We start from the raw sequence: 288358 nt of genomic DNA, 5'->3' as shown, positions 1-288358 counted from the left end.
CATGGAAGGCACCAACCATAGGGACCTCACCCAACAGTTTTATTTTTCTGGACCTTGTCCCACTAGCATGGGGGATTCCCCAACATCTTGTCATCAAGGACAATACTTTGGTCTAAATGTCACCGCCACAATAGCCAGCATCAATAAATGAAATGGATTCCAAATGTAGACATGTGCACCAATCAGGATGAGGGTGAAAGCCTTCAGTTCCAACTATCTGACTTCACTCATCACAGAAAAGATGTACAAACATTTCAAGGCCAAGAGAAAATGCAGGTCCTCACCAGATGGTCCTGCCAAAAGATAAAGAAATTCAAGGTGTAAGAGAGAGAAACACAAGCCGGAAACAAGTTTGATCTCTCCACAGACTTCAGACTTTGGCCCCAAAAGCTGAGTGCCATGCACAGCTAGCCTCAACTCAAATAAATGATACTCATTTAAGCCTCCCCAGCAGTTCTTGTTGGATGAAGAAATCTGTTGTAAACTGGTGCCTAACAGGCTCACCTATTAACACCTTCTAAAAATTCACATAAGCCAACATATGTGAGAAGCTGTATCATTTTTATGGGCTTTGCCTTAGAAGAGTGAACCAATATTTACTGAGCATGTATTGTGTGTCACTCTCTTTCAAATACATAATCTTGTTTATCCATGAAAGCAAACCAAAGAAAAACTCACTATTTATCCAGTTTTACAATTAAGAAACCTGAGGATCTGGCAGTCATAAATGAACCCACTCATGATCACCCAACCAAGGTGTGATGGTTGGGTTCATGTGTCAGCTTGGCCAGTGATGGTGCTCAGTTGTCTGGTCAAGAAAGCACTGGCCTAACTGTTACTGCAAGGACATTTCATGACTGGTTAATAAACCAGAAGGCTGGTTTATTAAATCATCAGTCAATTGAGTACATCTGTGGCTGCTTAGGTTTATGATCAACTAAGGGAGTGTCTCCCACAATGAGAGAATACAATCAGCTGGATTTAATCCAATTAATTGAAGACTTTTAAGGGAGAAGAGAGAACTCACTTTTTTCTTCAGCAGGTCAGCCTCTCCTGGGGAATTCATGGAGGACCTTCATCAGAGTTGCCAGCTTGCAGCCTGCCCTATGGAATTTGAACTCATGCATCTCCACTGCTGCGTGAGACACTTTTATAAAATCTCATATTCACAGATATCTCCTGTTGGTTCTGTTTCCCTAGAGAACCCTGACTAATACACAAGGTTTGAATCCAAGTCCCCAGATGCTAGATCCAGTGTTCCTTCTCTTCATCCTGGTTCTCCCAAAATTAAAGTTACCATAGAGTACTCAAGCACTGAAACATTGTAGGTGAAATGTTCAGCTGCGATCTTTAAAGAGCTACAGGCAAAAGCAAAATCCAGACCATAAATCAGATAGTTGAAATGAAAGATAAGATTAAAATGCAGAGAGACCAGAGGCAGTTTGAACCTGAATTCTACCACAACAGTGCTAAAGATTGTTGTGACCCCTATCTGGGCCATGCACACAGTTGTGCAGGTTGTGCACTGCCTACTAATATATGTAAATGTCAGTGTACATCCTCAACAACTGTACATAGCAGTTCTACTCCCCTTGGATATCACTTGCAATTTTGACTACAAAATATTAAAGTTTAATTCTGTTAGGAAAGGCAAACTTACCATACTCCACACCCAGCAAGTTTGTATTACTACTCAAGGCCCACTGGGGAGAGACAAAAAAATTATAGCTTTTAACAATAATTTTCAGCCTGGAAATTATCTGTGCTTTTGCTATTCTGAGAGGTATTGGAAAAGCTAAAGCATAAGAGATGTGGGAAATGATCATCACTAATGACTTTGTTCAGATGAAAGCCAAAGCCAGAACATCGATTTGCAGATAAACTACTTCTCCTCGTCCCAGATCTAGAGCTATGTACCAAAAAACAAACAAACAACAAACAAAAAAACAACAAAAAACAATGCTCAATGCTATGAATGTATCCCTACCCCTGGACACCCAGAAGAGGTCAGAGAATTAGATCATATTGTCATGTACTCACATTCATCTCCTGAAACTCAGAGTTGAGGCACTGGACCAAAGTAATGGCAATTTCACTTTCCAAGGTTGTAGGGGATGATACCGCCCATGGAAATGGGAACAGCTGTATCAGTCAGGGCTCCGTGGAGAAGCAGAGGGCACACTTGAAATGCAACACTACAAGAAAGGTTTACTTACAAAACTGTGGACACAGGGGAACCATAAAGGATAGTGCAGTAATCTGGGGCTTAGTGGTACCCAAATTACCCACTAGGCTTGAAGAGAGGAGGAGAAGGAGAAGTTACCAGACCGAGAGGGAGAGAATATGTGGCAACCACACCTTGAGAAGACCTGTGACCTTCAGAGCATGGGCAGCCAAACCAGGCAATTTAGCAGGCAGGGAACCAGGGAACAAATACTTGACCTCATGCTTCTCCGTCCCTCTGATCTCCTGCTCGGACTCCTCATTTCCAACCCAACCAGCCAGAAGACATAGAAACACTGTATTTGGTCCATACAGGTAAGCTTCTCAGGGCAGAGGGCCAGGTGAAAAAAAAAAGTTGAAAGCAGGTGGAGGAATGGGGACCAAAAAGCAAAAGGAAGCGATTTGGTTCAACACCTACATTAACATCAGAATAAAATCTGTCCCTCAAGAGCTTCTCCACTCACCTCTGTTTCTCACATTTACGTATATGGCCCATTGACAAATCTTTAGGTTTTACTTAAGTTTATTCCATTTATTTTTCTTCCTATTTTGAGACCAAATTTCTAGGGCCATCTTCACAAATGGAGTCCACACTAAATCCAAATATTGATCAACACATGGCCCCTGGAAAGATGCTATTTGAAAAGGGATATTACTTTTCAAATACACACACAAAAAGGTGGTATTTACTTTCATTTGGGGAAATAGAGATATTTTGTGTGTATTGGAATTTTTTTTTTTATTTTGCTTCATCATCCAAAATTTTCCTTTCCTTTAAAGGACATTTTTTAAACTTTTTATTCTGAAATACTTTCAAACTATATAGGACAGTTACAAAAATAATATAATCCCTGGACAGAGAATTCCAAATATCCCCCCAAATACCCAGATCCACAAATTTTAACATTTTGCCACATTTGCCATATCATCCTAGCTATCTATCCATCAGTCTCTCAATCTATCTATCTGTCTGTCTGTTCCAGTTTGCTAATGCTGCAGGGATGCAAAACAACAGAGATGGATTGGCTTTTAAAAAGGGGGGTTATTTAGTTACAAAGTTACAGTTTTAAGGCCATAAAGTGTCCAAGGTAACACATCAGCAATCGGGTACCTTCACTGGAGGATGGCCAATGGTGTCTGGAAAACCTCTGTTAGCTGGGAAGGCACATGGCTGGCATCTGCTCCAAAGTTCTGGTTTCAGAATGGCTTTCTCCCAGGACATTCCTCTCTAGGCTGCAGTTCCTCAAAAATGTCACTCTTAGTTGCTCTTGGGGTGTTTGTCCTCTCTTAGCTTCTCTGGAGCAAGAGTCTGCTTTCAACGGCCAACTTCAAACTGTCTCTCATCTGCAGCTACTCTCTCAGGTTCTGTGCATTCTTCAAAGTGTCCCTCTTGGCTGTTGCTCCTCTTCAAAATGTCACTTTCAGCTGCACTAGTTCCTTCTGTTTGTCAGCTCATTTATATGGCTCCAGTGATTTAATTTAGAACCACCCTGAATGGGTGGGGTAACACCTCCCTGGAAATTATCCAATCAGAGTCATCACCCACAGTTTGGTGGGGAGCATCTCCACAGAAACACTCAAAGAATTACAATCTAATCAACACGAATATATCTGCCCACACAAGATTACATCAAAGATAATGGTGTTTGGGGGGATATAATACATTTAAACAAGCACACCAGCTATCTGTACATCTATCTGTCACCTGCCCACTCTACTCCAGGCCGCTCAGAGAGCCCCTGGACCACCACTAGACTCTCAGTAATTCACTGGGCCTCTGAATCAAAGCCTTTATAATTTGTGGGATCAGGGGCAGGGAGGGGAGAATTGAGAAACACACCCTCTTGGCCTGCTTTGTTTCTCTTTAAATTTGCCAGACAAGTAGGACTGGAGCCAATAAACATGCTAGAGATCAGGGATAGCATTCTAGGGAATATCCTATTCCCTAGAAATCTAAGATGTCAGCAATTTGCGGGATACATCATTACTTTATGCACCACTAAGAAAGAGAAAACACTGCCAATCAGTGACACCAGCTTCTTGTTTCTTTGAAATGTCTTTTATTTATTCCAAGGGATTTGAAAATTCCTGCTGCCTTTAGTTGCATTGTGTAGGCAATCCCTTGCATGCATCTCAGTAACATGAGTAACACACAGCTCTGTCTACTTGTGAGTATCTTCCTTTCTGAAGTCCCATAAAGCCCTTGAAAATACGGAAGTGTGTTCATTATGCCAAGATGAATATTTGCCTCAATGACATGAAAATTATGTCTACCCCCCCTATTTCATGCTTCTGTATACACAATTACTTCATCCCAGAGCTGAATCATAATGCAATCTTTTTGAAAATATTTTGAACAGCAGTGAATAGTTCAAACAATGAACATAACTCAGTTAAAATGAGGACTCTATGACTGGCAATGACCAAGTTCTTGCATGCACAGGAAAACACCTACAGCTGCCTAGCTGGTCACAAGGGTAAAAAGCACTGCAAGTGTCATCCTCAGTTCTGAGATGCTAAAATGAGGAAGAGGGGAGGAGAGGTACAGATGGAGATATCTTAGAATCAATGAAATATGATAGACATTTAAATATATGCATTGACACTGCCCTCCCTGCTACGTGGGATCAGACACCCAGGGGAGTGAATCTCCCTGGCAACGTGGAATATGACTCCCGGGGAGGAATGTAGACCTGGCATCGTGGGACGGAGAACATCTTCTTGACCAAAAGGGGGATGTGAAAGGAAATGAAATAAGCTTCAGTGGCAGAGAGATTCCAAAAGGAGCCAAGAGGTCACTCTGGTGGGCACTCTTACACACACTTTAGACAACCCTTTTTAGGTTCTAAAGAATTGGGGTAGCTGGTGGTGGAGACCTGAAACTATCAAACTACAACCCAGAACCCATGAATCTTGAAGACAATTGTATAAAAATGTAGCTTATGAGGGGTAACAATGGGATTGGGAAAGCCATAAGGACCACACTCCACTTTGTCTAGTTTATGGATGGATGAGTAGAAAAATAGGGGAAGGAAACAAACAGACAAAGGTACCCAGTGTTCTTTTTTACTTCAATTGCTCTTTTTCACTCTAATTATTATTCTTGTTATTTTTGTGTGTGTGCTAATGAAGGTGTCAGGGATTGATTTAGGTGATGAATGTACAACTATGTAATGGTACTGTGAACAATCGAAAGTGTGATTTGTTTTGTATGAGTGCGTGGTATGTGAATATATCTCAATAAAATGAAGATAAAAAAATAAATAAATAAAAAATAAATACATGCATTGAACTGGCTAGTAGCCAGTAAACTTCTACAGCAAGCGTACATTTTTAACACATTTTATCTTAGAGTATATGGGTTGGGTCCCAGCAGAAAACAGATGGCACATGCAAAAAGGGGTGACTAAAGAGAATTTAATGGAGAGACCATTTATGAAGGTGTGGGTAGGGTTAAGGGAGACCCTAGAAAGCATCTCGGGGCTAGTAATAGCAGGAAATTGCTATAATACATAGGCCCGAGGATGTAAGGAGGAAGGGAAGTCACCTGAACCCAGAGAAGCCTGCAGTGTAGATGAGGGTCACCCCTACACAAACCGGGGTTCTTGGTAGAGAAACACAGCCACTTCCAAGCTGCTGGGCAGGGAGGGAGCTGGGGAAAATGAATATCCTCACCTCTCTTTCTGTTCACCCTCCAGTCTTCTGCATTTGGCCACAACCATCCAGAAATTTGAGGGGATGTGGTTCATCGAGGTAAGCCCCCCAGGGCAGAGAGAGGGGGAGAATGGCATGAAAGTGAAAGAGAATGTCCAACACTGAGGGTTCAGCACAAAGCTAAAAGGTTTTAGCTTAAAGTTAGGTATTCTATGGTTGCCTTAAGATATTCTTATGACCAAGGTAGATTTTCCATAGCTCCCAGATGAAAACTTTTACAACCAGGGATGACCTGGGAGTTTGGAACCTGATTGCCCATTTGTCTGAATGTTAGACCAGACCCAAATTTGTGATCTGAGAAATATCTTAATCCTATGTCTGGCTACTCCATTGATATGTAAAGATGATTGGAATATAAGTAGATAAATAGGTAGGTAGACAGAGAGTTGTCTCCAAAAGGTACCTCCCTATTAGCTAGGGTAAAAGCAGATAAGATGAGAATGAGACAGATTTAATAAAAGTATTGGGAATGAGTGGCTTCAAAAGGCAGTTTTGCACATAGATGAAAAACAACCATAGATTATGCGCATTAAACTAACTGTGCTAAACAGTGGGCTAAATGTTTTATGTTCAGAGCTCATTTAATTCTCACACAATCCTATGAAAACAGAACTATTTGTAGTCCCATTTTACAGAGGTTAAGAAATAGCAACAAACATGACCTTCTTAAACAACAGCAACAAAAACAACAACAAAAAAAACTGGATTATATCACTTCCCTACCTAAAATGGCTTTTTCTGCACTTAGACAAGAATCAAAAATCCCCATCAGAGTCTACCTGGTCATGGGCAATTGGGCCCCAACTGAACTCCCCAGCTTCATCTCATGTTTGGACATCCTGTTTCACTAAATTCCAGCCACACTGGACTTCCTTCCTGGCCTCTAACACTCCAAGCTCTTTCTCGAAGCCTTTACACAAGCTGTTCTGCTGTGCACATCAAAACGCTCTCTTCCCACTGTTGAAGGGCAAGTCTCTTCTCATCCTTTATCAGCTCAACTGTCATTTCCTCAGAGATCTCCCCTGATAAACCCACCTAAAGTAAGTTCATCTACCTGCCTCTTTCCCTCTCTAAGGCCCTTGTTTATTTCCTTCATAGCTTTTCTGGGCGTATGTGTGTACATGTACCTCACTCCTTCTAGAAAATGAGAACCTCAACCATAGGAACCATGTCTGACTTGGTCCTCTTCCCCGGCACCTCCACCGTCACTCTCTCAGCCTCTGTGTTACCTTGGTAATCTTTATTAATTTGTTATTTTTTTTTTCTCTTTACTTGCTCTTAGACCATCTCCCTCATTAGTATCTAAGTTCCTATGTTCATCACTCCATTCCCAGCTCCCAAAACTCTACTTGGTAAACATACGCTCTTAGAAGAAATGGCGGGATTTTCCCAGGTCTTGGGGTCCATGAATGGGCAGGATTTGCCCCCAGGCAGCCTTCTTCCAGAGCCTTCCTTCCTCTCCATCCCACTGGAATGCCTTCAAGATAGTCCTCCTCTCCCTGCCGCAGAGCAGAAGACAAAACCTCATGCAGTCTGCCCATGTGGTCTGCATCTGTGGATGGGGAGCAGGACAGATATTTATGCTTCTCTCTCTCGTGTTCCCCCACCCCCACCCCAAGTTAGCTGAACTCACTGAAAAGGCACATGCCACCGAGCCAGAAATAGAAAATTCTGTCCCATATCTCCAATCCCAGATGCTCTAGGATGCATGGAAACTGGTTCTGTTTCTCCAGTAAGCAAGAGAAGCAGCTCCTGTTGGCATTCAAAAGATACAGACAAAGGCAGCATCATTACACCAGTATATCAGGCTCTGGACTCGAATCAAACAGTGTTCCCTCCCTCTCTACATTATTCATTTCTTTCAGTTGAATCATAAAAAGAAACAGGATGTACAAAGCCACAAACAGCATCACCTCCCTCTCCTGGGGAATTTATCATCACTCTTTTTGTATAATCTACCAAAGCTTTTATATATTTCTTTCCTCTGGAGTTGTTTTTTGCTTTTCCCTGCCTTTCTAATTCTGCCACTACTTTCTTTCTGCCAGGGAATTGTTCAGCATGAGCACGTGTGCACGTGTATACATATCTTTTAAAGCACAACCCTGGCTGCATTCCCAGCAAAGGAGGAAGAAGCTTTTGTGGCCCAACTAATTCAATATACTTCAATACAACTAATTCAGTATTTATTAAGTGGGAAGAAAGAAATTGTTCTACCATTTGTTATTTGTCCACAATCTATCAAAGACGTAAATTAACTTCCTGTCATCACAGAATCGTTTCATCCTCAAGGCAGGATTGGTTAATGATCAAAGTTTGGAAACTGTTTTACAAAGGGGCCATGGGCACACATCATTTATGCCACATGGTACAGATGAAACAGGGCTTGTGGCGGATGGGAGAATTACAAGCAGAGAAGTGGCAATGGACACACAATTGCACTGAGCTCTCCTTGTCCCAAAAGCTTCAGCCGGGCATATGTGAGCCTCAACTCTCATGGCCAGTGTTCCAGTGGAGCAGGATCCCACCTTCATAAAGCTCCAAACATTTATAGGAACAGAGAGTAGGGAATATCTATGTGACTGTATAACACCGGATGCTCCTTTGTCAAGGACGTAGCCTTGTTAGAGAGAGAAAGCCTCTGGAGCTCAGGGGTGGAATCAGCCTCTCCTTCAATTGCGCTCACTCAGACCTCTGGACCAGCCCTCTGAAAGGAGGACAGGAATGAGCCCATAGGGCAATCTGTACTGTTCTCTGCCCAGAAGCTAAACGAGTTCCAGAGCCTGGAGCTATCGGGTCAACCAGAAAAACAACCAGATAGGGGATCTTCAATCTCAGGGGAGGAGGGTGGCCAAATGGCTTGGTATTATGGGATGTGGAGTTGGGCATGAATCCCTGGGCTGATTGCAGAAACATGGGAAAATCTATTCCATGTGGATGAAGGACTGAGTGTTTGGGAGGGGCCATGATCTAGGACTCCCAGAAGGGGTGACAGGGAAGTCTATCTAGCATGTGAACTAGGCCTTTATAAGTGGAGACCATGGGAATACGAAGAAGTACTGAGGAGATGAGAAGGGAAGGAGGGAGGGAGACCTCCAGCAAATAGAAATGGTATAAAGGTGAAGAAGCAAAAAAGGCCCCAGTAACCTGTTGTCCCAAAAGCCATTCCATTCCTCCTACTGTTCTGTTTTTTAATATTTAATATGTATAAAAGAATATTAAAACATATGTCTGAGGTAAAATGGGATTAGCCATAGTGAGGATTACATGAGAGAACACCTAAAGGGTGGTAGAGAAGATGCCCATGGATTGAGCTTCTTCCCCTTCTCCTCCCTCCCTTCCCCAATTCCCCCCCACCCCTGCCTCTGTCCCCACCCAACCTCTGGTTAATCTGCAGCACCATGTTCACTGATGCAGAATCCCCCTGAGACATCCTGGAAGAACAAAATCCATAGCTCCGTAATGGGGGGAATGTGTCTTTTTTAAATTCTCCTAGGCCATAAAGATTAGCAAAATATCTCTCCTTTGGTGAATTAAATCTAAAACCCAGGAATCCCAGAACACCAGGATCTCTGTGGGCTTATGATCCAAGAGGTCAAAGATTCTCACCTGCATAGACCACATAGGAATCTGGTGCCAATACTTCACAAAATGGTGTTCCCGGACCACCTTTATCAGAAATTACCTTGAGTCCCCATTTAAAAAATCAGATGTCTGCCACTGTAGACCTTCTAAATCAAAATCCATTGCTGGGACCAGCTCCCAGGTCATTCTGATGAATAGGAGTCATGAGAACCACTGATGGGTACACACTGACCACCATCTCTGATGTCTTTCTGACCACTGAGACTTGGATGGCCATCAAGAACCTTCTCTAAACCCTTGCACTCAAAACGTGGTCTGCGCACCAGCAGCACCACATCACCTGGGAGCTTGGAAGAAAAGCAGAATCTCAGGCCCCACTCCAGACCTAATGCCTCCAAATGCATTCAACAAAATCCCTAGGTGGCTCACATGCACATTAACATTTGTGAACACGGCTTTGTGCTAGTGACCCCATGCCCTTCCCAAAAGCCTAGTGAGTAACCTTCAAGTTTGCCTAGGTGTTCCTACCATCAGGATCACAAAATCAAATTAAGCTACTCAGAAAAACCCAGAGAAGAACCTAGAGGAGTATAGACTGATTCTCATTTGGGACTACTCTTACCTGGGAAATCTACCTGTGGGCAGTTAGAGAAGAGGTAATGTGTTCAAAGCCAGGGTAACAAATCTTGCCACTATACATCCCAATATTACCCTTATGACAGAGACTGCAAGTTGTCCTCCACTAACGATTCTCCTCTGTTTTCTCAGTAATAGAGCCCTACTGTTTAACTGTTCTTGACTGCCCAAAACAAGAGACCGCATTACCTAGTCTCCCTAAAGCTAGAATATCTTCATATAAATTCTGATCAATGCAGTTTAAGCAAAAGTGTCTTTTGCAACTCCTGGGCAGTCTCTTTGTAAGAATGGGACATGACCTTCTTCATCCCTTCCTTCCTCCTGGCTAGAATGTACACATGATGGCTGGAGGTAAAGCAGACATCTTGGACCGTGGGGTGTAAACCACATGCTGAGAATGGTGGTTCCTGAGAACTTCAAGAACTAGATATCTACCTTTGGGCTTCTTAAACTTCTGTTTTGTTTATGCCATTGCTATTTGGGGTTTTCTTTCAGTCTCAGCTGAACCAATTCCTAACTGATACATACTCCTTTATACTATAGCTTGGTTCAGGCAACATGAGCTGAGTAACCCTTGAGTCTTCAAAAAAGCTGAGTGGTTTGACTATAAGAAAAAGCCCCATTACTCGGGGGGATTTAGTACCATTCTGAGTGTTGTGTGTCTCCCAACAGGTAGTAAATCAGAGGGTATGGGGGAAGAGGATAAGGAGCAGAGCATCGAGGTCTTACTTCTTTCTTCTAAATGCGGCTAATGCTTAACCTCTTTGCCATAGATACCTCCAGAAAGATCTTCATTAACACTCTTGAAGCTCTTGCCAATATTTCTCTCTGCTTACAGCGGGGAGTTCTAACTTAATGTTTCTCTTGTTGCAATTTAGACAAGTCTTTGTTTTGTAGAAAAAGAAATATGGGTACTTCATGTTACAAATAATATTTCAATGTAAAATCTTCTGTTCATTCATTAGACAAATTCTCATTTGAGGGCATACTGTGCACAAGTCATTCTGGTAGGCTTGAGACAGAATAAAATCCTCCTGAAAGCTGTTTTTGATTAGTGTAAGTATTTGTCTCTAAAAGCCAAACCCCTGACTCCAGGCAACAGGCCAATTATTTCGAAGCCAAGACTTGGGCCTTGACCTTTCAAAATATTATTCAGGGATTAGGCTCTTCTGAAATCAAACAAATGCTTTTTCTGAAGAGGAGATACGTACATAATTACCTCCTTTCTGCTTCCCCTCAAATTCTTGTATGACTTTTCATGACAGTCATATAAATTACCCCTCTTCACTGATTCAGGATAAGTTCTCCAAGTGGGTCTCTCTCTCTTTCTCTCTCTTCAGATAAGTAAGATTACATAATAAAAAAAAACCTCCTGCATTTCCTGGCCCATTGTAAGTCCTTAATAAATTTACCCGAATCTGACTTCTTCAGTTTTGTGCTTTGTGTTCCATGTTCTATCTCTCACACCATATCACTTAATAAATATTTGCAATGGTAAAAATCAAATTGTTACTTTTATATTCTAATATCACTACAAATTACCAGTTATATATACTGGCTTCCGTGAGATTTGTCCAGAAGAAGGCACCGTAATTCAAAACATGAGACAATCCTTATATAACGTATATTTATCATTGGAATGCGTTTCTGTGGTTACATCTGAATGCAGCAGTGCCTCTTCTGAAACTGTTGTAAGTAATCATTGCAGCTAAGTTGGACCATGAAGCCAGGACCATCTGCACCAGAAGCAACTGAAAGGCTGGCGACCTTCCCCAGGGCTGTGGTTTGGGTTGAAAGGGGAAGATCAGACTGAAACCCTGTTAATAGGGTGTGAAACTGGGATGCTTGTGCTAACCAGGAGTCAACCTCCTTCCCAGACACAAGCAAATGGAACTGTGTTTTTCACAGCTTACTTCACCAATCCCCTGGCAGCTAATGAAACAATTTAATTTAAAAAGGCTTTTCCAGACCCAATAGATGCTGTAGAGCGTCTACATGATGACAGAAAAGAGCATTAACTAAACAGGGCACCCACATTCAAGGCACTGGGGAATCCAAAATCATTCCCCAGGACCAAGCCCACCTCCTCCTTGTTGGAGCAGCCTGGGTTGGAGTAGACTGACTTTTGCGCTTAAACTTGAACCCACCCTACTTCATGGCCTGCAGCAGTGAGCCAGTAGGAAAAGAAGCCTCCATTAAGAGATGTAATGTACAATTTCAGCGTATGCCCCTTTATGGAAAAGGAAACAACTGGAGTAATTTTCTAAATGCTGGCAGTTGTATAAACAATTTAGACACACTTATTGGCGTGTTCACTTACAAGAAATTTTCTTACCAGCTTCTTTTTGACAATTCTGAAGTTACATGCACCCCAAAAAAATGGAGCTTTCTCCACTCATCTGATTTGATGTGCTATTCTTTTTTTATCCATTTCTCTCAACATCCTGTTGGGCCTATGCTGCAAAAAAAGCCTCTTGCATCGTTGGGGTTTTTCGGGGGAGCAGGACACCGGGAAGGGAGGATGTAGGGAAGCTCTTGATGAATTTGAACAGGAAATGTCTTTAACAAATGAAGTCTCTCTTTCCTTGCCCAATTCTGAAGTGCCTCTGGCTTGAAAATTACCCATATGCTCGTTATTTATGTAGACCACGCAAATTCTAAACAAAGAACTCCATTCTTGGTCCCCACACACCCAAAACAGTGAGGAAATTTTCCACCAGAAAGATATAGGAGAATCTGGAGCCAGAAGCAGGTCAAGGGTCACTGCACAAAACCTTCCTGGCAAAAGCCAAATATAAGGTTATATGAACAATGTGGGATAGATTAAGCCTACAGTATAAGTTTGTGTTTTTGTTTTTGTTTTTTTTTTACTGGAAGCCCAAGCCTTCGAGCTGGTGCCCAAATAAAGCATCCTGACAACAAAGCTTGTCACACCACCCAGAGAGGGCAGTGAGCACAACGATTATGTATTAGCCTTTCAAAAATAACCTTGACCACCCTGGGCTGCAGAGGGCAGATTTCTGAGCTGCAGAAATCCTCAGGAAAGACCTACCCTCCAAAAGGTTCTGTTTAAGAATGAGGAAGTAGACAATTCAAGAGGAGGGGTTATGCCCCAACCCTCTGTTTCTCAGGTTACAGTCCTTTCTACATCCCCAAGGCAGATGGGCATAAGGCACTGTGGAGGCTTGGAGCTATGCACCCCAGAAAAACATGTTCTTAAAATTAATCCATTCCTGCTGGTGTGAACCCTTGTAAATAGGACCTTCTGATGAGGTTACTTCATTTAAGGTGTGACCCACTGAATCAGGTTGGGTCTTATTCCTATAACTGAAGGCCTCATTGAGAAAGTCACAGAGAGAGAGAAACCTGAGGGATTGCGCAGAAGCTGGAAGTCAACTGCAGAAGCCGGAAGAGGTCGCCATATGCCTTGCCATGTGACAGAAAAGCCAAGGACCCCCCGCAGCTGGCCCCCCAGAACGCCCTAGTCATCTGGGAGAAAGCATCACCTTGATGAAACCTAGATTTTGAACTTCTCCTGGGCTCAAAACTATGAGCCAACAGTGTGGCCTATTTACGAGTCAGGGGACACTGGGATATTTTCTCAGGTGCTTTATCCAGATCATGGGAGAGCACAGAACAGACTGAGTTGGTCCCTGCAGTGGCCTCCTTTGGTGGGTGGGTGGGGGCCATTTCCTGGAAGGGGCCAGTTTGTCATTTTCTGGAGGTTTGGGTGCGTGGGGGCAGGTAGGTTTGTTTAGGTGTATAGAGGAAGCTCTGTTATCATTTTCAGTAAACTGATCACTATTCATGGACAGAGAAACTTCCTTCATTGTTTTATACTAAATATGTCCTTGTAATTTTTTAATGCTAAGAGAAATAAAAATACTGGCACAGTGCTAGCACTTAAAAAAACTGTTAGCCAATAAATCCCTGCTGTTTAAGCCAGCCCGTTGCATGGTATTTGTGTTTAGCAGCCAGGAAGCAAAAACAGGCACACTAAACCTGCTGGGAGAGGCAGGCCTGCTTTCGGTAGGCTTCCCCTCCTCAGAACCTGCCTTTTCCAACGCTCGCTTGTAAAAATTAAAGGAAGAAATGAGGCATGAAAACCTTCTGTTGACAATTTTAATTCAACTCTGTTCCCCCTTCAAAATATTTCCTTCCTGTTTCCTTCTCCCTCCCTCTCTTCAACCCTGAAAACCAAGAATACTGTCCACAGCAAATTTTAAGGAAAACACTAAAGTGAGAAAGTAAAAATTGTAGAGAGAATAATAAGGTGTTTTTTGGTTTACAAGTCCCCTCACTGTTGAAATGCAAAGCCCACAGTGCCCTGAGTGTGTTGGTCTGGGGATTTTTAAAGTCCACCTTTTGGTTGACCTTTCTCAGGGCTCAAGGAAGCAGACAAGCCATGTGTGTAGAATTATTTTCCAAGTCACTGTTTGTTTCCTTCAAGGTATTTGTGCAATCCCTCTCTTACCAAGGGGAAGAGGGAGGCTCTACAGAAAGTGTGTGTGTGTGTAGGGAGTGGGGTGGGGGGTTAGGGTGAAGACGCAGGGCCTCCTCCTGCTTGTGGCCTGGTGAGGTGGGCTTTGCCCTGGGCTCCTCTGAGCCTTGGTTCTGGGGGTACTTGTCTCGCCCTTCATCTTTAAAGAGAAAGCACTGAAACAGAGACTGGAAGCTCAGGGCTCATCATCTGATGGACTGCGTTATAGGATAATGGGGGGGGGGGGCTCATGGCTGTGTCATTGAGAGACCCCCCAAATGTCATATCTGGTTTCCCTAGGGAGGACACCTCCACTCCTTCCCGGGAAATGTAAGCCTGGGCTGAAGCCTTCCAGAGGTCCAGGGATGGAAGAGGGCTGGAGGCCTATTGTTCAGCATAATGTGATAAGAGAAATGGTCATTAAACCACTTTCACAGAGGCAACCCATGCCCCTTCCCAAAATTCCCCTTTCACCATTGAATAGGTCAGACTCCCTCTCTCCCCTCACAGCCTGACCTGAAGCTTGTACCAGCACTTGATTCTGCTCCTTCTGTTCCTTCTTTTTTTAATTAAGTATTATTACCTCCGGTACCTTCTCTTTTTTTTAATCCTTTTATTAGAGAAGTTATGCAATCATGCATAAAATACAGGATTCCCACACACCACCCCACTACCAACACCTTGCATTGGTGGGGAACATTTGTTAAAATTGATGATTGCATTGTTTTGTAATTGCACTATTTTTTTTAACAGAAGTCACCTTTGTTACAATCGATGAAAGATTACTAAAATAGTACAATTAACTATTGTCCATAGTTTAAATTAGGTGTCTTCTTCCCATATACCACCCTATTATTAACACCTTGTATTAATGTCATACATTAGTTATAAATCATGAAAGAACATTCTTAATTGTACTATTAACTATAGCCCATCATCTATAATAGGATTCACTGTGTTATACTGCCCTATGTTTTATCTTTTAATTTTAATTCTAGTAACATATACATCCTAAGTTTCCCCTTTCAACCACATTCACTGATATAATTCAGTGCTGTTAATTAAACTCACAATAATGGGCTACCATCACCGCTGTCCATTTCTAAATCTTTACAATCAACTGAAATAGAAATTCTGTACAAATTAAGCATCCGCTCCCCATTCTCTTACCCCAATCTAACCCCTGTTAACCTATATTCTAGATTCTAATTCTGTGAGTTTATTTAGTATAATTAGTTCATATCAGTGAGATCATACAATATTTGTCCTTTCATGCCTGGCTTATTTCACTCAGCATCATATTCTCAAGATTCATCCATTTTGGCACATGCATCAGGTCTTCACTCCTTTTTATGATGAGATAATATTCCATTGTGTGTGTGTGTGTATATATATATATACCACATTTATCTTCATTCCTTTTTATGACTGAATAATATCCCATTGTATATATATAGACCACATTTTATTTATCCTTTCATCACTTGATGGGCACTTGGGTTGCGTCTCTCTTTTGAAAATTGTGAATAATGCTGGTATGAAAATCAGTGTGTAAATATTTGTTTGAGTACCTGTTTTCAGTTCTTCTGGATATATATCTAGTAACAAGATTGCAAGTCATATGGTAATTCTATACTTAGCTTCCTGAGGAGCTGCACCTTTTACATTCCCACCAGCAATGAATGAATATTCCTATTTCTCCACATCCTTTCCAACACTTGTAGTTTTCTAGTTTTTTTTAAATAGTAGCCATTCTGGTGGGTGTAAAATGATATCTCATTGTGGTTTTGATTTGCATTTCCCTAATGGCTAGTGGTGTTTAGCATCTTTTTGTGCACTTTTTAACCATTTGTGTATCTTCTTTGGAGAAATGTCTATTCAAGTCTTTTATCCACTTTTTAATTGAGTTTGCCTTTTTATTGTTGAGTTGTAGGATTTCTTTATATTCTGGATATTAAATCCTTATCAGATATGTGTTTTTCCAAGTATTTTCTCCCATTGAGTAGGTGGTCTTTTGACTTTTGTGACAGAGTCCTTGGATGTGAAAAAGTTTTAATTTTGAGGCAGTCCTCTTTATCTTTTTTTTTTTTCTTTCATTGCTTGTGCTTTGAGTGCAAAGTCTAAGAAACCATTGCCTAACACAAGATCCTGAATACTTCCCTGCATTTTCTTCTAGGAGTTTTATAGTTCTGGTTCTTATATTTAGGTCTTTGATCCATTTTGAGTTGACTTTTCGTATATGGATATACTTTCTTTTGCATATGGATATCCAGTTCTCCCAGCACCATTTGTTGAAGAGACTATTTTTTCCCAGTTAAAGTGGACTTGGTAGACTTGTCAAAAATCATTTGCCCATAGATGTGAGAGTCTATTTCTGAACTCTCAGTTCTATTCCATTGATCAATGTGTCTATCTTTCTGCCTTACCTTGTGTTTTGACTACTGCAGCTTTGTAATAAGCTTGGAAGTCAGAAGTGTGTATCCTCCAACCTGGTTCTTCTTTTTCAAGATGTTTTTGGCTATGCGGGGCCCGTTACCCTTCCAAAGAAATTTGATAATTGGCTTTTCCATTTCTGTAAAGTAGGCTGTTGGAATTTTTATTGGGATTGCATTGAATCTATAAATCAATTTGGGTAGAATTGGCATCTTAACAATATTTAGTCTTCCAATCCATGAACGTGGAATGTCTTTCCATTTATTTAAATCTTCTTTGATTTCTTTTAGCAATGTTTTATAGTTTTCTGTGTACATGTCCTTTGCATTCTTAATTAAATTTATTCCTAGATATTTAATTCTTTTAGTTGCTAAATTGTAAATGGAGTTTTTTCCTTGATTTCCTCCTGCTATTGCTTATTCCTACTGTATAGAAACGCTACTGATTTTTGCATGTTGATCTTTTACCTGCCACTTTGCTGAATTCATTTATTAGCACTAGTAGCTTTGTTGTAGGTTTTGGGGGACTTCCTATACATATAGAATAATGTCATCTGCAAATAGTGAAATTTTTACTTCTTCCTTTCCAATTTGGTTACTATTTCTTTTTGTTGCCTAACTGTTCTGGCTAGAACTTCCAGTACGATGTAACAATGTGACGATGTTGACAGTAGGCATCTTTGTCTTGTTCCAGATCTTAGAGAGAAAGCTTTCACTCTTTCCTCCTCGAGTATAAGGTTAGCTGTGGGTTTTTCTCCTTGCTTTCTTAACTACACTTTTGACCCAGGTTCTGTCACCTACTGCCTGAAATGCTGTATACACCTCCGTGTCTGAGGTACTGCAGTGTTTGTCCTTTGACATCCCTGCTCCTGGCACCAACAAAACTTCTATTTCACCCAATTTTTTAGTTAATCCAAAATCTCACCCACCCATTGGATAGAAAAGCACCCACTCAGTCTGTTGCTGACCTAATGAAAACCGTCAGACACTTCTTCCAGGGTGCCTTGGACCCTCAGCATTGCCAAAGGATGTGACCCTTTGCAAAGGGAGGTAAAATAAGTCCTGGAGAAATTGGGGCCTATTTGGTAAATGCATGTTAACTTTAGAGTAATGCGTCCGGTAATGACTTAGCTCCAGATTCCAAAGTCTGTTCAGTTACAATCTAACACGTGAATTAAGGCTTCCAACTGAAGATGTCAGGCATCACTGTATTTATTTAGCAAACAGAGTATTCACCATTTGCCTGAAACTGTTACATGAGCTTTAAAAATATTGACTCACATAAAATCACAAAATCCTATGAGGTAGATACAAGGATTTTCATCCTTATTTTACAGATGAGGAATCTAACCCACAGGAAGGTTCAGGAAAGCTGCCTAAAGTCATTCTGTTAGTAAGTGGAAGAGCCAGGACTGGAGCCCACATCATCTAATCTCGAGTTTAGGCTCTTAGCCACTGCACTGGGGGCCAACTATAACTCAAATATGTTCAATGGAGCAAAACACAGAAGGAAATCATTGAAAAGTTGTAACTGAAATGTGATGCCCTGGACATGAAGTCACTTGTGTTTCTTTGTGAGGCATTTACTGCACTTCAAGGCAACCTTTCTCTTGAGTCAACCAGACTGGTCAGAGATTAGACAAAACGCAATCAATTTTGGCACTGAAGTATAGTCACAACTATCAAAAAAGGGACGTCTGTTCCTAATTAGGACAGTACTCAATCTCTGAGGGATGCTGGTCTAGACTGTATTTCCCTCTTACTAAGGAGAGTTTTTACTCTTTTCCTTCTCTAGATGGGAATTCTAATGTGGGTATTTTCCCCACCTGTGGGAAGAAAAAGTAATATCAGAATTTTCCATATTTCATTTTCTCCTGAGCTCATTTATCGACTCACAGGTTCACAGCTCTAACAGAGACCTCTAGAGGCCATTTCCATTCCCCACCCTCAAAGCAAGGAAAGAGATTAATTAGCCATGCTTCTTTCACTTTTATGGTGGCTCTTTCCTGTCAGAGAGGGAACTTCATCATTCACTTGGAAAGCACTCCAAATTCCTCCTCAGCATTTGGCAAATTCAGATTATGGCATCTGTCAGATATGTCCCCCACATTTGTTGCTTCTCAACAAATGAGAGAAATGCGGTGATTACTGCTGTTCACTAAATTAAACTTAACAACCTAGTTTATTCTAGCAGGTTCCTGGTAAACAGCTCTGCAGCTGAAAAGGCTTATCCTGTTTACATTAGCATGAAATATTCTAGGCTGGGGTTTCCGGAACAGGGCAGAGGCTGTGCTCCCTGAATGTCAGATGTTTGAAGGGTTTTATATTTAAACAAATGGTGTTTAGGTAAGAAAGCCACTGTTGATGTGATCTTTTGTATCAACTTTGAGCATCTGACGTAGATGGACGTTGTTCTATTTCAGTTTATGCCAGGGCTTCTCAAAGAGCAAACGCGACAGCGCATGTAGCAACGGAAAGTTCCCTATCGGCTAAAACTACACAGCGTGGCCTTCTTGAGTTTCTGCCTCTGCGTCACTGGTATTTGGACCAATGATTCTTTGTTATGAGGGAGCCGTCCTACACATCGTAGGATATTTAACAACATCCCTGACCTCCACTCACCAGAAGCTAGTAGCAAAGCCCAGCCCCTTTCACCCCTCCAATCACGACAATCAAAAACGCCTCCAGTCATTGCCAAATGTCTCTTAGGGAACAAAATCACTCTTGGTTGAGAGTCACTCTTAAGTTAATAAGAAAGTTCTCTCTAGAAAGTTCCAACACGAAAAGAGACCATTTATAGAGTATTCAAGCACTCTTACAGCATCCTCAGTGTCTCTTCCTTCTCACTGTCCACAGAGAATTCTGACGGTCCTGCTTTTTGAAACTTGGAAACCAAATACTTAAAAGACTTTCAGAAACATTACGAGAAAAATAAAAATCATCCAATGAATATTCATTAAGTGTCCTCCATGTGCCCAGCCAATGTGGCCTGCTCTCTAGCATTCTTTAAAAAACAAAAAAAATTTTGGTCCCTGACTGTCCTTGCCCTCTAATGGGCCAGAACAAATGCAGTAGAATGATAGCAATACACAGCACACATCCTTCACACACTCTCCCCTTTTAATCTTGATAATTCCTTGAATTCAGCCCATCCTGACATATGATCCCAAATTTCTCTTCATCAATTCTAACTTGCTTTCCCAACCAAATATTTTTAGGGTACTTTAAAATATGTACTTTTAAATCCACCCTCTCTCCCTATTTTTGTCAAACTTCTGTAGGAGCTTCTAACAGAAACTACAAGACCTAAAAGACTGGGGACTGAAAGAGTGGGTATCAATACTTTTCCAACTTGTTAATCAGGCCCCAAAGAATCTGATGTCAAAGTATCATGATTGCTACCGAAATCATATCTGAACATTGTAACAGAGTAGTAAGTTCACCCTGGGTTGAGTGGGATGAGGCTAGAGACAGAGGAAAAGAGGGTAATGACTGAATTTTAGCCCATCAGAGTCCAGCCCTTCCCAAAAGTTTTCCCAGTGGCCAAGAAATGACTCCCAAACCTCAAAACTCATGTAACTGATGGTCTCCGCAACTTCTGGTTCTCAGCTAAGCAGGTGGGGCAGGGGGAACATGGGGGAAAAAAGACTCATATGTTCTTTTATGGTTTTCAGAACAATTAGCCATATTTTACACTAGGTTCCCTTTGTAGGGACACAACATGGTAGTAGGGTGAGCTGTGTTTCCATCCTGCCTGAAGGGCTCAAACCTACTGTCAGGGACTATTTCAAACCTGCTGTGCCATGCCTTCCTCACCAATTTGGCTTTCCTTGGCTAGTACCGTTTTTATCAGGATTATTTTGCTGCTCAGTGACAATCTGCATTCCCTTTTAACTTATAGCAGTGTCTCCCAAACTATGGTCCAAATAAATGGAATGGGATGGGATGGGATGGGATGGGATGGGATGGAATGGGTATACATACAAACACATACATAAAGACATATATACATATATATATATACATATATAGACACACATACAATATTTTAAAAATACAAAAATAAGAAAGAGCTGAACACATTTGTATACCTTTACCTTATTTTCTTGATTCTAAGATGAGGAATTTTTGTAATATTTCTGAAATTAAAAGGATTTTAGCAACTGAAGTGTGACATTTTTTCCCCTGAAAAGCTATTACTATTAAATCAATGGTGCCAAATTTGGTGTCTCAAATCGAGGAAATACAGTATTATGTAACATGAGAAGTCCCCAGATGCCTCGACCTGTAATATTCCATCGAGCATATAGGACGCTAGATGCTTGCGTGCAGGCAAATGGTGAGCTTGCCAGGCACTTCTCGGTGGTCCCAGTCAAGGAAAATTATATCTCCAAGGCAGATTACCCCACCAACATTTGTGTTGTAAATGATGACTGCTGTGGTGGATAGATTTGATCTTAAAATATCAACAGATATTTTTTATTTTATTGAATAATCAATATGTGGAATGCACACACTCCTTTCCTGTGGTGCTATTTCTGAAGAAAGATATTTTGCACAAAAACAAGAGGTTCATGGCTTTCAAACTATGTCTAAGTCATACGAGCAAACTCTCAGAAAAATCTCAGAATTCTCCAAAGTTACAGTGAAAACTTGCCATTTTTTATTTCTAAAAAGTTACAAAGCAAGCTGTCTAAGACAAAAGAATTCATGAGTTTTGAAGCAATCTAATTCATATTGGCCTTGATATTATAAAATGTATAGCTTGTATTCATCTTCTCTATGTTACAACATCCCTAATGCAAAATAGAATTTTCAAATTAGATTGCAACTTAAAAATATATAAGAATATACCTTGTATTGCCTTGATATGAAAATCTGGCCAAGCAATAACATTATAATATTTAGCCACATGGAAAATGATCAAAAATGATGATCTCAGCAATGAACGTAAAATGAACTTTTGTTGTATCTTTACATAGTTTATTTTTGGTTCTTAGCAAAATTTTCATTTACCTAATTTTGTCCCATTATACTGTCAAAAATTTCAAATAAAATTTGATTACTTCTTGTGACAATTAATTCATATTTGATTCCGTATTTGCTGTCTACTGAATTTACATGCACATTCTAATCCGTAAGTTTCTTTTGATACTTTTTCAACCCATTATAATTTGAAAAGTGTCCAGTGGTCAAATGAGTTGGGAAACCATGCCTTAATAAGCTTTACTCTCTCCTGCTGGTAGAACAGGCAGCTCTTCAATCTCTCATGACAAGGACAGTGGTTCATGACAGGATAAGAAGCGTTCTGACGATGGTTAGGTGATAGGCAGGAAAGTTGAATTGGAGAAGTTTTGGAAAAGGTGTTATAGTTTAGAAAGGTGATTCTCCCATGTAAATCTTGGTCAAAACTGAGTCCTTTTATTTTTAAATGGTGTTATAAATTTTGTATCTTTTGCAAAGTTTTCTAGTTTTGTAATGAGTGCTTTTGTTTAGTGTCTAAATATAAGATCGCAGTTTGCTCATCTGTAAGATCTTTGATCTCTAAGGATTTACAACATAAAGTTCTGAAAGAACACTCTGAGACTATTCCCAGAAGGTCAAGAAGTATTGCGAAATCTTCAAGTCATGCTGAGACTTTGAGCCGACAAATCACCCTCATCAATATTTTTACCAGGACCCCAGAATGTGTGTGTATGTGTGTGTGCATATGTGTGTGTGCACATACACATGTCCAGAAAGTAGTAGTGCAGTAGCTTCAGCTTATGATTTCTCACATCCACTTTATAAGGAAGTCAGGTGAGAAAGTTGAAGCTCAACAAGGTAAACAAGATCTACCTGTGGTCCACTGACTGGTTCCACAGAAGCCACCTGGGCAGGGGGCAGTGTGGGGAGGGAGGGTAATCCAATAGAAAGGTGAGGGACAGCAACCTGGGCCACCCACCTTCCCTTCAATCAGAGCAACTCCACTCCCATGTGCTTTACATATGGGCATCTAAACTAAGATTTCACTTGAATAAAGAATTCTGTGTCTAAAATTTGAAAACTACCAGATAAGGAACAACATAGGTTTCCTTACAGTTTAAAAATTCTGCGATCCAAATAGATCTGGTTCATTATTCATTGGTCACCTAGTCAACCCCTCCCCACCAAATCTGGGGTTTCAAATATAATCCAGACACAGTGCTAAGAGATAAAAATGATTAGAGATCAACTAAAAAAGCAAGGAGAGTCGGTTCCCTGGAACAACTAATAAACAACAAGGAACAGCTAGTAAATAATTTGAAATAACTGCTGGGGGACAACAGTGACTGTCCACACATCATATACCAACCTGACTTGGGAGGAATGCCCAAGATTACAGCACAGAATCTGTAAGTAAAAGCTGTGGAACTGCACCAAGAGCCCCCTCCCCACATGGCACACTAAACTGCAAAACCTCGCTGTGGTAGAAACCAGGAGCACTCTCCAAGTGAGTGAATATGGCTCAGCTGAGCTCCAACTGGGGTTTTAATTAACAAATGTGTACTGCTGAATACAAGCTACAAACCCCCAACAAGTAGACAGAGGCTTTTAGCGATGACTGACCTTAAAGAACCAAAAGACTCATCTGTTCTGGGAAGGGGAGCCCAGAAGACCAGGTGTTACCTCTGGCCAATGAGTGAAACTGGGGGGCCATGTACTGGCTCCAAAAGGGGGCTTTCTGTCCCTTTTTCTCTCTCTCAGCCTGAGGGGCTCAAAAGAGAGAGTCACAGCCATTTTCAGTTTGCAGCACTCTGACCCAGACAGGGGTGGAATTAACAGAGTCAGAGAGACTATTCAAACGCAGATGATAAAACCCTAGGGGGTGTATCTTCCCTAAGAATAAGGAGGTGGAGCCCAGATTTCCCTTCAGAACGAGACCCCAGAGCCTGGGGGAAAACAGCCAAAACTAAGGAGGCCACATCTCCTTACAACAGTCAGGAGTGACAGGCTGACAGGCGCCACCTGCTGGGCAGGTTAGGAAAAGCATAGCAACTGGAAACCTCACAGGAAAGTCTGTCATTCCTCTAAGATACATCCTGAATATAACCCCATTCTGAGACCTAAACCCATTCTGGTCTGGGAAAATCTGATGGATAACCAAGGAAACCAGATGCCTAGACAACAGAAAACTATAACCTATACTAGGAAAAACAAAGATATGGCCCAGTCAAAGGAACAAACTTATGCCTCAATCAAGATACAGTTGAGATATTGTTTCACTTTAATGAAACAATCCATTAAAGATTTTCAAAGAAATATGCTAAATTAAATCAAAAACCGAATCAATGAGTTCAGGGAAGATACAACAAAAGGGACAAAGATTATAAATAAAACAGTGGGTGAACATAAGTTAGAAATCAAAAGTTTGAAAAACAACTGGCAGAATCTATGGAAATGAAAGTCACAACACAAGAGATGAAAAACACAATTGAGACATACAACAGCAGATTTCAAGAGGCAGAAGAAACTACTCGGGAACTGGAGAGCAAGACACCTGAAATCCTACACACAAAAGAACAGATAGGGAAAAGAATGGAAAAATATGAGCAACATCTCAGGGAACTGAATGGCAACATGAAGTGCATGAATGCGCATGTCTTGGGTGTCCCAGAAGGAGAAGAGAAGGGAAAAGGGGCAGAAGCAATAACAGAGGAAATAATAAATGAAAATTTCCCATCTCTTATGAAAGACATAAAATTACAGATCCAAGAAGCACAGTATACCCCAAACAGAATAGATCTGAATAGACTATGCCAAGACACTTAATAATCAGATTATCGAACATCAAAGACAAAGAGAGAATCCTGAAAGCAGCAAGCAAAAAGTGATCCATCACATACAAAGGAAGTTTGATAAGACTATATGCAGATTTCTCAGTAGAAACCATGGAGGCAAGAAGGAAGTGGGGTGATATATTTAAGATACTGAAAGAGAAAAACCACCAACCAAGAATCCTATATTCGGCAAAACTGTCCTTCAAATATAAGGGAGAGTTTAAAATATTCTCCGACAAACATACAATGACAGAGTTTGCGAACAAGATACCTGCTCTACAGGAAATAATAAAGGGAGCACTACAGACATATAGGAAAAGACAGGAGTGAGAGGTTTGGAACACAATTTTGGGTCATGATAGCACAGCAATGTAAGTACACTGAACAAGGATGACTGTAAGAATGGTTGAAAGAGGAAGGTTAGGAGCATGTGGGACACCAGAAGGAATGAGGAAAGATAAAGACTAGGACTGTATAACTCAGTGAAACCTAGGGTACTCAACAATTGTGATAAAATGTACAAATATGTTTTTACATGAGGAAGAACAAATGAATGTCAACATTGCAAGGTGTTAAAAATAGGGTGGTATTGGGGGGAAAAATACAATCAATGCAAACTAGAAGGAAAAAAAAGGACAAATAAAAGCAATTCATGATCCTGGATAGGATTTAACAAGGGAGGAGAGAAGGCTCAAAAAGACATTACTGGGACATATGAAAAATTGAAATATAGACCATAAGCTTTTTATCAATGTTAAATTTCTTGAACTTGATAACTAAACATAAGGTGGATGTGGTAGTTTGGAGCTGTTATGTACCCCAGAAAAGGCCATGTTCTTCTAATACATTCTTGTGAGTGTGGACCTATTGTGGGTAGGATCCTTTGATTAGGTTTTTTCAAAGCCCATTCAAGGTGGGTCTTAATCCTTTACTGGAGTCCTTTGTGAGAAGATAAAAGAAACATTTGGAGAGAGTTTAGAAAGAGAAAAGCCCTGGAGTTGATAAGAAAGGACCAGCAGACGCCAGCCATGTGCCATGCTATCTGACAGAGGAACCCCAGAAGCCAACAGCCTTTCTTCGGAGAAGGTATTCTGTTGTTGATGCCTTAATTTGGACATTTTTACCGTCAGAATTGTAACTTGTAACTTAATAAATCTCTGTTATTAAAAGGTGACCAATTTCCGGTATATTGATTTCCAGCAGCTTTAGCAAACTGAAACAGTGGATACTTAAGTAAATATCATTGTTCTTAAGAAATGTACATGGCAGTATTAAGTGTTCAAAAAGCACTCAAGTGTTCTGAAAATGGATTGATAAACAGATTGACAGATAAATGGATAGGTAGACTGATAGGTTCATGGATAGATAGAATAATATGGCAAATATTATTATATTATGTTAAAATTGGTGGATCTGGGTATCTGGAGAATAGGGATATTTTGGAGTTCTTTGTGCGTGATTTGTATTACTTTTGTAACTGTTCCATAAGTTTGAAAGTATTTCAAAATAAAAGGTTAAAGTACCCCCACACCAGAAAATATGAATAAGACAAGATACCTATTCTCAAAAAACCCATGGTCTAATGGGATCCAAAAACAGGCAAACAAAAAATTACTACCCAGTTCTCTAATAGAGGGGGCAATAAGACAACATGGAAGCACAAGGAAGAAAGACTTTGCCTGGAAGGAGGGAGAGAAAGAGGAGTCAGGAAACTTTGGCAAGTGGGGCAGGATGGCTACACACAACGAGAAGGAATGCCAACTAGCTCAAGCAGAAATGGAACACATCGAATCATGAGTGGTTCATAAGATGGTGGTCAGAACTACAGAATCAGGGCCCAGGGATGAGACCCAGGGATTTAGAAACAAGGGGCTTCCAGAACCCACTCCCTGCAAGCAGGCCTTCTACACTTTAGAAACAAAAGCTCCCAGCTTAGCAGCACAGTGGGGAGAAAAGCTTTCTCTCCTGCGCAGAACTGCCTCCATGCCAAGGAGGCTTAAAAACATTCCAAGCAGAGGAACCTGAGTGCCTAAAGGATGGGTGTCTCACCTTCTGCCCAGCCCTTTCTATCACACCATGTCACACCATCCAGGTCACCTCTAGCCATTTCCAGAGGTGGGACCCACAGGGTCAGACATCGTTAGCCATCTTCTGGGCTTTTAGAGCAAAGACACTGGGCTTTTAGAGCAAAGACTCCAAATAAAAAATCTTAAGTCTTTCCCACCATGGTTGCAACCAAGAACCTATCTTACTACAAGGTTAAAGAGAGTACACTGAAGTTTAATCCAACAAGGGCAACAAGTGGAGCTCAATCCTTACAGTGGGGTAAAAGAAGCTGAAAACACGTAACGCCAAAAGCTTATATTAACGTGAACTTCCAAGTTAGAATTCATGGTCTATGTCTCCAAATTCCATCAATTTAACTGTTCTATAAACATCAGTGTTCTGCAATTTTCCTCATTCAAAGCCATACAGTATTTTATGGAAACATTAAATTGGCAACTTAGTCTTACACTGTATGTTTTAATAACTAGCAGCTAATCAGGCAAAGCTTTTGCACGTCTACTATTTTGGCACTGTTTCAAGGTCTCCCAAGGATTGTAAATGTCTCTATTTGCAGCAAACTGTACTCCAGAAAGTAGCACAATATAAGTCACAGCTATGCAGTTATGGTACTGAGAGAATGTGCTCTCAGCAGGTGAGAAAGTAAACCCAGGCAAGGTAATGACAAAAAAAACCTAGTGATGAAGGAAAGCCCTTGGGCCCAGACCAGGTGAGGGAATGCAGATTCCAAGTAGACATCATTTAGCTCTAATGCAAAAAATCTAGCTTCACCTAAATATTGAGAGCTATGCAATGAGATTAGTCATCTCCTAGACTAGGTCTCACCTCAGTCAAACCTCGGCTCAAAGATCAGTTTCACTTACTTTCTACGTAAAAAAGAAAGAAAGAAAAAGTTTTGTTTCTCTTTGCTTTATAGAGCTTTGAGAGCATTAATTGACCTTTTTATTTTTATGAAGTGAGGAATAGCTGCCCCTACAAATAATAAATGCTTATTAAGCGAAGGAAATCTCTAGGTGGTCACCCAAAGTTGTATGATTTGGAAGCTTCCTCTTTGTGCACTCCCAGGGGTCATAACACCTTAAATTACAACAGTAGAGTCATTCGGGAGAAGCCCTACTCATTTCCTTGTTGTCCTGCTTTGAAATGAGAAAGTTTAGGCTTCACGACTCAACTCAAGCACAATCTCCACTCAGGAGCTCTTTGGAATCCTGTTCCAACACCCTATCCCCTGCCCCCACCCCACACATGCACACACACATGCACACACAACATCAGGAGAACACGAGGCCATGGTGGGGAGAAAAGCCCACGAGGGAGAACAGGCTGTGCCTATTTCACCACCCTACCCTACCTGGGCAGTCTTTCCCCTCCCACCAGCTGGTGAATGGTAAACATCAGGTCCACCTGCCAAGGTCATTATGTCAGACACATTCAGGCTGCGACCAAAGGTCATATGTGGGCATCTCCTTCAGGCTCTGAAGGTTCTTTCTCCCTCTCTTTTTTAAACTGTTTATCTTCCCATTTATTTTGCTTCCCTTCCTGGATTCAAGTTCCTTTGTCTCCGTGATTAGATTTAATTTAACCACCCCCGATTTCTAGCAATTATAGCCTGCCACAGCCGAGATTTGCTCAGCAATGAGGGTAAGCTCATTTCTCAAAGCAAAAGTCAAAATTTCCCTCAAGAGGAAGTGCTTCAATGGCAGTTGTTGGTCCTAAAGCCATGTCTCTCCACAACTGGAGTGGGGCAAACATACAATCAAGCATCCTGGTGATTCTTGCTACTCACAGCAGACCTAACCATAAACCCTTTGTACACTGTGAGAAACTCAAACATACCAAAAAAAAAAAAAAAAAAAAGAGAGAGAGAAAGAAAGAAAAGAAAAGAAAGAAAGAAAGAAAATAAAAAGAACTCTAAATTTATTCAGTCAATGAGTATTATATAAGCATGTTCTATGCAGGCTATAGCACTGAACTGGATGGTGAAATAGATTGAGGAGGATGAGTTGCTGTTGACACTTTTAAGAGACTTATTCTGATCTAGTTAAAGAATAAAGTAGACTAGGAACTCTCCAAATGTGTTCCCTAATCCAGCAGCATTACATGGAAAAGTGTGAGAAATGCAGTCTCAGGATCCACCTCAGACCCACTGAATCAGAAACTCTGGGGTTGGGACAGCAATCTGTGTCATAACAAGCTCTCCTACAATTCTGATGCATGCTAAAATTTGAAAGCCAGTGGAGTAGACACATGCAAGAAGTTTAAAAACAATCAGTGCAAATGTGCATTCCCTGTCGCAAGGGTGAAAGTAAGTACAGTAAGTACTTGCTTTGCCTGAGCATCAGCTCAGCTCTGTAGAGGGAGATTTTGTTGCTTTCTCTTAGCCACCATGTCCTTTCTCACATTTCACACACTCAGGATTTTGGCACAAGAGTCATCAGTAGCTAACAGTGCACTATACTCATGCAAGTTTTATTTACCCTTGGATCCCCAACCCGCCTTCGATATGTGACGCAGGATGACAGGACCACTCAGGCAATTTGCTTTCTTTGTCGCAGTGAGGGCCTGAGCAGTTGGAGGGCTCTAGTGGGCTTAGAACTGACTTCTGACAGGCTTCAGAGTAGAGAGCAAGCGACAGGGAGTTTTTCACTTTGGCAACAAGCACCAACCAGCCTTTACAGATCTGCTCCCAAATTCTATTTCCATTAATGTCAGACTAGGTAATTCAAACCAACCCTTCTGCTGAAGACAACTAAAAAAAGCTAGATGAAATATACGAAAATATTTTCCCAAAAGGATCAAATAGCTAACAACAGAGTAAGGAATAACATGGCCATGGTCTAGTTAAGAAAAAAAAAAAAAAAAAAAAAGGGAAATTCATAGAGATGGGCCCCACATCTGGGGGTGCCTTTGCCCTGAAGAGGCAGATAAAAGGTAAAGAGTACGTTTGACAGAACACAAGGATAGAAGCGCAAGTGCTAGAGTCTAGAGCCTACTGAGAGTGGGGTTCCAGCAGCCACCCTGTGCTTGAGGTTGTTATCCTGAGGGCTACACCCTAGAAATGTAAGTCACTTTGGAGGTTCACTAGTCTCAAGCCTCACAATTAAATTAATATGATTCCAGATTGCACCTCCAGGTACCTCCAGGCTCCAAGCAAAAGCAAAAGAAAATCCTCTTTGGAAGAAATTTTATTCTAGGCCTCAAATTATTTCTGCACATAATTTTTTCAAATACAATCAAAGACATCCAGGCCTCAAGGAGAGAGAACCACATGAACAACTATCAGCACAAACAACAACAGTCCAGATAATAAAATTACCAGATACAAACTATAAAACTACTATGATTATTATGGTCAATGAGACAAAAATGAAACTAAACAGTTTCAAGCAAGAATTGGAAACAGTAGAATCTGATGTTGCAGATTTGAAAAGGAAACAAGCAGAGCCAAAAATACGATGATAATTAAAATCTGTATGCTGGTTTACTAGCAAATTAGACAAATGAATAAAGAATAGATGAACTGGAAGATATGTCAGAAGAAATAGAATGAAACAGAAAGAGAAAAAGGAATGGAATATAGAAAGGATAAGGAAAAGATAGTGGATACAGTGAGAAAAATAAATATGCTTAATTGGAGACCCAGAAAAGAAGAAAGAATGAATGAGAATTAGAAACACTCCAGATGACTGTCCCATTCTGTCAGCAGTGGACACTTTCAGGGGGTCTTTGGAAGTGAGCCTTCACCTTTCCACTTGGTGACAGACACCGTGGCTATTAGAGTGAACCAATCACACTTATCTATTTCTAATAAACAATGCAATTCAAATGTTTCAATATTTGACATCTCCTCATGCCACATCAAATAACAAAGTTAACACCAGTGGTTAATTACCACATTATCCAAAAAGAAGCACTCTGCAATTAATTAAGTTTATTATATACATTAATACAGTATGTCTGAGCAAATCTGGAAAAGAGGGAAGCAGGTTCTACAGGAGTTGATCTGAAACGGGGTTATCAGCTGACTGAGGCACGTTAGGTGGCCATGCCTGAGGGGTAAGACAGGGGAGGGGTCAGCAGCACAGAGCCTGCTCACTGTCCCCCCAGGTAGGCACCCAGGACTCAGGGCTGGAGCCAGTATGAGAGGGATGTTAAAGGAGGAACTGCTTTCACGACAGGCACAGCTTTATTACACATGGGACAGGAGATAGATCAGAGTTGGCAGTGGGAGAGCCCCCTAGATCTTCAAGGAACAGAGCTTGGCATTTGCTTAGTCAGGACTGCAAGGAATCCAGCAATTAGTCGACAACAGGAACAGCCAACCAGAGCCCTGGCAAAGACATACTTCTCTAAAAGAGGGGTGTGGGGCAGGGGTAGGGGCAGGGACAGGAGCAGTTATGAAGCAGGGGGCTGAAGCCCTGCATTTTCAGTGGGCACCCCACCCAATGAATTGTGAATTATTACCATTCATTTGGCTCCTTTACAACTCATGGACAGGTGAGGCCAAGCAATCCTCAGGTAAGATACAAGGAACTGTCACGGAAAAATGAGATCGCCAAGAATTATTTTACTGTGGTTTATTCACTCTGCAGGCATACAGAGAACCAAAGATCGATTGTTCGTCTGACCAACTCTTCCCGCAAGGACTGAATGACACAGTTAAATACAGAAATACTGCACAGCCTTTGAGCTTAAGTTAAAACACCTTCTATGACAAGGCAACCCCTAAGCTATTACAGAAGCCCGTGGAGCAATAGGATTCACAATGTAAATAGAAATTCCTCACCCAGTTTTTTGTTGTATTTTAGGAAAAATATAAACATGAGGCCAAGTTCTGGTGGAGATCAGTGTAATTCATGGTTTTTACAGTGTTTGTGCTATACCAATTTCAACTCTAGGTTGGTTGCTTGATAGGAACGATTCAGTTGTTGAAAACATCTCACTAATATGTTCCATCTTTAGAACATGTCAAACCTGAAATGTCACCAGAAATAAGATGATCTAAACTAATTAAAAGGAATAGTGTTCTTAGTCTAAAAGAAACTGTGGGATTTCTAGAAGAAAAGGAACATGGAATAAATGAGTCCTTTTTGTTTTTTAGTTTTGATGAAACAGTTTGTTTTAGATCCAAACATCTCTCTGCTGTACTGTGAGTCTACAATGTTCTGTATTTTTAAACTAGAAAGTGAAACTAACCAGAAATAAAGAAAGTAAACAGATTGGCTTAATAGATTCTCATTTTCCAAGCAAAAGTACAGGCAAACAGTAAAAAGCAGAAAAAGCAAAAGGCCTGAAATGTTTGCAGTTCTAACAGTTTCAACTCATCTAAATGAGTATTTGTTAGAAAAGAAAGTCTTGCTATTGAATGAAAAAAGCACAAGACAGGTGGTATGAGACGCTTTTATAAAATCTCACAATATTCACAGATATCTCCCTAATACAGGTATAAAAATTCATTTTTACCTAAGTATCAATCTGTGGTAAAGTAGAATTGTTTACAAAGTGGGTCCTCTACCACTTTGAGTGTGGGGAGTGCTGCCCCCAAAGCTCAGAGACCACTCACATTCCACATGAATCAGAAGGACCCTGACTTCCCGTTCCATCTCCAGGAGGGAATCACTGCTGATGGCAGTCTCTGTCTTACAAGGAGTCACCTGCCCTCTGAGAATAATGATCATTGAGAAGCTAGAGGAGCCACAGGAGCCAATGGCTCAGAGATATGGACTTGGCCTACCTACTTCTAAGTTCTCTTTCCATGATCCTGGAACTTTTCTCCTGCAAAATAGTGGACATGTAAAATTAGAATGAAATTGTGCTTCAACTTCATGCAGAGGCTTCATTAGAGTGTTAGCACTGAGAGTGACCCTGAATAAGTTCATCGAATGCCTCCGCTTTCCACTAGGGAACAGAAACACGCAGAGACAGAGCAGTCAGCTGCACAGGGCTCCAGGCCCATTCTGTTTGTCCATCTGATCCCAAAGGCCTCTCAAGAAATACGGTGTTTATGTTCCATCCCTCCTTGTAAAAAGGATACAGATGCTCTAGGGAGAAAGGAGCAAGGAAAAGGACGCTTGATATCTGAAATGGGAAGGGTTTAACTTGAGGCCCAAGCCAGGGATGTCAAATTTCCCTGCCTCTTGGGGAAGACATGAGGAGACAATGCAAGGACACACAAGTCAGAATTTCTCAAACTCTCTCTGCTTTGTTTTCTTAGGAAGCCTCCTCCAAATAAACAGAGATGGAGCTTTTGTATCTCTGAAGCCACAGTTCACCACAAAACCTAACATTTAGAGAGAAAGTAAACCACTGTAACGGAGATGGCTTCAGCTGACGTACCTTAGACCACAGGGAACAATTTCTTGGTGGATGTGACGGACGTTGAGTGAAGGGAATTTTGGAGAAGAGTTGGCTGAGGCCGAGAATGTGAAGACATGGGTTGTTATGATTCATGGAAAGTGAAAGAGAGAAAACCCAGAGAGATCATTCACCATGCACAAACTAAAACCAACCCTGACTGTCACTACCTTGAAGTGTTATAGCCTGAGAGGAAAAACCCCACCACTCCTGCTTGAGAGTAGTGATAGAAATAACAGCAATAATTAATGTTGGTAATGGCTCTCCATCGTTTACAAATTGCTTGTGCACACATGGTCTCATTTAATCCTAATCATCATCCTAGGCAGTAAGTAGTGGAGTTTGTTATAATCCCCTTTAGAAAGTAATGATTAATAAAGATGATGAAACTTAGGACATTTTACCAGTTCACTCTACCAAGATCCCACCAGTAGGGGCCACAGCCAGGACTGGGGCTAGGACTTCAGATTCTCTTTACAGAGGTATTTATGTCTCAGCTACTCAAGTCAATGCCATGCATCTCTTGGCTCATGTGTCCTAGAGGACTTCATTTTGTCAACTACTGTCAGATTACTGAGATTTAGAAAATACATAAATAATGTAACCTCCCAACCAAGTGCCTATTACTAATTGGTAATTGAAACATACTGAAAATGTGTGGGGGGGGGGTGCATATGTGTGTTTGCATAAGTCTTCATAATCTTCTTGACAAAATTCTTACTGGATCAGAATTTTAAATGGACTCATAAGGCCCTTACATCAGTATATTTTAAATAACTATTTGGTGAATAAATGGATGGATGGATGGATGGATGGAGGGTGGCTGGATGATGGTCAGAGTTAGAAGGAATATTAGCAGAGATCTAGTCTGGATGCTCCTATCTGGGGGAGCTAACCAGAATCACCTGGAGTGGATTGAGTCCCCTCTCACCTACCCCAGCCAAATACACATGACAGTGACCACCCCAGGAGATTATGATTCTGTAGGATAGGATGGGACTTGGGGATCCACATACTTTAAACTTTCAAATCAAATTCAGGTGTGCACTTCTGATTAAAAGCCACTACCTAAGCCAACTCCTTCATTTTACAAATGAGGAAATAGATATTAGGTGACCCGTTCATACCACTCACAGGTGAACACCATAACACAACTCCCCAGAGTCCAGTGACACCTCCACTAGCCCCACGTAGCAGAAAACATCACATGGTACCAGGCCTTTACAAGTCCCAGCTGCAATGCTCCACTCTGTTGCCCAAAAACAACCATATTTGGCCATGTAGTACAGTCAAAATGCAGCATGTTCTCTCTCCCACTCACACCCCAGCATGGGTGGGCTATGAAAAGTTCTAGTTAAAAAGATGTACTAGGTAATAATCCCCAGATTTAGCAGAGGAAACAGACTTGGGTGATTTAGAATAAAATATCTACCCAAACACAAGTTAGCCTTTGACTCTACAGAATGCCCGTGACGGTCTCACAGTCATCCCTACACACGCCTGATTCAGACTCTTCCCCTCCTCCCATCACCTGGGTGGGTCTCAGCAGCATCCGTATTAACTGAGAGTAACCAGTGGGTAGAGAACTCCAGCTCCACATCCCTCAAGAGGCAGGAAATGAACTCCTCCAGCTGCTTCTTCCCAGAAGAGGTGACTTGTTCTTTGAGGATCAAGGCCAGGAGTCTCTGGAAGAAACTAAGAGGATTCCGTGTAAGAGGCCAGGGTGTGAAAACAATCTGAGTATAGTAAGTGAATGCACTTCTTAAGAAGATATAGGGATAGCAGAATGATGTGAAGAAAAACATTTAAAAAAAAAAAAAGTCTAGGGAGCACGAATCATTGAAATCAGAACACCCTTTTCAGAAGATATTTAACATGGTTACAGGACCCGTCTTTGAACGGTGGCTTGCTGTCCCCTAGTGTTCATTTCTTATAAAGAGGGTTTAATAAATTCTGCTTTGTTAAATCCTTTTTTCTTTCCCTCCCAGTCTCTACAAAGAAAATCATGCATGAGCCTTCATTGCAATAGCGTACTAAATCAGTACTTATGTAAAATTAAAGACAAGGGCCTTCTTATCAACACATAACATGGTAGTTGCTTGAACAGGAACATGCTCTTTCTGCTCCTCCAGTCATCACTCAGCAAACTTGGCTATCATCAGCAAAGTGCGAAGGTCTCCCAAATAACCTCCCGACAAAGGTAGAGCTACAGAAGTCACTCTTCACGTCACTGCCACGGGGTCTATTAAAGGAGAGAGTAATTCTCTACCTGGGAAGAGCCTTTATCCACCTCACTGGTTCCCTGACCAACCTCGGCATCTGGGGAGCACTGTCTAAAATACAGTACCAAATCCAGGACCTTAGCCACAGAGGACTGGAATAAGTGGAGTTGGAACAGTTGTCAATTTTTAAATTTCCCAATAATTCCACTGCACTTTCACATTTGGAAACTTCGTGATCGAGGACTGATGGGTATACAATCGACCTACAAGAAAGGGTAAGAGTAATTTTAAAAATCGTCTAAGACTCAAGTTTTAATGGAAGAGACGGACAGGGAAGCCTGCCAGAGAAAGAGATTTGGTCCAGAGCCAAAAACAGGTAATACTTGGATTGGGAGACAGACCTTACATCAGAGGAATGTGTGAGAGAGGGGTGAAGGCTCGGAAGATAAAGGGCTTCTGCAGCTAATATACCTAGAGCCAGTCTTCCCTCAAGGCTTGCACTCCTCACCACCAGCTTCTTTCACTGTCCAGTCTTCTTTTTCTCCATAGCTAGACAGTCATCACGTCCTGTTAGCTTTTCCTTGTAAGTCTCTTTCTCTTTTTTTAATTTTTTTGAATTATAGAAATTGTAAATTTACAGAAAAATCATTTTTAAAATATACCATTCCCATATACAACCCTATTGTTGAATTTTGCATTACTGTACCTTTGTTACAATTGATACAAGAATATTAAAATTGTGCTATTAACTATAGTCCATACTTTACATTAGGTGTATTTTTTCCCATGTATCACCTTATTATTAACACCTTGTATTTGTGTGGTACATTTGTTATAACTCATGAAAGAACATTTTTATACTTGTACAATAGGGTTCACTGTGCTATACAATCCTATGTTTAACTTTTAATTTTTATTCTAGTAACATATATACAATCTAAAATTTCCCACTTTTAACCACATTCACATATATAATTCAGTGCTGTTAACTATATCCCAATATTATGCTATCATCACCACCATCCATTTTCAAACTTTACAATCCACCTAAATAGAAATCCTGTATAAATTAAGCATTAACTCCCCATTCTCTACCCCCAACCCAGCTTATTCTAACTATTTCAAACCAATGAGATCATAAAATATTTGTCATTTGGTATCTGGCTTATTTCACTCAGCACAATGTCTTCAAGGTTCATCCACGTTGTCACATATATCAGGATATCTTTCATTTTATGGCGCCATAATATTCTATTGTATGTATATTCCACATTTTGTTATCCACTCATCAGTTAAAGGGTGCTTGGATTGGTTCCATTTTTTGGCCATTGTGAATAATGCTACTATGAACATCAGTGTGAAAATATCTGTTTGAGGACCCTGCTTTCAATTCTTCCAGATATATACGTAGTAGCATGATTGTTGTGTCATATGGTAATTCTATGTTTAGCTTTCTAAGGAACTGCCGAAATGTCTTCCACAGCAGCTGCACGTTTTTACATTCCCACCAGCAATGAATGAGTGTTCCTATTTCTTCACATCCTCTCCAACACTTGTAACTTTCTGTTTTTAAATAGTAGCGATTCCAGTGGGTGTGAAATGATATCTCATTGTGGTTTTGATTTCCATTTCCCTAATAGCTAGTGATGCTAAGCATCTTTCCATGTGCTTTTTAGCCATTTGTATATCCTCTTTGGAGAAATGTCTATTCAAGTCTTTTACCCAGTTTATAATTGGATTATTTGTCATTTTATTGTTAAGTTGCAGGATTTCTTTATATATTCTGGTTATTAAACCCTTATCAGATATGTGGTTTCCAAATATTTTCTCCTATTGAGTAGGTGGTCTTTTCACTTTCATGACAAAGTCCTTTGATGCACAAAAGTGTTTAATTGTGAGGAGATCCCTTTTATCTATTTCCTCTTTCATTAATTGTGCTTTGGGTATAAAGTCTAAGGAATCACTGCCAAAGAGAAAATAATGAAGATGCTTCCCTACATTTTCTTCTAGGTGTCTTATGGTCCTGGTTCTTATATTTAGGACTTTGATCCATTTTGAGTTGATTTTGTATATGGTGTGAGATAGGGGTCCTCTTTTATACTTTTGCATATGGATATCCAATTCTCCCAACACCGTTTGTTGAAGAGACTATTTTTTCCCAGTTGAGTGGACTTGGCAACCTTGTCAAAAATCTATTGTCCATGGATATGATGGTCTATTTCTGAATTCTCAATTAAATTCCACTGGTCAGTATATCTATCTTTAGCCCAGTACCATGTTGTTTTGATCACTGTAGCTTTCTAATAAGCTTTAAAGTCAGGAAGTGTGAGTCCTCCAATTTGGTTCTTCTTTTTCAAGATGTCTTTGGCTATTTGGGGCCCCTGACCCTTCCAAATAAATTTGATAATTGGCTTTTCCATTTCTGCAAAGTTGGCTGCTGGAATTTTGATTGGAATTGCATTGAATCTATAAGTCGATTCGAGTAGAATTCACATCTTAACAATACTTAGTATTCCAGTCTATGAAGACAGAATGCCCTTCCTTTTATTTAGATGTTCATTGATTCTTTTAGCCATGTCTTGCAGTTTTCTGAGTACAAGTCCTTTATATCCTTGGTTAAATTTATTCCTAAATTTCCTATATAACCACTTGTTAAATTGTACTTGGAAAGTTATTACCTTTTTGCATATATTGTTTTATTTCACATTAAGGAAATAACTGAAACTGTGGAACTGTAACCTATAACATTCTTGGAAATTTGCTAACTACTTGTGAAAATGCACTTGAAAAGTTATCACTTCTATGTATATATGTGATATTCCATAATAAAAATATGATTAAAAAATTTATTCCTAGATATTTGATTCTTTAAATTGCTATTGTAAATGGAATTTTTTCTTGATTTCCTCCTCAGGCTGCTCATTACTAGTGTTTAGAAACACTACTGAATTTTGTGTTGATCATATAACCCACCACTTTGCCAAATTGGTTTATTAGCTCTTGTGGCTTTTTGTAGTTTTGGGGACTTTCTATATATATGGGATTATGTCATCTGCAAATAGGGAAAGTCTTACTTCTTCCTTTCCAATTTGGATACCTTTTATTTCTTTTTCTTGCTTAACCCTCTGGCAAAAACTTCCAGCACAACATTGAATAACAGTGGTGACAGTTTGCATCCTTGTCTTATTCCTGAACTTTGAGGGAAAACTTTCAATCTGTTACCACTGAGTATGATGTTAGCTGTGGGTTTTTCATATATGCCCTATATCATGTTCAGGAAGTTTCCTTCTATTCCTATTTTTCAAAGTGTTTTTACCAAGAAAGGATGCTGGATTTTGTCAAATGCCTTTTCTGCATCAATTGAAAAGATCACATGTTTTTTTCCCTTCATTTTGTTAATGCAGTGTGTTTTATTAATTGTTTTTCTTATCTTGGCATACCTTGCATACCTGGGATAAAATCTGCTTGATCACAGCATATAATTCTTTCACTGTGCTGCTAGATTCAATTTGCAAGTATTTGGTTGAGGATTTTGCATCTATATTCAGAAGAAAAATTGGTCTGTAATTTTCTTTTCTTGTAGAATCTTTTACTGGCTTTGGTATTAGGGTGATGTTGGCCACATAGAATGAGTTAAGTAGTTGTTCTCTACTCAATTTCTTGGAAGAGTTTGAGCAGGATTCATATTGATTCTTCTTGGAATGTTGGTAGAAATCACCTGTGAAGCCATCTGGTCCTGGGCTTTTTTATGTTAGGAGGTTTTTGATGACTGAATTCAATCTCTTTAGTTGTAATTGGTCTGCTGAGATCTATTTCTTCTAGAGCCAGTGTTTGTTGTTAGTGTGTTTCTAGACATTTTCCCATTTCATCTAGGTTGTCTAATTTGTTAGCATACAATTATTCATAGTATCCTCTTATGATGCTTTTTGTTTCTGTGGGGTCAGTACTAATGTCTTGCCTCTCATTTCTGATTTTTGTTTATTTGCATCCTCTCTCTTTTTTCCTTGTTAGTCTAACTAAAGGTTTGTAAATATTATTGATCTTACAGAACCAAATTTTGGTTTTGTTAATTCTATCTATTGTTTCTCTTATTCTCATTTTCATTTACTTCTGCTCTAATCTTTGTTACTTCTTTCCTTCTACTTGCTTTGGATTTAGTTCGTTATTCTTTTTTCTAATTCCTCCAGGTGTGCAATTTGGTCTTCAATTTTAGCTCTTTCTTCTTTTTTAATGTATGTTTTTAGGGCCATAAATTTTCCTCTCAGCACTGCCTTCACTGCTTCCCATAAGATTTGATACGTTGCTTTCTCATTTTCATTCATCTCAAGATATTTACTGATTTTCCTTGCAATTTCTTCTTTGACCCATGATTGTTTAAGAGTGTGTTATTTAGCTTTCATGTATTTGTGGATTTCCCAGTTCTCCAGCTGTTATTGATTTCCAGCTTCATTCCATTATGATCATATAAGACAGTTCATATAATTTCAATATTTTTTAATTTATTGAGATTTTTTGTTATCCAACATGTGGATGATCCTGGAGAATCATCCATGTGCATTTGAGAAAAATGTATATCCTGATGTTTTGGTATGTAATGTCTTTTACATGTTTGTTAGGTCTAGTTAATTTATCATATTATTCAAATTCTCTGTTTCCTTATTGAGCTTCTTGTCTAGATGTTCTGTCTATTAGTCAGAGTGCTGTACTGAAGTCTCAAACTATTATTGTAGAGGTGTCTATTTCTCCCTTCAGCTTTGCTAGTGTTTGCTGCATTTATTTTGGGGTGCCAAGGTTAGGTGCATACATATTTATGATTGGTATTTCTTCTTGGTTAATTGTCCCTTTTCTTAAGATATAGAATCCTCCTTTTTTTCTTATAACATATTTTGACATAAAGTCTATTTTGTCCAATACTAGTATAGCTACCCCAGCTCTTTTTTGGTTACTATCTACAGGGAATATCTTTTTCCAACCTCTCACTTTTAACCTGTTTGTGTCTTTGGGTCCAAGGTGAGTCTCTTGTAAACAACATATAGTTGGATTATGCTCTTTTATCCATTCTGGCAATCTGTGTCTTTTCATTGGGAGTTTAATCCACTAGCATTTAGTGTTATTACTGTAAAGGCAGTACTTACTTCAGCCATTTTGTCCTGTGGCTTTTACATATATATGTTTTGTTTCTCTTTTCCTTTATTGCAAACTCCTTTTCTGTATAGTTGATCTTTTGTGATGTATCTGACAGATCTCTTTCTCATTTCTTTTTCAGTGTACTTTTATAATACTTTCTATGTGGGTACCTTGGGGTTTATATTATACAAGCTACATCTATAACCTACTAATTTGAAAAGATACCAGCTTAGCTTCAATAGTATACATGTTCTCTGCTCTCATATCCCTCAGTTTCCCCTCTTTATGTTGTTTTTGTTCCTTTTTACTTCTTTATATTTCATGTCCATTGTCAGGAAATATTTATTTTTCTTTTTAAGTTGTATTCTGACTTTCATAGGAATTAAAGAGTAGAGCTGTACATTGAAGATACAGTATTACTGGATTTTGAACTTACCCTCACTGAAGGTCTTAATTTCTTCACACTAATCCAAGTATCTCTCTCCTCTTTTCCTTTCAACCTGCAGAATTCCCTTCAGTAATTCTTCTAGGGCAGGTCTTTTGTTGTAAACTCTCTTTGTTTCTGCTTATCTGTCAGTATTTTAAACTCTCCCTCATTTTTGAAGGACAGTTTTGCCAGATAAAGAATTTGGGGCTGGCAGTTTTTCTCTTTCAGTATCTTAAATATATCACGCCACTGCCTTCTCACCTCCATGGCTTCTGATGAAAAGTCCGAACTTAGTCTTATTGAGGATCCCTTGTATGTGATGAATCCTTTTTCTCTTGTGGCTTTCAGATTTCTCTATCTTTGGCATTTGACATTCTGATTAGTATGTGTCTCAGAGTAGGTCTATTAGGATTTATTCTGTTTGGAGTATGTTGCACTTCTTGAATGTGTGTTTATATTGTTCATAAGTGTTAGAGAATTTTCAGCTATTATTTCCTAAAATATTCTTTCTGCATCTTTTCCCTTCTCTTCTCCTTCTGAGACACCCATGACATGTATGTTTGTGTGCTTTCTGCTGTCACTCAAATCCCTGAGATGCCATTCAATTTTTTCCAGTTCTGTTCTTCTGACTGTATGATTTCAATTTTCCTGTCTTCTAGTTCACTAATTCATTCTTTGTCTGCTCAAATCTACAGTTGTGTGCCTCGAGTATTTTTAGTGTCTTCTATTCTGCTTTTCATCCCTATAATCTGTTATGTTTCTTTTTATACTTTCAAATTCTTGTTTATGCTCACACATTGTCTTCCTAACACCCTTTAGCTCTTTTTTTTATCTTCATTTTATTGAGATATATTCACATACCACGCAGTCATACAAAACAAATCGTACTTTCGATTGTTTACAGTACCATTACATAGTTGTACATTCATCACCTAAATCAATCCCTGACACCTTCATTAGCACACACACAAAAATAACAAGAATAATAATTAGAGTGAAAGAGAGCAATTGAAGTAAAAAAGAACACTGGGTACCTTTGTCTGTTTGTTTCCTTCCCCTATTTTTCTACTCATCCATCCATAAACTAGACAAAGTGGAGTGTGGTCCTTATGGCTTTCCCAATCCCATTGTCACCCCTCATAAGCTACATTTTTATACAACTGTCTTCGAGATTCATGGGTTCTGGGTTGTAGTTTGATAGTTTCAGGTATCCACCACCAGCTACCCCAATTCTTTAGAACCTAAAAAGGGTTGTCTAAATTGTGCGTAAGAGTGCCCACCAGAGTGACCTCTCGGCTCCTTTTGGAATCTCTCTGCCACTGAAGCTTATTTCATTTCCTTTCACATCCCCCTTTTGGTCAAGAAGATGTTCTCCGTCCCACAATGCCAGGTCTACATTCCTCCCCAGGAGTCATATTCCACGTTGCCAGGGAGATTCACTCCCCTGGGTGTCTGATCCCACGTAGGGGGGAGGGCAGTGATTTCACCTTTCAAGTTGGCTTAGCTAGAGAGAGAGGGCCACATCTGAGCAACAAAGAGGCATTCGGGAGGAGGCTCTTAGGCACAATTATAGGGAGGCCTAGCCTCTCCTTTGCAGCAACCGTCTTCCCAAGGGTAAAACCTATGGAAGAGGGCTCAACCCATCAAACCACCAGTCCCCTATATCTGTGGTCATGTTAGCAACCATCGAGGTGGGGTAGGCAAATACCCCTGCATTCTCCACAGGCTCCTCAAGGGGGCACTACATCTTTTTTTCCTTGTTTTTCTTTTTTTTTTTAACTTTGCCTTCCTTTTGTTTTTGTTTTTTTTTTGTTTTTGTTTTTGTTTTTTTTTTTGCGGCCAATTGACTGATGATTTAATAAACAAGTCTTCTGGTTTATTAACCAGCAACAAATGTCCTTGCAGTTAGGCCAGTGTTTGCTTGACCAGACACCTGGACACCATCACCTGGCCAAGTTGACACATGAACCCAACCATTACAGTCTATACCTTGTCAACTTGGCAGCTATACTCATCACCTTAAAACATATTTAATTTTTAAATAGAATATAATAACAGACATGTTTTGCCTAACAACACTCAGCTGTCCTGCATACAACCAGAAACACACTAAATCTCTCCAGAGTAGGGTGCAAGTCCTTGGGTGACATTCACTCTTAAACTTGCTTTCTTTTAACTTAAATACTGTGAAATGAACAATACAGCTTATGTCATATGATAAGGGGATAAGATAGAGAAGAAAGCAAAGGTGTCTGCTTTATGTATAAATTCAAACATACTCATAACAAAACAAGGAGGAAATATTCATGCCATCATAGTCCTCATTTCTGTAACTGGTCACGTGGCCGTAGTTCATATGTATCACTACCTTCGTCCACTACCCATTCCATGTTCCCTTTACCCTCAGCAAGCCCTTCAGCTGGCCGTGGTTCTTTGCCTGGTGGGGTGACCCAAACCTTCATTCCTGAAGTTTCTTGGACATTGGTAGTCCTGCCTAGATTGCGTTGTTGCAGTTTTCCATTGACTTTAATCACAAGGCATGGTAGTACTAAGAGACGCCCTAGGGTATCTCCTGTGTTCCAGGAAAACTCTTCTTTACCTCCATTGCGTAGTTGCAGTGCTATTTCCCCTTGATAGGATCAATCACCCCAGCCAGTACAGCAATCCCGTTCCTTGCCTTTTTTTTTTTTTAATCTTCATTTTATTGAGATATATTCACATACCACGCAGTCATACAAAACAAATCGTACTTTCGATTGTTTACAGTACCAGTACATAGTTGTACATTCATCACCTAAATCAATCCCTGACACCTTCATTAGCACACACACAAAAATAACAAGAATAATAATTAGAGTGAAAAAGAGCAATTGAAGTAAAAAAGAACACTGGGTACCTTTGTCTGTTTGTTTCCTTCCCCTATTTTTCTACTCATCCATCCATAAACTAGACAAAGTGGAGTGTGGTCCTTATGGCTTTCCCAATCCCATTGTCACCTCCCATAAGCTACAGTTTTATACAATTGTCTTCGAGATTCATGGGTTCTGGGTTGTAGTTTGATAGTTTCAGGTATCCACCACCAGCTACCCCAATTCTTTAGAACCTAAAAAGGGTTGTCTAAATTGTGCGTAAGAGTGCCCACCAGAGTGACCTCTCGGCTCCTTTTGGAATCTCTCTGCCACTGAAGCTTATTTCATTTCTTTTCACATCCCCCTTTTGGTCAAGAAGATGTTCTCCGTCCCACGATGCCGGGTCTACATTCCTCCCTGGGAGTCATATTCCACGTTGCCAGGGAGATTCACTCCCCTGGGTGTCTGATCCCAGGTAGTGGGGAGGGCAGTGATTTCACCTTTCAAGTTGGCTTAGCCAGAGAGAGAGGGCCACATCTGAGCAACAAAGAGGCATTCAGGAGGAGGCTCTTAGGCACAAATATAGGGAGGCCTAGCCTCTCCTTTGCAGCAACCATCTTCCCAAGGGTAAAACTTATGGTAGAGGGCTCAACCCATCAAACCACCAGTCCCCTATGTCTGTGGTCATGTTAGCAACCATTGAGGTGGGGTAGGCAAATACCCCTGCATTATCCACAGGCTCCTCAAGGGGGCACTACATCTTTTTTTCCTTTTCTTTTTTTTTTTTAACTTTCCCTTCTTTTTTAAATCAACTGTATGAAAAAAAAGTTAAAAAGAAAACAAACATACAATAAAAGAACATTTCAAAGAGACCATAACAAGGGAGTAAGAAAAAGACAACTAACCTAAGATAACTGCTTAACTTCCAACATGTTCCTACTTTACCCCAAGAAAGTTACCTAATATAGCAACATTTCTGTGAACTTGTTCCTACTATATCCATCAGAAATTAACAGACCACAGTCATTCCTGGGCATCCCCAGAACGTTAAATAGCTTATCTGTTCTTCTTGGATTATTGTTCCCCCTTCCTTAATTGCTCTCTATTGCTAGTTCCCCTACATTCTACATTATAAACCGTTTTACATTTTTCAAAGTTCACATTAGTGGTAGCATATAATATTTCTCTTTTTGTGCCTGGCTTATTTCGCTCAGCATTATGTCTTCAAGGTTCATCCATGTTGTCATATGTTTCACGACATCGTTCCTTCTTACTGCCGTATAGTATTCCATCGTGTGTATATACCACATTTTATTTATCCACTCATCTGTTGAAGGACATTTGGGTTGTTTCCATCTCTTGGCAATTGTGAATAAAGCTGCTATGAACATTGGCGTGCAGATATCTGTTCGTGTCACTGCTTTCCGACCTTCCGGGTATATACCGAGAAGTGCAATCGCTGGATCGAATGGTAACTCTATATCTAGTTTTCCAAGGAACTGCCAGACTGACTTCCAGAGTGGCTGAACCATTATACAGTCCCACCAACAATGAATAAGAGTTCCAATTTCTCCACATCCCCTCCAGCATTTGTAGTTTCCTGTTTGTTTAATGGCAGCCATTCTAACCGGTGTTAGATGGTATCTCATTGTGGTCTTAATTTGCATCTCTCTAATAGCTAGTGAAGCTGAACATTTTTTCATGTGTTTCTTGGCCATTTGTATTTCCTCTTCAGAGAACTGTCTTTTCATATCTTTTGCCCATTTTATAATTGGGCTGTCTGTACTATTGTCATTGAGTTGTAGGATTTCTTTATGTATGCAAGATATCAGTCTTTTGTCAGATACATGGTTTCCAAAAATTTTTTCCCATTGAGTTGGCTGCCTCTTTACCTTTTTGAGAAATTCCTTTGAGGTGCAGAAACTTCTAAGCTTGAGGAGTTCCCATTTATCTATTTTTTCTTTTGTTGCTTGTGCTTTGGGTGTAAAGTCTAGGAAGTGGCCGCCTAATACAAGGTCTTGAAGATGTTTTCCTACATTATCTTCTAGGAGTTTTATGGTACTTTCTTTTATATTGAGATCTTTCGTCCATTTTGAGTTAATTTTTGTGTAGGGTGTGAGGTAGGGGTCCTCTTTCATTCTTTTGGATATGGATATCCAACTCTCCCAGCCCCATTTGTTGAAAAGACCATTATGACTCAGTTCAGTGACTTTGGGGGCCTTATCAAAGATCAGTCGGCCATAGATCTGAGGGTCTATCTCTGAATTCTTAATTCGATTCCATTGATCTATATGTCTATCTTTGTGCCAGTACCATGCTGTTTTGGCAACTGTGGCTTTATAATAAGCTTCAAAGTCAGGGAGTGTAAATCCTCCCACTTTGTTTTTCTTTTTTAGAGTGTCTTTGGCAATTCGAGGCATCTTCCCTTTCCAAATAAATTTGATAACTAGCTTTTCCAGGTCTGCAAAGTAAGTTGTTGGAATTTTGATTGGGATTGCATTGAATCTGTAGATGAGTTTGGGTAGGATTGACATCTTAATGACATTTAGTCTTCCTATCCATGAACATGGAATATTTTTCCATCTTTTAAGGTCCCCTCCTATTTCTTTTAGTAGAGTTATGTAGTTTTCTTTGTATAGGTCTTTTACATCTTTGGTTAAGTTGATTCCTAGGTACTTGATTTTTTTAGTTGCTATTGAAAATGGTATCTTTTTCTTGAGTGTCTCTTCAGTTTGTTCATTTCTAGCATATAGAAACATTACTGACTTATGTGCATTAACCTTGTATCCCGCTACTTTGCTAAATTTGTTGATTAGCTCTAGTAGCTGTATCGTCGATTTCTCAGGGTTTTCTAGATATAAGATCATATCATCTGCAAACAATGACAGTTTTACTTCTTCTTTTCCAATTTGGATGCCTTTTATTTCTTTGTCTTGCCAGATTGCCCTGGCTAGCACTTCCAGCACAATGTTGAATAACAGTGGTGACAGCGGGCATCCTTGTCTTGTTCCTGATCTTAGAGGGAAGGCTTTCAGTCTCTCACCATTGAGTACTATGCTGGCTGTGGGTTTTTCATATATGCTCTTTATCATGTTGAGGAAGTTTCCTTCAATTCCTACCTTTTGAAGTGTTTTTATCAAAAAGGGATGTTGGATTTTGTCAAATGCTTTTTCAGCATCTATTGAGATGATCAATTGATTTTTCCCTTTTGACTTGTTAATGTGTTGTAATACATTGATTTTCTTATGTTGAACCATCCTTGCATGCCTGGAATGAACCCCACTTGGTCATGGTGTATGATTTTTTTAATGTGTCTTTGGATTCGATCTGCAAGTATTTTGTTGAGGATTTTTGCATCTATATTCATTAGGGAGATTGGCTGGTAGTTTTCCTTTTTTGTAGCATCTTTGCCTGGTTTTGGTATTAGATTGATGTTAGCTTCATAAAATGAGTTAGGTAGTGTTCCATTTTCTTCAATGTTTTGAAAGAGTTTGAGTAAGATTGGTGTCAGTTCTTTCTGGAAAGCTTGGTAGAATTCCCCTGTGAAGCCATCTGGCCCTGGGCATTTATTTGTGGGAAGATTTTTGATGACTGATTGGATCTCTTTGCTTGTGATGGGTTGGTTGAGGTCTTCTATTTCTTCTCTGGTCAGTCTAGGTTGTTCATATGTTTCCAGGAAATTGTCCATTTCCTCTACATTATCCAGTTTGTTGCCATACAGTTGTTCATAGTATCCTCTTATAATTTTTTTAATTTCTTCAGGATCTGCAGTTATGTCACCTTTTTCATTCATTATTTTGTTTATATGGGTCTTCTCTCTTTTTGATTTTGTCAGTCTAGCTAGGGGCTTGTCAATCTTGTTGATCTTCTCAAAGAACCAACTTTTGGTGATATTTATCCTCTCTATTGTTTTTTTGTTCTCTCTGTCATTTATTTCTTCTTTAATCCTTGTTATTTCTTTTTTTGTACTTGGTTTAGGATTGGTTTGCTGTTCATTTTCTAGCTTCTTCAGTTGATCCATTAGTTCTTTGATTTTGGCTCTTTCTTCCTTTTTAATATATGTGTTTAGTGCTATAAATTTCCCCCTTAGCACTGCTTTTGCTGCATCCCATAGGTTTTGGTATGTTGTGTTCTCATTTTCATTCATCTCTATATATTTACCAAATTCTCTTGCTATTTCTTCTTTAACCCACTGATTGTTTAGGAGTGTGTTGTTTAACCTCCAGGTATTTGTGAATTTTCTAAGTCTTTGATGGTTATTGACTTCTAATTGTATTCCATTGTGATCAGAGAATGTGCTTTGAATAATTTCAATCTTTTTAAATTTATTGAGGCTTGTTTTATGTCCCAGCATATGATCTATTCTGGAGAAAGTTCCATGAGCACTAGAAAAGTATGTGTATCCTGGTGATTTGGGATGTAATGTCCTGTATATGTCTGTTAAACCTAATTCATTTATCAGATTGTTTAGGTTTTCAATTTCCTTATTGGTCTTCTGTCTGGTTGATCTATCTATAGGAGAGAGTGATGTGTTGAAGTCTCCCACAATTATTGTGGAAACATCAATTGCTTCCTTTAGTTTTGCCAGTGTTTCTCTCATGTACTTTGCGGCACCTTGATTGGGTGCATAGACATTTACGATTGTTATTTCTTCTTCTTGAATTGCCCCCTTTATTAGTATGTAGAGGCCTTCTTTGTCTCTCAAAACATCCCTGCATTTAAAGTCTATTTTATCTGAGTTTAATATTGCTACACCTGCTTTCTTTTGGCTGTAGCTTGCATGAAATATTTTTTTCCATCCTTTCACTTTCAATTTCTTTGTGTCCCTGTGTCTAAGATGAGTCTCTTGTATGCAACATATTGTTGGTTCATTTTTTTTGATCCATTCTGCGAATCTATATCTTTTAATTGGGGAGTTTAATCCATTTACATTCAATGTTATAACCGTGAAGGCATTTCTTGAATCAGCCATCTTATCCTTTGGTTTATGTTTGTCATATTTTTCCCCTCTCTTTATTAATATCCTTTATTGTACCCATACCAAATCTCGTTAGTACTGAACCTTTCTCCAAGTGTCTCTGTCCTTTCTTTGTTTCTCTATCTGTAGGGCTTCCTTTAGTATCTCCAGTAGGGCAGGTCTCTTGTTAGCAAATTCTCTCAGCATTTGTTTGTCTGTGAAAAATTTAAGCTCTCCCTCAAATTTAAAGGAGAGCTTTGCTGGATAGAGTATTCTTGGTTGGAAATTTTTCTCACTCAGAATTTTAAATATATCGTGCCACTGCCTTCTCGCCTCCATGGTGGCTGCTGAGTAGTCACTACTTAGTCGTATGCTGTTTCCTTTGTATGTGGTAAATTGCTTTTCTCTTGCTGCTTTCAGAACTTGCTCCTTCTTTTCTGTGTTTGACAGTGTGATCAGAATATGTCTCAGAGTGGGTTTATTTGGATTTATTCTACTTGGAGTTCGCTGAGCATTTATGATTTGTGTATTTATGTTGTTTAGAAGATTTGGGAAGTTTTCCCCAACAATTTCTTTGAATACTCTTCCTAGACCTTTACCCTTTTCTTCCCCTTCTGGAACACCAATGAGTCTTATATTCGGACGTTTCATATTATCTATCATATCCCTGAGGTCCATTTCGATTTTTTCAATTTTTTTCCCCATTCTTTCTTTTATGCTTTCATTTTCCATTCTGTCATCTTCCAGGTCACTGATTTGTTGTTCAACTTCCTCTAGTCTTGTACTATGAGTGTCCAGAATCTTTTTAATTTGGTCAACAGTTTCTTTAATTTCCATAAGATCATCTATTTTTTTATTTAGTCTTGCAATGTCTTCTTTATGCTCTTCTAGGGTCTTCTTGATATCCTTTGTATCCTGTACTATGGTCTCATTGTTCATCTTTAGTTCTTTGAGTAGCTGCTCTAGGTGCTGTGTCTCTTCTGGTCTTTTGATTTGGGTGCTTGGGCTTGGGTTATCCATATCGTCTGGTTTTTTTCATATGCTTTATAATTTTCTGTTGTTTTTGTCCTCTTGGCATTTGCTGAACTTGATAGGGTTCTTTTAGGATGTGTAGACCAATTGAAGTCCTTATCTCTAATTTATCAGATCTACAGCTTCGTGGAGTACACTTTCTCTAACTAACCAGCAGGTGGCGTCCACGAGCCACCTGTTCTCCACAAGCCAGTTCTCCCCTGCTTAGCCTTTTTGGTGAGTGGGGGAGTGAGTCTTGTGGAGTCCAACTGGTGTACCAAGCTTGCGTGTGTAGTTGGTGTTGCCCGCTCTGTATATGGGGCGTGTTTCTGGGCAGTCAGGGAGTGGGGGTGGCTCTAACAATCAAATCTCCCTGGTGATCCTAGAGTTTTAAAGCTGCTGCAATAGTCTAATCCTTCAGTTCAGTCCTGCCACAGTTTGTCTCTGCCACTGACCCACAAGTCCTTGGTATTGGCGTATAGCTCCTGAGACTTGCAAGTGGGCCCCTCTTCCAGGCTGTGCACCCCGGGTCCTCAGTTGAGGGATGACTGTGCTATGTCACAGGTGAGTACCATCCCCCCAGGGCAGTTCTGGGCTGCTGGGCTGTGTAGGGAGGCTCCCAGTCTGCTGAATTGATGGCTGAATGGGGCTTTGTTAATTCACACTGCTCCACCTTCCCAACTCTGGGACAATCAGCTGAGGTTGCAGGGAAGGCTAGTGTCCACACCCAGTTTTGTGGTGTGTGCCTGTTATTTGAAGCACTTCCGTCACACTGGGTTGTGTGGGGCAGCTCTGGGCTATGGGGCCGGTGACGGGCAGGAGTGTTTCCTGTCCACCAGGATGATGGCTGTGAGCAGACACCCCCCTTTTCTTGGGAAGTTGTGGTGTTCAGTGAATTTTCTCAGCCACTGGATTATTGCCTTTTGTCTCAGAGCTCTCTTAGTGCTGCTCTTGTCTTGACCTGCCCAAATTGCAAGTCTTTGAAGCTTTCTGTATTGGGCTTCTTAGAGTAATTGTTTTAGAAAAAGAAAAAAGAATTAAAAAAGAAAAGGGCCCTCCTCAGAGATCTAATGGGTTATTGAAATGCTAAGAGACAAAGCAATTAGGGCCATTAAGGAAAGGTCCACAGGGCAGAGAGATCAGCTTTTCTTCGGGATTTGCATATGAGCCTGAGGGCCTGAGCTCTGCCCTTCCCCTTTCTATGTTCACCAGAACTCCAAAAATCCTCCGCTTTTATTTTGGAGTTTTTCCTGCTGTTTTTTTCTATGTCTGTCTCCTCTCTGCTGGGCTGGCTGCTCTCAGATTCTCTGGTGTCTGGTCTCAGTCTATCTATGGTTGGAGTTTGGATCAGTAGAATGCGTTTCCGATAAGGGCTACCACTGCAGTTCTCCCTTCTCCTTCCCGGAGCTGACAGCCCCTCCTCCCACGGGACTGAGCCTGGCAGGGAGGGGTGCGGGTCCCCTGGCCACAAAAACTTACAGATTTCGCTGATCTCAGCAGTTCCACGTTTTCATGAGTGTTGTATGAAGTATGCCCAATGTCAGATTGCTCTGTCGTGTCCAGTCCACGCAGTTCCTGGCTTTCTACCTACTTTCCTGGAGGAGTAACTAAAACATACAGCTCACCAGTCCGCCATCTTGCCCCGCCTCATCCCTTTAGCTCTTTTTACATATTTCCCTTAATCATGTTGAATTGATTTAGGTGATTTGTTTGAACTTCTTTGATTAGTTGTTTCAAATTCCATGTCTCATCTGAAGTTTTATTTTGTTTCCTCGACTGAGCCATATCTTCTGGTTTCTTAGTATGGCTTGTAATTTTTTGCTGATGTCTGGATGAGTTAACTCTGAAAGTCAGTTTCTCCCTCTTGTCTAGGGTTTTATTTTGTTGATTGGCTCTTCTGTGATGTTAGGTCCAACTTATTCTAGACCAATAGAATAGCCCATGATTAATTGTTTAGATTTTCTAAGCTCTTCTTTTTCTGATTCTGGCCCTGGATATGTTGCACAGTTTTTAAGAGTGCACTTTTTGTGCAATTGTTTCACCTCCAGGAGAAAGCTTCCTTTTCTTTGCTCCTTCTCTGGGAATGTTTATCTGTTCTGTTTGCTTTGTGCTGAATTTTCTCCCCAGCTCCTATAATTTGCTTAAATTCTCTCCCTCATTCAGTGCCCCCTTTTCCTTGCACTTTTCAGTTCTGGGACCCATCCTGTCTTACAGCAGTTCAGTCCACCACCCCCCCACCGCCCCCCCCCCCCTTTTTTTTCTATGAGGCTTTTCTGCCTCAAGTTTCTTCCCCATTAGGGTATCCTTCCCTTTCGAGGTTAGATGAGGTCAGTCCAGCAAGGAAGGTTAGTACAGAAAAGTCCATTTTGTATTTAGGTGGTCCCGCCAACAGAAATCCAGTTGAGTGAGCATAACTCTTGCCAACAGTTCTGCTGCTGTCTCTCTCCTCTCCTTTCCTCTCCTCTCCCCTTCTTCTTTTCTTCTTCTTCTTCTTCTTCTTCTCCCTCTCCCTCTCCCTCTCCCTCTCTTATTCTTTCTCCCCCTCGAGGACCTTTTCTATGCAGCATGTAGCATGACTCAACAACTTGTGTTCTGCCCTGAGTCTCTCTGGACTTGGGTTCCTGTGCCTGGATGTTTGTGGGGTTCTAACCTGCTGCTCTAAGTAGTTCTATAGTCTCCACCTGTGGCTGGAGGGACCTGGGCCATGTGCCTCTGTGTAACTATCAAGCTGCATGGGACCAAGTGAGGGGGAGGGGTATGGACTGGCTGGTCTGGGACAGAAATTTCCTACCTGTTCCTGGAGATTATTTTTATTTGATTAGCATTTGTGGAACCCTTCTCCAGTCTCTATCATCCACCACAGTTCTAAGTAAGTGGGATTTGTCTTTTTATTAGCTGATTCTGAGGGGAGATTTTTTTTCCAGGGGATGTATTACATTGCCATGTTGATAATGTCACTGTCATTCTCTCTTGAACTTGACCATTTTCTGGTGTCCACAGTTCCCACTTTCATTCTGGTATCAAAGCAGAAGCAATGTCAAAAGAAGAGGCAGCCTTTTCTAAAATGTTAACCTTATAAGACCATTTATTTAAAGATATTCTACTGTTTTGGTTTTTGTGTTTCCAAGGGCGGCACTTACCCAGAATTCACATTGGGTTTCTCTTTCAGTAAACCTTCAAAAAATTATGGGACAGGGACACCTGGTTAAGCTTGGCCAATTGAAGACTCATATTTATTACCTCTCCTCTTGTAACCCACTAAAGTAACAGTAAAGGAACATTAGAGATACAAACCCACAAGGACAAAGTTACAGGGGAGGACACAACACACATCCTGCTGAAGGGAAGAAATTAAAGAAATACAAGGAAAGTCCCAAGAACTGAAAGAGCCCCTTCAATTCCAAGAACAATATATTTCTAAAACACTAAGTAATATCATCACAAAATTCCACATCTCTATGAATAAACAAAATTTCTGGGAAGAGAAAAGCAGATCACATACAAAAAATCAGGAGTCAGAATGCCAACAAACTTCTCAATTGCAATATAAGGGGCCAAAAGGCATTGGAGAAATTCTGCAAAAAAGGTAAACCAACCTTGAAATATACATCAGGAATTCAGACATTAGAAATTAGAACACTTAAACATTGCTAGTGGGAAAGTAAAATGGTGCAGTCTCTGTGGAGAACAGTTTAGTGGTTCCTCAAAAAGTTAAACATAGAAATTCTCTATGACCCATTAATTCCACTCCTGGGCATATACCAAAAAGAACTGAAAATAAAAACTCTAACAAATGTTTGCACATGAATGTTCATAGCAGCCTATTCACAATAACCAAAAGGTGGAAGCAAACCAAATGTCTCTCTACTGATGAATGGGTAAACAAATTGTGGTATAGCCATATAATGGAATATTATTCAGTCATAAAAGGAGATAAAGTGCTAATACATTCTACAGCATGGATGAAACTCAGAAGCCTTATACTAAGTGAAATAAAAGGACACACATTTATACGAAATATTCAGAACAGGTAAATCCATAAAGATAGAAAGTAGATTGGTGTTGCCAGGGCTAATGAGAGGGGAGAATGAGGAGTGACTGCTTAATGGGTATGAGGTTTCCGTTTGGGATGATGAAAATGTTTGGGCACTGGATAGAGCTGGTGGTTGCACAACTTTGTGAATATACTAAATGCCACTGAACCATTTACTTTAAAATGGTTAATTTTATGTTATGTGCATTTCACCACAATATTTTTAATGACAGTTAAAAAAAAGAATTAAGACATGTTCAGAGTTGCAAGAAACTCAAAATATTAACCCTCTCTTGGGAGTCTTCTTTTGGGCACTCTTCCTTTGGAAATTCCTGGAAGCTGAGCTAGACCATTTGAGGAAATAAACCAAGAAAATGAAAACATGGGACCCAAACAAGAGGAGAGCCAACACAGGAAAGTGGCAAAGAGAGGTGGGAGGCAGAGAGCTCTGAAAATACTTAGAACACAATCAATTCAGTTGGGAGCCAGAGGACAGACAATGGAAACATATGTGATACATTTCATCAGTTGGAAAATACAATGGGCATTGGACAGATTCGATGCCATGTGTGGGAAATCAGTGACAAGGGCATAAAAAAGCTAAACCATTGGAAAAACTAAGGCAATTAACTCCAGGAAAACCAAATCTCATATAAGAAAGGAAAAAAAAATTGCTTCAATACTTAGCTCAGCAGTAAAGAATGTTGTCTGCCAAAATAATGTAAAGCCTGATCAGTGAATTAACCTAAAGTGTTTAACTAGATCAGAAGGTTGAAGAAAAGAGTTGAGAAAGGGGAGTTTAAGAGTGAAAGCTTCATCCACCATCACAGAAAGCCAGTAGCTAAAGCCTCATAATATAATATATCACATCTGAAGGACAGAGGTAAGAGAGACATCTTTCTCTAAATTGCTAATGGAAGCTTTTGAATTTGGACCCATGTGAATGTATTGCATTTTTGTAATTATTATATTTGTTAAAAGAGTCAGCATATAGAATCTCTCTGGCAGAATATTCAAGAAACTATGTTTCATGGTTGCCACTATTTAAGGTAAGTGGGAGGCTTGGACAACCAGGAGGGAGAGAAAAATATTTTTCCATAAGTATCCTTTTGTTCTGTAAATCTGTACTTTTTTGTTGTATTATTCAAAAGATACAAGAGATTTTTCCAAATCAAAAAGAAATGAGAGTTGGAAATGGTTGCCTCTGGGAGAGAATTGGAGAGGATGAAGGGTTAGAGAGGGTAGGGCTTTTCTTCTTATTTTGCATCATACATATAAGTAAAGCTTTTTTAAATAAGCTCTTTGATATTATTTGATTTTTAACAATGTGCATATCTAGATATAAATTTAATTTAATTAAAAAAAGAAAAAAAAAAGCCATGGTATTGCTTCTTGGATACCAAGTTTAAACATTATTATCCCTGCTGTGTGGTTAGGCAGGCAAAAGGATATACTCTCCATGTAGCCAGTTTCCAAATTATGGAGAGCTCTTTGGCCCCCTCTACTGGTAGTGATACACTTGTAAAAGCATATTAAAACACTCTGCTGTCTTTGCTAAGAACCTCATTAAGCTAGCAAATTCATTAGTTGAATAGTTTCATTTCTGTTAAAAATAACGTTAACCTCTCTGAGGTTCTACAGACTGTTCTACATTCACTGACTGTGTCAGAGAAGAAAATAATTCCATTTCATACATTTCTGTGAATCCTTTTTTCCTCAACCTGTACTTTGACATACTCATGAATAAAATTTTGTTTTCTGGTACTCAGAGATCCATCTCTCATGCTAGAATTGTAAATAGAACACCACCTGGTGGTATTCTATTTACAATTCTAGCATGAGAATTTAATAATTCTAGCATTTAATAATGGCTCAGAAACAAGCTCTCTGAAGACTGATTAGCCTTTATCAGAAGACATTGTCTGAGTCCACTTTCTTATCTCCTGCCTCAGCCAGGAAGTCCCTTAGGAGAGAGCAGAGACTGGTGAAAATCTGCTCAGTCTCATCCACATTTGTGGAGGACAAAATGAATTAGAGAATGCCTTGACGGATTTTCTTTGTTTCTGATTACCTAAGTAATACATTCTTGCTTTAAAAGTTAGTCTTTCAACCCTTTTTAGGTTCTAAAGAATTGGGGTAGCTGGTGGTGGATACCTGAAACTATCAAACTACAACCCAGAACCCATGAATCTCGAAGACAGTTGTATAAAAATGTAGCTTATGAGGGGTGACAATGGGATTGGGAATGCCATAAGGACCACACTCCACTTTGTCTAGTTTATGGATGGATGAGTAGAAAAATAGGGGAAGGAAACAAACAGACAAAGGTACCCAGTGTTCTTTTTTACTTCAATTGCTCTTTTTCACTCTAATTATTATTCTTGTTATTTTTGTGTGTGTGCTAATGAAGGTGTCAGGGATTGATTTAGGTGATGAATGTACAACTATGTAATGGTACTGTAAACAATCGAAAGTACAATTTGTTTTGTATGACTGCGTGGTATGTGAATATATCTCAATAAAATGATGATTTAAAAAAAAAAAAAAAAAAAAGTTAGTCTTTGAAGGACTAAGAAGGAATGAGTGCTGCTGTCTTTTGGTAAAACTGACTTCCGTGCCAACAGAACAACGGATTCAGTGCTGGCTTTAACAATAGAAGAATATATTAAGAAGAGCACTGTTGATAGGAGAAAACTAAGATGGTGGCTAGGTGAGACAGGGTGAAAAAACACCTCCATGAAAAACACTAGATAAAAACCAGAAAGTGACCCAGAAAACCGGTTACAGCGATGCGCCAGGTGGACGAGGTCTCCTAGTTCCACAGGGGCTGTATACTTGGTGAAACCGGGAGTCTGCATTCTGAAACGAGTGAGTAAGCTGGCTGGAAGACCTGCAGCTCCAAACTCGGCATTTGGAGACCAACTGGCTCTTTCTTTAAAAAAAAAAAAAAAGGGGAAAAACCCAGGAGCGGCTGCAGCTGCAATAGTGGGAACTACGCAGTAAAACACAGCAAGAGGGGGCTGGGCCAGCCTCTCAGTGTCTGGCCGGGAAGATAGCCCACTGCAGATACCCTTGGGGCTGGGGAAATGGAGGGGAGAGCCGGAAGCAGAAAGAAACCCCGCGGCTAGCAACTGACCCCCTGGAAGGCTGGATAAACTCCTGCCCAGGGCCATGCCCACAGCCCAGAGCCCCACCAGTTGTCCTGGAGCTGGGAAGGAGGAACTGTGTGAGGAGGAGGGGGTTAAGACGCCCTGTTTGGCCATTTTTGCTTCAGGCTAAGAGCGCGCCACTGCACGGCCCAGTGGCCCGGAGCTTCCCTTGAGGAACGGCGCGCACTGGTGATGTAGCACGACATTCCCTCGGCTGAGCTCCTGGAGGATCGCAGCTGGGAGGGGAGACCTGCTCAGAGAACCCAGGAACACTACGTCAAGTCTGGTGGTTTGTGAGACAGCGAGAGAGAGGGGCTGGGGCTGAAATGAAATGAAGGCTTAGACTCTTGCGGTGGCCTTGAATCTCCGGAAACCTGGGGGATTTGAATATTAAAACTACCCTCCCTCCCTGGCCACCCATACACGTGCCCCACATTCAGGGCGGACGGCTCCAGCAACACACCCAAACTGAGTTCTCCAACTGAACCCCACAAGAATCATTTCCCCACACACCACAGGAACAAGGTCGAGAACTGACTTGAGGGGTATAGGTGACTCACAGATGCCATCTGCTGGTTAGTTAAAGTGTACTCCACCAAACTGTGTTTCTGAAAAATTAGATTGGTATTTTTTTTTACAACTTGAAAGAACCCTATCAAGCAAAGCAAATTCCAAGAGGCCAAAAACAACAGAAAATCTTGATGCATATGATAAAACCAGACAATATGGAGAATCCAGCTCCAAACACACAAATCAAGATCTCGGAAGAGACACAGTACCTCACACAATTAATCAAAGAACTATAATCGAGGAATGAAAACATGGCAAAGGATTTAAAGGACATCAAGAAGACCATGGACAAGGATATAAGCAACATAAAGAAGACCCTAGAAGAGCATAAAGAAGACATTGCAAGAGTAAATAAAAAATTCGAAGATCTCATGGAAATAAAAGAAACTGTTGGCAAAATTAAAAAGACTCTGGATATTCACAATACAAGATTAGAGGAAGCTGAACAATGTCTCGGTGTCCTAGAAGTCCACAGAACAGAAAATGAAAGAACAAAAGAAAGAATGGAGAAAAAAATCAAAAAAATCAAAATGGATCTCAGGGATATGATAGATAAAATAAAACGTCCAAACTTAAGACTCATTGGTGTCCCAGACGGGGAAGAGAAGGGTAAAGGTCTAGAAAGATATTCAAATAAATTGTTGGGGAAAACTTCCCATACTTTCTACACAATATAAATACACAAAGCATAAATGCCCAGCGAACTCCAAATAGAATAAATCCAAATAAACCCACTCCGAGACATATTCTGATCATACTCTCAAATACTGAAGAGAAGGAGCAAGTTCTGAAAGCAGCAAGAGAAAAGCAATTCACCACATACAAAGGAAACAACATAAGACTAAGTTGTGACTACTCAGTGGCCACCATGGAGGTGAGAAGGCAGTGGCATGACATATTTAAAATTCTGGGAGAGAAAAAGTTCCAACCAAGAATACTTTATCCAGAAAAACTCTCCTTCAAATTTGAGGGAGAGCTTAAATTTTTCACAGACAAACAAATGCTGAGAGACTTTGCCAATAAAAGACCTGCCGTACTTCAGATTCTAAAGGGAGCCCTATCAACAGAGAAACAAAGAAAGGAGAAAAAGATATAGAGAATTTTAACAGACATATATAGTGCCTTACATCCCAAATCACCAGGACACTCACTTTTCTCTAGTGATCACAGATTTTTCTCCAGAAGGGACCATAAGTTGGGACATAAAACAAGCCTCAAGAAATTAAAAAAAAAAAAAAAAAAAAATTGAATGTACTCAAAGCACATTCTCCAACCACAATGGAATACAAAGTCAATAATTTTTTAACTGTAACTCCACTATTTACTTCCTGCATGATATAAAACACACAAACTCTAATGACAAATCTGGTTTTGAACTCAATGTAAAATATGTAATTTTAGACAACTATATAAAGGTGGGGGAATGAAGGAGTATAGGAACATAGTTTATGTGTCCTATTGAAGTGAAGGTGGTATGAAAGAAAAACAAGATTGATATGGATTTAAGAGGTTAATTTTAAGCCCCACAGTAAACACAAAGAAATTATCAGAGAATATGACCATAGAGATGAAAAGTAGAGTTTGGGTTAAGAGAAATGGGGGAAGGGGCAATGGAGAGTTAAGAAATGAGTGTAGGGTTGCTGTTTGAGGTGAAGGGAAATTTCTAGTAATGGATGGTGGGAAAGAGCATTACAACATTCTAAATGTGATTAATACCACTAATGGAAGGCTAGGGAGGGGGTGGAATGGGAAGATTTAGGCTGTATATATGTTTCCATAACTGAAAAAAAAAAAAAAAAAAAAAAAGAGTCTAAATAGATGACAATTGAATGCCAAGGATGAACTTGGATGGGATTGGAGGATAGAGGACAGGTGGCTCAAAGGGACACAGTTGAGACATAAGGAAAAGGAAATATAGACTGTAAGCTTTGTATCATTGTTGAATCTCTTGTACTTCTTAGCTGCGCTTAATGGGATTGCATAAAAGAATGTTCTTGTTCATGGGAAGTGTATACGTGAACTATAGTGTATGTTCAAGGATGTGTGCAGCTAGCTCTCACATGTTCAGAAGACACAGCAATAGATGATGGATGTTAGATAGGGAGAGAGGGAGGGAGGGAGGGAAAGAAATAGCAATGTGACAGCATGTTAAAGTTGATGGATTGAGCTATCAGGGAAGGGGGGTCAGGGTATGATGGAATTCTGTGTATGGGGTTAGTATTGTTTTTGCAACTGTTCCTATAACTTTGAATTTATTTCAAAATAAAAAAAAAAGAGCACTGTTAAAAATATAGAATAATTTGTATTGTTCTTGCTTTGTTGGTGATTGTCACTTGGATTAGGCCTGGGACTTGGACTCAGACAGCCAGAGCACAAGCTTGAATATGGGCATGCAAGACATTTTGCTGTGGGGAGAGCCAGCTGGCATCTCACCTGTGCTCCTGTTCGAATGACTGCCTGCAGAGGATATAGTTGTCAACAAAGGACTGCTTTGTCAACTATAGGAGCATATGGCAAGGAGTGAAAGAAGCATGTGGCACAGCCCAGCAATCTCAGTGTCCAGAAGAGTTTGAGCTACCACCAATTATCATTTTCCATGGATGGCTTTGGAGCAGAGTATTTGCAAACATGGAGCACTTTAATGCTGAATATTAATAAACTGAAAATGTGGAATTCATTCAAAATACATGAGAGCTGCATACCCAACCAGAACCTTCCCAAATCGTTACATTGTTGTCACAGGCTTGTATCTTGAGTCATATGGCATCATTGACAATATGTATGATGTGACCTCAACAAGAATTTCTCATACTATTCAGAGGAGTTGTATAATCCAAGCAACCAATCTGGCTGACAGCAATGCACCAAGGTTTAAAAGCTGGTACCTTCTTTTGGGAAGAATCAGACGTGGCTATCAATGGCTTCTTTCCTTCCATGTATATGATGTTCAGTAGGAGTATCCCATATGAAGCAAGGATCTCTACATTGCTTAAATGGTTGGACCTGCCCAAAGCTGAAAGACCCACCATTTACACCATGTATGTGAAACAGCCTGATCTGCAGGAGAAAGTGGATCAGTCAGTGCCACTGTTGTTCAAGCCTTACAGTTAGTAGAGCACACTTTGGGGATGCTAATTGAAGGTCTCAAATGGCGGAACTTACACAATTGTGTCAATGTTTGACCATGGAAGGAATCAAACTTATTGTGACAAGATGGAATATATGACTGATTATTTTCCTACAATAAACTTCTACATGTGTGAAGGGCCTGCACCCCACATCAGGTCTTGTAATAAATCCCAAGACTTCCAAACTTTTAATTCTGAAGAAATTGTTAGGAACCTCAGCTGTTGAAAACCTGATCAGCATTTCAAACCCTACTGACTCCTGATTTGCCCAAACGACTGCACTATGCCAACAATGTCGGAATCAAGAAAGTTCATCCCGTGGTGGAGCAGCAGTGGCTGGCTCTGAGGAGTAAAGCAAACATGTACTGTGGAGGAGGCAGGCATGGTTATGACAATGAGTTTAAGACCATGGAGGCTATCTTTTTGGCACAAGGATCCAGTTTTAAAGAGAAGACTGAAATAGAACCATTTGAAAATATTGAAGTCGATAACCTAATCTTCTACACATTCAGCCAGCCCCAAACAATAGTATACATGGTAGCTTAAACTGTCTTCTGAAGTTTTTTTATGAGCCATCTCATGCTGAGGAAGTGTCAAAATCTTCTGTTTGCAGCTTTACTAATCCATTGCCCACAGATTCTCTACAGTGTCCATGCCGCAAGCTAAAAAAATGTCATTGATCTAGAACGCGTCAATCAAATACTAAATCTCACCCAAAAAGAAATAATGGAAACAGAGAAAGCAAATTTGCCATTTGGGAGGCCCAGGATTATGCAGAACAAGAAACACTGTTTCCTTTATCACAGGGACTATGTGAACAGATATGGAAAAACCTTCCGGATGCCCATGTGGAGATCATATACAGTCCCCAAGCCAGGAAACGTCGCCTCCTCCTCCCGCTGTCCCAGATTGTCTGTGGGCTGAAGTCAGTGTTGCTCAGAGAGCCAAAACTGTTCTACTCAGAAGACAGGAATATCACCCATTCCTCTATTCTCCTGAGAGCAACAGAACTTCTGACAGCCAATATGATGCGTTAATTACAAATAATTTGATGCTTATGTATGATGCATTCAAAACAATATGGGATTACTTTCACAGTGTTATTCTTATAAAACATGCCATGCAAAGAGATGGAGTAAATGTGATTAGTGGACTACTATTTGATTATAATTATGATGGCCATTTTGATGCTCCAGGTGAAATTACAGAGCACGTAGCCAACACCCATGTTCCCATCCCCACACACTACTTTGTGGTGCTGAGCAGTTGTAAAAACAAGAGCCACACCCCCAGCGCCTGCCCTGGGGAGGCTGGACATCCTGCCCTTCATCATCCCTCACCAACTGACCGACCAGTGTGGACAGCTGTCCTGAAGGTAAATAAGAAGCTCTTTGGATTGAAGAAAGATGAAATGTTCACGTTGTCCAGGTCTGTGATGTGGAACTTCTAACTGGACTTGACTTTCGTCAGGACAAAGAATAGCCTGTGTCTGAGATTTTGCATGTGAAGACATTTTTATCTACATTTGAAACCCTTATTTAACTTTGTATTAAAACAAATCTCACAAGATGCATGTGGTTTTCTCTGTTGAATAAATTAAACTTTTCTATTTTTACTAAAAAAAAAAAAAAGTTAGGCAATAATAATGAATCCCTTAAGATATGGAATGCAAGTTGGCACAGCCTCTTTCAAAGGCAATTTGGCAAAATCTATGTTAAAACTCTTCAGCTAATATATAGATCTATTTCATTCTTTTTAATAGTTTCACAATAATCCATAGTATGATGTATCATAATTTATTTAAAATTCCCTTATTTATGAGCATTTCAATTGCTTCTAGGGTTTTTTTTGCTACCATATATATGTATATAATTTATATAGATATACATGCATCATTTATATATAATTATATATAATATGGTGTATATATATCATGTATGTATATAGTGTATGGTGTATATATAGAAATATATATTGATATTGTTATACATTATAATATAGATTCTATAAAATATAATATATATTCCATAAAATAGCAAAAAAAAAACACCTAGAAATTAGAAATATTTATCTTCACATTCTGGCACTTTTTTCCTGGGAGTGCTGACTCAAAGGGCATATAAATTTATAATTTTAACTGATATTGAAGTTTCTTTTTCCAAAAGAATCACACTCCCACCAGCAATGCATGAGGGTCTCCATTTCCCCACACAATCACCAGTTTAGATGCTATCAATCTATTACCAAATATATGATTTGGAAAGGCGTCTAAGCAAGATCACTCATTACATGCTCCTTGTTTTACATGTGGGGAAGCTAAGACCTAGAGAGATTATTTATCTTAAATAATACAGCTATCTAAGCTAAGACCTAGAGAGATTATTTATCCTAAATAATACAGCTCTCTAAATAAGTGAAGTGAAAACTGGAACCCATATTGTAAATGTGCTTTGTGGATACCTCTACCCTAGACTTTTCCCTAGTTACTGAATTTTAGTTCTTCCAAGCTTTCTTTTTAATCACTTGGGTAAATGTCCACAAAATATCTCTCCAGGTTCTTCAAACTGCTCTGGACTACCTCAGGGACATCTGGACTGGACATCCCTAAGCAAGTATCTCACTTCTGGTCCTCTCCTCTATATTGGACATCAAGATAACTGAGTGATCCAAAAGTCTTTTTAAAAATTTAGGGAGTAAAAGGAACTCAGTACATCTAAGGCATGTCATCACATTCGCCAAATGGTGAAGGTCACCCACTTTCCCCATACAGCTAGGAGATCCCTATGCAAAATATGGTCACATTCACTCTTTTGATTAGAAGTATATGAACCTACAAATTTCCAAAATAAAAAGCTTATTTTGGAAAAGGCATAATAAGAAAAAAAATTTAAAAAGAGGAAAATACAAAAATACCCTGGATATTCCCAATATGAAACAAATGTCGGCTCTCAAAAGAAGAGCAGATCCATAAGGAGGTGATGTGGAAGTCTTGAGCCCAAAGCCAGAGATAGCTTAAGAACCTTATCAAGTATACAATTCATCTCTTATCAAAAAACTGCAACAGAGAACCATTCAACCTCTATTGGCAACAGGGGAGTAGAAATGATGGGATATGATGGTTCGTCAGCTCAGTAGATGTAGAGAAAAATTATGCATGAATGAATGAAAGCCTGTCAACCCATATCCATATGAAATGGGAAGTGGGGATACAATTCACCTGAACAATTTATTAGACATGTACAAGATAATTTGAAATAAATGAAAAGTCTTATTATTGCATAGAAGGGGCAACCTAAAGCCAAATTGGACTAAAAATTTAATTTTTTTAAAAAAAGCACTTTTTCTAAGTTGGCTTACAGTTATTATGCCACCTGGGGGCACCAAAGCTTTAAAAATCTTTTCACCGTTGGTTTTTTTTTTTTTTTTTTTTTTTTTTTTTGTTGTTGTTGTTGTTGTTGTTAGAATAAAAAGTTCTTTGAATTCTTTCGATGAACATTTATTGTACACTGTTTTATGTTCTATGGATGAGGGCTGTAATGAGGGTACAAAGATGAACAAAACAACATGAACTCAGGCCTTGATGAATGAAAGGTCCAGTGAGGCTGGACTTAGCACAGAAGAGGAGAATGTCATGTTTTAAAGTAATTATTGGCATTAGGCATAAGCATATCCAATCCATCCTTGACAGTGATTCTCTAAGTAGGGACCAAGGTCTCCTGTGATTCTGAGATCCTTTCAAGTTTGGTTGAGGTCAAAACTATTTTCATTGTATTACTAATATAATACTAATGCGTTATTTGCTTTTTTAACTTTCATTCTCTAATGCATATATGGTGGATAACGCATGTATGATGTGACGTCATTGCTTTGCTGTGTTTGTATATTGTATTTTTTTTTGGATTTCTAAGGTAATAGGTTTAGGGTATAAATGTGTGCATTTTCAGGTATTAACTCTGTTCTTAATACTTCTACTGGACTCTTAGTATCTTCAGTTATGCCTGTTATTATCTCTATAACTTCGCTATCCAATAAGTCACTATTTTGAAGCCCATTTTTCCTTGCACCTCTGTGGAAATACCACTACTGCTTTAGTTTTCTAGGCTGCTTAAGCAAATACCATGAAATGGGTGGGGTTAGAAAATGGGAATTTTTTTCACTCATGGTTTGAGGCTGGGAAGAATTCCAAATCAAGGCATCTTCAAGACAATGCTTTCTTCCCAAAGGCTGGCATTCTGGGACTGGCTGCTGGCGATTGATGGTCCTTAGGTTTTCTGTCACATAGTGAGACCAATATGGCAGCGTCTCCTGGTCCCTCCCATCTCCTCCAAGTTCCACTGATGTTCAGCTTCTTGCTTCCTGTGGCTTTCTCTTACTCTGTCTGAATTTCATTTGCTTATAAAGGACCCCAATAATAGGATTAAGACCCATCCTGAGTCAGCCACATCTTAACTGAAGTAACCTCATCACAAGGTCTTACCTTTGTCAAAAAGGTGAAAAGGCAGCCTACTCAATGGGAGGAAATATTAGGAAACATCATATATCCAATAAGGGTATAATATCCAGAATATATAAAGAAATCCTACAACTCAACAATATAAAGACAAACAACCTGATTAAAAAATGGGCAAGACACTTGACTATACATTTTTCCAAAGAGGAAATACAAATGGCTAAAAAGGCACATGAAAAGATGTTCAACATACTAGGTATCAGGAAAACGCAAATCAAAACTACGAGATATCATTTCATATCTATTAGAATGGCCATTATCAAAAACAACAGAAAACTACAAGTGTTGGAGAGAATGTGGAGAAATAGGAACACTTATTCATTACTGATGGAAATGAAGAATGGTGCAGCCACTGTGGAAGGCAATTTGGTGGTTCCTCAGGAAGCTAAGTATAGAACCGCCACATGATCCAGCAATCCCATTACTAGGTATTTACTCAGATCTGAAATCGGGGATGCTAACAGACATTTGCACACTGATGTTCATAGCAGCACTATTTGTGATTGCTAAAAGATGGAAACAACAAGTGTCCATCAACCGATGAATAAAAACAAAAAAAAACAAAAACGTGGTATACACATACGATGGAATATTATTCAGTAGTAAAAAAGGAATCAAGTCCTGAAGCACACAACATGGATGAACCTTGAGGGCATTATGTTGAGCAAAATAAGTCAGACACAAAAGAACACATATTGTATGATTTCACTGATATGAGCTAATTATAATAAACTCATTAGTTAAAATCTAGACTATAGATTACCAGGAAATAGAATGTGAATAGAGAATGGGGAGCAGATACTTAACGTGTGCATAATTTTTGTCTAGGTTGAATTCAAATGTTTGGAAACGGATAGAGGTGATGGTAGCACAATATGGTGAGTGTAATTAACAGCAATGAATTATCTGTGTGATTGTGGTTGGAAGGGGAGGTTTAGGGTAGAATATGTCACTAGAAGGAAAGCCAAAGGATAAAACAGGGTACTGTATAACAGTGAATCCTGCAGTGGATGATGATTATGATTAGTACAAATAGAAAAATGTTCTTTCATGAAATAGAACAAACGTATGTCACTATTACAAGGAGTTAATAGAGTGGTATATGGGGAAAAATTCACCTAGTGCCAACTATGAGCTATTGTTAACAGCAACATTTTAATATTCTTTCAACAGTAACAAATGTACCACACCAATGCTAAGGGTCAGTAATGGGGGGGGGGGGATAAGGAGTATGAATGTGTTGGGTTTTTGTTTTTGAGAATGAAAATGTTCCAAAATTAATTGTGCTTAGGAATGCACAACGATGTGGTGATACTGTGAACTACTGATTATACACTCTGGATGGATTGTATATGTGAATATATCAAGATATTTTTTAAATGGTCCTACTTACAATGGGTTCACGCCCACAGGAATGGATCAGATCTAACATGATTTTCTGGGGTACATACAGCTTCAAACCAGCACAACTACTAAACATATTTTGATGTCTTTATATTTTTAAATTCTTGTAAACTTAAAATTCTTAATTTTTTTCTAATATATTTCATAATTTAGTATTTTATACTAACAAAACTGTACATTTTTCGTATATTTAAGGATATTTGGCTTAAAATAGATTAGAAGACTTTTTCTCAATCCACAGGTGCATCATGTACATCTAAAGATACTGAAAAAGATGTAACTGTTTTCTGATTCATGGGAGGAGGAACCTACTCCAAAGAAACTGGGAAAACTATAAATAAAGTGTGATAAAAGCTATCTTTCCCTTGGCTTTACAGATGTTAATAACTAACCTTCTTGTGTCTTATGCAGCATAGTTTTACAAATAATTTCACAGTGCTAATTAAGATGCAGCAGCATTTTGAAACCAGAGTTTAAAGAAAGAGTTTAAAGTGTCAGAAGAAACAAAGTGACCAGCACAATGAAGGCTGCAGTTTATTGAAAGACTGCTCCAGCAAGTAGATCTCAAACGGGAAGACAGAGTGAGAATTTCAAGGTGGTGAGCAGGTTATAGTGGCTTATAAATACAATTAGGAGATATACAAGTGGGAAGTTACAGTAATTGATTGACACTTAAAATTTTAACTTCTTAATTACATAGGATCTTATGAAGCAAGGAACAGATATACCTTATTTAGTATGGCATGCTTGCCCAATTTTAACAATCACTGAATGTTGCCAAAATTGCAACTTCGTTGGGATCGCACCGCTCTCTTAGAAAGTCCTGTCCTTGGCCAGATTTTATCTTGGAAAAAGTCCCTACCATGTCTCCGAAAGAAGGCCACTACCAGCATTTCCCAATGCAGGTGGTCATTTTACTTTTATTCAACAAAAGAAAAGGGAATACACTATAAGCTTAGATGTGATGAGCTCTTCAAAAGCCAAAAATTGTTACAGCTTTTCCAAATTAAGAAAAAGTCAGTAAACCTCTTAGAGTTTTTGCATCAACTGGAGAAACCCACACATTAGCTGAGACAAATAAAGCCCTTATACAGTTTCATCATATTAAATATTTCACTGCAATTATTCGTTAACTCATCTGCAAAATTGTACCTTTCCTTACGTACAAATCTGCAGACATGTCAAGTTGCTGTTTTGCTTGTATTCATCCAGTCTCCACATCAACTAATTATTGAAGAGTATCTCTTTTTATGTGAATACTTGCCAAATAAACACAAGTGGTGCTCAAAGTGTTGAATAACTTTTTTTAATCAATTAATTTGTAAAATGGTGGGTAAAACTATTGCCTTAGCATGAATCAAGGTAATGGCACCACACAGTATCAGTAATCAGTATATTCTCCACTTCCAGGTACTTGTAGTAAAGGGGGAAATGCCAGTTTCATTTAAGAATGCCCTGTATAAAACAGTAAAAAATAAATAAATTAATTAAATTTTGACCCCTTGAGTAAATGTCTTTTTGATATTTTGTATAATGAAACAAGATATATACATAAGGCTAAATATTCCAAGTCATATTACTCATCTTTTACTATGTGGAAAGCATGAGGCAAATAAACTACACCAAAATAAGGGAGAAGCAGCAAAGCAGCTTAAATTATGACTTTGATGAGTCATAATGAAAAATGACAATTTAAAAAATAAGTTCACAAACTTCATCTTCTTAAGGTTATAAAACCTAAATTGAAAGGGCCCTTAGGATCACCTGGGTTTTTCCCATAGGCATGAAGTCCTTCGCAGTATCCATGAAAACTGGTCACAGCTCCTGGTTGAATACTGCTACTGCTCCCTCTAAAGGCAAACCATTTTGTAAGCACTCTGGGGCGAGTCCATTCAGTGAGCTGAAATCTGCTTTCCACCAACATCCTCGGATTGGCCCTACCTTGTTGCTTCATTTATTATATATAAAGGTGGCCTGTTACAGTGGAACGAACACTGAATTAGGAAACTAAGAGGACTTCATTCGAATTCCAGTGCATCCACAATCTAGCAGAATAACTTTGGACAAATTATTAACTGCTTTGAGCTTTAGTTTGTAAAAATGGGAATAGTAATAATCCTTTCAACCACACCCCAGCAACTGCTGCAGTGATTAGTGAATGTTTAAAAGTTCTTGATAAACATAATAAAGTTCAATCCATGCAACAGACATTTGTTTAGAAAGACATCTTGCTAATTTCTCCCCAGAGTTACACAAATTAAAAATAACAAAAGCTAATACTGATAAACAGTGACTATGTGCCAAGTTCTCATAAAGACTTGGCATGTTATTAGCTTAGTCTTTCCAACAATTTTAAAAGATAACCTGAAATAGTATTCCATTTTACACAAAAGGAAATTGAGGTACATGCAAGCTGTGTCTTATCTAAAGTCACATGAAACTACCTAATTAACTCACTCTACCCTTCACCTACTGCAATCTGGGCTATTATGAGTAATGCAGGCACCACAACTCGAGGAACCTGATGCCTTGTCATAGCGACTTCCAATACCAAACCTTGGATCCTCACTTCTTGTTGCAAAGCTCTTGTCTTGATTATTTCCTGTTGCTGGCAGAGATGCTTCTGGTTCTCAATTCAGGTTCAAAGATGACATGCTCATTGCCAAGAACTTCCCCACCACTTTGGTACTACAATTTCCACCAAAGGCAAGCAAATCCTCTTCCTTTAAAACAAATGGTCCATATTATTACAATCAAATTGAGAATGAAAAAGATGAAGTTTTCACCTTTATAAACACTCAAAGCAGAGAATGCTGACAGAGTAACGTTAAGTCAGGAAAGAAATTACTACACATTAACTCCAAGTTTTACTCAAGTTTTCCCATTTTCTCAGTAAGCCCCTATTTGTATTGCTTTACACTACAGTTGCACTTTTCATTGTGATTTAAAATGCAATATATTTTGTCCTACTGTGGATGCAATATTACTAGTTTCAGAAACAGGGAAAAAACATTTTCTTAAGCATTTTGCAAGACTGAAAAATCATCAGGTAATGGTATGAAAACCAAACGCACAACCCAACTTTCACTTTACTTATCAAACTTCCAAAAGCCTAGTCTTTGAGATTTAGAACAGAGATCAACAAATTAAGGCCCAAAGTCAGTTTTATTGAAGAGGCACATGCATTTGTTTACATATTCTTTGGCTGCTTTCCTGCTAGAAGGGCAGAGTTCGGTAGTTGCAATTGTGTCCCCTAAATATTTACTGTTCGGCCTTTCTGAGAAAAAGTTTGCCAAACCCTGATTTAGAAAACAATCTCCAAAGGAGAAATTGCAGACATCTTAATTGGTGACATGAGAGCTATTTGGGCATAGAAGCCTTTCCAAATGCCTTACTTCTCAGTGCCCAGATTTTATCTATTCTACCAAACAGTTCAATTCACCCAAAAAACCTTTAAAACTGTCAGGACATCAAGTCCAGCTTTGAGAAGGAAAATATTAACTCCAAAAAGTTTAATACTTTTTCATCTCACCAAGTCAGCTCATGAAGCAATTATACTTACTTTATTCAGACAAACTGAAGGGAAGTTAATTAGGTTATCATTGGGTTAATGCTAATTAATTAATTAGCATTTAATTTAATTAATTAGCAATTATTTGCAATTTTTCTGTTTTAAAGAAAACCACAATTAAAACAGCATCAATTTGACAACAAAAGAATATTCCCTATCAAGAAAACACACTCTGCCATCAAAGTAAAAATGGCATTACAAAATCATACACCTTACATTTACAATCTAATTTTCTCAAGTCATCAGTGTCACATAGACCTAGTAAGCTAGGTGGATAGTAAGCATAGTAAGCTATGATGGAGCATGTATTATTCACAAAGGGAAAGAAGCAGAAGGCAAGAGTTATCTCCCTCTCATCACATTTCTCCCATCCATATCTTTGTTCATCTTTACCATCTCAGAAAATGAGGAAAAACCTCCAAAAATGGAATAGAGGCAGCAAATCAAACTCAGGTTTAGAACTGTGGTGCTTACCTTACATGTTACTATTGAAAGCCCTCCTATTTTTAAAGATTTGAAAGCACTGAAGCCCATCTTTGGTAATTAGTTCACAAATATGATACACCATTAAAGTTCAATGATTGAAACATATACAGAAAACTGGTGAACCTCATTTTACAGAATTAATAAAATCATATTAGAAAGGAGCTCTCTTAATTCATAACCGAGGATAACACACACACAAAAAATGAAGCAGAGACTAAACAGCTGTTTTAGTTCACTGAGAATTCAGTAAGATGTTTCACACTGTTTACAACTATTTAGAATAGCACCTGCCTCTTTTATCTGCTAATATGTAGTTTTAAAAATGTGCCTATATACTACTGGGGGGCTAAATACTGGGGGGATTAATGATAGCAAAATAGTTAAAACATAAGAACACTTACGTGCCCAGGATTACACAAGGTGCTTTTCATAATTTTTTCATGCTCATAAAATCTCTATAAAGTAGATATGAATGTCAGGAGAGATTAAGTATTTGGATGAAGGTCACAGGTAATAAGGGGCAGAGGTAAGTTTCAAGCCCAGGTGAGACTATAACCACTATACTATAAAACTTAGTATCACCTGGTGATTTTTATATATCCTAAAAACCAGCCTACATCCCAGTCCAATTAAACCACGATCTTCAAGGGTAGGAAGTACACATCAGTATTTTTTTTTGAAGCTCACAAATGATTCTAATTTGCACATTAGTTTGAGAACTACTACAGCAAATACAAGTTAGGACACTGCTGCACTGAGCATGCCACAGCAGCGTTACAGACATAATGACTTGATAAATTCTAATTTTCACTGTGCCAACTTAGGTTTCTACAAAACAAAATCCTACACAGGAACAGGTAAAGTGAACTTACAGGATAAATTAAATGTCAGCAAGTGACTAATAGCACAGATTTCTCTCACCAACAAGAAAAATTCACAATTACAAAACCTTGAAAAGTGAGTGATTAATGAAGTACCCATTCCCACACCCTGAACTACAAACCTTTCAGGTCCAGGTGTCCCATGATACCCATAATTATATATTAAAACAATCACAGCTCTCCCCTGGAGCCCCCCTCATTTTATAAGCCCAAGCATTGTAAGGCAATATTTAATAGCAAAACAGAGTAACTGAAGCTTCTCTGCAGCACTGGAGGCTTTTAGGGATTCTGTTACTGGTTGAAATGTCCTACCCCTCTCCTCAAACAAGTAACCATTAAAACTTCAAGGCATAAAAGCACATAAAGTACACACAACTGCCCTCCCCCCAAAAAGACACAATACCCAGCTCTTAATTAGAGATATGCTAATAACTAAGAGCCCTAACAATACATCCTTAAATTTATCATGTAAGACAAAATAAAATCTAGCTTTACAGAAAAATTTCAACACTGTGTCCTTTTCTAATGTAAGATACCCGTAAATTATTTGCCAGGCCACACTATTTCTGATAAAAGCACATCATAATAAATTAACTTTTATAAAGTTTGTGATTAGATTAGGAACGGGATAATTATGGTTCTTTGTTCAAAACTATTCATTTATGACATTCCTAAATATATTTAAAACATGAATGTTTATATAACCACACTGTAATTCTAACAGCAGTACACATAATACCACAGCATAAAAGTTATAAAGACATTTTTCTAGGCAGCAGGTCCTCCAAAATATTTAATTTTTCTATAAATTAGATGTTATAAATCAATCTGGTTATTTTTAGGTTAACACTTCTATATTTATTTCAACTTTAATAGAAATATATTTACGGAAATTAAAATTATACTAACCCTTATCTTAAAATCAAACAAGATACAATTTTTCCAGTATTATTTTAAATCCATTACTGTTAAGAACTTTGCTCATTAGTTACATTTTATACACAAAAAAAATTGCTACAAATCGGGGAAGTAGAGAGAGGGAGGGCTACAAAGGGACACCAGGAATCTTCTGGGGTGCTAGATATGTTCACTCTTTGATTGTGGTGATGGTTTCATAGGTGTATAAGTCAAAACTTACCAAATTACACACTTTAAATGTGTAGTTTTTAAATGTGAATAAGTTGTAAGTCAACTTACACCTCAAAAAAGTAGTTTTAAAAAAAACTTGCAGACAAACTGAGTTTGAATAAGCCAAAGCTATATTTCTTTTTCAGACCTCCAATCCCAGGGAACTAATTCTGAGTTCAGCAATTCCACAACTAGTTTCTATACCGTGTGTGGCTCCCTTTCAAACAATATGGTCCAGACTCTTGACTAGCTGATCATAATTTAGACAGCAAGTTAAAATTATGTTTACTTAGCTTTAAAAGTTCTCAAACCACTGAACATGTCCCACATCACAATGCATGAAAGCAAAATAAACATTAATTACATATTGCTAAATGCAGAAAGAATCATCTGAATATGAGAAGATGACAGAAAATAATCTCTTCTGAAAGCAACTTCGAAAACTTTAAACATACACCTGTGGGAAGAAGTCACATACCTCAGGACCTTTCTAGTTTGCTTTAGCAAATAGTTTGCATGTGATAGACAACATTAATCTATTAACCAAAAGTGTAATATGAGTTCTAAAGACATTCAAATTAAGTGTTACTGACAGAGCTTAATCAAAGAATGGTGCTTTAGGTTCTCTTGTGGCTACATTTAACTTAAGATGATTAGACTGAATTACGGCATATTATATATATAAAAAATCTATTTAAAAAGACAATCTAACAAGATACATTTAATACTTTGTTAACACTAACTGATCATCAAAAATTGTGGGGGGATTAAAGAGTGCTGTTTCTGTTTTAATTTCCTTAACACTACTAGTCTCAAAACAATTCTGGTTTCTGGTGAAAGCTGGGGAATTGAAAACAGCATTTTGCTCTTAAGATTATACTCTGTAATTTACAATTAAAAAAATATTTAACATGGTGATAGGACAGGGGAAACTAAAAGCACACGGGGGAAACAAAGCTAGAAAAATAAAAACACAAATACACAGGGCCAAAATACTTTTCTACTTAATAGTAAAACAGAAATGATTCTAAAAGTAATGTGCAAATAAAAATAAAGTGGTTAACACTCATTCATTCAATATGCTTGTTAAGCCATTAGTAATGAAAAGAGTATTTTCCATAGCCATCTTTTTCAAAACTCTGAAAATAATCACCATCTTTAATGAAGAAAGCATACTCTTTTAATAACTGAGTAAAGCAGGTTGGGTTTAAAGACCAATACCTTGAATACTACAAAGAAAGACAATATTCTGAAAATCCAGTTTATTTCCATGTTGTGGACAGATCCAGTCAGTGTGATCAGTTTTTCTGCATGTGTCATTTATCAAAATAAGTTTTCCCACAAGACTCTTTTCCATCAACTTTGAAAATCCTGGTCTGACAACATACCGAAATAAAGCTCTTGAAAATCAACTTTTAAATTTGGAAGAAAGTGTGGCAAATCTTTCCTGTAACATTACTGCACTACAAATGGCTAAAGAGCAATTTATGTTTTAAAAGTGACTAATACAACAGTTGAGATCAGGAAATTAATGTTTTAGTGCACTGTGCTCCAGTTTTAGCCAACATGCTACATTGTCCTTTTGGGGGAGGGATAGGGCGCACAAAGTGGACTTGAGGATTTCCACTGTATGAAAAAGGTATGACTCTGCAAGCAAAACAGTGTAAGCTGCCTTTTTTCTTAAGACCTGGACATTTTAAGACGAAGCTTTGCAAAACATTACACAATTTTTATTATTAAATGGGAAAATCTCATTTGTTACATTGTCACATTGCTAGTCAGAGAAATGCTGCAGTGATGAAGAAAGTCAATGTTGGATCAACCAAAGTCCTCATTTCTACAACATTCATTTACAAAGAAATAATGTTCAACACAGCCCAACACAACATTCTTGGTTTTCTTCATATTGAAGTCCCCCCCAAAAAATCATCTTCTAATGGGGTATTTTACTACATAAATTATAGTTCTTCATTTTTACAATTCACCCCCAAACTGTATGAGAGATGTATCACACTAAATTTTCTAAAGCTGTTAGGAAATCCTTCACACATCATCATCATCTGATGTGTCACTGCTACTTGTCTCTGTGTCATCATTCTCAATAGTAGGTTTGAAAGTGCTGTTTTTCCAGGGTCCAAATTTGAAGTCACAGATCAGGCCATTTTTCAAAATACCATTTTTTCTCAGACCATTCTTCTGTAACTGAAAAGTCAAAAATAAATAAATAAATAAATAAAACGGACTATCCCTCAAGAGTAATTTACAAATTAAAACTACTATAATTAAATGTAACCATGAATATAATAAATTTAATAAACTTGTATCCTTCTAAAATCTGTAGGCAATGATATTTCTGAAAAATAAATTATTTAGACAGATATAAGCAATTGATCCAACTGATCTAGTAAAATATTCTCTAAGAATAAATCACTTCCTTAGGGAGAACAGCATTTACCATCTACCAAATCACTACAGAAAAATTAGTGTGAAATATTAGTATTGTAGGAAGGAGCACAGATTTTGAATCCAGACAGGTTAGGTGTGAATCATAACTCCATCACTTATTAAGGTATTAAACCTTCCAAATTTTCCTTTCCTTATGTGAAAACTGGAATAAATACTTTTGGATACAGCCCAGCATATAAACAGCAACCAACAGGCTACAGCCATTATTTTTATTATCCTGATCTGAGTTAGCAACCCCACAATCTACATTATTCATACTCTGTAGAATAAGTACAATGACCTCAAAACAAGTAAAAAAATCAGATAAAGCCCTCTTTGATTAACCACAGAGATAAAATACTAGGAAAAAATAATAGTATACTATTTCTGAAAATGCGAAGTCAAAACTATAGGGTTAGTATGGTAATTAACAGTTGAGTCAAAAGATCATATATTGGAAAAAATGGTTGATCCAAATTACAAACAATTTAAGGATACAAAATAAAGTCAGATTAATAATAATAAACACCCTATTAACTCTTATCATTTGAGTTTCATAAAAGATGTGAGACTGGATAATTTAAATCAAAACCTCTAAATACAATCTTCTATAAGACTAATTCAGCTACACAGTAAGTTAATATTTAGGTCTATAGGGCTCATATTCTAGAAGGGGTTCTTTAATCAGCAAAGACTACAAATAATTTGGATAAGGTCCAAACTGCAATAGTCACTTTCATCATGGCTAATATTGACTGTGATATACCCTGGTAATTGTGATGACCAAAAATAACAAGTCTAGAGTCTTAGCTCTCAATTTCTTTTTTTTTCCTCCCTACTTAGTTTCCTATTTTCCATAGCAGCTTTTCTTTTACTATCCTGCTTAAATCTCAAAACTCACCTATGACATACCAGCCCCTTCACTTCAAACGAATTACTTCACCATCTTTAGACTGAGAAAAACACAAGCCCACCTCAGATAATCCTCAACCACTGTGACCAGAAACACTTCCTCTCCCTCTTTTAAAGGTTTACCTTTCTCATCCTTCAGTATAAAACCTTTCATAAACAGCATGAGCCCTTAATTATCTCAAGCATCTAAATGTCAAATGGTCTGTCATCACTAAGATAAAATATATCCATGTTTTATCATTAGTTCAGAAAATATGAACTTTATTACTTATATACCCTTGATCTCCAACCCAGTATGTGCAAACTGAACTTAATTATTTTATATCGATACTATTTTATCTACCTGCCCCAGTCACATCACAAGGTTTTAAAGACAATTATCCTTGTCATGCAAAATTTTGCTTTCCTTGGAATGACTAATTCAGCTACATAATAAATTTAGAACTGTCTATAGGGTCTCATATAGATTTCTCTTCATGTCTTTATTATTTTTTCAGTTTCAAAAAAATCCTTCAAACAGATATACAAAGTGGTAAATCTGTACAATGGAATGGTACTCAGCAATAAGGGTGACTCTCAAAAGCATGAAAGAACTCAGACCCCAAAAATCACACACTATTTGATTCCATTTATAAAACATATAGGCAAACCTAGAGGGACAAAAACAGATCAGCAGTTGCAAGAGGACTGAAAGCTGGGATGTGTGTGTGTGTGTGTGTGTGTGTAAAGACTGAACGCAAAGGGAAATGAGGAAACATTCTGGGATGGTGGAAACATCCTACATCTTGATTATGATGGTAGTCACAAAAATATAAACATTTGTCAAAACTCATCAAACTGTACACTTTAAAAAGCTAATTTTATCACACAAATTTTATTATATGAAAATTATAAGATATAAGACACACCAAAAAAATATCATCTACTGTCAGGTTCACAACTGTGTTGGAAAAAATAATACAGTTCTAAGAACTTCTGAATAAAAAATGAAAATAGGATAATCAAGTCTTTTGTATTAAGTTTGCATAACTAATTTCCTCAGTATCAAATGTAATATCTCTGTAAAGAAAATAAGTTCTGCATGACTAGAACTATTAAAAAAACTGTAATGGATTTGGAAAAAAACACTCTTTCTAATGATGTATCAAACATATACTAACACTTTCAAAAAGGAAACTATGAGGACATAAAGCACGATGTTATAAAATATGCATGAGAAAGAATAAAATATTAAACTATTTGGGAAGCTACCGATGACCTCTCGCCCTTATCAACACCATTTAAAAAAAAACCTTTCTGGAGAATGACAAATCATAGGCATTGTTTACACTTCTAATTTCTAACTACTGCACACCCATAGGTTTAAAGAAGTCATTACTGCAGACGTGTTTTAAAACAAAGGCAATTCTGACCTGCAGTGTGATATCTAATAAATTCCTAAATAGAAATGAATACAATCTGTGAAGGAAAAAAAAAAAAAAAAAAAAAAAAAGCTTATTTACAATTATGTTGTTCTAATAAGGAAGGGCAAATAAAAGTGAACTTTAAGATTCAGGTTTTCTTACCTGTTCACTAATAACTTGGAATTCTCTCATTTCATCCTCAGTTAAGGGAGCACATGTTTCATCGTTTTCACTGTCTTCCTGCCAGCCCATCTCCTTTAACAACCTGAAAAAAGGGAGGAAAATATTAAGTTTAATTTAGAGCTTGAGTTGAGTTGGATAATTCCATTTATATTATGTACAAAAAAAATATGATCCATTATATAAAAATTATTTTTGAATTTGTTTTGAGTATGTCTCTCAAAATGAATAAATACATATTAAGACTAAGCCCAACCGAGACAGTCTTTAATAATAAGATAAGAATGAACTGCTTAATTGCTTTATCTTACTGTTAAAAGCTTTCTAGGATAGAAACTTGCAAAAAATGAAAACCAAAGAAAATTTGCTAAATTCTTATAAAAAGTAAAAGCAATACTAACTCCCACCCCCTTTCCTTCAATACCAGCACAATCCACTATATCTTTGGTTACCTATTATGTTTTCTACTTTGAAAAGACAAGGTACCCTATCTTGTATTTTATAATACTCTATCAGTATACCTTCTACGTGGCTCCCAATCATCACGCTCAATACCTACTTCAGTTTAAAAAAAGCATTATATCTTACAATAACTAACAAAGTCAACTTTTTGAAAAGATTACTTCTATCTTATACAAAGAGAACTTCAAAATTTACTGAATAGTGGTGTTTCAGAGATCATATCAGGCATAACTAAAGATAGCCATAAGAGTCCAGTAGAATACTAAGAACAAACTGAGTTAATTTCTTAAAATGCACACATTTACATCCTAAACACTACTACCTCAGAAATCTTAAAAAAAAAAAAAACAAACAAAAAAAACCCAACTAGTCAACAAAGTAATGACATTGTCATATGTCATAGATTCTGAAAAATTCCACTGTGCATGCATGAAAGAAAAAAAGTGAAAAAAGCAAACATATTAGTATTACAATAGCCTCACCCAACCCTGAAAGGGTCTCAGAGGCTTGTAAGAGTCCCTGGTGCCTCATTAGGAACTACTGTCAAGGATAGAATGGACATGCTTATGCCTAATGCCATTAATTAATTTTAAATGCTCATATCAGCATTATTTATAACACCAAAAAAATAAAAAATAAAAAAAAATAAGAGAAAACCTAGAGCTTCATCAATAGAGAAATGGTTTCATAAATTATATCCACATTATAAAATAGTGGTCTCAAGGGAGGATACTAGATGATCCATTCAAATGATGGAAGAAAAGACTGGGATTTCTATTTATGTTTATAGTTTAAAAAAAGAATTAACTTTTACTATTATTTTCTATATGGTTTGACACTGCAGCCATTATTCAGTCTATAGATCAGGGTCACAAGTTATAAACTACATTAAGAGGTAGTTTCAAAACTTTGGAAAGAACATACATAGTACAATTACTTATTTGCCAATTCATATTAAATGTACAGTGATGAGATGTATTTTGTTTGTTCAAACAAGTCAAATAATAGACATTATCTAGTTAAGTTAGCTGTAAATTAATCTAGCCAAATTAACTTTCATCAAATGGACACTCACATTTATCATAAGCCAAATACACTACGTTAGGCAAAAGGGGAGTTCAGGTTAGAATAGGAAAAGGACACAAAATTAAAACAAATGCCTATACTTTTACATACAGTAATTATACCTACACCTAAAAAGTAGTGAAGTACATGTTTTGGAGATGGGGAACAAAAATGGATCGTAGAGGTAAAATAAAGAATGATGTACAAATCAGGCAAAAAAACAAAGACCTATTAAAAGGGTCATTAATAAAGGTTATAAAGTTTCATGGGATGGGTAGAAGAAACGTAGACTGGAATATTAGAAATCTGAGGTAAAATAGTCAAAATGAGTACCGTTTTCAGTAGTTGAGAGATTTCAAATGGAGTCGAGAGGTCACTTGGTGGACATTCTTATGCACTATATAGATAACACTTTTTAGGTCTTAATATACTGGAATAGCTAGAAGTAAATACCTGAAACTACCAAACTCCAACCCAGTAGCCTTGACTCTTGAAGATGATTGTATAACAATGTAGATTACAAGGGGTGACAGTGTGATTGTGAAAACCCTGTGGATCACACTCCCTTTATCTAGAGTATGGATGGATGAGTAGAAAAAAGGGGACAAAACCCTAAATGAAAAATAGGGTGAGATTGGGAGGGGTGATTTGGGTGTTCTTTTTTTATTTTTATTTTTCATTCTGATTCTGATTCTTTCTGGTGTAGGGAAAATGTTCAAAAACAGATTGGGGGAGAACCTAAGATGGCGGCTAGGTGAGATAGGGCAAAAAAAACACCTCTGTGAAAAATACTAGATAAAAGCCAGAAAGTGACCCAGAACACCAGTTCCAGCAATACACCAGCTGGACAAGGTCTGCCAAATCCACAGGAACCGTGCACCTGATGAAACCAGAAGTCTGCGTTCGGAAACGAGTGAGTAAGCTGGCTGAATGTCCGGCGGCCATACTGCAGAGTGGGGAAACTGTGGGTTGGCGTTTGGAGGCGGACTAGTTCTTTTTTATAAAAAACCCAAAAGTGGCTGCAGATTTGGCAGTGAGAACCACACAGAAAAGTATGGCAGGAGCAGGCTGTGCAAAGTCTCAACATCTGGCATGGAAGATAGCCTTTTGTACACCAGCTGGTAACTGTCTCAGAGCGAGGAAGATAGAGGTTAGCCAAAGGGGAAAAAAAAACCACGCCCCTTGCAGCCATCTTCACAGCAGGCTAGGAACGCTCCTGCCTGGTGCAGGCACCACAGCCCAGAGACGCGCCAAGGGACCCAGTGTAACAGAAAGTGTTACTAACAACACAAGCACATGCCACAATATCAGGTGTGGACAATAGCCTTTAGTGCACCCACAGCTAACTGTCCCAGAGCTGGGAAGGCGGAGCTGTGCAAAAAAGGGAGAGATTAACACGCCCCATTCAGCCATCCTTACAGCAGGATGGGAACGCCTGGCGTTCCCAGAACTTCCCTTGAAGGACAGCGTGCACTTGTGATGTAGCACAGCCGTCCCTCAGCAGAGGCCCTAAGAAGGGCACAGCTGGGAAGAGGGACCCACTTGGAAACCCCAGGGACCATACGCCAATACCAAGAACTTGTGGGTCAGTGACAGAGACGATCTGTGGCGAGACCGAACTGAAGGTTTAGACTTTTGGAACAGCCTTAAATCTCCAGGAACACCCGGGAGGTTTGATTATTTAAGCTGCCCTGTCTCCCTAACTGCTAAGACACACGCCCCATATTCAGGACAGACAGCACCAACAACACACCCGAACTTGGTGCACCAACTGAACCCCACAAGAATCAGACCCCCACACACCACAAAGACAAAGTTGGGGAGAACTGACTTGAGGGGAATAGGTGACTCATGATGCCATCTGCTGGTTAGTCAAGAGAAAGTGTACGCCACCAAGCAGTAGATCTGACAAATTAGAGGTTGGTGTTTGAATAATCCTTCATATCCTGAAAGAACCCTATAAAGTAAAGCAAATGCCAAGAGCCCAAAAACAACAGACAATGTTAAAGCATATGAAAAAACCAGACAATATGGATAACCCAAACCCAAACACCCAAATCAAAAGATCATAGGAGACACAGTACTTGGAGCAATGAATCAAAGAACTAAAGACAAACGATGAGAGCATGGCACAGGATACACAGTCTTCTCTAGTGATCACAGAACTTTCTCCAGAATAGACTATATATGCTGGGACATAAAACAAGCCTCAATAAATTTAAATAATTGAATTTATTCAAAGCACATTCTCTGACCACAATGGAATACAATGAGAAGTCAGTAACCATCAGAGACTTAGAAAATTCACAAACACCTGGAGGTTAAAAATGAGGGGAGATGAAAACATTCCCGGATAATCAAAAGCTGAGGGGCTTCATTACCAGTCCTATAAGAAATGCTAAAAGGAATTGTGTAGGCTGAAAGGAAGGGACACTAAACAACTGACTGAAACCACATGAAGAAATAAGGATTTATTCTTATCACATGGTAAAAATAAATACCAATACTACCGCATTTTTTGATTTGTTAACTCCACTATTTACTTCCTACAGGATCTAAAACACTTCAAGTGTAAAGATAAATCAGTGGTTTTGGACTCAATATAAAATATGTAATTTTTGACAAGAACTACATAGTGGTGGGGGAATGGAGGAGTATAGGAACATAGTTTATGTGTCCTATTGAAGTTAAGCTGGTATCAAAGAAAACAAGATTGTTATAGATTTTAAGATATTAAATTTAAGCTCCATGGTAAACACAAAGAAAGTATCAGAGAATATGATTATAGAGATGAAAAGCAGACTATGGGTTATGAGAAGTGGAGGAAGGGACATTGGGGAGTTAATAAGAAATGAGTGTCGGGTTTCTGTTCAAGGTGAGGGGAAATTTCTAATAATGGATGGTGGGAAGGTGATAGCATTGTGACACTGTGAATGTGATTAATCCCACTAAATGTAATGCTTGGGAGGGGCTGGAATAGGAAGATTTATGCTGTATATATGTGTTCACAAATGGAAAAAAAAAAAAAAAGTCTAAATAGATAATGACAATTAAATGCCAAGGATGATCCTGGATGGGATCTGAGGATGGAGAAGAGGTTCAAAGGGACACAGTTGGGACATAAGAAAAAAATGAAATATAGAATGTAAGCTTGGTATCAATGTTGAATTTCTTGAACTTCTTAGCTGCGCTTAACGTGACAGCATAAATGAATGTTCTTGTTCACGGGAAGTGTATATGTGAATTATATTGTTTGTTCAAGGATGTGTGCAGCTTGCTCTCGTATGTTCAAAAGACAGAGCAATAGATGATGGATGATAGGAAGGGAAGGAGGGAAAGAAAGAAATGGTAGAGTGACAGGATGTTAAAGTTGGTGGATCTGGGGTATCAGTGGAGGGGATTTGGGGAATGCTGGAGTTCTGTGTATGGGGTTTGTATTGTTTTTGCAACTGTTCCTGTAAGTTTGAATTTATTTCAAAATAAAATTCAACAACAAAAAAATACATTGGGGTGATGGATGCACAACTATAGTATGGTACTGTGAAGAGTTGATCGTACACCATGGATAATTTGCATGGTATGTGACTATATCTCAATAAAACTGAATTTTAAAAAATGAGTACAGTTTTATAGAGAGGGTAGAGAAATACTGGAATTCTTACTTCATTCATTCATTCAACAAATCTTAGTACCCAGTAAAAATTGCCAGACATCATCCTAGGTGCCAAAGACAGTGGTAAAATCTCTCTCCTCACAGAACTTAGATTCTAGGGAAAATAGTAGCTGAAACTATGAAGAAATGCAGAAAGTTTTATTCCACAGTAACCCAGTTCCCCACTGTTCTAGAATTAAATGAACTTCCAGCTATGAGAACTGGTACTAACCCTCATCCCACCCCCCAAAATGAGTCAAGTTAATCAACTCTTAACTGAGTGGCACTGAGGCTAGACCTAGAAGATGTAAGAATTTTTAGTAGGACAAACAATGCAGTTTACACAAAGCAATTATAGGGTAATACATGACAAAGTAAGGACATAAATTAACTTTTTTCTTTGCAAATAAACACTGCTTTGCTTTGCTTTAGTAGTTACAATCTTTTCATTATTATAAAGGAATTGAGAAAAGTTCGACAAATTCTTTATGTACTGATGCTGAAACCATGTGGTTTGTTGTTTTAAGACTACAGTAAGGTTAAGTCATTTCTGCTTAATGCTTGATCTTAATTATAAAATCATAGGAAAAAAAGAAAAGTAAAGTCCACTCTAGGTTTAAATACTAAATCATTGAAGAGTTTACTATTTCAGAAAATGTTTAAGGCTATAATAATGGAAGCAGAAAGTACTAGAGGGTTTACAATTAAAAATAAATCATATATTGGGATAACTGGATATTCACATGAAAAAGGCTGAATTTAAAACCCTACTTCACAAAACTTAACCCAAAATGGCTCATAGTCTTAAATCTAAGAGCACAAACTATAAAAACTCTTTAAAAGAAAACACAGAAGTCAGTCTTTGTAACCTTGAGTTAGGCAAGATTTCTTAGATATGACACAAGAGCATAAGTAATAGGAAAAAAGTGGTATAGTGGACTTCATCAAGATTAAAAGTTTCACACTTCAAAAAGCACAATTTAGAGAGTGAAAAAGAATCCACAGAATGGGAGAAAATATCTGCAAATAACTACATAAGGGACTTGTACCCAGAATACATGTAAAACTCTTATCCAACTTAGTAAGAAGATAAATAATTCAAAACTGCGGCAAAGTATCTGAATACACATTTCTCCAAGGAAGACACACAAATGGCCAATGAGCACACAAAAAACATGAGACACACTGGTAGAAAATACATATTAAAATTCAAGATACCCACTTCATACCCACTTGAATGGCTATAAGGAAGAGACAGGGAAACGGGAACCTTTGTACACTGCTGATCAGAATGTAAAGTGGTGTGATCACTTTGGAAAACTTACAGTTTCTCACAATTTTAAATATGGAGTTACCACATGTCTCGACAATTCCACTCCTAGGCTGTCTACCCAAGAGAAATGAAAAAATACATCTATACAAAATCCTGTTCACAAATGTTCATAGCAGCATTATCCACAAGAGTTAAAAAGTGAAAACAAGCCAATATCCATCAACTGATGAGAAAATTTATAGCTATACAGAAGAATACTATTTGGCACTAAAAGGGAACAAAGTATTAATACATGCCATAACATGAATGAACATCAAAAGCACTACGCTAACTGAAAGAAGCCAGACACAAAAGACCACATTTCATATGGTTCAGTTTATATGAAATGCCCAGAAAAGGCAAATCTACAGACAGAAAAGGTAGATTAGTGGTTGCCTAGAACAGAACATAGAAATGAGGAGTGACTAAAAAGAGCCTGGGATTTCTTTTTGAGGTAATGGCAATGTTCTAAAATTAGATCATGGTGATAGTTGCACACATATGAATATTCTAGAAATCACTGAATTGTACACTTAAATGGGTGAAATTTAGGGTATACAAATTATATCTTAAAGCTATTTTAGAAACCATTAAATTCTCTTTAATAATATTAAAACATTGAATATAGAAAGTGACAGAGAAAAAAAGTAAAAATAAATACTAACCTGTGTTCTGCCTCAAGTGAACTTGAAAGAACATCAGTTTGTGGAAAGGTTGAAGACCGAATGATCTGCTGGGAAATCACAGAAGCATTGCCATTCTCTTGTGGAATTTCACTTTCATCAAAGTTTCGGTTTATATCCCTCTCTTGACGAGTACTATTACTGTTATGCAAATTAAATGAGTCGTCATCCTGATTTTTAGGATGTAAAAAAAAAAAAAAATTCAGTTATAAACAAAATATTAAAAACTTTTATAACAGAGTCCCACTAGATTTTCACTGGTAGTATAAAAATCTAATAACGGAGGTATTTTCATAAGAATGTAAAACTAAGCTGGCAAGGATACCCATAACTCTTGTTTTCTGAGCCTATGTACTCACATCTATGCAACAAAGGTAAAACCAAAATACATGAGCTATCAGGTGTTCACAGTCAGTACAATAACAATATACAGGCCCTCCCTCTTCTTCCTCCTCTCTCCCCACCTCAGCATTAACAATAATAAAATGTCCATCGTCCACTTTGGATGGATTAAATAATATAAATTCTCATTAGTAAAGTTCAATACTATAGCATAACTCACAAATACAAAATGAAACTGTAATTTTCATAATGATTATTTCCTTAAAAATTAGTCTTTCTGGTTTATGCATCTGCAAAAAAAACCTGTAGTAACCTGCTTGTTTAGTTTAACATTCTTATGAATCTCCTAAATTTAATGATTATAACTATCAGATTTACCAGGCATGATGGAGGAAACAAATGATAAAGAGATAAGAACAGGAATTTTTAAAAAATTATTTTTGCATCACTACTAAAGAAAAGCTACTTTAGAAAGGAAGTCATTATTTATGCAAATGTTAGACAGCCTTCTTTTCAGGGAGACGAAATTTTTATTAGAGTTTATTCAAAGGTCCTAATGATATTTACCAAAATACTTCAATGACATGTTAATGTCAAACCAAGAGTTACTGAAAGTTTAATTACCTTCTCTGAGCCAGCATGACTTTCATCTTCTTGTTCCTCTTCTACTCTGTCCCTTTTCAATGCTTTCAAAAATTCACTCTTCTTATCGGTGCGCATTCGTGTAAGTTTGGTTAGACGAGGCTGCTGATTAAGTTTGTCAACAGGTGAAGAGGAATTTGAGCGGTTACACTAAGACAAAATTCAGAAATATTGATAAATATGTAGCCAGGGAACTAATGTCAATATAAAGTTTACAACTACCACAACTTCCTATTTTACCTTTATTCACAACACAAAACTGATTTTTTCTTTCAAACTATTAAGTAAATGAAAGAATTTTTCTTGACCGCCTGATTTCCCACACTCACAGAAACACTCCAAAGGCAATGAAGGTCTGATAATACTAACAATTATGATGCTAAATTAGGAGTTTGTTTAAATATTTCCATAATACAGAGAAGAGCACTTTTCAAGTTATGTTCCAAAGAGTTCTAGGATTCAAAGAACAGTTTGGATAAGATATATTTTATAATTTACACACACGGTTTATCAAGTAAGATTACCCAGGAAAATTTCAGAGTGGAAGGAGAGTTGTGTCAGTGGCAGAGAAGGGGAAAACTTACTGGAGTTCTTTCATTTTAGTTTCTCATTCTTTGGTGTTTTGTTTTGACAGTGGAATATAATAGAAAACAGAATGTTAGACCTCTGTCACAGTGTTTATTAGCCTTAGATGTAGTTTCAATATGGTATCCGAAGTATAACAATAAAACAATTTTGTAACAATATAGTACAAGTATCCCCTGACCCATGACTGGTTAGGGAGTTTCAAAAATTTGGTCAGATAAGAAAGAAATACTTGAGTTACCAGGTGTTCACAGTCAGTACAGTAATAATACGCACCTATTCCTTTTCTTCTTCTTCCTCTCTTCCCACCCTCAATGCTAACAATAATAAAACTTCTAACACTCCCTCTGGATTATAAAACACAAATTCTCAATAGTACTTAAGGTTCAATGGTATAACATAACTTTCACAAATGTAAAATAAAACTTTCACAATTATTTCCTTAAAAATTATTCTTTCTGATTCATGGGTATATGAGGGCTTCACTCCATGAACTTCTCTGCTTTTTAGGATGTTTGGAAATGCTCATTAAAAAATTTAAGAATTACTCCTACTTTCCCAAAGTGCAAAAACGGCTAGCAAATAGAGGGAAGTATTTGAGCCACGTTTTCTGAAAGAACTACAATATCTCATTTTAATGTATTCATGTAATGAATGTATGCTTTTTATTCACTGTTAATTGAATTATGATTAAAATGTTACATTCCTCAGAAATCATATTTAATGCCATACCTCTTTTACTGAATTTGCTGATGAACTAAAATTCTTGGCAGTTGATTTGAAAGCATTGAAGTTGCCAACACCATATGTAGACTCATGAGGGAAAGAAGTCCCAACTTTATTTTCTTTAGTTTGGCTTTTCCATTGTGCAGGCTAAAGAAAAATACATGAACATTAATTAAAAACAGATTGAAGAAAGAGCGGAAGAAAGTGAACACTATACAATAAAGATGACCACACCTGGCTGATAAAAACAATTATTTCTGTAATACTTTTTAATAACTCCTACCTGGCTCTCTTTTCCTTCCCCTCTTGTCCTACAAATAAATCAAAGCTTGGTATTTAGACTAAAATATCTGACTAAATCGTTATTTTCTGAATGCTTTAGAACTTAAAAGTTCGATTTCTTTCCTCTGATATTAAGAAAACAAAGGTGGGAGTTTCAAAAACCTACAACTGAATTCCAGTAAACAGCAATATGTGCCATCATTAAGCACCTATCTCATAAACGCATTTAGCAAAACAAAAATTGTATAAATTTCATTTACTACTACAAGAAAAAACACATAACATTTAAAATTAACAACATACTCTTTCCACTTAGACGTCAGTACTTCATCAAAATCCCCACATTTTGGTGCAAAAATTTTAACATTCTTTTCCAAAGTGAATTGGTAGTACATCAAAACATAAAAAAAAAAAAAAAATTTAGAACTTACTTTTGTAGGTGGAGCAGCAGGTTTAGGGACTAAGCCTTTATAAACACTTGGACCAGTCCCATTCTTAACTGGCTGTGACTGAAGATTTCCTACTACTGGGAATCCAGACAGCTGTAAGTCTTTTGTATTACCTTTCTTAATGACCAGCATTCTTGGAGCTCTAGATTTAGGATTCGGAGGATATTCTGCATAAATGAAGCGCAAGCAAGAGTTACACACAATTTCATATTTTAGCACTTGAACCACCAAAAGAATAGTATATTCCAAACCTTGATTACATTTAAAAGGAAAAAGGCAGTTGCTTCCTGGGTAAAATAATTAAGCTAAGTATGTACTAACTATATTCCTGCTTAAGAAATAAAGTTAAAGTATAATCCAGCAGAATATATAACAAGAACTGAGCAATGTGAATATAGACGAATTCAGCTAGACACAGTGGCCCAGAATGTACTATGACAAAACCAAGACAAACTACGTTCTAACTTATTTTTCATTAACTTAAAAAATTTGTATGTTCCATAACATCTCTTAACACTCAGACACTCAGAATACAAAACATACTTCCAATTCCCCACTCTGAAAAGACAATTCAATTTTCCTAAATCATTTTCATTCTTTTTACCCTAAAGTTACCACCAATAAGCAAGGAACAATAGTCCCTTTACTTCCAAATGTCTAATTAAGTTAGAACTAATGAAAAAGAATTTTATTTTCACAATACCAATTCATTCAAATATTTACTGACCATCTAACTACACTCGGGGCAGAGTGCGAGGTACCAGGCAACCAATTCAATCCTGGCTTCTGAAGACAGCACTAGAACAACAGTTATGAACCACAAGCTTTTCAAGACTACCACAATTTTCACTGAAAAACTACGCCTAGAGTTTAATCAGTGTGCATGTGTAATCAAATAGGTATGCATGAATTGTGCTCACAACTCTGCTGTGAATTATGTCTTCCTTCCCTTACAAAAATTATGAAAGTATCAGTTTGATAGCTGGAGGGAGTTTAAAATAAAATAATTACCTCAGAAAGAGAAATCCTAGAAAATCTAAATTTAAATTAGCTCTGCATATTAAATAAAATATGATCCTGTGAGATGGTGAGCTCAGTAGATGTTTGTGATGATGCCCAATCCAAAAAATCTAAACCAGACTTCCTACTGGATCATCTCAAAAACTAGAACTAAACAGGGATTCCAAAGGGAACCTGGAGGGACTCTGAGTTTGTCTAAGGCTGTAAACTCTCCAGGTGATAGAGCTGGTATGGTGCTTTATTGCAATGAAACAAAAAGGATGTAGAGCAAACTAAGAAAAGTCTTTCTAGAAATTAAATACATGTTAGGCAAACATTCCAACTTCTTTGCTGCCTAAAATGGCCCAAGATATGGGGCTAAGAAATACCTCTTCAGGAACACAAGACACAGAATGTGTATCATCAATATATACCTTTTCTGAAGAAATTACATAATGAAGTCAACAAAATGAAAAATAAGAATAAAGATCTCAGAGATCAATGAAAAACACTAGAAACAGTATTAATATAATTTCGCAATTATTTTTAGTAAACAGATGACAACAACATGAGGTTTTAAAAGATTGTTGAAATTATGAATAATAATAAAATATAAAAGAAAAACTTAGCCTCAGACTCAAAATCAAAACTGAACAATATCCATGAATCTGAGAGATGAATGATGTTGGGAAATGCAAAAGATAGTAAGAGTTTTCAAGGTCTCTTCTCAAGGGAATCCAGGTGTTGGAGTGGGGGGCAGCTATACCAGCACACTACAATTAAATAAATCTAAATATAACTGATAAAGAATTCCAGTACAATCTGGCCAAGTACACAGTCCACAAGTTTAGCTCCTCTCCCTTCTAGATTCTTAGACCTAAATTACCTTAATGGAGAGGAAACCAAATACAACAACAAAGAAGAGAAGAGTTATCAGCAAGAGAGTGGTCACAACGAAAATTTCCAGAGGAAGAAGTAAAGGAAAAAGCTTCAGCCTAGAGTATGCACAAACAGGATTCGGAAATGCCAGATATGGCAGAGAACAGAAATGAAACTTTTTCAATAAATAAAATCATAACTGATCAAGAAAAGATCCTTACTAAAGTGAATTCTAAAGAATATACTTCAGGGAGCAGGAAATGGAAGACTGGAGGTACAAGAAGTAAACAAATAAAAATATTTGCACATATTCAATCTTTGATCAAAATTAAAGGTCAGAAGAAAGTGAGCAGGTAGGTAAGCAAGCAGGTAAATTATCTTTAAGCCTGAATATAGTTACTGACTACAAAGTTCACATTTTCTAAAAAGGGATTTCTAGGTATCCAGCTATAAGAAATATTCTGTTTCCCCAAGGCCTTCAGTACAAGCAACAATGGAATTATCCTATAAAAAAGAAAGGTGAAGCCTAAGAAATCACTCATAGAAAAGTAGACAGCAGAATAAGAGGTGATAAAGGTACTAGAAGGAAGATAAATCAGATTGTGAAGGAAAAAAAAAGCACACATAGGGTCACCGTATTTATTAAGCATTCATATTCAAATATTTTAGCACAGAGTTTAAGAATATACGTTTTAGTACCAGATTTATCAGAATTTGACTACCAGCTCCAACCTTACTAGTTTCATAACCTTGTACAAGTTACATATAAGTATCACTATAAAATGGAAAATAATAGTTCCTGTCTCAGAGTTACTGTGCAATATTTTTAAGATAATCACTAGAAAAAATACAATAAGGTCATATACTATTTTTGTTTCCAATGGCAATTCAAATTAAAGATGTCCTTTTTCAAGAACTTCCGGTTGAGCCACAAGGGAAAAGATTAGAAAAACTGTAAAAGAAATAACCCAATAAAGACCAACCTATGTCCTATAAAACTATGCTGAATATACTAGAGAAACCTATTTATGAAAAAGAAAATATTCTTAATGTAATAATTACCTATAAGTAACAGAAAGGTAGAAGGCAGCACTAACAGTCAAAACTTAATTTGTGTCATTTATTTTCCATTTTGTATCAGTAATAAACTGGCTAATATGTTCATAGATCATCTCTCCAACTTCTGGAAAAAAACCTTCAAGTTATGTATGTAAACTGACAGATTCAAAAAGTATCTTATCCAGTGTCTACTGTGCCAAAATCTAAACTTTCTCCACTTACTTTGTCAATTGGTAAACTATATGAAAAAGATCTCAACTGTTTACTCTTTTAAACAGAAAATTTATGAGAAAAATATTTATCAAACATACTGATGAAAAATATTAATACCTACAAAAAGTAACTGGAAAAGAAATCACCTCACTGACTGCTTTTCTATATGTGCTCAAATTACCAATGCTCTTAAAATCAGGTATTATCATACTAAAATTTAAGTTCAAAACACAACTGAAGGCAAACAGGAGTTTTGGATTTTCTCATCATTATTTCCCTCTATCAATGCAAACAACTGTAAACTGACAATAACTGATTTTAAATACTATTTTCTTATCTTGTTATTCATGAATTGTTATTCTTCCTGTGTCTATGAATCTAAGAATTTTTTTTATTCTTTAAACACAAAGTCAATGGTAGAGGGGAAGTGGCCCAACACTTCAGAACACAGATCAGAATTAAAATACTGCCTCATAACATAGCTGATTGGCCACACATATAGTTCAAAAGCTGACATCAATTCCTTTTCTTCTTTCCAGTCTTTCACTACTCTCCATATAGTACTGCCTTCTACATACATGTATTTTCCGATTCAGTCACTACATTAACTACTTCATTCTTTAATATACCACCTAGAAATTCCTTTTCTATAGAAAACAAACTATCTTTAAGAACTCCTCAACATTTCCTTTGATTTAGAAGACTAAATTAAAAAAAAAATCTTAAAAATGAGTCTTGATACTTTTAATTAGTAATCTAATATAAACAAAAATCGGGAAAGTTCATCAAGTTGTCAAGGAATAGACACAAAAACAAATGCTGAATTGAAACAAATCTAGCTTAAGTAAATTATTAGTGACTGAAAAATTTCATTATTTGATATCTTAAGCATTACATGTCTATAACATGCCTATAACATATTGCTGACAAACTGGGTCACTGACAGAACAGTTAAAGGACTTTTGAAAACACGCAAGTCACCAGCCACTAATTAGGGTCTCAACACTATCATTACACTATCTCAACGTTATCTACCCCCACCCCCCTCAATTCTCCCCAATAAATCAATCCACACTACTGAATTATTTTAAAATTCTTTCAGGCACAATGAAGTACCAATTCCTGTTTCAAATTATTAAGGACAAGAAGCAAGTTAGATTATTTAGTAAGCATTAATCCTATGCACCAAGTAGCCACAATCCTGTTTAAAACCAAAACACTATACAAGTCACAGATATAAAACAAGATGCATGAGGGGGTTTCCAATAAAGCTAACGAAATTCTAAGTAGAACTTAATTTAAGTACCTGTATTTTAAATGGCTTAATTACTTTCTTTCAAGGTATTTTTTTAAGTGGGATACGACGTTTAGATTTTTCCAATTTTTGATGTACAAAATTATAACTTCAGGGACAAACTGTTTTTTTCTTTTTATATATATATTACATTTTCATTATTAAATTTTTGACTTACCTGGAAGGAAGTAGCACTAGAAAAGTTCTATTGAAGTCTTTCCTAAAATTCTCTCATATCTTCCTCAGGAACATGCTACTTTAAATGTTACAATGGGGAAAATAATATTTGAAAACCCAAGGAGGGTGAGAGAGGAATAGTGAAGTGTGATACAATGAAAGTTTCATTGTATTATTATGGGAAGTACTGGGAATTTAACAATTAACCAAGCCACAATGAACCATTTTATTTTTCTAAGGCACAAACACTTCTTAGTTTAACTAAGACACAGTAAAAAGTTTATCTTCCTTTTAAACATCTTTTCAATTAGTGCTTAAAATCCTTAAACCAACCCTGAAACAGTAGAACCAAAATCTTCATATTAATACATTTTTGTCCAATTGTTTTCATAGATGTCTTGTCTTTAAATCATTTCTATTACTAAACCAACCAAAGATCAGTACCAATACTATCTATAGGTAGTTTTATAGGAAAACTGCTCACTGATATTCTTGATTTTGTTATTTACTTGCATTCTAATAAAATCCAAATTATTTCTAATTTCTTAGAGATTCTATTTAACACCTTCCAGGTGGTTCTATATTATGCAATCAGCTGTTCCCAGAAAAACTGAATAATAAGGAAACATACCTAAGAGAGGAGCTTGGGAGATTTTTTTGGTTGGGTATGTGTGTGTCTGGGCGTGTAGGCCTGGGGAGAGTGGTAGAAATACTAATTTGCAATACAGAAAAAACAATGCCATTCACATGGTTCTAACAAGTGTCTGACCATCCCCCAACCCCCACCCTCAAAAAGCCCTTAAATAAAGAGGGAGATCAAAAGAAAACAAAATAATTCTCCAGAGTATCACCCCATAAATACAATAAAGAACAGCACAGGAAGTGGCAAAGTTTAAAATAATGCCTTTATTGTCAGTACTAGCATGCTGTCATAGCCTCAATCCTTTTTTTTTTTTTTTTTTTTTTTTTTTAGAAATAGTTTGAGTTTCAACAGGAAAATACAAATGAGTATGTGTAGAGGTTCCAAAGCGGATGTAGCACCTTTGAATTTGGCGACAAATAATTTTATTTTTCAGATGCCAAATCTTCATTTTTAAAAGATTTTCCATTATTTTAAACTTCACTTGAATCTTTAAAAAGCTGTCTAATTTGTACCACGAGTGTGGTTTCTTTAAGAGGTTATCAAATAACTCTCAACAGTTTTAAAGAAAAGGTAGTTATTACCAGAAAGGTTTGTATTATGCTTTGAGAATCACAAAAAGTCAAATAATCTCAAACACAAACTATCTCCCCATAGGCAAATGTATACAAAACTATTTTAACTATTTTAACAGTCTATGTATACACACTTTCATATGTTAAAGGACTTATTTCACGTCATACTTATCAGAAGTATTTATATTTCCAGTTAACTAAGTTTTCAACTTTGAAAAACTAAAAAGTGATTTAAACTAAGTTTCTTGTTTCTTTAGATTATCAGGCTGCTCTCAAAATGACATCAATTCACTACATTAACTTACTACCACTTTCAAATAAACCACATTTATAGTTGAATATCCAACCAGCATGTGCAAAGCAACTATTCTTCTACCCCAAATATTGTTTATAAATGATAAATTTACCTTTTTTGAAGCTCAGCATATCTCAAATAGATATTTTAAAAAGAAAAGTTTTATTCTAGCCTTTTTATTTTGAAAAACAAAAAAGTCAAACCTACAAATATCAACATTTTATACCCCTAAAGATAGATGAAAAATTACTTACCCCATACACCTGTAGCTAAAGATTTATTCTGATTTGGTTCTCTCTCATATTCAGGATTTAAAGATGGCTAGAAGAAAGTTGAAATAAACAAATTAAAACAAAAATTCAAAAAGCTACATTTGAAGAATAAATCATTTAAAAGCAATTTCTAAATTATACATACTATAACTGAAGAAAATGATATAATTACTGAATTTTAAGACTAATTCCTCATAAACTGTATTTTTAGCTTACTCTGCTAACCATTAAAAGTTACTATCTATACTCAGTGCTCACTGCCTACTAGAAAACAAAGGGAAAGATTCTCAAATATACTCCTCATCCATAATTATCTGCAGGAAAAGTGTGAATAAACTACGGCAAATGCAAGAGAATGTGGTCCTTTCTTCAGCCAGAGAAATAATTCTCTTCTTACTATAAAATCAAACCATTCCCCAACTCTTCTTCTGTTAAGTTTTCATCACTGGCTGCTTCAATTAACATACACATTCTCAAAACAAAGTGCAAAATTTTACTTCCACAATTGATACTCAGTATATTAAAAAAAAAGCCAAGCTGAGCACTAAATGTGTATTATAAAGGTAATTTAGTAAGTACATTTACTCTGTACACTCCAAAAGTTTCCTGCCTTCTATCAGGTTATTTTCCTTATTGCTTTATACATAGACTGTGCAACTTAATAAATGCTGAATAAATAAAATGAATCCTAATATGATATTATCATCACCCACAAAAGTGAATTATTAACACTGTACCAGCATTACTATAAAGCCCCCAAGAAGTATATCTGTATGATACCTTGATAGATATAAATTAAATCGGGTTAATAAGATTTTGATGGGGATTAATTGTGCATTTTAAAAATATACTATTAGATATACTCTGGGTCTATACTTCAGTTCTAGGATAGTAATGGCTTGATGCCTACCATCTTGGGGGGAGGGGGTGGGGAACAGTAATCTTAACAATAGCAGCAACCTAGCTTTTATTGAGTGCTTTTTATGTCTGGCACTGTTTTATGATTGACTTGCACTGTTCACTTAACTCTAACAACACTATGACAAAGTACTATTATCATCCCTGGTTTGTTCATGTAATAAAAACTCCACTCTTTGGTAACTAGCAAACGGAACAAAATGTTATCACTGAAAATGGAAAGGCATAGAGATATCAAGGTTACTTAATTATAGGACCTAAGAGTTATCTCTTATTCTTCTCTTTCCCCTCAGCACTTCCCCTGACCTACAACCAATGTATCAAATTCTCTTTTCCTTACTCCTATCTTCCATCCAAACTACCAAATCATATCCAAAGACCATTTCTCTTTATTCAGCTACACAGCCCATGTATCATTTTTTCCTTAATAACTACCATTGCTTCCAAACTGTCTACTTGTCCCCACCATAATCTATTCAAGTCTTTAACTGGAATAATCTTTTAAAAACTAAAATAAGATCACATGACTTCCATACAGAGAGACTTCCCACTGCATTTGGAATTAAAATTATTTTCCTTGACCTGCAAAAGTCCTATTCAATTTAAACCCTTTCCTACATCTCTAACCTGGTCTAAAACTATTTTTTCACTCTTTTATACCTTAAATGTAAGCTTGCTCCTGCCTTAGGACGTTTGCACTAACTCTTCCCCTCCTTTTCCCAGACTTAACAGAGAGCTAGATCCTTATCAAGTAGGTATCAGATTAAATGTCAGTTCTCTAGAGAAGCTTCTCCTGACTTCCCAAAGTAAATCATCATTTCCTGTCTAAATCCTCTACAAAATATTAATTACCTTTTCTTTTTATGTTCTGACTGCTAGTAACAGGAATACAAACTCACTGAGAGGAACCTTGTCTATCTTGTTCACTCTGAGTGCTTAACAGTGAATGACTCATAGCCATGCAAATATGCTGACTGAAGACTGAACAATGAATACATAAAAACATAAAACAAACTGCAATTCTCTCTACCTAAGGTAGATAAGACTTTAAATTACTGAGAATGACTCCCTATTAATAGGAAGTAGAGAAAAGAGAATGAGGAGGCGGGGCAAGATGGCAGACTGGTGAGCTGTATGTTTTAGTTACTCCTCCAGGAAAGTAGGTAAAAAGCCAGGAACTGCGTGGACTGGACACCACAGAGCAATCTGTCTTTGGGCATACTTCATACAACACTCATGAAAACGTGGAACTGCTGAGATCACCGAAATCTGTAAGTTTTTGCGGCCAGGGGACCCGCGCCCCTCCCTGCCAGGCTCAGTCCCGGGGGAGGAGGGGCTGTCAGCTCCAGGAAGGAGAAGGGAGAATTGCAGTGGCTGCTCTCATCGGAAATTCATTCTACTGATTCAAACTCCAACCATAGATAGACTGAGGCCAGACACCAGAGACTCTGAGAGCAGCCAGCCCAGCAGAGAGGAGACGGGCATAGAAGGAAAACAACACGAGAAGCTCCAAAGTAAAAGCAGAGGATTTTTGGAGTTCTGGTGAACACAGAAAGGGGAAGGGCGGAGATCAGGCCTTGAGGCGCATATGCAAATCCCGAAGCAAGGCTGATCTCTCTGCCCAGGGCACCTTTCCTTAATGGCCCTGGTTGCTTTGTCTATTAGCATTTCAATAACCCATTAGATCTCTGAGGAGGGCCGTTTTTTTTTTTTTTTTTTTTTTTAAATCCTTTTTGCTTTTTCTAAAACAATTACTCTAAGAAGCTCAATACAGAAAGCTTCAAAGAATTGAAATTTGGGCACGTCAAGTCAAGAGCAGAAATAAGAGAGCTCTGAGACAAAAGGCAATAATCCAGTGGCTGAGAAAATTCACTAAACAACACAACTTCCCAAGAAAAGGGCGGTGTCCGCTCACAGCCACCATCCTGGTGGACAGGAAACACTCCTGCCCATCGCCAGCCCCATAGCCCAGAGCTGCCCCAGACAACCCAGTGTGACGGAAGTGCTTCAAATAACAGGCACACACCACAAAACTGGGCGTGGACATTAGCCTTCCCTGCAACCTCAGCTGAATGTCCCAGAGCTGGGAAGGGGGAGCAGTGTGAATTAACAGAGCCCCATTCAGCCATCATTTGAGCAGACTGGGAGCCTCCCAACACAGCCCAGCAGCCCAGAACTGCCCTGGGGGGACGGCACTCACCTGTGACATAGCACAGTCATCCCTCAACAGAGGACCCGGGGTGCACAGCCTGGAAGAGGGGCCCACTTGCAAGTCTCAGGAGCCATACGCCAATACCAAAGACTTGTGGGTCAGTGGCAGAGACAAACTGTGGCAGGACTGAACTGAAGGATTAGACTATTGCAGTAGCTTTAAAACTCTAGGATCATCAGGGAGATTTGATTGTTAGGGCCACCCCCCCTCCCCGACTGCCCAGAAACACGCCCCACATACAGGGCAGGCAACACCAACTACACACGCAAGCTTGGGACACCAATTGGGCCCCACAAGACTCACTCCCCCACTCACCAAAAAGGCTAAACAGGGGAGATCTGGCTTGTGGAGAACAGGTGGCTCGTGGACGCCACCTGCTGGTTAGTTAGAGAAAGTGTACTCCACGAAGCTGTAGATCTGATAAATTAGAGATAAGGACTTCAACTGGTCTACAAACCCTAAAAGAACCCTATCAAGGACAGCAAATGCCACGAGGCCAAAAACAACAGAAAATTATAAAGCATATGAAAAAACCAGACGATATGGATAACCCAAGCCCAAGCACCCAAATCAAAAGACCAGAAGAGACACACCTAGAGCAGCTACTCAAAGAACTAAAGATGAACAATGAGACCCTAGTACGGGATATGAAGGAAATCAAGAAGACCCTACAAGAGCATAAAGAAGACATTGCAAGACTAAATAAAAAAATGGATGATCTTATGGAAATTAAAGAAACTGTTGACCAAATTAAAAAGATTCTGGACACTCATAGTACAAGACTAGAGGAAGTTGAACAACGAATCAGTGACCTGGAAGATGACAGAATGGAAAATGAAAGCATAAAAGAAAGAATGGGGAAAAAAATTGAAAAACTCGAAATGGACCTCAGGGATATGATAGATAATATGAAGCGTCCGAATATAAGACTCATTGGTGTCCCAGAAGGGGAAGAAAAGGGTAAAGGTCTAGGAAGAGTATTCAAAGAAATTGTTGGGGAAAACTTCCCAAATCTTCTAAACAACATAAATACACAAATCATAAATGCTCAGCGAACTCCAAATAGAATAAATCCAAAAAAACCCACTCCGAGACATATACTGATCACACTGTCAAACATAGAAGAGAAGGAGCAAGTTCTGAAAGCAGCAAGAGAAAAGCAATTCACCACATACAAAGGAAACAGCATAAGACTAAGTAGTGACTACTCAGCAGCCACCATGGAGGCGAGAAGGCAATGGCACGATATATTTAAAATTCTGAGAGAGAGGAATTTCCAGCCAAGAATACTTTATCCAGCAAAGCTCTCCTTCAAATTTGAGGGAGAGCTTAAATTTTCACAGACAAAGAAATGCTGAGAGAATTTGCTAACAAGAGACCTGCCCTACTGGAGATACTAAAGGGAGCCCTACAGACAGAGAAACAAAGACAGGACAGAGAGACTTGGAGAAAGGTTCAGTACTAAAGAGATTCGGTATGGGTACAATAAAGGATATTAATAGAGAGAGGGAAAAATATGGCAAACATAATCCAAAGGATAAGATGGCCGATTCAAGAAATGCCTTCACGGTTTTAACGTTGAATGTAAATGGATTAAACTCCCCAATTAAAAGATATAGATTCGCAGAATGGATCAAAAAAAATGAACCATCAATATGTTGCATACAAGAGACTCATCTTAGACACAGGGACACAAAGAAATTGAAAGTGAAAGGATGGAAAAAAATATTTCATGCAAGCTACAGCCAAAAGAAAGCAGGTGTAGCAATATTAATCTCAGATAAAATAGACTTCAAATGCAGGGATGTTTTGAGAGACAAAGAAGGCCACTACATACTAATAAAAGGGGCAATTCAGCAAGAAGAAATAACAATCGTAAATGTCTATGCACCCAATCAAGGTGCCACAAAATACATGAGAGAAACATTGGCAAAACTAAAGGAAGCAATTGATGTTTCCACAATAATTGTGGGAGACTTCAACACATCACTCTCTCCTATAGATAGATCAACCAGACAGAAGACCAATAAGGAAATTGAAAACCTAAACAATCTGATAAATGAATTAGATTTAACAGACATCTACAGGACATTACATCCCAAATCACCAGGATACACATACTTTTCTAGTGCTCACGGAACTTTCTCCAGAATAGATCATATGCTGGGACATAAACAAGCCTCAATAAATTTAAAAAGATTGAAATCATTCAAAGCACATTCTCTGACCACAATGGAATACAATTAGAAGTCAATAACCATCAGAGACTTAGAAAATTCACAAATACCTGGAGGTTAAACAACACACTCCTAAACAATCAGTGGGTTAAAGAAGAAATAGCAAGAGAAATTGCTAAATATATAGAGACGAATGAAAATGAGAACACAACATACCAAAACCTATGGGATGCAGCAAAAGCAGTGCTAAGGGGGAAATTTATAGCACTAAACGCATATATTAAAAAGGAAGAAAGAGCCAAAATCAAAGAACTAATGGATCAACTGAAGAAGCTAGAAAATGAACAGCAAACCAATCCTAAACCAAGTACAAGAAAAGAAATAACAAGGATTAAAGCAGAAATAAATGACATAGAGAACAAAAAAACAACAGAAAGGATAAATATCACCAAAAGTTGGTTCTTTGAGAAGATCAACAAGATTGACAAGCCCCTAGCTAGACTGACAAAATCAAAAAGAGAGAAGACCCATATAAACAAAATAATGAATGAAAAAGGTGACATAACTGCAGATCCTGAAGAAATTAAAAAAATTATAAGAGGATATTATGAACAACTGTATGGCAACAAACTGGATAATGTAGAAGAAATGGACAATTTCCTGGAAACATATGAACAACCTAGACTGACCAGAGAAGAAATAGAAGACCTCAACCAACCCATCACAAGCAAAGAGATCCAATCAGTCATCAAAAATCTTCCCACAAATAAATGCCCAGGGCCAGATGGCTTCACAGGGGAATTCTACCAAACTTTCCAGAAAGAACTGACACCAATCTTACTCAAACTCTTTCAAAACATTGAAAAAAATGGAACACTACCTAACTCATTTTATGAAGCTAACATCAATCTAATACCAAAACCAGGCAAAGATGCTACAAAAAAGGAAAACTACCGGCCAATCTCCCTAATGAATATAGATGCAAAAATCCTCAACAAAATACTTGCAAATCGAATCCAAAGACACATTAAAAAAATCATACACCATGACCAAGTGGGGTTCATTCCAGGCATGCAAGGATGGTTCAACATCAGAAAAACAATCAATGTATTACAACACATTAAAAACTCGAAAGGGAAAAATCAATTGATCATCTCAATAGATGCTGAAAAAGCATTTGACAAAATCCAACATCCCTTTTTGATAAAAACACTTCAAAAGGTAGGAATTGAAGGAAACTTCCTCAACATGATAAAGAGCATATATGAAAAACCCACAGCCAGCATAGTACTCAATGGTGAGAGACTGAAAGCCTTCCCTCTAAGATCAGGAACAAGACAAGGATGCCCGCTGTCACCACTGTTATTCAACATTGTGCTGGAAGTGCTAGCCAGGGCAATCCGGCAAGACAAAGAAATAAAAGGCATTCAAATTGGAAAAGAAGAAGTAAAACTGTCATTGTTTGCAGATGATATGATCTTATATCTAGAAAACCCTGAGAAATCGACGATACAGCTACTAGAGCTAATAAACAAATTTAGCAAAGTAGCGGGATACAAGATTAATGCACATAAGTCAGCAATGTTTCTATATGCTAGAAATGAACAAACTGAAGAGACACTCAAGAAAAAGATACCATTTTCAATAGCAACTAAAAAAATCAAGTACCTAGGAATCAACTTAACCAAAGATGTAAAAGACCTATACAAAGAAAACTACATAACTCTACTAAAAGAAATAGAAGGGGACCTTAAAAGATGGAAAAATATTCCATGTTCATGGATAGGAAGGCTAAATGTCATTAAGATGTCAATTCTACCCAAACTCATCTACAGATTCAATGCAATCCCAATCAAAATTCCAACAACCTACTTTGCAGACTTGGAAAAGCTAGTTATCAAATTTATTTGGAAAGGGAAGATGCCTCGAATTGCTAAAGACACTCTAAAAAAGAAAAACGAAGTGGGAGGACTTACACTCCCTGACTTTGAAGCTTATTATAAAGCCACAGTTGCCAAGACAGCATGGTACTGGCACAAAGATAGACATATAGATCAATGGAATCGAATTGAGAATTCAGAGATAGACCCTCAGATCTATGGCCGACTGATCTTTGATAAGGCCCCCAAAGTCACCGAACTGAGCCATAATGGTCTTTTCAACAAATGGGGCTGGGAAAGTTGGATATCCATATCCAAAAGAATGAAAGAGGACCCCTACCTCACCCCCTACACAAAAATTAACTCAAAATGGACCAAAGATCTCAATATAAAAGAAAGTACCATAAAACTCCTAGAAGATAATGTAGGAAAACATCTTCAAGACCTTGTATTAGGAGGCCACTTCCTAGACTTTACACCCAAAGCACAAGCAACAAAAGAGAAAATAGATAAATGGGAACTCCTCAAGCTTAGAAGTTTCTGCACCTCAAAGGAATTTCTCAAAAAGGTAAAGAGGCAGCCAACTCAATGGGAAAAAATTTTTGGAAACCATGTATCTGACAAAAGACTGATATCTTGCATATACAAAGAAATCCTACAACTCAATGACAATAGTACAGACAGCCCAATTATAAAATGGGCAAAAGATATGAAAAGACAGTTCTCTGAAGAGGAAATACAAATGACCAAGAAACACATGAAAAAATGTTCAGCTTCACTAGCTATTAGAGAGATGCAAATTAAGACCACAATGAGATACCATCTAACACCGGTTAGAATGGCTGCCATTAAACAAACAGGAAACTACAAATGCTGGAGGGGATGTGGAGAAATTGGAACTCTTATTCATTGTTGGTGGGACTGTATAATGGTTCAGCCACTCTGGAAGTCAGTCTGGCAGTTCCTTAGAAAACTAGATATAGAGCTACCATTCGATCCAGCGATTGCACTCCTCGGTATATACCCGGAAGATCGGAAAGCAGTGACACGAACAGATATCTGCACGCCAATGTTCATAGCAGCATTATTCACAATTGCCAAGAGATGGAAACAACCCAAATGTCCTTCAACAGATGAGTGGATAAATAAAATGTGGTATATACACACGATGGAATACTACGCGGCAGTAAGAAGGAACGATCTGGTGAAACATATGACAACATGGATGAACCTTGAAGACATAATGCTGAGCGAAATAAGCCAGGCACAAAAAGAGAAATATTATATGCTACCACTAATGTGAACTTTGAAAAATGTAAAACAAATGGTTTATAATGTAGAATGTAGGGGAACTAGCAGTAGAGAGCAATTAAGGAAGGGGGAACAATAATCCAGGAAGAACAGATAAGCTATTTAACGTTCTGGGGATGCCCAGAAATGACTATGGTCTGTTAATTTCTGATGGTTGTAGTAGAAACAAGTTCACTGAAATGTTGCTATATTATGTAACTTTCTTGGAGTAAAGTAGGAACATGTTGGAAGTTAAGCAGTTATCTTAGGTTAGTTGTCTTTTTCTTACTCCCTTGCTATGGTCTCTTTGAAATGCTCTTTTATTGTATGTTTGTTTTCTTTTTAACTTTTTTTTTTCATACAGGTGATTTGAAAAAAGAAGGGAAAGTTAAAAAAAAAAAAAAAAAAAAAAAAAAAAAAAAGATGTAGTGCCCCCTTGAGGAGCCTGTGGAGAATGCAGGGGTATTCGCCTACCCCACCTCCATGGTTGCTAACATGACCACAGACATAGGGGACTGGTGGTTTGATGGGTTGAGCCCTCTACCATAAGTTTTACCCTTGGGAAGACGGTTGCTGCAAAGGAGAGGCTAGGCCTCCCTGTATTTGTGCCTAAGAGTCTCCTCCTGAATGCCTCTTTGTTGCTCAGATGTGGCCCTCTCTCTCTGGCTAAGCCAACTTGAAAGGTGAAATCACTGCCCTCCCCCCTACGTGGGATCAGACACCCAGGGAAGTGAATCTCCCTGGCAACGTGGAATATGACTCCCAGGGAGGAATGTAGACCTGGCACCGTGGGACGGAGAACATCTTCTTGACCAAAAGGGTGATGTGAAAGGAAATGAAATAAGCTTCAGTGGCAGAGAGATTCCAAAAGGAGCCGAGAGGTCACTCTGGTGGGCACTCTTATGCACACTTTAGACAACCCTTTTTAGGTTCTAAAGAATTGGGGTAGCTGGTGGTGGATACCTGAAACTATCAAACTACAACCCAGAACCCATGAATCTCGAAGACAGTTGTATAAAAATGTAGCTTATGAGGGGTGACAATGGGATTGGGAAAGCCATAAGGACCAAACACCACTTTGTCTAGTTTATGGATGGATGTGTAGAAAAGTAGGGGAGGGAAACAGACAGACAAAGGTACCCAGTGTTCTTTTTTACTTCAATTGCTCTTTTTCACTCTAATTATTATTCTTGTTATTTTTGTGTGTGTGCTAATGAAGGTGTCAGGGATTGATTTAGGTGATGAATGTACAACTATGTAATGGTACTGTAAACAATCGAAAGTACAATTTGTTTTGTATGACTGCGTGGTATGTGAATATATCTCAATAAAATGATGATTTAAAAAAAAAAAAAAAAAAAAAAATAGGAAGTAGATAAACAGGATTGTATACCAGATCAATTTTTCTTTCAATATGAGAAGCACAGCCTTTAGACAAAAGTCAGGGTGAGAGTTTGGAATGAGAGAAAACTGAGAAAATCTTGTTTTTAATTAGCTCATACTTATTTTAGTGATTGAGTTAACATGCCTAATTACATCTGAATTAGGCTAGCAATTAATTTGCATTCTCTGACCACAAAGAAACATTTGAGTACAGAATATAGCTGAACAATTAAGAAAGCTATCCTGTGATTAACTTTAGAGTCATACATGAATAATCAAGTGTTATTTAAAAGAGACAATCTAAGTAAAATAAATTGATAAAATATTCCTTCCCCCAAAAATCGAGAGCTTTCTAGATATTATCATGCACTTGAAAATAAGCCACTAAGCTCAGCCAGTAGTTCTAAGAGAAACTGTTCAAATTTCTGTAAAGAATAAAAGCTCACATAGATACATCAAAAGTTTTAAAAGCCCGCACAGTGAAACTGAGAATAAACAGCGTCACAAAGCTTGGGGATATTAAAAAAAAAAAAAAAAAAAAAAAAACCCAAAGAGAAAAAAGAAATTGGAAAGGGGATTATGAACAAAAAGCCCTTAAAAAAAAAAAAAAAAAAAAAAGCAAGGATTAAAAATAATTTGACAATTACCTGTAAAAAGTGTGATTCCTGTAGAAAATAAGCTGTACTGATAAAATCTCATTAGAGAGCTCTGATGCTAAAACGGTCCTTGCAGAAACCTTGCTTGTATTAAAAATTACAAGAAACTTACAAAATCCTCAGCCTCAAACTGTTTGCGTTCTCTCTTGTCCTCTTTCCTCCCAGTTTCATTGTCAGGTATGCTGTTTTCATGCAGTCCTTGGCTTTTTCCAGAATGGAAAATACTGCTACGAGAACGGGAACTTCCACCATGGTATCCCCCTCGATGATTTATGTTTTCAGTACCATTTCTTCCATGCGTACGCCATCCATTTTTTTCTTTCCTTCCAAAGTTACCTTTATTTGATAAAGTATTACAAATTAAAGAAGGTAAATCCTATCTTAAAGATTGCATCACAATCAAAACATTCTTAAAAAGAATGTGAAGAAAATTATATTTAAACTCGAGCATTCTTTAGGAAATCTTACCTCCGTTAGGACGCCCAATACCAGAATCAAAGCCATCTGAAGAGTTATGGCGCCGACGATTCACATCATAACGATTTTCTGTCCATGAAAAGTTTTCAGAATGCTTTTCAAAATTCAATGACGACTGAAACAATTATAAACATATAGGTAAATACTAAACCAAAATATAATTTTAAAAACTAATAACCTCCCTGCCTAATTTATTTACAGGAATTTTAAATGATTAAGGGGAACAATTTTACTTATTTTCAAGGTGTTTGGAAACAAGAATGTCTTTCTGAAACAGTTCAACAACTCCATCTACTCATCAAAAAAATTTTTAAGGTAAAATTCCATTCTGAGGGAAACAAAGTAAAATATGGTATGCTTTTCTTGAAATAAAATCTAATATTCTACATGTCACGCCCTAACTTGATTTAAACATTTTTGTTAATAGTTCAAAAGGTTTTCTTCTACATCGGAAAATGTCAAATTGAAGTTTCAGTTTTATTTTAATTTCTCTAAGATTTATTTCCAAACTCCTCACCAAAGCAAATGTAAACCAAACTTGTAACAAAACTGTGCAAAAAGTATTTTTTAAAAAAATTTAGAAACATCTAGCAAACAAAATACCCAAAAATTTACTTTCCCAATATTAATTCATTAGCGTAATAAAATCCCAATAAAAATTTCAAATTAAAAAAAATGTGATTTCAACAAATGGATTCAGGAAGGTCACCTGAAAGGAAAAATGTATAAAAACTGCCAAAAATTTTTGGGGACTGCAACAAGTGGGGAGGATGGGGACAGGAGCAGGGTGGAGGGAATGGAGGAACATTTGCTATGCCAAATAGTAAAACATACTACTGGTACAAATATATAAATGGAAATTTAATTATGATAATGGAGGCAATTAAAACAGTTAAGAAAAATGAGACCATCTATAAAAGAAGAAAAGTTAAAATTAGAATCCTCTCTCATACCATACACAGAGAAATTCTACATGGGTTAAAGAACTAAACATCAGAAACAAAACTAAGAGCAGAAAAAAATGAAGGAGAAATTTTTATAATTTTTGAGGAAGGTCTTCTTACACAACAAGACCTAAAATGCAGAAATTATGATAAAAAAAGACACATGTGATTTGAGAAACTTTGTTTAAAGACACAAATGAAGTTGAATGACACAAAAGATTGTGAGGCTATATTTTCAATGCAAGAAATACGATAGATTAAGATATAAAATATAGAGAGAGCATGTTATAATTCAATACAAAGGACAACCCATTAGAAAAAACAGAACAATGAACCCGAATAGGTAATTCTGAGAAATACAAAGAGTCAAAAACCATAGATAAACATACCCAGTTTCTCTAGTAAAAAAAGAAAATGCAAATTAAAGCAAGTCTGGGTTATTTCTTACCCATCAGATAAGCAAAAACGAAAAAGACAAAATTAATGATAGTAAGGTTTGAAAATAAACATATACTCCTGCATACTGCTGGTATGAAAAAAGTAGATAAGGCCTTTTTGGTAAAGCTATGAGGAAACAAACAGCCAAACTCCTTATGAGTGAGTCAGACAAGTGTTTCTTCAACTCATGGAAGACAAGAGGCTACCTATAAATCTAATTTTGAAGTTACCATTAAATTAGGGGGCAGAGGACCTAACTGTATGAACTCAAGTTACTTAAATGTCAATCAGGTAATGGCAAGGGCATTAGAGAATTATGACAAGAGCTTTCAAGTTGCCCTTCTCTCCATTCTCTTCCTTTCCACTTCTAAATTACTGCTTCGATTAAAGTACCTGCATTAAGTACCCCCAAGTTTTAAAAAGACCAATAATATTAGCATACTTGTTACAATGCCTGACATCTGATCCAGCATATATTTAACTAGCATCAAGCAATCCTGATAAAGTACAGATTTCTGTCTCAATGGGAGAGGAGTAAGGTGCTTTCTAAAATAAAAGGAAACAAAATATTTACCACAGTACTTTAAAAATGAGACTTAGGTAAAATTCCCAGTGACTTTCGTCAACTGGACCGTAATAAAGAGATTATTTCAAATTTGCTATATGAAATGCTGCATCCTCCTTTTCTTCACATCTGTGAACAAAGGAAATGCTACAGAGAAGGACTGTAGGAAGATGGCAGAGTAGGGCACTCGAGGACACGGACTTCCCAACAGAACAACAATTAAAACAGGCAGGAACTGTCTGAAACAACACTTTGAAACTCCAGAGGCCAGAAGAACACTGTACAGCATTCTGGAAAGAATGGAAGGAAGAGGCTGATAAATTACAGTGAAGAATAGTAAACTGCTCTCTGTGGGGCAGTAGCTACTGGTGCCCATGACCCACTCTTGCGCAAGGGCACCATGGGATCCAGCCCCTGGCTAGCACGCTAGTGACAGAAACGGACATAAAAATGCTCTTCCCCAAGACCAGGGGTGGACACGGGTAATCACTGATCACAGCTTTCGATTAGCAAATTGAGAACATGGGGGCCCCGGCTGATTTCAACGGGGCCTTTGTCTCAACCCATCCCGGACAAAGGCAGTGGCAGGAAATTAAAGACACTATGCTTCCTCAGGGCTGCAGGGGACAGTTAGTTGTAGGGCTGCATATGCTGGGCAGGACAAGAAAGCTCAGTTCTGGGGAGCCATGAAAAAAGCTCTTGGTGCCCTCGTTCATTCCCTTCCTAGGGCACTTTGGAGCCAGTCTGCGCCACCTTCGTGTGTTCTAGGCCATTTCAGCTGGCAAAAAGCTAGAATGGGAAAGTCCTCACGAGTACCTCTACTCCCAGAACTTGCAAGATAGGCAAAAGAGGCTTGAGACAACAAAACAAGTGTAAGAAGTTATAGAGGCTGACAGTCTTCAAACTTGCCTGCATCAAACATCCAGAAGAAGGGGGTAGTCTCCTGGAAAGCAGAGGGGAGAACCCAATGTTTGTAAACAGGGGAACTCCAAATCAACTAACAAGCAAAAGGCTAGGACAAGAGACAGGCCCAGAAAGACAGGGAAAACCCTGCATGTGCCTTGGGCAGATCTTTCTGATTGAAGGGATGAAGGTCAAGAAAATCTGTCTTATCACCAGCTGGTTAAAAAATCAAGAAACAGACATCTCAGGGAATAAACCCAGAGTTGACATTTGAAAATACGTATGGCGTGCAACAAAAGATTATAAGGCAAAGAAACAAGAAATGATGGGCCATCCAAAGATGAGGACACAAATCCAGAAAACACCAACAAAGAAAATCAGAATGTGGACATGCCGAACAAAGCCTTTAAAAAAAGGACCTTAAAAACACTCAAGAAGATGAAGGAAAATACAGAGAAAGAACTAATGGACATCAGAAAAACAATGAATGAACAATATGAGAAACTCAATAAAGAGACAGAAGCATTAAAAAGGAAGCAAACAGAACTAATGGAATGTATACTTTGGATGGATTATATGGTGCTTGAGTATATCTCAATAAAATTGCATTAGAAAATTTAAAAAAAATCATCTGGAATTTGGTTATGTCCAATAACCAATGCTTAGGTAAACAGTATCAACTTAATTACTGAATACTGTTTTTGATATTTAATAAAATCTTTGATAAAGTACCCCAAAAAATGAGGGAGAAATTAAAATATTTTCAGACAGACACAGAGAGAGTTTGTGAACAAGATACCTGCTCTACAAGAAATACTAAAGGAAGCACTACAGGCAGGTAGGAAAAGGCAGGAGAGAGAGGTTTGGAAAAGAGTGTAGAAATGAAGACTATCAGTAAGGGTAAAAAGACAAAGAGAGGAAAAAATAAAAATAAAGTAAGATAGACATATAAAATCCAAAAGACAAAAAAGGTAGACAGCAGACATTATGCTGAGGGAAATTAGCCAGAAACAAAAGAACAGATACTGTATGGTCTCACTAACATGGACTAACATTGATGAGCGAAATTTGAGAGTTGAGAACACAGGTTATCAAGAGATAGAGGCTAGAGATCAAGCATCTGATGCCGAACGAGTACAGAAAGTTCAACAGGAATGATTGTATAGATCCAGAAATAGAATGGATAGTATAATATTATGTGTGTGATGTATACTGTGAGTAGTCTGAACCAAGATGAGTGTGAGTATGGTTGAAAGAAAAAGGCTAAGGGCAGGTATGACACCAGAAGGAAAGATAGAAGATAAAGACAGAGATTGTGTAATTTAGGGGAAACTAGAGTGGTCAACGATGATGATTAATGCACAAATATAAGAATGTTTTCAAATGGAGAAAACAAATGAATATCAACTTTGCAAGGTGTTGAAAATGGGATGGTATAAGGGAAAAAATACAATCAATGCAAACTGGAATCTATAGTTAGTGGTAACATCGTAAGAAGGTTCCATTAATTCTAACAAAGGCAATATACCAAACCTAAATGTCTATAAGGGGGGATATAAGGGAGTGATAACAGGATTCTTGGTATTGGTGATGTTCTCTGACCTTTTCATTGTATTTTATTTTTACTTTTCTTCTAACTTTTTTATTTTTATTCTTTTTTTCTCTCTCTCTCTCCTTTTCCTCTTTCTTTGAGGAAGAGATGGAAATGTCCTCATATAGATTATGGTGATGAATGCATAACTGTGTGATTATGCTGGGAATCACTGATTATTTACTTAGGGTGGATTGTATGGTGTATGAATAAAACTTTAAAAAATAAACAAAGGAATACAAGTGCCGGAGAACATGTGGAGGGAGGGATGTACCTATTCACTGTTGGTAGGGAAGGAGAATTGCACAGCCCATCTGGAGGGCAGTGTGGTGGTTCCACAGGAAGGTAACTATGGTCCTGTAACCCCTTTATTGAGTAAACACTTAGAAGAACTGAGAGCAGGGACATGAGCGGACATTGCACACAAGTGTTTATGGCCCCATAGTCACAATTCGGGCCTAAGGGTACAAATGACTAATAAACAGAATGGTGAACTGTGGTGTCTACATACAATGGAATACCAAGTAGTGGCAAAAAGAAATGAAGTGGTGAGGTATCCACCTAGGTAAACAGACCTTGAGGATGGTATATTGAGTGAGGTAAGTCAAAATCAAAAAGACAAATATTGTAATACCTCACAAACATGGACTCACTATAATGTGCCAACTCTGAGAATTGAATCTCAGAGCAGAGATTATCAGGGGAAGGCTTATGGTAAAGGTTCCTAGATTGTAAACTCTTACAGCAGTCACATCTATTCCTGAGTTGTAATGGTTATCTCTAAATTCTGAGATGCTGAGCTGGCCAGTCCCTGTAACTTCGTGTATCTGTGCGACACCTGAGACTCACAGGCAGAGTTCAGCAGCAATGAATGTCAGCATTACCCCCATACAGCAAACGTTAAAGACGCTGAAAAAGAGATCAGACTTCCATTAGAGATATGAAATGGACTTGGTTATGACTAAGGTAAATCAGACTAAAGGATAAAGGATGGTATTGATGGTGTTTTAAAACTTCAACTTCTGTGTGAGATCAAAGGAAGAAATGTTTATTCGGTGCAAAACCTGTATTTTTTGTAGCACACTACATAATTTAACTTGTAGGTCAGTATCCAAACACCATAATCACATGGAACTTGGACTAGACAGTGAGATGTGGTTGGTTTGTACGGGTAAGTGTGAAGCCCTGAAACATCCCAGAGCAATTTTAGCAGAGAATAAAAATGTATTTGCAAAATCCCCTTGAGGGACTGGGAGAAAACATGGAAGTATTAAACTTCCCCACCTGGGGAATTTCTGATATTCTTACAAGCATTGGGGACTACCAAATTTGGAAGGCCAAGCCCTGGAACTTGGGGCTTGTCCTTACGACGTATGTTACTACAAAGGAGAAGCTACTCCTACTTACAATTGTGCCTAACAGTCACAACAAAAGAACCTCTTTTGTTGCTCAGATGTGGCCTCTCTAAGCCAGCTCTGCAGGTCACTGCCCTCCCCTGTACATGGGAAATGACTCCCAGGGACGTAAATCTCTCTGTCAACATGGGACATGACTTCCACAGATAAGCCTGGACCCAGCATCACAGGACTGAGAAAGCCTCTGGACCAAAAGGGGAAAGAGAAATTAAAAAAAAAAAATAAAGTTTCAGTGGCTGAGAGATTTGAAATGGGGTCAAAGGTCATTCTGGAAGTTTTCTTCCGCACGACATAGGTATCCCGTTTTTAGTGTACTGGAATAGCTAAAAGTAAAGAGCTGAAGCTATTTAACTGCAACTAGTATCCTTGATTCTTGAAGATGACTATATAACTATATAGCTTACACTGTGTGACTGTGTAATTGTGAAAACCTTGCGGCTCACACTTCCTCTAACCAGTGTATGGATAGATCAGTAGGAAATTGGGAACTAAATGAACTATAAGGGGAAATGGGAAGATGGGATTTTTATTTTTATTTTTGTGTGTGTGGTAATGGAAATGTTCAAAAATTTATTGTGGTGATGAATCACAACTATGTAATGGTATTGTGAACAACTGTATGCTTTGAATGACTGTATGGTATGTGAATATATCTCACAAAAATTGAATTTTAAAAAAGAACCCATGAGTTCCAGCGATGCACCAGCTGGACAAGGTCTGCTAAATCCACAGGGACCGTGCACTTGGTGAAACTGGGAGTCTGAGTTCTGAAACGAGCGAGTGAGCCTGCTGAATGTCCGGCAGCCATGCTGCAGTGTGGGAAAACCGTGGGTTGGCATCTGGAGACGGACTAGTCCTTTTTTAAAAAAAACCAAAACCGGCTGCAGGTACAGCAGCAAGAACCACACAGTGAAGCGCGGTAGGAACGGGCTGTGCAAACACCTCAAAATCTGGGATGGAAGATAGCCTTTCGCATAACCACTGCTAACTGTCTCAGAGCGAGGCAGGCAGAGGTGAGCCAAAAGGGGAAAAAAAAATCCACGCCCCTTGAAGCCATCTTCCCGGCAGGCTGGTAAGGCTCCTGCCCAGCGCCTGAGCCACAGCTCAGAGCCGCGCCAAGGGACCCAATGTGATGGGAAGTGTTTCCAGCAACACCACGCACATGCCACAATATCGGGTGTGGGCAACAGCCTTTCGCACACCCACAGATAACTGTCCCAGAGCTGGGAAGGTGGGAGCTCTGTGAAAAGGGGGAAATTAAGACGCCCCATTAGCCATCTTTACAGCAGGCTGAAAACGCCCCTGCAGAACCCGGCGGCCCAGGGCATCCCTTGAGGGACGGCGCACACTGGTGACATAACACTAGCCTTCCCTCAGCAGAGGCCCTAGAAGGGTATGGCTGGGAAGAGGGACCAACTCAGAAATCCTAGGGACCATATGCCAACACCAAGGACTAGTGGGTCAGCGGCAGAGAGAATCTGTGGCGAGACTGAAATGAAGGTTTAGACTCTTGCAACAGCCTTAAATTTCCAGGAACATCTGGGAGGTTTGATTATTAAAGCTGCCCTGCCTCCCTAACCACTCAGACACACACCCCATATTCAGGGCAGACAGCACCAACAACACACCCAAACTTGGTGCACCAACTGGACCACACAAGAACCAGACCCCCACACACCACAAAAACAAAGTTGGGGAGAACTGACTTGAAGGGAAGAGGTGACTCATGGACACCACCTGCTGGTTAGTTAGAGAAAATGTACTCCACCAAGCTGTAGGTCTGACAAATTAGAGATTGGTGTTTGAATAATCCTTCATATCCTAAAAGGACCCTATCAAGTAAAGCAAATGCCAAGAGCCCAAAAACAAAAGAAAATGTTAAAGCATATGAAAAAAAACAGACAATATGGATAACCCAAACCCAAACACCCAAATCAAAAGATCAGAGGAGACACACAGTACTTGGAGTAATTAATCAAAGAACTAAAGACAAACAACGAGAGCATGGCACAGGATATAAGGGTCATGAAAAAGAGCATGGCACAGGATATAAAGGACATGAAGACGACCCTAGAAGAGCATAAAGAAGAAATTCCAACAGTAAATTAAAAAACAGATGATCTTATGGAAATAAAAGAAACTACTGACCAAATTAAAAGGATTCTGGATACTCACAGCACAAGACTAGAGGAAGCTCAACAAGACTAGAGGAAGACTCAGCGACCTTGAGAACCACAGAACGGAAAAATGAAAGAAGAAAAAAAAGAATGGGGAAAAAAATCGAAAAAATCGAAATGGATCTCAAGGATATGATAGATAAAATAAAACGTCCAAATATAAGACTCATTGGTGTCCCAGAAGGGGAAGAGAAGGGAAAAGGTCTAGAAAGAGTATTCAAAAAATTGTTGGGGAAAACTTTCCAAACCTTCTACACAATATAAATACACAAAGTATAAATGCCCAGCGAATTCCAAATAGAATAAATCCAAATAAACCCACCCCAAGACATATTCTGATCAGACTGTCAAAGACTGAAGAGAAGGAGCAAGTTCTGAAAGCAGCAAGAGAAAAGCAATTCACCACATACAAAGGAAACAACATAAGACTAAGTAGTGACTACTCAGCGGCCACCATGGAGTCAAGAAGGCAGTGGCATGACATTTAAAATTCTGAGAGAGAAAAATTTTCAACCAAGAATACTTTATCCAGCAAAACTCTCCTTCAAATTTGAGGGAGAGCTTACATTTTTCACAGACACACAAATGCTGAGAGATTTTGCTAATAAAAGACCTGCCCTACTTCAGACCCTAAAAGAAGCCCTACCGACAGAGAAACAAAGAAAGGAGAGAGAGATACAGAGAAATTTAACAGACATATACAGAACACTGCATCCCAGATCACCAGGATACACATTCTTCTCTGGTAATCACGGAACTTTCTCCAGAATGGACGATGGGATGGGACATAAAACAAGCCTCAATAAAATTTAAAAAAATTGAGATTATTCAACACACATTCTCTGACCACAGTGGAATATAAATAGAAGTCGGTAACCATCAGAAACTTGGAAAGTTCACAAACACCTGGAGGTTAAAAATGAGGGGGTAGATGAAAACATTCCCGGATAATGAAAAGCTGAGGGACTCCATCACCAGGAGATGAGTCCGATAAGAAATGCTTAGGGGAATTGTGCAGGCTGAAAGGAAGGGACTCTAAACGATTGACTGAAACCACATGAAAAAATAAGGATTTCCAGTAAAGATCACATGGTAAATATAAATACCAATACTACTGTGTGTTTGATTTGTAACTCCAATATTTACTTCCTACAGGATCTAAAATACATAAACTGTAATGATAAATCAGTGGTTTTGGACTCAATGTTAAATATGTAATTTTTGAAAAGAACTACATACAGGTGGGGGAATGGAGGAATATAGGAACATAGTTTATGTGCCCTATTGAAGTTAAGGTGGTATCAAAGAAAAACAAGATTGTTATAGATTTAAGATGTTAAATTTAAGCCCCACGGTAAACACAAAGACTGTATCAGAGAATATGAGCATAGAGATAAAAAGCAGAGTATAGGTTACGAGAAGTGGGGGAAGGGGCAATGGGGAGTTAAGAAATGAGTGTAGGGTTTCTGTTTGGGGTGAAGGGAAATTTCTAGTAATGGATGGTGGGAAAGTGATGGTATCACAACATTCTAAACGTGATTAATCCCACTAAATGTAATGCTTGGGAGGGTTTGGAATGGGAAGATTTATGCTGTATATATGTTTCCACAATTGAAAAAAAAAGACAGTCTAAATAGATAATGACAATTAAATGCCATAGATGATCCTGGATAAGATCTAAGAATAGAGTAAAAAAGGCTCAAAAGGACACAATTGGGGCATAAGAAAAAAATGAAATACAGAATGTAAGCTTTATATCAATGTTAAACTTCTTGAACTTCTTAACTACACTTAATGTGATTACAAAAAAAATATTCTTGTTCATAGGAAATGTATACGTGAATTATATTATTTGTTCAAGGATGTGTGCAACTTGCTCTCTTATGTTCAGAAGACAGAGCAACAGATGACAGGGACAGAGGGAGGGACGGAGGGAGGAAAAGAAAGAAATGGTAAAGTAACAAAATATTAAAGTTGGTAGATCAGGGTATTGGTGGAGGGCGGTTGGAGTATGCTGGAGTTCTGTGTATGGGGTTTGTATTATTTTTGCAACTGTTTCTGTAAGTTTCAATTTATTTCAAAATAAAAATTAAAAATATATTAAAAAAAAAAAAAGAACCCTGATACCATTTTACACCCATTAGAATAGTTACTATTAAAAAATAATGGAAAATTACAGGCATTAGAGAAGATGTGGAGAATTAGGAATACTCATTCACTGCTTGCTGGTGGCAATGCAAAATGCCCCAGCTCCTGTGAAGACAGTTTGGCAGTTCCTCAGAAAGCTACCATTGATTTGGCAATCCCACTCACTACCACGTATATACCCAAAAGAACTGAAAGCAGGAGTTCAAACAAATATTTGCACAGCCATGTCCTTAGTGGCGTTATTCACAACTGCAAAAAGACAGAAGCAATCCAAGTATTCATCAACCAATGAACGCATAAATAAAATGTGGTTTATAAATACATTGGAAAATCATCCAGCCATAAAAAGGAATGAAGACCTGACACATGTGACATCATGTTGAGAGAAATAAGTCAGACACAAAAGGAAAAATATTGTAAGATCTCACTGATTTTGAAAGAATTACAATAAGTAAACTCATTGAGTCAGAATCTGGAATATAGGTTACCAGGGACAGGGTGGAGATACGCAATGGGAAGTTAAGGCTTAAAATGTACAGGGTTCCTATTTGGAATGATTGGAATGTTTTGGCAATGGATGGTGGTGTGGGTAGCACAACACTGTGAACATAACTAACACCACTGAAATATTTATCTGAATGTGATTTAAAGGGGAAATGTTAGATTGTATATACAGTAACTGAAATAAAATTTTTTAAATCCATGGAAGTACACCACACAGTGAATCCTAAGATAAACCACAAACTATGATAACAGTACAATCATTAAGATATGCTATCATCAATTGTAACAAATGTTCCACACCAATGCAAGCTGTTAATAATGAGAATCTTGTATTTTATGTATGATTGTTCTCTAAACCCACAACTTCTCTAATAAAGGGAAGAAACAGAAAAATGAAATGTTAGCAAGTCCTTTTGTCTGTCTAATCAAAAATCAAAGTATGATGTCACAGAAGTGTCAGATTTCTAAAAATAGTCGTTATTTTAAGAAAAATAATTACAATTATTTTTAATGACAAACGTATCGTCCATTCATTCAGAAGGTATTGAGCACTTACTACAGAGACAATAACATAGGAACAACAAATAACAAGGAGCAAAAAACATTTTAAAATTCTATATGTACAGAGGAGTATGTGCCAGTTTGAATGTATTATGTCCCTCAGAAAAAGCCATATTCTTTGATGCAATCTTGTGGGGCAGACAGAATAGTGGGGATTAAGTTGGAACATTTGAATTAAGTTGTTTGCATGGAGATGTGCCCCACCCAGCTGTGGGTGGTGACTCTGGTGGGATACTCCCATGGAGGCATGGCCCCACCCATTCAGGGTGGGCCTTGATCAGTGGAGCCATATAAATGTGCTGATTCAAAGAGACTGAATGGAGTGCAGCTGTGAGTGACTGTTTTGAAGAGGAGCAAGCTTGCTAGAGAGGAATGTCCTGGGAGAAAGCCATTTTGAAACCAGAACTTTGGAGCAGATGCCAGCCACGTGCCTTCCCAGCTAACAGAGGTTTTCCGGACGCCATTTGCCATCCTCCCGTGAAGGTAACTGATTACTGATGTGTTACCTTGAACACTTTATGGCCTTAAGACTGTAACTGTACAGCCAAATAAACCCCCCTTTTTATAAAAGCCAATCCATCTCTGGTGTTTTGCATTCCACAGCATTAGCAAACTAGAACAGAGTATAAAGTGAAAAGTCAAAGTCGTCATTCCCCATCCCACTTTCCCAAAGTAGGCCACTGTCAAGTTTCTAACATCTTTTTCAGAAACTGTCAATGCTAAGTACAGGCTTTAAAACACAAACATAAGGGAATAGTACTTTTTCACCTTAAAATATCATGAACTTTGCTCTATTATCACACTTCAAAGATTAATTTCATTTTTAAACAGCAGAATAGTATCTACTTACTACAATCATTCCCTATTAATAGGCCCAAATCCACTTTTTCACAATTACATACAATGCTGCAGTAAGCATCCCTGTAATAATACTTATCTTTGCACCATTATTTGAATTTACCTGTAGTATAAATTTATAGGGGTTAAACCAAAGGATAATTTTCCATTTTGTATGATCTTAAATTGACCTCCAATTTTTTAAATCCATTTATACCCCACCAATAGTTTGAGAGTTTCTAAAAAATAAACACTACAAAACTCTTAGCTTATCTTCCCACCCACACTCATATTTACACACACACATGAGTGAGCCTACTTTCCAGACCTCCCCACTAATTTTTTATTTCTTAGAAGGTGGAGACAAAATAGAATTTTTTTCCCTGAGGCAAATTTCTATACTAGTGTACTAATAGTCCCCAGATACCTAAATGTTGATAGATAAATGTTCCGTTTACAGAAAATGACAAAAAATAATGAAAAGTATTCTATGAACAATATAAATGTAGTTTGTAAGACAAAATAATCGTAATTAGAATGGTGTTAATATTTAAAATTTTCATGGCTGTCAATCAGAATTTCTTGCTATTTACATAAGCCCCAAACTGGAACAGATTTTAAGTTGGTAGAACATACATCCATACACCCTAATTGTCCCAGTTTTTAATTACATTATATTTATAAAATTATAGTGTCCCCTTTCACTCACAAGCAAATGGTTTTGACAATTATACAGTCTGACCTACTTATAAAGCTTCTAAGCGAGTAAAAATATAAACTACCTATTAATTCATTTGTCTAATATCTAGCCATGAAAGCAAATCACATAAATAGAACTCCCACACTGGCAAAAGTGAAGCAGGCATTTTAGGGGGACAAGATGGTGGAATGGTGAGGTGTGAGTTTAAGTTATTCCTCCGAAGAAGTTGGTAGAAAGCCAGGAACTGTGCGGACCGGACACCGCAAAGGAATTTGAGTTTGAACATACCTCATACAACACTCGTGACACTCGTGAATGTGTGGAACAGCTGAGATCAGTAACATCCATAAGTTCTCTTGGCCAGGGGGCCCACGCCCCTCCCTGCCAAGCACAATCCTGAGGGAGGAAGGGCCACCAATGCTGAGAACCAGGAGGTAAAACTGTAGTTGCAGCACTGACTGATAAACTCAGACTGCTGAACAGAAACTCCAACCATAGATAAACTGAGACCAGACACCAGAGAATGGGGAGGAGTCAGCCCAGCAAAAAGGAGATATGGCTAGCAAAAAGCAAAAAACAAACAAACAAACAAAAAAACACAAATAAAAAACAGACATTTTGAAGCTGGGGTGAACATAATATGGAGAAGGGCTGGACTCAAAGAGAATCAGGCACATATGCAAATCCAAAACCCTTCTCTGAAAAGCCAATTTCTCTGCTTTCTTGGTTGTTCCTTAATCGCCCTCAACTCCTTGTCTTTCAGCATTTCAATAGCCCATCAGAACTGCAAGGACTGTAAACAGTCCATACTGGGCCCTTATTTTTCTTTTCTTCTTTTTTTTTAATCTTTTATCTCTCTCTTTTTTTTTTAAATAACTACTCTAAGAAGCCCATTACAGAGAGCCTCAAAGACTTCCAATTTGGGCCCAGGCAACAGCTCTCAGAGACAAAGCCAATAAGTCTAACGGCTGAGAAAATTCACTAAAGACCACAGCTTCCTAAGAAAAGGGGGACGTGGCCCAGCTCCAGTGGCAGATCCCAGGGGCTGAAATTCAGAAACCAGCTTCAGTTAGCCAGGCTCCCAACAGGGTCAGGGTCACCAGGAGAACTAAAGGCACACATCTCCTTACACCGGCGGGGGAGGTGCGGACTGGCAAGCGCCACCTGCTGGACAGCATAGGAAAAACACCTAGTCAAGAGGTCTCACAGGAGGGTCTCATTCTCAAGGAAACTCCATACACTCCTCCTGAGACCTGGGCCTCTCTGGACTGGGAAAACTGACTGGGGTTGACCATATCTTAGGAGACTCTCACACAAAAAGGCTACAGAGAGGTAGGGCAAGAAACAGGAAAACAAGGTGAAAAACTCCAATCAACTAAACAGAACCTAACTTAGAGGCCTAAAATAAGCTGAACTAAACACCAGAGGTTAGAGAACAAAGCCAAACAACAAGAAAACCCTAGGTAAAAGAGAGAAATCACGCTCCAGAATAAATTATCAAGAAAGTCAGATGCCTAGACAGCTCAAGATAATGAGCCATACTAGGAAACATGAAAATATGGACCAGCCAAAGGAACAAATTAATGGTTCAACCAAGATAGAGGAATTGAAACAACTAATGCTAAATCAATTCAATGAACTGAAGGAAGAACTAATTAAAGATGTTCAAACAAATCTCGTAAATCAATTCAAAAATCAAGTCAATGAACTGAGGGAAGATATAGCAAAAGAGATGAAGGATATACGGAGAACACTGGATGACCATAAGGAAGAATTCATAAACTTGAAAAAACAAATGGCAGAATTTATGGGAATGAAGAGCATAATAGAGGAGATGAAAAAGACAATGGAGGTATACAACAGATTTGAACAGGCAGAAGAAAGGATCAGTGAATTGGAAGACGAGACATTTGAATTCATACACACAAAAGAACAGATGGTGACAAGAATGGAAAAATACAAGCAGGGTCTTAGGGAGCTGAGTGACAGCATGAAGCACACAAATATATGTTTAATGGGTATTCCAGAGGGACAAGAGAGGGGAAAGGGGGCAGAAAGAATAATAGAAGAAATAATCGCTGAAAGTTTCCCAACTCTTTTGAAAGAAAGAAAATTAGATTCAAGAATTACAGTGAACCCCAAACAGAACAGACTCCAAGACACTTACTGATCTGATTTTCCAATGTCAAAGACAAAGAGAGAATTCTGAAAGCAGCAAGAGAAAAGCAATCCATCACATACAAGGGAAGCTTGATGAGACCATGTACAGATTTCTCTGCAGAAACCATGGAGGTGAGAAGACAGTGTTATTATGTATTTAAAATACTGAAAGAGAAGAACTGCCAACCAAGAACTCTGTATCTGGCAAAACTGTCCTTCAAAAATGAGAGCGAGAGTAAAATATTTTCAGAAAAAACGACAATGAGAGTTTGTGAATTAAGAGACCACTGCTGACTCGGGCAAGATGGCAGCATAGAGAGGAGTGGAAGCTAAGTAGTCCCCCTGGAACAACTACAAAAAACCAGAAACAACTAGTAAATAATACAGAATAACTGCGGGGGGACAAACGAGACCATCCATTCATCATACACCAACCTGAATTGGGAGGAATGCCCGAGAACACAGCATAAAATCTGTAAGTAAAACCTGCGGAACCAGGTCGGGAGACCCCCTCCCCCATAGCCCAAGCTGCAGAGCCGTGTGGTGCCACAGAGAAGCTCTCTCCCAGCAAGCGAATACAGCTCAGCTGAGCTCCAACTAGGGTTTTAAGTAGCGAGTGTGAACTGCTCACTACAGGTACGCAGCCCCAAAAAACAGACAGAGGCTTTGGGTGACGACTGACCTGGGAGAGCCGGAGGGTTGCCTTGGACTGGGTCTGAAGGAGACTATCTGTTTCTTTTTTGGCTCAGTGGAGAAAGCCCCAGTCATTTTCAGTTTCCAGGTGTGTGACTCTGGGAAGGGTGGAGACACCACAAGCAGAGAGAGAGACCATTGAAATGCTAATGACCTCCACCTGAGGGGTCTGTCTTCTCTAGGAGGAAAGGGGTGGGGCCCTTTCCATTCAGAACCAGACCCCAGAGCCTGCGGGAACACGGCCATACCTCCTCACACCAGTCAAGAATTACAGGCTAACAGGCATCACCTGCTGGGCAGAAAAGCACAGTGACCCGAGGCATCAAAGGGTGGAGCAATTTTCTAAGACACACCCTCAGGGAAACCAGATACTGAATATTTCTTCCCTCTGGGACCTGAGCCTGTTCTGGTCTGGGAAAACCTGATTTGGATAACCAAGGAAACCATGCCTAGACAACAGAAAATTACAACCTACACTAAGAAAAACAAAGTTATGGCCCAGTCAAAGGAACAAACATACACTTCAACTGAGATACAGGAATTTAAACAACTAATGCTAAATCAATTCAAAAAGTTTAGAGAAGATATTGCAAAAGAGATAGAGGCTGTAAAGGAAGTACTGGGCATGTATACGGCAGAAATCAAAAGTTCAAAAACCTACTAGTAGAATCTATGGAAATGAAAGGCACAACACAAGAGATGAAAGACACAATGGAAACATACAACAGCAGATCTCAAGAGGCAGAAGAAAACACTCAGGAACTGGAGAACAAAACACCTGAAGGCCTACACGCAAAGGAGCAGATGGAGAAAAGAATGAAAAAATATGAGCAACGTCTCCAGGAACTCAAGGATGAAACAAAGTACAATAATGTACATATCATTGGTGTCCCAGAAGGAGAAGAGAAGGGAAAGGGGGCAGAAGCAATAACAGAGGAAATAATTAATGAAAATTTCCCATCTCTTATGAAAGACATAAAACTACAGATCCAAGAAGCGCAGCGTACTCCAAACAGAATAGATCTCAATAGGCCTACGCCAAGACACTTAATAATCAGATTATCAAATGTCAAAGGCAAAGAGAGAATCCTGAAAGCAGCAAGAGAAAAGCAATCCATTACATACAAAGGAAGCTTAATAAGACTATATGCGAATCTCTCAGCAGAAAAGATGGAGGCAAGAAGGAAGTGGTGTGACATATTTAAGATACTGAAAGAGAAAAACCACCAACCAAGAATCCTGTATCCAGCAAAGCTGTCCTTCAAATATGAGGGAGAGCTCAAAATATTTTCTGACAGACAATGAGAGACTGTGAACAAGACACCCGCTCTACAGGAAATACTAAAGGGAGCACTACAGGGTGATAGAAGACAGGAGTGTGTGGTTTGGAACACAATTCTGGGAGATGGTAGCACAATAATGTAAGTACACTGAACAAAGGTAACTATAAATACGGTTGAGAGAGGAAGATGGGGAGCATGTGAGACACCACAAGAAAGGAGGAAAGACAATGACTGGGACTGTGTAACTTGGTGAAATCTAGAGTATTCAACAATTGTGATAAAATGTACAAATATGTTCTTTTACGAGGGAGAGCAAGCAAATGTCAACCTTGCAAGGTGTTAAAAATGGGGAGGCATTGGGGGAGGGATGCAATCAGCATAAACTAGAGACTGTAACTAAGAATCATTGTATTATGCTTCCTTTAATGTAACAAAGGTGATATACCAAGGTGAATGCAGATAAGGGGGGGGATTGGGGAGGCATGTTAGACACTTGACATTGGTGGTATTGTCTGATTCTTTATTCTACTTTGATTTAAGGTTATTTTTCCTTTTGCTGCTTCCTAGCTGTCATTTTTTTGTTTCCTCTTTCTTTTGCCTCTCTACCTTCTATGACTCTCCCTCCTGCCTTGTGGAAGAAATGTAGATGCTCTTGCTTAGTATGAGCAGGATGTTCAATTAGGAGGCACTTAAATGTTTGGAAATGAACAGGGGTGTTGGTAGAAAGATGTGAGACTAACTAACAGCGCCGAATGGTGTGTGAATGAGGTGGAAAGGGGAAGCTCAGAGTCATATATGTCACCAGAAGGAAAGTTGGAGGTCAAAAGATGGAAATGTATAAAACTGAATCCTATGGTGGTCAATATCCATGATCAACTGTACAAATACTAGAAATCACTTCATGAACCTGAACAAATGTATGACAATACAATTAGAAGTTAATAATAGAGGGGCATATAGGGAAGAACTATATACCTATTACAAACTATATACTACAGTTAGTAGTATTTCAACATTTTTTCATAAACAGTAACAAACGTACTATATCAATACTAGGAGTCAACAATTGAGGGGGGTTGGTTAGGGATAGGGGAGGTTTAGAGTTTCCTTTTCTTTTTTTCTCTTTTCATCCTTCACTTTATTTCTTGTCTGGAGTAATGAAAAGTTTCTAAAAATTGAACAAAAATTAAGTGTGATGGATGCACAGCTGTATGAGGGTACCCAGGGGCAAGTGATTGTACACTTTGGATCTTTGGATAATTGTATGGTATCTGAACAATCTCAATAAAAATGAAAAAAAAAAAAAAGAGACCACTGCTACAAGAAATACTAAAGGGGGTGCTACAGTGTGCAGGTTTGAATGTATTGTGTCCTCCAAATGCCATTATCTTTGTGGTCTTGTGGGGCAGACGTTTTGATGCTGGTTAGATTTGCTTGGACTGTGCCCCACCCACTTGTGGGTGATGATTTTGATGTGATGTTCCTATGGAGGCGTGGCCCCACCCATTCAGGGTGGCCCTTCATCAGTGGAGCCATATAAATGAGCTCACTCAAAGAGAAGGAACGGAGTGCAGCTGGGAGTGATGTTTTGAAGAGGAGCAAGCTTGGTAGAGAGGAACGTCCTGGGAGAAAGCCATTTTGAGGTCAGAGCTTTGGAGCAGACCCCAGCTGCCTTCCTAGCTAGCAGAGGTTTTCCAGACGCCATTGGCCATCCTCTGGTGAAGGTACCCGATTACTGAGGTGTTACCTTGGACGCTTTGTGGCCTTAAGACTGTAACTGTGTAGAGAAATGAACCCTCGTTTTATAAAAGCCTATCCATCTCTGGTGTTTTGCATTCTGCAGCATTAGCAAACTAGAACATACAGGCTGATAGGAAAAGGCAGGAGAGAGGTTTGGAGAAGAGTGTAGAAATGAAGATTATCAGAAAGGGTAAAAAGAAAGAAAGGAAAGGTAAAACATGACATATAAAATCCAAAAGACAAAATGGTAGAAGAAAGTACTGCCCTTATAATAATAACACTAAATGTTATGGATTAAACTCACCAGTAAAAAGAAACAGACTGGCAGGAATGGATTAAAAAACAGGACCCTATCTACATGCTTTCTACAAGAAACTCACTTTAGAAACAAGGACAAAAATCGGCCGAAAGTGAAAGGGTGGAAAAAGATATTTCATGCAAACAGCAATCAGAAAAAAGTGGGAGTAGCTATATCAGTATCACACAAATTAAAAAACAATTAAAAGAGACAAAGACAAAGAATAAAAGAGGAAATTCAACAAAAAAACATAACAATCATAAATATTTATGCACGAAGCCAGAGTGCCCCAAAATTCATGAGGCAAACACTGAGAACACTGAAAGGAGAAGTAGATAACTCCACATTAATAGTTGGGACACTTCAATACACCGCTCTCATCAATGGATAGAACATCTAGACAGAGTATAAATACGGAAACAAAGATGTTGAATTATATGGTAAATGAATTAGACTTGACAGATATTTACAGAACACTACACCCCACAACAGCAGGATACACGTTCTTATCAAGTGCTTATGGAATATTCTCTAGGATAGACCACATGCTGGGTCACAAAGCAAGCCTTCACTTCTTAAATATTGATATTATAAAAAATACTTTCTTGGATCACAACGGAATGAAGTTGGAAATAAATAACAGGCAGAAGATTGTAAAATTCACAAATACATGGAGACTACACACTCTTAGAAATAAGCAGTGGGTAAAGAAAGAAATTACAAGAGAAATTAGTAAATACTTCAAGTCAAATCACAATGAAAACACAACATCAAAACTTATGGCAGGCAGCAAAGGCAGTGCTGAGGGAAATTTATTGCCCTAAATTTCTGTATTAAAAGAGAAGAGAGACCAAAAATTGAAAAATTAACTGTCCACCTGGAGGAACTAGAGAAAGAACAGCAAACTAACCCCAAAACAAACAGAAGCAAAGATAAAACAAAGATTAGAGCATAAATAAATGAAACTGAGAACAGGAAAACAACTGAATCAACAAAACCAGAAGCTGGTTCTTCAAGAAAATCAACAAAATTGATGGACCCCTAGCTAGGCTAACAAAAAAAAAAAAGCGAAAGAGAAAGCAGATGCAAATAAATGCAATCAGACATGGGAAAGAAGACATAACTACCGACCCTGCTGAAACAAAGGAGATAATGAAAAGATACTATGAGCAACTATATGCTAATAAACTAGACAATTTACACGAAATGGACAAGCTCCTAGAAAAGTATAAACAACCAACATTGACCTGAGAAGAAAAAAATGACCTCAATAAACCAATCACAAGTAAAGAGATTGAGTCAGTCATCAAAAAGCTCCCAAAAAAGAAAAGCCAGGACCACATGGCTTCACATGTGAATTCTATAAAGCATTCAAGAAAGAAAGAATACCAACCCTGCTCAAACTCTTCAAAAAAAATTGAAGAGGGAAAGCTACCCAAGTCATTCGATGAAGCCAACATCACCCTAATACCAAAGTCAGACAAAGATACTACAAAAAAAGAAAATTACAGACCAATCTCTTTAATGAATATAGATGCAACAATTGTCAACAAAACACTCGCAAATAGAATCCAGCAGCACATTAAAAGAATTATACACCATGACCAAGTGGGGTTCATTCCAGGTATGCAAGGCTGGTTCAACACAAGAAAATCAATCAATGTAATACACCACATCAATAAATCAAAGTGGAAGAACCACATGATCATCTCTATCAATGCGGAAAAGGCACCTGACAAAATTCAACATCCTTTCTTGATAAAAACACTTCACAGGATAGGAATAGAAAGGAATTTTCTCAATAAGATGAAGGCAATATATGAGAAACCCACAGCTAACATTGTACTCAATGGGGAGAGATGAAAGCTTTCCCTCTAACATCAGGAACAAGACAGGGATGCCCACCGTCACCATTGTTATTGAACGTTGTGCTGGAAGTTCTACCTAGAGCAACTAGGCAAGAAAAAGAAAGGGCATTCAAATTGAAGAGGAAGAAATAAAACTTTCACTGTTTGCAGATGACATGTTTCTATATGTAGAAAATTCAGGAAAATCTACAGCAAAGTCATTAGAGCTAAACAATGAATACAGCAAAGTGGCAGGCTACAAGACCGACAGGCAAAAATCTGTAGTGTTCTTATGCACAAGTAATGTGCAACAAGAGGAAGAAATTTTAAAAAAAAATTCCACTTACAATCAAGTATTTAGGAATAAACTTAATGAAGGCCACAAAAGACCTATACAAAGAAAACTACAAGAAACTGCTAAAAGAAATCGAACAGGACCTAAAAAAAAAGGAAGAACATACTGTGTTCATGGATTGGAAGACTAAGCATAATTAAGATGTCAACTCTTACCTAAACTGATTTATTATAGATTCAACGCAATACCAATTAAAATCCCAACAACTTACTTCGCAGAAACAGAAAAGCCATAACCAAATTTAATTTGGAAGGGCAAAGTGCCCCCAAAAAAACCAAAAATATCTTGAGAAAGAGGAACGAAGTGAGAGGTCTCACACTACCTGACTTTGAAGCATATTACAAAGCTACAGTGCTCAGAACAGCATGGTTACTGGCATAAGGGACAGAGATACCTAGCAATGGAATCGAAGCGAGTGTTCAGAAATAGACTCTCACATCTACAGACAATTGAGGATGTGGAGAAAGAGGCACATTTATTCATTGGTGGTGGGAATGTAGAATGGTGCAACCATTCTGGAAGACAGTGTGGAGGTTCCTCAGGAAGCTAAGTATAGATCTGACATATGACCCAGCTATTCCACTGCTAGGTATATACTCAAAGGAACTGAAAGTTAAGACACAAATGGACATTTGTAAACTGATGTTTACTGCAGCATTATTCACGATTGCCAAGAGATGGGAACAGTCCAAATGTCCGTCAACGGACAAGTGGGTAAACAAACTGTGGTATATTCACATGATGGAGTATTATGTAGCTGTAAGACAAAACAAAGACATGGAACATATAATAATGTGGATGAACCTTGAGGATACTACGTTGAATGACGTCAGCCAGAAACAAAAGGACAAATACTGTATGGTCTCACTATTATGAACTAACATTAATGAACAAACTTTGAGAGTTAAAAGCTGATAACACAGGCTACCAGGAGAAAGAAAGAGGGCAGAGATCGGGCATTTGATGCTGAAAGACTACAGAATGTTCAGCAGGATTGACTGTATAGATCTAGAAACAGATAGCAAAATACTGTGTGATGGTAGCACAATACTTTAAGTGCACTGAACGAAGATGTCTGTGAGTAAAGCTGAAAGAGCTGAGATAGGGGAATGTATGAAACCAGAGGTAAAGATACATGACAAAGACTGGGACTGTATGATTTGGCAAAAACTGGAGTGGCCAATGACTGTTGCTAAATGTACAAATATAAAAATGTTTTTACATGTGGGAGAACAAATGAATGTCAACCATGCAGTGTGTTGAAAAAGGGATGGTATTTGGGAAAAAAACCTAAGCAAAGCAGACTGGAGTCTACGGTCGGTGGTAACACTGTGGTATGCTTCCACTGAATGTAACAAAGGCAATATACCAAAGTTAAATGTGTATGAGAGGGGGATATGGGGGAGGCATATGGGATTCTTGGTGGTGGTGTTTTCTGTCCATACTATTATATTGTATTGATGATATTTTATTTTTCTATCATCTTTTTTATTATTCACCAAAAAAAAAAATACTTTTTCATAGTGATCAATATATTCAAGTGCTGACTGTGGTGATAAATGTACAACTATATGATGATACCGTGAACAACTAACTGTACACTGTGGATAACTGTATGGTATGTGAATACACATCTATAAATCTGTAGGAAAAAAATATAAATAGGGATAAGAGTGCTGGAGAAAACATGGAGAGAGGGATGTATCTATTTATGTTGAGGAGGAGACAGAACACTGTAGCCTTCCTGGAGGTCCATGTGCTGGTTCCACAAGAAGCTAAGTATGTGGGGGCCATAAGGTCCTGCAACCTCATTAGGTGGTATGTACTTGGAAGATCTGAGAACAGAATGGACATTTGCACACTGGTGTTTATGGAGGCAGTATTCATGATTTGCAATGGGTGGAGGTGGCCTAAGGGTACACCGACTGAGGAACAGAATAGTGAACTGTGGTGTATGCATATAATGGAATATTGAGCAACTACGAGAAGGAGTAAAGCTGAGAGACACACATGAGGTGAATGGATCCTGTAGACAGCATTTTGAAGGAAGTATGCCAGAAACAAAGGCAAACACCATAATGCCTCACCAATATGGACTATCTACAATGTGTAAACTCAGAACTGAATCTTAGAGCACAGCCTAACAGTGAAACGATTATTGTAATGGTCCCTGATTGTATCCTCTTACAGTAGTCAAATCTATTCCTGAATTGTAATGGCTATCTCCAAACTCTGAGATGCTGATCTCTTTGTGTATAACCTGATTGGTCTCTGGAACATTGAGTATCTGTATGACACCCGAAACTCAGAGCTAAAGCTTGGCAGATATGGATGTCAGTATTAATGCATACAACAACTGTTAAAAAGAAAAAAAAGCTGAAAGACCCCAGACTTCAATTAGAGATATGAATGAAGCAGATTTGGTTAAGACTATGGCAAATTGGGCCAAAGGGTAAAGGCTGAAACTGACTGTGTTAAAATTACAACTTCCACATACAATCAAAGAGAGAGATGTTTATTTGGTATAGGATCTGTGTTTTCTAAACAATGTAACTTCTACAGTCAATTTGTTCAGACACCACAATTGCATGGAGCTTTAACAGGAGGTGAGGTGTTGTGGGTTTGCATAGGTTAGAGTGAATCAGCAACACAACCCAGCATAATCTGGATGGAGAATAACAATGTATATGCAGGACCCCCCCTGAGGAGCTGGGGGAAAGTGCAGAAGTGTTGGACTTCCTCACCTGGATTGCTGCTGATGCTCTCACAAACACTGAGGACTGATGGCTTGGTATGCTGAACCATCTATCTTGGGGCTTGCCCTTATGAAGCTTGTTGCTACAAAGGAGAGGCTAAACCTGCTTATAATTGTACCTAAGAATCTCCCCGAGTATCTCTTTCTTGCTCAGATGTGGCCCTCTCTCTCTAACTAAACCACCTGGGCAGGTGATTTCACTGCCCTCCCCGCTACGAGGAAACTGTATCCCAGGGGTGTAGATCTCCCGGGCAACGCAGGACATGACTCCCAGGGATGAATCTGACCTCGTCAGCGTGGGACTGAGAACATCTTCTTGACCAAAGGAGGGATGCGAAACGAAACGAAATAAAGCTTCAGTAGCTGAGAGACTTCAAATGGAGTTGAGAGGTCACTCCGGTTGACATTCTTAAGCACTATATAGATGACACTTGTTAGGTTTTGGTGTATTGGAGTGGCTAGAGGTAAATACCTGAAACTATCAAACTCCAACCCAGTAACCTTGACACTTGAAGACAATTGCGTAACAATGTAGCTTACAAGAGTTGACAGTGTGATTGTGAAAACCTTGTGGATCACACTCCCTTTGTCCAGTGTATGGAAGGATGAGTAGAAAAATGGGGACAAAAACTAAATGAAAAATAGGTTGGAATGGGGGGTGATTTGGGTGTTCTTTTTTACTTTTTCATTCTTATTCTGATTCTTTCTGGTGTAAGGAAAATGTTCAGGGATGGACTGGGGTGATGAATGCATAGCTATATGATGGTACTGTGAACAGTTGATTGTACACCATGGATCATTGTATGGTATGTGAATATATCTCAATAAAACTGAATTTCATTTTAAAGAAGTGAAGAAGTTAGTGGATAATATGTAGACTTCAGGCTACTAAACAATACTCGCACTCTATGTAATTTAACTCCTTGGCAAACTACTTTGGAAGGCCACATGACCACATTCTCCCCAATTTTCCCCAGTTTCCCAAATATTATCATCCAGCTTCAACCTGACGTATCACTGATGAATTAATATTTCTCCAAAATGGAAGAACACATTGATTTCTACATAAATATTACAGAGTAGGAGACAGAAGGTGAAAGATAAGAAGGAATTACAATAAAAATATCCTCTTCCTCCTTTTACATCGTTAGAAGAAATTGAGACAGGAATAAAGAATATTCCACTTTTCAGTATGACTTGGACATCCACTGAGGCTCTTTAAAAATCAAATTACTATAGCAGCAATGTTTTATACTGTAGAATGTAGGGGACCTAGAGATACCAATTAGTGGAGGGGGAATGATAATCTAATAAGAACAGATAAACTATGGAGGGTAATCTCAATGTTATGGGAATGCTCAGGAATGATTATGGTTTGTAAACTTTCTTGGATATAGTAAGATCATGTTGGAAGCAATAGAGTTATTTTAGGTTTTTTTTTTTCTCTTATTCCTTTGTTTTCTTAGGGGTTGTTAGTTTTCTTGGGGTATGGTAGGAACATGTTGGAAGCAATGTAGTTATTTTAGATTATTTGTTTTTCTTACTCCTCTGTTTGGACATGGTTTATTAATTTTCTTGGGGTATGGTAGGAACATATTGGAAGCAAAGTAGTTATTTTAGGTTATTTGTTTTCCTTAATCCATTGCTTTGTTTGAAATGTTGTGGGGTTTTTTTTGGTTGTTGTTTGCCTGTTTGTTTTTAATTTTTTGATAAACAAAGTTAAAAAATTGAAAAAAAATCAGTAGAAAAATGGGAGTAAAAACTAAATGACAAATAGGGTGGGATGGGGGGATGGTTTGGGTATTCTCTTTTCACTTTTATTTTTTATTCTTATTCTGATTCTTTCTGATGTAAGGAAAATGTTCAGAAATAGATTGTGGTGATGAACGCATAACTATATGATCATACTGTGAACAATTGATTGTATACCATGGATGACTGTATGGTTTGTGAATATATTTCAATAAAACTGAATTAAAAAAAAAAAAAAATTACTATAGCAGGCTTATTTTTCCATGACCACACTTCTTTGGATACAATAAAAAGGGATGTTAGCTCTTTAAGAGGGATATTTTCTTACAGGTAAGAATTCAAAGTCCTAGGCATTAATTTGCATAATTTAGCATTACTATTTCTCACCCTTAGACCCCACCGACAGAAGTAACCAATGATTGAATTCCAGCTATTATACAGCTAAGGTTCACAGAAATGTACTCTAGGTATCCATGATTTAGAAACAGTGATGGTCAATAGCTCTCCATTCTCCTGAACACTCATCAGTCTTCCTGCCCAATATGAGTAGATAATTCAAGCTTCTGCCTGTAATTCCACAACCAACCAATTCAATAACAACCCTGTGGGACAATGCAAGAGTATTATCATATATGCAATGGGAAGTGTCAAAAAAGAAAGTAAGTAGAAAAAAAAAGTAAGGAAATAATGGCCCCAAACTTCCCAAATTCGATGAAAAGCATTCATCCACAGGTGATAAATTAAAGGAACTCCAAGCAAGATAAGCACAAAGAGATCCACAACTAGAGAACAGTCAAAATCCTAAAAGACAAAATGAAAACTCTTGAAAGCAGCAAGAGGAAAATGACTCAGCATGAACTGGAGAATATGATTAATGCCTAACTTCCTCATCAGAAATAACACAGACCAAAAGGACAGCAAATTTCAAGATGTTGAAAGAAAAAAAATCTTTAACCAGGAATTCTACATTCAGGGGGAAAAAAAAATTCCTCATCAAAAGTGAAAGCAAAATAAAGGCATTCCCAGATGAACAAAAACCAAAACATAGGACTTGCTCTGTAGGAAATACCAAAGGAAGACCTGTAGGCTAAAAGGAAATAATGCCAGGCGGTAAACTCAAATGCACAGGAAAAAATGACGTACACGAGAAATGGTGAATTATGTGGATAAATAAAACTAAATATGTGTGAGAGTATGCACATACATATACACACACACGTATATGTACATACACATTTTTTTTCCTTCTCAATTTCTTTAAAAAATACTACACATGGTTAGCAAGAATGTGGAGAAATTAAATTGGAGAAATTCATGCAATGCATGGATTTGTAGGAATGTAAAATAGTACAATCATTTTGGAAATCAAGCAGTTTCTTAAAAAGTTAAACATATACTAACCATACAAAACAGCCATTCCACTTCCAAATATCTATACAAGAGAAATAAAAATACATCCACACAGACTGATATACTAAAGTAATTGAAGCATTATTCAAAATCACAAAAACACTGCAATCTAAATATCCAGCTGGTGAATGGATAAAGAAAATGGTATAACAATACAATGAAAAAAGAAAGAAGTACTGATACATTGCCACAATGTATATGAATCTCAAAAAAATGTTATATTAAAATGTGAAAGAAGCCAGATTCAAAAGACTACTTTTTGTATAATTCAATTTCTATGTTATATTTTCTTAAAAGACAAATAGAAACAAAACAAATTGGGGATTACATAGAACTGGAGGTAGGAGTAGGGACTGAATACAAATAGGCATGAGAGAACATTTTGCGGTGATATGTTTTTAAACTGGATTACAGTTGTTCAACTATGTTACAAATTTTACTAAAAATCAAACTACACTTACAATAGGTAAATTATAGCATAAAGAATTTTTTTTTTTTAAAAAAAGGTTTCCTCAAAAGCTCTCCCATATACTAAAAAAAAGCAGTTCAAGAACATTATGGAAAAAAGGCTGCTTTTTATAATAGCAATCAAAGATAAAACTGATTCATCAAGGAATGAGCAGAACCAAGATTTAAAAAAAACTTTACAACTCTAGTAAAAGTTTCGAAAAGATGAATCCAGCTACTATACAGAAAGCTTCGTGTCATAACAGAAAGATACCAATTCACCCCTAAACTTAAGTACAAATTCAACGTGCCCTCATCAAAATACAAAAAAAGTTACTACCGTCTGAATTTGACAATGTGAATTGTAGTTCATCTGCAAATACAAACATGGGAATGGCCATTCTTTAAAAATGTGAAAAATTAAGAGTAAAGAGAGGGTTCAAGCCATACTTAATAATAAAAAGAATCATAAAAATAATGTAACTAAAAGTTTAGCTCAAAGGAATAAAAAAATCAATAAAGAATAAGAGTTCAAAAAACCAGACCCAAATATAGCTAGGAATTGAGAATAGGTCCAGAATTCCTTACCTGAGACCCTTTAGGCCAGATAAGTTTGAATTTCAAAATTTTACAGATTTTACAAATGTTATCTGGTAAAAACACCTCATAATTAAACATGTCCCTTTTTACAATGAAATATTAATATTCTACATCAAGTGGGGTATTTTAAAAGCGAAAAAAAGGATAGTGTGCAAAATCTCACATTAGTTCATGTCAACATCTAATGTGAAATGAATCATGAAAACACTCCCTTTTCAATGCTTTCTGGATTTTGGCATGCAATTAAGGGTGGGGTAAAAAAAGTGATCACTAAGCACTGGGGTTGTAAAGTTGTTGTGGTTTAGAGAGGGAAGGCTCTGGAATCAGATTACCAAACTTCAAAATCCTGATACCACCATAAGCTAAATAAACAGCTTTCACAAGCAAATAAATCTCCCTGATGTTTAGTTTCTCCTTTTTTTTTTCTGTAAGTCAAAGTATCTAGGTTTCTCTTGAGAGCTGTTGGAGGAGTTAATGAAATAATCATGTTGACAAACTTATTAGCACAGCACTTGGTACACTGAAGTGAACACCTCACTATATATTAGTAAATTATCACCATTATTATTAACTGGTTCCCATTCTAAAGCAAAATTAACTTACACCAAAATAAATTCCTGGCAAAACAGACATTTCAAATGAGAAGTGAAATCATGAAAGTATTAAAAGAAAATTGCCTTATATAACCTTGAAATAAACAGGGTCTCAAAATTCATCTAAGGAAAAACTATGATATACACGTAATATATTTACATAAAAACCTAAAACTTGGATAGTGAATTTTATAAACTGAAATTTTATATTATAAAAGCCTGATAATTAAAAAGCATAAAATGCCAGATTAAAAACAGTAAATAAAAAGCAAAAGGAAGAAAATAAGAATAGAAATTAATTTAAAAAAAGAAAGTAACGTATAACTGAGAAGGATAAGAAATGCAAAACCTGGTCTTCTGAAAAAACTAATAAAAATGATCAAAACTGGCAAGAACAGCCAAACCAAGAATTCACACAAACACACATTAGGAATAAAAAAAGAAACACAACTAAAGCTATAGCACAGAAATTTTTTTAATCAATGAAAGAATATTTTGCATCTATGCTTGTGTGTATTTTTAAACTCACCAAAAGCAATTAAATTAAAAAAAAAAAAAAAAAAACAACAACAACAAAACGAGTCAAGAAACAGAAAACCTAATTCAACCCACAAACATTTAAGAAAATCTACATCAGGGCTTTCTTACAGAAATTTCTGCCATGATGGAACGATCTATACCTGCTCTATGCAATACAGGCAGTGGGACACGTTGTTATTAAGCATTTGAAATGAGAGTTGTACAACTAAGGAAATGAAATTTTTATTTAATTAATTTTAATTAACTCAAATATGCACATATGGCAAGTAGCTACTGTAGTAGACAGCAAAAATCTGTATCTTCTCCAAATAAATTGACCAATACTATTAAACATTTCAAGAACAGATAATCCCAACCAGGCATAACGTGGTACAGGAAATAAGAACAGAGTATTTCCCAAATAACTTTATGAGGCCAGCAAACCTGGTACCAAAAACCAGGTAAGAACAGCATGAGAAAGAAATTCAAAAGTCACTCACTGATGACGGATGTAAAAATTCTAAACAAAATATTAGCAAACCAAATACAATTTGACAAAGTGACACTTATCCAAGGAATGGAACATTATTAGAAAATCTAATGATTTATTCATATAAATAGATTAAGTTTTACTGAAGTACATAAGCTTTACAAAATACATTTGTATCTGTTTTGTAATTAATACCTTGAACAGTCCCTCACTCAACACTTTCTGAATTAGAGGAAAAAAAATATGATCATCTCAGCACATTCTGTAAAGCATTTGATAAAGTTCCATAACCTCTCATGATTTAAAAAAAAAAAAAAAAATTAGCAAATTAGGATGGAGAAGGGACTTTAATCTCACAGGATACCAAAATCCTCTAAGAAATAATGGCAAAGAATCAAGGGTGAATACCTTAACAGGCAAGATGTCCATAACCACAAATTCTATTTACCACATGAGTCCTAGTTGTGGGGAAAGGTAGTCCGCAATGGATCCCAAGAGTCTCTGCGCATTCTTGCTGGGTATGTCAACAACACAAGGCTCTGACCATCCTCTGCCCAGGCCATTTCCCTGGATTGTGTTTGTGTTGTAACTACTGCTACACACCAATATCACACCTGGGCCCCTCTATATCAGAAACCCCAAAGGTACTGGAGAGCATGAAGGACAGTAACAACATCATGCTTCTTTACTGTGCCATGCGCAGTAAAGTTCTTTGTCTTTGACCCAGGAATCTAATGTCTTCAGTCAGTATCCATGAAACCAAAATAGACTAGCTTGTTAGCTTGCAAGCAAAATTCCAGACCCTTCACAAACTCGGACATGTAGCCAGCAAAGTGAATATGAATAAGAAATACAAAGAATGGGATTGAAAAGGAGAACAGAAAACTGGCATTATTTGTGAACAGTAAGACTGACTATATAAAAAAAATCCAGACACTACAAACAGAACTAATAAGAATTCATCAAAATTGCTAAATACAAAACTAACTCAAAATGTTGCAGTTTTTAAAAATAGCATTTAAAACAGCAACAAGTACTTAAAGTACTCGAATACATCTAATGAAATACATGTAAGACTTTGAAAAAACTATATTTACAGACATTAAAGATGACTTAAACATATGCATGTACGTATACGTACATATGTGTATGAGTATGTATGCATGTGCATAATCTTGCAAACCATTAAGAAAAGACAAGCAACACAAAAGAAAAACTAAACAAAGGATATGAACAGGCAGATCACTGAAATGTAAATCCAATATCCAAGACTCAGTGAAAATACATTTCACAACCTAAGATTGGCAAAAAAAAACTATTATGACAATCTGACAATGTTTTGGCAAAATAAAAAAGAGAATAGTTATACACAACACTGAAGAGTATAACTCAGTTTAACCACATGGGAGACGAATTTGGCCATGTCTAATCAAGTCCCAGCAATTTTACTTCCAGCTTAGCTTTACTATTTCAAGTGAGGTCTGCAGACCAGAAAGAATTAGCATCATTTTGAAATGTGTTCAAAATGCAGAATCTGGGGCCCCAACTGAGAGCAACTGAATCTGCATTTTAACAAAACCCCCAGGTTATTTTCGTATCCATTAAAGTTTGAGAAACACTGGCCTAGAAAAATTCTTGAACATGTGTGCAGGGAGACATTACAAAAATACTCAATGCAGTACTCTCTACTTAGCCAAAAGTTATAAGCAACCTAAACCTAAATGGATTAATAAAATGTGATATATAGACACAAAATGAAATACTACTCAGAGTAAGATAATTATATCTACCAATATCAACATGGAAAAAAATCTCAGATATAAGACACAGGCATAAGATGCAGGCATTTTATGATAATTATTTATGTAAATTTTAAAAACATGTAAATACTATTTATTGATATTCATATATGTAGTAATAAAAGAATATGCATGGAGAATATTTCTGGGGAAATGAAGATGGGAAAAGGGGTATGAAGTAGGTAAATAGTGGGCTTCACTATACTTCAGTGTGAAATGTTTCATACCCAAGAAATACAAAGCATATATGGCAAAATGTTAAGATATGACTAGGCTGGGTGTTAAGTGTTTACTATTCCCTATATTTCTTGGTATGCTTGACTATTTCAGTCTTCTTTTTTCAAAGAATATACAACAAGCTGAAGGAAAATATTTGCAATACATATGACAAATCTCTCAATATTAAAAGACCTATTACAAATCACTAAGAAATAATTACACAGATAAACAGTTCCTAAAAAGAGCAGTTCATAACATAAATACATGCTAAGCCTTAATTAAACAATTCAAATAAAAACAACGAAATACCATTTTTCATCTGATTTCACAAAAACTTTAAGAAAATAATACAAAAACATCCAGTATTCCAAAATCTGGCAATTTTCATGGGATTGTAAATTGGAACAACCGTTTTGGAAAGTAACCAGAACTTACACCAAAATGTACAATTTCTCTGATCTAACAAAATTCTACTGCTGGGAATTTTATCCTATAAATATATATTCAAAAGATGCCTGGACACTCCTGCAGCTTAGTCCAGTAAGAGGTAACTAATTAAATAATCCATGTAGCTACATTCAATGAAAGATTACACAGCCACTAAAAAGAGGTAGTATCCTATGTACTGACATTCAAAGGTATCAGAAATGTCATTCTTGAACAAAAAGAAAAAAAACAGCAATTTCATTTGTTCATCTAACCAAGGATAAAAGCCATCCTGGTTGTACACCAATGCTCATAGCAGCCTTGTTAACAGTAGCCAAAAAAGTGAAAGCAGCCCAAGTATCTGTCAACAGATTAATGGATAAATGAAATGTGGTATATACATAAGGCAGAATGTTATTCACCCATAAAAAGGAATGAGTTCTGAAGATGCTAAAACATGAAGTAAATGGGGAGTTAATGCTTAATGATGTGGGGGGCAGGGGGTGCAGTCCTAGCGAGGTCTGCCGTCTTTTCCTGAGACCCACAAACACATCCTGTGCTCAGGACCAGGTGTGTTATCCTGGCAAGATAAAACACAATCTCCTAGTAGATAAGGAGAATGCCCATACATTTCCTTCCCCTATTGCCCCAAGCATATGTAAACATTCACCAGAGACAGTGTGACTCTGGTGGGCATATTTTACAACATCCAGCTCACACCCTGGTGGTGTGTATCTGCCTCTGGCAGGGAAGCAGGGTTCCTCCACTGCGGCAGCACATGGACACGAGAGAGGTGTGTTGCTATACACTGGTCACGGATTGAGACCCAGTGGCTATGGGGAACCAACATCCACTAGTGAAGCCGACCTCGTTGTCTCCTCTATGTGAGGTAAAATGTGTTTTCATCAAATCCTGTATAAGAAGTGCTTTTGCTGGTGACCCTGACACCTGTATTGGAATGAACTTGTATCTCCTTAGGTGTCTCTCCTTCTGATTGGCAAATAGGTACAAAGTTTCTGTTGGGCAATGGAAAAGTTATGGTAATAGATGGTGGTGATGGTGGCACAATACTGTGAAAGTAACTGATACCAATTAATTGTAAACATATAAGTGGTTAAAATGAGAAATTTTGTGCCATACATTTGTTACCACAAGAAAAAAAACTTTAAGTGCATTCTGGCATTTCACTTCGGAAAATCAGTGTGCCCCTAACAATCAAGAAAAGTAAAGTATTCAAATGGATGAGTTTTAAAGTCAGGCACACACAGGTTCCTAGACCAACTCTAGTTACTTAATCTTTCAACCTCAGTTCCCTCAATCTTTAAAATGGAGAGAAAACAAGAGTATCTACCAGAAGATTTTTGTTAGGCTTCATATTAAGTGCTTTAGACTGTGACTTATACGTAGAAATGACTACACTGTGTAAAATTTACTTCTTACTATGGGTCTCAATCAAAACAATTCAAGTCACTGCCCTAAGCCAATGGCATATAATCAACCACATGCAGTTTAAAATTTTACCACATGATGGAGCTAAAACTCTACACACCTCAGAAAACCATACTAAAGTGCAGTTCTGAAAATATTTTTATTCTTAATTCAAATCCTCACATCATCCTTTCAAACAAACTGAACTTCCAATAAGTTGAAATAGAGAACCTAACAGTAATTTAAGGTCTGTTCCATTTTTTCCAGACAAGATTAAAGGGCAGACACTCTCTACCACTCTTTGCTCCTGAGAAGATGGCAAGGCTGCCGCCCAAGCTCGTGCTGTTTGTATGTTTGTGTAACATCTGTCAACCATCTACTGCAGAAGCAGTTTTCAGAAAACATGCAACTCATCAAAATATTTCATATAATTGGAGGATAAACAGTGCCGCAATATCCACTTACGAGATGGGAAAACCCTCCTGATTATCAAGGGCAAAACTGCATGAAGAAACATAATATTCCTATGAATCATGTTGCCCAGCAGGTTACCAAAGACTTTTGATTATATACTATGCATGGACAAAAGCAATCTGAGAGAGACGAATAGAAAAGGTATGAAATAAAAAACTGCAGCGCGAAAACTGAACTACTTGGGAGCTATGATCCACAAAACAACTTATTAAAGGTACCTGTTATGGGAACGACTCTGACTTTGAGTCTGTGTACCAGCAGTATTATGTGCTGCAAAGCATTTCTGAGGAAGTCACAATAAAGCTACATCCATTCACTGCTGAAGGCCAACAATGATTAACATCCTTACAGTGATGTTCTAGGTTTTTCAATCAGTTTGTTAAAAGTGTAATGTTTCAGAGCTCATAGCCACAACTTTTACAATTGACTTACTGTTTTTATCTTAAAAATAACTGTAGACGGAAATCATTATTGTGTTTGGCAGAAGAATTAATAAAAATTTTTGATTCAGAAGTTTATGGGGTACATTTATGTTCTTAAACATACTGGACCACTTATCTTGCCCCAATTACAAAAATAGTGGGAAAAAAAAATAGAACCATAAGATATAATGTTTTGTGTGTTTTGTAACAATCATTTCTTTCCCATACTTAACCTTAAGATACTAATCCAGTGATGGATAGATTCTAATATGCTTAATTACGATCTTAGTAAGTAATTAAAACATCACTTTCAGGCCCAAGTCAGTATCTGAGCCCACTGAGATTCTTAAATAATCTACCTCTTTATTAAGTCAATATGTATAATTTGATGGACAAACATCCTCTATTCACCTAAACTACCTCTCTTTTTACCCCAGGGCTTTTTATTGAATTAGATATCCCTAGATACAGGAATTCACAACCTTGACTGGAAGTATTTTGATTCACACATACCCAGAGTGCACACTTGTATGTTAGAAGGATAGGAAAGAGAATGATTTATGGAATAAATCTTTAGCATTATTCTTAATTTTTATCTAGTTTATTTCATGAGGAAGTCAGCTTTTCGTTCCCATTTGGACCACCTTGTCTCTGAAAATTTATATTCAGAAAGGACACCATATGCTGTTTTATCTTATGCTCACTTTCACAAATACGTCTGTTTTATATGCACATATAACCCAAATGTCAAATATTACATATTGGCTTAGATGGGAAAAAAATAGTTGAAAAGACTGGAAACCAAAGAATTCTGTACTGTTCAAGTCCCTAAATAATACGTTAAGTGTTCTTTTATTACTGTTTCATTTACAGGAGAATACAGGTAATTTCTGTGTACTCTGAGATAACTGTAATTTTAAATTCATTTGGATATATATCAGAAAAGGTTGTTTTCAAAATAAAGTGGGGAGTATAAAAATACAGTCTGATGTCTACCTGCTTTTTTACTAACAAATGAAAAAGCATTAAAAGTCAATACCTTTATTTTCCTTTTCAAATGATCTGTGATGTTACATGAGCATATTTATCTTCACTCGGTGTTAGGAAATAAAATGATGAAAATGAGCACACTGCTTCCACATACAATGTGTCTAATTTGTAAAAGTTAGAGATTACTGTAGTGAGAATGTGCTATATTCTGTGTACTTGCCTATTACCCTTGTTAGTGGAGTATGATAATTTCCTCATTTGATTCCAGCTTCCCTCTCTTCAGACTTACACATGGTGCCTCTCAAGTTATGCCCCTACATAGCACAGCTAGGTTACTGATTGTATTAATCTGTTAAACTTCTGCATAAAGTGATCTGAAATCCTAAGAAAACTTAAAAAATGACGATACTCATCCAAAGGCCAAAAAAATATTAAGAATTTTAAAAGAATAAATGATGCGAAACGTCAAAAAAAAAAAAAAAAAAAGTTAATGGGCAGGCAATGATAAAAATAAGCAAAAGACTCAAGCAGAGAACAAGATCACATATTATAATCTGTGAATACTGATTGTGAGAGGTGAAAGGATAAGAAAGAGGATATAAAAAAGGCATCACTAAAAGGTGTACAGGTGTGTGTGAAAACCAGTTTGGGTAAAGGTTTGAGAAAACAGTTAATTTTCAAATACTGCTCGTTAAGAGCCCAAACCGATAATTTTCTGAAAGTAATTTAGACTTCTCTGATTAGGCAACCAGAGTAAAATTAAAATCATCAACATCCTATCAGATCAATCATGAGTCAGGTTCTAAAATGTAGTAAGGATTTCACCACACATAACAACACACACCAATCTTTATCTCAAATTAATATCTGAGGGAAGAAAAGAATAATTTACATTTGTTAACATTCTGTAACCAACTTTGCAGATGCTAGTAATTTTCACCGATCTGCTGTAAGTTAGCAGAGAAAATCCCTAAATATGAAAACAAGCTTTGTACTTAGTTCAGAGAAAATTAACAAAACAGAAAAAAGAAATAAAGGGAGAGGCAGGAAACCCACATCCAACAAGGCTCTGAAGTAGGTCTAGAAAAAAAAAAATGAACGCATTAAAAGGATAGATGGGAGCAAACAGAAAAGAAAAAAAGGCGCAAATTCCAGGCCTACAAGTGAAGGGAAAAGGGGCAAACAGAACTAAGTAGTGATCTCAGCAGTATTCATTACAAGTCTCCATTCCCTAACAACTTGGAATCCCTTGTTACGGTCTATTAAATGAAATGCTTAAGTCATTTTACAGTATTCCAAAATGAGTCCTACAGAAAGAGCACAAATGGGAGATACATACTAGATTCTAGTCTAGACTCACATTAATCAGCTATGTGAAAACCTAATCAATTAACCTTCCAGACACTCCATCTGCAAAATAAGAAGTTAAGTTTAAATGATCACTAAGAGCAATCTTCAAATTCTAAAATTCTAATGTCTAGGAGAATTTTGTCACTTCCATGCAGTTTTTTTTCAACATATTATAGGGTAAATTTATTATGGTCTGACAGGTGTTTGTCAGAGAGCAAATTCCAAATTATGAAATTGTTCCCATAAGGGCTGTTTTATAATAAATGGTATTTTAAGAACTGCTTGTACTCCTAGAGGAATGAATGCCTCAACATGGTAGAGCTTGATTAATAAGATGATCACAATCTCACTTATTCCTTTGCCACTATGCAAATAATAAAGTGGACAGTTTTCTACATTTTATCATCTCTAAAATCAGAACTGCTTCTAAAATTGAAACACACTAACTTAACTGGCAATGCTTTTCTTTCTTCAGTAGTGGTACCCAAAAGAGGGCCACTTACAGTAAATGATTTCCATTAAAGTAATTTTAAGCATAGAGATGTCCGAATGAACGCTGTGTGGTCTCTTCTACTCAACAAACATGTATAGAGCACAAAGTATTGTAGAAAACAAAGTAGTTATTAGAATCGATCACTGCTTTGACAGGACTTATAGTCTAGAAAAGAAGTCAAAACACCTAAGAAAAATTACTGTCTACCTAAAACGAACATAGCTTGACTGAACCCAAAGTATAAATTATAAGAATCTCAAAAGTGCTAACAAAAGATAAATTGTTATTTCTGATAAAGATAATTGAGAATTAACTTTTTTTGGAAGTAAAGAATTGAATTCTTAATTATATGGGCTCCTTCTATCCTAATTTCTACTGTGATTTCCTCATTACAGGCAAATATTTAAACAGTAACATCTATTTATTCATGATTGTTTTTATTCATGATTGTTTTATGTATCTGTAAACTATGACAGACAATCCAGGAAAAGCCCATCAACATTTCCCTATACTAACAAGGTATGTGACCAAAAATACTGTGATGTATGACTTTTATTTAACCAAAAAATACTACTACTGGTGACTCCCTGCTGTACAATCAGACTTATTATTTGTTTGGTGGCATATACTCTAAGCTCAAAACTCCATTCATAGCACTCTCCTTGGAAAACTTCCCTCTTAGCACATCTTGAAAGTGGCTACAATTTCAATGCCTTCCAACAGTCTTGGATATTTGTAAATACATTTGAACACACTATTCTCTTTTCATTTTTAAGGAAAAGGAACATTTATTATGTTAGTGAGCCCTTAACATGTAACAATGTTGGAAAGTTCACATCATTCCCCAAGTTTAATAATGTGCCATTGAAAATCTTATTTATGTGAAATAAAAGCCTTCTGGTTACTTGGAAAAACTTCAAAAACCTCCACTTTAAAAAGAAAAGATTATTCTATAAGAAAAAAGAAAAGTGACCTATCAGAAGGGAAGTTATAAAAAAAGATGAGGTGCAGAAGCAATGTTCAAAGTATCTGACTGGCTTGAACAAAAATTTGTGGAACTTTAATTACAACAAAACACATTTTTGAAAGTAAATGGTTTAGTATGTTCATAGCATACTGAAAAATGACTTTGTAACTAATAAAACAAAAAATTATGAGATTAGTAAAATGGTAATATAAAAAGTACTCCTCCGCAATATTAACCCTCTGTGTTTTAACTACATTTGCATAGAACATGCGAAAGAGAGGAAGACAGAAAGACAAAAAAGAAAGAGATGCAGGAAAGAGTACCTTTGTTGATGATGGTGGAGTAGGAAAATTAAGCCAGGCTGGAGCAAAGTCATGCTGCGCCATTTAGGTCCAGTCTCTCCGACTCAGTGAAACAAGGCTTCAACACCTCATGGCAAGTCCCTGTCATATAAAAATGGAAGGAATTAGACCTGTAGCTCTGGCCAAAATTATTTTCTTATGCTTCTCCCCTAAATTACAATGATCTTACTACTGTAAGATTCCATATATAATGAAATTCTAGAAAAAGAACACTATAATGATAGAAAGCAGATCAGAGGTTGCCAAGGTGTGGGGGAAGGGGAATGACTGTTAAGGGGCAGGAGAGAACTTTGGGGATAACGGAAATGTTCTATTATTTTGATTGTGGTGATAGTTGTACAATAGTACATAATTGTCAAAACTCATCAAATTGTACACTTGTAACAACTGGTGAATTTTACTATGAGTAAATTTACTATACCTCAATAAAGCTTCTTTTCAAATATTACAATGGCCTTATCACAAGTAGGTCAGACAAAGTGTCTCCTGATGTGATGCAAAAGGAAATACACGGTACCACCTATGCTATACACCCCTCCCCATCAAATCTGTAATCTATTCTAGCAACCAATTTGTAAGAAATACAAGATAGAGGAACAAGATGAAGGACATCTAAGGGAGGTAACCTGCCAAATACAGATCATGGGATGTTCTACAGGTCAAATGATATGGTTTCTTCGACAAATAAGTGGCTTAGACAAATAAGGCAAATACAATGCACAACCCTTATATGGTTCCTTACTTAACAACCTAATTATAAAGAAAATTATGAAAAAAATCAGGGAAATTTAAAAATGAATCCGATATTAAATGACATTAAGGAATTACTAATTATTGTACGTGTGATGGTGGTCATATTTTAAAAGAAAGACATACGGAAGTCTTTACAGCTGAACTAATACATGTGGGATTTGTTTTAAAATAAACCAGCAAATCCTGGGTCGGGTTAGTAGATGAAACAAAGTTGTTCATATGTTTGTAAATGTTGAAGCTATATGTCAGTACTTGGAGGTTTATAATACTATTCTCTCTACTTGTAAGTATGCTTGAAAATTCCTATAAGGTATTATTAAATTGTAATCATTACAATGGTATCTTAAATATTTTAGAAACTACTATTCTTAAACATTCTAAACTTAATTTGGGGGGAGCTTATCTCAATTTTATCAATATAAGTTTGAAGCTAATAGTCCAATCTAACCAGCAAATTCATATAATTTCTTTAAGTGAGGCAGAGATCAGCTAAGTAACTGTATACTCATTCTTATATACAGCATATGCTATTAGTCAAAATCGCAAAAATCAAATTTGCTTTACATCAAAATATCTAAGTTTAATAACAACACATCTTGTAATTACATAACAAATTTCAATGAAATTTTTTAAATGATTAAAATGATTACTACTATTTTACCTTACACTTTCACAATTTTTCAATCAAATGAAAGTTCTAAGGCAGGATTTTTAGAAGTCATATCAATATCATGAAATACTAAAAAAGGACTCTCAAGATACTAAATAAATACACTTTTTAAGTTCTACTATCCTAAATAACCCTGGTCTATGAAAATAAAATTTAAGGTTGCTCAAATACAAGAAATAAATACAACTTGTTAATTCACAATTGAAGTAAAAATGTTTAAATGCTAAATGCTCACATGGGCTTCATGCAGAAAAACCCTTGTACCATTTGAAAAACCTGAAACAAATTCCAATAAAGCACCTGCAAAACATGAACACAAAGTTTTAAGAGTGTACCTAATCAAAATAATCTACATAACAGCAATTCAGGCATTCTGAGTTCTCTCTCTATTGCCAATTTGCATTATACTTCAAAGTCTTATGAAATAAAAACAAAAATTAAAATGTCTTAAGAATTTATAAAGGATTTTTTTACACTATATCTCATGATATTAAAGATAAACATTAAACAGTGTTTCTGTGATTTGTACTTTTCCAACAACTTTTGGCTAGAAACACTTATAGTGCCAATAATAACTCAATGGGAATAAAAAAACTTTTTTATAGCAATGGAGTTTTACAAAATTTGCAATGAAACTCCAAAGAATCTAAAATAATCAGTAATTTAAAAGTTTACCATTTGAGTCTCATTCAAGGCAATGGTTAAGGGAAAGTTATCTACTAAAAGTTCAAAACAATGGTCAAATGAAGTTAGCTACTAAAAGGTATTCCTTGAAAGCAAACAACTAAAATCACCTATTCACTTCTGCCATGTCTTTATGAATTTTAAGTTAAATCTAGTTCTTAAAGAATACAATATAAATAGCTAATGGCAGAAATTAATTCATGTTCTAAAAAAGATACAGAGCAATACCAGTTAACATCATGGCACTTGCAGAGCAGGTGTGTAAAGGCAAATTAAAGTTTCAAAAACTCTACCCTACTCATTCTATTTTAATCAACTACATCTTGGTAATATCTGATTTACATTCCCTCTTCCTTCCCCATTTGAAAGACACTAACTAAAAATGTTTTTCTCCTGTACACCTATATCAACTGTTGCACACAGGAGAGACTTTCACAAAAACTAGCAAATAAGTAGTCCCCAGTAGCCAGGATTACAGTTTACAGAAATCTTCTATCAGGCTCTTAACTCTTCTTGAAAAGTACCTGTGGACATAGAGAACTTAGATTTTTAAATACCACTTGTATAAAAATATGGATTTCTAAGTCAAACACTACTGGATTCAAATCTTTGCTTATCCATTTACTAGGATGGATGACCTTGGTAAGTAAATACCAGTCTCAGTTTATTTTCCTCATTCAAATTGGTATACTAATTCTTAATTTGCAAAATTCTGCCTGAAAACTGTTAATAAAGCCACAAAATGATAACTGATCTTTACTGATAGACTATCTACCTACTGCCCTTGAATCAGGTTAAACTTTTCAAATACTAAGCAAAACAACGAACATTCCTTGATTAAGGTAGCAAGAACTAGAAAAGACAACTATTCAAATTCATCCCTAGTTCTCTTTTTGGTAAAACTTGTGGAATAATACCCCATTCAACATAAGTCTAGTTAAACAGATAATAGATTTTAGTAAAATATTGGGTATTCTTCTCTCTCTTCCCAATTCAGGCCTAAAGACCTTATGTGAGGCAGATAAAAGGAGCCACAGGGCCCTGACTAGTGGTTAGAGCCAGAGTAAGGATGAGACAGTATCCACACATGTGGCTGGCCAAGCGCAGATGTCAGAGCCAAAGCAGGATGAGGAAGGTTTTCAAATAGAGGGACAGCTTGCATGGGACACTGAAGCCCATGAGGAGTAAAGAGGGCATCCACGTGGGGAGAAAAAGGGGAGTCAGAACCCAAGCAGGGAGAAGGGGAGGTCCCTGTTGGGGACAGTGGCAGCAACAGAAGGCAAGTTATATACAAAGGAAGTGAGCAAATAAGTATATTTAGAATAATGAAACCATTTCATACTGTCAAACAAGAGAGCTACTAATGACAGGAAGAGAGAAAACTAGAATGAATCCTGTGGCACTGTACTGTATGAATTAAGATCATATATTAAGCATATTAAGCATCAAGGGATAAGTATGTATGTAATATATGTATTAGATACATTTCCCCCAATCCTGTACATGATAGGACGTGAAAACAGTGACACCTCAATAACAACAAACATCTTAACACCCTGGCTTCTAAAGACCACTTCCCAATAAAAGAAACCACACTTCTTGGAGAAATAGTCAATTCCAGAGCTAGAGCAAGATCACAAAATAAGTCTGGATTATTTTTCTTGTGCCAAAAAGTAAGAAATCACTCAAATAATGATGGGGACATGTTAAAGGAACAAGACAACTTAAAAAGATTCTCAATGGCTAAATTTGTAATAACTGAAGCATTAAAATTAACTAATGAGAAAAGACATTACAGACAGAGAAAATGATGGAGCAGGAAGGCATTTTCAAGGGTATGGTCCTCCAGAGAAACACCAAGAAACTGAATAAAGACTGTCATAATCAACTTTGTCAGACCTCTGAAAAACAGATATAGGTTTAGAACACAAGTTAACACATGAATCAAGAAAAAGGCAACTTAAAAACAAAAAGAAAGTTTTGCAGCAATTTTATGTGCCAATGCCCTGCCTTTAAACCACCTCAGGTTTAATTTTGAATACTTTACAACCCAGGTCCCCCCCAGAAAAGCAACTCATCACATACATGGGATCCCCTATTTTAAACATATTTAAAATGCTGAAAGAAAAGCACTGTCAAACCAAGAAAACCATATCCAGCAAAGATGAAGAAGAGTAGTGACATCATCAACATGGGGATGTAAGACATCTACGGAAAAGCTCTTCTCAGAGATTCAGCAAAAAATCGGACAAATCTCACTTGCTCAAAACTCTACAGAAAGGCACTTGCTAAAACCTCTGGAGGAAGGTAAAGACTGGAGAAGGATCCCACAAATGCTGAATCTAAGAAAGAGATAAATATCAGGTGGTAAACTTCCTTTCTGGACTGTCAGGTCCTCTCCCCTCTCCGTCAGCTCAGTCCCACACACCCTGGGAAGTGCCCAGAGACAGTGGCCAGAATCCCCCCAACTGCCACCAGGGACACAGACTATAAAATCTCTCATAGAAAAGAGACAGATCCCTATCTATATCCAGACACAGAGACTAAAGTCCACAGGGACCCACGGCAGAATTCAACTGTTGGGGAGTGCAAAATACAAAAGAGCACCAAGGAGGAGTTTCCAAAATGGAGGATTAGGGAGGGAATGGCAGAACCTACCAATTTCCCAAAACCAGCAAGCAGCCAGGCAGAAACTGTCCAAATCAACTGGTTGGAGACCAGAGGGACATGGGAGGATATTTCAACACCCAGTTCAGAGCAGTTCAAAAGGACTGAGAAAATGGGGTCAGAGACTGCAGCTCTTGGCACCCATCCCCCACCCTTCAGGCAAACAGCAGAGGGTGGCCTCCAAGTATACCTCAAGGAAAGAGGGGGACAGACTCCAATACTGAGTCAGATACTGGATGGGGAAGTGAGATCCCCAGTTTCAGCTCTGCCCAGTCAAACACGGACAGGCGCCACAAGTTAAACAGCTTCTGAGAACAAATAGGAAAACAAAGAATGCCATCTGCTGGGCAGACGGAAAGTACAGGGAATAAAAGCAGGGCTACAGTTCTGCACGAGTAATCAAGTCCGTTCTGGCTGAGAAGTACTAATGACCGAACTGGCAAAGCAGTGCCCTAATACAAACACAGGCAACAACTAAATCCCAGGTAAAAGAGAGAAACCAACCTTCAGAACAGACCCATCAAGATAATCACATGACCAGATCTGAGCTAAAAAATCACAAGACATATTAAAACACAGGAAGAAATGGCCCGGTTAGAGAAACAGAAAGTGGGAGGAGAGACAGAATGTGGAACAAAGATGTGCAAAATTTCCTGAACCAATTCAAAGAAATGAAGGAAAATATGCATATAGAGATAAAGTATATCAAGAATATTAACAAGACACTGAAAGGAAAGAGAAGAATTTGAAAGAATACACAGGAAAATAACAGGCATTATGAAAATGAAAAACACTACAATTTTAAAACACACTAAAGACATACAACACCAGATTTGAAGATATAGAAGAAAGGTCAGTGAGCTAGAAGAACAAGCAAATACAAGCAAACAAAAGAACAAAGGAGAAAAAGATGGAAAATCAGAGCAGGGGCTCAAGGAAATTACTGACAACACAAAATGCACTACCATATACATCACAGGTGACCCAGAAAAAGAAGAGAAGGTAAAAGGGCCACAAAGAATATTTGAGGAAATAATGATAATAATTCCCCCAACCCATATAAAAGACATAATTATGCAAATAAAACAAACCCAATAGACTCCAAACAGGATAAATATGAACAGAATCATTCCAAGACACATTAATCAGGCTGTCAAATACCAGAGAGAGGGAGAAAATTCTGAAAGCAGCAAGAGAAAAGCAATTCACCACATGCAAGGAAAGCCAAATAAGACTAAGTGCTGATTTCTCATCAGATACCATGGAGAAGAGAAGGCAGTGATATGATATATTTAAAATACTGAAAGAGAAAAAGTGCCAGCCAAGAATTCTCTATCCAGCAAAGTTGTCCTTTAAAAATGAAGTTGTTCAAAATATTCACAAATAAACAGAAGCTGAGAAACTTGGTTAAGAAACCAGCCCTAAAAGAACTACTAAAGGGATTCTGCTGGCTAAAAACAAGACAGGAGAAGCCTGGAGGAGGGTACAGAAATGAAGAGTAGTAGTAAGAGTAACTACAAAGGATAAAGAGATGAAAAAATAGATCTGACAAATAAAACGCCAAAAGGTAAAATATTTAAAGTACTACCTGTACAATAACAACACTGGTTGTTAACAGATTAAATTTATAAGAAAAATATGATCCATATATATGCTGTTTACAAGAGACATATTTTGAACCCAAAGATACACAGAGGTTAAAAGTGAAAGGATAGAGGAGGTGGGGCAAGATGGCAGACTGGTGAGCTGTATGTTTTAGTTACTCCTCCAGGAAAGTAGGTAGAAAGCCAGGAACTGCGTGGACTGGACACCACAGAGCAATCTGACTTTGGTCATACTTCATACAACACTCATGAAAACGTGGAACTGCTGAGATCAGCGAAATCTGTAAGTTTTTGCGGCCAGGGGACCTGCGCCCCTCCCTGCCAGGCTCAGTCCCGTGGGAGGAGGGGCTGTCAGCTCCGGGAAGGAGAAGGGAGAACTGCAGTGGCAGCCCTTATCAGAAACTCATTCTACCGATCCAAACTCCAACCATAGATAGACTGACACCAGACAGCAGAGACTCTGAGAGCAGCCAGCCCAGCAGAGAGGAGACAGGCATAGAAAAAAAAACAACACGAAAAACTCCAAAATAAAAGCAGAGGATTTTTGGAGTTCTGGTGAACATAGAAAGGGGAAGGGCCCTAAGGCGCATATGCAAATCCCGAAGAAAAGCTGATCTCTCTGCCCTGTGGACCTTTCCTTAATGGCCCTGGTTGCTTTGTCTCTTAGCATTTCAATAACCCATTAGATCTCTGAGGAGGGCCCTTTTTTTTTTTATTTTAATCCTTTTTTTTTTTTCTAAAACAATTACTCTAAGAAGCCCAATACAGAAAGCTTCAAAGACTTGCAATTTGGGCAGGTCAAGTCAAGAGCAGAACTAGGAGAGCTCTGAGACAAAACACAATAATCCAGTGGCTGAGAAAATTCACTAAACACCACAACTTCCCAAGAAAAGGGGGCTGTCTGCTCACAGCCATCATCCTGGTGGACAGGAAACACTCCTGCCCATCGCCAGCCCCATAGCCCAGAGCTGCCCCACACAACCCAGTGTGACGGAAGTGCTTCAAATAACAGGCACACACCACAAAACTGAGTGTGGACATTAGCCTTCCCTGCAACCTCAGCTGATTGTCCCAGAGTTGGGAAGGTGGAGCAGTGTGAATTAACAAAGCCCCATTCAGCCATCATTTCAGCAGACTGGGAGCCTCCCTACACAGCCCAGCAGCCCAGAACTGCCCTGGGGGTACGGCACTCACCTGTGACATAGCACAGTCATCCCTCAACAGAGGACCCGGGGTGCACGGCCTGGAAGAGGGGCCCACTTGCAAGTCTCAGGAGCCATACGCCAATACCAAGGACTTGTGGGTCAGTGGCAGAGACAAACTGTGGCAGGACTGAACTGAAGGATTAGACTATTGCAGCAGCTTTAAAACTCTAGGATCACCAGGGAGATTTGATTGTTAGAGCCACCCCTCCCTCCCTGACTGCCCAGAAACACGCCCCATATACAGGGCAGGCAACACCAACTACACACGCAAGCTTGGTACACCAATTGGACCCCACAAGACTCACTCCCCCCACTCACCAAAAAGGCTAAGCAGGGGAGAACTGGCTTGTGGAGAACAGGTGGCTCGTGGACGCCACCTGCTGGTTAGTTAGAGAAAGTGTACTCCACGAAGCTGTAGATCTGATAAATTAGAGATAAGGACTTCAACTGGTCTACAAACCCTAAAAGAACCCTATCAAGTTCAGCAAATGCCACGAGGCCAAAAACAACAGAAAATTATAAAGCATATGAAAAAAACCAGACGATATGGATAACCCAAGCCCAAGCACCCAAATCAAAAGACCAGAAGAGACACAGCACCTAGAGCAGCTACTCAAAGAACTAAAGATGAACAATGAGACCATAGTACGGGATATGAAGGAAATCAAGAAGACCCTAGAAGAGCATAAAGAAGACATTGCAAGACTAAATAAAAAAATGGATGATCTTATGGAAATTAAAGAAGCTGTTGACCAAATTAAAAAGATTCTGGACACTCATAGTACAAGACTAGAGGAAGTTGAACAACGAATCAGTGACCTGGAAGATGACAGAATGGAAAATGAAAGCATAAAAGAAAGAATGGGGAAAAAAATTGAAAAACTCGAAATGGACCTCAGGGATATGATAGATAATATGAAACGTCCAAATATAAGACTCATTGGTGTCCCAGAAGGGGAAGAAAAGGGTAAAGGTCTAGGAAGAGTATTCAAAGAAATTGTTGGGGAAAACTTCCCAAATCTTCTAAACAACATAAATACACAAATCATAAATGCTCAGCGAACTCCAAATAGAATAAATCCAAAAAAAACCCACTCCGAGACATATACTGATCACACTGTCAAACATAGAAGAGAAGGAGCAAGTTCTGAAAGCAGCAAGAGAAAAGCAATTCACCACATACAAAGGAAACAGCATAAGACTAAGTAGTGACTACTCAGCAGCCACCATGGAGGCAAGAAGGCAGTGGCACGATATATTTAAAATTCTGAGTGAGAGGAATTTACAGCCAAGAATACTTTATCCAGCAAAGCTCTCCTTCAAATTTGAGGGAGAGCTTAAATTTTTCACAGACAAAGAAATGCTGAGAGAATTTGCTAACAAGAGACCTGCCCTACTGGAGATACTAAAGGGAGCCCTACAGACAGAGAAACAAAGACAGGACAGAGAGACTTGGAGAAAGGTTCAGTACTAAAGAGATTCGGTATGGGTACAATAAAGGATATTAATAGAGAGAGGGAAAAATATGGCAAACATAATCCAAAGGATAAGATGGCCGATTCAAGAAATGCCTTCACGGTTTTAACGTTGAATGTAAATGGATTAAACTCCCCAATTAAAAGATATAGATTCGCAGAATGGATCAAAAAAAATGAACCATCAATATGTTGCATACAAGAGACTCATCTTAGACACAGGGACACAAAGAAACTGAAAGTGAAAGGATGGAAAAAAATATTTCATGCAAGCTACAGCCAAAAGAAAGCAGGTGTAGCAATATTAATCTCAGATAAAATAGACTTCAAATGCAGGGATGTTTTGAGAGACAAAGAAGGCCACTACATACTAATAAAAGGGGCAATTCAGCAAGAAGAAATAACAATCGTAAACGTCTATGCACCCAATCAAGGTGCCACAAAATACATGAGAGAAACATTGGCAAAACTAAAGGAAGCAATTGATGTTTCCACAATAATTGTGGGAGACTTCAACACATCACTCTCTCCTATAGATAGATCAACCAGACAGAAGACCAATAAGGAAATTGAAAACCTAAACAATCTGATAAATGAATTAGATTTAACAGACATCTACAGGACATTACATCCCAAATCACCAGGATACACATACTTTTCTAGTGCTCACGGAACTTTCTCCAGAATAGATCATATGCTGGGACATAAAACAAGCCTCAATAAATTTAAAAAGATTGAAATTATTCAAAGCACATTCTCTGACCACAATGGAATACAATTAGAAGTCAATAACCATCAGAGACTTAGAAAATTCACAAATACCTGGAGGTTAAACAACACACTCCTAAACAATCAGTGGGTTAAAGAAGAAATAGCAAGAGAAATTGCTAAATATATAGAGACGAATGAAAATGAGAACACAACATACCAAAACCTATGGGATGCAGCAAAAGCAGTGCTAAGGGGGAAATTTATAGCACTAAACGCATATATTAAAAAGGAAGAAAGAGCCAAAATCAAAGAACTAATGGATCAACTGAAGAAGCTAGAAAATGAACAGCAAACCAATCCTAAACCAAGTACAAGAAAAGAAATAACAAGGATTAAAGCAGAAATAAATGACATAGAGAACAAAAAAACAACAGAAAGGATAAATATCACCAAAAGTTGGTTCTTTGAGAAGATCAACAAGATTGACAAGCCCCTAGCTAGACTGACAAAATCAAAAAGAGAGAAGACCCATATAAACAAAATAATGAATGAAAAAGGTGACATAACTGCAGATCCTGAAGAAATTAAAAAAATTATAAGAGGATATTATGAACAACTGTATGGCAACAAACTGGATAATGTAGAAGAAATGGACAATTTCCTGGAAACATATGAACAACCTAGACTGACCAGAGAAGAAATAGAAGACCTCAACCAACCCATCACAAGCAAAGAGATCCAATCAGTCATCAAAAATCTTCCCACAAATAAATGCCCAGGGCCAGATGGCTTCACAGGGGAATTCTACCAAACTTTCCAGAAAGAACTGACACCAATCTTACTCAAACTCTTTCAAAACATTGAAAAAATGGAACACTACCTAACTCATTTTATGAAGCTAACATCAATCTAATACCAAAACCAGGCAAAGATGCTACAAAAAAGGAAAACTACCGGCCAATCTCTCTAATGAATACAGATGCAAAAATCCTCAACAAAATACTTGCAAATCGAATCCAAAGACACATTAAAAAAATCATACACCATGACCAAGTGGGGTTCATTCCAGGCATGCAAGGATGGTTCAACATAAGAAAAACAATCAATGTATTACAACACATTAAAAACTCGAAAGGGAAAAATCAATTGATCATCTCAATAGATGCTGAAAAAGCATTTGACAAAATCCAACATCCCTTTTTGATAAAAACACTTCAAAAGGTAGGAATTGAAGGAAACTTCCTCAACATGATAAAGAGCATATATGAAAAACCCACAGCCAGCATAGTACTCAATGGTGAGAGACTGAAAGCCTTCCCTCTAAGATCAGGAACAAGACAAGGATGCCCGCTGTCACCACTGTTATTCAACATTGTGCTGGAAGTGCTAGCCAGGGCAATCTGGCAAGACAAAGAAATAAAAGGCATCCAAATTGGAAAAGAAGAAGTAAAACTGTCATTGTTTGCAGATGATATGATCTTATATCTAGAAAACCGTGAGAAATCAACGATACACCTACTAGAGCTAATAAACAAATTTAGCAAAGTAGCGGGATACAAGATTAATGCACATAAGTCAGTAATGTTTCTATATGCTAGAAATGAACAAACTGATTAAGATGTCAATTCTACCCAAACTCATCTACAGATTCAATGCAATCCCAATCAAAATTCCAACAACCTACTTTGCAGACTTGGAAAAGCTAGTTATCAAATTTATTTGGAAAGGGAAGATGCCTCGAATTGCTAAAGACACTCTAAAAAAGAAAAACGAAGTGGGAGGACTTACACTCCCTGACTTTGAAGCTTATTATAAAGCCACAGTTGCCAAAACAGCATGGTACTGGCACAAAGATAGACATATAGATCAATGGAATCAAATTGAGAATTCAGAGATAGACCCTCAGATCTATGGCCGACTGATCTTTGATAAGGCCACCAAAGTCACCGAACTGAGCCATAATGGTCTTTTCAACAAATGGGGCTGGGAGAGTTGGATATCCATATCCAAAAGAATGAAAGAGGACCCCTACCTCACCCCCTACACAAAAATTAACTCAAAATGGACCAAAGATCTCAATATAAAAGAAAGTACCATAAAACTCCTAGAAGATAATGTAGGAAAACATCTTCAAGACCTTGTATTAGGAGGCCACTTCCTAGACTTTACACCCAAAGCACAAGCAACAAAAGAGAAAATAGATAAATGGGAACTCCTCAAGCTTAGAAGTTTCTGCACCTCAAAGGAATTTCTCAAAAAGGTAGAGAGGCAGCCAACTCAATGGGAAAAAATTTTTGGAAACCATGTATCTGACAAAAGACTGATATCTTGCATATACAAAGAAATCCTACAACTCAATGACAATAGTACAGACAGCCCAATTATAAAATGGGCAAAAGATATGAAAAGACAGTTCTCTGAAGAGGAAATACAAATGGCCAAGAAACACATGAAAAAATGTTCAGCTTCACTAGCTATTAGAGAGATGCAAATTAAGACCACAATGAGATACCATCTAACACCGGTTAGAATGGCTGCCATTAAACAAACAGGAAACTACAAATGCTGGAGGGGATGTGGAGAAATTGGAACTCTTATTCATTGTTGGTGGGAATGTATAATGGTTCAGCCACTCTGGAAGTCAGTCTGGCAGTTCCTTAGAAAACTAGATATAGAGCTACCATTCGATCCAGCGATTGCACTTCTCGGTATATACCCGGAAGATCGGAAAGCAGTGACACGAACAGATATCTGCACGCCAATGTTCATAGCAGCATTATTCACAATTGCCAAGAGATGGAAACAACCCAAATGTCCTTGAACAGATGAGTGGATAAATAAAATGTGGTATATACACACGATGGAATACTACGCGGCAGTAAGAAGGAACGATCTGGTGAAACATATAACAACATGGATGAACCTTGAAGACATAATGCTGAGCGAAATAAGCCAGGCACAAAAAGAGAAATATTATATGCTACCACTAATGTGAACTTTGAAAAATGTAAAACAAATGGTTTATAATGTAGAATGTAGGGGAACTAGCAGTAGAGAGCAATTAAGGAAGGGGGAACAATAATCCAAGAAGAACAGATAAGCTATTTAACGTTCTGGGGATGCCCAGGAATGACTATGGTCTGTTAATTTCTGATGGATGTAGTAGGAACAAGTTCACTCAAATGTTGCTATATTAGGTAACTTTCTTGGGGTAAAGTAGGAACATGTTGGAAGTTAAGCAGTTATCTTAGGTTAGTTGTCTTTTTCTTACTCCCTTGTTATGGTCTCTTTAAAATGTTCTTTTATTGTATGTTTGTTTTCTTTTTAACTTTTTTTTCATACAGTTGATTTAAAAAAGAAGGGAAAGATAAAAAAAAAAAAAAAAAAAAACAAGGAAAAAAAAAAGATGCAGTGCCCCCTTGAGGAGCCTGTGGAGAATGCAGGGGTATTCGCCTACCCCACCTCCATGGTTGCTAACATGACCACAGACATAGGGGACTGGTGGTTTGATGGGTAGAGCCCTCTACCATAAGTTTTACCCTTGGGAAGACGGTTGCTGCAAAGGAGAGGCTAGGCCTCCCTGTATTTGTGCCTAAGAGTCTCCTCCTGAATGCCTCTTTGTTGCTCAGATGTGGCCCTCTCTCTCTGGCTAAGCCAACTTGAAAGGTGAAATCACTGCCCTCCCCCCTACGTGGGATCAGACACCCAGGGAAGTGAATCTCCCTGGCAACGTGGAATATGACTCCCGGGGAGGAATGTAGACCCGGCATCGTGGGATGGAGAACATCTTCTTGACCAAAAGGGGGATGTGAAAGGAAATGAAATAAGCTTCAGTGGCAGAGAGATTCCAAAACGAGCCGAGAGATCACTCTGGTGGGCACTCTTACGCACACTTTAGACAACCTTTTTTAGGTTCTAAAGAATTGGGGTAGCTGGTGGTGGATACCTGAAACTATTAAACTACAACCCAGAACCCATGAATCTCGAAGACAGTTGTATAAAAATGTAGCTTATGAGGGGTGACAGTGGGATTGGGAATGCCATAAGGACCAAACTCCACTTTGTCTAGTTTATGGATGGATGTGTAGAAAAGTAGGGGAAGCAAACAAAGAGACAAAGGTACCTAGTGTTCTTTTTTACTTCAATTGCTCTTTTCACTCTAATTATTATTCTTGTTATTTTTGTGTGTGTGCTAATGAAGGTGTCAGGGATTGATTTAGGTGATGAATGTACAACTATGTAATGGTACTGTAAACAATCGAAAGTACAATTTGTTTTGTATGACTGCGTGGTATGTGAATATATCTCAATAAAATGATGATTAAAAAAAAAAAAAAAAAAGAAGGGAAAGTTAAAAAAAAAAAAAAAAAAAAAACAAGGAAAAAAAAAAGATGCAGTGCCCCCTTGAGGAGCCTGTGGAGAATGCAGGGGTATTCGCCTACCCCACCTCCATGGTTGTTAACATGACCACAGACACAGGGGACTGGTGGTTTGATGGGTTGAGCCCTCTACCACAGGTTTTACCCTTGGGAAGACGGTTGCTGCAAAGGAGTGGCTAGGCCTCCCTATGGTTGTGCCCAAGAGCCTCCTCCCGAATGCCTCTTTGTTGCTCAGATGTGGCCCTGTCTCTCTAGCTAAGCCAACTTGAAAGGTGAAATCACTGCCCTCCCCCCTATGTGGGATCAGACACCCAGGGGAGTGAATCTCCCTGGCAACGTGGAATATGACTCCCGGGGAGCAATGTAGACCTGGCATCGTGGAACGGAGAACATCTTCTTGACCAAAATGGGGATGTGAAAGGAAATGAAATAAGCTTCAGTGGCAGAGAGAATCCAAAAGGAGCCGAGAGGTCACTCTGGTGGGCACTCTTATGCACACTTTAGACAACCCTTTTTAGGTTCTAAAGAATTGGGGTAGCTGGTGGTGGATACCTGAAACTATCAAACTACAACCCAGAACCCATGAATCTCGAAGACAGTTGTATAAAAATGCAGCTTATGAGGGGTGACAAGGGGATTGGGAAAGCCATAAGGACCACACTCCACTTTGTCTAGTTTATGGATGGATGAGTAGAAAAATAGGGGAAAGAAACAAACAGACAACGGTACCCAGTGTTCTTTTTTACTTCAATTGCTCTTTTTCACTCTAATTATTATTCTTGTTATTCTTGTGTGGGTGCTAATGAAGGTGTCAGGGATTGATTTGGGTGATGAATGTACAACTATGTAATGGTACTGTGAACAATCGAAAGTACGATTTGTTTTGTATGACTGCGTGGTATATGAATATATCTCAATAAAATGAAGATTAAAAAAAAAAAAAAAAAAAAAAAAAGACATAATGCTGAGCAAAATAAGCCAGGCACAAAAAGAGACATATTGTATGTTACCACTAATGTGAATTCTGTGAAAAATGTACAATGTTTTATACTGTAGAATGTAGGGGACCTAGAGATACCAATTAGTGGAGGGGGAATGATAATCTAATAAGAACAGATAAACTATGGATGGTAATCTCAAGGTTATGGGAATGCTCAGGAATGATTATGGTTTGTAAACTTTCTTGGATATAGTAAGATCATGTTGGAAGCAATAGAGTTATTTTAGGTTTTTTTTTTCTCTTATTCCTTTGTTTTCTTAGGGGTTATTAATTTTCTTGGGGTATGGTAGGAACATGTTGGAAGCAATGTAGTTATTTTAGATTATTTGTTTTTCTTACTCCTCTGTTTGGACATGGTTTATTAATTTTCTTGGGGTATGGTAGGAACATATTGGAAGCAAAGTAGTTATTTTAGGTTATTTGTTTTCCTTAATCCATTGCTTTGTTTGAAATGTTGTGGGGTTTTTTTGGTTGTTGTTTGCCTGTTTGTTTTTAATTTTTTGATAAACAAAGTTAAAAAATTGAAAAAAATTCAGTAGAAAAATGGGAGTAAAAACTAAATGACAAATAGGGTGGGATGGGGGGATGGTTTGGGTATTCTCTTTTCACTTTTATTTTTTATTCTTATTCTGATTCTTTCTGATGTAAGGAAAATGTTCAGAAATAGATTGTGGTGATGAACGCATAACTATATGATCATACTGTGAACAGTTGATTGTATACCATGGATGACTGTATGGTTTGTGAATATATTTCAATAAAACTGAATTAAAAAAAAATAAATAAAAAAAAATAAAAGTGAAAGGATAGAAAAAGATATTCTATGAAAGCAGTAACCAAAGGGGGGAGGGGGAAGCTGGGGTAAGCTATACTAATATTAGGCAAAATAGACTTGAAATACAAAAATGTTGTATGAGATAAAGAAGAACACCATATATTAGTAAACTGGGCAATTTACCAAGAAGAGATAATAATCATAAATACGTATGCACCTAATCAAAGTGCCCCAAAGTACATGAGGCAAACATTGGCAAAACTGAAGGGAGTAATGGACACCTCTACAATAATACAAGGAGACTTACAGATAGAACACCTAAACAGAGGATCAATAAGAAAACAGAGAACCTAAATAATGAGATAAATGAAGTAGACCTAACAGAAATATATACAATGTACCCCCAAACAGCAGGATATACGTTCTTCTCAAGTACTCATGGAACATTTTCCAGGAAACAACATATTCTGGGGCACAAAACAGGTCTTAATAGATTTAAAAAACTGAAATTGTACAAAGCATTTTCCCTGATCATAATGGAATGAAGCTATAAATTAGTAACAACTGGAGAATCAGAAAATATACAAACATGTGGAAGTTAAACAACACACTCTTAAACAATCAGTAGGTCAAAGAAACAATTGCAAGAGAAATCAGTAAATATCTTGACAAATGAAAACAAGAACACACTGCATTAAAACTTATGGAATACAGCAAAGGCAAGTGCTGAGGGAAATTTATAGCCTTAAACTCCTACATTAAAAAGGAAGAAAGAGCTAAAACCAAAGACATAACTGAAGAACTGGAGAAATCAGTGAAAGAACAGCAAACTAATCCCAAAGCAAGCTGGAGAAAAATAAATAACAAAGATTAGAGCACAAACAAATGAAACGGAGAATTTAAAAAAACAGAAAAACAAAAAAGAAAAGAGCAATGAAACCAAAAGTTAGTTCTTTGAGAAGACCAATAAAAATGACAAACCCTTAACTAAACAGAGACAAAAAGAGAACATGCAAAAAAAACAAAACACACACACACACACACACAAAACACAGAAATATGAGGGGGTCATTACCACAGACCCTGAAGAAATAAAAAAGATCATAAAAGGATACTATGAGGGACTTCTGGGAAGATGGCAGAGTAGGTGAGGTGAAACAGGCTTCTCTTTCATGAAAGAAATTAGAAACTGGCCAGAGACCACCTGGAACCATGGTGCTGGGGTGTGACCAACCACAGACAGTCCCCCATGGTACGTGGCAGGGACGTGGACAAAAACACAAGGGTAACTCACGGGAAAGGGTGAGCTTGTTTAGCCATGTTTGCCTCCTAGGCTGCCAGTGGTGAGATGATCTCTGGGCAACGGAGTGAGCAGCAGCTCTCCACTCCCATGAACCTACCTTAGCTGTTAGCTAGGGAGGTGATGAGGATCACAGCAAGACAGCTGGGAGCTCCCATGAAGGAACCCAGGAGGCACTGTAAGAAGAGGGCACCATACAGTGCATCAACAGCCCCTCCCACACCCCAGGCTCGCAGATACATGGCAGGCAGGTAGCCAGTCACATTTCATCTGTAGGGTGCCCTTCAGTGGGCTCCCTACCTAACTCCCCAGGGCCCAAGTCACAGCCCCAGGGCAGACAGTCCCCAGCACACACAGAGAACCGGTACACTGATTAGTTCCCCAACCGGTAGACTGAATAGTTTCCCACTCCTATGCAGCACACAGGAGGTTCAAGGAAGACTGACATGAAAGTGTCACCTACTGGTAAGAGAGGGTAACTGCACTCCAGCAAGCTGTAGCTCTCAAAATTACATATAACTGCTCAAATAATCATGCATTTACCAAGATAACCTTATCAAGACAAGCAAATGCCCCAAAGCCAACACAAAATCACAAAGCACTTGAAGAGATGAGAAGATGAAGACAAGCCAAACTAACAAATAATAAAGCCAAAAGAGAAACAGAACAAAAGCAATTAATTGAAGAAGTACAAACAAAACCCCAAAACAACTTCACCAAGATGGTTAAAGACATAAAGGAAATCAAGAAGACTCTAGAAGAGCATAAAGAATAATTTGAAACAGTAAATTAAAAAATAGATCTTACGGAAATAAGACACTGTGGATCAAATCAAAAATATACTAGAGACACAAAACAGCAGATTTGAAGAGGCAGAAGAAAGAAGAGGTGAACTAAAAGGCAGGGCAATCGAATGCGAACACACAAAAGAACAAATGGTGGAAAAAACTGAAAAATCTGAAATAGATCTCAGAGAGATGATACACAACATGAAACAAACACATATAAGAATCACTGGTGTACCAGAAGAAGAGAAAGATAAAGGGCTCGGAAGAGTGTTTCAAGACACAGTTGGGGAAAACTTCTCAACTCTTCTAAGTGACATAAATATGTAAACCAAAGATGCCCAACAATCTCCAAATAAAATAAATACAAATTAACCTACTCTGAGACACATATTAATTAGACTGTCAAATGTTGAAGAGAAGGAGAAAGTTCTGAAAGCAGTAAGAGAAAAGTGATTCACCACATACAAGGCAAACAACACAAAGACTAACTACTGACCACTGAGAGGGCACCACTGAGGCGAGAAGACAGCAGTATGAAACAAGGCAGTGGTATGGAATATTTAAGAGTCTGGAAGAGAAAAATTGCCAATGAAGAATTCTTTATCCAGCAAAACTCTCCTTCAAAATTGAAGGGACAGTTCACCAAGAAGAAATAACAATCATGAATGTTTACGCATCCAATCACGGAGCTCCAAAATAAATGAGACAAACATTGGCTAAACTGAAGGGACCAATAGAGAAAACATCTTACAATACTGGGAGGCTTCAATACAACACTCTTTTCCATAGATAGAAGAACTAGACAGAGGACCAATAAGGAAACTGAGAACCTAAACTATGTGATAAATGAACTAGAATTAACAGACATATATAGATCATTACATACCAAATAACCAGGATATACATACTTCTCTAGTCCCCATGGAACATTCTCTAGGACAGATCATATGCTGGGGCACAAATCAAGTCTTAAGAAATTTTAAAAGACTGAAATTATTCAAAGCACAGTCTCTGACCATAATGGAAGGCAACTGGAAATCAATAACCACCAAAGAACAGTATCTTTCACAAATATATGGAGGTTAAACCACACACTCCTAAACAACCAGTGGGTCAAAGAAGAAATTGCAAGAGAAATACATAAATATCCAGAGAGGAATGGAAATGAGAAAATGAGATATCAAAACCTGTGGTATGCAGTGAAGGCAGTCCTGAGAGGGAAATTTATAGCTGTAAATGCATACCTGAGAAAGCAAGAAAGAGATAAAACCAAAAACCAAAGACCTAAGTGAACAACTAAAGAGGCTAGAGAATGATCAGTAAAGTAACCCTAAAGCAAGTAGAGAAAAAGAAATAACAAAAATTAAAGCAGAAATAAATGAGGTGGAGAACAAAAAAACAATCGAGAGAATAAATAAAACCAAAAGTTAGTTCTTTGAGAAGATCAGGAAGATTGACAGAACCTTAGCTACACTAACAAAGTCAAGAGAGAAGATCCAAATAAAGAGAATCAGAAATGAGTAGGGGATAATCACTATGGATCCAGAAGGAGAAAAAAAAAAAAGAAAAAACCATAAGAGGATACTATGAATAACTGAATGCTAACAGGCTAGACATTTTACAGGAAATGGGCAATTTCCAAACACACAGCCTAGAGTGACCCAAGAAGAAATAGAAGACCTCAACAAACCAATCACAAGCAAAGAGATCCAATCAGTCACCAAAAATCTACCTACAAATAGAAGCCCAGTGCCAGATGGCTTCATGGGGGAATTTTACCACACTTTCCAAAAAGAAGTGACACCATTCCTGCTCAAACTCTTTCAAAACATTGAAAATACAGGAACACAACCGAACTCATTGATAAAGCTAATTATCACTGTTACCAAAACCAGATATACAAGAAAGGAAAACTATAAGCCAATTTCCCTAATGAATATAGATGCAAAAATCGTAAACAAAATACTATACTTGCAAATCAAATCCAAAGGCACATTAAAAGAATTATACACCACGACGGAATAGGGTTCATTTCTGGCATGCAAGGGTGATTCAACATAAGAAAATCAGTTAATGCAATAAAACACTTAAACAAATGGAAAGGGAAAAACAAAATGATCATCTGGATAAATGCTGAAAAAGCATTTAAAAAAATTCAACATCCCTTTTTGATAACAACACTTCAAAAGGTAGGAATTGAGGGAATCTTCATTAATATGATAAAGGGAATATATGAAAAACCCACAGCCAGCACAGGACTCAACGGTGAGAGGCTGAAAGCCTTCCCCCAGGATCAGGAATGCGACAAGAATGCCCACTGTCACCTCTGTCACTCAACATTGTGCTAGAAGTTCCAGCCAGAGCAATTCACCAAGACAAAGAAATAAAAGGTATCCAAACTGGAAAGGAAAAAGTAAAACTGTCATTATTTGCAGACATAATATAATCTTATATCTAGAAAATCCTGAGATTTCGACAAAAGAGCTACTTGAGCTAATAAAAAAAAATCAGGAGAGTGGCGGGATATAAAATGCACATAACTCAGTAATGTTCGTACATACTAGTAATGACCTAACTGAAGAGGCAATCAAAAAATTCCATTCATACTAGCAACTAAAAAAAAAAAAAAAGAAAAAAAAATACCTAGGAATAAACTTAACCAGGTATGTAAAAGACTTCTATATAGAAAATTACAAAACATTAGAAGAAATAAAAAAGGACCTAAATAGGTGGAAAAATATTCTGTGCTCACGGATAAGAAGACTAAATGATGTTAAGATGTCAATTCTACCCAAACTGATCTAAAGATTCAATGAAATTCCAATCAAAATTCTAACAACCTACTTTTCCAAGTTAGTTATCAAATTTATTTGGAAGGGAAAGGGGCCTTGAATTGCCAATAACATCCTAAAAGAGAAGAATGAAGTGGGAGAACTTTAACTTCCAGACTTGGAAGTGTACTGTAAAGCCACAGTGGTCAAAGAAGCATGGTATTGGCACAAAGACATACATATTGATGAATGGAATCTAATTGAGAGTTCAGAAATAGACTCCCAGATCTATGGTCAACTGATTTTTTATAAGGCCCCAAATCCACTGAATTGAGACAGAATAGTCTCTTCAACAAATGAGGCTGGAAGAACTGGATATCCATAACCAAAAAATGAAAGAGGACCCCTACCTCATACCCCATACAAAAATTAACTCAAAGTGGGTCAAAGACCTCAATATAAGAGACAGCACAATAAAACTCTTAGAAGATAATGTAGGGAAACATCTTCAGGACCTAATAATAGGTGGTAGTTTCTTAGACCTTACACCCAAAGCACAAGCAACAAAAGAAAAAATAGATAAATGGGAACTCCTCAAAATAAAAAGTTTCTGTGTCTCAAAAAACTTTGTCAAAAAGGTGAAGAGGCAACCAACTCAAGAGACTGCAATCCTGCATATATAAAGAAATTCTACAAACTCAACAGCAATACAAAAAGCCCAGTTACAAAATGGGCAAAAGATATGAAAAGGTATTTTACAGAAGAGGAAATACAAATGGCTAAAAAACACATGAAAAAAATGTTCATCTTCACTATCTATTAGGGAAATACAAATCAAAACCACAATGAGATACCAATAAGAATGGCTGCCATTAAACAACCAGGAAACAATATAAATGCTGGAGAGGATGTGGAGAAATTGAAACTCTTATTCATTGCTGGTGGGAATGTATAATGGTACAGCAGCTCTGGAAGACAGAGCGGTCGTTTCCCAGAAAACAAGATATTGTATTATCCTACATCTGGCAATTCCACTTCTCAGTACATACCCAGAAGATCTGAAAGCACTGACACGAACAGACATTTGTACACTGATGTTCACAGCAGCACTGTTCCCAACTGCCAAGAGATGGAAACAATCCAAGTGTCCTTCAACAAGAGTGGATAAACAAAATGGGGTATAAACATACAATGGAATACTATGCAGCAGTAACAAGGAACAAGGTCCTGAAACATATGGCAACATTGATGAACCATGAAGATAAATGCTGAATGAGATAAGCCAAACACAAATGGAGATACTGTATGTTACACTTCTATGAACTCCCTGAACAACGTAAAATCAATGTCTTATAATGGAGAATGTTGGGAACCCAGTGATAGAAGCTAGTGAGGGAGAATGATAATACAATATGTTCAGATATGTTAATGATGGTGAATTCAAAGGTATGGGAATGGATGGGTGATGACTGTATGCTAATGGAATTATAGATATCAGAGCTGCATTGAAGGCCAATAGGATTGAAAGTAGTTGTTTAAAGGCATGCATCCCAGAGATCAGCACTACAAATATAGATAGGTTCTTGCATGATATACTTCTTAGGTATGACACTAGTACAGAAAGTTGACAACAGAACATTATATGGGAAAAATCTACCTACTGCATACTAGGGAGTATAATTAATAGGAATACTGTACTAGTACAACACAAATACTAGGGACAAATAAAGGCTGAAAAGAACTATGAAGTGCTTTGGGTCATAAGAATCGTTTAAAATGGAGAGTGATGACAATTATACAATCAGGCGATGATAATGTGAGATACAGATGGACTACTGTGGACAAAACATATGCTAAGTAAACTTAGGAAACCCCTACTTTATAAGTCAAGCCCTCAATCTTGAGGCTTGCTCAAATGAAATTTATGGTTGTAAAGGGGAGGCTAAGCCCACCTATAACCATGCCTAGGAGTCACTTCCACAGAATCTCTTTTGTTGCTCAAATGTGGACTTTCTCTCTCTAAGCCTAACTGCGCAAATAAATTCATCACCCTCCTCCCAACGTGGGACAGGACCTCCCCCCCCCCCCGGATGAATGAGTCTCCCTGGCAACGTGGGACATGGATTCCAGGAATGAACCTGACCGGCATCGAGGGGTTGAGAATTCCTTTTTGACCAAAAGGAAGAAAAGAAAGGCAACAAAATAAGGTTTCAGTCACTAAGAGAATTCAAATAGTGTCAAGAGGCTGTCCTGGACGCTACTTCTATGAAAGTTTCAGTTACATATGTCAAATGACCACAGTATAGTAGGCCCAAGTCAACAGTAGTCCCGAAAACTGTAAAATTACCCAGCTCTCTATCAGACACTCTATAAAAGTTTCATTCACTAAGTTTGTTTTTCAGAAACTTAAATCCTCCAGAGAACTCCTATGCCAGCTAAGTCCCAAAACCAAGAGGCAACAGCCTTTTCAACAACATCAACCAGATGTGTCCCTTTTTCCCATAATGTTGACAACCCTATTCAACATGAACAAGTTAAGGTGGTCACTGCCTAGAAGATCAGGAAAGTGATAAAACCAGAGGAAGGGGTAACAACAGATAAGATGGAATTTTAAAAAGGGTTATGAATACTGAATCTCTATATAATTTTCTTCTTCTTAGTTGCTAAGGTTTTAGAATAGCTAAAAGAATTGAGATGGTGGAACTGTAACCCATAGCATCCTTTGAAATTTGTTCTTTATATACTTTTTAAATTGTAATTTGAAAGTTATCACTTTTTTGCATACATATTATATTTCACAGTAAGGAAATAACTGAAACTATGGTACTATAACTCAACATTTTTGGAAATTTCCTATATAACTACTTGTTAAATTATACTTTGAAAGATTTTGACTTTTTACATATATTTACAATACACAATAAGGAAATAACTGAAACTATGGAACTGTAACCCATAGCATTCTTTGAAATTTGCTCTCTAGGTACTTGTTAAATCACATTTAGAAAGTTATTACTTCTATGTATATATGCTATATTCTACAATAAAAAAATATGATTACAGAAAAAGGATACTACGAACAACTGTATGCCAACAAACAAAACTACTTAGATGAAATGGACAACTTCCTGGAAAAACACGAACAACCTACACTGACTTAAAAGAAACAGAAGACCTCAACAACTAATCATAAATAAAGAGACTGAATCAGTCATCAAAAAAACCACCCAATAAAGAAAAGCCAAGGACCAGATGGCTTCACAGGCAAATTTTACCAAGCATTCCAAGAATTAATACCATTCCTGCTCAAACTCTTCCAAAAAAATTGAAGTGGGACCACTACCCAGCTCACTCTATGATGCCAAAATCACCCTAATACCAAACCCTCATAAAAATACTACAAGAAAAGAAAACTACACACCAATTTCTCTAATGACTACAGATGGAAAAAAATTCTCAACAAAATATTCAGAAATCGAATCCAACAGCACACTGAAATAGTTATACACTGAAACCTACTGGGTTTTATTCCAGGTATGCAAGGGTGGGTCAAAATAAGAAAATCAATTAATGCAATGCACCACATTAACAAAAACCACATGATCATGCTGACTGACAAAAGGCTTGACAAAATTCAGCATCCTTTCCTGATAAAAACACTTTGAAAAACAGGAATAGAAGTAAACTTTCTTAACATGATAAAGGGCATATATGAAAAACCAACAGCTAACATACTCAATGGTGAGAAACTAAAAGCTTTCCCTCTAAGATCGGGAACAAGGCAAAGACATCCCCTGTCACCGATGTTATTCAACATTGAACTAGAAGTTCTAGATACAACAATAAGAAAAATGAGTAAGAAATATCAAGATTGGAAAGCAGAACTTCCACTATTTGAAGATGACACAATCCTGTATTTAGAAAATCCCAAAAAAGCAACACAAACTACTTAAGCTATTAAATGACTTGAGCAAAGTGTTGAGATATGAGATCAATATGTAAAAATAAGTGCTGTTTCTATACAATAGGAATGAGCCATCCGAGAATGTTATCAAGAAAAATTCCATTTACAAAGCAACTAAAATAATCAAATATCTAGGAATAAACTTAACCAAAGATATCAAGCAGCAGTACACAGAAAACTATAAAACACTGCTAAAAGAAATCAAAGAAGATCTGAATAAATGGAAGGACATGCCGTGTTCATGGACTGGAAGGCTAAATGTTGTTAAGATGTCAATTCTACCCAAATTGATTTACAAAATTCAATGCACTACCAATCAAAATTTCAACAGCCTACTTTGCAGAAATGTAAAAGCTATTTATTTGGTAGGGTAAGGTGTCCCAAATAGTCAAAACATTTTGAAAAAGAAGAATAAAGTGGGACCCACACTTTCTGACTTTAAAGCATAATATAAAGCCACACCGGTCAAAACAGCACTGTACTAGCATAAAGAGGGACATAACAATCAATGGAATCAAATGAGAGTTCAGAAATAGACCTGCACATCTACAGTCAAATGATTTTCAACAAGGCTCCCAAGTTCACTAAACTGGGACAGAACAGTCTCTTCAACAAATGCTGTTGGGAGAACTGGACATCCATATCCAAAAGAATGAAAGAGGATCCCTATTTCACACTCTATACAAAAATCAACTCAAAATGGATCAAAGACCTAAAAATAAGAGCCAGTACCATAAAATTCCTGGAAGAAAATATAGGGAAACATTCTCAAGATCTAGGAATAGATGGCAGTTTATTAGCCTTTACAACCAAAGCACAAGCAATGAAACAGTTAAGTGGGCCCTTCAAAACTGAATAGCTGTTCTTCAAAGGACTTTATCAAAAGGGTGAAAAGGCAACCGACTCAATGGGAGAAAAATTCGTGAAAACAACAAATCTGTTAAGGTTTTCACTTCCAGAATATATAAAGAAACCTTACAACCCAACAATAAAAAAACAAACAACCCAATTTAAAAATGGGCAAAATATTTTTATTTCCAAAGAAGAAATTCAAATAGCTAAAAAAGCACATGAAAATATACTCAGCTTCACTAGCTAATGAGGAAATGCAAATCAAAACCACAATGAGGTATCATCTCACACCTAATGGGATGGCCGCTATTAAACAAACAGACAACTATACATGTTGGAGAGGATGTGGAGACACAGGAACACTTATTCACTGCTGGTGGGAATGTAAATTGGTACAGCCACTATGGTGGACGGTTTGGCGGTTTCCCAGGAAGCTAAGCAAAGAGTTGCCTTACAATTCAACAATCCTGGTACTTGGTATATACCTAGAATATCAGAAAAGCAGGGATGTGAACAGAAATTTGCACACTGATGGTCACAGCGGCACCACTCAGAACTGCCGAAGGATGGAAACAACCCAAGCGTACATCAACAGATGATGGATAAACAAAATTTCAACATACAATGGAATTCTATTCAGCAGTAAAAAAGAATGAAGTCCTGAAGCGTGCGACAACATGGATGGACCCTGAGGACATTATGTTAAGTGAAATAAGTTTAAAAACAAAAGGACAAATATTGCATGATCTCACTGATATGAACCAATTATTATATATAAACTCACAGACACGAAATCTAGAATATATGTTACCAGGATACAGAACGAGGCTGGAGCAGGGGGGCAGCTGCTTGATACGTGCAGAACGTTTAACTTGGTCGAACTTGAACGTATGGAAATCCACAGAGGTCATGGCAGCAGGTTATTCTGAGTATAATTAACAGTGCTTAACTGTGGGTGAATGTGGTGGGAAGGGGAAGTTTAGAGTCATGTATGTCACCAGAAGGAAAGCTGGAGGTTAAAATATGGGAATGTATAACAGGGAGTCTTGAGGTAGATGATGACTGTGATTAACTGTGCAAATATTTAAAAGTTCTTTCATGAACTAGCACAAATTTGTACAACACTATTACAAGGATTTAATAATAGAGGCAAATATGGAAAAAATGTACCTATCAAAAACTATGGACAACAGTTAACAGTAATACCTCAATATTCTTTCATCAATAGTAACAAATGTACCACACCATTACTAGGGGTCAATAACAGAGGGAGATAAGGGTTATGGGATGTTTGGGTTTTCTTCTTTATTTCTTTTTCTGGAATAATGAAAAATGCTCTAAATTTGATTGTGGTGTTGAAGGCACAATTATGTGATGATGCTGGGAGCCACTGATTGTATACCCCAGATGAACTACTATATGGTGTGTGAACATCTCTCAATAAAATTGCATTTTTAAAAAAATGAAGGAAAACTTATCACAGGAAAATAAAAAAATAAATAAATAAATAAAACTGAGAATTTGTGGCTAATAGACCTGTCCTAAACTCCTTAAACCTCAAATGAAGTTACATTATTACATGGTAACTTGAAGCCATATGAAGGCAGTAAGTCAAAGGCATTTGAAAAAATAAAGAACGCTGGCTATACGCCAGGTTTGTATGCAGGTATAAAAGCCAGTATTTTTGGTTTGTGTCTCTTATTTTTCCTATACAATTTAAAAACAAATGCATAAAATAACTATAATCTTTATTAATGGTCATAATGTATAAACATGTAATTTGTACAGCACTTTTATCCCTATTTATACTTTTTTCCTACAAAGTACTGGAGAAAACATGGAGACAGGGATGTACCTATTTACTGTTGGCAGGAAGGTAGAAGGCATAGCCTATCTGGAGAAGAGTGTGGTGGTTCCACAAGAAACTATGTGGGTGCCATAAGGTCCTGCAACCCCATTATGGCATATATACTTGGAAGATCTGAGAGCAGGGACATGAATGGACATTTGCACACTGGTGTTTATGGAAGCAGTATTCATGATTTGCAACAGGTGAAGGCTGCCTAAGGGTACATCAACTGATGAACAGAATGGTGAACTGTGGTGTATGCATACAATAGAATACTGAGCAACCTGTGAGGAGTGAAGCTGTGAGACACACAACATGAATGAATCCTGCAGACAGCATTTTTTAATTCAATTTTATTGAAATATATTCACATATGATGCAGTCATACAAAGTGTACATTCAATTGTTCACAGCACCATTATACAGTTGTGCATTCATCACCAAAATTAATTTTTGAACATTTTCATTGACACACACAAAAATAGTAAGAATAAAAATTAAAGTGAAAAAGAACAGTTAAAGTAAAAGAGAACAATGGATGCCTTTTTTTTTTTTTTTGCCCCCATTTTTCTACTCATCCGTCCATACACTGGACAAAGGGGAGTGCGGTTATGGCTTTCCCAATCACATTGTCACCCCTCATAAGCTACATTTTTATACAATCGTCATCAAGATCCAAGGGTTCTGGGTTGTAGTTTGACAGTTTCTGGTATTTACTGCTAACTATTCCAATTCATTAGAACCTGAAAAGCGTTGTCTAAATTGTGCATAAGAATGCCCACCAGAATGACCTCTTGGCTCCTTTTGGAATCTCTCTGCAACAGCTTATTTCATTTCCTTTCGCATCCCCCTTTTGGTCAAGATGTTCTCCATCCCACGATGCTGGGTCTAGATTGCTCCCCAGGAGTCATATTCCACGTTGCCAGGGAGACTTAAATCCCATGGGTATCAGATCCACATAGGCAGGAGGGCAGTGATTTCACCTGTCAAGTTGGCTTAGCTAGAGAGAGGGCTGGCAACAAAGAGACATTCAAGAGGAGACCCTTAGGCACAATTATAGGCAGGCATAGCCTCTCCTTTGCAACAACATGTAGACAGCATTTGAGTGAAGTATGCCAGAAATGAAAAGATAAACATTATAATGCCTCACCAATACTGACTAACTACAATGTGTAAACTCAGAATGGAATCTCAGAGTACAGCTTATCAGGGGAACACTTATTGTAATGGTCCCTAGACTGTAAGCTCTTACAGCAGTCACATCTATTCCTGGGTTGTAATGGCTGTCTCCAAATTCTGAGCTGCTGATCCCTTTGTGTATAACCTGGTCGGTCTCTGGAACTTTGGGTATATGCATGACACCTGAAACTCAGAGCTAGAGCTTGGCAGATAGGAATGTCAGTATTAACGCATACAGAAACTGTCAGGAAAAAAAAAAAAACCTGAAAAAGAGTCCAAACTTCGATCAGAGAAATGAATGAAGCAGATCTGGTTAGAACTAGGGCAAACAGGGTCAAAGGGTAAAGTGTGATACCAACTGTTTGAAAACTTCAACTTCCATGTGAGACCAAGGGAAGAATGTTTATTTGGTGCAGGATCTGTATCTCCTAAACAATTTAACTCATACAGTTTGTTCAAATATCATAATTACATGGAAGTTTGAATAGGAAGTGAGACCTGGTAGGGTTTGTATAGGTTAGTGTGAAATAGCGACACATTCCAAAGTAATTTAGGTAGGGAATAAAATTATATATGCAGGGCCACCATGAGGAGCTGGAGAAAATGCAGAAGTATTGGACTTCCTCACCTGGATTGTTCCTGATGTTCTCACAAACATTGAGGACTGGCAGTTTGGTACACCAAACCCTTTATCTTGGCGCTTACCCTTATGAAGCTCATTACTGCAGACAGGCTAAACCTGCTTCTAGTTGTGCCCAAGAGTCTCCCCCTGAGTACCTCTTTGTTGCTCAGATGTGGCCCCCTCTCTAGCTAAGCCAACTTGGCAGGTGAACTCAATGCCCTCCCCCTATGTGGGACATGACTCCCAGGGGTGTAAATCTCCCTGGCAACGCAGGATATGACTCCTGAGGATGAATCTGGACTCAACATCCTGGGAATGGAAACACTTCTTGACCAAAAGGGGGATGCGAAATGAAACAAAGTTTCAGTGGTTGAGAGATTTCAAATGGACTCCAGCGGTCACTCTGGTGGGCACTCCTACACACTATATAAAGAACCTTTTTAGGTTTTAATGTATTGGAATAGCTAGAAGTAAATACCTGAAACTATCAAACTGCAACCCAGTAGCCTTGACTCTTAAGGACAACTGTGTAACAATGCAGCTTACAGGGGGTGACTGTGTGATTGTGAAGACCTTCTGGATCACACTCTCTTTATTCAGTGTATGGATGGATGAGTAGAAAAATGGGGACAAAAACTAAACAAAAAATAGGGTGGCATGGGAGGGATGACTTGGGTATTCTTTTTTACTTTTAATTTTATTCTTTTGTTTACTTTTTCTGGTATAAGGAAAATGTTCAAAAAATAGATTGGGGTGATGAGTGAACAACTATATGACAGTACTGTTAACAGTTCATTGTACACAACGGACGACTGTATGTAGAAAAATGGGGACAAAAACTAAACAAAAAATAGGGTGGCATGGGAGGGATGATTTGGGTATTCTTTTTTACTTTTAATTTTATTCTTTTGTTTACTTTTTCTGGTATAAGGAAAATGTTCAAAAAATAGACTGGGGTGATGAGTGAACAACTATATGACGGTACTGTTAACAGTTCATTGTACACAACGGACGACTGTATGATATGTGAATATAGCTCAATAAAACTGAATTCAATAAAAAAAATCCAATTGCTGAAAAAAAAAAAAAAAACTTGATGGGACCTTTACTACATGTTGGTGAGGATGTGGAGAAAGTAGAACCCTCATACACTGTTGGTAGGAATGTAGAATTGTACAGCCGCTGTGGTAAACAGTGTGATAGTTCCTCAAAATGTTAAACATAGAATTTTCAGTCTTAGCTATATACTCAAGAGAAATTACACAGGGGTCCACACAAAAATTTGTACATGAATGTTCACAATAATATTATTCAAAATAGTCCAAGAGTAGAAACAACCGAAATATCCATCAACCGAAAATGGATAAACAAAATCTAGTATATCTATACAACATAAAACTATTCAGGAATAAAAAGGAATGAGGTACTGAAAGATGCTCCAACTTGGAAAATCTCAAAATCATTATGTTCAAGTCAAAGCAGTCAGTCACAAAGGACCAAATGTATAATTTCACTTACATGAAATGTACAAAATAAGCAAATTTATGGAGACAGAAAGTAGATTAATGGTTGCCTATGGCAGGGGAAGGGGGAATGCCTGCTAAGGGGCAAGAGATTTCTTTTTTAGGGTAAAGAAAATATTCTAAAATTAGATTACAGCGATGACTGCACAACTTTATAAATATATTTATCAGTCAATTGTACAGGTGAAAGCTATAGTCTATAAATTATATTTCAATAAAGCTGTTTAAAACAAAAGCAGCAGAAAGAAGGAAATAATAGATTAAGCAGAGATAAATCAGAGAATAGAAAAACAATCAGTGAAATCGAAAGTTGGCTCTTTGAGCACTCTGTCTTGGGGCTTGCCCCTATGAAGCTTGTTATTGCAAAGGAGAGGCTAAACCTGCTTATAATTGTGCCTAGGAGTGTCACCTTGAATGCCTCTTTGTTGCTCAGATGTGGCCCTCTCTAGCTAAGCCACCTTGGCAGGTGATCTCACTGGCCTCCCCCCTACATGGGACCTGATGTCCAGGGGTGTAAATCTCCCTGGCAAAGAAGGATATGACTCCGGGGGATGAACATGGACCCAGCATCACGGAATTGAGAACATTCTCTTGACCAAAAGGCGGATGCAAAACGAAATAAAATAAAGCTTCAGTGGCTAAGAAATTTCAAATGGAGTCAAGAGGTCACTCCAGCGGACATTCTTAATTACTATACAGATAACTCTTTAGGTTTTATTGTATTGGAATAGCTAGAAGTAAATATCTCTACCAAACTCAAACCCAATACCCTTGACTTTTGAAGATGACTGCGTAACAATGTAGATTACAAGGGGTGACAGTGTGATTGTGAAAACCTTGTGGATTACACTCACTTTATCCATTGTATGGATGGATGAGTAGATAAATGGGGACAAAAACTAAATGAAAAATAGGGTGGGATGGGGGGGATGATTTGGGTGTTCTTTTGTATTTTTATTTTCTATTCTTATTCTGATTCTTTCTCATATAAGGAAAATGTTCAAAAACAGATTGGGGTGATGAATGCACAACTATATCATGATACTGTGAACAGTTGATTGTACACCATGGATGACTGTATGGTATGTGAATATATCTGAATAAAACTGAATTTAAAATTAAAAAAAAAAAATAACATGCACTAAACATTTACTGAACAAAAAGAAAAACATAAAGCAGACATAAGAATGCTTGATATTCTAATCTAAAAGTTGTCCTCACTACCAAATGCGTAATTTCAATAGTCCATTTTATGCGTCTTGATTTTCCACAGGGCTCCTTTAAACAGTCTCTCCACATCTTCCATACTTGTTCCAAACCATCTTTTGGAGGGCTCCACCTTGTAAGTTTATTTTTCCTCATACAGATATCAAATTCAAGTGTAGGGCCTCCTAACAACTGTGTTCAGAATTTAATCTTTTTGACAGTTTTCATGGTCAATGCAAAAGACTTAACATAAATTCAGGATTCTAATTCAGGCTATTAAAAAAAAAAAAAAGTTGGCTCTTTGAAAACATCAACAAAAATCACAAACCTTTAGCTAGACTAAGAGAGAAATCTCAAATTACCAAAAATCAGAAAGTGGGGACATTAACTAGTAATCTTACAGAAATAAAAAAGATTATAAGAGAATACCATTGGTATGTTTTAGTTACTCCTCCAGGAAAGTAGGTAGAAAGCCAGGAACTGCATGGACTGGACACCACAGAGCAATCTGACTTTGGGCATACTTCATACAACACTCATGAAAATGTGGAACTGCTGAGATCAGCGAAATCTGTAAGTTTTTGCGGCCAGGGGACCCGCGCCCCTCTCTGCCAGGCTCAGTCCCGTGGGAGGAGGGGCTGTCAGCTCCGGGAAGGAGAAGGGAGAACTGCAGTGGCCGCTCTTATCGGAAACTCATTCTACTGATCCAAACTCCAACCATAGATAGACTGAGACCAGACACCAGAGAATCTGAGAGCAGCCAGCCCAGCAGAGAGGAGACAGGCACAGAAAAAAACAACATGAAAAACTCCAAAATAAAAGCAGAGGATTTTTGGAGTTCTGGTGAACATAGAAACGGGAAGGGCAGAGCTCAGGCCCTCAGGCTCATATGCAAATCACGAAGAAAAGCTGATCTCTCTGCCCTGTGGACCTTTCCTTAATGGCCCTAATTGCTTTGTCTCTTAGCATTTCAATAACCCATTAGATCTCTGAGGAGGGCCCTTTTTTTTTTTTTTAATCCCTTTTTTCTTTTTCTAAAACAATTACTCTAAGAAGCCCAACACAGAAAGCTTCAAAGACTTACAATTTGGGCAGGTCAAGACAAGAGCAGAACTAAGAGAACTCTGAGACAAAAGGCAATAATCCAGTGGCTGAGAAAATTCACTAAACACCACAACTTCCCAAGAAAAGGGGGGTGTCTGCTCACAGCCATCATCCTGGTGGACAGGAAACACTCCTGCCCATCGCCAGCCCCATAGCCCAGAGCTGCCCCACACAACCCAGTGTGATGGAAGTGCTTCAAATAACAGGCACACTCCACAAAACTGGGCGTGGACATTAGCCTTCCCTGCAACCTCAGCTGATCGTCCCAGACCTGGGAAGGTGGAGCAGTGTGAATTAACAAAGCCCCATTCAGCCATCATTTCAGCAGACTGGGAGCCTCCCTACACAGCCCAGCAGCCCAGAACCGCCCTGGGGGGACGGCACTCACCTGTGACATAGCACAGTCATCCCTCAACAGAGGACCAGGGGGTGCACGGCCTGGAAGAGGGACCCACTTGCAAGTCTCAGGAGCCATACACCAATACCAAGGACTTGTGGGTCAGTGGCAGAGACAAACTGTGGCAGAACTGAACTGAAGGATTAGACTATTGCAGCAGCTTTAAAACTCCAGGATCACCAGGGAGATTTGATTGTTAGGGCCACCCCCCCTCCCTGACTGCCCAGAAACACGCCCCATATACAGGGCGGGCAACACCAACTACACACGCAAGCTTGGTACACCAATTGGACCCCACAAGACTCACTCCCCCACTCACCACAAAGGCACAGCAGGGGAGAACTGGCTTGTGGAGAACAGGTGGCTCGTGGACGCCACCTGCTGGTTAGTTAGAGAAAGTGTACTCCACGAAGCTGCAGATCTGATAAATTAGAGATAAGGACTTCAATTGGTCTACACATCCTAAAAGAACCCTATCAAGCTCAGCAAATGCCAAGAGGACAAAAACAACAGAAAATTATAAAGCATATGAACAAACCAGACGATATGGATAACCCAAGCCCAAGCACCCAAATCAGAACATCAGAAGAGACACAGCACCTAGAGCAGCTACTCAAAGAACTAAAGATGAACAATGAGACCATAATACAGAATACAAAGGATATCAAGAAGACCCTAGAAGAGCATAAAAAAGACATTGCAAGACTAAATAAAAAAATAAGATGATCTTATGGAAATTAAAGAAACTGTTGACCAAATTAAAAAGATTCTGGACACTCATAGTACAAGACTAGAGGAAGTAGAACAACGAAATCAGTGACCTGGAAGATGACAGAATGGAAAATGAAAGCATAAAAGAAAGAATGGGGAAAAAAATTGAAAAAATCGAAATGGACCTCAGGGATATGATAGATAATACAAAACATCCTAATATAAGACTCATTGGTGTCCCAGAAGGGGAAGAAAAGCGTAAAGGTCTAGGAAGAGTATTCAAAAAAATTGTTGGGGAAAACTTCCCAAATCTTCTAAACAACATAAATACACAAATCATAAATGCTCAGCGAACTCCAAATAGAATAAATCCAAATAAACCCACTCCGAGACATATTCTGATCACACTGTCAAACACGGAAGAGAAGGAGCAAGTTCTGAAAGCAGCAAGAGAAAAGCAATTCACCACATACAAAGGAAACAGCATAAGACTAAGTAGTGACTACTCAGCAGCCACCATGGAGGCGAGAAGGCAGTGGCACGATATATTTAAAATTCCGAGTGAGAAAAATTTCCAACCAAGAATACTTTATCCAGCAAAGCTCTCCTTCAAATTTGAGGGAGAGCTTAAATTTTTCACAAACAAATGCTGAGAGAATTTGATAACAAGAGACCTGCCCTACTGGAGATACTAAAGGGAGCCCTACAGACAGAGAAACAAAGAAAGGACAGAGAGACCTGGAGAAAGGTTCAGTACTAAAGAGATTCGGTATGGGTACAATAAAGGATATCAATAGAGAGAGGGGAAAAATATATATGACAAACATAAACCAAAGGATAAGATGGCTGATTCAAGAAATGCCTTCACGGTTATAACGTTGAATGTAAATGGATTAAACTCCCCAATTAAAAGATATAGATTCACAGAATGGATCAAAAAAAATGAACCATCAATATGTTGCATACAAGAGACTAATCTTAGACACAGGGACACAAAGAAATTGAAAGTGAAAGGATGGAAAAAAATATTTCATGCAAGCTACAGCCAAAAGAAAGCAGGTGTAGCAATACTAATCTCAGATAAAATAGACTTTAAATGCAGTGATGTTTTGAGAGACAAAGGCGGCCACTACATACTAATAAAAGGGGCAATTCAACAAGAAGAAATAACAATCGTAAACGTCTATGCACCCAACCAAGGTGCCACAAAATACATGAGAGAAACACTGGCAAAACTAAAGGAAGCAATTGATGTTTCCACAATAATTGTGGGAGACTTCAACACATCACTCTCTCCTATAGATAGATCAACCAGACAGAGGACCAATAAGGAAACTGAAAACCTAAACAATCTGATAAATGAATTAAGATTTAACAGACATATACTGAACATTACATCCCAAATCACCAGGATACACATACTTTTCTAGTGCTCACAGAACTTTCTCCAGAATAGATCATATGCTGGGACATAAAACAAGCCTCAAAAAATTTAAAAAGATTGAAATTATTCAAAGCACATTCTCTGACCACAAGGGAATACAGTTAGAAGTCAATAACCATCAGAGACTTAGAAAATTCACAAACACCTGAAGGTTAAACATACTCCTAAAATAAAAGGTTTATAATGTAGAATGTAGGGGAACTAGCGATAGAGAGCAATAAATGAAGGAGGAATTATAACCCAATAAAAACAGATAAGCTATCGTGGGTAAATTTGAAGTTTGGGAATGCCCAGGAATGACTTGTGCTTTGTTAATTTCTGATGGGTATGGTAGGAACAAGTTCACAGAAATGTTGCTACATTAGATTATTTTCTTGGCGTAGAGCAGGAACATGTTGGACTCCCTTGTTATGGTTGGTTTGAAATGTTTTTTTTTTTTTTATTTTTTTTTTGATACAGTTGATTTTTTTAAAAAAGAGTTAATTTAAAAAAAAATGAAAAAAATATGCACAGCCCCCTTGAGGAGCTGGTGGAGAATGCAGGGGTGTTGGGCTTCCCCACCTCAATGGTTGCTGATGTGCTCACATACATAGGGGACTGTGGTTTCACGGGCTGAACCCTCTGCCATGGGACCCGCCCTTGGGAAGACTGTTGCTGCAGAGGAGAGGCTAGGCCTCCATATAATTGTGCCTAAGAGCCTCCTCCTGAATGCCTCTTTGTTGCTCAGATGTGGCCCTCTCTCTCTCGCTAAGCCAACTTGAAAGGTGAAGTCACTGCCCGCCCGCTACGTGGGATCTGACACCCAGGGGAGTGAATCCCCCTGGCAATGTGGAATATGACTCCTGGGGAGGAATCTAGACCCGGCATCATGGGATGGAGAACATCTTCTTGACCAAAAGGGGGATGTGAAAGCAATGAAATAAGCTTCACTGGCAGAGAGATTCCAAAAGGAGCTGAGAGGTCACTCTGGTGGGCACTGTTATGCACAATACAGACAACCCTTTTTAGGTTCTAATGAATTGGAATAGCTAGCAGTAAATACCTGAAACTATCAAACTACAACCCAGAACCCATGAATCTTGAAGATGACTGCATAAAAATGTAGTTTATAAGGGGTGACTGTGATTGGGAAAGCCATATGGACCACACTTCCCTTTGTCTCGTTTATGGATGGATGAACAGAAAAATGGGGGAAGAAAAAAAAAAAAGAGGAGGAAAAAGGCACTCAGTGTTCTTTTTTGCTTTAATTGTTCTTTTTCACTTTGATTTTTATTCTTATTATTTTTGTGCATGTGTGGTAATGAAAATGTCAAAAATTTATTTTGGTGATCAATGCACAGCTGTGTGGTGGTACTGTGGACAAATGAATGTACGCTTTGTTTTGTGTGACTGCCTGGTATGTGAATATATCTCAACAGATATGAATAAAAAAAAATTTCCTGAATTCCACAGACTAAAGGCTTTTTAACACCCTTTTAGTTAATATGACTTAACTTTAAAAGCTACAGTGATTAAAGCACCACAGTATTAGTACATGAGTAGAAAAAACACCAGTGGAAGAGAACAGAAAGCACACGTTCATACACCCAAACACATACTAAAATGTACCATGTGAGAAAAGTTGGGAAAACTTTCTTACCCTAAGGCTCACTCAGAATAATCATCAAACGGATAACGATTTAAAGGAGGAAAGCTAAAAGCAAAGTGACAAGGGAAAAAGTGAGAATTTTATGATCTCAGAGAAAGAAGGCCTAAGTATGACACAAAACCCAGTCGTGAAACAAATACATTTTTTCAAGTTTATGCATAAAAACAACAAACATCGAAAGAAACAAACTGGGGAAAAAATACTCATTATTATAGCACAGATAAAGGGCTGACTGTCCTTCATACATAAAATGTTCCTAACCATCAGTAGGGGGAAAAAAAAAAAAACCCCCCAAAAAATTGGCAATGGATATAAACAGTTCACAGGAAAGAATCTTATTGGAAATTCTTCATTTTCATTCAAAGAGAAAGGCAAAATGCTAAAGGAAAAAAGTCTGATATCCCATTAGTGCAGCAAATGTAAATTGTATACTCGTAATTTGGCATATCTAAAATCACACTCAGAAATTCTACTTACAGGAATTTATACCACATTTACAAGGATATTCACTAGCATTGTTCATATTCTACTTACAGGAATTAATACATTTACAAGGATATTCACTAGCGTTGTTCATAATAGCAAAAAAAAAAAGAAAAAAAATTAAAGTTAATGTACATCAACAGAGCTCCAGTTAAATAAATCTATTGTGCAGCCAAAGGAATGAGGTAACTTTAGATGTACTAAATATGGAATAATCTTCAAGATATTTCATTAAGTAAAAAAGGTGGTAGAGAAGGGTGGTGGGTATCATGTTACCACTTGTATAAAATAAGAATATAATGTATGTGTGTATATGCGTGTGTATATAATTGTCTCTGGAAAAATACATACAAAACTAATAGTGGTTGCTTCAGATAGGAACTGAGTAGCTGGACAACAGGAGAGAGTGACTCTTCTCTAAAAACCCTTTTTAAAATTTGCACTGCATTGTTGGATCCAGGAAAAAAATTTTTAATCCTCTTTAGTCTGACTCAATTTTACCATTTCCTAAATCCTCAAACTCTTGACATAACCCATCTTTTCTGAAACCAAGTTAGGCTGAAGACCAAAAATAGCAACTGCAGCAAATAAATTTCAACAAAGAATTTTAAGAGGAGTCTAACCCTCTGAACAAATCAATCCAGAAACAGGGATCCTGAACAAGGATCCCGAACAGAGACAGCATCCTTGATATGAAGTGAAAGATTTGGAAATTCAAGAATATAAATGACTATAAAGATAGCAATAGCTAAAATATATACAGAATATGTTTATAATTGTTAAATAATTTCCTAAGAGCTTTACAAGCATTTATCTCATTTAGTTCTCATTAACCCCTCCGGGGGGGGGGATATTATTTATCTTTATTTTAAAACAAGAAAATACTTTTATATAGATGTGAAGTACATTTAAAGTTACCTGGTCAGTAGTAGCTCGAACTATTAACTGCTACACATACATGCACAAACTACAAATAACCCTAGATACATGAGGTAGAGATCTTACCTAAAAGAAAACATCAGCCTTAGTAATAGGTATATGAGTAATTCCCTAAATTCGAAGTTTAAGTTTTAGTCTTACCTGTCAGGCAATGTCTTTAACTGTGAACATAACAAACCACACAAAATACAGGCTCAACCTCCTAGACAGTTAAAGAGAATAGTATGAACTGCTATAGTTCCTTCCCCAAACAAACAACTGGCCCTCTCAGCAAATTAAGTCCTTGGAAGGTCCTAATTTACTAGGACTGAGGTGAAAATGTTTTCACTTAATTTTTTGTCATTTCTACACTGTCCATGTTAAAGGAACTGATTTTAATGGAAGCAAGACCAGAGAGTAATTAATGTGAAAACTCTGGCACCACCAGCTGCATTAAAGGACAAAACTAAGGCAGTTAGCTTGCACTGGAAAAGTCAATCAAGACATACTGATTATCATGTTGAATCCATTTCTCAAATAGTTTTCAACCCAGCTGGTATTCGACACACAACTTTACCACTCACCTGATGATCCTCACTGTAAAAGCCTCAACTTTAACATCCTTCCAAAGCTTTAGTTAAGTAAGCCCCATTGCAAGGGATCCTAACAGGCTATCCTTACACAGCACAAAAGCAATATCACAATGACAAATCTTGTAATACTAAAAATAATTAAAGCTCTCTGTGTATATAATCTGCATCAGTTTTCTCCTCAAATAAAGGCAATACTTGGTATTAATGAATTATTATGGTCTTCTGCATTTTTGAAAATAAGGAGCCTTAAAATTCTGTTCATCCATATACTTCAAAAATACTCCTTAAGACCTTAAGACAAATGTGTTTTATTTTACTAATTACTCTGAAAGGATAATTTAACTAGATTTCCATGCCTCTGATTCAACAGTTGAAAACTGGGGGAAATTTTTAAAGGTTAAGGGCCATAGCAAAATAAGTCTTATCAGTCCCTTCAGAAAGAAAATAGCAAATCCAAAGCTAGTCTTGAATCTAGGAAACCAACTAGAAACTCACGTTAACAAAATCATTTATGTCTCAATAGATAAAACAGCTTAAAAATTGTCTGATGATAAATCAACAAGGCTTTAAATAAGCCCATAACAACAAATTTTACTCCCAACAGTTAAATAGCAGCTCTACAATAAAAATATCAACTGGACATAACCAGTTGAGAGGGGAAGTGTTAAACTAAATTATTTAAATTACTTTTGCTCTACAAGTAACTGCAATGAGTATGCAATAGTAAATAAGAAAGACATAGTCCCTGTCTCAGAAAGTTTATATGATAAAGATGGGTGAGAGTAAACAAGATAGTTATAAACTATGCTCTGAATGAAATAATTAGTAAATTATAGAGTAATGAGGGAAATCAAAGGGTATATGAACGGGGCTGTTCACACCTTACAGAGAATGGTTAGGCAAAGTCTATCAAAGAAGTTAACATTTAAGCTGTAACTGAACAAGGGAAGAACAGAAGAAATGTATTCCAGGAAGACACAACAAACCTAAAGGCCATTAGATAGGAAGGAAAATACCTGGTGTGTTCAAGGAAGATAAATGCCAAAGACCAATGAATCAGGAATGCAGTAAGCAAGGTTGGAGAGAAGTAAAGTGGCAAACAATTCTGACCATTGTACTCCATAAAATCTATGTTATTTTCAAGGCCAGTCGGAAGCCAGTAAAGTCTTAAGCAGAAAAATGACATTATCTTATTACTATTTTTAAAGGATCACTTTGGCTGCTCTGTGGGTAATGAACTACAGTGGTACAAGAATGGACACAGAGAAAGTTAAGAGGTCTACGCAGTAGTTCAGGTGAGAAAAGATGTTTCCCTTGGACAAGTCTACTGACAGTGGGATAGAAATTGGCTTATTTGGGAGATTTGGGAGGTAGACATTTGCTAACGGATTACCTGAGAGAAAAGGAGCAATCCAAGATAACATCCAGATTTTGAACTAGTAGGGGAGACTGGAGCCATTTACTGAGATGAGAATGAAGAAAATGGGCTAGGAAATAATCAAGAGTTCAGTTTTAGACATGTTAAATTTGAGACTGGGTGGAGGAGACTGCAGCTATATTAAAAGCCTAGGATTTGGTACAAGATCTGAACTGAAAATTAAGTTTGAGATCATTTGCATACAGAATAACATTTAAAGCCATGTTACCTTAACAGATTACTGCACATTATCTCAAAAATGTCTAATGAACATGCTTCAACAATTATAAATGTGTCATAAACTCCAATCTAAATAAAGCTGGTTTCTGGTCAGTCTGTCCCTTCATTTTACATTTACCTATATTCCCTAAACCACTCTCTCTCCTCCTAGTTAATCATGATTCTCAACCACTACCATCCATGTGACCCAGCCGTAATAATACTAATAATAATGTCATTTAACAATTTCAAAGCACTTAGAATTCATTATTTAAATTATACAATAATTGCATAGTATTTTACATTCTAAAGATAACTCGTGAGGCAGGAAAAGAACCACTGTTTGATAGAGCAGAAAATAAAAGTTTTATAAAGGCTTGCCAACATCAAGTAACTTTTACTTATGAGATGGGATGAAACCAGGATTCAAATTCAAAGTCTCTTTTTATTCTGTATCCATACCATTTCAGAACAGAAAAGCTACATGAGCGCATGAATCTTCAATTCCTGCCTTAATGCTCAACACCCATGATAGTGTAGAACAAGTAAGCACTCAAGAGATAAGAATCCCAGACCCAGTGATAATGTATTACAATAAACTGACACTTTTATATCCTACTTTCCTTTTCCAATATAAAAATGTTGTGATTTATTTTCCAAGTTCACTCAATTGTAAATTAGATAATACCTAACATCTCAAGCCATTTAAAAGATTACCCCATGAATTCAAGTTGCATTATTTTCTAACAGGTCTTATTTTACATGCCTATAGAAACAATCTCCCCTTTTACTCCGAATTTTCCATAAAAGATTTCAGAAAACACAGTCAACCAAATTTTAATTTAAAGCAGAAAGAAAGTCAAAAGTTATTTGTATTTAAGGACACAGAATTGGCATGGAGTTAGCGTAAGAAAATATATATATATATTTAAACAATGAAACTGAGCCCAGAAATCATTCCACACATATATGGTCAATTGATTTTCAAAAGAGGTATCAAGATGATTCAATGGAAAACAAAGCTTTTTGAACAAATGGTATCCTTGGACAACTGGACATTCATATACAGAAAAACAATCTGAACCTCAACACTTTCCTCACATGTGCCCCCCCGCCAAAAAAAAAAAAAAAAAAAACCATGAATCACAGACCTAAAATATACTAATTGAAACTACAAGACTTCCAGAAGAGGAGAAAATCCTGTTACCCTGAGTTAGGCAAGGATTCCTAGGTAGGAAACAAATTCATAAATTTTACTTCAAAACTAAAAACGTCCACTCTTCAAATGACAGTTTAGTAAATGAAGACAAATCAAAGACTGGGAGAAATTGTTCACAAAGTGTGTATCTTATACACTTGTACCCAAAATACATAACAAATAATAACTCAATAAGATAAGCCATTTTTTAAAAGGGCAAAAGATGTGAAAAGACACATCAAACATGATACACTGATGGATAATTAATTAAGCACATGGAAAGACACTCAGCATCATTATGAGAGAAATGCAAACTAAACCTACAATTAACATTCAAACTATACACCCATTAGAATGGTTACAATATAAGACTGACAACACCAAGTGCTACCAAGAATGCAGAACAACTGGAAATCACATTGCTGATGGGTAGGCTAAATGGCACAGACAGTTTGGAAAACAGTTTGGCAGCTTTTTAACAGAGCTAAATACATACAAGTCATATGACCCAGCAATCCCACTCCTAGGTATTTACCCAAGAAAAATGAAAATGTGTCAATATCAAGTCCTGTATGCAAACATTCATGGTTTTCTTTAAAATAGGCAAAAACTGGAAACAATACAAATGTCTACCAACCAGAGAATGGATAATCAAATTGTTGTATCATCACACAACAGAATACCACTTAGTAATTAAAAAGGATGAACAACAATACATGCAAAAATATGCATGAAAGAAACCAGAAACAAAAGGCTACATGCTGTATGATTCCATTTACATGACATTCTGGAAAGCACAATACTAAAAGACAAGAAATAGATTAGTGGTTACCAGGGGTTGGGGGTGAGGGAAGAAAAGCAGTGAAGAAAGAAACATTCTGAGATGATGAAAATGTTCTGTTTTGACTGTGATGGGTTTACATAACTATGTATTTGTCAAAAATCTTCTTTCTGTGCACTTACAATGAAATGTATTGCATGTAAATTATACTTCAATAAACCTAAGAAAAATGGATTCATATTTGATATTAAAAAATTGACAGGCAGTTATTTGTTTAAAAAGGTCAATTTTTAAAATGTTAATTTTTAATGTAAAAATACCAGATTGATACTGGTTACCCTATATTACTTTGACCCTACACTCACATTTTGTAGCCTGAGGATTTACATATTAAATTTACAATTTTTCCTCAAGATTAATTTGACTAATCCATGTTGCCTGTTCATTTTTATTTTCAATTTACGGTAGGGGGAAACTGATAATCATTTCTTTTCTTTCACTCATTTTTAGAGATACCATGGCACTACACCACAGGATAGCTTTAATTTTGTTAGCTAACTGCCCATTCAATTAGCTACCAACAAATTTTAGAAAAACAAAAAAGAACACTCTAATGTATTATTACTCAGTCTTGTACTACTTTTCTTCCTTAAAAGAAAAAATATTCAAGAGCATTAACTTTGCTTTTTTGTGCCTTTAAGAAGAGCCAATGACGGTGTTTTGGAAATTTATGGGGAGTGTCTTTGTCTTCTAGAGTGGTCACAGCTGTGGCACTATATATTACACTACGTTAGTTTATTATTAGTTTATCTTCAATGTCTTTCCTTTTTTTTTTTATTACAGCTGTGCATTACACTGCTCTTAATGTGTGCTTAGAAGACATTTTATTTCAGAATAGTAAAAGGGAATTAAAAAAAAATACTTGCCATAAAAGGTATAAGGATCTGACATGATTCTATACCATTGTTCTAGAGCTATGCTGTCAAATATGGCAGCCAGTAGCCACATGCTGTTATTTATTCAAATTTAAAGTAGCTAAAATTAAATAAAATTTAAACTTCAGTTTCTCGTTTGCAGTAACGACATTTAAAATGCTCACTAATAATACATGGTTAATGACTACCATATTGTACAACAAAGACATAGAACATTTCCACCATTTCAGAAGTTCTACTGGACGGCATTGCTCTAGAATAAAAGCTACTGCACAGAACACTAAGGAAGTTGCCCTGTAACAGAAGAATAAAAATTAACTGAATTCAACTTCTGGCTCTGCGACTTATTAAAGACCTTGGGTAAATTACTTATTTCAGACTAAGTTTCTTAAACCATTAAGTGAAAATAGCACTTACTTCACAAGGCAATTGCGGAAAACACTTTGTAAACTAAAATAAAACACAAATATTAGTTATGAAGAGATACAAAAGGAAAATATTCCTGAATGAGAACAAATCATGTAAAGAGTATACTATAATCAAGTCACATATGTTAACCAAATTAAAATTTATGCTGGTTAAGGAGAAAATAAATACCCTCTAAATTTCCGAAGCAAAATATTATTTTACTCTTCTTCCTGTCGAGGACTGGAACATGTTCAGGTCAAAACCCCTGGTCCCATGGGTATGATCTGTCCCATTTGTAAATAAGATCTCTGAAGATGTTATTAGTTAAGGTATGCCCAAACTGAATACAAGTAGGCCTTAATCCAATATGGCTGATGTCCTTTATAAGCAAAGGAAAATAAACAAGGAGAAGCCACAGGGAGCAGGCAGAAGTAAGAATTCAACAGAACCTGGAAGAGAACGGAAAAGATGCCGCCAAGTACACTGCCGCATGACAGAAGCCAAGGAACCCCAAAGATAATGGCCAGCCAGAAGATACTGACCCCAGGAAGAAGCCAGCCTTCTAGCCTCTGAAATCATGAGCCAGTAAATTCCTGTTAGGCCAACCCATATCAGGTTATTTGTTTTAACAGCCAGGACACTAAGACACTCAAATTTATCACCTTGAAAACTGCAACTAAGTGCCATAATGGTCAGGAGTACAGGCTCTGTATACAAATATATGGGTTCAGAAATACCAGTTACTGGTTATGTGACTTTGGCAAGCTGCTTAAAATTCTATACCTTCATTTTCTCATCTGCAAAATGAGATGACTCTTCCCATAGAGTGTCTATGTAGATTAAATTAGTTAATATACTTAAAAGATTTAAAACACTGCCTGGTACATGATAAACACGGTAAGTATACATTATTAAAATTCACCCATTAAACCAGTTGGGAGAAAATTAGAAAAAAAAATCTTAACATCCACATCTCATAAAGTGGGCCAGAAATAGAAAGGTTTAAAGCTCCTAGGTCTTTAAAACTTTAGACTATACTTTCCTTCCTATACTAGTAATAGCCCAAACTCATATCTGTGGTGTGAAGAATCTGGCTAATTATGTGGACAATTACTGACTGTGAAGGACCATCTTCTATTGTGGTCCACAAATGATAATAGGCAAAGCCTAATCTCCTACCCCCACTTTCCACTCCCAATTGTGGGCTACACTTAGTGATTTACTTCTAATGAATAGAATGCGGCAGAAGTGACTTCTGAGACTAAGTCATAAAAGGCACTACACTTCCACCTTGCTCTCTCTCAGATAATTTGCTCTGGGAAAATGCAGCCTCTATGTCATAAACATACTCCAAACAGCATTATGGAAAGGTCCAGGTAGTGAGGAACTGGGTCCTCACTAGTCAGCATTAACTTACCAGCCCTAAGAGTATGCCATCTTGGAAGCAGATCCTCCAATCCCAGTCAAGCATTCAGATAACTGCAGTTCTGGCCAAGATCTTGACTGAAACTTTATGTAGGACACTCCCCCAAGGAAGCCAGAACCACTCAGCTATGCCTCTTCCACAATTCCTGACCCACAGAAACTGCGCATAATAAATATTTACTGTTGTTTTAAAAAAATTAACTCAATAAAAGGATATATAGTATGTGCAGTGAAAACTAAAGCAAACTAATTTATCTTGTAAATAGTATACATATGCAGTAAATAAAGACCATTATTTCTGACAATTTTTCAGTTTAAGAATTTTTTTAAAAGTATTTTCAAGTTCTGAGTGTCAAAGGAAATACAACATATTTAAGGTTTTAAAACTCTTGCTTGATGGCACCATTACCAATGTTATCTGTATTTGAAATTTTGATATTTTGTTCACCATGGACTTTTTGCATTACTTTTGATTTTTTAAAACCTTGCATTCAAATACTATTTCCTGAGTTTTTTGGTGCCCCTTAAATTTGGGGCCCAAGGTAAATGCCTCACTATCCTTCCCTGCTTTAAAACCTGAAGCACACTTTTTCACTTTAATTATTATTCTGGTTATTTTTGTGCATGTGGTAATGAGGGTGTTGGGGATTGATTTTGGTGATGAATGTACAACTATGTAACAGTACTGTGAACAATCGAATGTATGATTTGTTTTATATGACTGTGTGGTATGTGAATATATCTCAATAAAATGAATATTAAAAAATAAAAAAAAATTAAAAAAAAAAAAAACTCTTGCTTGAAAAAACAAAGTGTATGGAAAATAATGTTTAAAATACGGTTTAAAATTATATAACCTGAATATGAAAGCCCAGAAATAGTACACCAAGCTATGAACAAAAAGATGATTCAAGACCAAGAAACTGAATGGGATATCTTGTATAATAAGCAGAACCCAGCAATTAGGGATCTAGGGCAAAAGCTTGTAGCTAGTCTGAAGGTGTGGCAGCTGACAATAGTAGGAAAAGAAAACAGGTAAAATTGAAAAAAGAGAAGAGACCCAACCACAAAACGTTTAGCAATAATTCTTAATATTTTGTTTCTAATGAGGGTCCTGTTCAAAGTAATGAATCTATTCCCTAGAAAAATACATAACCACCCACTCCAAAGAATTTGCAGAAACCACAGTCTCCCACACCCATCCTGGTACCCCCGAAAGACCTCATGTTAAGAATATCATATAAAATATTTTTTAAAAGGGAGAGAAGAATATGCCTCTTCCCAATCTGCTCTCCCCTAAATAAGTCAAATGCACTACTCTAATGGCTGTCAACGTAACAAAATCAAAGGCTACATCTTAGGTAGATTTCTCTAGCCACAGGTGAGACTACGCAGAGCAGAGAATTAAACTGTAGGCAGAGAGGTGCTTTAGGTTACTGCCTTAGAAGAGGACCAAGCTAGGATAGTAAATGAAACTGAAAATACGGAGTCAAGAGCTGTATATCATAAACATAAGAGAGAAGTCAAAGCTACAATTTTAGGTTAACGTGAATGGGAAGCAAGTAATGTCAACAGAAACTAGAGATGGAAGAAACAGTTTGCTTTATATCTTACATCTCACAATTAACAAAGAGCCTTCATATACATTATTTCACAATCAGTTAATGAAGAAACTAAGACCAAAAGAGCTTATGTGAATATACAAGGTCACACAGGTCCTTTTCTAGATATTCTAAATCAAAACTTTGCTTTCCAACTCCCGGGCATTACCCTTTTTCTACATCATTAGCTTACCCAGTTCTAAGTAGTTACCTAAACATTTTAATCAAAAACGAAAGAGAAAGTTAGTGAATCAAAGCAATCAGATAATCCAGTCAGGGTTTAGGTTCTAGCGTCACATACTCATTTTACTTTCAGACTACAGGTTCCCAGCCTTATTCCTTTTCCTGTAACTCTCACAAATTTTATTTTTCTGCTCATGCCTGTTGTGTCTCTATTATTCCTCCTTTCCACAATTTTAAAGTGTCAGCAGCTTTAAACATAAAAACTCACAACACAGTACACTCACTTCAAACACAGAGAAAACGCAAAACAAAACTAATACGCATTTATCTTCAAAACTGTGCAAAGAGGCAATGGGTGAATAAGATCCGAATATAATCTAAAACCACATTCAGTTTTTAGTTAACAGAAGTTATCACCTTAATAGTTACAAACAGCAAAACAGTTGTTTCTCTTTTTTCTTTTAGCTTGTCTCCAAGCGCCACTAAGTTAGTAATTGACATTAACCAAAGAGAAGCAGTATATGAAAAGAAAAACAAAAATATCAGAGTTAATGCTCAAATCGTATGAGTTTAGTAAAGCAAAATCCACAAGAAGGCAGTGCAAGTATGGCATAGTGGTTAAGAGTTTGGGCCTTGGAGTCAGGATGCTTAGTGAGTTGGTCAAGACTCCAATACAACCTAAGTAACCTTCTCCAGGCTCAGCCTCTTTTAGTCTTCATTTTCTTACCTATACCAGTGTAACCATAATAGTACTTTCTTCATAGGGTTATTGCAATTATTAAGATATACCATGTAAAGCACACAACAAAACACATGACACAATCATCATCTATAAATGTTAGCCATTATTCTTTTCAGACCTATAGTTTGGGTACAGGAGATTAAAAGAAAAAGAAAAGAATGACAGTAAGGAAGTTAGGAGGAAAAAGGGGTATTTAAGGGAAAAAAAGCAGTTCAGCAATGCCCCCAATGACTGACTAGCAGTACTATATATTTCAATCCCCATAAAATAAAAACATGGAAAGTATTTATCAAAACATTCAAATAAGTCTATCCTTACAATTGCTGTATTATAATTGAATTGTACTGTAATTCAAGGGATAAATTAATTGTTAAGTACCCTGGTCTCTGAAATAATCTTTATCCTGATACTATTGCCTGTGATAATATCAATAGGAGCAATTTAAAGAAAACCAGTCACAAACAATAAATGTTACATAGTTATTTTCTATGAATAAAAAACATCCATTTCCAGTTCAATCTCTTAGTCACATTCAAGATGCATATTCTTAAACAAATAACTTGAAAAGCCATTCAACTGAGGAATGCAAAAAATACAGGCTCTCCCAAGTAAGGGGGGAAAAAGTTCTTGTCATATTTTTACCTAAATCAAAGTGGAAACTCAGAAGTACTACACACAGTTCTCACTGGAAAACTCATAACTTACTCTTACTCTCTAACCTCAATTTTGATCAGGAAATAACTTCTATATATAAACACCTGAATACCTACATTCTTTTGGACTCCTAACTACCTGTTTTCATCTGAGTGAGCCAACAGGATTGAACAGTTTAGCAAAAAAAGTTGTGTCGAAATAAGAGAGCAACTGGCAAGTTATTAGGCAATCATGTATTCAAAAACTGCATTCTTTTATCTCAGACAGGTAATTAAAGGAACTAAACTCAAATTCATTTTAGCAACATTAACGTGTTCACAAATATTAATTCGCTTACAAAATAAACTGTAATGAGTTTAAAACACAAAAACACACCAAATGCCTATGATTCACTGATATAACTGTTAACAAATGTTAACTAAAAATACCAATCCTGAAAAACACAATTAATACTCTGAAAGATACTTTTTTGCATATGTGCTGTATTTCACAATAAGGAAATAACTGAAACTGTGGAACTGTAACCTATAATAGTCTTTAAAATTTGCTCTTTACTTGTCAAACTGCAATTGGAAAATTATCACTTTTATGTATATATGTCAGATTCTACAATTTGAAAAATGATAAAAATTCTCCCATTTCTCAGAAGGATTTCTATTAGAACAATTAATACCCACCACTTTTTTTAAGTTGTACTACGAAAATTCAAACCAACATAAGCTTTCTAGAAATAAAAATTTATACTAATTTTTTTTCTTAGGTTATTTTAAAGGTTGTTAGGGAAACTTGTTTAGTTTCTCTTCTTTCTGTCGCTGGTAATTTTTTTTTTCCTTTTGGAACTAAAACCTTAAGGAATAATTTGAAATACAAAACCACTTCAACCAATTGTTGCCAAAACTTAATTTCTACAATGAACTAAAATTTTAGGAAAGGTTATGCCTTAAAACAGCTACTCCAGCAGAGTAAAACATCAAGATCTATACTGTAAATTGTCTTAAACTATGTAACTCTAAACTGGAAAGCTAAAGTGTGTCAAGCTCACACATTTAAAATGTAAACCTGGCTATCAAGACACGTAACATCTGTCTGACTTTTAACACCTTTCTACTGATCCATTAGCCCATAAAGGTTAAAATCACTTATCTTACGAATTTAGTTTTTACTATACTGAGCAGAAAAATTTATAATTTAGGACTGTTTGAATCTAAAATATTCTTAAACCTTTTGCCTCCATTTTAATTTACTCAACAGTTGTTAATAGTTTTTTTCAGACAATCCAGGAAACTGAAAGGCTTCCAAGGATAACAGGATAAAACTTGACCCTCACCACAGTTTATGGATGAACATTTGATTTGCTCACCAAATAGTACTTACAAATTCCAACAGGACTGCACAGGGAGGTGTTAGCTCTTTTCCTGTAATCTTTATGTTTTCCAGTTTGTTTTTTTATTTTGTATCCTTTGAAATAATATCCAAGTTCTTTGAAGATGCTTAAGCTAAGACTATTTGACATAGAGTTACTTCAAGTCAGCTACCCATACTTCTGTTTTAAAGTTTTCATATGGCTATCTCCAGAATTAGCCAAGTTCCTTGAATTTAAGATTTATAAGTCTTCTGAAGCCTGTCTTCTTTACTATTCCATGTACTTGTCACTGTTGTACTTATCCACTCCAGATGAAATATCCAATTTATGAGCCAAAAAGCAAAAACAAAAAGAAAATTTCACATCTGAAAAGCATCCCTAAACATCAGCATATACAGGAAAACACACAGCTATCTCAAGACTACCACGCTGCTGGGAAACTGCAACATTTTAAATTTACACGTAAATAAAAGATAAAAGGAAAAAAACTCTGTACTCTTTCAAGGTCTTCATTTAGAAAAGCTGTCCCATTGTGATACGAAAGGGGTTGAGATCAAAAATTCCTAAAACTTGTAGTAAATGTAAAAAAAAACTGCATGAACCTTTGGGAATATTTAAGCAGTGATATGAAACTGCAGAAACTACTCAATACACAGATCAAACATATCTCACAGTTTTGGGTGAAGAACAACAGGGGTGGGGGGGGGATTCAACCAGCTGAAATACTTTAACCAGTTATATAATCCGTTTTGAACCAAAATACTGAAGAAATGCCTGAGTCTCTCTTTAAGTAGCTTGTCGAATTGTTTACTATTATTGATTCACTTCAGAGACGATCCTTGCCAATTTTAATAAACTTCTGGGGCAAAATTATCCAAAACCATTGTAATTCCAAAATGGCCACTTCAACCATCCAGGGCCTTTAACAAAATCTAGATGATGATCTTCATATCTGAGTAATTCGATCACCTGTAAAAGTTACAAAAAAAATTTTTTTAATTACATACAGATTTTGATTTCGCGTTAAAAAATCAATCCCCACCCTGAAGAGTCAATCTCTGGAGAGAAATTCACTGCTGTCTATTCCTGTTGAGGCCTGGAAAAGAGTTTTGCCCTAACTAGTACCAATAAAAGTCTACTTTCAGAGTACAGGGAAAGAAGTTGGGTGACGGTGTTACGGAGGACAAGTGGTGATTTGAACTGGGAAGGGAGTGCGGATATAATATTTGGGGATTATATAAGCAAACCTTCTTGTAAGTAAATACTAAAACTACGAAATTAGCACACCATATTTAAAAAGATCTCTAGTGTCTTATTCATTGTACCAAAGATAAACGGATAGACAGGTGTGCTGCCACCGACCATTAGTAAATGTAAATTTACGGAATAAGAGTTATAAAGAGAAAGACACTCCCTCCAAATTGCAATGTCTGAAAGAGGCACGTTTTCCCCACGGAAGGTAGAAAGCTACATGAGAACTGGGGCAAAAACATTTTTTAAATTTCGCCTGAGGGTGAGACTTCCCCGCCTCTGAGGGCAGCAATGGGATAAACGTGTAGGTTCTCATACCCTTGAATTATGAAAATAGGTTTCTCCCAACACTGAGGGGGTGGAAGATTTCGAGTCCTTCTCGAAAACCTCGGAAAGAGTGGTGGTTCTTTTCTTCAAAAAAAAAAAAAAGGTCCTCTCCCCACAGGACTTACGAGGTAACACTCGCCCCAGTCCAGGGGAAATGCCACGGACCTGGGAGAGGCTGGGCGAGGAGACGAGCTGCTGAGGAAACCGAAGGCCACAACTCGGCCTCGGCTCTCTCAGCCCTCGCAGAAGAGTAGTGCTGCCAAAGGAGGCGGGCGTGTGCGAGACGCCGGCGGAAGGAAGACCGAGGACGGAGGGTGTCCGACCCGTTTCCTTGTCTCCGCCAAACACCCCCCGCCCCCGGCCACAAAGGCTAAGCCACCCACCCCCTCTCCACAACCGCCACCTCCGCCCCACCAGAGCCGAATCAATACCTTAGGAGGGGGAGCTCCCCGCGCCTCCCCCCCTTCTCTCTTGCTGCCCGCTCCTCCCCCACCCCCTGGGTACACGGGTAGACTAACACCTCGCGGCGCCAACGCCGCTCCCGACCCCACACACCCCAACGCAGACACGGGCATCCCCTTCCTCCCCCGGACTCCAGCACGGAACCTTGAAGACGGTGTTACCTTCTGCCCCACCAGAGGTGCCCCGGGCTTGGGGTTGCCGCTGCGCTCGATCCCGGGAGGAGGTTTTCGGTACTTTGAATAATCCCCTTTTGCCGCTTTTCCCTCCCCCACAACCAGCCTCAGTCCCAAAATGGCGCCGACCCGATCCGCAATGTTCTGGGCCAAGCCTCGCGAGATCGTAGAAGGTGGCGAGGCGGAGAAGGAACTAGAGGGGTTGAGGAGGAGGGGAGAAAGGCGGGACGAGAAGGTGGTGGTGGTGGAGGAGGAGGAGGAGGAGGAGGTGGAGGAGGGAGAAAGGGTGTGGAAGAAGCGGTGCGAACGAACCTACTGGGCGGGGCAGCAGGAGGAGCGCCTTCGCAAGAGAACCTTCTGGCCCAAGCAACCGCTCACGCCCCGGCCAAAGAAGCTCCGCCCTCTACGTCGGGCGGCTAGGGGGAGGGGAAGAGGGCGTGCTTACTTGGGGGCGAGGCTTCCAGGCGGTCCCATAGGCAAGGGCGCTTGGGGGGCGGTGGCTTCGCGAGGTGACGTCAGGAGCAGCTGGAGACGGGAATTACCCCCTGCTGCTGACGTGCACACGGTGAACAATCGGGAACGTTCTGTGGAAGGGGGAATTCCCCGCCGCTCCCTGAGGAGCCCCTCCCCCCACTCCCCACATGCCCGGGGCCGCCCAGGAGCCTGGATGGTGGGGCTGTGTGGAGGACGAGTTGGGGCTGCCTGCGCTGGGAAGCGGACGCGCAGGCTCGAGTGAGAGGCGCGCGCCGCAGCTCCTTCGAGCTTCGAGCCAAGGAAAACGCTGAGGCGCGCGCTACTCGCCAGGTACCGCTCTGAGGCCTGGGTGAAATCGGAGCTCGCAAACTCGCTTATACACAACCCGGCGCCGCTGTGTGGTCGGCGTGCCGGCAGTGCTGGCGCAGGACGAAATTGAGCGCCTTGAAGCAGTAGATATACCATCATATACAGATACGACATTGTGTCGGACAAAAATAGCATTTATGGGAGGCCGGTGACAGATGAAAGGAGATTCGCTGGGAACTAAGCCCATGTTCTGAAAGGATTAAAATAGTTCGAAATATAATCATGCTAATTAGCGTTTTTCTTTCTACCTCGGCTACAGCAGGTGAATGATTTCAGCGGAGCTATCAGGGCCCCACATAGCCCATAGGATATTTTTTAATGAATTTTATGGTACTCACGATTGTTTCGCTAATTACGAAGACTTTTCGCCTTACAACTGAAACTCAATTTGAAACTTGTCAAGGTAACATTCCAGAAAGAAAGAAAATAACCACATGTGCTTAGAGGCAAGGTGGAGGGGAGGGTTTCTTAACGATGGAAAATCCAAAGAGTAAAACTTATTTGGCTCTTCACCTTCCCCCATGCCATAAAGACTTGATACACAAACTTTATGGTCCTTTTTATATGTGTTATCGGGTTTGTAGTTCAATGGACTGCTTCTAAAAACTGCCCGTTAGAATGTTAAAATATAAACTCACCAAAATTACACTTCCCAACCTTTTGTTTTAGTCTTTATCAGGAAGACGGACACGTTTGGCAATTAATGCCCCGCTGGGTGCAAAGGAAAGAGAATTAACAGTTGCTAGATGCCTTGTCTGCACTAGGCACTTTAATTTTTGTATCAACCTCTGAGATGGGTGTTATTTTCATTTTACAGATGAGGAAATTGATTCTGGTTAAGAGTCTGCCTGAGGTTATGCAACATGGAAGTTGGGCGCTACATCTTGGCAGTACCAGACTCAAATACAAGTCTTTTGAGTCTTAATTCTATGACTTCCACCAAATCACACTGAGTGTGTAGAAGTTATTTATTAAGAGAGGCCTTGCCTTTGTATCTGTTTCTAAGCATGATGTCAAACCAAGAAACAATACAAGAAAAATTTGATAGACTTGTAAGGTACAGATACAAAGTGTGTTTGTGATTTCCATGTGGCAAGACACTATAAATAAGGTTGAAAAATTAATAAGGAAATGGAGAAACAATTTTTATGTGTATAACAAAGGTTGATATTTGATTATATGCAGCTAGTATCCTTAATATCTAATAATTTGATTTTTCCAATAAATATATTAGAAGTTCTTACAGAGTGCTAAGGAAAAGATAACCATACCAACTCTTAAAAAGCCAAAGGACATAAAGGACTTGAACAAGCTAGTCTGTCTGTCTCTCCCTCTCCCTCTCTCTCTCTCTTTCTCTATCTATCTTTATATAGAGGTATATAGATATATAGTGAATATATGTATATGTATACTCAGTAATTATTTTTAAAAAGATATTCTTCCTCACTAAAAATAAGAAAAAAATGAAAATAAAAACTAATAATTAGAAAGCACCCTTCACCTAGCAGATTGGCAAAGATGAAAAAGAATAAAAACTAATTAGGACGAAAGTAAAAGAAAGAGGCATTTGCATTAACCATATCAGGAATAACAATCTATATAGCCTTTCTGGGAGACAGTTTGACTTTTTTTTAAAAACAGTTTTTAAAATAAGTTATTCTTTACCCAACTAGTTTACATCTTGGAATTTATTTTAATAATATGATAGGAAAGATGTCCAACAATTTATAAATAAAGATATTCATTGATAAATTGTTTATAACCACAAAAAAGTTGGAAACAAACTAAATGCCTATAATTAGAGAGATTGAGTAAATAAATTTTAGCGTATCCGTAGAAGGGGATATGAAGCCGTTAAAAATGATGATGTGTCTCTTTGTAAAAAAATGGTCACAAGAAAAGATGTTCATAACATATCATAAAAAAAAGTAAAGGATAGGTTCCAAAGCTGTCTGTATAATATACCCTTTCGTGTCAAATAAAAAAGTATATATCAAAGTACAAGGTTTGATGGAATAGACACAAAAATATTAACAAATTTTAATTCTAAATGGCAAAGCGATAAAGGATCTTTATTTTACATTTCATACTGTCCCATATTTTCTGAACTTTTTTGTTATGGGCATATGTTATTTTTTTAATTGAAAAAAGCTCATTTAAAAAAATACAAGGACCTGCCTCCAACCAGTAACACTGCCCATTATTTTATCTTATTTAATTAGTGAAATCTAAATACTTGTCATACAACAAAAGATTTATCACATAATGTGTTATTTTAATTGAGTTAATGAGCATATTATAGTGGTTTAAGGGAAGAGAACATTCCTTTAACCAAGCTCTATGCTAGAAATTTTAAATAATTTTGTTTACAGAATTCTCTCAACAGCTTTATAGATATCAGCCACAAAAAGATTAAGTAACTTGCCCCCAAATTTATTAACCAGTGATGTACAAAGATGTATATATAACCAATAATGTACAAAGATGTTCATTTCTACCTTATTTGTAATACTGAAAATTGGAAAAACCTAAATATCCACCAACTGAGGATTGGTTAAAAATTAAGACACATCCATATATAGAATACTATGCAGCTGTTTAAAAAAAGTAAAGTAGACCAATTTATACTGACATGGAAAGATGTCCACTATGTTTTGTTAAGAGATAACATGTGGGATGAAATAATATGTATAGCATGATCACCATTATGTTAATTTTTAAAAAGTATATATATTAGTGTAGGAATAGACAAACAATGCCTAAAGAATAACATTAATGTTCATCAAACCAGAACTTTTTACTTTATACACTGCTGTACTGTCTAAATATACTACTTTATAATAACTTATTGTTTAAACTTAAATTGCCTAAAATTCTACAATTGAGAAGCAGAATAAAATACTCATACAGGAAGCCTTATTAAATCCTTCAAAATTGAATCCAGGGTCCCTCTCCTGTTTTCCCATTGTGCACTGTGCCTACCTCTAAGATTAAGTATCTATTCATTTCATGCTCTACTTTGATCCTAAAAAGATTTCCAGTGCCTTCTTTATCACTCCTCCTACACTTATTACACTGGACTGTAACCACTGATTTTCTTACCAGTTTCTAAAACTGGGCTCAAAAATCCTTGAAAGCAGTGACCATGCCCTATTCATGTTTATCAATAGCAACTAGTACAGTATCAGGCTCACCGTAATTCTCCAACAATATTTATTAAATAAGTGACATCTCCATATCTTTCTTTTAGCAATTTACTACCTGCAGTCCTCAGAATTTCCCTTGTTCTTCAACATTCTGTACAAATATTGTTCCCTTTAACTTGATTACTTTTCCCCTCCTCTCTATGCAAACTCTTATTTCTTATCCCTAGTGACCCTGTTAAAATACCACTCCATCAGGTAAAGCTAAGAACTTACTTCTCTGCACTCTGAACGTAGATTTACACCCACTTGTATCATTGTTTTGTCTCTGTTCTCCTTTGTGTCCCCTTTTCAATGATTGTGTTCCTCCCCTACCCCTAAACCAATGCTCAGTCCATAGTAGTTTCTCAATAAATGACTGACAGGATGATTGAAGCATCCAGAACCCATTTAGTTCCTGTTCCCATGCACCAGCAAAACAAGCAGTCTCTAATGTGCAGCCAGGATGCAGAGGTTCTCTATTTTCTGTTCACTGCCCATTGTGTTCCTGCTATGGCACTTGAGTTATCCACAGACAATCTGAGTTGAAATGAAAATATCTTGCTTAGAGAAAACCACACTCAAGAAACTTTCTCCCTGGTATAATTGGAAATATTTCACATTCCTTCTTCTTCCTGGCACATGTCACAAATTTGTACTGATCTATTTAATGGATCCTGCTCCTCTGTGAGTTTCATAAGAGGAGAGCCCATGCCTGTTTTCATTGCTGTATCCCCAGCACCTGGCACGATACTGGACGTAGTAGGCTCACCATAAATATTACCTAGATGAACTGGTTAGTGAAAATGAAAATATTTTGAAGACAAATGTTTCCAGGACGACCCCACCTTCCACGACTCCCCACTCATGCCACCCACATAAACATTTTGCCATAAAAGACTTAGTAATATAATGCTTTACATGGTTTTTACATGGATTATATCAACTATTTCTTACATCATTCTCAAGCAGAGTATTAGCTCCATTTTCAGAAAAGTCACCAGGATCAATGTCCAACAGTTCAGAAACAGTAAAGCAAAGACTGAAATCCAAGTTTATTTGTTTTGCTTTTTTTTGTTTTCATATGTAGCTCAGTGCTCTTTTGGTGTGCTCTCATTATCTGCAGATTTCTCCTACTGGAAATCTTTAAGATAAATACCCTGTGTGTTGAAAGAATCTCTTTAGTATCAGATCATAGAATCTATTTTAAGTGGGATTTAGTTAAAGTGGGGTTTAGTTTTATTCCAATATATTCACAATATTGTACTAAATGCCTAATAATCTTCTAAGATAATTTCAAACTGTGTTTCTCTGAGCCTTGGTTTCAGAGAGCAACCAAAAAAGGACCTGTAGGAAGTCCATTTTTATTTACTTTGCATTTCTGACATCAGAGTACAGTTTCACTTGAAAACAGGGACTATAACTAAAAAAAAAAAGAAAGCCCAAGAAAAAGAAGAAGATGCTTAAAAAAACAACAAAAACCTGTCAGAATCAACTTATCAGAACTCTGGAAACTATTCAAGTGTTTACAGCATGCAAGTGACTGCTTAATCAATTTAAAAAAAAAAACAAAAAACAAAAACAGCTGAATCTCAGTAAGATGGCTTTCTGGTATTTTAGCTTACCATGACACTATCCCCACACACTGCTCAGCAGTGGCCTTGAAGACAACAGTGTGCATTCCTGTAAATATTGGCAATACTGGAGGGAGAAAACACAACTTATTCTCAAAGGATTGTGGCTATTTTGACCTGTCTGATGGCTCCCTATAGGACTCACTCAAAGGGCTTGCCTTTAGTTTGCCTACCTTGTAATGTTCCCAGAGCTAAGGGACTAGCTGGGGAGTAGTTGTCAAAAACATTTAAATGCAATTAATTAATTAAAAAGCAGTGACTAACATAGTCCTGCTGCCTGAGGCAGGGATAATTATTGGGGCAAACACCAGACAAACCAAAAAGGTTGGGAGGAAAGACTGAGGAATGAGATTCCTTGGGAAATAAGGGCTTTGAAAAGTTCCTACAAATTCCTGGAATCTACCCAGGGCTTTGTAAATGCCCAGGGCTGGGAGCATGCTCAGAAATGACCTGAGAAGGTCCTAAGCTTTCATCTCTGGCTTACTTTCAGGTTCTGTGCAAGCAGTAGGTGAAGGCTAAGGCACAGTTGTAAACTGCCTGCCTTAGCAGGCAGGTGTCAAAGGTGTTCCCAAACACACACAGAGAGCTCAACTTCACGGACTGGAAATTTTTGATTTGAGGTTTTGGGGGTTTGTTTGTTTGTTTGTTTAGCTGGCCAATAAGCTGACACAACAGAGACTTTAAAAGAATCTTACTAAAGGAATCCAGACTTTAGAAAATTAGTTCAAAGAAGTCATTAAACAAACAACATCTATAATAAGCAACAACAACAAACTCTGGAGAAGAGAATCTGATTTCCAAAGTTGCCACATTATAAAATTCCAAATGTCCAGTTAAAAAAACAAAATTACTTGGTATGCAAATAAATAAGAAAGTAGGGACCCCCCCCCGAGGAAAAAAAAGAAATTAATCAAAACTGTCCCTGAGGAAGTACAGACATTAAACTCACTAAACGAAGAGTATTTAAATCAACTATTTAAAATATGGGGAAAAAAAAAAAGCTAAATGAAACCATGAACATAGATGAGGATAGAAAATATTGATTAAAAATTAGAAATTTCATATAGAAATTCTGGAGGCAAAATGTACAGTAACCAAAATGAAAAATTCAATAGAAGGATTCAACTGCAGGACACTTGAAGACAGGTCAATTGAGATTACCCAGCCTGAGGAACAGAAAGATAAAAGAATGAAGAAAAATGAATAGAATCTAGTGTACCAACAAACATGTTATGGGAGTCCTGGAAAGAGATGAGAGAAAGAAAAAGGCAAAAAGAATATTTGAAGAAATTATGGCTGGCAGTTTCCAAATTTGTTGAAAGACATGAATCTACATATCCAAGAAGTTCAACAGTCCCCTAGTAGGACAAATTCAAAAAGGTACACACCAATACACATTATAAGGAAACATCAAAGAAAGAATCTTGAAAGCAGCAAGAGAGAAACAACTTGTCAGGTACAAGGGACTCCCAATAAGATTAACATTAGCTGATTACACATCAGAAACTATGGAGGGCTGAGAGCAGTGAGATAACATATTCCAAGTGCAAGGAAAAAAAAAAAAAGAAGCACTATCAACCAAGAATTCTGTACCTGCAACTTTAGCCTTCCAAAATGAAGGATAAATTAAGACTTTCCAGATAAACAAGAACTCAGAGAGTTTGTGGCTAGTAGGCCTGCCCTATGAAAAATGCTAAAGGGAGCACTTCAGCTGAAATGAAAGGACACTAAACAGTAAACTTGAAACCACAGGAAGAAATAAATAGCACTGGTAATATTTCATATTTCATAGGCAAATATGAAAGTCAACATTAGTGTAATTTTGTTTTGCAGCTCCTCTTTTTTTATATGATTTAAAAGACAGCTACAAAAACAATAATTGTGAATCTATGTTGATGGACACAGGTATAAAAATATAATTTGTGACAATAACAACATCAAGGGGGACAGACTAGATGGGAGCAAAGTTTTTGTGTAGTATTGAAACTAAGTTGGTATTCATTCTAATTAGATGGTTACAAATTAAGATGTTAGGAGTAACCACAGGGTTACTTTAAAAATAACTAAAAATAACTAAAATTTATTTAGTAAAAGAAAAAAGATTCGAATAAAAATGGTACATTAGGAAGGACAGAAGACATCTAGAAAACAAACAGCAAAATGGCAGAAAAAATCCTTCCTAATCAATCGTTATTTTAAATGTTAATGAATTAAACTTTCCAAAGGCAGAGATGGGCAAAATGGATTCAGAAAAGAGAGAGGTGACCCAACTATATGCTGTCTACGAGAGACTCAGCTTGGATCCAAAGACACCAACAGGCTCAAGATGAAAGGGTGAAAAAAGATACTCCATGCAAATAGTAACCAAAAGAGTGATGGAGTTGCTATACTAATATCAGACAAATTAGACCTTAAGACAAAAATTATTATAAGAGACTAAGAAGGACATTATATAGGGCATTATATAATAATAAAAGAGTCAATCCACTAAGAAGATGTAACAATTATAAATTCTTACCTAACAACAGAGCCCCAAAATACATGAAGCAAAAATTGACAAAAATTGAAGGGAGAAACAGACATTACAACAATAATGGATAGAGCTAGACAAAAGATAAAGGCATAAATAGAAGACTTGAACAACACAATATATCAATAAGAACTAACAAACACCTATAGAACATTCTACCCCAAAATAGCAAAATGCACATTCTTCTCAAGTGTACATGGCACATTCTGCAGAGTAGAACATATCTTAGACCATAAAATCATACAAAGTGTCTTCTCCAACTACAATGGAATGAAATTAGAAATCAATAACAAAAGAAAATATGGAAAATTCACAAATTTATAGAAGATAAACAACACATTCTTCAACAACCAATAGGTCAAAGAAAAAATCACAAGTGAAATTAGAGAACACTTTGGGATGAATGACAACAAGAACACAACATACCAAAACTTATGGAATGCAATGAAAGCAGTGCTTACAGGGAGATTTATAGCTGCAAATGACTATATTAAAAAAAAAAAGAATGATCTCAAATCAGTAATGTAACCTTCTGCCTTAATGAACTTGAAAAATAAGAGCAAACTAAACCCAAAGCAGGCAGTAGGAAAAAAATATTAAGATTAGAGCAGTGAGAAACAAAATAGAAAATAGAAAAACAACAGAATCAATGAAACCAAAAGTTGGTTCTTTGAAAAAAAATTTTTTTTGGTTGACACTCCTTTAGCTAGACTGCCAAATTAAAGAGAGAGAGAGAGAGAGAGCGAGAGAGAGAGAGGGAGACAAGCTAAATTACTGAAATCAAGAATGAAAGCATAAGGACTCCCAATTTAATAACACATGCTTGCCCTTATGAAACTTATTTCTTTAATGATGAAGCTAAGCCTACTTATAACTATGCCTAAGAGTCACGCCCAGAAAACCTCTTTTGTGCTCAGATGTGTCCTCTCTCTCTATGCCAAACTCTGCCAATAAACTCACCTCCCTCCCCCCTACATGGGACATGACTCAAGGGGTGTAAGTCTCCCCAACAACATGGGACATGACTCCCAGGTATGAGCCTGGCCCTGGCATCATGGGATCAACAATGCCTTCTTGACCAAAAGGGGAAAGAGAAATGAAACAAAATAAAGTTTCAGTGGCTAAGAGATTTCAAATACAGTCAAGCAGACATTCTGGAGGTTAATCTTAAGCAAGCTTCAGCCAGATATTGCAAATTGCCACACTATGCCAAGCCCCAAGAAACAGTATTCCTGAAAACCCTAAAGAACACCTAGGCTCTAAGACTCTACAAAAGTTTTGCCTGTTATTTTTTCAGAAACTTAAAGTCTCCAGATGCCTTCTATGCCAGAGAAGCCCGGAAACCCAGAGGTACCAGTATCTACAAAAACATCAACCAGTTTTATTTCTCTACCCATAATTTCAACACCCCCTTCCAGAACAAGGAATTTAGAATGGTCATGGCCCAGATATCCCTGAAGATTGAGAGAATGATCAAATGAGAGGGAGGAGTTGTAACTGAGAAGTTAGGATTTAACGAATGATTATGACTACTGACTCATTATATAGATATTTCTTTAGTTTCTAGTGTATTGGAATAGCCAGAAGGAGATACCCAAAATTGTTGAACTGTAATCCAGTAGCCTTGATCTTTGATAACGATTGTATAACTATATAGCCTTCATCTTGTGACCATGTGATTGTAAAAACCTTGTGACTGATACTCCCTTTATCCAGTGTATGGGTAAATGAGTAATAATAATAGAAAAGAATAGTCCAATCTGAAAAAAAGGAAGAAAATAAATGAATTAAAATGAACAGAGCCTCAGGGGCCTGTGGGACAATCATAAAAGTTGTAACATTTGTGCCATCCAAGTCCCAGAATGAGAAGAGAAAAATGCAGAACAGAAAAAAATACTTAAAGACATGATAGCTGAAACTTCCAAATTTGGCAAAAGACATAAACCTACAGGTCTAAGAAGCTGGTCCCATACACTCCAAGAATGAATTAAAAAGTCAACCATAATAATTTTTGTATTGAATAATAATTGAGAAAAAAAGGAGAAAAATAATTTAGCTTATATATACAAGTATATATACATAAGTAAAGGAGAAAATATGTAAAACTGCATCATTCTTATCTCTGTAACTTGGTCACAAAAACATAGTTGATATTTATAACTTTCTTCTCCCAGGATCCATCCATGCTCCCTTCTCAGTCAGGACTCTTGCATATTTATTACAGATTCAGTTTCTTTAATGGCTTGAATACTAATGTTTCTTCTTATGTTCATTTTGATAAGTTGTGTTTTTCAAGGAATCTGCTCATTTCATCTTAATTGTGAAGGGTATTGGTATAAAGTTATTTATAATTCTCTTATCATTGTTTAAAGTGTATAGGATTTGTAATGATGTGCCTTTGTCATTCCCGATATTGGTAAATTTTATTTCCCTTTCTTGCTCAGTCTTATTAGAGGTTTATCAATGTCATAATCTCTTTCAAATAATCAATTTTTGATTTTGTTGATTTTTCTCTATTTTATATTTGTTTTGTATTTCAATAATTCCCACTCTTTTCTTGATTAATTTTCCTACTACTTTCTCTGAATTTGCTGTTATTTTTCCAGCTTTTGAAATGAAAGTTTCAGTCATTGTTCTCAAAACTGTTAACTTATCTTTAATCATTGCTTTGGGTGCACACCTAAGTTTTGATATGTCATATTTTTTTTCTCCTTAAGTTCAAAATATTTTATAATTTCCATTGTAATTTCCTTGACCCATAGGTTATATGGAAGTATATTGTTTTATTTGCAAACATTTGTCAATTTTTAAAGTTATCTTTTTCCTATTAATTTCTAATTTGATTCCACCGGCTATAAAATAGACTCTGTATGATTTTATTATTTTGAAATTTGTTGAAACTATGTGGCCCAGTAAATGGTTAATTTTGGTAAAAAAAAATAAAATAAAATGAATGTAAGTGCGGACATTACTCTTAACCTTGAGGAAATAAAAAAGATTATTAGAAAACTCCATGAACAATTGTATGTCAACAAATTAGATAACGTATATGAAGTAGACAAATTCCTGGAAACACAAATTACCAAAACTGACTCAAGAAGAAATTTTTAAAAATCAGAATAGATCTATAGCAAGTAAAGAGATTGAACTAAAACCTCCCCAAAACAAAGAGCCCAGGACCAGATGTCTCCATTGGTGAATTCTATGAAACATTTAAAGAAAAATTAACACCACTATTTCTCAAACTCTTCCAAAAAATAAAAGAGGAAGGAATATTTCCTAACTCATTCTATGAAGCCAGCATTAATCTGATACCAAAAACAGAAAAAGATGTCATAAAAAAGAAGAGACCAATATCTGTTATGATCACATATGTAAAAATCCTCAACAACACTAGCCAATGGAATCCAGCAGCATATTAGATGTACGATTTTTCCCACACCACAGTGGTTCAACACTGAAAATCAATGTAATATACCACATTAGTAGAATGCAGGAAAAAAAACACATGATCATCTCAATTAATGCAGAAGCAGTTGACAAAATCCAACACCCTTTCACAATAAAAACTCTTGACAAACTAGAAATAGAAGGGAACTTCCTCAACCTGATAAATAGGATCTATGAAAAACCTACAGTTGACACCACACTCAATGGTGAAATACAGAAAGCTTTTCCCTTAAGATAAAGAACAACACAAGGATGCCCATTTTTCACCACTTGTATTTAACATTGGATGTCTAGCCAAAGAAATTAGGCAAGAAAATGAAATAAAAGGCATCCAAAATGGAAAGGACTAAGTAAATCTATCTCTATTCCTAGATGACAAGATTGTATATGGAGAAATTCCTAAAGAATCCACCAAAAAACTATCAGAGGTAATAAATGAGTTCAGCAAAGTTGAAATCTGGAAAGGAAATTAAGAAAACTATTCCAATTACAATACAATCAACCCAATTAAAAATGGGCAAAGTGTATGAAGAGGCATAGAAGATATACAGATTGCCAAAAAAAAAAAAAAAAAAAAACACACATGAAAAGATGCTCAATGCTATTAGCCATTAGGGAAATGAAAATCAAAACCACAATGAGAAACCCCTTCACACACAGTAGTGTGGGTATAATTTAAAAACAAAAAAGGAAAAGAACAAGTGTTGACAAGGATACAGAAAAATGTGAACACTTGGGCAGTGCTGGTCAGAATGTAAAATGGTACAGCCTCAGTGGAAAACAGTTTGGCAGTTCCTCAAAAAATTACACACAGAATTACCATGTGAACCAACAATTCCACTACTAGGTATATATCCAAAAGAATTGAAAGCAGGGACTCAAACAGACACTTGTACGTCAATGTTCATGGCAGCATTATTTACAATGGCCAAAAGGTGGAAACAGCCCAGTTTCCATCAACTGATGAATGGATAAACAAAATTGGTATATACATACAATGCACTATTCTTCAGCCATAAACTTAAAGAAAGCATTGATGCATGCTACAACATGGATGAACCTTGAAAACATTATGCAAGTGAAAGATGCCAGACCCAAAAGGCCACATGTTGCATGATTCCATTTATATGAAATGCCCAGAATAGGCAAATCCATAGACAGAAAGCAGATTAGTGGTTGCTGGGGGGGGGGAGGGGGAAGGGGGGATTGTGGGGAGGGGGACTGGAGGAGGAGGAAAGTAACTGCTTAATGGGTAAGGGGTTTCTTTTTAGGTTGATGAAATTATCTGGAATTAGATAGTGACGTTGGGTGCACACCATTGTGAATGTATTAAAAGTCACTGGATTGTACACTTTAAAAGTGAATGAAATCATGAATTTCATGTTATACGAATTTTACCTCAATAAAATACCTGACCCGTACTCTTCAAATCCGTCAATGTCTTCAAAAACAAAGAAAGTGAGAAACAGCCAAGAGGTGCCTAAAAAGACATCAACTATGAAATGTAATATGGTATCCTGGATGAGATCCTAGGACCAAAAAAAGAGGACTTTTGTAAATCTGAGGTAATCTGAATAAACTATGTCCTTTGTTTAATAATAATGTATCAATATTGGTTCATTAATTGTAACAAATATGCCACACATTTAAGGTGTTAATAATAGGAGAAACTGAGTGTATGGAACGTTGGTGTAATATCTTTGTACTTTTTTTGTAATTCTAAACACATTCTAAAATATAAAGGTTATTTTTAAAATGTTACATAATTAATTTAAAATGAAAGAGTATAATTTTAACTTTGAAAAGATCTGTCATCTTTAATCATCTTAAGTTTTAATGATAAATTTGATTGATACATTTTATGTTCATTGACATCAATTTTTCAAATATAAAAGTAGTATACTCTTGTGGAAAGCCTATCAGATACAGAAGATCATAAACAAACAAAAATTACTTATAATCCATCACCCAGAAACAATTACTCAAATATTAATATGTTCCTCTCAGGTATTTTTTCTTTGCATGTTATATCTTTGTGTCTTCATGTATATATGGCTATATATCCATTTTTACTTTATCTATTATAAAATTCCCCAAATTTTAAAAATTCTTCATAAACATAATTTTCTGTGTGTGTTCCATTCTAAGGATCAACACATTCAGTTTCTTAAATTAAAACATTTTATAGTAGTCTTACGATCTCTTTATTTGAACATCATAAGGATGTAGCCCATTTTTTTAGCCCTTTTCCTGCCTTCCATTAGAAGCGTTCCTAATCCTGTTAAAGTTTGCTTGATTTAATCCTTGATTATGAGTTGAAATTTGCCAAGCATTTTCTCCCTTTTGATGAGTTTTTAAATTGTGTGTAGAAAAAATTGTTAGAGAATTGACCACTTGCTTCTTAAACCAAATAGATGTGTGGGTTGGCAAATATTTCTCCCTGCTCCAGTTATGGGTGGGCCAGTTTCCCTAATTGGCACTTCCACCTCTGTGTTCATCCCTCTCTACTAGGAGGTATGGAGGAATACCATTAGCATGATCAAAATTACCAGCAAAATTTTTTTATTCTTCTCATGAGCATGTGACTTCCCAAACACATCCTCTTCCAGCTGGGTATTTATGATATTAAACCTACAGCAGGTATGTAAACATGTAAATTGTTGTAGGTAAAATGGAGAATATTTTTTATAACATTTTAAATTATTTGTGGTCTATTTCCATTTGTTGTATCCTATAACCAGGTGCTGTCTCCAATTGCAGCTGCTGTTCCAGATGTGGTATCATTGCTTGAGCAAATCAACACATCCCCTGGTACCTGGTATGTACCTATTGATCTGGCAAATGCTTTTTTCTCAATTTCTGTCAGTAAGGACCACCAGAAACAGTCTGCATTCAGCTGGCAAGGCCAGCAGTTTACATTCACTGTGCTACCTCAGGGTTATATCAACTCTCCAGCCCTGTGTCATAATATTGTCTGCAGGGATCTTGATTGTTTCTCCCTCCCATAAGACATCACACTGGACCATTATATTGATGCTATCATGTTGATTGGACCTAGTCAGCAAGAAGTAGCAACTACTCTAGATTTGTTGGTAAGGTATTTACGTGACAGAGAATGGGAGATAAATCCAAGAAAAATACAGGGGCCTTCCACCTCAGTAAAATTTCTAGGTGTCCTGTGGTGTGGGGCCTGTCGAGATATTCCTTCTAAGCTGAAGGATAAGCTATTGCATCTGGCCCCTCCTATGACCAAAAAAGAAGCACAATGCTTAGTTGGCCTCTTTGGATTTTGGAGACAACATATTCCTCATTTAGATGTGCTACTCCAGCCCATTTACTGAGTGACCAGAAAAGCTTCTAGTTTTGAGTGGGGACTGGAACAAGATGAGGCTCTGCGACAGGTCCAGGCTGCTGTGTAAGATGCTCTGCCATTTGGACCATATAATCCAGCTGACCCAATGGTGCTGGAAGTGTCAGTGGCAAATAGAGATGCTGTTTGGAGCCTTTGGCAGGCTCCTATAGGAGAATCACAACGCAGGCCCTTAGGATTTTGGAGTAAAGCCTTACCATCCTCTGCAGATAACTACTCTCCATTTGAGAAAGAGCTGTTGGCCTGCTACTGGGCCTTAGTGGAGACAGAACACTTAATCATGGGCCACCAAGTTACCATGACACCTGAGTTACCTATCATGAGCTGGGTGTTGTCTGACCCACCAAGCCATAAAGTTGGGCAGGCACAGCAGCGCTCCATCATAAAATGGAAATTGCCGAGGGCCAGCCTCAGCAGTGGTCAGGGTCCTGATGGGGGGCTGGAGTCGGCGAAGGAAGGAAACAGACACCTTGTTGTGTCTGGGTATGAAGATGGAATCTTCGACCAAGCAGAGCATCAGAGCTTTATTTTTATAATTTTCTATAACATACACACTAGCATTTAGGCATACAATACTAGAACAGTTTGGCTAAATTTCAGACATTATTTATTCTTACACAATGATCAATGGGCTAGCAGGGACAGACTCCCTGAAGCGTAGCAAGACACAGTGTTCGGGCACAGGCATAACAGTTCCCATTATTTGGTACCAAGCAATCTATAACTATTTCTTGTGTTCATGTTTTTGAATTTGTTAATCATTACCTTTTTGTTTCTTCTAGCTAACTCTTTCAAAGCTTGGGAAGGGGGATTACCGCCTAGTTGACAGGTGGCCAGTGGGAGTGAGCAGAAAGGGTGACCTATTGTCCTCTAAGAAAGAAGCAGGCATTGTCACTTACGCTGAAGCTAATGCAGGGTAAGCCGTTGGCTCATTAATGTAGCTAGATGTGGGAGCATTCCACCACCACAGAGCTCAAAAGACGCCAAATGAGAAAAAGAGGCAGTATGAATATAAGAAACATATAAAAAACAACATAAGAAACATATAAGAAACAGCATCAAGAAACAAATTCTTTTTAGGCAGGAGTCATAGGCGCCACTCGATGCTCCGCCTTGCGGAACAGTCACCACGACATGTACTGAAGGCCCAGGGACCGTGCCACTAGGCCGACTGCCGGGTGCTGAATTGGCTGCCCACAGGAAATGATATATATGAGATAGAGCTTGAGCAGGTCCTGAAGGTACAAGTAAGTTACATGAGTAAGTGGCCCAAATGCCCATGGCCCCCACTCCTTCCACCTTACCTTCTCTTTCCCAGCCCACAGCTATGGCATCTTGGGGAGTTCCTTACAATCAGTTGACTGAGGAAGAGAAATCTCAGAGCTGGTTTACAGATGGTTCTGCACAATATGCAGGCACCACCCAAAAGTGGACAGCTACAGCAATGCAGCCCCTTTCTGGGATGTCCCTGAAGCACAGTGGTGAGGGAAAATCCTCCCAGTGGGCAGAACTTTGAGCAGTGCATCTGGTTGTCCACTTTGCTTGAAAGGGGAACTGACCAGAGGTGCATTTGTATACTGATTCATGGGCTGTTGCTAATGGTTTGGCTGGGATGCTCAGGGACTTGGAAAGAACATGATTGGAAGATTGATGACAAAGAAGTCTGGGGAAGGGGTATGTGGATAGACCTTTCTGAATGGGCAAAAAACATGAAGATATTTGTGTCCCATGTGAATGCTCACCAGAGGGTGACTTCAGCAGAAGAAGATTTTAATAACCAAGTAGATAAAATGTCCCATTTGGTGGATACCAATCAGCCTCTTTCCCCAGCAACTCCTGTCATTGCCCAATGGGCTCATGACCAAAGTGTTCATGGTGCATGGGCTCAGCAACAGCCACTGCTGTGTGCCCAATCTGCCAGCAGCAGAGACCCACACTCAGTCCCCAATATGGAACCATTCCCTGAGGTGATCAGCCTGCTACCTGGTGACAGGTTGATTACATTGGACCACTTCCATCATGGAAGGGGCAGCAATTTGTTCTTACTGGAATAGACACATACTCTGGATATTGGTTTGCCTTCCCTCCATGACATGCTTCTGCCAAAACTATCATCTGTGGACTTACAGAATGCCTTATCCACCATCATGGTATTCCACACAGCATTGCTTCTGATCAAGGAACCAACTTCACAGCAAATGAAGTGAGTGAATGGGCACATGCTCCTGGAATTCTTTGGTCTTACCATGTTCCCCATCATCCAGAGGCAGCTGGGTTGATAGAATGGTGGAATGGCCTGTTGAAGACTCAATTACAGTGCCAACTAGGTGGCAATACCTTGCAGGGCTGGATCAGCATTCTCCAGGAGGCTGTGTATGTTCTGAATAAGCATCCACTCTATGGTGCCATTTCTCCCATAGCCAGGATTCATGGGTCCAGGAATCAAGGGGTGGAAACAGGAGTGGCACCACTCACTATCACTCCTAGTGATCCACTAGGTAAATTTTTGCTTCCTGTCACTGCAAGCTTAAGCTCTGCTGGTCTACAAGTCTTAGTTCCAAAAGGAGGAGTGCTTCCACCAGGAAACACAACAATAATTCTGTTGAACTGGAAGTTAATACTGCCACCTGGCCACTTTGGGCTTCTTATGTCTCTGAATCAACAGGCAAGGAAGGGAATTACTGTACTGACTGGGGTGATTGATCCTGACTATCAAGAGGAAATAGCACTGCAACTACATAATGGAAGTAAAGAAGAGTTTTCCTGGGGTGTCTCTTAGTACTACCAAGCCCTGTGATTGAAGTCAATGGAAAACTTCAACAACCCAATCCAGGCAGGACTACCAATGGACAAGAAACTTCAGGAATGAAGATTTGGGTCACCCCACCGGGCAAAGAACCATGGCCAGCTGAAGTGCTTGCTGAGGGTAAAGGAAACATGGAATGGTAGTGGGAGAAGGTAGAGATAAATATGAACTATGGCCATGTGATCAGTTACAGAAATGAGGACTATGATGGCATGAATATTTCTTCCTTGTTTCATGATGAGTATGTTTGTATTTGTCTGTAAAGCAAATATCTTTGATTTCTTCTTTGTCTTATCCCCTTATCATATGGCATAAGCTGTACTGTTCATTTTGCTGTATTTAAGCTAAAGGAAATCAATTTTAAGAGCTAATGTCACCCAAGGACTTGCACCCTATTCTGGAGAGATTTAGTGTGTTTCCAGTTGTACACTGCACAGCAGAGTATTGTTAGGCAAAATATATGTCTGTTATTGTTATCTACTTAGAGACAAAGTATGATTTTAGGTGATGTGTATAACTGCCAAGTTGGCAAGGCATGGACTGTGGTGGTTAGGTTCATGTGTCAACTTGGCTAGGTGATGGTACCCAGCTGTCTGGTCAAGCAAGCACTGGCCTAACAATTGCTGGGAGGATGTTTGTGGCTGGTTAATAAACCAACAGGCTGGTTTATTAAATTATCAGTCAGTTGGCTGCAGCTGTGACTGATGATTCACTGAAGAGCGAGTCTTCCACAATGAGAGAATGCAGTTGGCTGGATTTAATCCAATTAATCAGTTGAAGACTTATAAGCGAGACAGATAGAGAACCTTCACTTCTTCTTCAGCTGCACAGCGAAGCATTTCCTGAGGAGTTTGTTGAAGTTGCCAGTTCGTTTCCTGACAAGTTCATCGAACACGTTCGTTGAAGATCCCAGTTCATTTCCCGAGGAGTCTGTCAAAGTTGCCAGTTCATTTCTTGAGGAGTTCATTGGACATCTTCATTGGAGTTGACAGTTTGCTGACTGCCCTACAGAATTTGGACTCATGCATACCCACAGTTGCGTGAGTCACTTTTATAAATCTTATATTCATAGATCCTCTCATTGATTCTGTTTCCCTAGAGAACACTAACTAATACAGAAAGGAATGTAAGGAGCTTTGGAGATGTAATTGGCACCCCCAGTTGCTAAAGACTGGGTGACACAAGGAGAAACCGAGTCCAGAGGTGAGCCACTTTTCTACCCCCAGACTATGTACAATAAACATGTTGGATACTGCTTAGGAGGACTTTCTGTGAGTGTATTAACAGTTGTGTCCTCATGATAGAGGAAAATATACTGCTGCACCCAACTTCTTGTTTCTGCCTCACTAGCATCTCAAGCAAAAGGAATGAGGTATGGCCAATGAATGATTGTTTAGAAAGAGGAGGGGCAAAGTCAAGTGATAAAATTGCCCTACTATATATCCTTTCAGGTTTCCAAGTTCATTTTCAGGTAGCTTCCTCCCTTTTTAACTCTGCTACCTATTTTATGAAAGGAAACCCAAAGTACTTTAAGAACTTTATTGAATCAGTGATTTCTCAGTGCTTTTGAGTGGCAATCCTCCCAACCAACCACCTTGAATGAATTAAAACTTTTCATGCTATTGAACCTAATTGCTTAATGAACATAAAGAAATACAGACAGAATCTAAATGGCAATGCATGAGCAAAGGGGGTCAAAAGAAATCAGCCACAGAAGTAAAACTTAAGATTTCTCCTTTTGTTACCAAGTATTGAGCCTTTAAGTTTCAGAATTAGAGTGATCACTGATCACTTCCACTTTGCTGAGACTAGGAGCTGTGTTCACACTAACTGGCCTCTGTTAAGATTCATAAGAATTAATATGGGAACAGTTTATGATATGAGAGCCTCTTTGATTATATTTTCACTTACATTTTCCTTTTTAATTATGAAAGTAATACAGGTTTATTTTAAAAAATTAAAAAAACACAAGAGTATATAAATTAGAAGTAAAGTTCTACTATACCTCCAGAGTTAAATTATGTTGTGATTCTTCTAGATTTTTTTCTATGCATACATGTAACTCACACACACACTCATGCACTTTTTTTAACAAAATTGGATTATAGTTGACACACTATTCTGCAATTTGTTTTTTTTAACAGCTTAATTGAGATAGAAAATTCACATCCATACAATTCACCCATTTAAAATGCACATCTCAGTGGATTTTAGTGTATTCAATTACGTGCACTCATCACCACAATTTTACAACGTTCTATCACCTCAAAAAGAAATCCTGTACCATTTAATCACCACCACCCCATTCCTCCCCCCACCCACCAGCCCTAAGTTATCACTAAACCACTTTCTGTTTCTCCAGCTTTGTATATTCTGGTCATTTCTATAAGTGGAATCATATAATATGTGGTCTTTTGTGACTGGCTTCTTTAACTTAGCATAATGTTGTCAAAGTTCATCCATACCATTGCATGTATCAGTCCTTCATTTCTTTTTTTTCTTTTTCTTTTCTTTTCTTTTGGCCTTAAATGCATTTATTAGAAATCAAAACTGAAAACAAAGAAACCAAGCTTTCAAGAATCTAGGTGAAACCACACAAAATAAGCTCAAATAAAAGTAAAAGGATTTTTACTTTTTTAGTAAAGTCAGAAATCAATCAAAAGAAAATACAAAAAATAGAGTTGAGCAATACACAAAAAACTGTTTCTTTGCAATGACCAACAAAATAGACAAATGTTCTTTCTGATAAAGAAAAAGAGAGGGGAGACATACATAATGATAGGAATAAGCTTCGGCTCCAGATTAGATTTTTTAACAAATAAATTTTCTAACAGAAACATAATTATTTGGTAGGCAATCATAAATTACCAAAATTGTGTAAGACTAGAATGGACCAATAGCTGTAGAAGAAAGTAGAAGGATAACCAAAGATCTACCATTAAAATTTGTTGCAGGCAGCCTCTAAAATGGTCCATAATAGCACCTACTGGTATTCACACCCTTGGTAATCTCCTCCCTTTGAGGGTAGCTGGACTAGCAACTCGCTTCTTCTAGCCAATAGACTGCAGCAAAAGTGATGGGATCTTACTTTCAAGGTTAAGTTACAAAACAGTCACTCCTGTTTTGCTGCATGACTCCCTTAGTGAAGCCAGTTGCCAAGTTGTGAGCTGCCCCAGGGAGAGTTCCATGTGGTCTCTGGCCAACAGCCCATGAAGGACTGAGGTCTTAGGTCAGACAACCCATAGGAAACTGCATCTTGCTGACAGCCACGTGAGTGAGGTTGGAAATGTATCCTCCCCCAAGATAGCCCTAAGATGACTGAAATCCCAGCCAACACCTTAAGTGCAGTCTGTGAGAGATCCATTCTTAGTTTCTTAATCTACAGAAATTATAAGGTAATAAATGTTTGTTGTTTTAAACCATTAAGTTTTGGGAGTAATTTGTTATGCAGCAATATATAACTAATACAAAAACAGGTCCCAGACCCAGATGATTTTCTATATTATGTAAACACTTCCTGAGCATAGAAGAAGATGGATGGCTATTCACCTTACTTTTGGAAGTTAGGTGAATCCTGATACCAAAGGTGGACAAGAACAGGATATATAAAGAAGATAATAAGCAAATCACCTTACAAACACTAAAGAAGAAGTCATAAACAAACACCTAACAAGTGAAATCTAAAAACATGGTAACTGAATACTGAATTGTAACCATTTAGAATTTATGTCCAAGAAAGCAATACTTTAAAAAAATATGTATTTAGTACTTGTTGTGTACTAGGCTCTGTCATAGGTGCTTTTCATGTATTTAGTGGTTTAACCTGCGTAATAACCTAATGAGGTAGCACCTCTTGTTTAAACTCAATTATATATTTGATGAGACTGAAGGGGAGAAGTTCCACAAGTCCCAGCATTACGCTGATGATAACCCGATAAAGACATTACAAGAAAGGAAAACAACATGAATATCTTTTATGAATATAGATGCTAAAATTCTCAACAAAATATTAGCAAATTGAATCCAACAATATATTACTGAACCTTTCTCCATCTCTCTCTCTCCTTTCTTTGTTTCTCTGTCTGTAGAGCTCCCTTTAGTATCTGAAGTAGGGCAGGTCTTTTGTTAGCAAAATCTCTCAGCATTTGTTTGTCTGAAAAATTTAAGCTCTCCCTCAAATTTGAAGGAGATCTTTGCTGGATAAAGAATTCTTCATTGGCAATTTTTCTCTCTCAGAATTTTTCCCACCTCCATGGTGGCCACTGAGTAGTCACTACTTAGTCTTATGTTGTTTCCTTTGTGGTGAATTGCTTTTCTCTTGCTGCTTTCAGAACTTGCTCCTTCTCTTCAGTATCTGACAGTCTGATCAGAATATGTCTTGGAGTGGGTTTATTTGGATTTATTCTATTTGGAGTTCACTGGGCATTTATGCTTTGTGTATTTATATTGTGTAGAAGGTTTGGGAAGTTTTCCCCAACAATTTCTTTGAATACTCTTTCTAGACCTTTACCCTTCTCTTCCCCTTCTGGGATACCAATGAGTCTTATATTAGTCAGATCTACAGTTTGGTGGTGTACACTTTCTCTAAATAACCAGCAAGTGGCATCCACGAGCCACCTATTCCCCTCAAGCCAGTTCTCCCCAACTTTGTCTTTGTGGTGTGTGGGGGTCTGATTCTTGTGGGGTTCCAATTGGTGCATCATGTTTGGGTGTGTTGTTGGTGCTGTCCACTCTGAATGTGGGGGGTGTGTCTGAGCGGATAGGGAGGGAGAGTGGCTTTAATAATCAAACCTCCCAGGTGTTCCTGGAGATTTAAAGCTGTTGCAATAGTCTAAACCTTCAGTTCAGTTTTGTCCCAGATTGTATTTGGAGCTGAACCACAAGTCCTTGGTATTGGTGTATGGTCCCTGGGATTTCCGAGTGGGTCCCTCTTCCAAGTCGTGACCTCCTAGGGCTTCCGCTGAGGGAAGGCTGTGCTGTGTCACAAGTGTGTGCCGTCCCCCAAGGGAAGTTCTGGGCGGCTGGCTGTGTAGGTGTGTTCCCAGCCTGCTGTAAGGATGGCTGTATGGGGCATGTTAATTTCCCCCTTTTTGCAGAGCTCCGCCTTCCTAGCTCTGGGACAATTAGCTGTGGGTGAGCAAAAGGCTATCATCCATGCCTGATATTGTGGCATGTGTGTGTTGCTGGAAACACTTCCTGTCACACTGGGTTTTTTGGTGCAGCTATGGGCTGTGGCGCTGGCACTAGGCAGGAGCGTTCCCAGCCTGCCAGGAAGATGACTGTAAGGGGTGTGGTTATTTTCCCCTTTTGGCTAACCTCTGCCTTCCTCGCTCTGAGACAATTAGCAGCAGGCATGTGAAAGGCTATCATCCATGCCAGATATTGAGGCGTTGGCACAGCCCATTCCTGCCACACTTCACTGTGCAGTTCTTGCTCTGTATCCACAGCTGCTTTTGGGTTTTTTAAAAAAGAACTAGTAAAAAAAAAAAAAAAAACTTAGTCCAACTTCAAATGCCAACCCATGATTTCCCCACACTGCAGCATGGCTGCCGGTTATTCAGCAGGCTTACTCACTCATTTCAGAATGCAGATTCCCGGTTTCACCAAGTGCATGGTCCCTGTGGATTTAGCAGATCTTGTCCAGCTGGTGCATCACTGGAACTGGTGTTCTGGGTCACTTTCTGGCTTTTATCTAGTATTTTTCATGGAGGTGTTTTTTTGCCCTGTCTCTCCTAGCTGCTGTCTTCCAGAAGTCTCTGCAATTTGTTTTTTAATTTAGCAGTATAATATGGACATCTTTCCATGTCAGTACACTTATCACTAACATTCTTTTTAAGACTTGTGTAATAGTTTTTGGAAGGATTTACCTTATCTCATTTAACCAGTGCCATATGGAACAGCTATTAGATTGTATCTAATTTTTCCTCCTACAAACCATGTGGTAATTAATGTTTCTACATTTATAGAATGTGAGTTTGGAAAAGAAGGAGAGGGAAGAGATGGAAAAATTATCGTAATAATTATGGTACATCATGGAGCCAAGAATGTTAGTTTAAAGAAGGATCCTGCAAAATTGTTGATTATTGAATACTTGCTATGAATAGGTCCCAATTAGATACAGCCCATACTGCCATTTTCTATTGCATTACTATTTTTACTTTGGTAGACTCAGATAAACCTGGATGGGATTTGGAATTAGACAAACCTGAGCTTGAATCCTAGCTCAGTTCAATTCAGATTTATTTTATATTAGGAGTAGTGCTATATGTTGAGAACATAGAAATGATTAAGACATATTTTTATCTTCCAGATTCTTATAGCTTCAGGAACAAAAGTGACATAATGACTGTATTGTTCATTGTTGTATCCTCCAGTGCAAATAGCAGCCACTGAAAAAGTATATGTTGAGTGAATGAATTTCAAGACTTTGGGCCTGTATGTTGACTGAATGAATTACAAGGCTTTTGGCCAAGTGCTACATTAGATGTATGCACAGGGTGCTATGAGGTAACTTTCTAAGAAGAAGCCTTAAGAGCTGAGTCCAATGAGTTGAACAGGATTCCAGATGGAAAAGAGGGGCAGGACCTTCAGCTTCTGGTAAGGAGCTGTTGCACAACCAGAGGTATAAAGATGAAAATAAGCCAGTGCAAGGCATTTCCAAATTTGCAAAGACAAGTGACTGCCATCACCTAGGCTGTTGGGAACCATGAGAGGTCTGGAGAGCACTACAGAGGCCACATCACAATGGCCTCAACATGGTGCTTGGGAGATTGGATTTTTATCCTGAAGGCTTTGGAGAATCTTATTTTAAGCAGGAGAGAGACATATTGGATTCGTGCTTTAGAAAGAGCCTTCTGGTGATCCTCTGGAGAAGAGATTAGGAAAATGATACTCCAGGAAAGAGAAAGAAGTTTAGAGACTGTTGCAGTAAACTACATGAAAGATGACCACATCTGGGACTACCCTGGCCACCTTTCAGTTTCTTCTACACACCAAAATTCTCCCAGATGAAGGGACATCACACAAGATGTTTCTCCCACTTTCTGCTGTCAACTATTACAGCTTTCAAATCTCAGCCTAAATGTTACTTCCTTAGGCAGCCTTCCCTTAATCCCTAGTTCCCACTGGACTCTGCTTTGTAGCACTGATTATAATTATAAATTAGGCAGTTATTGATATAGTTATTTTTTTATATATCTGCCTCATCCACTGGGCCGTAGGCTTCATGAAGAATTGACGGGATAAATAAAGGAATACGTAGGGAGAGATGGGGAGATACAAACAGATAAACAGATTCAAGAGAAGGATGTAGAATCCAGAGAATGTTATGATTAAACGTTTGTGAAGGTAAGGTAGAGAGAAAAAACAACAACACTCTGGTTTCTAATTTGGGCATTTTGGTGTGTACTGGTGATATTCCCTGAATTAGGAAACCAAGGTAGAGAAGCAAACTAGGCAGAGATTAAAAATCAGGAGTTTAGTTTGTGACATGTAGTAGGTAACAAATCTTAGACCGCAGACTCAAGTAGACAAGAAACAAAACTCAGCTGTTTCCATAATAAGCCCTATATTCACATGTTAACTTAATCTCAGTCAATTTAAGCATTCTCTTCTTTTTCCTAGGGTTGCATCTATTGGGGGTGGGGGACATATATAGTGCTAAGAAATCAAGGAATGGTAGGGTTTCAAATCATCTGTCCATGTTGGAATCTTCTGAGACATTCTTATTCTGATTTTGATTATTGATCATTGGACCACAAAAGTTACACTTTTGAGTCATCCCTTAGTTATGATCCATGAAACTAAGACTCCCAAAAGACACACTGGAAAGATTCAGGAGAGAGGGAGCAATGAGAGGTTAATCAAGAGATAAGGAAACAAAGAATGGATGAGAGACACAATCAGTAATATCTTACAGCCTGGATGGTAATTAAAAAAAAGATAGGAAAATAAAACAGAGTGAGTGATGTCCTGATCTTAGTGGGTCTTTATGTGATTCTACATGCCTTTGATTTTTTTCCTGTAAGAGAGTAGGAGGCTTTGGTTAATTTAAATGTGAAAGCATCATGGTCAGATTTACATTTAATAAAAATATTCTGGAAATAAACAGGAAGTTGAATTGGAAAACATTGAGTCCGGAATCTGGGAAATTGCTTAGAGATTAACCTACAGAGTTAAATCAATGATACATCTAGAGCAGTAGCCTCAACCCAGGGAATTTTGCTTCCCCCTGCCTCCCCACCCCGGGTCATTTGGCAATATCTGGAGGGGTTTTGGGTTGTCACAATTGAGTGGATGCTGGTGAATAGAAACTAGGGATGCTGCTAAACATTCTACAATGTTTTAGTACAAAAAAAATTATCTTGCCCAAAATATCAGTAGTGCTGAGGATGAGAAATCCTGATGTAGATGGATAATATCTTATAAAATTGGGATTATGGTCTAGTAACTTTTAATACATTTTTTTTTTTTTTTTTTTTTACTTAGCAACATACTGTTACCATCTTTTCAGGCCAGTATTTAGAGATCTGCATTACTATTTGTAACAGCTACATTGTATCTCTATTAGTCAGCATTCTCTAGGGAAACAGACCAACTGGAGATATATACATACATGTAATGTGATACATATAAATATATATATTATGAGATTTTTTAATAAGAATTGGCTCACATGACTGTGGGGTTGGGCAAGTCTAAATTCCATAGGGCAGGCCACAAGCTTGGAATGCCAGTGAAAGTTTTCAATGAATTCCCCAAGAGATACTGGCTGGCTGAAATAGAGATGGAAATTCTTCCTTCTGACTGCTGTAATCATCACTTCTTTTAAGGCCTTCAACTGATTGGATGAGAAATCTCTCGTAATTGAAGGCAACTTCCTCAGTCGATTGTAGGTTTACTCAGCTATAGATGCAATCAACTTACTGATGATTTAAATCCATGGACTATCATCACAGTAGCAATCAAGGCAGTTCTTGCTAGACCAAACAATTAGATGCCAAAACCTGGCCAATTTGACACATGAACTTAATCATTGCAGTATACCGTAGAGCTATGCCATGATTTATTTAAACTATTGATTCCATATCAATAGACATTTAGGTTTTCAAATTTTTGCCTAATTAGAGCTAACACTGTGATAAGCATTCCTTTTTATTTCAATTCAATTTTATTGAGATATATTCACATACCCTAGAATCATCCACAGTGTACAATCACAGTACCATCATATAGTTGTACATTCATCACCAAAATCAATTTTTGAATTTTCATTACTCCAAAAATTGAAAATAAGAATAAAAATATAAGTAAAGAAGAAGCCCCAAAACATCCCATCCCTCTAATCCTCCTATTATTCAATTTTTTTCCCCATTTTTCTTCTCATCTGTCCATACACTGGATAGCAGGGGTATGAGCCACAAGGCTTTCACAATCACATAGTCACACTGTGTAAGCTGTATATTTATACAATTGTCTTCAAGAATGAAGGCTACTGAGTTCATTTCAACAGTTTCAAGTATTTTCATCTAGCTATTCCAAAACACTAAAAACTAAAAAGGGATATCTATATAATGCATAAGAATAACCTCCAGAATGACCTCTTGACTCCATTTGAAATCTCTTGGCCACTGAAACTTTATTTTGTTTCATTTCTCTTTCCCCTTTTGGTCAAGAAGAATTTCTCAATCCCACAATGCTGGGTCCAGGCTCATCCCTGGGAGTCATGTCCCATGTCGCAGGGAGATTTACACCCCTGGGAGTCATGTCCCACGCAGGGGAGAGGGCAGTGAGCTCACCTACTCCATGGGCTTAGAGAGAGAGAGGCCACATCTGAGAAAAAAAAGAAGTTCTCTGGAGTGACTCTTAGGCACAATTATAAGTAGGCTTAGCCTCTTCTTGTGGTAACAAGCTTCATAAGGGGAAGCCCCAGGATCAAGGCTTGGCCTTCTAAACTGGTAATCCCCAATGCTTGTGAGAACATCAGTAATTCCCCAGGTGGGGAAGTTTAATATTTCTGCATTTTTTCCTCAGTCCCTCAGTGGGGCTTTGAAATACATTTTTATTCTCTGCCCAAATTACTTTGGGATGTTTCAGGATTTCACACTAACCTGTACAAACCAACCATATCTCACTCCTTATTCAAATTTCCATGTAATTACCATGTTTGAATAAACTGACCGAACAAATTAAATTATTTAGTGTGCTACAGAAAATACAGATTTTGCACCAAATAAACATCTCTTCCTTTGGTTTCACACAGAGTTGAGGTTTTGAAACACAGTCTATATCATCCTTTACCCTTTAGTCTGATTTGCCTTAGCCCTAATCAGATCTGCTTCATTCATATTTCTAATTGAAGTCTGAACTCTTTTTCAGCTTTTTTAACATTTGCTGTATGGGGCAGCATTGACATTCATAGCTGCCAAACTCTAGCCCTGAGTCTCAGGTGTCACACAGATTCTTGAAGTTCCAGGGTTATACACAAAGAGCTCAGCATCTCAGAACTTAGAGATAACCATTACAAGTCAGAAATAGATGTGACTGCTGTAAGAGCTTACAATCTAGGAACCTTTACAATAAGCCTTCCCCTGATAACCTGTGCTCTAAGATTCAATTCTTAGAGTTTGCCCATTAGTTAGTCCATATTAATGAGGTATGATGAGCATTCTTATACATAAATCTTGTACATAATTCTTTATTTTCTTGGAATAGGTCCCAGAAATTCAATTGCTAAGACAATGGGTTTGAGAATTTTTAATGTACGTATGTATGTATTTATGCATATATGTGTGTTTTTAAAAAACCCTAAACATAAATCTCAGCCTAACTGTGCCCATAACACTAACTCTAGCTCTATCCTTAATCCTAATTCTATAGCTAATTTTAGTTCTAAAATATTACATAACCCTAACCCTAAGGCTAAACACAAGTAATGCTAACCAACCCCAAACAAAATCTAATTCTAACCCTCAACCTAATTTTAACACTAAATCTGAACATAAAATTAAATCCTATCCCAACCTGAACCTCAAAACCTAACTCAAACCTAAACCTAATCTGAAATGTATACCTAATCTCTTACCCTAATCCTAAACTTAAAATTTACCCTAACCTCCCTCTAACTGTACCCCTAAATCAATCCATTACACTAACCTTAAACCAACTTAACCCTAACCTTAAATCTAACTTTACACCTAAAGTTGTCCCTAAACTTAGCCTTAACATGAATCATAACCCAACCCTAACATAACACTGACCCCAAACTTATTCTTAACCACAACCCTATCACTTTAATCAAAAATTAACCCTAACCATAGCTATGAACCTTGACCTAACCTAACTCTATTTCTAAACATAGGCCTAAATGTAACCCTAACCCTAATTCTAATCCTAGCACTATACTGATGTTTGACATAACTCTATACATAACCCTAACTTTAATGCTAACCCTTCCTTACTCTACAACACTAAACAAAACATAACGCTGCCCCTCATCTTAATCACAATAAGCCTAAACCTCACCCCAATCCTATTCCCACTCCAACTTCAAAACTTTAACACAAATATAAACCTAATAATATATGTGAATTTAATCCTAAATTTACCACTAACACTAACTCTAAAACAAGCTTAACCCTAATCCCTTTTTTTTAATTAGAGAATTTGTGGGCTTACAAACATTTATGCATAAAATACAGGGTTTCCATATACCACCCCACCCCCAACACCTTGCATTGGTGTGGAATATTTGTTACAATTTATGATAGCATTTTAAAAATAATTGTACTATTTTTTAACGGTAGCTACATTTGTTATAATTGATGAAAGATTATTAAAATTTTACTATTATCTATGATCCATAATTTATATAAGGTGTATTTTTTCCTGTATAATAACCTATTATTAATACTTTATATTAGTATCATATATTTGTTATAATTCATGAAAGAACATTTGTATACTTTCTATTGAACATATAGTCCATGATCTACAATAGCACTGTGTTGCACAGTCCTATGTTTTATCTTTTACTTTTTTGCTGTTGTTACAGTTCCAGAGTTTCAGTTATTTCCTTATTGTGGAATATGACATATATGCAAAAAGGTAATAACTTTCAAAGTACAATTTAACAAGTAGCTATAGAGCAAATTTAAAAAAATGCTATGGGTTGCAGTTCTACCATTTATCTTTTACTTTTTATTCTAGTAATATATACAACCAAAATTTACCCTTTTAGCCACACTCCACCTCTATAGTTCACTGCTGTTGATTACATTCACAGTAATGTGCTAACATCAAGATCATCCATCCCACACCTTAACCATCAACCTAAATAGAAATATAGTACAGGTTAAGTATCAACTCCCCATTCTCTAACCCCAATTTATCTCCTGGTAACCTATATTCTAGAGTCTAACTCATTGAGTTTGCTTATTATAATCAGTTCATAACAGTGAGATCATACAATAATTGTCCCTTTGTGTCTGGCTAATTTAACTCAACATAATGTCTTCAAGTCTCATTCGTATTGTCGCATGCATTGAGACTTCATTCCTCTTTACAGATGAATAATATTCCATTGTATGTGTTTTAGTTTGCTAATGCTGCAGAATGCAAAACACCAGAGATGGATAAGCTTTTATAAAACGGGGGTTTATTTCACTACACAGTTACAGTCTTAAGGCCACAAAGCGTCCAAGGTAACACCTCAGCAATCGGGTACCTTCACCGGAGGATGGCCAATGATGTCCGGAAAATCTCTGTTAGCTAGGAAGGAAGCTGGCATCTGCTCCAAAGCTCCGGCCTCAAAACGGCTTTCTCCCAGGACGTTCCTCTCTAGCAAGCTTGCTCCTCCTCAAAACATCACTCCCAGCTGCACTCACTTTCCTCCCCCTGAGTCAGCTCATTTATATAGCTCCACCGATCAAGGCCCACCCTGAATGGGCGGGGCCACACCTCCATGGGAACATCGCATCAAAATTATCATCCACAGCTGGGTGGGGCACATTCCAAGCAAATCTAACCAGCACCAAAATTTCTGCCCCACACAAGACCACAAAGATAATGGCATTTGGGGGATACAATACACTCAAACCGGCACAGTATGTATATACCACATTTTATTTATCCATTCATCAGTTGATGGATACTTGGGTTGCTTACATCTTTTGGCAATTGTGAATAATGCCACTATGAATATCAGCATGCAAACATTTGTTCAAGTCACTCCTTTCACTTCTTCTGGGTACATACCAGGTAATGAGATTACTGGATAATATGGTAATTCTATGCTTAGCTTTCTGAGGAACTACCAAATTATCTTCCACAATGGCTGCACCATTTTACATTATCACCAGCAATGAATGAGTGTGTTCCTATTTCTCCACATCCTCTCCAACACTTGTAGTTTTCTGTTTTCTTAATAGTAGCCATTCTTGTAGGTGTGAAATGGTATCTCATTGTGATTTTGATTTGCATTTCCCTAATCAGTAGTGACATTGAACATCTTTCTTGTGCTTTTTAGCCATTTGTATATTCTCTTTAGAGAAATGTCTATTCCAGTCTTTTGCCCATTTTTTAATTGGGTTGTTTGTCTTTTTATTTTTGAGTTGCAGGATTTCTTTATATATTCTAGATTTTAAACCCTTATCGGATATGTGGTTTCCAAATATTTTATCTCATTGAGTAGGTGGTCTTTTCACTTTTGTGACAAATCCCTTTGATTGCAAAAGTTTTTCATTTTGAGGAGGTCCCATTTATATACTTTTTTTTTATTACATTGCTTGTGCTTTGTATATAAAGACTAGGAAGCCATTGCCTACCACAATATCATGAAGAGGCTTCCCTATATTTTCTACTAGAAATGTTATAGTCCTGGTTCTTATATTTAGGTCTTTCATGCATTTTGAGTTAATTTTTGTATAAGGTGTAAGATTTCATTCTTTTGCAAATGGATATCCAGTTCTCCCAACATCACTTGTTGAAGAGACTATTCTTTCCCAGTTGAATGGACTTGGCAGCCTTGTCAGAAAGTTATTGGCCATAGATGTGAGGTTCTATTTCTGAACTCTCAATTTCATTCCATGGGCCAATATATCTATCCTTGTGCCAGTAGCATGCTGTTTTTACTACTGTAGCTTATCATTTGCTTTAAAGTCAGGAAGTATGAGTCCTCCAACTTTGTTTTTCTTTTTCAAGATGTTTGTGGCTATTTGAAGCCCTTTACCCTTCCAAATAAATTTGACAATTGGCTTTTCCATTCTGCAAAGTAGGTTGTTGGAATTTTCATTGGGATTGCATTGAACCTGTAAATCATTATGAGTAAAATTTGCACCTTAATTATATTTAGTCTTCCAATCCATGAACAAAGATTGTCCTTCCATTTATTTAGGTCTACTTTGATTTCTTTTACCAATGTCTGATAAATTTCTTTTTACAAATCCTTTACATCCTTGGTTAAATTTATTCCTAGACATTTGATTCATTTAGCTGCTATTGTAAATGGAAATTTTTTCTTGATTTCTTCCTCAGATTGCTCATTACTACTATGAACAAACACTATTGATTTAGCATGTTAATTTTGTGTCTTGTCACTTTGCTGAATTTGTTTATTAAGTCCAGTAGCTTTGTTACAGACTGTTCAGGACTTTCTATATCTAGGTTCATGTCATCTGCAAATAGTGAAAGTGGTACTACTTCTTTTCCAATTTGGATGCCTTTTGTTTCTTTTTCTTGCCTAACTGCTCTGGCTAGAAATTCCAGTACAATGTTGAATAACAGTGGTAACAGTGGATATCCTTGTCTAGTTCCAGATCCTAGAGGGAAAACTTTCAGTCTTTCACCATTGAGTATGATGATAGCTGTGGGTTTTTCGCAGATGCTTTTTATCATGTTGAGAAAGTTTCCTTCTATTCTGAGTTTTTGAAGTGTTTTTATCAAGAAGGATGAAAGAAATACCGTTTCTGCATCAATGGAGATGATCAGGTGTTTTTCTTTGTTTTGTTAGGGTGGTGTATTACATTAATTGATTTTCTTATGTTGAACCACCCTTGCTTGCCTGAATAACAAATACTTGATCATGGTGCATAATTATTTTAATGTGCTGTTGGATAAGATTTCCAGGTATTTTGTTGAGGATTTATGCATCTATATTCTTAAGAGAAATTGGTCTGTAATTTTCTTTTCTTTCAGTAACTGTATCTGGCTTTGGTATGAGGGTGATGTTGACCTCATAGAATGAATTAGGTGGTTCCTTCTCTTCAGTTTTTTGGAAGAGTTTGAGTGACATTCTTATTAATTCTTGAAATGATTTGTAGAATTCACTTGGGAAGCACTTGTCCAGAGCTTTTCTTTTTTGGAAGGTTTTTGATGACTGATTCCATCTTTTCACATGTAATTGGTCTGTTGAGATATTCTATTTCTTCTAGAGTCAGTGTAGGATGTTCATGTGTTTCTAGGAATTTGTCCATTTCATCTAGATTGTCTAATTTGTTCATAGTATCCTCTTATGATCCTTTTTATTTCTGTGTGCTAAGTAGTAATGTCCCCCTCTCATTTCTGATTTTATTTATTTGTGCCTTCTCTCTTTTTTTCTTTGTCATTCTGGCTGTTTGCCAATTTTATTGATCTTTCCAAAGAATCAACTTTTGGGTTTGTTAATTCTCTCTATTGTTTCTTTACTCTCAATTTCATTTATTCTTGCTGTAATCTTTGTTATTCCATTCCTTCTACTTGTTTTGGATTTGGTTTGCTCTTCTTTTTCTATTCATCCTGGTGTCCAGTAAGGTCTTTGATTTTAACTCTTTCTTCCTTTTTAATATAAGCATTTAGGGTTATAAATTTCCCTCTCAGCACTGCCTTCACTGCATCCTGTAAGTTTTGATATGTTGTGTTCTCCTTTCCATTTGTCTCAAGATATATACTGATTTCCCTTGCAATTTCTTCTTTGACCCACTGATTATTTAAGAGTGTGTTATTTAAATTCCATATATTTGTGGATTTTCCAATTCTCTGCCTGTTATTGATTTCCACCTTCATTTCATTATGGTTAGTTTTTCCTTTGGGTAATTTCAATCTTTGTACCTTTATTGAGACTGGTTTGGGACACAACATATTGTCTATCCTGGAGAATGATCCATGTGCTCTTGAGAAGTCTTGTGTATCCTCCCGTCTTGGGGTGCAAATTTGTGTATATGTCTGTTAGGTCTAGTTCATTTACCATGTTACTCAAGTTCTGTATTTCCTTATTGAGCTTCTTTTTAGATGTTCCATCTATTCAGAGTGGTATATTGAAGTCTCCAATTATTATTGTAGAGGTGTCTATATCTCCCTTCAGTTTTGCCAGTGTTTGCCTCATTTATTTTCAGGCACCATGATTAGGTGCATAAATATTTATGATGGTTATTTCTTCTTGGTGGATTGTCCTTTTTATCAAAACACAGTGTCCTTCTTTGTCACTTATAACAGTTTTTAACTTCAAGTCTATTTTGTCTGATATTAGTGTAGCTACCCCAGCTCTTTTTTGGTTACTATTTGAATGGAATATCTTTTCCCAACCTTCTCTTTTAACATGTTTGTGTCTTTGGGTCCAAGGTGAGTCTCTTGTAAATAGCACATAGTTGGGTCAGGCTTTTTTATCCATCCTGCTGAACTGTCTTTTGATTGGGGAGTTTAATCCATTAACATTCAATGTTATTACTGCAAAGGCAGTATTTACTTCAGCCATTTTATCCTTTGGTATTCAAGTATCATGCCTTTTTTTTTTTTTTTGGTCTCTCTCTTTTTTTTTTTTTATGCCTTTAGTTACCCTTACTGATAATCTTCATCTCTTCACACTACTAAAAGCCACTCTCTCCTGTCTTTTCCTTTCAGCCTGAGAACTCCTTTTTGTATTTCTTGTAGGGAGGTCTCCTGTTGACAGAAACTCTCAGTTTCTGTTTATCTGTGAATATTTTAAACTCTCCCTCATTTTTGAAGGATAGTTTTGCCAGATAAATCACTTATGTCTTTCATAAGGGTTAGGAATTTTTTGGCTATTATTTCTTCATATACTCTTTCTCCTCCTTTTCCCTTCTCTTCTCCTTCTGGGACACCTGTGACTCATATGTTTGTGTGCTTTTTTCAGTCATTGAAATCCCTGAGACATTGCTCAATTGTTTCCATTATTTTCTCTATCTGTTCTTCTGTAGGTAAGATTTTGACTGTCCTGCCCTCTCATTCACTGATTCTTTCTTTTCTCTGTTCACATCTGCTATTTTATGCTCCTACTGTATTTTTAATCTCCCTTCTGTTGTGACTTTCATCCCAAAACTTCCTGTTATGTTTCTTTTTATAATTTTAAAATTCTTCTTTATGCTCACACATTGTCTTCTTAACATTCTTTAGCTCTTTTTATATATTTTCCTTTATCGCCTTGAATTAATTTAGCAGATTTGTCTGAACTTTTTTGATTAGTTGTCTGAAATTCTGTGTCTCCTCTGAAGTTTTAATTTGTTCTCTTGACTGAGCCATATCTTCCTGGTTCTTAGTATGGCTTATAATTTTTTGCCAATGTCTAGGCATTTTATTATCCTGATGAGTTTCCCCTGAAGATAAGTTTCTCTCTTTTGTCTAGGATTTTATTGTTGATTGGATTTATATTAAGGCTCTTCTTTGATGCTTGGTCCAACTTATTCTAGACCTTTAGAATAGTTCATGTTCAACTGATCAGATTTTCTCTGCTCTTCTTCATCTGATTCTTACTCTGGATATGTGGTTTAATTTTTAAGACTGTACTTTGTGTGCAGTTTTTTCACATCCAGGAGAAAATTTCCTTTCCTCTGTTCCTTTTCTGGGAAACTTGATCTGTCCTTTTGTTTTTGTTTTTTGTTTTGCCTCCAAAGTTTTTTACACTCCTTTTTTTGTCTCTTTGTGCTTTTGCCAAGATGGCAAATTCTGGGAGGAGGGTCACCCAGGAAATTGCCCATGTCAGCTTTTCCCAGGGACACAGAAGGGGGCACAGACTGGCTCCCAAGTGTCATGGTGAGGGATCAGAAATGGTGCCAAATGCCTCCTTGATGGCTTCCCATATCTGTGCTTTCCTGGTCTTGCCAGCAAATGCATCCTTCAAATGGTCCCCTGAGCCCTGAGGAAATACTGCAACTTTAAATCTCTACTGCTGCTGACCCTGTGCAGGGTGGAGTTGAAACAATGGTCAAACAATCACCTTTGTTTCAGGTGTCTGAAACACTAGCTCAGAGCTGGGTTCCAGTGAACTGAATTCACTAATTAAAAGCCATGATCAGTGATCCACCATGCCCACCCCTATTCTTCGGGAAGAGGATTTTTATGTACCTTTCTGAGAGTCGTTTTAGTGGAAGGACTGAGTCCTGGAGCTTCCTACTCTTGCCATCTTCCCTGGAAGTTCCCCCTGCATATTTTTGTTTTCACATTGCCTTCCAGAAGGGTCATACCAATTTTCACTTTCCCCAAAAGTGTCTGAAAATACCTCTGACACTAACATCTTTAAAAAGAAAAAAAATCAATTATATGTAAAGATGCTTATCCCATTTTGAATGCATTTATTTTGCATCCCTTTGTATAATACCTACATTGAATACATTTTCATAAGTTTATTTGCCACTTGTATTTGTGTGTAGTACATGTGAATTGTTGGTTTGAGTCATTTGCATGTTTGGCAGGGGAAACATATTGAACTTTTCCTTATTGATTTATAAGCTTTCTAGTAAGTCTTTCAAATCCTGACAAAACAAAGTATTGAAAAAAAATGCATATTGTCAAAATAGATCCATTGCCTCACATGGACTTCAAAAAAAAGCAGAAAATATGAAACAATTAGAAAGTGAAAACTTCTATAATTCAATTCTGTCTTTGGGAAATACAGATAATATTACCATGTAATTGTATATCAAATAATATATGGATCATTAAATCTCTACTTTATTTAAAGCTTTTTATAGTTATTTCACCCTCCCTTATACACACACCGTTTTATTTTTCCAGTAATGGGCCATTTGGTAAACAATAAAGGTTCTTGACTTTTCCTTTATTTTGTCCCATTCTAGAATCCTTCAAACATTTCCATTTTCTTAGCATTTCTATCTCAAAATTGGCAGACCAAACAAACAATTTCAAAATTGAAATTCAAACAGAATATTTTTATTGCTTATCAACAATATTGATTAAAGGCTTCAGGAAGGAGCTGGAACCATGATAAAATTGTTGTGTTTGGATTATCCACATATTCCCTATACATGGGTTGTTTGTTTCAGGATTGATTCATTAGCTCATCAGCATTACTCAGTGTCAGTATTGAAGCTTTTGTCCCATATCTCCAGAGTTCACCCCAATGATAACTATAGCTATTGACTGTCTAAGTCAGAACTAAGCTTTTCCACTCCTGGTGTTATTTTGGATCTAATTTGTGTCTTTTCTGCCTTAGTTGTTTTTTTCTTTTCTTTCTAGTTTTCTTTTTCCAAGGCATAAAATTATTACAGCAAAATTTGTCTCAGTTGTTTGACATCTCTATGAGGAGTCCAACAAAAGGAGACAAAAGGAAATGTGCTTGTTAAATCACAGCATAAGTGATTTTAATTAGATCAATGAGATGATTTCTGATAGAAAGGAATTTATTGAATATTGGAATGGATAATAGTAGTTTGAGGAATTGCAAGTTTGAGGATTTAAAGTGGGAAGCCTTTTTTTTTTTTTTTAATGTGTTGGGGGTGGGGTTTGTTGTCCAGTCTTTCCATCTTTTTCTGATAACAGAATGCGATTTCTGGAGGGAACTCCTTCAATGTAAATGAGTGGGGCTGACCCTTCCCCATGGCTCCTGCCCCAGTTCCTGATGTGGACAAGTGTCCTAGACCTGATGGTATATTGAAATATACTCTCTCCATGACCACAATGTTGACTTGGGGAACAAATTTCAAACAATATCATGGATCACGGTTCCACAACTTCAGCTATTTCCATTATTGTAAAATATAACATGCATACAGAAAGGTGTTAACTTTGAGGTACAGCTCAGCAAGAAGTTATATAGGTAATTTCAAAAATTGTTATGGGCTACAGTTCCACAGTTCCAGTTCTTTCCTTATTATGCAATATAGGGTATATACAGAAAGGTGAAGACTTTCAAAGTACAATTCAATGAGTAGCTATAGAGCAAATTCCAAAGCATGTTATAGGTTACAGTTCCACCATGTAATTTGTCTCCTTCCAGCTATTCCAACACCACAGAATCTAAATATATATATTTTATATATATATATATAAAGTTTCCATATTCATAGACCTTTGTTAAATCTTACCTTGTTTGTTGCTACCCCTTCCTCTCACTTGATCTGCTTCTCCGTCTTCAGGGATGTTTAGGCAGTGTGCACCCTAACTTGTTTATATTGAAAGGTGTTGACAGTATGGGGAAGGGGGCTGCATCTGGTTGTTGCTCTTAAAGAGACTGTTGCCTCTGGGTAAGAGGACTTGTCTGGCATGGGAACACTCTGGTGGATTTAAGTTTCTGAGAGATAAAATTTGATGAGTGATTATTTTATGGACTCTCAGGAAGGTATTTGGGAACTACTTTTGGTAAGGGCATGGCATACTGTAGCCATTTGGGATGTCTAGCTGGAGACTGCATAAGAGAAACCTCCAGGATTGCCTTACAGATGCTCTTTTTACTGAGGCATTCTCTTTCTACCAAGGTTACTAAACTGAGAGGTTACTACAACTGAGTGGCCATACTGCCTTCTGCATAGCTCTCAGGAACAAGCATAATCAGACCCCTAAGACATTATTTTTAGTACTTAGATCTGGGCCTACTAGAAGCAATATCCATCTCTGAGCTTCACAGTAAAACAAGCAAATAAATTCCTTTATTGATTTACTAGTTTGGGATGGGTTTCTGTCACTTTCAATCTAAGGAGTACCTATGAATTCAGAGTCTTTGTCCTGTAAGGTGATTGATGTTCTCTTTCATCCACAACATACAAAACCAACTGTGGAAGACCTCTGGCTTCTAGTAAAGGAACAGCCTGTCTGAAACAATCGACAGGGGCAGCGTAGCAATTCTGGTGTTTTCCACTCTTTTCATGTCAACACCATGGCTAGCCGAAAGAAGAATCAAACTCACTTATCCCATCTATAAATAAGTTTTCCCTTTAAAGCAAGATCCCTTTTGTGGAAAATAAATTGAAAAAGAAGCAATTTATTCTATTCAGTTTTCCTCTCTCATCCAAGGCAGAAGCTCTTTTCACTTCAGCATTCTTTTCAACTGCAAAGGATGAATTCGGACGAACTTCTAGAAGTTAAAATGAATAGGTGAATGAAAGCAGTCACTTTGAGGAAAAAAGATGGTGAGTCAAAGAGAGAGAAAAGTAGGATTGGAATGAGAAAATAAAATTGGAGATAAGAAAGAAAGAAAACTAAAACAGGAAAATAAGCTTACTTAGGATTTTTCTGTATTGCTTTTTGCTTTTACATGCAGAAAATTTACTTACAAAGGCATAGACTCTTATCCATTAAACAAATAATCATAGGAAGTCTATCTGATCTAGCTACTGGGCTAAAAGCCGAGGCTGCAACAGGGAGCAAGATACATATGCCCCCATCTATATTTATAAAAGCCAATGTTTCAATGAAAGACAAACAGGTATCAAACACACACTATATTATTGGAGCCTCATTCACAATCTATCTCATTACCTTTTCGGGGTGAAGGGGGCTTCCCACCTTTGTAGGACCTCCCTTCCCAGCTCCTCCTCTCACTAATCCCTGCAATAGAACTTCACTGTTTGGTTAGATTTCAGATTGGGACTCTGTCCATAATAGTGCAGGTTATCTGGCATTTCACTCCAAATAAATGCTGGTGTTACCTGATTATCTTGGGGCCCACCAGCCCATGGATACCAGTGAGCTGATATTTGCATTGTCAACCAAGAAATAACAAACTAAGCTGCAGGGCAATAAAGGCATTTATTTGGAGTCTTAGAATTGCAATTAGGGGAGCACAGATTCAGGTAGCAACCCAAATCATATCTGTCTTCACATTTTCAAGCAAGGGTTTTTAAAGAAAAAGATCAGATAAGTTGTTGGTAGTTGGTGGATATTTGGGGTGCACCAAGTGTCCTTCAGGTTAGTTTACAGAGTTCTTTATCTTGTGATTTTTTTATGGTGTCTGGATGTCCTTAGGGTTTTTTTTAACATTCCTTATTGTGAAATATAATGTATGTAGAGAAAAGTGATAACTTTTCTCATATCTGTCTTCACATTTTCAAGCAAGCATTTTTAAAGAAAAAGATCAGATAAGTTGTTTGTAGTTGGTGGATATTTGGGGTGCACCAATTGTCCTTCAGGTTAGTTTATGGAGTTCTTTATCTTATGATTTTTTTATGGTGCCTGGATGTTACTTATTGTGAAATATAATATATGTAGAGAAAAGTGATAACTTTCAAAGTATGGTTTAATGAGTAGTTATAGAACAAATTTTAAAGTGTAGTATGGGTTAAAATTCCACAATTTCAGTTATTTCCTTCTAGCTGTTCTATTACTCTAGAGTCCTTAGGGTTTTAAAGATCACTGTTGCTTGAGGCTTCACATACATTGGCAGTTCTGGCTATTTGCTAAGAGTAATCTCCAAAATGACCTCCAGACCCCATTTTAAATCTCTTAATCATAGTAATCTACTTTGCTTTATTTCTCTTTACAGAATTAATGCCCCAAACCTACTAAATTCTTCTCTTTGACTATCCATTACTTTTTGGAAAATTGTGAAGCTCTCTCTTTCTTGAGTTTCCATAGCAAGTTTGAAAATTCATTTTTCAAACAGTATGCATTCTAAGGGGTTCTGGCATTCTGTTTTTGTTTCTTATCCTGGGTTTATTTTTTCATTTATCCCTGAAAGTTTTATTTCACAGTCCTCTGATGCAACTTTTCTTTGGGTCAGCAGAAGCCCCAAAGGTAGCAGATGCTACTGCTCGCAAAGTTGCCTGCAAAGAGGCTGACACTGAACTGGAGTAACCAAAAAGTTAGGATTTAAGTGATAATTATGATTACTGAATCATTATATAGATATTCCTTTTTACTTTCTGGTATATTAGAGTAGACTGAGAGAAATACCTGAAATCTCTGAACGGTAATCCAGCTGCCTTGATCTCTGATAATGATTGTATAGCCTTTATCTTGTGCCCTAGTGATTGTAAAAACCTTGTCACTGACCTTTACTGGTACCCATTTTATCCAGTTTTTTACTTTAAAGTCTTGTGATCCTAATGTTTATTAATGAAGGGCCTTGGGTCAGCCCAGAACTAACGCACCCAAGTCCAAAATTATCTTGATAACCAAAACTGGATCCATCCAAAATGGGCCCAACTGACATATGCAGTAGCTTAGACCTTAACCTATCTTAACCTATACCTCATTATAATACTAAAAATCATGCCCATCATCATATTAAGGCAGTCATTTTCTTATATACATTCTGTGATGAAGCATGTAATCAATCTGTGCATGCTGAGTAATTAGATCATCTCTAATTATATCATCTGGAGGCATTGTGTTCATTATCCTAAAACCTGCCCATCTTTTGATACTATAAAACTATCATAATTACTGCAGTTCAGGGAGACAGACTTTTAGGCCCATAGGCCATCTGATTTCCTGCTTCCCGCCTAGCAATTGATCATTTGAGCGCACAGGAAAGAGAAACCACTGCCTTTGTCTGGTATCATTGGTTTTGCCAGCATTAGACCAGCTCAGTCCTTGGCTAGGAATTCATAGGGGGCTGAAGAGGCCAATAGTGAGTATTTGGGGGAGAAGATATCAGTATGCAGTGACTTTCTCCCACTATTCACATGCCCTAGACAATGGGCAAGGGAAAAGCTATGCTTTAGCCCATCATCAAACCAAGTGAAGAGGGTTTCAAGAGAACAGTTCAGAGAGCAGCATATTTGACCTGGAGCTTGAAGGGTACAGAACACTTGGCACAGACTTGAAAGTCTCAAAGCCATGGAGACTTGCTTTTCTGACAGCAGAGCTTAGTAAGGAGACTGTGTTGGAAATGGCCAGCAGCAGAAGTTTGATGGAGAAATAGATATGTGACTTACCCATGAGTCAGATGCGGACTCAGTGAAGGGAGCTGAGGACCAAGAGAGCCACCCAGAAGGGTGTGGTGACTCCAGCAGAGGGGCAGGACACTGGAAATTCCCAGAAACCAGGGGCCAAGGGAGGATCACAGGCTGCCAGCTAAAGGAGGCATTGCCTACGAAAAGGTTTGTAATGTTAGAAATTCTCAAGTGTGGGGGGGTTTACTAAGCATCCAGAAAAGCACTGTATGGGAGAAAATCACATTGGGAAGCTGTCCAATCTAGAGGTCACCCATAGCAGATTACAACTGTGTAAAACCTGTCTGCCCCTTATCTCTGTTTCCTTTCCCCATTAATCCCTACCAGTAAAACCTGAAGAGCCAAAGGAAACTTTGAAAGTAAGGAGGGAAGGAGGGAAAATAAGGGTAGAAAATAGGGAAGAAACTGACATTGCCTCTTCAAGACTTAAAACCTGAAACTGATTTGAGTTTGAGATAGGGGAGAACTCGAATTGAATGAGAGGTTGGAATACAGATTACTGGAATGGAATGAACATTTTATGATCTGAAAGTAAATGTATTATAGAAAATGGCCAAGACTTTGTCCTGGAACAGAAAACAATTCTAGAGAGAGGGTTTAAATGCGAAGGTCTGCTTGCACCCCTCCCAAGACTAGCTTATTTACTAAACTACACCTTCTTCTGCTACCTCATTTTCTAAGTCTCCCTCTAAGAGCACAAGGTGTTTATGCAAATGTTTGGGCTAATGTGTGGATGGGAGGGTTCCTGGTTTGCATCATACTCTGAAAGAGGTCTACTGTTCCCAAAGTAAAAAGCTCTTAAAGTAGGTAGTCGTTCTCAACTCTGCAGACCACCCTTCCCCCATTTTTATTTTAGTATTTATTTTCTGATGCCCCCTTTACTATAATAAATAAACTGGAAGTAATTTATAACAAACCACATGGTTCAATGTGTAAATGCTTAGTCAGTTTCACTAGAATGCGTAACGGTAGTCACATGTACCCACCCATAAATGAAGTGCAAAATGTAGTGCAAAAGCTACAAATGCAGTCCGATGCTAGTGCATTATGTTGACTTAAGTAAAATTATCTAGCATTTTATAAGTGGTATTATCTTATGAATTTCTGACTATCTCTTTGTAAAGTTTCCAATAAAGGGAAGTACAATTTTCCTTCAGTTCATTCTGTAGTTGCATCCCTAGAAAATTCACTGTATGTTAAATCCATGCATGAAATATTAGAGTTTTTATATTTAATTAAGTTGGGTTCCCTAAATTTAGGTTCATTAAACACCATCTTTTTAACAATCACCCTTAGGAAACGATGCCATCACTCAGTCTATTTCCCCGGGCAGTCAATGAAGCTTCCTGCATTCCTGCTTCTCCCTTCAGGTCTTCTCTGTCACTTCAGGGAAATTCCTGGGCTGAAGAGAACTCTCTGGACTGTGTTTTTCTTTTGGAAAGTTTAGTGAATTGAGGAGATCACAAGATGTGATTATCTAATGAAGCCAGATCTTGACTGAATTTTGAATGCTGTAAAACTCCCCACTCAATCGCATATGTATTGTATGTAAGAAAGGAATAAGTTTCGTTTTCACATAGAGACAGCATGGAATAAGGGAAATGGAGGCAAAACCAGTTTAAACAAGCCCCAGACAAAGAGAAGAGAGAATCTGCCTGATGTAAAGAGACATGAGGTAGTATCAGAGGCGGGAACTCACAGCAAAAAAATAAAAATTTGGGGGGGCATTGGCTAATCAGTTCAAAATCTCAATAATGAGCTAGTTGGCTTTCTGGGATTGGCTGTACAAATTAAAATCTCAAAAGATGAATTAGTTAGTGTTCTCGGATAGGCTGTAACCTCTGTAGTACCCAGTCAATGGGGAAACAGAGGAGGGACTTGCGAATTAGGAGTAGGAGATTTAAACATCGCCATTCTCTTCCTCTGGGGCGCCAGCCTTCCGCGTGTTTGGCTGGACGCCCCATCTTGCAAGATCGTAAATAAATTCTTTTCTCCTCCAAAACCGAGAGAGCGTTTATTCCCTTACAGGTACCACTTTATTTCCGACAACTTGGGGGCTCGTCCGGGATCCAAAGCTTCGGAGGGGGACCCCCGAGGTGGACAAAGGGAAGGCGCGCCCCGCTGATTGAGCGGTCTCGGACTCCGCCATTGGGGGCCCATCTCCGGCAGCTAAAGGGCCCGAGACCAGATGCTTGGATCTGCCGGTTGTGGATGAGAAAAGGGGGAAAAGAAAAGGCCTGCCTCTGGTTAACCAGGGCAACTCCGTGCACGGACCAAGGTAAGGAAAGAAATATTATATTACCTTGGTGGTTAAAGCATTCTGAAAGTCTGGGGCTGATCCTGAGGGAAAGATGCCCAAACAAGACTCAGAATGGGGACATTCTGATGAGCCTAGAGCTGATCCTAAGGGAAAGATGCTCAGGCAAGACTCAGAATGGGGAATAGAGGCAGTCAGCCGGCCGGGAATAAAGGGAAGGGGGTACCTTTAGGGTCCCCGGGGAACATTCCTCTAAATAATCCATTGGGAAACATGTTAAAACATTGGGCTAAAAGTAATTGGACCAAGGGAAAGGGTAAAAGAAAATGATCAAATATTATTGTTATGTTTAGACAAAAAAAAAAAAAAGCATTTTGCTGCCAAATATATTCTGGCCAAAATATAAGGCAGATAAGAGTTGGCTTTGTGCTGACCTCGTGTGTCATGTTAATAAAAATAAACCTTTTTCCAAGGCAGAATTGAACTGTGCCATGTGGTGGCTGCAGGGAAAAAAAGAAACTAAAACCTGGGATAAGCATTCCCCCACCTTATGGTTTCCCCTCCCCCACTGGGGCGGGAACCATTAAAGCCTGAGGTTTTGGTGGAAGCAGTCTATGCCCCCAGGCAATTGGAGAGCCAGTTAATGCTGACTGCTCCAGTAATTACAACCCACCAAAAGTTAAAAAAAAAAAAAAAAAAAAAGGAGAGATTTCCAAAAGTTTCTGTTTCTAAAGGCTCTTAAAGAAAGGAAGGTAAGAATCATTAATAAAAAGCCTAGCAAGGCTAGCTGAATAACAATTAACTTGATTCTTAAAATCTGGTTTATGTAAATATCCCTTTCTTGGGAGAAGAAAGGGAAATGGGAAAGAGGGCGGCTATGAGAGAAAGAGAGAGACTGCATCCACCTAAAATAAAATTGGCTGTACCCATATCCCCAAAGAACTATGAAAGTTGAGGTTTGAAGTCAAGTGGTCTCAGGCTGGGAGAGTGGAGTGGCCCAAATGCATGAAAAGGGTGAGTTTGCCCTGGGGGTTGAGGGTGGGCCTTCCGCCTCAATGCTCTAGAAAAGTTTTGCCGCCTCAGGACCCAGAGGGTGGAGCACATTCCCAGGGGAATGGGAAAAGCCTGGCTGCCACCCCACTGTTAGGTAGAGCCTTTACCCCGAAGAGGCAGAGTCTGGGTGGCACCCCGATGTTTAAGAAGGGTGAGGCCAAAAAGGTAATCTCCCCAACATCACCCCAGACTTTGAAAAGAAAAGGGCTGCCACAAAAGCCTCTGAAAGGGGTTGGACTCCCACTCCCTCAAGCCCCAAGAATACAATGTCATTCTGTTAATAACTCAGACTTTAAAAGGTCAGCTATATAAAGGAATTTTAGCCTAATATTCAGAGAAGATCCAAAAATCGATGAATGGCTGAATAAGCCATTAGAGGAAATATTCAGAGAGTCAACAAGCCAGGGAGGAAACAGACAAAAGTGAGATAGAGAAGTAATTGGAGCAGTTTAAAAGAAAAAAAAAAAAAAAGGAGGAAGGAAATTTGTAGCATGGGGTTTGTGTGATTCTCTATTCATATACTTATGTGGGGCTAAACAGGTATTAATAAATACATTTACATATTTTAGTGTGCTGTGTAATTAAGTCTAAGGCATGTGGAAGCTACATTTAAAGTCCCTTAATGTGTGTATCAGGGTATATAGAAAGTTATATGCACATTTTTTAGGACTGTATTTGGATGCATTCTGAGAGTTAAAACTTCATGAATCTAATGGGAGTTTAAGTTGTATGTTTACACAGGAATGTGGGATAGTTGTATTTGTATGTAATAAAAGCATGTAATATAATTACGTAGGAGTCTTTCAAACTGTTAAAGTTTGTCAGTGTGTAATTTAAAACTTGGCAAAAATTTTTTTTTTTACCCATCTATAGTAAACTGAAGCTATTTCTTTGTGTCTTTATAGCGTATACTAGTTTGTGTGTACTCTAAAGCTGGGCAATTGTGTGCAGTTTCACAATAGTGTGAAAAATGAAAAAAAGTGAGAAAAACTGTGTAAAAGTTTTCTATGTATGTGTAACAGTAGTGTATTGGCTATACATGCTTGTAAATGGGAATGTATGTCTGTTTCGTATGGTTATGAGTGTGTATATAAGTTATATGTGTCTGTATTCCAGATATATGAGACTGTGTATTCTTGTAAAAAGCAGAATAATTTTTCTGATATATTTTGGGCAAAAGCAAAAGGTCCATACTCAAAGTGCAAGTAAATGTTCCTATAAAAGGGTTTAAGGTTCACTAAAGCTGAATTAAACAAACTTAGAACAGTGAATGGTTCATATCTCTTCCCAGGTCTCCATTTGGTAATGCCAGGTTGCTATCTTAACATTAAGTCTAATAGGAATAAAAACACCACATATATTGTCAAATACTACACACCAAGGCTTGTCCTCCTCTCCCTGGAGAGTGGGTTTTTACTCATCTAACAGCAAAACTTGTGTGTATGTTCAGGGTATGCATATATGTGAATCACGTATATTCAAGTATCACTAAACTAGGTGTACTAAAAACTGAATTTTAAGTTAGCATTTAAGAGTGGTAAGCCTTTTTATGTTCATTAATCTTAGGTTATTGTAAATTATTGTTGTCCTTTAGTCTAATTGTTCTAGCCTGAAATGTTGGTAAGTTGTGTCTGTACCTAAAGCAGGTATTAGCAGTTTTACACTAGGGGAGTCATTAGAGGGGTGCAAGCCATGTGTAATTTAGTACTTAGGCAATTACAAGGTGTAGGCCTTTGGTTTTTGGTTTGCCTTTCCCCAGGAGGACTGGAGAGCTCCCCTCCCTAGACATAAAGGATCTTTTTCTTAAGAATTATATACTGGCCTTGTCTTCTACTTTATCATCTCTCAGGCACTGTGGACTGCTGGCTCAGACCCCGCCTCTTGAATTTGCTGCCCATCGACATCAGCCTGGCAGCTGGGTTCTGATCCAGTTGTGGAAAGAATCCAAACTTCAACCGATCTGGGAAGGACCCTATCAAGTCTTGCTGACAACTGAGACGGCAGTCCGAATGGCAGAAAGAGGCTGGACTCATTACACACAAGTGAAGGGACCGGTGCCTGAACCAGACGATAAGTATCCAGCAACTCAACCTGAATCCTGGAAAGTGACTCCTACCTCAGATCCCCTAAGGATCACTTTAAATAGGCAACAGTTAAAGGAACATATTAGAAGGGAGAAAGGGCTGGATTAAACCCTATGTTTGCATTGTGCTCTGTGTATAGCTTAATGATGAAATTGCTTATGCTGATCATAATGTTCTATATTCAAGGAGTAACAGGTTCTGCTAAGCTGGTTATAAGTGTAGTCAAAGGCTTAAAGTCTCAAACTGTACAATTTGATGTTTGTCAAGTAATGAGCTGTAAAAATCTAAAACATCAGCAACAACTGAGGGAGGAATATAAGCATTTATGTAAGCAGACTGTTCAAATAGAAAGCAAGATTGTTGGGGGGCGAACATTTGAGAGTATAACTTATGAGACACCTAACCCTTGTTATTCTTCGAACACTGCTTGGTGGACCACACAGTATGAGGGATGGGTCTTACCCAGGTTGGAGGAAAAACCATTAAGGGAAACTTGGCTGGAATTTAACTCTCCAGTACAAATTGACCCCAAGGTCATTAGAATACTTAAGACCAAAGACTTAAAGCAAACCACAGAAATAGAGACAGGTTATGGAAATACAAATGCCTGGGTAGAATGGGGCAAACATACCATCCAGAGTCTAAACAGAAGTGACTGTTATGCTTGTACAACCAAACAACCCACTGTTCAGATTATGCCCTTCCCCTTGGGGATGAAAAAGCATGAAAGGGAGTTTAAATGTATAACACTCCTCTTTCAAAATGCTACTCCTGGTGAAAGTTGTAGTACGTTGTCCTCCCTTTTCCCTCCAGTCCAGGAGGGAAGTGTCAAAGCCATACCAGCGTCTCACCTTGGTCCCGGAAACCACTCTGCCTGTCTCTCCAGATGGGAAGAAGGGCTCCAGGATCTTGGTACCATGGCTTTGTGTACACAGGTGTGGAATGTGAGCAAGGATAGTACTGGCAACTTCTCCAGCCTAACTATACCCCGAGCAGACCTCTGGTGGTACTGTGGGAAGGGCATCCTCTGGCCAACACTACCTGAAAGGTGGGGAGAAACCTGTGCTCTGGTTCAATTGGCTATCTCATTTACCCTGGCATTTGAAAGTAATAAAGTACCAACCCAAGGCAAAGGAGAAAAGAAAAATGTACAAAGTGTACCTAGTTCCTTCAATAAAAAATGTTTGTAGATAGTATAGGGGTTCCCCAGAAAGTTCCTAATGAATTTAAAGCTAAAAATCAATTAGCTGCAAAATTTAAATCGTCCTTATTCTGGTGGGTCACCATCAATAAAAATGTCAATCATCAGCTAAAATTTATCAACTATACCAGGAATGTCATTAAAGAAATAGCAGAACAGTTAGATGCCACTAGCCGAATGGCATGGGAAAACAGAATGGCCCTAGAGATGATGCTAGCTGAAAAAGGAGGCGTCTGTGCTATAGTTGGGGGAAATTGTCGCACATTCATCCCCAATAATACCGCACCTAATGGAACTATCATCAAAGCCCTACAAGGCTTAACAGCCTTATTTCAGAAACTAGAAAAGAATTCTAGCATTAACAACCCAGTCATAGAATGGTTGGAAAATTGGTTCGAGAAATGGAAAGGAATTGCAACATCTATTTTAATTTTCCTTATCATTCCAGCCAAAATGTTTATAACAGCTGGGTGCTACATAATCCCGTGTGCTCAAAGGCTAGTTCAAAAAGCCATCAAAACCACTAGAATCAAAAATAAGAAAGATCCCTATGATGAGGAATGTAAAAAAGCCCTTAGCAAATTTGAGAATCTAAAATGTGAAAACTAAAAGTGTTTAAAAAAAAGAGGAGGGAATCTGTAAGAAAGGAATAAGTTTCGTTTTCACATAGAGACAGCATGGAATAAGGGAAATGGAGGCAAAACCAGTTTAAACAAGCCCCAGACAAAGAGAAGAGAGAATCTGCCTGATGTAAAGAGACATGAGGTAGTATCAGAGGCGGGAACTCACAGCAAAAAAATAAAAATTTGGGGGGGGCATTGGCTAATCAGTTCAAAATCTCAATAATGAGCTAGTTGGCTTTCTGGGATTGGCTGTACAAATTAAAATCTCAAAAGATGAATTAGTTAGTGTTCTCGGATAGGCTGTAACCTCTGTAGTACCCAGTCAATGGGGAAACAGAGGAGGGACTTGCGAATTAGGAGTAGGAGATTTAAACATCGCCATTCTCTTCCTCTGGGGCGCCAGCCTTCCGCGTGTTTGGCTGGACGCCCCATCTTGCAAGATCGTAAATAAATTCTTTTCTCCTCCAAAACCGAGAGAGCGTTTATTCCCTTACAGGTACCACTTTATTTCCGACATTGTATTACCATAAATGACTCTCCTCAACTCATAAAAGGATGAGAACAATCCTTTAATGGCCATTTTGTTCTCAGAGGACTATCTCTCTAAATTTGGAGATTCTCCTGTAAAAAAATCCCAGAACCATGTGATTGATGCTGTTAGCGATTTACGGTCGTCATTGTAATTTATCATGGATCTGTGTCCTTTCCTTGGGGAAGCCTCTCCATTTCCCTCCAGCATTGATTCCCATCCCTGAGCCCTTTCAACAAGCCTTCGAAACAGTCCATCACTCCAGCTGAAAAACTCAGTTCCTACCTTACTAAGATAGTTAAAATTTCTGTGATCCTTCCATCTCCTTGCCTCTCCCACTTCCAAAACAGCAGCTGCAGATGCAGCAGCAACAACAAACACTTTCTATCTCAGCATGCATCTTTGTACCCTGTTAAGAAGGAAAAATAACAGCAACCAAGGATGTAATGCTGTGTAAGAAAGTCTTTTTTTGTTGTTGTTGTTTTGTTTTTATCATGCAGGGATCCCAACCCAGCTCAAAGCTTATTCTCTGGGGGATGAAGTTTGGGGAGACAGAAAATGGTGTAGTACTTTAAAGCAAAAAAAAAAAAAAAAAAAAATTACACCCCCACCCCCACCCCTACTGTCTCATCCTATGTTAGGACCGAGTTGCTGATTAACTGTCAGGATCTGGCCTTGGGGTTGGACAAGCGCTGGAGTGGGGGCAGTGTGGGGCCTGGAGGTGGTCTGCCCACCCACCCAGAAGTATAGCGTCCAGCTGCCTTTGCTTCAGGTGTGCTGTGTCAGTTGCTAGATATGGTGCCAGGCAGGTCTGCTCCACTGTCAGGCTGGGTTGCTAAACTGTCATCTGTCACCTTCCTCAGAGTGAAATAGCTATACCATTGCTTCCATCTTGAAAGAACCAGGAGTGTTATTTTAATCACACAAGAGAGGCACTTGGGTTAGAGGAAATGGACAAACTGAAAGAAATTCCTGTAAGGATAAATAATCTTATTACTCATAAATTGGGTGAAGAAATAAATCTACCAAAAGTATTCAGCTGTTGTTGAGACAGGAAATTTTCTGTTGTATGTATGTTACCATAATTTTAAAAAGAGAGAGAGACTAAGGAGTCAATGACAACTAAATGCAATACATGATCCTGGACTGGACTAACTGGGGAGGAGAAAATGCTCAAAAGGACATTATTGGGACAACTGAGAAAATTGGAATAGGGACTGTATACTTTACAGCAGTGTTAAATTTCTTGAACTTGATAGTTGCACTTAAATGAGGGTCCTTGTTCTTGGGAAATGTACATGGAACTGTTAAGCGTTAGAGGATCTTGATGTATACAGCCTATTCTCAAATGTTTAGAAAATAGATAGACTGATAGGTAGATCAAGAGATGATAGATATAGAATGATATAACAAATATAGCAAAATGCTAATATTTGGAAGTCTTGATATTCTAGTATCCCAGGCTGCTCAAAGCAGATACCGTGAAATGGTTTGGCTTTTATCAATGTGAATTTATTAGCTTATAATTTGAGGCCATGAGAATGTCTAAATCAAGGTGTCATAAGGCAATGCTTTCTCCTGAAAACCGGCTGCTTGTGATCCTTGGCTCCTTTGTCGCATGGCAAGGCACATGGAGGTATCTGCTGGTCTCTTCCTTCTCTTCAGGGTTTCTTTGCCTTCAGCTTCTTGCTTCCACGGCTTTTTTCTCTCTCTCTCTATTTATCCTGTTTGTAAAGGACTCTAGTAAGAGGATTAACACCCACCCTGGGTAACCTCAGCAAAAGATCCTACTTACAATAGATTTATACCCACTGGAATGGATTAGATTTAAGAACATGATTTTTTGGGGTACGGTTCCAAACTACGATACTTGGGTATCTGGGTGGGGGGGTATGAAGGAGTTCTGTGTATTGTTTTTGTAATATTTTTACAACTATCCTGTAAGTTTGAAGTTACTTCAAAATAAAAATTAAAAAAAAAAAAAAAGGATTCAATGCATCTTTGACAAACCTGGAGCAATTAATGACTGCTTCTGAGGTTTCCACTACAGATGCAAGAGAAAATATCTTCACACTTTGTCTGAATGTGGCAGCCAAGTTTCAATGAGGGAATACAGGAAACACTAAGAATATGGGTGGGTGGAGCTAATTTTTGCAACTAGAAATAACTTTGTAAACAACAAAGAGCCTTTTACTCCACAAAAGGAATCTTAAAGTTTGAATTTACATGAAAAAAAAAAGAATTGAGGGGAGGATTTTAGATAAAAAGAGGGAAACTCATCTAAGCGACATTTGCACATGATACAGCAAAAGGAGTTCATTGCAAATACTGTCTTTGAATACTGTCTCAGTACAGGGTGTTCAAAAGGCAAATAGCTGCTAGAATTTAGGGGTCAATGTAACTGTTCAGAAAACGTAAGAACATTGGGGGGTTTAAAGTCCTGGTTTGTGACTTCCTATTCAGCCTAGCACCGATAGCTTGCGGCTCTCTGGGACCCAAGCCCTTGGCACGGGCAGTCTCCTTGGTGGGGTTGTGAATTACAGATTTGTGTATCTGAATTTTTTGCTATTTATTTAAATGGTGGATCAACTTCCTACAAATTGAGGAATGCATTCTACAAGCCTATTCTGAAAATGTGGACATAAGACAAACATTTGCTTGTCCTTTAAAGGAGTTCGCCAGCACATTTGCTACCAAGTCCCATTTACTTCTGTCTTTTTCTGTGCATAATTAAGTCAACTGACCAAGTGACCAGGAAGAGGGACTGTCGGGGGGCTCTGTTTTTCAGCTGCTGTCCCTCTTCTGCTCCTACCATGTTGCTGTGTGATTATCTCAACTGGTTTTAATTGAGGCAGAAATTGAATCTCTACCATGAACTGTTTAAAATACAAGACACACTTTTGTATTAAAATTGCTTGCAGTAACAACAACAATAACAACAAAAAGTCCACTGTCTATCAGCTGTGTGATTCCTGGGAAAGTTACTTGGACTCTCTGTGCCTCAGGATCCTCTCTTTAAATGGGGGCAGCAGCACCTACCTCAAAGCGTTGTTGTGAAGATCACTAGTGCAGAGAACCTAGCAACTGTTTTTGTTTTGTTTTGTTTTGTTTTTGTTTTATGAGTGTGAATATTTTATGAAGTAAATTGTTCCGCTAATTAGAATAGAAAAGTTCTGAGACATGTTTATGTGGAGTTAAAAGTGTTGTATACAGCATCTCTGTGTCATAATGTTCTAGCTGTCTTAAAATTTTACTCTTCTGCCTCTGTCCCTATGGCAGCTATCTTATTTTGAAGGATTGGATATTATTTTTTTCACATGTGCTACTTTCCCTTGTTTTCATACTCTACCTCCTTAACCCTCATAAAATTCCGTAGAAGATCTGTCCATTTTCCCTTCAATAAGAAATGGATACTGGCATTTTAACAGTAATTACCTCCAGGTTGTGAAATTATGGATGATTGTTTCACTATTCTGTATTTTTCAGATTTTGAAAAACAAACACACATTATGTATTTTTCTTTTTTTTTAACTTTTAGAGATGTTAGAAGCATAGGAAAGTACAAAAGATACCATTACTAATATCTGTGCTCCCACAACCCAGAGTTGATCTGTAACTTTTATAATTAATAAAATAATAGGAAATTAGTATAGGTTATAGAATGGATACACAAGATGATGCACCTACCTGACAATCCCAAATCCACTTGGTGGGTTTTCAGTGTAAGCCCCCTCTCTATAATTTTACTATTCATTTATATATTGTGCATTGTCAATTTTAAATGCAAATGTAAGAGAATTTAACTTGTATGCAGAATCACCAAAACTACACAATTCATATTTCATAGTTTGTACATGCATATGTGTTTTCTTTCTTACCAGAATAGTGGAAACACTGCATAAAACTAACTCATCCGTTATTACTTCACTTCTTAATAGGCATACCATTTTCCAATGCACTCTACCTTCAGCTTTTTGATGAGTAAGGAATGACTGAAAGGAAAAATATTGCTCTATATTTCCCTTTCCTTCTATGTCATTTATTTTCCCACAGTTAATACAGAGGATTAACATGGTAAGAAAGGATACAATGGGGTTTGTCATGGCCCAAGAGGGCTTTTGTAGCTGAAGGACTAAAGAAAGCACTGGACATGTTCTGAGACATGAGCTTTTATTCAGGTCTTACCTACAGGGTGGGAAGTCAGTCACGCCCTGAATTCAGGAGCTGCTCTGAATGGCGGCGGGTTCAGAGCCCAACGTGAAGATACTCTGCAAAAGCAGTGGGTGCCAGGGAGTGGTTTATCAGGGTTAGGACAAAGACATACAAATGGGTATGAGAGGAGTGGAAGGGGGTGGTTCTCGTGACATAGGGAGGGATCGATTGTAGTCAACAGGAAAGAGGGGAGGATTATAGATTATCCTCAGGGAGTTTCAGGGAAGAGGTAGTTTCAGGCAAGCTGTAGATAACATTTAATGCCAGAGGCCTGATTTTACAAGGGGAGTAGGTCAAACCTTAACTGTCCTAGGTCAAGCAAGCTGCTGTGTGCAGTCTTCAAGGCACTTGGGGAAGGTTCTGGGCTAGGGGCTCCCACAGGGTTCTTTGGTGATTCATGTTTCTTAGAACACAATTGCCTTTCTTCTCTCTTGGAAGCAAATTCTGGATCAAATGGAAAGCATGGCTTCTGGGGAGCTGTCAGGGACCTCCTCCTTACTCAATCATAGACGTAACAAACTACCCTGTATTTGCTTTGAGCCTAGCTAACCTCCCACACATAAAGTTCAGAATTCTGTGTTCATGGGCACTGCAAAGGGAAAATGCAAATGAGACTGCATCATACCAGCACAAAAGACACATTCAGGTCTTAATCTGTGTTCCTATGCATGTGGACACATTTGTAAACATGACCTTTGTTTTAGCTTCCTAGGCTGCTCAAAGCAGTTACCATGCAATGGGTTTGGCTTAAGCAATAGGAATTTATTCACTTATGGTTAGAAACTGGGAAAATGTCCTAATCAAGGCATCATCAAGGCAATGCTTTCTTCCTGAATACCAGCTGCCGGTGATCCTTGGCCCTTCTACCACATGGCAAGGCACATGGAGGTGTCTGCTGTCTCTCCCTTCTCTTCCAGCTTTTGTTGATTTCAACTTTTGTGGCTTTCTTTCTCTGTCTCTGTATTCATTCCATTTATAAAGGACTCCAGCAAGGGGATTAAGACCCATGCTGAATGAGGTGGGTCACACTTAATTGAAATAGCCTCATCAAAAGGTCCGACCTATAGTGGGTTCACACACAGGAATAAATTAGATTTAAGAACATGTTTTCCTGGGTTACATTTGGCCTCAAACCACCCAAACCTTTAAAGATGTTATTATTAGTTAAGGAGTGGCTAAATTGAATCAGGGTGGGTCTTAATCCGTATGACTGGAGGCCTCATAAAGAGAGGAAATTCAGATGCCATCAGCCAGAAAAAGCCACAAGAGGAAGGAGCCAGAGTGGAGAGAGGAAGAAAGAGAGAGAGAGAGAGATCATGATGGGACAAAGCATAATCTTGTCAACATCTTTATTTTAGACTTCTGGACTTCAAAATGGTGAGACAATAAATTATTATTGTTTAAGCCACACCATTGTGTGGTATTTGCCATGGCAGCCCTGGCAAAATAACAAGTTGGCAAGGAACAGTGGACACACATATTGCACATATCTCCCCTGCTCCCACACATGCTTCATTGTCCCATCAAAATTCACTTAAACAACACAAGTTCAAAGATACAATTATTAATTATTTCAAGACTGTGACAACAGAGCATTAAACAAATTGCGAGCCCTTTGGAGCATGGGGCCCTGTGAGATTGTACAAGTTGCACACCCATGAGGCTGGTCCAGGTTCCAGGGTCCAAACTCAGATCTGAGCAAAAGTCAGAAGCTGGGAAACTACTATGATATTTGGGGACATTATTTAGAACTAAAAGTAAAATAAAGAAAAAAGAAAGAAAAGAAAAACCCTTTTATTTCTACTTGGGAAAGGAAGGATATTTTATAGCATGTGGGTTAAAGTCAGACATTCCCTAACTGTCAGCTCTCTTATCTAGCCTTCTCACTGTTTGATTTTCTGATTTCTTTTTCTTTATTTCTTCTATTTTTTGTTTTAATTAAGATATAATTTACATTTAGTAAACTATGTGAATCTTAAATGTATAGCTCAATGACTTTTTACCTATGTATATATTCATGTAACCACCAACAAGGGATGATACAGAATAGTTCCATCACCCAGAAAGTTCCAAGCCGTCCATTCACAGTCAGTAACCACCATCCCTGGCCAGAGGTTGCACTCTTCTGACTTGCAGTATTCTATATTAATGTTGTCTATTTGCTGCTTCTAGAACTTTTATATAAAATGGAATCAAATAGTATGTACTTTTTTGTGTCTGCCCAGCATAATGTTTCTTGAGACTCATCATGTAGTTACACATATTATTCTTTTTCAATATTGCTGGTATTCCATTGTCTGAATATATCAGGATCTGTTTATCCATTCAACAGTTAATGGACACTTGAGTTGTTTTTAGTTAGGGGTTATTATGAATAAGGCTGCCATGAAATTCTGGCACAAGTTTGTATGTGGACATACATTTTCATTCACCTTGGGTAAATATGTAGGAGGGGAAATGCTGGGTTGTAGGGTGGGATATATGTTACTTTAGTAGAAACTGCTACACAGTTTTACAAAGCAGTTATATAAGTTTACACTCTGTATTAGAATTCTCTAGGGAAATAGAATCAACAAGAGATATCTACAAATATAAGATTTCATAAAAATGTCTCACACAACTGTGGGCATGCACAAGTCCAAATTCTGTAGGGCAGGCAGCAAACTGGCAACTCTAATGAAGGTGTTTGATGAATTCCTCAGGAAGCGAACTGGCAACTCTGATGCAGGTATTCAATGAGCTCCTCAGGAAATGCTTCACTGGTTAGCTGAAGAAGAAGTGAAGGCCCTCTATCTTTCTCACTTAAAAGTCTTCAACTGATTGGGTTAAATCCAGCTGATTGAATTCTCTCATTATGGAAGACACGCCTGTTCCAGTTTGCTAATGCTGCCATTTTAGAAAGTACCAGAAATGGATTGGCTTTTATAAAGAGGATTTACTTGCTTACAAAGTTACAGTTTTAAGGCCATAAAGTGTCCAAGGTAAGGCATTAACAATAGGATACTTTCACTGGAGAAATGCCATTGGCATCCGGAAAACCTCTGTTAGTTGGGAAGGCATGTGGCTAGCTTCTGCTTGCTCCCAGGTTGCGTTTCAAAATGGCACTCTCCAAAATGTCTGTGTCAGCTTCCAATGGGCTACTTCAAAATATCTCTGCAAGCTGCAGCTCGTCTTCAAAATTTCACTCTCAGTTACTCTCCAAGATGTTACTCACAGCTGCTCTTTGGGCCTGCATGGCTCTTTTTAAAGTACTCCAGTGATCCAATAAGACCCACTCTGAATGGGTTGGGAAACACTTCCATGGAAATAATCTAATGAAAGGTCTCACCCACAGTTGATTGAGTCACATCTCCATGGAAACACTGAACCAATAGTTTTCAACCTAATCAACACTAATATGTCTGCCTCCACAAGATTGCATCAAAGATAATGGTGTTTTGGGGGACATAGAACATCAAAACTGGCACAATGCCCTTCATTGATGTAATCAGTCACAGCTGCAGCTAATTGACTGATGATTTAATAAAGCAGCCTTCAAGTTTATTAACCAGCCACAAATGTACTTGCAGTAGCGGTTAGGCCACTGCTTGCTTGACCAGACACCTGGACACCATCACCTGGCTAAGTTGACACATGAACCTAACCATCACAGTGCACCTCTTGTCAACTTGGAAGTTATACACATCACCTTAAACCATACTTTTTCTCTAAGTAGAGAACAATAACAAATGTATATTTTGCCTAATAATATTCAGCTGTCCTGAGTACAACTGGAAATGCAATAAATCTCTCCAGAATAGGGTGCAAGTCCTTGGGTGACATTAACTCTTAAATTTGATTTCCTTTAACTTAAATAGTGAAAAATGAACAATACAGCTTATGTCATATGATAAGGGGATAAGATAGAGAAAAAAACAAAGATATTTGCTTTACAGACAAATACAAACATACTGATAACAAAACAAGGAGGAAATATTCATGCCATCATAGTCCTCATTTCTATAACTGGACATGTTGTCATAGTTCATATTTATCACTTCCTTCTTCCAGTACCCATTCCATGTTTCCTTTACCCTCAGCAAGCACTTCAGCTGGCTGTGGTTCTTTGCCTGGTGGGGTGACTCAAACCTTCATTCTTGAAGTTTCTTGTTCATTGGTAGTCTTGTCTGGATTGGGTTGTTGAAGTTTTCTGTTGACTTTAATAACAGGGCATAGTAGTACTAAGAGACACCCTAGGGGATCTCCTGTATTCCAGGAAAACTCTTCTTTACCTTCATTGTGTAGTTGCAGTGCTATTTCCCTTGATAGTCAGGATCAACTACCCCAACCAGAAGAGTAATCCCATTCCTTGCCTGTTGATTCAGAGGCATAAGTAGCCCAAAGTAGCCAGGTGATAGCCTTAACTTCCAGTTCAACAGAATTACTGTTGTGTTTCCCGGTGGAAGCACTCCTCCTTTTGGAACTAAGACTTGTAGACCAACAGAGCGTAAGCTTGCAGTGACAGGAAGCAAAAATTTCCCTAATGGATCACTAAGAGTGATAGTGAGTGGTGTCACTCCGTTTTCCACCCCTTGATTCCTGGACCCATGAATCTTGGCTATGGGAGAAACAGCCCCATAGAGTGGATGCTGATTCAGAACATACACAGCCTCCTGGAGAACACTGATCCAGCCCTGCAAGATATTGTCACCTAGTTGGCACTGTAACTGAGTCTTCAATAGGCCATTCCACCATTCTACCAACCCAGCTGCCTCTGGATGATGGGGAACATGGTAAGACCAGAGAATTCCATGAGTATATGCCCATTCCCTTGCTTCATTTGTTGTGAAGTGGTTTCCTTGGTCAGAAGCAATGCTGTGTGGAATACCATGATGGTGGATAAGGCATTCTGTAAGTCCACAAATGGTAGTTTTGGCAGAAGCATTGTGTACAGAGAAGGCAAACCCATATCTGGAGTATGTGTGTATTCCAGTAAGAACAAATCTCTGCCCCTTCCATGATGGAAGTGGTCCAATGTAATCAACCTCTTACCAGTAGCAGACTGATCTCTTCAGGGAATGGTGCCATATCAGGGACTGAGTGTGAGTCTCTGCTGCTGGAAGATTGGGAAATCAACAGTGGCTGTGGCCAGGTTGGCCTTGGTGAGTGGAAATCCATGTTGCTGAGCCCATGCATAACCTCCATCCCTACGACCATGACTACTTTGTTCATGAGCCCACTGGGCAGTAACAAGAGTGGCTGGGGAAAGAGGCTGATTGGTATCCACAAAAGGGGTCATCTTATTCACTTGATCATTAAAGTCCTCTATTGCTGAAGTCACCCTCGGGTGAGCATTCACATGGGACACAATATCTTCAGGTTTTTTCCTACTCAGAAAGGTCTATCCACATACCTCTTCCCCAGACTTCTTTGTCACCAATTTTCCAAACATGTTCCTTCCAAGTCCCTGACCATCCAGCCAAACCAGTAGCAACAGCCCATGAGTCAGTATACAAATGCACCTCTGGCCAGTTCTCCTCCCAAGCAAAGTGAACAACCAGGTGCACTGCTCAAAATTCCACCCACTGGGAGGGACATCCCAAAAGGGGTTGCAGTGCTTCAGCTGTCCACTTTTGGGTAGTGCCTGCATATTGTGCTGAACCATCTGTAAACAAGGCCTGAGTGTCTATTCCTCAGTCAACTGATTGTAAGGAACTCCCCAAGATGCCATAGCTGTGGGCTGGGTAAGAGAAGGTAAGGTGGAAGGAGTGGAGGCCATGGGCATTTGGGCCACTTCCTCATGTAACTTACTTGTGCTTTCAGGACCTGCTCAAGCTTTATTTCATGTATACAATTTCCATTTTATGATGTAGTGCTGCTGTGCATGCCCAAATTTATGGCTTGGCAGGTTGGACAATACCCAGCTCATGATAGGTAACTCCATTCTCATGGTAACTTGGTGGTGCATGGTTAAGTGTTCTGTCTCTACTAAGGCCCAATACCAGGCCAAAAGCTTTTTCTCAAATGGAGAGTAGTTATCTGCAAAAGGATGGTAAAGCTTTACTCCAAAATCCTAAGGGCTTGCATTGTGATTCTCAATATAGGAGCCTGCCAAAGGCTCCAAACAGCATCTGTATTTGCCACTGACACTTCCAGCATCATTGGGTCAGCTGGATCATATGGTCCAAGTGGCATGGCAGCTTGTACAGCAGCCTGGACCTGTCACAGAGCCTCATCTTGTTCTGGTCCCTATTCAAAACTAGAAGCTTTTCTGGTCACTTGGTAAATGGGCCAGAGTAGCACAACCAAATGAGGAATATATTGTCTCCAAAATCCAAAGAGGCCAACTAAGCATTGTGTCTCTTTTTTGGTCATAGGAGGGGCCAGATGCAACAGCTTATCCTTTGCTTTAGAAGGGATATCTTAACATGCCCCACACCACTGGACACCTAGAAATTTTACTGAAGTGGAAGGTCCCCTGTATTTTTGTTGGATTTATCTCCCATTCTATGACACAGAAATACCTTACCAACAAATCTAGAGTGGTTGCTACTTCTTGCCCAGTAGGTACAATCAACATGATATCATTAATATAATGGACCAGTGTGATGTCTTGTGGGAGGAAGAAACCATCAAGATCCCTGCGGACAATATTAGGTCATAGGGCTGGAGAGTTGATAAACCCCTGAGGTAGCACAGTAAAAGTATGCTGCTGGCCTTGCAGTATACTGTTTCTGGTGGTCCCACTAACAGCTATTGAGAAACAAGCATTTGCCAGATCAATAGCTACATACCAGGTACCAGGGGATGTGTTGATTTGCTTAAGCAATGATACCACATCTGGAACAGGAACTGCAATTGGAGTCACCACCTGGTTAAGCTTGTGATAATCCACTGTCATCCTCCAAGACTCATCTGTTTTCTGCACAGGCCAAATAAGAGAGTTGAATGGAGATGTGGTGGGAATCACCACCCCTGCATCCTTTAAGTCCTTAAGAGTGGCATTAATCTCTGCAATCCCTCCAGGAATCTGGTATTGCTTCTGGTTTACTATTTTGCTAGGCAGGTTCAGTTCCAGTGGCTTCTACTTGGTCTTTCCCACCATAATAACCCTCAGTCTATTGGTCAGGAACCAATGTGAGGATTCCGCCAGTTGTTGAGTATGCCTATTCCAATTATGCATTCTGAAAATAACCACAGAATGTCTGGGAATCCACTGTGCCCACTGTGAGATGTACCTGAGTGTGCCAGTTTGAATGTATTATGTCCCCCCAAACCCCATTATCTTTGATGTAATCTTATGCGGGCAGGTGTATCAGTGTTAATTAGATTGTAATTCTTTGAGTGTTTCCATGGAGATGCACCCTCCCCAACTGTGGGTGATGACTTTGGTTGGATAATTTCCATGGAGGTATTGCCCCACCCATTCAGGGTGGGTCTGAATTAAAATACTGGAACACTATACAAGCTCAGACAGAAGAAGCAAGTTTGCCACAGCCAAGAGGGACACTCTGAAGAATGCCCAGCAACTGAGAGAGGAGCTGCAGATGACAGACAGTTTGAAGACGGCCATTGAAAGCAGACTCTTGCTCCTGAGAAGCTATGAGAGGACAAATGCCCCAAGAGGAACTGAGAGTGACATTTTGAAGAGGAGCTTTGCCTTAGAGAGGAAAATTCTGGGAGAAAGCCATTATGAAACCAGAACTTGGAGCAGACACCAGCCATGTGCCTTCCCAGCTAACAGAGGTTTTCCAGACACCATTGGCCATCCTCCAGTGAAGGAACCCAATTGTTGATGCATTACCTTGGACACTTTATGGCCTTAAGACTGTAACTGTGTAATCAAATAAACCCCTTTTATAAAAGCCAATCTATTTCTGGTGTTTTGCATTCTGGTAGCATCAGCAAACTAGAACACTGAGCTAAAACTCCATCGACCACCTGGCCTCCATAAGCCCCAACTCTGACTGGTGGACCAGAGTGACATTTTGGGTCTCTTGGAATTAATGCCACTTCTGAACCATTGTATAATAATCCCTGAAATATCTAAGCATTTCCTTTCCCTCAAAGCACAGTTACCCTGGTAAAAGGCCCTAGGTCCCCCTGGGGAAGGCTGGAAGATTAACTATAAATTTTTGACAGTGTAACATGGTCCTTCCCCAAGGGTACCCAGCCTTCCCGTCATTCAAGGGGCTCTGGATCTGTAAACTGTCTCAAGTGTGGGAATTGATTAAGAAGCTGTGACTCTCTATTTTTTGTAATTCAAGGTAGACTTTTGTTCACTTTACCTAGACTTCTTCTGCTTATATAGGTCAAACAAGAATTTAGTAGACTGCCCATCTATTTTCCTTCTAGGTACTCCATGATCTACTAGCCAGTGCTGTAAGTTCCTGTGAGTCAGATTAATTTGATTGCTGCTTTGAGCCTGTTTTCCATTATGGTAGCCATGCCCACCTTGTCTTTGGCTTCTGCCAACTCAGTATCTGATTATTATCCCCATTGTGTTTAAGGATTCCAGCTCAGTGACAGCAGTTCCCACAGTAATATCTGACCTACAGAGAAGGGCGACTACAAAACTCTTCATGGATGATGGAGCTAGTCTCACAAATTTATTCCTCATTCTTGGAAAAAGTTGTGTCCTCTGGACATTCCAAGGGTGTGTGAGCAGGTCTTACATGATAAATTCACTCCAAAATTCCAATATCTCTAAGCTTTTGAATACCTTCCTCTACATTATACCAGGGCAGTTCTGGCATTTCAACCTCAGGTAATGTTGGCTACCTTTTGATCTACGTTTCAGTCAACCACCCAAATAAGCTGTTAACACTCTTTCTAACCCCTCAAGCTACAACACTGAGTGCAGAATCTCTCCTTACTGGGCCCATATCAGTAAATTCAGCCCAATCCTACTTTATATTCCTTCCACCATTATCCCACACCCTTAATATCCATTCCCACACATATTCCCTTGATTTCTGTCTATACAAATTGGAAAACTCATATAGTTCTTCTGGAGTATAGCATAATTCCTCATGGGCCACACTTTGTACCTCACCCTTTGGGGTCTGTTGGGACTTTAGTCTAGTTATAGACCTTGAAGCAAAGATTGGCAGTGGAGGTGGGTCATGAAAAGAATTAAAAGTATCCCTCAAGCCATTTACCTCAGGACATTCTGTCGCAATTTCATCTCATGAAACAGGATTAATCTCTCCAGACAGAGAAGTGAGGGCTGCTTCCTCAGGAGAGGTAATTACAGGGTTTAGCAGGCACTGATGGGTTAATCTCTCTAGGTGGAGGTTGGGTGGCAGGCTCCTCAGGGCAGACTGGAGGTGGGGAAGCTGTTTCTTCAAAGCAGGCTGGAGGTTGGGTAGCTGTGTCCTCAGGGCAGATTAGGGGTGGGAGTGGGGGATGTTTCTTCAGAACAGACCACTTGTGATGGTTAGTTTCATTTGTCAACTTGGCCAGGTGATGGTACCCAGGTGTCTGGTCAAGCAAGCAGTGGCCTAACTGTTACTGCAAAGTTATTTGTGGCTGCTTAATAAACCAGAAGGCTGGTTTATTAAATCATCAGTCAATTGGCTGCAGCTGTGACTGATTACATCAATGAAGGGCGTGTCTTCCACAATGAGAAAATGCAGTCAGCTGGATTGAATCCAATCAGTTGAAGACTTTAAAGTGAGACAGATAGAGGACCTTCACTTCTTCTTCAGCTGACCAGTGAAGCATTTCCTCGGGAGTTTGTCGAAGTTGCCAGTGCATTTCCTGAGGAGTCCATCAAACATGTGCATTGGAATTGCCGATTTGCTGCCCGAGGAGTTCATCAAGCATCTTCATTGGAGTTGCCAGTCTGCTACCTGCCCTACGGAATTTGGACTCATGTATACCCACAGTTGTGAGACACTTTTATAAATCTTATATTTATAGATACCTCTTGTTGATTCCGTTTCCCTAGAGAACCCTAACTAATACACCACTACAGGTATATCTAACAAAGACTCAGCAGAATCCAGGGTTCCAATGTTCTCGCTGCCATTATTATCAATCCACATGTCCCCATCCCAAGTTTCAGGATCCCATTCTTTTCCAGTCAATGCCTTTACTTTAACAGCAGACACCCTGTGAGGTTGAGATTTTAGTTTATGTTGTAAATCTGCTACTCACACAATGAGACTCTGGGTCTAATTTTCAGAAATCTCAAGTCTGCAGCTATAGGAAATAAGATTTTCTTTCAGGACACACATAGAAACCTTTACATCTGTGATGCAGCAATTAAGTTTCAAATTGGAGGCCTTTAGCTTGTCCCTTTCTCTTATAACTTCATCCAGCATATCTAAGACCCACCAGCCAACATCATTATACCTCTTAACTCTGTGGAACTCTGTTAAGGTGTCAAAAACACCATCACCCAGAGTCTTGCTTCATACAATAGAATGATTAGGAGAATCAAACAGTGATATTTTGCATATCTCCATTGCCAACTCATGCCATGTATTATTAATGCCATCTTGATTATTGGAAATGGAGTCATTAGTGTCTTTGAATCTAATCAGAGTAGAAAACCAATTTAAAAGCCCATTTGAAGATTCTGTTTCTCAAGAACTACTCTTGGTACCAAGGTGTATTAGTTAGGATTCTCTAGGGAAACAGAATCAACAAGAGATATCTATAAATACAAGATTTTATAAAAGTGTCTCACACAACTGTGGGTATCCAAATTCCATAGGGTGGGCAGCAAACTGGCAACTCCGTTGAATTCATTTGATGAACTCCTCAGGAAACGCTTTGCTGGTTAGCCAAAGAAGACGTGAACGTCCTCTATCTCTCTCGCTTGAAAGTCTTCAACTGATTGGATTAAATCCAGCTGATTCAATTCTCTCATGGTGGAAGACATGCCATTGGTTGATGTAATCAGTCACAGCTGCAATTTACTGATGATTTAATAAACCAGGCTTCTGGTTTATTAATCAGCCACAAATGTCCTTGCAGTAACAAGCCTGTGCTTGCTTGACCAGACACCTGAACACCATCACCTGGCCAAGCTGACACATGAATCTAACCATCACTCACTCCCACCAGCAATAAATGAGAATTCTTCTCTTTTATTTTGCTTCCCTGTTTTTCTTTTTATTTTCCCCCCTGCTTCCCTAACCTCATAATAGTTTCCATATAGTCAAGAAAAGAGCTCTTAATTTAAGAACAAACTTTGTTCTTGGTTGGATGATATAAAGAATAGAAATTTTGAATATTTTAAGCAATTTGACTCTTCATGATAGCTTCAAGAAAATGTGGTGTGTACGTGTGTGTGTGTCTGTGTGTGTGTGTGTGTACTTGGAAGAAGTATGTGTTCCTGGATGATTAATGAGGCCACTGGAAACTGAGAACTTTAGGAACATTGGGCATGGTCTCCTACACTTCATATTTCAATTTAATCTTTAAAAATTAGCCATTCCAGAATGATGTGAGAAATTATTGGAAAAAAAATCTTTGGGGGTATTTATAAACTGTTACGGTATCTAACCTATAAATAACATTTTTAGGTGATATAATTTCACAGATAATGGCAGATAGTGTAATCTATTTTGAACTCACTTTAGGTTTTATTATCTGAGAAGCTCGGCATTTAATTTTTTTTTCACAGAAACTTCCCAGTTGGTAAAATAGCTACAATTAAGAGGTGAAAAAAATAGATGCTTGGTGGGTATAAAGTGTTTTGTAAATAAAAAAATTAGAAAATGAAACACAATTAAAATTAATACAGATAATTAAAATAGCATCACTCAGATCACATGGCAGCAGTAGAAGAAGAGAGTCATGAATGTACAACCTTGACCATCCCACCTGTTCCGGCTCAATGGGAAGGTGGGATTTGAAGGATTGCTGGTCAACAGGAATGGGTGGCTTGGGCACCTGATCCCAGAAGAGGGCAGCCAAGAGCTGCCTTAACTTAAGGAAGGTGCAAACTGAAGGATAAAATGTTTTCTTGCCCATTATGGAAAGTCTTGGAGAGATACAAGACAAGTTTGGGGCCTGAATGAGCTTAAACTAGACTAACCTAGAAATAAAAGTTATTAGAGAAAGCTAGGAAACAGACCAGGGGCTCTAGAGTGAGATTAAGGAAAAGGAGAAAGTTGTTGGCAAGGATCAAAACTGAGAACAAGCAAGAGGTGATAGAAGATCTAGATTCACAAAAGGAGCAGTTTGTTTGGCAAACTATATCTATTTTTTAAAAATTATTTTTTATTTTAAAAACATCCATGTTCACTTTGGTACACTTGAACATTACCATAAAGATTTGTTCTAATGACGAGTTTGAGGGCACTTTCAGGGCTAGAAGCTAGAAGTTACTATTGTAACTTACTAGTTACTATTGTACCACAACTCAAACCTCCCTTGGCGTATTTTTGGGAGTAAGGTTTAATGCTTAAAAGCTAGGCAGATGACAGGTGAGGTCTCCCATGTCTTAAGAACATGACAAGATTTGCTTGACTGGTCATTACTTACTGATTTGCTTTACTGGTCATTATAGATGGGAAGTCCAAAGCCATCTATAAAATTACTGTGAATCTCTGGGAAGGAGGAGGCAGGTGTTGGGAAGGGTATTACATTCCCATGGTCACCTTTATATATGTGAAGCAAAGCACTTAGGATAATTCCCGACATACTTTATAAGTGTTAGCTATTTCCCTTTTCATTTTTCTTTGTCTTCCTTCTCTTCTTTTGCCTGTTCCTCCTTCTTGTCATTGTCATCATGTCTTGCTCTGAGTTCCCGTATCCACTGCGCATGGCCAGTTAATGGACTGTGTCGCTATCTTACACAGGCTGTCCCGTTCTGTAGCACATGATCCCATTTTTAAATTCCACTTTCTTTCTCAATTAACACTTACTCATAACACCACAACCACTCCACCCACCAATCCCACACAGATGTTTATATCTGTTAACATGAGACATTTTGTCTTATCAGACATTAGTGAAAATTTGGGGAGACACATGGGATATGGGCATATACTGCTCAAAAATGTGAGCTCTTCCACTTGAAACTAGGTACTTTTTTTAATTTTAAATTTAGTTTTATTGAGGTATATTCACATACCATACAATCATCTATGGGGTACAATCAACTGTTCACAGTACCATCATGTAGTTGTGCATTCATCATCCCAATCTAGTTTTGAACACTTTCCTTATACCAGAAATAATCAGAATAAGAATAAAATATATATATAAAAAAGGAACACCAAAACCATCCCCCCATTCCACACTATTTTTCATTTAGCTTTTATCCCCATTTATCTACTCATCCATCCATACACTGGATAAACGGAGTGCGATCCACAAGGTTTTCACAATTACACTGTCACCTCTTGTAATCTACATTGTTATACAATCGTCTTTAAGAGTCAAGGCTACTGGGTTGGAGTTTGGTAGTTTCAGGTATTTACTTCTAGCTATTCCAATATATTAAACCTAAAAAGTGTTATCTATATAGTGTGTAAGAATGTCCACCAGAGTGACCTCTTGACTCCATTTGAAATCTCTCAGCCACTGAAGATTTATTTTGTTTCATTTTGCATCCCCCTTTTGGTCAAGATGTTCTCAATCCCACAAGGCTGGGTCCAGATTCATCCCCAGGAGTCACATCCTGTGTTGCCAGGGATATTTACACCCTTGAGAGTCAGTTCCCATGTAGGGAGGAGGGCAGTGAGATCACCTGCCAAGGTGGCTTAGTGAGAGAGAGAGGGCCATGTCTGAGCAACAAAGAGGCATTCAGGGTGACCCTCTTAGGCACAATTATAAGCAGGTTTAGCCTCTCCTTTGCAGTAACGAGCTTCATAGGGGCAAGCCCCAAGACAGAGGGCTCAGCATGTCCAGCCGTCTGTCCCCAGTGTTTGTGAGAACATCAGCAACAATCCAGGTGAGGAAGTCCAACACCTCTGCATCCTCCTCCAGCTCCTCAGGGGGACCCCAAACATATAATTTTATTCTCTACCCAAATTACTTTGGGATATGTTACTATTTCACTCTAAACTATACAACCAAATTACTTTGGGATGTGTTGCCATATCTCACTTCCTATACAAAGTTCCATGTAATTGTGGTGTTTGAACAAACTGACTACAGAAGTTGTATTGTTTAGAAAATATAGATCCTACACCAGATAAACATTTCTTCCCTAGGTCTCACATGGAAGTTGAAATTTTAACAGTCAGAAACTAGGCACTTTTAAAAAGCCTTTTCCCCTGGAATTGTTGTTTTGTTTTCCCTCGCATGTAGGTGCTCAGCAGCACACTAGCTAGCTGGTTTTTCTTCTCTCTCCTGGATCCCATATCTCCTCAGTACCCTTTCCTTCCTTGATTGAAGCCTCTAAATGCAAATTCTTGTTGCAATGAGAACAGCAGTTTTCACTGGTGTCTGCTTCCACACCAGGGACCAGACCTACTTTTGTATATCCAAACCCATCCAAATATTCAGCAGAACAAAAAGGCTCTTATTTACTTGGCTTCAACCTCCTTTGAAGGACATTGGGGTTCAAAATTTCACTTTTGCCTCTTCTTCACATGGTAGGTAAAATGAGGGAGATTTAATAGAAACTGTCAAGAAGCAAGACAAACAGGGAGAAAAGTGGAGCATCCTAAGGAAGGAATTAACATTTGGAGAACAAGGATCCTCAGTAGCATGGCAATTTCAGGCAGGAGACCCCAAACCTAGAAGAATCCAGCTTGTAGGGAATGAAGTAGGCATGGGGCTTCAAATATACAAACTGAGAAAAGTTAGGGTACTAGGCCATATGAATAAGTCTGTCCAAATCAAATCAAGGGAAAGCAAGAATATAGACAAGTCCCCTTAAATGGCACTAGAAGGTAAGATAATCAACTGACTCGATGCAATTACTGGAACACCTGATATAGCTCCTTTATGTTCTTGCAACCTGTGTTTTAGGGCCTGAAGAAAGGGCATGTAAGAAACTGTAAACCTGAAACATACATGTGAAAAGGATTTAAGCAAACATCCTGGCTGCTTGATATGGATCTGAAGACCTTCCAACACTCACCACATAATTAACAATTTTTCCATTCTTGGGGGAGACAAATGTGACTAAATATACCTTTTTGCTGATTATCATTCTTAAGGAAGTCACAGTGATAAACCTGTGCCTCTTCCCATAAAAGATCTTGTACCTATGTCAAGGAAGGAAAATAAAATGCAATGTTGGTAGTATTTCACTGAAAACTTATTTAAAAATTGACTAAATATAATACAAATATGAAATTAGTCACATCTATCCAAAGTCACAATAAAACAATAGCACAGGGCTTGTGTAGGAAGACAAAGAGACCAGTTGAATAGAATGGAGATTTCAGAAGTATATGGAAACTTGATATTTGATAAAGGTAGCACCACAAAATAATGCGGAAAGGTTTGATTGTTTCCTAGGTGGCATGAGAAAAATGGCTCAGTATATAGAAAAATCAAGCTTGAGATCTGTATTTTTACCATATGTCAAGGGGACTTTAAATGGATTATAGACCTATTAAGGTACAGAAAAAAATGAAGGAGACCATCTTTATGAATCAGAGGGAGAACTTTCCAAACAAGACCCTAAAATACACATATCAGATGAAAAATAGATGGAATTAGTGGCATAAAATTTAGGGATTTCTGTTCAATGATTTTACAAACTTTGTAGAGAGGTGATTGACTGGGAGAAAATAACAGCGATGACTAAATCCAATAGGGCATTAAAACTATAATATACAGAGAACTCTGCAAATATCAGCAAGAATAAAATTGGAAATCCAACAGAAAAATGGGCAATAGATACAAACAGGCAATTTTTAAAAAGGGAAGCATAAATAACTAACTAATAACAGATACTCAACTTCACTGGTAAGCAGCAAAATAAAAATTAAAGCAAAAATCATATACCATTTTACACCCACCAGATTGACAAAAATTATAAAGGATGATGTAAATCAAGTTTTGGCAAGGATATGGGGAAGCAGTGTAAACTTGAACAGGTATTCTGAAAAGCATTCTGGAGAATTCAGTGAAAGTAACTTAGTGTATGCCTCTGACTAAATATTTCTCTGGGTATATACCAGAGAAATTCTTGTACGTATTTGAAGGAGAGTCAAACAATGATATTCATTGCACTGTTTATGGTAGTGATAAGGTGAAGGCAATCTAAGTGTCCATCACCGAAGGATAGGTAAGTAAAATGTGGTGGACAGGGACTATGGAAAACTATGGATATAGAAGAAATAAACAATATATAAACACAGCAATAGGGGTAAAACTTAAAAACGCAATGTCAAGGAGGAAGGAAGTAAGAAATAGAATAGAATGGATAGCATGTATTATTTACTTAAAGCAGGTAAAAATGTGTTCTAGTTTGCTAATGCTGTTGGAATGCAAAACACCAGAGATGGATTGGCTTTTATAAAAGGGGGTTTATTTGGTTACACAGTTACAGTAGTAAGGCCATAAAGTGTCCAAGGTAACATATCAGCAATTGGGTACCTTCGCTGGAGGATGGCCACTTTGAAAAATGCACAGAAGCCGAGAGAGTAGCTGCAGATGAGAGACAGTTTGAAGTCTTCAAATGGCTGTTGAAGGCAGACTCTAGCTCTGGAGAAGCTAGGAGAGGACAAACACCCCAAGAGCAATTAAGAGTGACATTTTTGAGGAACTGCAGCCTAGAGAGGAACGTCCTGGGAGAAAGTCATTTTGAAACCAGAACTTTGGAGCAGATGTCAGCCAGGTGCCTTCCCAGCTAGCAGAGGTTTTCCAGACACCATTGGCCATCCTCCAGCAAAGGTATGCGATTGCTGATGTGTTACCTTGGACATTTTATGGTCTTAAGACTGTAACTGTGTAACCAAATAAGCCCCCTTTTATAAAAGCCAGTCCATCTCTGGTGTTCTGCATTCCAGCAACATTAGCAAACTAGAACAATATGCAATACAAAACTACATATTTTACAAGATTTATGCATATTTTATAACCTATATCAAACATGTTAGAGGAGAAAGAAATGGGATTAAGGACTGTGGTTGTAGAAGACAAAATAAAATTTAAAAATAAACAAAAAAAGGCATTACATAGTCTGATCTTGACATTATTCAATGAATTGAGATGTATGAATAACTAAACTTTCTCCAACTGAGGTCCAATACAAAAGAAATAAAGAATAAATACATGTTACAAACATATGCTTACCCAACAACATTAACCTCCTTGAAAATATTATGATAAAAGTAATAGACAAGTGCATAGAAATGGTAAGAATACTTAAGAATACATGTATGGAAAGATTGCATGACTAGAAATTTAAAATTATGAGGGCTAAAGGGTTCTGGAAGGGGAAAATAAAACAAATATCATAAATATGTTATTTTTTCCAAATCAATTTATAACTTATTGTTATTCCAAACGAAACACCAATAGAACTTTTCTTAGAACTAGATAAAACAAATAGAAAGTTCACTAAACAGGTTAGAAATAGAAAGATTGATTCATAGAACAGACTAGAAAATGCAGAAATAGAACCTTATTATGCATGATAATTTAATATCTAATTTGAAAGACACTACTACTTGAATGCAGAAGAAAAGGATGCTTTTATGACTGCTGAGACAACTAGTTGGCAATCTGGAGGAAATTAACTTAGAACCATCCATACATATGTACCATAATAAGACCAAATCATTTTTTTAAATCAACTGTTTACATATATTATATTATATAATATCCACAGTAGCTCTGTGAGGTAACGGAGTAATCTATGAAATTCTGGACGTAAAAATTGAGACAAAGATAATTTTAGAAACTTGTCCATCATCAAACAATTGGTAAGTGGTAGAGTCAGGATTTGAATTCAAATAGTATAACACCAGGAATGTGCTTTTCCAATGTATTATGGGGAGCTTAGTGTGCCCATCACTGTGCTTAGCACCATGCATGCCTTATCTCACATTCTCCTTTTGGTGGATTGTCTGCAAAGATAGCAGCCAAAATTCTTCCCATTCCTGTATTTGCGTGCCGTTCCTCCTGTTAAGCAGTAGAGTTTATTTCTGTTTCCCTTGAAATGTTTTTTTATTGTGACACCATTCATATAACCTAAAATCAGCCATTTTAATCATTTTTAAGAGTACAATTCAGTGGCATTAATTACTTTTATAGTGCTGTGCTACCATCACCACCTTGGATTACTAAAACTATCATCCAAAACAGAAATTGTTTACCCATTAAGCAGTCACTCCCATTTCCCCTCTCCGCAGTTCCTGGTAACCTGTAGTCTACCTTATGGCTCTTCTGAATTTGCTATTCTAGATACTTCATATACATAGATTCATACAATATTTATCCTTTTGTGTCTGGTTTATTTCACTTAGCATTATGTTTTTAAGATTTATCTGTGTTGTAGCATGTATCAGAACTTTGTTCCTTTTTATGGCTGAATGGTATTCCATTGTCTGTATGTCATAATTTGTTTATCTATTTCATCAGTCAATGGACATTTGGTTGTCCCTACCTTTGAATTTGAGCTGGATTTATGACTTGCTTTGACCAACAGAATGCAGCAGAAGGGATGTTGTTCAAATTCCAACAGTCTCTGCTTTTACTCCCTTGTTGCCCTGGGCTACCACGTAAAGAAGTCTGGCTACCCTAACAGATGCAGAGAGAGGCCCAGCCAGCCCCAGCTGTTCTGTCCAGCCCAGCAGTGAGCAATCTTGGATCAACCAGGCCCAGTTGAACCTCCAGGTGACTGTAGCTGCATGAGTGACTCAGGCCAGATCAGCAGAAGAACTGCCCAACTGAGCCCAATCCAGCATGCAGAATTATGAGCAAAGAGTTATTGTTTTGAGTCACCAAGTTTTGAAGTAATTTGTCACACAGCCATAGATAACTGAAATTCTCCCAGTTCTATAAGGTAGGGATCATTACTGTTCTGAGTTTATGGAAAACAAACCACAGTTCAAATTGGTTGTGTAACATGCCTAAGGTTAGGTGACCAGTCAATAACTATTCTGGGATTTGAAAACACATGTGTCTGACTCCAGAATGCCAGCCCTCAACCTCATGCCTTTCTGTCTTGGGAAAGAGAACACATACCCCTGAGTCACTCTGTTTCCCACCTAGAACTTCTTAATCAGTAGAGAACATTCCGTGCTGCTTCTAAAAGGTCCAGGTCCCCAAACGAATCTTCAGGAATATATAGATGCTTATGATGTAATAAGGAAGATACTGAAACAGGACGTGTGTATGGGTTGAGGCAGGAATATTTTGATCTCAGATATATAGGCTATCCCAGTTCTGCTTCTTCAATATAGACAGGTCTTCACCTGGAAAGGACAGCTTGGGCCTCTCCAGTATAGAACTATGTCTCCTAGGGAATGCTGGGCAAGTCTTCGGTTTATTTTCTAGCTGACAGAATCTCTAGTCAGCCTAAAACAAATGTTCCAAAAGAGTTTTTGTCCCTTTGTTTGGTCAAAAGTAAAGCCATTCTTTCCCAGAAGTTTCCTTCCTTTTGTGTCCAACTTGCTGAAGGAACAGATTTCTGCTTTCAGTCAGAGCACTAAAAATGACTCCATGGATTGGCCTGACCTTGAGGGAGAATTTACTGGAGACCTAAGTGAGACTTTTGGGGCCTCCAAGACTTTTATTTTAATCCAGTCTTCAACATGAGCACTGCGATGTATCCAGAGTGTTTCTCAGCACTTTCCCCAGTGGAAAAAATAGGTCTGCTTGAGGTCTTAGAAATGGAATTTAGTTCTGAAGACTACATTTGGCATCTGAGAAGGTTTGTATGTCTTTTTTATGACAATCAAAAGAAACAACTCTATCATCTCTCATTGAGAACCACAAGCAATGTTCTTTTAGTTTTGTTGCTTTGTTTGATTGTCCTTTTAAATTGTTCTTTGCCTCCCCATTGTGCTTTGCATCTGTATCTCTTTGCTAGGTAGAGTATAGGTTGTATTCATCTGTCTTCCACAGAACAATTACTGCAGATATATTTAGTATTCCAACATTTTTTAAAAGGGGAAATGACAGTACCAAAAATGTATCAAAGCTCTGTTGTTTCATAGCCTCTGTATTCCATTGTGCATTTTATTTTGCTTCCAGAGGAAGCAGCTGCTTATAATTTTAAAATTTGGAAAAGCAGTACATTTAACCAAGCAGGTATCACTGAAATTGCAGAACTCAAGTATGACTTGGAAAATACTCTCTCACTCTTTCTTTCTTTCTCTTTCAGGATGGAAAGATTAAAATTAAAGTATTTAGTTAAAAACTGGAACAAAATAAGAAAAACTCATGGAATAAGATAAATGAAGTTAAAATCACATGTGCATGAGGATTACAGCAAGTTATTCCCAAATTAAAGTCAGTAAGAAGTAAAATTAGGTAGATTCAAAATATAATGGATCAGTTCAGCCACTTACAGAAATGATGTAACAAAAGAAATTGTCTTCAAATATTAACTGAAGAATTTGGAAAATATCCAAAATCTAATCACTTCGATTAGATTTTCTGTTAACTTCAGGGAGGCAGGTTAAATGCTCCAATCAAGAAAATGTAAGCCAGGGTTCATAAATCTAAATGCCCAAGAGGACCAGGCAGTAATATAAATATGTATATCCAACTGAGTTTTTAAAAATATAGCAGTGCATGTCGTAGTTTGCCAGGGTTGCTGTAACAAAGTACCACAGGCTAGTTGTCTTTAAAAAAAAAGGAATTTATTATCTTACAGTTTTGGAGGTCAGAAGTCCAAAATCAAGGTACTGGAAGGAATCATGCTTACTCTGAAGTCTGTCATGTTCTGGTGGTGACTTAGCAGCAATCCATAACTCAGTCTCTTTCTCTGTCACATTGCCATCACTCACCCCATCTGTCTTCTATTGACTGAGTCCAAATTTCCTTTGCTTAGAAGAACTCCAGTCATATTGGGTTAAGACCCACTCTGATTCACTTTGGCTTCTCCTTGATTAATAACATCTTTAAAGGTTCTGTTTACAAATGAGTTTTCAGATCTGGGGATTAGTACTAGAACCTGTCTTTGTGTACTTTACACTAGACTTCAGTACAGGAGAGACAGCAGAGAGAGGCAGGGAGTATGGTAATCAGACATATATGCCTTCCCTGATTTACCTGGTCTAGCTAGTGTCAGAGTTTCTTAGGTTTAGCTAATTGTTGCTGCATGGGAATAGAGGCCCAGTGTTGCCCAGTGCTGTGAGTGTGTGTTTCAATCTGAAATGGCATTAAAATTTCCCGACTTTTGATTATTAGTAACTACAGTTATGTATCCTGGAAAAGGCCATGTTCTTTGAATCCATTCCTGTGGGTGTAGACCTGTTGTAGGTAGGAACTTTTGATTAGGTTATTTCAATTGAGATGTGACCTGCCTCATTCAAGGTGGGTCTTAATCCTCTTACTGGAGTCTTCTATAAGAGGATAAAACACAAAGAGCCAGAAGCTAAAAAGAGAACCCCCCACAGAAGCTCACAGAAAAGGTTCCAGAGAAGCTGAGAGACAAGGACACACCCAGGGAAGCTGACAGAGAAAGCTGCTGAAGCCAGAGGGAAAGCAATGAAACCCAGAAGAGGAGGACCAGCGGACATCGCCACATACTTTGCTATCTGACAGAGGAGCCCAAGCTTGGTCTTCAGAGAAGGTATCATTCTGTTGATGCCTTAATTGGGAGGCTTTCATGGGCTTAGAACTGTAAGTTTGTAAGCTAATAAATCCTCATTGCTAAAAGCCAGTCTATTTCTGGTATATTGCATTTTGTCAGCTTTAGCAAACTGAGACAGTTACTAATTCAATATGTTTTTAAATCCTGTGCAAAGATTGGAAAAATGTTAATAATTGAAGAAGCCTAGTGATGGGCACACAGTAGTTCATTATGTACACCTCCTCCTTTGCTGCATGTTTGAGTATTTTTAACAATAAAAATAAACCCCAACAACCTATGCAGACCAATTAAAATATGTCAGCAGGCCATGGATTATAAATTATAATCTCTGGTTTAAGTGCTAAGTGCTAAGAATGCAAGCTCACTGAGGGCAAGAATTTATCTCCAGTGGCTAGAATGGTGCCAGAAACATGATAAACATTCAATAAGGATTTGTGAAATTAATGAATGAAGGAAAAATGCATCTCTTTTTTTGAACACCTACTCGAACATTGTGTTAGGTATGTAAGACTATTGCTGTATAATTGTGCTGTATTTTTTTTTCTGAAGAAAGATTTAAAATGCAGGGGTTGGTCTGTATTGCCTATAAAAGGTGATTTCTGAGGGACTATATTAGTTTCCTATTGCTACTATAATAAATTATCATAAACATAGTGGCTTAAAACAACACAAATTTATTATCTTACAATTTTAGAAAACGGAACTCCAAAATGGGTCTTACTTGGCTAACATCAAGGTGTCAACAGGTATGAATTCCTTCTGGAACCTCTAGGGGAGAATCCACTTACTTCCCTTTTCCAGCTTCTAGAGGCTGCCTGCATTCCTTGGCTCATGGCACTTTCCTCTATCTTCAGAGCCAGCAATGGCCAATTGAGTTGTTCTCACAATCATATCAATCTCACACTGACTATTCTGCCTTCCTCTTCCACATTTAAGGACCCTTGTGATTACACAGGACTTGCCCAGATAACACAGGATAATCTCCCTAATTTAAGGTCAGTTGATTAGCAACCTTAAATCCATCTGCTACCTTAATTCCCCTTTCCCATGTGTTGCTAATGCTGCTGTTATGCAAAATACCAGAAATGGATTGGTTTTTATAAAGGGAGTTTATTTGGTTATGCAGTTACAGTCTTAAGGCCATAAAGTTTCCAAGGTAAGGCATCAACAATTGGGTACCTTCACTGGAGAATGGCCAATGGCATCCGGAAAACCTCTGTTATCTGGGAAGGCATGTATCTGGTGTCTGCTGATCCTGGATTGTGCTCCAGTTCTTCTCTCAGCTCCTGTGCATTCTTCAAAATGTTGCTTTTGGGGTGTTTGTCCTCTCTTAGCTTCTTAGGAACAAAAGTCTGCTTTTAAAATATCTCTCTAAGTTGCAGCTCCTCTTCAAAATTTCACTCTCAGTTGCTCTGAAATCCTTCGACTGTGAACTCCTTTATATGACTCCAGTGACCCAATTAACACCCACCCTGAATGGGTGGGGTAACACCCCCATGGAAATTATCCAATCAAACGTTTCACTCACAGTTGATTGAGTCATATCTCCTTGGAAACACTCAATCAAAGGAGTCCAACCTAATCAACATTAATGTATCTGCCCCTACAAGATTACATTAAAGAATATGGCTTTTTCTGGGGAACATAATATATACAAACCAGCATATTATGTAACCTAACATGTTAAGGGTTCCAGAGATTAGAACATGAACATCTTTAGGGGGCTAGTTTTCTATTTACAAAAGGCACTAAAGTTGGTACCATGACTCCATATTTGAGCAGTACAAAGGGTGCACTGACCAACCACAGAAAGGATCCCATGGTGCAAGTAGGTGTATCTGCCTTTCATTTATAGGTGTATCTGCCTTTTCATAGTTTGATGATAGTAGATATTAAAAAAACATCAAATTTCCCTTGTTGTAATTCCATGGTAACCAAACTACCTTCTGATTTTACCCATGTAGACAATCTTTTTAAGACACAGATAACTGTGATTAGACAATATTAAGGGCTGCTCTACTTGGCAATTGTATTCCACATTGTAAATGAACAATTCACGATGCTGGTTTGAGCTTTTTGTACATTCCCTGTGAGCTGGGCAATGAGAAGTTGATTCTCTGGGCATATCAAGAAACAGTGGAGTTTCTGGATGTGAGAACTCAAGTCTAGACTGCAGTGAATACAGCAAAGTTCTGCCATTTTTTTTTGGCCTTTCCCCAGACAGTACCTTTCTGTGTCACTGTATCTTGCTTGCAAACATAACAAGGATTTTTCAGCCATCATAATGGAAAGTTAAAAGGAGTTATGACTTTTATAGAAAGATGACACCAATGACAAGAAAGGACACCACTGCCACTCACAATATCAAAGCAAGAGCAAAGGAAAAGAGAAGGAGGATTGTGGGAAGATGGCAAAGTAGGAAGTTCCATGAATGAGTCTCTCCACAAGAAGAACTATTACACGGGCAGTAATGGTCTGAATCAACTATTTTGGATATCGAGAATCTGGTATAACAATGTGCAGTACCTGGGAAGAGCATAAGGAAGAGGCTGGTAAATTGTGGTAAATACTGGTGAATAGCACTCTTGCATGGTGGCCACCATCCCCATCCCCCAATCTCATGGAGGCAGAAGTGAGATACTCAACTCCTGCTCCTGGCACAGCTTGCTGGTGCCAGGATGGGATATAAAGACCTAGTTCCCCAAGATCCAGGGGTATGTGGTCTGATCACTGAACATACGCAAAAGAATGAAGGGGGACCCTTACCTCACACCATATACAGAAATCAACACAACAATAATCAAAGACATAAATATAAGAACCAGAACTATAAAACTCCTAGAAGAAGACATAGGGAAGCATTTTTCAGGACCTTGTGTTAGACAATGGTTTCTTTCTTTTTGTGTTAAATTCAGTTTTATTGAGATATATTCACATACCATACAATCATTTACAGTGTACAATCAACTGTTCACAGTACCGTCATATGGTTCTGCATTCATCACCACGATCAATTTTTGAACATTTTCCTTACTCCAAAAAAAAAGGAATAAAAATAAAAGTAAAAAAGAATACCTAAAGCATTCCTTATCCCCATCCCACCCTATTTTTTATTTAATTTTTGTCCCCAGTTTTTTACTCATCTGTCCACACACCATATAAAGGGAGTACGAGTCACAAGGTTCTCACAATCACAGGGTCACACTGTGTAAGCTGCATAGTTATACCATTGTCTTCAAGAATCAAGGCTACTGGGTTGCAGTTTGACAATTTCAAGTATTTCCTTCTATCTATTCCAATACACTAAAAACTAAAATGGGATATCTATATAATGCGTAAGAATGCCCTCAAGAGTGACCTCTTGACTCCAGTTGAAATGTCTTGGTCACTGAAACTTTATTTTGTTTCATTTCACTTCCCCCTTTTGGTCAAGAAGATTTTCTCAATCCCATGATGCCAGGTCCAGGCTCACTCCTGGGAGTCATGTCCTGCATTGCCCATTGCCAGGGAGATTTACACTTCTAGGAGTCATGGTGCATGTAGGGGGGAGGGCAGTGAGTTTACCTACTGAGTGGGCTTTGAGAGAGAGGGTGCCACATCTGAGCAACAAAGCAGTTCTCTGGGGGAGACTCTTAGGCACAATTATAGATAGGCTTAGCCTCTCCTTTGCAGTAACAAGCTTCATAAGCGCAAGCCCCAAGATCAAGGGCTCAGCCTACTAATTTGGTAGTCCTCAATGTTTTTGAGAGTATCAGTGATAATCCAGGTGGGGATGCCCCTCATTTCCATATTTTCCCCCAACTTCTCATGAGGGAATTGTAAAAATCGCAAAAATGTAGAAATACATTTTTAGGCTCTGCCCAAATTACTTTGGAATGTATCGGGATATCACACTAAACTGTACAAACTTACCAGATCACATTTCCTATTCAAAGTTCCATGTAATTATGGGGTTTGAATAAACTGACCTTACAAGTTAAATTATTTAATGTGTTACAGAAAATATAGATCCTGCACCAAGTAAACATTTCTTCCCTTGGTCTCACATGGAAGCTGAAGTTTTAAAGCACAGTATTGACTGTGCAGGATTTGGTGCAAGATCTATATTTTCTAAACAATTTAACTTGTACAGACAGTTTGTTCAAACACCATAATTACCTGGAACTTTAAATGAGAAGTGGGTGTGAAATACCATGAAATAGATCAGTGTGAAATAGCGACACATCCCAAAGTAATTTGGGCAGAGAATGAAAATATATATGCAGGGCCACCCTGAGGATTTTGGGGAAAATGCAAAAGTGTTGAACTGTCTCACCTGGATTGTTCCTGATGTTCTCACAAAATTAAGGACTGTTGGTTTGGTATGCCGAGCCCTCTATCTTGGTGCTTGCCCTTATGTAGCTTGTTACTGCAAAGGAGAGACTAAACCTGCTTATAATTGTGCCTAACAGTCTCCACCTGAGTATCTCTTTGTTGCTGAGATGAGCCCTCACTCTCTAGCTAAGCCAACTCAGCAGGTGAATTCACTGCCCTCCCCTCTATGTGGGACATGACTCCTGGGAGTGTAAATCTCCCTGGCAATGCAGGATATGACTCCCAGGGATGAATCTAGACCCAGCATTGTGGGATGAGAAATGAAATCAAGTTTCGCTGGCTGAGAGATTTCAAATTGAGTCGAGAGGTCACTCTGGTGGTTATTCTTACACACTATATAGATAACCCTTTTTAGGTTTTAATGTATTGGAATAGGTAGAAGTAAATACCTGAAACTATCAAACTCCAACCCAGTAGCCTTGACTTTTGAAGGTGATTGTATAACAATGTAGCTTACAATGGGTGACAGTGTGATTGTGAAAACCTTGTGGATTGCACTCCCTTTATGCAATGTATGGATGAATGAGTAGAAAAATGGGGACAGAAACTAAATGCAAAATAGGGTGGGATGGGGGGGATGATTTGGGTGTTCTTTTTTACTTTTATTTTTTATTCTTATTTTTATTCTTTCTGTTGTAAAGAAAATGTTCAAAAATAGATCGGAGTGATGAATGTCCAACTGTATGATGGTACTGTGAGCAGTTGATTGTACACTGTGGATAATTGTATGGTATGTGAATACATCTCAATAAAACTGAATTAAAACAAACAAACAAACAAAAAAAAAAACCACAGTCAATATCATCCTTTACCCTTTGGTCTGATTTGCCTTAGTCTTAACCAGATCCGCTTCATTCATATCTCTAATTGAAATCTGAACTCTTTTTCAGCTTTTATTTTAACAGTTGCTGTATGAAGCAATACTGACATTCATAGCTGTCAAGCTCTAGCTCTGAGTCCCAGGTGTCACATACATACCCAAAGTTCCAGAGACTGACCAGGTTATACACAAACAGCTCAGCATCTCAGAATTTGGAGATAGCCATTACACCTCAGGAATAGATGTGACTGCTGTAAGATCTTACAATCTAGGGACCATTACAATAAGCATTCCCCTGCTAACCTGTGCTCTAAGATTCTATTCTCAGCATTTACACATTATAGTTAGTCCATATTAGTGAGGAGTTATCATGTTTGTTTTTCATTTCTGGAGTACTTCACTCAAAATGCTGTCAACAGGATCCATTCACCTTGTTGCATGTCTCACAACTTCATTCTTTCTTGCAGCTGCTCACTATTCTATTGTATGAATACACCACAGTTCACCATTCTGTTCATCAGTCAATGTATCTTTAGACCACCTCCATCCATTGCAAATTGTGAATACTGCCACCAGTGTGTAAATCTTCATTCATGTTTCTGCTCTCAGATCTTCCAGGTACATACCCCATAATGAGGCTGCAGAACCTTATGGCACCCATGTACTTATCTTCTTGAGGAACCACCGCACTGCCCTCCATATGGGATACACCATTCTACTTCCCCACCAACAGTAAATAGGTACCTCAATCTCCCCATGTTTTCTCCAGCACTGTATCCCTCTGTTTAGCCCCCTGCAATTTTATAGAGATATATTCATATATCATAAAATTACCCACAGTGTAAAAACATTTACAGTATCATCACATAGTTGTGCATTCATCACCACAATCAGCACTTGAACATATTCATTACTCCAAAAAAATTAAAAAAGAATAATAAAAAGACAAAAGAAAAAATTAAAATACAATACAATAATAAGGTCAGATAAAAACACCACTACCAAGAGCCCTCTACTCTTCCCTTTTATACCCCTTTCATAGACATTTTTAAATTAAATTTTAGAGGTATATTCACAAACCATACAAATATCCACAGTGTGCAATCAATTGTTCACAGCACCATTATATAGTTGTGCATTCATCACTACAATCAATTTTTGAACATTTTCATTACCATACACAAAAAAAAGAATATGAATAAAAATTAAAGTAAAAGAAAATACCCAAAACATCCCATATCCCCCATCTCTCCCAGTTATTCATTTAATTTTCTCCTCATTTTTCTACTCCTCTCTCCATACACTGGATAAAGGTTATGGGAACCACAAAGTTTTCACAATCACATGGCCACATAGTGTAAGCTATATAGTTATAGATTCATCTTCAAGAATAAAGGTTCCTGGGTTACAGTTCAACAGTTTCAGGTATTCTTTCTGGCTATTCTAATACAATAAAAACTAAAAATGGATATCTATATAATGCATAAGAATGACCTCCAGAATGACTTCTCGACTATTTGAAATCTCTCAGCCACTGAACTTTATTTTGTTGCATTTCTCTTCCCCCATTTCATCCAAATAGGCTGTCTCAATCCCTTGACACCAGGGTCAAGTTCATCCCTGAGAGTCATGCCCCACATTGCCAGGGAGAATTACACCCCTGGGAGTCATGTCCCATGTAGTGGGGAGGGCAGTGAGTTTACCTGCAGAGTTGGCTAAAAGAGAGAACCTGCATCTGAGCAACAAAATAGGTTCTCTGGTGGTGACTCTTTAGGCACAATTTTAAGTAGGCTTAGCCTCTCCTTTGCAGTAACAAACTTCATAAGGGCAAGACCCAAGATCTAGGGCTCCGCCTTCTAAATTTATAGTCCATAATACTTATGGGAATATCGTTACTTCCCAAGATGGGGAGGTTTACTGTTTCCACATTTTCTCCCAGTTCCTCAAGGGGGCTTTGAAATGCATTTTTATTCTCTGCCCAAATTACTCTGGGATGTACTGGGGCTTCACACTAAAACTTGTACAAACCAACCAGGTTTCTCTCCCTATTCAAAGCCCTGTGTAATTATATTTGTATAAACTGACCACACAAGTTAAATTGTATATTGTGTTAAAAAAATATAGATTTTGCACCTAATAAATATCTATCCCTTTGGTCTCACACAGAAGTTGAAGTTTTAAAACACCAGCAATATCATCCTTTACCCTTTAGTCTGATTTACCTTAGTCCTAACCAAGTCCATTTCATTCATATTTCTAATTGAAGTCTGATCTCTTTTTCAGCCTCTTTAACATTTGCTGTGTGGGGTAATGCGGACATTCATAGCTGCTGAACTCTGGCTCTGAGTCTCAGATGTCACACAGATACCCAAAGTTCCAGAGACTGACCAGGTTACACACAAAGAGCTCAGCATCTCAGAATTTAGAAATAACCATTACAACTCAGGGATAGATGTGACTGTTGTGAGAGCTTACAATCTAGGAACCTTTATGATAAGCCTTCCCCTGATAACCTATGCTCTCAAATTCAATCCTCAAAGTTTGCACATTATCATTAGTCCATGTTAGTGAGGCATTATAATATTTGTCTTTTCATTTCTGGTTTATTTCACTCAACATATTGTCCTCAATGTCCATTCACCTCACAACTTCATTCCTTCTTGTAGCAGCTCAATATTCCATTGTAGGTATACATCACAGTTTGCCATTCTGTTCATCAGTCAATGTACTCTTAGGCCACCTGCATCCACTGCAAATTGTGAATACTGCCATCATAAACCCCTCTGTGAAAATGTCCATTCATATCCCTCTTTTCAGTTCTTCCAAGTATATACCCAATAACTGGGTTACAGGACCATATGGCAACCCCATGCTTAGCTACCTGTGGAACCACCACACTGCCCTTCAGATGGGCTGCACCATTCTACTTCCCCACCAGTGGTGATTTGGTATATCTGTTTCTCCACATTTTCTCCAGCACTTGTATCCTCTGTTTATTTTTTAGATGGTTTTATTCACACACCATACATTCCATCATAAGCAAGCAAGCAATGATTCCCTGTATAATCACCTAGTTATGCATTCACCACCACTATCTATATGAGGACATTTACATTTCTTCCACAAAAAAAGAGGAAAAGATGAAAAAAGAAAAAGAAAAAGAAAAAGAAAGAAAAACGACAACTAAAAAGCAACCAAAGAAAAAATAAAGTTAAACTACAATAAAAAAGTCAGACAGCAGCATCAATGCCAAGAATCCCATACCCCTCCCTCCTTTCCCTCTGTCATAGATATTTAGCTTTGGTATATTGCTTTTGTTACAATTAATGGAAGCAGATTACAATGCTAATGTTAACTGTAGACTCTAGTTTACATTGATTGCTTCTTTTCCCCCAATACCATCCCATTTTTAGCACCTAGCAAGGTTGACATTCATTTGTTCTCCCTCATGTAAAAGCATTCTTGTATTTGTACATTTAATCACAATAATTGACAATGCTAGGATTCACTAAGTTATACCATCTCAGTCTTTATCTTCTATCTTTCCTTCTGGTGTCCTACATGCCCCTAACCTTCCTCTTTCAATCATACTCCCAGTCATCTTTATTCAGTGTACTTACAATATTATGCTAACATCACCCAATATTTTGCTCTCCATATCTGAATCTATACAATCAATCCTGTTGAACATTCTGTACTCCTTCAGCATCAAATGCCCGATCTTTACACTCTTTCTTTCTCCTGGTATCTTCATTTCTACACTGTTCTCCAATCCTCTCTCTCCTGTCTTTTCCTCTCTGTCTATAGCACTCTGCTTAGTATTTCTTGTACAGGAGTTCTCCTGTTCACAAACTCTCTCAGTGTCTGTTTATTTGTAAATATTTTAAATTCTCCCTCATTTTTGAAAGGCAGTTTGCCAGATATAGGAACCTTGGTTGGAATTTTCTTTTTCAGTATTTTAAATATGTCATGCCACTGCCTTCTTGCTTCTATGGTTTCTACTGAGAAATCTGCACTTAGTCAGTCTTATTGAGCAACTCCTGTTATGTGATAGATTGCTTTTCTCTTGCTTTCAGAATTCTCTCTTTGTCTTTGACATTTGACAATCTGATTACTAAGTGTCTTAGAGTAGATCTATTTGGATCAATTCTGTTTGGGGTATGCTGCACTTCTTGGACCTGTAATTTTATGCCTTTCATAAGAGTGGGGAAATTTTCATTGATTATTTCCTCTATTATTCTTTCTGCCCCCTTTCCTTTCTCTTTGCCTTCTAGGACACCTATAACATGTATATTAATTTCTTCATGTTGTCATTCAGTTCCCTGAGCCCCTGCTCATATTTTCCTATTCTTCTCCATATCTGGTCTTTTGTGTGTAGGATTTCAGATGTCCTGTCCTCTGTTTTGGTAGTCCTTTCTTCTGCCTCTCCAAGACTGCTGTTGCATGTCTCCATTGTGTTTTTCATCTCTTGCACTGTGCCTTTCATTCTCATAATTTCTGCCATTTGTTTTCTCAAGCTTACAAATTCTTCCTTATGTTCACTCAGTGTCTTCTTTATATCCTTCATGTCTTTTGTCACATTTTCTTTCAACTCGTTGATTTGATTTAGAAGATTTGTTTGAACATTTTTAATTTGTTGTTTCAACAGTTGACTCTCAATTGAGGTGTTACTTTGTTCATTTGACTGGGCCATCTCTTCATGTTTCCTGGTGTGGCTCGTGATTTTTTTCTGTCTAGGCATTTGATTTTCTTGATTAGTTTATTCAGGAGATTGTTTTCTCTCTTTTGTTTTGGGTTTTCTTGTTGGTTTTCTTTGAGCTCTATATTTCTTTGTTTCTCTCACTGGCAGTTGTCAGATTGGCTCTGCTTCCCAGTCTTCCTCAAAAATCAAGCACCCACCTTGGTCTGCCACAGGAATGGGTGGTAGGCATTTGGCACCCAGCAAGTTCACTGTGTGTGGTAATATATATTTGCTGGCATCCAGTGATGCTCTGTTTTCCACCAGTCAGCAAGACCTGGGTTTGTTTTAAAGCCCTGCTTTGACAGTTGGGTTGATGGTATTTCTCAGCCAAAACTGGGCTGGGTTTCTGTGCAGGGCATGTAGACCAGTTCCAGTGGTCCTAATAAAGGGTCTGAAGCATCTTTTTAAAAGGGTTTTATTCACTTGCACTTTCCAGACTATTCAGCAGATGGCACTGCTCAGTAACATCCTCAGAGGCTGCTTTGCCCCCAAGCACAGGCTGGGTCTACACAAGTGAGCTGAAACTGTGGGATTCCTATGCCTTCACTTTGCTGGCCAAAATCTGGTCCAGTGTGGGGCTATACATGTGGCAGAGTACTCCCTCAGCTGACCCAGTACTCCAGCCATCCCCAAGGCAAGGAAATGGCCACCTGCTGCTTCCCCCAAGGGTTGAAGAAGGGTTTTTAGACCTAGGGCTGGAAACACAGTCTCTGTTCACATCTTTTCAGTCTCTTTGCCCCTTACTGACCTGGGCCTTGAAATGTCCTCCCCTGTCCCCTGGGTCTTCAAAGAGTGGGGGTATGTTTCACTGCTGTGTGAGAGATTTTAATCTGTGTCCCTGGTGGGAGGGACACAGATCTACTGATTTTGTGCCTTTCTCACACTGAGCCCAAGTGAGGGGAAAGGGAGAGGACTGGCTGGTCTGGGATGGAAGATACCTACCTGACATTTCTTCTTTTTCTTTAATTTGGCATTTGCAGGGTCCTTCTCCAGTCTATATCCTCCTCCAGAGTTCCAAACAATTCATAATAGTCCTTTTTTTATTGAATCTCTGAAGAGGAGTTTTCAGTAGCTGTTTACATTGCCATGTTGATGATGTCACCCCCTCTCACAGACATTTAGCTTTGATATATTGTCTTTGTTACATTTAATGGAAGCATATTACAATATTACTGTTAACGATAGACTCCAGATTGCATTAATTATATATTTTCCCCAATACCATCCCTTTTTCAACACCTTGCAAGGTTGACATTCATTTGTTCTCTCACATGTAAAAACATTTCTATATTTGTACATTTAGTCACCATCATTGACCAGTCTAGGTTTCACTAAGTTATACAGTCTTTATTGTCTATCTTTCCTTCTGATGTCAGACATGCCCCTAGCCCTTCTCTTTCAACTTTACTCACAGACATCTTTGTTCGGTGTACTTATAATATTGTTCTATCATCACACAGTATTGTGCTATCCATTTCTGGATCTATACAGTCAATCCTGTTGAGCATTCTGTACTTGTTCAACATCAAATGCACAATCCCTAACCTCTTTCTATCTCCTGATAACCTGTGTTCTCAGCTTTAACTCTCAAACTTTTCTCATTAATGTTAGTTCATGTTAGTGAGACCATACAGTATTTGTCCTTTTGTGTCTGGCTAACTTCACTCAAAGTTCATCCACATTTTTATATGTTCCATGACTCTGCTCTCTCTTAAAGCTGTGTAATATTCATCATCTATTTGAACATCTTTAATTGTTTAAATTCCTGTATCTCAGTTGAAGTGTTAGTTTATTCCTTTGGCTAGTCCATATTTTTGTGTTTCCTAGTACGGCTCATTATTTTTAGCTGTCTAGGCATCTTATTTTCTTGATTAGTTTATTCTGAAGCTCATTTTCACTCTTTTACCTAAGGTTTTCTTGGTGTTGGCTTTGTTCTTTATCTGTTCTTTGGCATTCAGTTCAACCTATTCTAAACCTCTAACATAGCCTCTGTTTAGTTGATCAGAATTTTTTTGCTCTTGTTTTTCTGGTTCTTGCCCTGCCTCTATGTAACTTTTTTGTGAGAGGGTCTCCCAGATATGATCAATTCCAATCAGATTTTCCAAGTCCAGACAGACCTAGGTCTCTGTAGAAGGGCGTACTCCATATCATGTTTGCCTGAGAATGAAACCCCGCAGGTTTTCAGAATCCCCTGTGAAGCCTCTAGACTCTGTGCATTTCCTATCTTGTCCAGCAGGTGGTACTTGTCAGCTCCCAGCTCCCCACCAGTGCAAAGAGATGCAGTGTCTTTAATTCTCTCTAGACCCTGTCCTTGCCAGGGGTGTGACTGACTCAAGCTGTTTCTGTTATCCAGGCCTGAGTTTTCTGAAGAAGGGCTGCCACTTGAACTGGGCCATGCCTCTCCTTTTCTTGGGGGAAGTTATGTCCTTTAGGGAATTATCTCCCCCACTTGACTCATTGCTTTGTTTCTCAGACCTATCTTAGCTCCACTCTCACCTGGGTCCAGCTCCCAATTGCAAATACCTGAGGCTTTCTGTAATGAGCTGCTTAGAACAGTTAATAAAAAAAAAAAAGAAATACCTTTTCAAAGACTTTTGCCAGTCTCCAAGTTTTGTTAGTCCCGATATAGACTATTTAAAGATATACCGTTTAGGCTATTATCTCTTTCACCTGAATAGTTACTCTCAAACAACTTTAATTCCACCCTTGCCTGGGACAGAGCTGATGCCCGAGCCTTCCAGTAGTTCTGATGGGCTACTGAAAAGTAAATAAATAAATAAAGAGTCTGAGAGAAAGAAAAGAAGAAAAATAAAAGCAACCCTTTTAAGAACTGGACCCCAGCTCCCCGGGTTTGCAAGCAAGAACAGAGTTGGTACCTGTTTCTATGTGCCCCCTTTTCTTGGAGCCCAGTCCTTTTCCAGTATTCTAACACCTCCAACACCAAAAGTCTCTGTCTTTTTTCTGCTGTTCTTGTTGCCTGTCTGGCCTCCTCTCTGCTGGACTAAATCTTCCTGGTTTCTTTCATGTCTTCTCTTGGTTTTTCTGTGCTTGGAGCTTTTATTCAGCAGTCTGAATTGTTAATTAATTCTGCAATTGGGGCCTGGTTGAGCCCCACTCCTTGATCCCAGCACAGATTGTTTCTTTTTCCCTCAGAAACCAGTGGGGGAGAGGTGCCAGCTCTCTGACTGGGGAAACTTACAGTTCTCTGCTGTGATCTCAGCTGTTACACCCATTCTAGACTTGTGGCCAATGCCTGCCGGTCACAGAATTCCCAGAAAACACTGTTCCATACAGTTCCTAGATAGAGGAGTAACTAAATTCCACACCTTCCCACTCTGCCATCATGTCCTGCCCTCAGGCAATGGTTCCTTTTTTTTCTAATTAAATTCAGTTTTATTGAAATATATTCACATACCATGCAATCACCCATGGTATGCAATCAACTGTTCACAGTACCATCATATAATTGTGCATTCATTACCCCAATCTATTTTTGAATATTTTCCTTACACCAGAAAGAATAAGAATAAAAAATAAAATTAAAAAAGAACACCTAAATCATCCACCCATCACACCCTATTTTTCATTTAGTTTTTTTCTCCCCATTTTTCTACTCATTCATCCATATGATGGAAAAAGGGAGTGCATTCCACAAGTTTATCACAATCACACTGTCAACCCTTGTAAACTACATTGTTATACAATTGTCTTCAAGAATCCAGTCTACTGGGTTGGAGTAAATGGTGTTTGGAGAACAGGATATTCATTTTCAAGAGAATGAAAGAGGACTCCTATCTCATACCTTATAAAAACATTAACTAGAAATGGATCAAAGACCTTAATGTTAGTGCTAAGACCATAAGACTCTTAGAAGAAAATGTAGGGCACTATCTTAAAGATCTTGTGAGAGGAAATGGTTTCCTAGACCTCACTCCCAAGGCACAAGCAACCAAAGAACAAATAGTCAAATGGGATCTCCTCAAAATTAAACACTTTTGTACATCAAAAGACTTTGTCAGAAAAGTAAAAAGGCAACATACACAATGGGAAATGATATTTGGAACCACATATCAAATAAGTGTTTAATATCCCAAATATATAAAGAGATCTTACAACTCAACAACAGAGAGACAAACAATCCAATTAAAAATGGGCAAAAGACACGGACAGACACTTTCCTGAAGAGGAAAGACAAATGGTTCAAAATTTCACTGGCTGTTAGGGAAATGCAAATCAAAACCACAATGAGATATCATCTCACACCTACCAAAATAGCCATTACCCAAATAACAGAAAATTATAAGTGCTAGAGAGGATGTGGAGAAAGAGGCACACTTACTCATTGGTGGTGGGAATGTAGAATGGTGCAACCACTCTGGAAGACAGTGTGGAGATTCCTCAGGAAGCTAAGTATAGATCTGCCATATGACCCAGCTATTCCATTGCTAGGTATATACTAGGTATATACTCAAAGGAACTGAAAGTTAAGACACAAATGGACATTTGTAAACCGATGTTTATTGCAGCATTATGTATATACACATGATGGAATATTATGCAGCTGTAAGACAGAACAAAGACTTGGAACATATAATAGTATGGATGAAACTTGAAGACATTATGTTGAGTGCTCTGTCCCAGTTGCTTTGGCTTGACTGCCTTATCAAAGATCAATTGTCTGTAGATGCAAGGGTCTATTTCTGATTGCTCAATTCTATTCCATTGGTTGGTATATCTGTTCTTATGCCAGTACCATGCCGTTTTGACCACTGTACCTTTGTAATATGTTTCAAAGCCAGGTAGTGTGAGACCTCCCACTTCGTTTGTTTTTCTTGAGATATTTTTGGCTATTCAGGGCACCTTGCCCTTCCAAATAAATTTGGTTATTGGTTTTTCTATTTCTGCAAAGTAAGTTGTTGGGATTTTAATTGGTATTGCATTGACTCTATAAATCAGTTTAGGTAAAATTGCCATATTAACTATATTTAGTCTTCCAATCCATGAACATTATATGTTCTTCCATTTTTTAAGGTCCTGTTTGATTTCTTTTAACAGTTTCTTGTAGTTTTCTGTGTAAAGGTCTTTTATGGCCTTGGTTAAGTTTATTTCTAAATACTTGATTCTTTTGGTTGCTATTGTAAATGGAATATTTTTCTTGATTTCTTCTTCTTGTTGCACATTACTAGTGTGTAGGAACACTACAGATTTTTGCACGTTGATCTTGTAGCATGCTACTTTGCTGTATTCATTGACTAGTTCTAGTAGATTTGCTGTAGATTTTTCTGGATTTTCTACATATAGAATCATGTCATCTGCAAATAGTGAAAGCTTTACTTCTTCCTCTCCAGTCTGGATTCCTTTTATTTCTTTTTCTTGTCTAATTGCTCTAGCTAAACCTTCCAGCACAATGTTGAATAACAATGGACATTGGGCATCCCTGTCTTGTTCCTGATCTTAGAGGGAAAGCTTTCAGTTTTTTCCTATCGAGTATGATGTTAGCTGTGGATTTCTCATAGATTACCTTTATCATATTGCGAAAGTTCTCTTATATTCCAACCTTTGAAGTGTTTTCATCAAAAAAGGATGTTGAATTTTGTCAAATGCCTTTTCTGCATTGATCAGAATTATCATGTGGTTCTTCTGCTTTGCTTTCTTAATGTGCTATATTACACTAATTGATTTGCTTGTGTTGAGCCAGCCTTGCATACCTGGAAAAATCCCATCTGGTTGTGGTGTATAATTCTTTTAATGTGCTCCTGGATTCAATTTGTGAGTATTTTGTTGAGGAGTTTTGCATCTATATTCATTAAAGCGATTGGTCCATAATTTTCTTTTTTTGTAGTATCTTTGTCTTATTTTGGTATTAGAGTGATGTTGGCCTCATAGAATGAGTTAGGTAGATTTCCCTCATCTTCAATTTTTTTGAAGTGTTTGAGCAGGATTGGTAATCTTTCTTGAATGCTTGGCAGAATTTACATGTGAAGCCATCTGGTCCTGGGCTTTTCCTTTTGGGGAGCTTTTGATGACTGACCCAATTTCCTTATTGGGTTTGGTTTGTTGAGATCATCTATTTCTTCTTGAGTCAATGTTGGTTGTTTATACTTTTCTAGGAAGTTGTCCATTTCATCTAAGTTGTCTAGTTTATTAGTATATAGTTGCTCATAGTATCGTCTCATTATCTCCTTTATTTCTGCAGGGTGAGTAGTTATGTCTCCTTTCCCATTTCTGATTGTATTTATTGGCATCTGCTCTCTCTTGTTTGTTTTTTTGTTTGTTTGTTTTCTGTTTTTGGTAGCCTAGCTAGCAGTCCTTCAATTTTATTGATTTTCTCAAGGAACCAACCTCCAGTTTTGTTGATTCTCTCTATTGTTTTCCTATTCTCAATTTCATTTATTTCTGCTCTAAGCTTTGTTATTTCTTCCCTCTGTTTGCTTTGGGGTTAGTTTGCTGTTCTTTCTCCAGTTCCTCCAGGTGGACAGTTAATTCCTCATTTTTTGCTCTCTCTTCACTTTTAA

General features: G+C 37.9%; 1 protein-coding gene, 1 non-coding gene and 1 pseudogene across 5 annotated transcripts; 2 read left to right on the top strand and 1 right to left on the bottom strand.

The window, feature by feature from the left end:
- The first annotated feature begins 54933 nt into the window (after positions 1-54933).
- LOC119506071 lies at positions 54934-62299 on the top strand (annotated as a pseudogene).
- Positions 62300-73984: 11685 nt separating this feature from the next.
- GPBP1 (GC-rich promoter binding protein 1) lies at positions 73985-196728 on the bottom strand. 4 transcript variants are annotated; one of them, XM_037798765.1, is made up of 13 exons: positions 196655-196728; positions 194141-195098; positions 143890-144009; positions 105265-105388; positions 104909-105132; positions 94263-94329; positions 93130-93189; positions 87860-88044; positions 87153-87293; positions 85818-85985; positions 84834-85021; positions 77660-77762; positions 73985-74939 (listed from the first exon to the last, which is right to left on the bottom strand). In XM_037798765.1, the coding sequence occupies exons 3-13, from the start codon at positions 143950-143952 to the stop codon at positions 74781-74783; spliced, it is 1482 nt and encodes a 493-aa protein (XP_037654693.1). In that variant the 5' UTR covers positions 143953-144009; positions 194141-195098; positions 196655-196728; the 3' UTR covers positions 73985-74780. The 4 variants fall into 4 exon arrangements, with proteins under 4 accessions (XP_037654693.1, XP_037654691.1, XP_037654694.1 ...); XM_037798763.1 differs by lacking the exon at positions 196655-196728 and adding an exon at positions 196331-196603; XM_037798766.1 differs by lacking the exons at positions 93130-93189; positions 196655-196728 and adding an exon at positions 196331-196599.
- A 51288-nt stretch (positions 196729-248016) lies between these two features.
- Positions 248017-248141, top strand: LOC119506619. The gene has a single exon (XR_005211032.1). It is a non-coding gene; the product is annotated as a small nucleolar RNA SNORA31 (small nucleolar RNA).
- The last annotated feature ends 40217 nt before the right edge of the window (positions 248142-288358 follow it).

This window comes from Choloepus didactylus, chromosome 11 (assembly GCF_015220235.1).
Source record: "Choloepus didactylus isolate mChoDid1 chromosome 11, mChoDid1.pri, whole genome shotgun sequence".
Classification (NCBI taxonomy): domain Eukaryota; kingdom Metazoa; phylum Chordata; class Mammalia; order Pilosa; family Megalonychidae; genus Choloepus; species Choloepus didactylus.
This window is presented reverse-complemented; position numbering and strand designations above follow the sequence as displayed.

Excerpts from the sequence above, each read along its gene's own strand:
- GPBP1 (XM_037798765.1), bottom strand. The coding sequence starts at position 143,952 with ATGGCGCAGCATGACTTTGCTCCAGCCTGGCTTAATTTTCCTACTCCA. Across the intron at positions 105,389-143,889 it reads CTCCACCATCATCAACAAAG|TCGTCATTGAATTTTGAAAA; the intron begins GTACTCTTTCCT and ends TAATTGTTTCAG. Across the intron at positions 94,330-104,908 it reads AGTTTGAGGCTGAGGATTTT|CCATCTTTAAATCCTGAATA; the intron begins GTAAGTTTCTTG and ends ACTTTCTTCTAG.